Raw genomic sequence first — 288,358 nt, 5'->3', positions numbered from 1 at the left:
AAAGGATCACTTTTTCGAAACTCCGTAATTGTTTCGCGCTCCAATTCATATACCTGAAATTTGGCTCAAAGCCTAAAACTTTCCTCAATAACGGTGCAAAAGTGTGGGCCCTGCTACATCACCCACGGTCTTGACGACGCTACAAAAGCAGGATGTCGATATATACGAGAAAAATGTCAGAGCTCAAAAGTTCAAGCTACGTGTAAAGTGGGTTAATGAAGTCACATTGACACCAAATTTTACCACATTTCTACCCATGCCGCCGGTCGCAATCGTCGCGAAATGGTCTCAGGGTGTGGCATAAAGGGCATCAATGTAACCACCGCTTTCATTGGAACGTTGATTCCCACGCATTTCGCCGTCAAAGACGACAATTTTCAGTACGATGTGCAATAGGAGGAGGTTTTTGACACTCTTTGATGCTTCCCTCCGTGACACTTCAGCCCTTTTCTAAAGACATCGTGGGCTAACAGTCGCACTGAATGTGATCGCACAGCTTGGAGTGCAGTGCGATTGCAACGTTTGCTCTGGTCTACAGGGTGGAACCGCGGGGAACCTTCGAAACCAATAAATGTGGGCGGGTGCAACCGAAGTTATTGCCGAACAGCAAGGGCTTTAGAAGGATCCTTTGCCGCTTTATTCACACATGTGCCCATGTCGCACCCCTCCGTGACAGGGCTACAAGAGGGTTTGGAACAGGAGCAATGAAAAAGTATAGGAATCCTTTGCTGTTTAGAATCTCGTTCAAATTTCGTAGAATGGTTTTGAACGGTCTCTAATTCCAACCTGTCAACGAGAGCAGCGATTGTGGTCGCACTGCATTCCAAAGGGTTGAGCTCACATTCAACGAGATTGCTAGCCCACGATGTCCTTAGAGTAGGGTTGAACCGTCAGGGAGATGTCAGTAGCACCAGTGTGAAGATTCCCGTTGCACGTCGTATTGTAAACTATCGTTTCCAAGACGCGAAATGTGTGGGAATCAACGTCTCAAGGAGAGGAATGATTTCATCGACGATCTTCACGCCGCCTCCTGAGGACTTTTCGTGTCGATTGTGAACGGAGGTATGTCTGAAATGTTTTTCTCTGCTACCAATAAGAAACCTGCGTGATTACAACTATGGGTACCGCAGAGCTGTCAAAACAATGGGACTGTGATGACCTTTGCATCGTGTGACACGACCACAGGAGCGTTGGGGAGGATTGTGGAAAAATCGGGTACCAATGTGATATCGTTAACCTACTTTACACGTTACATGAACTTTGTCTTATTTTCGTGTGATTCTTTTTTCACTGTTTCAAGCGTCATCGGGTCCGAGGGTGCTTTGATACGAGTTTCAAAGTTATGTGTCGCAATGAAAGACAGTTAAGAAGTTCGAAAAAGTGATTCTTCAATTCTGTTGCGCAGTGCAGAACACGTATCTCTCCTCGGTAGGGTATTTCGTGTACATCTATTGACCTCTGTTTAACTGCTGCACTCTATGTCCACTTGGATCTGCTTACTTGGTCTCTCCCTAAAATTTTTACGCGCCACGCTTCTCTCCATTACCAGATTAACTATTCGTTGATGTCTCGCAATGGGTCCTATCAACCTGTCCTTCCTTTGGTCTAGTTGTAAGATATCAGTTCTTGGCAGTGCCCTTTCTGTGGCTACTGTCTTTGCCAGTGGGCGGGCGAGGGGATCATCTGACTAGTTTCATGCGGCCGCTACTGCGACTTCCTCTCCTGTCTACACCCAACGTGTTTAGTTGCCTATTTTAACCCTCTGCAGCTCCCTTTAGTACCCTAGAAGTAATTCCCTGACCTCTTCACACACCTCGTATCATATTGTATCTCCTTCTTGTCAGAGTATTCCACACGTTCCTTGTTTCGTCGATTCTGCGGAGAACCTCCTCATTCCTTATCTTGCCCTCGCTCGAGAAATAGCTCTTACTGCCAGGTACAGCTTGTACAAAGAAGAATACTCAGATGCTGTAACACTGGAATATTACAAGAAGAATTTCTTGTTAAAGTTTAATTTACACAGAAAGAAGGTTAAGAAAGAGACATGTCATATTTGTTTCACATTTGAGATTCTGATAAAAAACTGTGACGATTTATAGGTAGATAAGATCAACAAAAACACTCATTGTAATATAGCGGAGGCTGCTCAGGATCTGAAATCTCCGCATATTTTCAGAGAAAAGATGAGAATGTAGAAGTTCTTTCTTTTGAGCTTGAAGAAACATGGGCTCTTCCAAGAATTCCTAAGAACGTTGTGTTTTACAAGCTCTATTTCTGGCTATATAACTTAGGTATTCATAATACTCTGATTAGAAGGTAAGGTAAAATGTGGAGCACAGGAAGTAGCATCCTGTTTATTAAAACTTTTAATGGAACAGATATCGACAGCTAAACAAGTAATTTTGTAGTCTGATTCATGTGCTGACACAATAGAAACGTTAAGATGGTTCTAATACTAAAATCAGTGTTAAATCAGAATCCTGCATTGCAGGAAATAAGGCAGAGGTCTTTTATGCCTGCACATAGTTCCCTTCCTTTTGATTTCGGAGACATAGAACGCGCTGTCAAACTGCAGGAGAGACTTTATACGCCAGACGATTACATGAATGTCATGTAAATGCGTCTTCTTATAGTTCATTGAATGAAAACTGTAGATTTCAAGAGTACGTCAAATATAGAAAATAAGAGAGTAAATTGCAAAACCAACTTCAACAACAAGAAAATTCACTGGTAGAAGGTGAGAGAAATATAACTGTTTAAAGAGAAACCCTTTCAATACATTGTTAAAAACTAAATTAAAGGTGAACCGTCTGTAGATGACATTAGGAAGAAATCAACTGGTCGACCCCTTCAAACGCGGGACAAAATTAATTTTCATACCCTTTTAACACCTCTGTGTCCAACTGGAAGCCAATTTCCGAAGCTAAGCTTAAAGACATTCCATCCCTATTGGACCTCATTCCAGATCATGCACAAGATTTTTACTGCAAACTCTTTAGCCATCCTGATTTCGAGGATGATATTCATGCCTTTGACTGCCCGGAACGTGATTTTTATCGTTGATAGTATAAGATCAGAATAAGAAATTTTTCTTTTTCATTTATGCAAGTCTAAAGTTTCAATTTCTAAAGACTTTGTAAGATGTAAGAGCTTTTATTATAATTTTATTATTGAGCTATTTATAACATCTTAAGAAGTAGCTTGATTTTGATTAAATTAAATGTCTGCTATAGTTTCGTAATGTTGTATTAGGTATAAAGATTGATGAATTCAAAGAAGGTGTTTAAATGTTTAGAATCAATCTTAGTACCTGTGTTCATAGGTTAGTAAAACACATTTACATCTACAAACTCATTAAAATATGTTACTTATTGCCATAACGTTTTGTTTCTAGAAATTCTTTTTAATTTTTCTTAAAGTTATGATTACTTAAATAAATAGGCAAATAAAATGAATAATAATGCTCGTTTCCACTTGTATCAGACAAATATAATTAAATAGAGCTTGAACTAATAAAATCAGTCATAATTTTTTAAATAAATGACGGTGCATTCTTCTCTAATTCTTGTATCACTTGATTAGGAGACATGTTTTCGCTTGGAGTCAGATAATGCAAAATACAGAAATGAAAATCGTACATAAAAGCCTCATATGACCAAGCGCCATACCTATATAAACTCAGAGTTTCACTGCATTTTATATGATTGTAAGACATGAGCGTGTAAATGCATTTCAGTTTCATTATTTTACTGCTTAAAAAACTAGATCTGGTGTAGATGCTGAATTTATGTTAACACTTTAGCGCTTTCTTTAGTATCTTGAAATCAAGTTTTGGCACTTGATCAGCTGATGCATAACACCGTTCAAGTTAGGAGTTGATGGAAATTACCAACTAAAAATTGTTTCTGTTAATCGATATGTCGAAGAGAGCTTACAATAGATGGAAGTAGGAGGATGTAGATGAAGCTATACTGAAACATCAGAATGATGAAATTGGATATAATGAAGCATGTAGAAGATATAATATACCAAAAAGTTCACTGCGTCGTCATTCGAGGGGTTTAAATAAAACATCAAAAGTTGGAAGACCTAATAATATGACAGCGGAGATGGAAGATGAATCAACACAGCATATAGAGTCCATTTTCTTCGGAGCAACTATTACTGAACTACGGAAACTTCCTGCGAACTTACTGAGAAATATCATCTACTGCATCGCTTCCATAACGAAAAAAATATAGCAGGCAAAATATCTTATTACGGGTTTATGACAGATCTTGCCATTTCGTCATTGAAAGTTCCCGAAGAAATGTCGATGCTTTAATAAAAAGCGTGTTAATGAGTTTTTTGATAAATATGAGGAAATACTAGATGAACATAAGTTGACTGCTGACTAAATATATAACAACGACATGTATATGTGTAATGAAGTGGTAGGCGAATACCTACCTCCGACGTTAATATACAAGCGCAGCAGAATGAGTGGTGTCTTAGAAACGGGAGCTCCACCAAATACAGCATTTGGATGCTCGGCAAATGTGTTGATTGCATTAGAACTGTTTGTTTGGTGGTTCGAACATTTTATAAAATGTACAAAAAAAGAAAATAGGGACCAGAAACAAATAGCTTTTTCCAGTTGGATACAGCAAACATTGTTGTTGTTGTTGTCTTCAGTCCTGAGACTGGTATGATGCAGCTCTCCATGCTACTCTATCCTGTGCAAGCTTCTTAATCTCCCAGTACCTACTGCAACCTACATCCTTCTGAATCTGCTTAGTGTATTCATCTCTTGGTCTCCCTCTACGATTTTTACCCTCCACGCTGCCCTGAAATGCTAAATTTGTGATCCCTTGATGCCTCAAAACATGTCCTACCAACCGATCCCTTCTTCTAGTCAAGTTGTGCCACAAACTTCTTTTCTCCCCAATCCTATTCAATACCTCCTCATTAGTTACGTGATCTACCCACCTTATCTTCAGCATTCTTCTGTAGCACCACATTTCGAAAGCTTCTATTCTCTTCTTGTCAACTAGTTATCGTCCATGTTTCACTTCCATACATGGCTACACTCCATACAAATACTTTCAGAAACGACTTCCTGACACTTAAATCTATACTCGAAATTAACAAATTTCTCTTCTTCAGAAACGATTTCCTTGCCATTGCCAGTCTACATTTTATATCCTATCTACTTCGACCATCATCAGTTATTTTACTCCCCAAATAGCAAAACTCCTTTTCTACTTTAAGTGTCTCATTTCCTAATCTAATTCCCTCAGCATCACCCGACTTAATTCGACTACATTCCATTATCCTTGTTTTGCTTTTGTTGATGTTCATCTTATATCCTCTTTGCAAGACTCTGTCCATTCCGTTCAACTGCTCTTCCAAGTCCTTTGCTGTCTCTGACAGAATTACAATGTCATCGGCGAACCTCAAAGTTTTTATTTCTTCTCCATGAATTTTAATACCTACTCCAAATTTTTCTTTTGTTTCCTTTACTGCTTACTCAATATACAGATTGAATAACATCGGGGAGAGACTACAACCCTGTCTCACTCCTTTCCCAGCCACTGCTTCCCTTTCATGCCCCTCGACTCTTATAACTGCCACCTGGTTTCTGTACAAATTGTAAATAGCCTTTCGCTCCCTGTATTTTACCCCTGCCACCTTCAGAATTTGAAAGAGAGTATTCCAGTTAACATTGTCAAAAGCTTTCTCTAAGTCTACAAATGCTAGAAAGGTTGGTTTGCCTTTCCTTAATCTTTCTTCTAAGATAAGTCGTAAGGTTAGTATTGCCTCACGTGTTCCAACATTTCTGCGGAATCCAAACTGATCTTCCCCGAGGTCGGCTTCTACCAGTTATTCCATTCGTCTGTAAAGAATTCGCGTTAGTATTTTGCAGCTGTGACTTATTTAACTGATAGTTCGGTAATTTTCACATCTGTCAACACCTGCTTTCTTTGGGATTGGAATTATTATATTCTTCTTGAAGTCTGAGGGTATTTCGCCTGTCTCATACATCTTGCTCACCAGATGGTAGAGTTTTGTCAGGACTGGCTCTCCCAAGGCCGTCAGTAGTTCCAGTGGAATGTTGTCTACTCCCGGGGCCTTGTTTCGGCTCAGGTCTTTCAGTGTCAAACTCTTCACGCAGTATCGTATCTCCCATTTCATCTTCATCTACATCCTCTTCCATTTCCAGAATATTGTCCTCAAGTACATCGCCCTTGTATAGACCCTCTATATACTCCTTCCACCTTTTTGCTTTCCCTTCTTTGCTTAGAACTGGGTTTCTATCTGAGCTCTTGATATTCATACAAGTGGCTCTCTTTTCTCCAAAGGTCTCTTTAATTATCCTGTAGGCAATATCTATCTTACCCCTAGTGAGATAAGCCTCTACATCCTTACATTTGTCCTCTAGCCATTCCTGCTTAGCCATTTTGCACTTCCTGTCGATCTCATTTTTGAGACGTTTGTATTCCCTTTTGCCTGCTTCCTTTACTGCGTTTTTATATTTTCTCCTTTCATCAATTAAATTCAATATTTCTTCTGTTACCCAAGGATTTCTATTAGCCCTCGTCTTTTTACCTACTTGATCCTCTGCTGCCTTCACTACTTCATCCCTCAGAGCTATCCATTCTTCTTCTACTGTATTTCTTTCCCCCATTCCTGTCAATTGTTCCTTTATGCTCTCCCTGAAACTCTCTACAACCTCTGGTTCTTTCAGTTTATCCAGGTCCCATCTACTTAAATTCCCACGTTTTTGCAAGTTCTTCAGTTTCAATCTGCAGTTCATAACGAATAGATTGTGGTCAGAGTCCACATCTGCCCCTGGAAATGTCCTACAATTTAAAACCTGGTTCCTAAATCTCTGTCTTACCATTATATAATCTATCTGATACCTTTTAGTATCTCCAGGATTCTTCCAGGTATACAACCTTCTTTTATGATTCTTGAACCAAGTGTTAGCTATGATTAAGTCATGCTCTGTGCAAAATTCTACAAGGCGGCTTCCTCTTTCATTTCTTCCCCCCAATCCATATTCACCTACTATGTTTCCTTCTCTCCCTTTTCCTACCGACGAATTCCAGTCACCCATGACTATTAAATTTTCGTCTCCCTTCACTACCTGAATAATTTCTTTTATCTCGTCATACATTTCATCTATTTCTTCATCATCTGCAGAGCTAGTTGGCATATAAACTTGTACTACTGTAGTAGGCATGGGCTTTGTGTCTATCTTGGCCACGATAATGCGTTCACTATGCTGTTTGTAGTAGCTAACCCGCACTCCTATTTTTTTATTCATTATTAAACCTACTCCTGCATTACCCCTATTTGATTTTATATTTATAACCCTGTATTCACCTGACCAAAAGTCTTGTTCCTCCTGCCACCGAACTTCACTAATTCCCACTATATCTAACTTCAACCTATCGATTTCCCTTTTTAAATTTTCTAACCTACCTGCCCGATTAAGGGATCTGACATTCCACGCTCCGATCCGTAGAACGCTAGTTTTCTTTCTCCTGATACCGACGTCCTCTTGAGTAGTCCCCGCCCGGAGGTCCGAATGGGGGACTATTTTACCTCCGGAATATTTTACCCAAGAGGACGCCATCATCATTTAATCATACAGTAAAGCTGCATGTCCTCGGGAAAAATTACGGCTGTAGTTTCCCCTTGCTTTCAGCCGTTCGCAGTACCAGCACAGCAAGGCCGTTTTGGTTAATGTTACAAGGCCAGATCAGTCAATCATCCAGACTGTTGCCCCTGCAACTACTGAAAAGACTGCTGCCCCTCTGCAGGAACCACATGTTTGTCTGGCCTCTCAACAGATACCCCTCCGTTGTGGTTGCACCTACGGTACGGCCATCTGTATTGCTGGGGCACGCAAGCCTCCCCACCAACGGCAAGGTCCATGGTTCATGGAGGGGACAGCAAACATAATAAAAAATTTAGAGGCAGTTCAGCTGGCGCGTGGTTATGGTATAATCATACTATCAGTTCCTTCCCATAGGTCTCAAAGTCTACAGTGATTGGGGAGATCGTTCTTTAAAATACTGCAAAACAGCTACAGTGGAGTGACATCTCCGTGGCTACCTTCACATCTTGCCAGTGTCATGAAACAAGCTAACATTACAAAACTCCGGGGTAATGCATATACCAGATCACGTTGTGTAAACATAGCACTAAACGTTTTTAAAGGAAAAGGCTTGTGGCCAGACGACGGAAATAACAAAGAAAAGGACTTTGTAGCTACTACTGTACATATTATTGATCGCCAGAACAAGAATCGGCTGATGGAACGAAAACCTGGACGGCCGCCAATGTTGCAAAACCAGTCAGTGATTAGTCTAGACCTTCTACAATTTCTCAAGAATATGGGCCAGAAAAAAATACTGCTACAGTTACCGAAATGAACAGTCAACAAATAAAATCTTGCTTGAACACTTTATCTACCATCCTGTGGATAACAACAGTTATCAAGAAAAATACGAAACGACCTAAACCAACAGTGGAATTAACATCAAGTTCCTACAGAAAAGAAATAAAAGCCAAGGAAAGGCAAAAAGAAACCCTGTGAAAAAATCTAAAAAATGTGACAGATAAATGAAAACTTGAACAAGAATAGAAAAAAGAACATAGTGAATTGTTCGTGTCAACTGTGTAAGGAACAACCAGAAGAAAACATGATTCAGCTCATTAAATGTTAAAGTTGGGGTTCATGACCTATGCGCTGGCGTGGAAAGTTAAATTGAGGAATATTTTTGTGGTACCTGTGTTCAAACCAACAAGTCTTCGATAAGGCAATTTAAGCAATTCAATTCCTTAAGAATTTATATTTTCTTTCCTATGTGTAATTCCATTACGTGTAAGTAATGCTTGTTACATTATGCTATGGATTTATTATGTCGTCACTAACTTCTTATCCAAAGTGCGATTTAGGCTATAGGGGGTACGGATTAGGAAATAAGGCGCCTTAATCGTACGGAACGTACAGATTTGAAAAAAGGTCGAAATCTCATTTTGATTGTTTTTGTGTAGAGGCTGACTGATAGTTTAAAGAAAAGGGGAGAAAAGCTGCAAGCCCGTCTTGCACTCTTTTCCATCCGAGCACTTAGTGCTTTGTCTTCCGTTCTTATTATTCCTTGCTGATTCTTATGCATATGGCATATTAACTATGTTTTCCTATATCTTATAACTGTTCTCCTGAAAACTTCGAGAATCTTCCACCACTTTACTTTCTAGAAAGCTTTTTTATGTCGACAAATCATATGAAGATGTCTTGATTTTCTTAAGTGTTCGTCCCTTTATCAAGCGCAACGTCAGAATGGCCCCTCTGATGCTCTTTCTCTCTAAAGGCAAGCAGACATTCTGATGTATATTATACTTATCACCAACTTTGTGACCAGTTAATCTGCTTCTACAGTATCTTTACCCAATCCTCCGTAATGGTTTGTGTTGACCTAGAAGACTGAATGAAGGACGATTTACTTTTCCAGGATGTCAGGTATTTCCTAGCACCTAATGGGTCAATAAATGTTTGAAACAGTTACCTGAACAGTTGCATGCATTACTCTATGTGGCAACACTTTCCAAGGATTGACAACGTGTAAAGTTTCTCAGCCCCCTCTGCCACCACACCTTAGGAGACCCTATATCTACATCTACATACATACTCCGCAATCCACCATACGGTGCGTGGCGGAGTGTACCTCGTACCACAACTAGCTTCTTCTCTCCCTGTTCCACTCCCAGACAGAACGAGGGAAAAATGACTGCCTATATGCCTCTGTACCAGCCCTAATCTCTCTATCTTATCTTTGTGATCTTTCCGCGAAATACAAGTTGGTGGCAGTAAAATTGTACTGCAGTCAGCCTCAAATGCTGGTTCTCTAAATTTCCTCAGTAGCGATTCACGAAAAGAAAGCCTCCTTTGCTCCAGAGATTCCCACCCGAGTTCCTGAAGCATTTCAGTAACACTCGCGTGATGATCAAACCTACCAGTAACAAATCTAGCAGCCCGCCTCTGAATACCTTCTATGTCCTCCCTCAATCCGACCTGATAGGGATCCCAAACGCTCGAGCAGTACTCAAGAATAGGTCGTATTAGTGTTTTATAAGCGGTCTCATTTACAGATGTATCACATCTTCACAAAATTCTACCAAAGAACCGAAGCGACTATCCGCCTTCCCCACAACTGCCATTACATGGTTGTCCCACTTCATATTTCTCTGCAATGTTACGCCCAAATATTTAATCGACGTGACTGTGTCAAGCGCTACACTACTAATGGAGTATTCAAACATTACAGGATTCTTTTTCCTATTCATCTGCATTAATTTACATTTATCTCTGGTTAGAGTTAGCTGCCATTCTTTACACCAATCACAAATCCTGTCCAAGTCATCTTGTATCCTCCTACAGTCACTCGACGACACCTTCCCGTACACCACAGCATCATCAGCAAACAGCCGCACATTGCTATCCACCGTATCCAAAAGATCATTTATTCCCTTCCCTGCATCTTTTCCTCTATGTGAACCGCCTAGCTAAGCAACAGTTATTACATCTTGCCCCTATTTCTGTGCACTTCGCATCTCATTTGCAGCCACTCAACAGTCACATTGCATTACAAAAAAATGAAGCATCCAGAAGATACATCTCAATGTAACTTCGTACGCATGCACCATCGGTAGAAATGTAAATAGCTAGCGAATACGGCTGTGCTTCGCAATTGATAAATATGTATGGGAATTGGATATACGTCCTGATGTCCTCCTTCCTCCTCTCCGAGTCCGTGTTCTCTTTCCCCCTGTCTGTCCATCCCCTCTTCCACACTCACTCTGTAGCGGAGCCTTGTTTATGGAAACCTTAGCTGGGTGTTGTCATCGCTTAAAATGAGTGGGAAAATCGTTGGCATCATTAGTATACGGGATATGTAAGAGACCCCTCAAGTTGCTGTGTTTATCAGGGTAGTGGTCTCAGTGACAGTATTTTGCACAGTTTTAATTTGCGAACGTTTCGGTTAATTCAGATGCCATAGTAGAATACTAGTCATACGCCAATAAGCCAAAAAAACTAATTTCCTATTTTCTGATACAACCATTGCGAGGAAAGAAGGACATTATTTGAATATGTATACAGAAGAAGAAAATGCTTGAGAGAAACATTAACGGTTTAAATGCCCTGGTATCATAGTTAAAACTGATTGTGAAAAAAATTGCGAAACCAAATATTTTCACAGATCTGCATTTCGTTTCTCGCAGTCGACATTAACAGAAAACCTAAAAACTGTTGTTTGAAAAAATAAATAGCATATACCGGTACGATTTTTTGTTAGAGAATGGTGCAAAAATTTGAAGTAAATTATTCAAGCACTTTTCAAGATTATTGCTTGTTTATCCAAATGTTTATTAGAATATCGTGTAAAAGTATGAAGTAAATCGGTCAAAAACTTAACAAGCTCTGTGCTACGTTTAGACTTCACATATTACGAGCAGTATACCATGTGGTTATAATTAAATTTCCCTGTTTAACACGTTATAATACGGAAACTACAATGGAGAGCCAAAGAAACTGGTACACCTGCCTAATATCGTGTAGGACCCCGCGAGCACGCTGAAGTGCTGCAACACGACTTGGCATAGACTCGACTAATGTCTAAAGCAGTGTTCACAAATCCTAAAGAGAACGAGGGGGTGAAGATCGCTTCGAATTGCATGTTGCAAGGCATCTCAGATATGCGCAGTATTGTTCATTGTGGGGAGATTGGTGGGCAGCGGAAATGTCTAAACTCAGAAGCGTGTTCCAGGAGCCACTCTGTAGCAATTCTAGACGTGTGGGGTGTCGCATTGTCCTGCTGGTATTGTCCGTCAGAATGCGCAATGGACACGAATGGATGCAGATGATCAGACAGGGTGCTTTCGTACCTGTCACCTGTCAGAGTCGTATCTAGGCGTATCAGGTGTCCCGTGTAACTCCAACTGCACGCGCCGCACACCATTACAGAACCTCGACCAGCTTGAACAGTACCCTGCTGACATGCAGATTCCATGAATTCATGAGGTTGTCTCCATACCAGTACACGTCCACCCGTTCGATACAATTTGAAACGACACTCGCCCGACCAGGCAACATGCTTCCTGTCATAATCAGTCCAATGTCGGTGTCGACGGGCCCAGATGAGGCGTAAAGTTTTGTGACGTGCAGTCATCAAGGGTACTCGAGTGGGCCTTAGGCTCCGAAAGCCCATATCGATGATGTTCCGTTGAATGGCTCACACGCTGACACTTGTTGATAGCCCAGCATTGAAGTCTGCAGCAGTTTGCAGAGGGGTTGGACTTCTGCCGCGTTGAACGATTCTCTTCAGGCGTCGTCGGTTCCATTCTTCGAACAGTCTCCTGCTGACATGCAGGGTTCATGGATTCATGTGGTCGGCCGCAGCGATGTCTGAGATTTGATGTTTTACCGGATTCCTGATTTTGACGATACACTCATGAAATTGTCGTCTCTAAAATCATCACTACCTCAGAGATACTATGTCCCATCGCTAGTGCGCCAACAATAACACCACGTTCAAACCCACTTAAATCTTGATAACCTGCTATTGTACCAGCAGTAACCGATCTATCAACTGCACCAGACACTTATTGTCTTACATAGGCGTTGCCGAGCATTTCACACTGTTGAAATTCACAAAATTGTGACGTAAAATGTACACAAACATCAATTTTATGATTTTTAAGTGAACGACTAAGTCGATGGCATTAAGAGGCCGTGAGTATATTTCAGAACCGCACGCGACACGCATTCGCTGTGACTTAGGTCGCTTTCGTAGCCCAGTTTCAGGCTGTTTTATGGTTTGCCGGCCGTTGTGGCCGAGCGGTTCTAGTCGCTACAGTCTGGAACCGCGCGACCGCTACGGTCGCAGGTTCGAATCCTGCCTCGGGCATGGATATGTGTGATGTCCTTAGGTTAGTTAGGCTATGTTCTATGGGACTGATGACCTCAGAAGTTAAGTCCCATAGTGCTCAGAGCCATTTGAACCACTTTTTTGAACTGATACCAGCATCGTTGCACAGCTGACGCAGCACGTCCTACTCGTGTGGTAATTCTCCGAAAGGCCACAATTTGACCTCTTTCAGTCGTCTGTAGAAAGCACAATTGCTTCTCTGTGGCATGGTTCCCTGCCTGCTTCACACGTCTGCACCAACTTAGCCTTCTGGCTGTGAGCATTCCCTATTAAAGGATAGACACAGATGCCGCTCTGTTAGCTGTGCCACTGCACTATCTGTTGGCGGACATCTTTGAAACCATTATGCGCACAGCCTCGGATCAAAAGAGACATCGTGTCTCCATGTGTACATTTCTATTTTTTCTGTAAGTGTAGTTTGAAAGATATAACGTCATAAACATTGAGATGTATGAAAAAATTAACGTTTTCTAAAAACCTCCCTCCTCCTCTGGTGTCCCCCTTTCTCTTCACCCCCAGCCTGCTACCGCACCTTTACCGTTGTGTCCCGCCGTCTCTCCATCTACACACCCTCCACCTCCTTTCCCAATGCAACTTGCAACACCTACCCCTCTCGAGCTTCGCCCTGATGTCTACCCCTCATACCAACTCTAACCCCACCTTCCTCCTGCCTCCTCCTCAGTGCTCCCTCTCCTCCCCCTCCTTTCCCCTGAGCGGCTTTCCCCTCCTACACCCCCTCTCCCTCCCATGCTCCCCTTCAGTGTCTTTGCACTCCCTCCCACCCTGCCCATCACCAGCTTCCTGGTGCGCCTCCTGCCCCTGTTTTTCCTCTTCCTCCTACCCGCCCCCCCCCCTCTTGCCGCCCACCAAATCGTCATCCTCTCTTTTTCACTCCTCTGCAGCCTCCAGTCCCTTGGCAGGTCCCTACCAGCGGTTTTTTATTCTTCATGAGTTCTCCCTAGTTTATAGTTTTTTTTTCGTGTCTTGCTCTGTGTGATTTTTTCCTGTGGCCGACTTTTAAATTGTGTTTGCCTCCAGTGGTTTTTAAGTGCACTTTGATTTGCCAGCTGTGTTCTTTTAACTTTTTGACCGTCCCCCAGTGCATGTCCCGATCTTAGTCTATATTTTAACTCCCATCATCTCCATTTACCGTATTTTTTATGTCCCCTTTTATGTAATCACCCTTTTGTATTTTTGTAAAGCCAATTGCCTGAAGAGTGGTGGACTGTGCAACTGCCAGCCCATATGGGGCAGGGGAATGAAATTACAATAAAGAAAAAAAAAATATGTGCCGGACTGAGTCTCGAACTCGAGACCTTTGCCTTTCGCAGGTGAGTGCTCCACCATCTGAGCTACCCAAGTACGACTCACGCCCCCTCCTCACAGCTGTACTTCTGCCAGTACCTCGTCTCCTACCTTCCAAATTTTACAGAAGCTCTCCTGCGAACCTTGCACAACTAGCGGAAACATGGCTTAGCCACAGCCTGGGGGATGTTTCCAGAATGAGATTTTCACTCTGCAGCGGAGTGTGCGCTGATATGAAACTTCCTGGCAGATTAAAACTGTGTGTCGGACCGAGACTCGAACTCGGGACCTTTGCCTTTCGCAGGCAAATTTGGAACGTAGGAGACGAGGTACTGGCAGAAGTAAAGCTGTGAGGAGGGGGCGTGAGTGGTGCTTGGGTAGCTCAGAGCATAGTGAAAATCCCATTAAAAAAAATTAAATATAATTTCACACCTTTTCTAAACTTTTTCTCGCTTACATGATTAGCCTAAAACAATTAGCACATTAACTCATTTGTAAAGTAATCAGAAGTTTGATGCTATTTTTTTACGTAAGATTCCGATTCTTTAAAGAATCAGGAGTTAACATGTAGCGTTATAATGCTTGATCATGAAACATGTTCAGTAATTCTACAACAGACTGACATCAGTGATACAGGTCTATTATTTAGAGAAATGAAACTATCGTGTGGCATTATTGGCCAAGAGCCATGTTTGGAGTTGTTCCGTCGTCTGATGCTAGTATTTCTATTTGATGGCATTTCGGCGACTGCGCATCGATGAAGATGAGAAGAAACGATCATGACAACACAAGCACCCAGCGCCCGAGCGAAGAAAGTCGAACCAGGGTTCCCGCATTTGCTTGAAGAGCCTGCTTGATAATGGGAATGACCTGCGCTTGTTGCAATAGCTAGGTGTTTTTCGTTATAGCAGCAACCTAAGAAAAACTACTGCAAAAAAGGGGAGCAGGTTTTTCCACATAATCAGTGTAGAATGTCACATATTTCTCATCTGATGCGATTTAATTTCCGCAATTTATCGACTTTAGTTAACTTTCTGTTGCATGATCCAATATTTGACATTTTGACGTATGTGGAATGTTTAAAAGGAGGCAATGTATTACACAGTGAAACAATTCAGTATGTCGGCCCTCTCTCTGTCATCTTACGTTTGGATGTCAGTATGATTGCTGAGCAGTTGTGTAGAAGTTTTCGATCTGATTAGTATCTTTGCGTAAGATCGAAACTTCTTCCGATCTCTAGACAGATCAGAAGGTAAAATTTTGCTTTCGAATTCATTTAAAGCTTGCATTTCTCTCGTTACACTAATGCTGACTTAGTCCAGCTATTTTTTGCAACAGGGGCTTCGACTTGCTTCCAATATTTCTGATGAAGCATTCTTACCTTCGTAGCAAATGCCTAGTACGACTATTGAACCACTGCTCTCAACATTTCTCGGCACATACTGGTCTAAATAGTGTTGTACAATGCCTTTCTATTTTATCATCTTCGTTCCCGGCTTCTCAGATAAAGTTGGTTCCAGAGAATTGTGGGAAATGAGGACGTAATACGCTGTTATTGGTGAGATGTTTCCTTTTGGGAATGTTATGAAAACCATCATTTTCACAGCACGTCAAGTAGAGTAAATTTGGACTACAGAAGTTGGTTGATTCGGGGGAGGGCAGCGAGGTTCAAATGGCTCTGAACACTATGGGACTTAACATCTGAGGTCATCAGATGTGGTGGTCGTGCGGTTCCATACTAAAGCTCCTAGAACCGCTCGGCCACACCGGCCGGCAAAAGAGTGACGTCATCGGTCCCATCGGATTAGGGAAGGATGGGGAAGGAATTCGGCCATGCCCTTTCGAAAGAAGCATCCTGGCATTTGTCAGAAGCGATTTAAGGAAAGCACCGAAAACCTAAATCAGGATGGTCGGACGCGGGTTTGAACTATCGTCATCCCGAATGCGAGTCCACTGTGCCACCCACTGCGCCAACTCGATTGGTGTTGACTATAATTTACATTGTCGCCAACGATCATCTGTAGAATAACAGCACTATACTAAACATATTCAGCACACTAATCTACTACTACCAGATGAACCACAAGATACACCGAGAAGAAAAAATATCGCCACAGGAACCCTATTTTTTTGAGAACTACAAAACAATATCTTTATTTTCTGAATTCAGTTACGCTGGACGAGTCCTCACCGATAAACTAATGGATCCATGTCGGTCTGAATTACATGCAGGAATGTCTTACGCACCATACGACATGTTTTAGTTAGTAGGTAGTCACATTGTGTGACGCCCTGAGCCACTCAAACATTTACTCTGAATTCAGCTTGTTGGGTGACAAGAACTTAACGAGTACATTGATCGCAGTTTTAGTAGGACAGCTTCAACTGAGACTGATTCTCCAGATTTATATGTACCTCCGCAGTCACTTTCGTACCAGTATTCTTAATAGAGGCAACACTTCTCTCCCGACGTTGAGTTTCCTTTCCACTATTGTCTTCAGCTGACAAACGCTGTATGCAGAATGCTATAGTATCACTAGGGCTGCAAAAATCAGTGGAAGCTTTGCGTCTTGTCACGATCGAACCAACAAACAGGTACATACACTTTGTCCTATTTGGAAGATTCTGTTTTTCAACAATAGGTTAATTAACGCAACGTCAGAATGATCACAGACGTTCATGCAGCTCTGAGCATTTCTGAAAATTTTATACTATAAGAATAAAAACAAAGACGTCAATATGCTTTAGATAAGGTCGAACATGAAGTGCTTGTACGTGAGAGTTTATCTTGTTTTGTTCAGTCGCAGCATTTTACTGATTCTATGGCGAATCTACTATTATGTGGCTCTATCTTGTTCTAGGTGATTGCTCTCTAGTCCACCAATGGACTACACGAACATGGATGTACTAAGTTGCCGTCATCAACGTAGCTCAAGTGCAACAAAATAGGAGCCTTACCTTAAATCCCCCGATAATCTATATATTGACAGAAAATAAGTCCTTTGTAATGTCAGGGTAGAGAGAAATCGAGATTATCGCCATCGCTAAAAATTACAACTTCCACGGAACGTGTAACTGTTCCAAAAAGAGATGTAAATGTTCTCCTGTAAAATGAAACGCTGAACATCAATAAAGTCAAACAAACAATCGCAAGTCAGAGAAATTGTGCAAATCACACGACATTCACGAGATCGTGCTGAAAGGTAATGCCTCCGAATGTTTTTTGTGAAAACTGTAAAGGCTGTTCAAATAAAACAAACGTTATTAACATTCTACGTCATTATAATTAATTTATTTCTAAACATAATCCGGTTTGAAGCGTCATGTCAGTGACTGCGCGGCCCCTCCCGCCGGAGGTTCGAGTCCTCCCTCGGGCATGGTTGTGTGTGTTGTTCTTAGCATAAGTTAATTTAAGTTGGTTTAAGTAGTGTGTAAGTCTAGGGACCGATGACCTAAGCAGTTTGGTCCCTTAGAAATTCACACACACTTGAACATTTCTCTAAACATAATCACTCTGGCGACGATCACAATTCTTCCAACGGGAGACGAATTTGTTGATTTTGTCACCGTGGAATGCTTGGCTTTGTTGACGGAGTCACTACCTCACCTCTGCTTGCACCGCTTCACAACTATCAAAGTGAAGTCGTCAAAGTTGTTCTTGAAGTTTTGGAAACGGATGAGAATGGAATGGGGCCAAGTCTGGACTGCACAGAGGATGTTCAACTCTGGATTTCTGCCAGAGAAAGGTAGTAGGATAGGAACAGGACGCCGATGATATCGCAAAGTGTGTCGTGAGGTGGTCCGTGGGGACCAATGGATCAGTGCACAGAGCACCTTGGAGGTTAAGATTCTGGTCAGTTGATTGTCGGTGTCAGCCCAGAAGGCTATGGCTTGGACCAAACCTCTGGTGAAGAGGCATATGTCCCCAGGGGAGGAAACATAGCGCTCCCAGCATTCCTTTTCACTGTGCTTCATAAGGTAACGACCCTTAGCACGGAGACGTTTAAAAGCGAGAAGGTTGGGCTGTGAAGAGTGTAGCTTAAATAGCTGCAGCGCCCATTGGCGGGCCTGGATAGTGACGGCGACATACTTGGTCCACCACGGTAATGGTCGACGACGAGGGGGACCTATGGATAGGGGGACAGCAGTTCCAGCAGCATGGTGAATAGTGGCAGAGACGCCTTATACGACTGCATTAATGGAATTCGAGAGGTAAGTGTCAAAGTGTGCAGTAGATGCATATAAAGGCTAATTGGTCCCGCAAAATGTCCAAAGTGCCTGTCTGTCCGTCTGGTGGCAGCAGGGGAACGATAGAATCACCAAAGTTGTCACTGTCACAAAGGCCATCATAGGATGGGAAGCCACGAGGGCAGGGGAGGAGATCATGAGATCATAGCAGAGAAGGTGCCATGAGCAGCACTGAAGTGTAGGGGAAACATTTTTGAGGAGACACAAATCGAGGTCCATGGTAAGTTGGTCAACTAGGAGACCCCTACCCATTGAAATGACACCCCGCACAGTGGGTGATGGACATTGAAGCCTCAGGGAGGAGAAACAGGTGCGGGAGTAGCTGGATTAATGTAGACAGTTCAGTGTAAGGAAGTGGCCTGCGTGGAGGGAGGTACACATTGCAAATGGTGATTGCCAGATTCGTTTGCACTTTAACCACTATTGCTTCCAAGTTGGTACGTAGGGGGATCCAGTCACTACTGACATTGGAGCGAACCAAAGTGCAAAGCCAACCAGATACTATCCCAGGGCTGCCGCAGTTCTGACTGAACACCCGATCAGTCTCATTGGATTAGGGAAGGATGGGGAAGGAAGTCGGCTGTGCCCTGCCAAAGGAACCATCCTGTCATTTGCCTGAAGCGATTTAGGGAAATCATGGAAATACCTAAAACAGGATGGTTGGACACAGGATTGAACCGTCATCCTCCCGAATGCGACTGGAGAGTGATCATCACAGAAATGCATTTCTTGAAGAACGAGACAGAATGCAGAATAGGAGAAAACAAGACGTTGCATTTCCGGTAGGTGACGATAGTATCCATTGCAACTCCACTGGATGATAATATGGTGACCTACAAGTGCGATATAAAGAAGCCGAGAGGAGATTATGTAACTCAGTCAGTAGTCGTCACCAACAAGTTGCAGATGGCACCTCTGGGGCTGCCTTGTCTTAGGGATTTATGTTGCTTATTCTCCTTCAAAGGGGGACGAAAGCAGGGTACAGAAGGAGTACAGGCGTCTGAAAGATCTGGAACCGAAAGAGACCAGACGATCTTGGGGCGCACAGACAGTGAGTCTCATGGCTGAGTCATGGTAGGAGTCTTCCAGCCTGAGAGACGCCGTGGAGAGGTGTCTCAGGAGGCAGAAGGGATGTTGAGGGGGAGTGGCTCCTGGGCAGGAGGTCTATGGAACTGCATGGGAGGGGGAGGGGGGAGGAGGATGGGGCTGGGATAAGGAAGAGGTAGGAGGAGGAAATGAATAACAGAGACAAAATTTGAAGATAGTGACACTGGATAGAGTCTCTCATACTTTTGGCGAGCCTCAGTTTAGGACAGGAGATCTAGGGACTACTATTCTTCGATCTTCTTTTCTCTTGTAAGCTGGGCAATCTGGCGAGCGAGAGGAGTGGCGGTCATCACAATTGACACACACAGGTGGCGGAACACAGGGGCTTCCCTCATGGAGTGGATGTCCACAGTCTCCAGACAGAGGGTCCGCCGTGCAATGGGAAGAGATGCCCAAACCACAAGCACCGAAAGCACTGCACGCCTTCACAGCACATCTGTAGCACATAACCTTGACCTTCTCTGGGAAGGTACCTCCCTCAAAAGCCAGAATGAAAGCGCCAGTATCGGTGCAATTGTCTTTGCGACCCTTCTGCACACATTGAACAAAAAGAACACCATGTCATTCCAGATTAGCCTGGAGTTCCTCATCAGTTTGCAGGATGAAGTCCCTATGAAAAATTACTCCCTGGACCATATTCAGAGATTGGTTGGTTCAAATGGCTCTGAGCACTATGGGACTCAACTGCTGAGGTCATTAGTCCCCTAAAACTTAGAACTAGTTAAACCTAACTAACCTAAGGACATCACAAACATACATGCCCGAGGCAGGATTCTAACCTGCGACCGTAGCGGTCTTGCGGTTCCAGACTGCAGCGCCTTTAACCGCACGGCCACTTCGGCCGGCTCAGAGATTGGTGAGGAGTAATAGACACTGGGACATTGCCAAGATGATCACAGGTATGAAGAGATGTGGTTTGGGCGGCAGAAGAAGCTTTGATCAACAGGGAGCCCAACTGCATCTTACTTCACCAAACTTCTCAGTATTTTCCACGAAAAACAATGGCTTTCTGGCGGTGGAGTGCCCTCATCCATCCTAGTACAGACGAGGTAACAGGGAAAGAGTTCCATCCCTAGATGTCGAGCCTGGCCCTCCTCCCATGGTGTAGCCAGGGAAGGGAAGGTTGCCAGATCATACGCAGAAGCATTCAGTAATCCTTCACCTTTCGAAGAGATGGACATTTGACAATGACCAGATTTTTGCAGCTTCATACTCTTCATGCACCAAGCATCTGCCCTTTTACCACCCACAGCTAGAGGTGTCTGGCAAGGCAGCCATTTCTGGGAGTTCAGATGCTCCAAGAAGATAAGCATCCACTCCTAGGCATACATGGGGAGGGAACATGTAACAGTAGTGTGATCCCTGTGTTGTCAGGGGGCTCAGACATATGGGTACATAACAGTCCCACAACATGGACTGGCTACACGTGCTGGTGATCTAACATGGTCGAAGGGGGCTACAGCAAAGAAAGGAGAGGAGAAGGAAAGGGGCAGAGGAATCCACACCGTAGATGCTATGGACGGAGTTCGTCTCCAAATGGCTCACACTAAAAACAGGAAATATTGAAGTACAAATCAAACCTAAAGTGCGGACCCAAACGGCAAAAAGGATGGAAGAACAGGCAAAAGAAAACAAAATTGCAACCAATACAGGAAACCAGGTGGATAGCCAGGTCGACATAAATCAGAAAACCGAGATTGGGGAAGGGGGGGGCAAAAGGGAAGGGGCGAGGATAGGGAGGGAGGGCAGGGTAAAGGAAATGCAGCCAAGGAAGGAAGAATTGGCTGCAATAGCTTGGGACCCCGTGTGTGCTATGCACAGACTCAGGAAAGAACCGTGAGGGGGCTTAGTTAGGCGTGAAGCCCATTTATACTACTCTGTAACATCTTGCATAAAATCTGATGGGATGAGTGGGCCAGCTGGGGTGGCCGAGCGGTTCTAGGCGCTACAGTCTGGAACCGCGCCAGCGCTACGGTCAAAGGTTCGAATCATGCCTCGGGCATGGATGTGTGTGATGTCCTTAGGTTAGTTAGGTTTAAGTAGTTCTAAGTTCTAAGGGACTGTGATGACCTCAGAAGTTAAGTCCCATAGTGCTCAGAGCCATTTGAAACATTTTTTTGATGAGTGGTAAGAGAATTGGGAAAATGTGCTATATATATTGCCATCGATGTCCCAATGCTTGGGATTCCAGATATGCTTCTTCAGGAAGTGTGTAAGTAACATACTACTTGCATCGGCAGATTTAAGTTCTCTTTAATGTGGAATCTAGTGACATTATCAGCGATACAGTAAGATTTCCCGATTCACAACCGTTAAGGAAGCATTATATAGGGGATATCACAGTCGAAATGCACATGAAGCAGCGAAAATTTGAATACAAGGCTGAAGACATTCTTTGTGAGATAAAAGGTTTTACTGAGAACTCATTATCTTTCTGGGAAACAGAGAAATAAATATAAGGTCTTGAGCATATTTAGACGTCTTTTACAACTAGGAGGTATTCTGTATTCATGTATTGTGAAATTGGAAACACTATATAGCAGGAAAATCTAGCGAAAATACCACATTTCAAATGTCATTACATTTATGAATAATGTAAAATGGTTTCTCTTATTAAAGAAGACGATGACCATGGTTTATAGACACAGTTATCCTAGAATAGAGAGCTGTAATCACAATATGTATATCATTTATGAACATTACATATAGGTTTTGGTACTGTGGTGGGAATTTTATTGTATTGGTCGTAATTCTAGGACATATGGATATTTTGTGGGACTTATTTTCATGAAGAATGTCTATTTTGTGTATTTTATAGGTGTATGTCTAATTTGAATCTTTATAATAATTGTGAGTTGTACATAACCAACTTTGTAAACTTAGGTTTTTAGTAATTCCATTTCTTTTGTTTGTTGCTTTACATGTAATGGTTACATAAGCATATCCCATGATCATGCAAGTAATGAATGAGAAGTGACCAAAGTACTTCCTGGCAACAACAAGATTAGCACTGGGGTGGATAATTCAAAAGAGGCCAACATTTCATCAGTCAACAGCATTTTCATGAACCTTCTCTAAATGCTTGTATTTTTATTAAATTTTCGTATTATTTGTATTGATTTTTAATTTAGTCAGTTTTAGATCTAGTATTTTTGTATTTGCAGTGCTAAAGACATTATCTGTAACGACAACCAAGTGTTCAGGTAGGACAGTTAGGTTCCCTAGAATCTTTCTTGGTTGAGTTAGGGAAATGTACAGTATTAATCACACATTTTTTCAAGTAATTTGATTCAGTCTCCGTGTTCTTTTATCGTGTTATGTGAAGTTCCGAGCAGAGGATTTCCTTTGCTCTGAAAGCTGAATTACTATAAATACTGATAAAGAATTTTAAGAAAAATTTGCTATTGTTTTATGGGGAAGGTATGTAAGAATACCACACACTTGGTGACTTCGAATGTCACGTCCCATTGTCATTAATGTACAAACAATTAAAATTCTTATAAGTAAATTCTATAAATGCATTAGGGGGCTTATTTGGAGCAAGGAGGTGCCACAGAAATCCAAGGGAATTATATACCGAACCTACTTTGTCCCCATATTGGCATACGGAAGTGAGACATGGGTAATGCACAAAAGCGACAAAAGTAGAATACAGGCTAGTGAAATGAAGTTCCAGAGGAGCAGGTTGAGTGTAAAAAGACGAGACAGATTGAGAAATGCGTATGTGAGGGAAAGACTAAAGGAGGAACCAGTACAGGACAGGATAGAAAAATCAAGACTGCAGTGGTATGGACACATGAAGAGAATGGATGAGGGAAGAATTCCAAAGAGGATGTTTGATCTGCAACAGGAGGGGAAGAGGCCCAGAGGAAGACCAAGAGATAGATGGGTGAAGGGAGTGAAGGAATGTGTGACGAGAAGAGGAGAGAACTGGACGAAGGTGGAAGAGGGGGAATGGTGGAAAGACAGAACACGATGGAGAGGCTTGTGTTCCCGACAGACGCAGCCAGTGGCTGGAAACTGTCCAAGATGATGATGATGATAAGTAAATTAAGAATTAAATTCGCCATTGGACTCAGTGCCCACTTATTTGCAGGTGTGATTATAAGAGTACCATAAAGGGAAACAATTGTTCGCTTCTGTCATGGTCATGTCTGTGGCGCTTGTTTCATTGCTTTGTTGGTATCAAATTCTGTAGGCGTTCATGTGACTACAGCATAAAACACAATTGGACACAATCGGCGTGAGCTAAGCCTCAGCAGTGACAGTGTATGGGTCAGAAGACAGTTGTCAAGGGATCGATGACATACGATGTGAGACTGTGCACAAAAATATTGATAAAAGTAACATTTGCGTTGCAATGCTGACAGCGCAAGATTGACGCTCGTATTGCAAATAAAATAGTGGAAAATGTTTTGTTTGACAAAATGTCAAACATGTTTAATTTGTATTGTGAAATTGGTACTAGTTTCGTATACATTTGTTGATTCTAACATAGAAAGCGAAGACAGTTATTTAAAACTCAGAGCGAATGACTCTTTCTTTCATTTAAACACTTTCCATAAATCACCAACAAGAATGAGCTGATAACCATATTGCAGGTAAAGCAGAGCACATTATGACACTGGCTGAATATAAAAACTATAAAATTCAGATCTCAAGAACAAATATTGGCTGCCTCAAGAACAAATATTGGCTGCTGCACACTGTTTCACTAATATTTCCTCTTAAGCTCAGATTAAATAGTACAAAAATGGAACTATTGTTCACATAAACGGTATAATTTCAATTAACACACTCACACACATTAATAGTGCAGTTGTATTATAGTTTGCCTGGCAATGAGGTCAACACTGGAGTATTGATTTCGAGGTAGCGATGGACACATTTGCATACTCACAGCGCATAAAAGATGGTACCGATATGCAGAACTTTGCAGGCCACACCATTCATATGCACTCGTGAAATATGAAAAAATAAGAAACTGTAGCGCTCTGGATGTAGGTTACAGTATCGTGCCCTGAGGACACTTACCTGGGAGGTGTTTCAGTTTAGTGAACAATTTTAGAATTACTTGAAGCAATGTGCTCTAGGGATAGCCATAAGCAGTCTCCACCATTTTCTACTTCGTTTGTTGTTGTGAGACGTAAGGTGTTTTGTGCTGCGTTTGTAAAGATTTTTATTTCTACATATTTAAGATATGTGTAATATATTAAAACTACTTGAAAGACATTGTTAATTCTACAGTAACAGAATTTAGTGGTGAATAAAATTCTATGCATTTTTAAAAAGTAGTTACATAACATTTGGACACTTAGGCAATACTTCATCAGTCATGCGCCATTTTGTACCTTTAACAGGAAGAAAGCCTTTTACCATGGAATATTTGTTATTTGCAAATGAACTGAGCTTCTCTGATGTCTTAATAATTTTATGTTTCTTGAAAACGGAAATCTTTCGAATAGTTTCTATGTCAAAACGCAATCAACTTGTAACTGTTTTTTAATAATATAAAAAATTGTGTTGCATCACCCCAGTTCCCAGAACTCCTAAAGATAGACGTTAACTGTGAATATTTTGTCACAGACACAGTCCCTTTGACTGCTCAGAGATGTCACTAAATCTGCCCAAAGATGGAAACAGCCATGCACGAGCAACGCCTATTACACGGAGGAGTCCGACAGCCGAACAGTTCCAGTTATTCCACAAGGAAGGAAGTACATGGCTCGTGTTGTCTGTAGTTCAACTATGCCTAAATGGTCAATACCGCGGTTCGATGGCGTCCGCACTGTTATTCTGTATCAGGAAGGGCTCTCAACAAGGGAAGTGTCCAGGCGTCTCGGAGTGAACCAAAGGGATGTTGTTCGGACATGGAGGGGATACAGAGAGACAGGAACTGTCCATGACATGGCTCACTCAGGCCGCCTAAGGGTTACTACTGAAAGCGGATGACCGCTACCTACGGATTATGGCACGGAGGAACCCACACAGCAACGCCACCATGTTGAATAATGCCTTTCGGGCAGCCACAGGACGTCGTGTTACGACTCAAACTGTGCGCAATAGGCTGCAGGATGCGCGTCTTCACTAACGACGTCCATGGCAAAGTCCATCTTTGCAACCATGACACCAAGCAGCGCGGTACAGATGGGCCCAAGAACGTGCCAAATGGACCGCTCAGGATTGCCATCACGTTCTCTTCACCGATGAGTGTCGCATATGCCTTCATCGAGAGAATCGTTGGAGACGTGTTTGAAGGCAACCTGGTCAGGCTGAACGCCTTAGACACACTTTCCAGCGAGTGCAACAAGGTGGAGGTTCCCTGCTGTTTTGGGTTGGCATTATGTGGGGCCGACATATGCCGCTGGTGGTCATGGAAGCCGCCGTAATGGCTGTACGATACGTGAATGCCACCCTCCGACCAATAGTGCGGCCATATCAGTAGCATATTGGCGAGGCATTCGTCTTCATGGACGACAATTCGGCCCCCACCGTGCACGTATTGTGAATGACTTCCTTCAGGATAACGACATCGCTCGACTAGAGTGACCAGCAAGTTGACATGAACTCTATCGAACATGCCTGGGATAGGCCGAAAAGGGCTGTTTATGGACGACCTGGCCCACCAACCACTCTGAGGGATCTACGCCGAATCACCGTTGAGTGCCTTTATGAACTTGTGGATAGTATGCCACGACGAATACAAGTATGCTTCAATGAAAGAGGACGTGCTACCGGGTATTAGAGGTACCGGTGTGTACAGCATTCTGGACCACCGAGTCTGAAGGTTTCGCTGTATGGTGGTAGAGCATGCAATGTGTGGTTTTCATGAGCAATAAATAGGGCGGAAATGATGTTTATGTTGATCTCTATTCCAATTTTCTGTACAGTTTCCGGAACTCTCTGAACTTTTTTCATGTGCGTAGTCCTACTTAATTTTATTTAACTCACTGATAGTTGGCATGTAATAGAATAAGAATGTAACGGATAGATTATTAAATGCAGGTTTGACAAGATTTTCTCGATTGCAACTCTTTTTAATTTATGTACAATATTTGTTCCTTGGTGCATGACGATGTTGGATAAACTAAAAAAATGCTTTTCATTTAAAATGGGAATAAGAAAATACACTGAACTTCCGTTATATTAGATTAGCTCCAGTTTTCATTCCATAGACCGGAAAATGAGATGATTCTCGTTGATGTGGAACATGTCACAAAGTATAACATAAAGAACATAGTACATTTGAATATAATACTCCTGAACATTTGCCAAGAGATTGTCGAGATATGTGAATAAGTTACAGTAAACTGGAACTGCTAATATTTTTCAGTAAAATTATGCACTTTTAATAAATTTATGACACACAGAATACCTAATCTTAGCTGTTGCTACCAAGTGTTGTCGAAACTGAACAGTTATTTTTACTTAAATTCGTCTAACAGTCCCAGTTCAGATATTCATCTATAGAGTAAAAAAAAAAAAAAAAAAAAAAAAAACTTTCAAATTCTAAACTGTGCTTTATCTGAAACCAAGTTTTTAATGACTGCTGGTAGTTTATTGAAAATGTGTGTCCCTGAATGTTGGATCCCGTTTTGGACCAGGTTGAGTCCTACATCTGACATAATTCGCATTACAAATACAGACTTCCTTACGCGCTTCAGTAATTCTGTGTCATGGCGTTCCCAACTGAATTTATTCTCGTGTTGTACTCCAAAAAATTTAACACTGTCAGCCTCTTCTATCTGCATGTCTTCATATGTTATACACCAAGTGGAAGGAAATCTCTTACAGGTTCTGAACTGCATTGGTGGGCCTTTTAATAGTTACAGGGCTGGCTAGAGGCAAAAATCAAAGTATTCCCGTATAGAACATACTCGCTTCATCACGTACGTCTGCACCTTTCACAAAGTGCAAGAAGTTGTTGACAAACAATAGAAGTGCTTACCAGCGGAAAGATTAGATAAGACTGTAACACTTGCCTGCCGCAAATTTGAAACTTATCACCATGACCTTGCGTTGCTTCTAGGGAAAGGCCAGATTGTGGCTAAGAACGCTGGACTGACAGTCGCAGTGTTCCATCTCGAAAGGCTAAAATCGAATACAGACAATTTTAAAATACGCAGATTTGTGTATTTCACCATTCATGAAGGGGATTTACCTGTAAAACTCTGCGTTTGTACACAATTAACATATTGAGGTTAACGTATTTGTAGACTACAGAAGTACAGGTAATATTTGTCTAAAAGATATACATTTGATTGAAACAATATATGTTAACACATGCATTCCCTATAGAGTCAGCTTTACAAAGTATGAATAGCTTTGTGTCATGCGGTATTCTCTTATTTGCTACCGAAGCACAAACTTGGATTTTTTTTAAGTAGTTGAATCACAGCGGAATGGAAGAGTTCGTGGCAAAGATCACGATACTATGGTCAGTGTAGCTATTGGTGCGTGACTACTGCACCAGAATGGTGTAGGGAGGCCACGTTTACCATTGTCAAACATGCACACCTTTCCATCCTGCTGCGTTTTTCTTTATCGAACCTAGCTTTGGTACACTCGTAAGCAAGGAAAGTTTTTTATGAGAAAATTCTGCATTATCTTGTTGAAATCAGTTATAAAAGACAAAATCAAATCATCATGTGTTTTCATTTTTGTCCAGGACAAAGGACCAAAAAGAAGTAAAGATTATTTGCTTAACGAGATCAAGAAAGATTTACTTATTTAAACAACATGCTACAAACTTCATTAGCTCCTTTCTTTGTTCCTCTTCATGATAAAAAATAACTCAGACTATTTTGGTCCTTAAGTTGTTGATATAAAAGCGCTTGGTCCATAGTTGACGTAAATAGATATAATGCATCGGAAATTTCGGTAGTGGAAGATGTTGCATGAAGTCAAACGAGAGACAGTGTTATCACATTCTTAGCACAATTCAGTTACGTACTATATATTCTCACAAAACTTGTTTGCTCTGCTTTTGTGAACTTGTCACTTCTGTCGCACACAACGACAATGAAAGGTCTCTGCAGCGTGCGCTGGAGGCATAATATTGGGTTCGACCAAACCACCTAACGTAGCAATTAACTCAAATAACGGCAAAACTCATGTTTCACATGTATGTTCAGAGCGATGGAGCGCTGATGGCTTTTTCTTCTCGTCTGGCTAAGCATCTGAATACTTGATGTCATGGACACGGTAATGTGGAGCACAAGTCTTTCTTTCATTTTCTTTTCACTTCTGGAGAAAAATCTCATACTCTTTTCTGGTAAGCCAAAAAGTTTTATCGTGTAGCTTCATAATTTCAGTATTAAAGCTTATTTTGCGCAATACTGTTGCAGTTTTGTTACTACCAGCTTGAGAACGAAGTAGGCCGCTGAGTTTGCTACCTGCAAGGCAAGTCGAGGTAGTCAGACAATCGGGAGAGATGCATCGGTGTTATTTGGGGGAGACGGGCCGCTAGTTTTAATGTGGGATAGAGTGAGCAGTATTAAATTTAGCTACAAGGCACGTGGAATAATACCACTGAAGATGGGCGTAGTCCCAAATTAGGCTTATTTGCACAGATAGGACAGTGCCAACAAACGGCAGCTTCTCACACAAACGCCAACTAACGGCTTCAGAGCTCACCAAAATATAGTATCAAGTCAAATTCCTTCATGGACAGAACTTTGGACACCTCAACCACTAAACTTAAGACTGACAAGATTATCACCTCAAAACTGACTACTCCTAAGCCAAAAAATACTAAACTTACGAGAGAAATAGCACCCATTTCTTCTATTTATAAAACCATGAATTGGAAGAGGAAAGGAGCAACTGTATCCAAAGGGCTAAACTCTGCTGAAGATACTGAAACTGTAAAGAAAAAGAGGGATAAGAACAGAAAGGAAACAAAAGAAAGCCACAAAAAATCACTAAAGTGACATACTAGTAAAGAGACAAAAAGGCTGCAGAATAAAAAAAATACTGCAAAACTTCAGATGCAGACATTATAGAAGAATATGAAAATAACTCTGCTGAACTGGATGAAGATGAATGCGTAGGGCGTGGTGAAGTGTATTAAGAAACTAATAAAAATGCCAATTTTGTTTTGACTGTATTTTCTGTTCAAGATGGTCACATGATCGTCATTCAACATTTGGTAACAAGTGTAATATCTATGGTGAGTGAACGACAGGCAAATGGCTGAACAAAACAAAGGATTCATTACAAAAACGAATGCTCAGTCAAGATTTACAAGAAACTAATGAGATATTTAATAACATAGTTCTGTATTCATTGCAACATATTCCAAGTAAAATATGTAATACTACTCTTTTCTTCGTATAGAGTTATTTTTATATGGACCATGTCTCCCAGTAGAATGGTCGACCTCACCCATACTCAGTTATGGGTAAGATGGACTACATATTTATATTTTCATTTTATGACATCTTTTGTGTTTTAAAAGTGTCACTGTCTCAATAATGTACTGTACGTAAGTTCATATGACGCTCTATACAAACATGCTGCCATAAGTCAGAAAAAAAAGAAAAAGTGGTCCAACTCTCCCGGGCTCGCCCCGATTAAAATTTTTCCTAGTGTATCTACGTGCTGTCACAGTGGGCTTGTACGTATGAGTTTTGCACAAGAATGACTTGTCTTTGTAAGTTTATGAGGTCGTTCTGCTGGTCGGTGTGTAACATTTCTCTGTCGGTAGGCTGAAGTTAAAGTAAAGAGAAAAACCGATCAGCTATACACGTGGCATAGTGGAAAAAAGCGAATATTTGTTGTGTTAAGGAATGTTTGTAAAATGAATAATTAGAGTATTAGATTCTTTAATGAGCGTATTTGTATATTCCGTTGACAGCAGGAAACGTCGAGCAAATAGCTGGTGAACTTGAAGACTGTGGAGATATGTAGTGTCACACTGCAGAACCTCCCCGCTAAGGGGGTAACTGGAAAACGTCAGTAGAGGGATAACAGATGTGGCAAAAAATTTGGTTACAGGAATGGAGTACAGGTGAGTGTAGAAAACTATTGACATGGTGGACTGAGGAAGGTCCACTGCCATTGGTGGTTAGAGGTAGATGCAACCAGTGTTAAAAGAACAGCTGGTGACTAACAGGCAAAGGTATCAGAGATAACAATGGTTGTGGTAGTCGTAAAATACCCAAAAGTCATAAAAGTACTTGAAACGGACAATGCTGGAGGATAAATGGAATGATGATCAGTGACATTCAGTCATGTGTAAAGCAAATGCCTGACTTCGTTTATCTACCTAAGGAGCTGCTTATAAAACGTAAGAGTTATTCCCGGCCAATATCAGAATTGGACTCACATCACATAGGACAACCATATGACACTGAATGTATACAAAACTAAGAGCGCAGATATTATAGCAATACATAAATTATCCTCGATATATTTGTATGCAGACTCCCACGAAGTTGTGTGAAAGTATAAATCATATAATAATTCTACACCGATAATAATGTGTTGATTCTGTAATAAATGTGAATTTTCGTTTCATTCTGTGTATGAAATACTTTGTCTTTAGTATCAAAGGATATACACTCCTGGAAATTGAAATAAGAACACCGTGAATTCATTGTCCCAGGAAGGGGAAACTTTATTGACACATTCCTGGGGTCAGATACATCACATGATCACACTGACAGAACCACAGGCACATAGACACAGGCAACAGAGCATGCACAATGTCGGCACTAGTACAGTGTATATCCACCTTTCGCAGCAATGCAGGCTGCTATTCTCCCATGGAGACGATCGTAGAGATGCTGGATGTAGTCCTGTGGAACGGCTTGCCATGCCATTTCCACCTGGCGCCTCAGTTGGACCAGCGTTCGTGCTGGACGTGCAGACCGCGTGAGACGATGCTTCATCCAGTCCCAAACATGCTCAATGGGGGACAGATCCGGAGATCTTGCTGGCCAGGGTAGTTGACTTACACCTTCTAGAGCACGTTGGGTGGCACGGGATACATGCGGACGTGCATTGTCCTGTTGGAACAGCAAGTTCCCTTGCCGGTCTAGGAATGGTAGAACGATGGGTTCGATGACGGTTTGGATGTACCGTGCACTATTCAGTGTCCCCTCGACGATCACCAGTGGTGTACGGCCAGTGTAGGAGATCGCTCCCCACACCATGATGCCGGGTGTTGGCCCTGTGTGCCTCGGTCGTATGCAGTCCTGACTGTGGCGCTCACCTGCACGGCGCCAAACACGCATTCGACCATCATTGGCACCAAGGCAGAAGCGACTCTCATCGCTGAAGACGACACGTCTCCATTCGTCCCTCCATTCACGCCTGTCGCGACACCACTGGAGGCGGGCTGCACGATGTTGGGGCGTGAGCGGAAGACGGCCTAACGGTGTGCGGGACTGTAGCCCAGCTTCATGGAGACGGTTGCGAATGGTCCTCGCCGATACCCCAGGAGCAACAGTGTCCCTAATTTGCTGGGAAGTGGCGGTGCGGTCCCCTACGGCACTGCGTAGGATCCTACGGTCTTGGCGTGCATCCGTGCGTCGCTGCGGTCCGGTCCCAGGTCGACGGGCACGTGCACCTTCCGCCGACCACTGGCGACAACATCGATGTACTGTGGAGACCTCACGCCCCACGTGTTGAGCAATTCGGCGGTACGTCCACCCGGCCTCCCGCATGCCCACTATACGCCCTCGCTCAAAGTCCGTCAACTGCACATACGGTTCACGTCCACGCTGTCGCGGCATGCTACCAGTGTTAAAGACTGCGATGGAGCTCCGTATGCCACGGCAAACTGGCTGACACTGACGGCGGCGGTGCACAAATGCTGCGCAGCTAGCGCCATTCGACGGCCAACACCGCGGTTCCTGGTGTGTCCGCTGTGCCGTGCGTGTGATCATTGCTTGTACAGCCCTCTCGCAGTGTCCGGAGCAAGTATGGTGGGTCTGACACACCGGTGTCAATGTGTTCTTTTTTCCATTTCCAGGAGTGTATTTTGGGCCACAGACCTCACAAGAGAGAAAAAATTTCTGGAACGACGAAAATCTAGGTAATCTTTTATTAAAAAACAAGCGAAAAAGCTTTCATTAATTATTCTTGCCATGTTTAGGCGATACACATGTTGTGTATCGTCTGGCAGTTGTAACGTAAGCATTGATATTTCTGTGTACCGTAATTTTGACTTAAAAAGGTCCTGTTATAATTGTGTATGTGGAATTAATTCAAAATATTAGACTTGTTTGTTTCTCACATTAATAACCATAACTTTCTACGAATTTTTGAATTTTTTCAGGTGCCGTAAAGAGAGGATTGGTGACGATTTGTTCTAGGGTATAACGACAGAATACATTACGTTTCTTCATTATTTATACTGTATCACTAAGCAGAACCTCCCTGAATTTAATTTGACGGTCACTTCTTTTAGTTTCTTGCGTATGGTTGTCACGTAAGAATCGTGTTTGTTGATCGATCAATTGCATTCGAACAATGACGCCGTCAGACGGTCCATTGGTCTGACATATTATGCCTCAACAAAATCAATAGGCTGCAACCTGAAATATTACGTGAATGCGTCTTTGAACAGCAATCATGCAATCCATTTATATATGATTTTGTATCACGTTTGCCGTCTTTGGACGTTTCTCTCGTTCGTCACGGTGTTGCATTATAATCAATGCTTTAATAATCATATTTTGTTCTTGCCGTGACTTACTGCTTAACTTTTCATTTAAAATATCTGAGTGTTTTTACTGTAGTAAATTCAATAGGAAAGCGCTTCAGTAGTCATATGTTTATCGGATTCCAGATATAGTGAGATGATCGTATAAATACTGGAAGTTCTAAAATCGTAGGCGGTTTCTGAATAAACTCTATGATATAGCCAAAACATCTCGAAACAATGCCTTAGCTTCGTAGAGGTGTCTAGAAATATCACACATCACCTTGTGGCAATCGAGAAAATACAACTGTGTTTCGCACTTTATTGGAGCAGGAACTCTAATATGAGGTATAATGAAGAGTATCTTATGACACGAAATTTTCCGTTATACAATAGTTAATTGTGGGCTCCCAAACGCCCGGAGTTTTTCGGATGTGTCCTCTTCTCGGGCCTTGAAGTCTGCATTCGGAAAGAATTTTAAAATCTATTAAAATTTCCGTAGTTTTGATTCGCCTTAGTTCAAGGATAAATTATGCGACAAATTTTCGGCGGAGCGTCCGCGTCGACAAAACTGAGGGCTATTCAGAAAGTAGGGAACGTTTCCATCTGACGCCGTTAGGCGCGCGCCGATCGCGTATATTTTGGTATGGGCGTACTTGGCAGCTCAATCGACATCCATCCGTGACAGCGTGAACGTCTCTGCGCGTCTGGTTTTTTCGATATCCGAATTTGAAACTGTAAGTAGACTGTTTAGGTTTTTTTATTAGTAACGTCACCTCTGTATGAAAATCACTGGCTGTGCTGTGTGCAGTCTGTGGCTGCTTTGCATTGTTGTAATACTCGCAATTGTAGTGTTAGGCAGCTGGCTCTGAACAGCCCGTAGCGTTGCGCAGTTGGAGGTGAGCCGCCAGCAGTGGTGGATGTGGGGAGAGAGATGGCGGAGTCTTGTAATTTGTTATGAACTGCTATATATATTATGACTATCAAGGTAAATACATTGTTTGTTCTCTATTAATATCTTTCATTTGCTAACTATCCCTATCAGTAGTTAGTGCCTTCCATAGTTTGAATCTTTTATTTAGCTGGCAGTAGTGGCCCCTAGCTGTATTGCAGTAGTGGGAGTAACCAAGATTTTTGTGAGGTAAGTGATATGTGAAAAGTACAGGTTAATGTTAGTCAGGGCCATTCTCTTGTAGAGATTATTGAAAGTCAGATTGCGTTGCGCTAAAAAACATTGTGCGTCAGTTTAAGGACAGTCGTGTAAAATTGTTCAAAAGGGGACGTTTCATATGTCGACCCTGCCAGGATACCTCACTGGAATCTTCTGATTTTTTTTTCTTGTAGTTTGTGTAATTAGTGTAGTTTTTGTTTATTGCCAGCGCGTAATTATAGAGAGAATTTCCATTGTAGTTTTAGTTTTTCATTGTTGTACAGTAAAACAGGTGTGGCACGCATGTAGATTTGCACCAAGTATTTCGCAGCTGCAATTAACTAGATATTATTTTCAGTGCTATGTTAATGTGTTCCCCTATTTTTGCTCTTCAAATTGTGTTTTTCTGTGTTGTCGTGTGAATTACTGTGACAATAATGGCGTGTGAAAAACGTAATACTAGGCTCCAAAGTAAACTGAGAAATGACAGTGAAAACGAAAGCAGTGTGTTAGCGCCACCGAGTAATGAATTAACTGATGTTCAAAGTAGTAATTTGGTAACTGTGCATAGGGAAATGGAGCGGGTGGCAAACAATGGCGTAGGCAGTGAAACAATTAGTGAGCAGGGAAGCATTATCGATCGATCGGTCGGCAATAGCTCGGCTCAGGAATCCGAAATGACACGACACGATCTCGCAAATACTGTAGATTCAGGTTTTGGATCCTCACCGTTTTCTCAAATAAGTCAAGACACATTTTCCGCTTGTCAAAATGTGAATGTTGCCGGTGCAAATTCACTGCCGAAAAGCACTGAGGAACGTGTTTCAGACACCAGTGCATTGTTATTACAATTAATGCAACAAATGGGACAAAAGCTTGAAAAGTTAGACACAATGGAACAACACCAGAGACAAACACAGCAACAGTTAGACACAGTGGAACAAAATCTCAAAAAGTTAGACACAATGGAACAAAATCAGAGACAACACAGCAACAGTTAGACACAATGGAACAAAATCAGAGACAAACACAGCAAAAGCTTCAAAAGTTAGACTCATTGGAACAAACTCTTGAACAAACACGTGAAGATTTAACTACTGAGTTACATAACATTGAATCGAAATGTCAAAAAGTCTGTAATGACGTAAAAACACAAATTTGTGAGCATTTTCAACCTATTTTTTCGCGGCATGAAAATGCATTACAGAATCACGAAGCAGCCATAAAAGAACTGCAAACCATTGTTCATGAAAATCATGAGACCTTGTCGGCTAAAATTGACTCAGTTGCATCTACCGATTCGGTTACGCAACTTGCAAAAACTCAGGAAAACTTAAAGGACACAGTAGATACTCTGAAACTTGGTTCAGAAAAACACACTGAGGAAATGTGTTCACTATCAGAGAAAGTAGCCGAACTTTCGGATCAGTTCACTAACTTATCTACGAAGGTAGATGATAATCTGAATGACACTAAACCGGTAGTCTTTAATGACACAGAAGAGAGCGAACAAATTAGGAAACTGAAACAAAATCTGAATCAAATTAATACGCAACACCAAAGAGAAATCCGCGAAGTACAAGATCAGCTGACACAGGTAATACAAGAATTACGTATTTCAGAGGACACTCGCGCCCCAATACGGGAAGAGGGACATAGAAATAGGGAACAACCACAAAATAATAACACAGGACATTTCGGAAATTATGAAAGAAATTGGCAAGGTGCACCGAATTTTGAGATGGAACCGCCGACACGACGTAACAATGACCGACATGCGACTCGCCGACACGATGATTTTGACTATAAGCTGTTCATTACTACACGTAAATTCAAAACGTTTAAGAATTCTGGCAGCGACATTCATCCACAAGCGTGGCTCCATCAATTCTCTCATTGTTTTCCTCCCAACTGGTCATTAGAGCACAGGTTAGAATTTATGTGTGGCTACTTAGAGAATGAACCAGCTGTAAGAATGTGATCGGTCATTCACGATTGTCACAGTGAAGGAGATTTTTATCATGCCTTCCTCACAGCATATTGGTCTCAAGCTACACAAGACCGAGTAAAACATAGCATCATGATGATGAAACACTTTGAACAATCTGAATTTTCCAGTCTTGTCAAATATTTTGAAGACATGTTGCATAAGAATCAATATCTTTCAAACCCATACAGCCCTTCAGAACTCATCCGCATTTGCTTAATGAAATTGCCTGAACATTTAAGAAATATTATTTTAGCAGGACGTTGCAAAGACGACATTGAAGCTTTTCAGGGACTCCTACAAGAATTAGAAATTGACACAGACAGTCGCCGGATGCGAAAACAGGAATACAACAATTACAGGTCACATCCGTCGCAATTCCGTGATGAAAGAAATAATAACTGGACACGACAAGGCTATTCTTACAACGTAAATCGTGACCAAAACAGACACCACCCATATGACAACCACTGGCAGAGTAATAACAGTTACAGAGAAAGCTCGCATTTCCATAGTAATGAATTACCTTAGAAACAGACAATATGGGTACCAAAACAATTATTATCAAGGGAGACAGAATAACTTCAGGCGCAACGGTCCACCGCGCAGTTACGATTCCAGGAGGAATTCTCCACCACATGACAGACGATATGATCGTAACGACAGACCTGAATTGCATCAGAACTGGCGGGATTTAAACAGGGCAGGGCCCTCTCGTCACGGTGAATTTGTAGAAGTTAGGTCTCCAAATCCCAATAACGACGCGCGCCAACAAAGAGAAAGACAATGACTCGCACAGCAGGCAGCCGCGTGCGCCCGCTGGCTCCGAGAAAAATAACATACGCGCTAACCTTGAGAAAAACTCCAGTATTCTTTACCGACGTATACTGCATGATAATTGCGTTAAAGCTGAAACTCTGAGTACTTTGAAGAGTAAAAGATTGTACCACATTTCAAATGTAAAACCGTTTATTGAAAGATAATCTGCTTTTTAACTTAGTCTTTGCTATAAAACTTTTCACTTTACATTACTAGTATGCTTGTCACACTGAGAAACTGTTAACATGCAACAATGTTTGAAGTTAAATATCCAGTCAAGAACCAAGAGAACTTACTGAAACAGAAATTACGAATGCATTGTTATAGTGAACAGACGTCACAGTGCTATTGTGTGTGTACATTCTTGCTTGTTAGTTGCACGATTACGTAACGACTATAAGGCTTACATACTTAGAACATATACTGCTAATGAGATTTTAATGCAACATTTTGGTTTACTTGAAAATACATTCTAGATTTTAAGTACTTTCTGTGAGATACCAGACGACACAGTGGTTAGTTTATGTGACAACTACACGGTTTTATCACGACGCTACTAATGAGTGACAATTTACAATGTTGCTTTTGCGGTGTATCTGTTTTATATCTGCACAGTTTTTCTGCATTATTCTGGAAAGTAAAACATGTTTCAGTAGCAACTTTTGTGGTATAGCAACATTGAGACAGCCTTTTTCGTGGCACAACAATACGTTACAGTACAGTACTTTCTTCATCACAACAATAAGCGTAATAACTAAGATATCTATACGCAAAGTATTTCACTTTTGTTTATCATGAGGTAAGTACATTGACTTCTGCAGAACTTAGCTTTCGGAGGACGATAACTACGAGACTTTCACAGTGGTTATCTTACAACATGACGCACAGTTTAGCGCTACAGTACACGTATTTGAGAGATTAATTTCGCACTTAAAACATTTATTTTTTTAAAGATATTTGAAGTACAATGATACAAGGGTTTTCCGTGATATATTTCATTCCATTGCTGTAATCTGTAACACCTGAGGGTATAATTACATTAATCCTCAGGGGGGTACACGCCTACTTTGTGTACCATGTGTTTGGCAAGCACAAGGAGCCCTAGCTAATATGGTATTTGCTTATACAACTTTACACATCGGTACCATATTTCTCTAACACAGAATTACACAGCTATCTGATTATTTAACAAAGAAACAAACATTTTTTTACTACATTAGTGACAGATGTTTACGAAATTACACAGTTGAATAACTTCACACTTATGAAATTGCATTTTGTCAGTACGTTGTGAACTGTTCATATTTTTTCGGAGCCATTGTGGTACTATGAGAGCTTTGAATGATGTATTTGGTAAGGAAGCATGATTTTAAAGTACGTTTGAGGTTGATGACACTATTGAAATGAGCAGAGAATATTTTTTTAGGATTTGAAATTATTGCAGAAAGCTACGACGATTTTGAGATTTGACTGAGGTGTTATGATATTTTTACAACGACGATGTGTATTATGCTGCTGAGGTATGTTTATGGTCAAGAAGCTGATGCTACATGAGTTATTTGAGTATGCTACTCTGTTATGATGAAATATTGAAAAAGTGTCGACGAATAAGGTAAGGAATAATGAGTAGTGTTTAGGCACTCTGATTTGTGGAAAAGGTTGTTGGAAACCAAGATCGTACTTTAAGAGTTATGAAATGTATGTAAATGCGTGCGTGTATTACAATGCCGACAAAAAATTTTTTTGGACACTGTTATATTCATAAGATGTTGTTTCTACACATTTGTAACCAAATTCTCGACCTCTGCAATTTTTTATGTGGGACTGCCACTGTAGCGGAAACTGCTGTCGTAAATATTTCCGTACGAAAGTTAAGTGACCACCTGCACGTAATGCGTCGCGGGCACCCAGGTGTGCCAGCCGCCTGGAGAAAAAGCCATTAGGTGGAGAAAAAAAAAGAGGCCATTAACCTCGCTTCTGATATTTCTTTGTAGAGAGCATCGCAAAAACGACACGGTCGAACTTGAAAACATATGATTACACTGTGGAGCTCTTAATTTATGATATTCACAGAAATGCCTAATGAAATGACGAGAAATATTTTTACATCTGCACACCTGATTATGACAAGCGTCTTTCTACGAGAGTTGAGAGATTTTCTGTACTACCTTATGAAATGCCATATGGCTAGTGAATGACGTTTCACGCCTTGCTTTGCTCATTTCGTTTAATATCTAGTTTCTAGCTGCACTGCAGCATTGGTTAAAATAAAATTTTATAGATGTACTAATACAAATATTTTCTGTCTACAGATCGAGTAAATAATAATTTTTTTCAAAAAATGAGGGAGCACAAAAAGACATTTACCTTCACAGGAACTGTATACATAATTTTCTTTTCAACTACTTGGTAATTTTTTTGGTAGAGTAAGTGATCGTGATGCATCACTCTAGTGTTAAGATGTGACATAGGTATTAGACATGGCCATTTTTAGTGTAATATTTTTTTCTGCTTGAGGTCTAGGTTTAAATTTTATTTGCTGCTGCTGTTTGCCAGGAATAGTGCTACTGAATTTTAATTTGTGTTACTCTTCTAAGCCAGTTTTACTACTGATTTATTTTTCTTGTTTGCTGCTCATTGCCTTATATTAGTTGTAATTTATGCTGCTTGCTTCGCCATTTGTATTTTTGATCATTACTGTTTGTGTTAATTGTTTTGTGCTGCTGCATTGCCTCGTCCCTTAGTTTAGCATCTGAGCTCAGTAGATTTAAGTTAGCTCAAGAGGGGTAGACTATATAAGAACCTAACTATGGAGAATAGGGAAAGAATGCATTGAAAGTTATATGAAAACGATTTGGGCCAAAATGAGTATTGTACAATGAGCCATAATTATTTTGAAAGAAATATGGTTAGAATACAGAAAAGAGGTATTGATAAGACTTTTTGGGTATAATGATGAATGACGGGAGATCTCCGAGAAGTAAAGAAAGTTTTGTTTGCAAAATACTGCAGTAAAAGAAACTCTGTCCTTTCCATTGTGTTATCCCCCTATGCGTTTGTGCACCCTTGTGTATTTGTTTTCTTCCTGTCTCTGTGTACTGTTTCATAGAACTTTTTTCTCTTCTAATACTCAGCTACATGAACTATGATGAGGAATACTGTTCTCCTCAAATATAATTTGCATTGATAATATGTTATTTACTTTGTAAAGATGCTTAGACATTATTTATTCCGTTTTGTTTTAATGCTCATGTGTGAAGTCGATGTTTCAATAATTATTCTGATCTTTTATGTATGTACTTATGTCAAAATTCCTATAACATTGATGTATATCAAAATATCCACGGGTGTACTGCCGGTCTTCAGTGTCCAACGGGCACAATATTTCGGCGATCATACATGTCGCCATCATCAGGTGAACTGACGGACTGAGCTCCTGTGAACGTGCCGGCACGGAGATCCGTACACTATGGCTGCTCAGGTGGAACTGGGTTCGGTCGCGGCGGCGGCGGATTTAAATACCCTCCGCCCGCGGCGCGCTCACTCCGCCGTCCGCGCCCCGCGCCACGGTCGCGCGGTGGAACAGATTGCGACGGCGTCTGAGATGACGTCGGTGTGATGGCTCCGTCCGCCGTGGTCGTCACAACTATACATTTGCTCGATTTACTCTTGATTAACCCAATCGCTGGTTCCCAAGCCTTGCTAAGATTATAGCCACAGTCACGATTTATGAGGTCGTCATTGGTGCGAATTTCGATGGCCTCTCTAACAACGCTGTCCCAGTATCTCGACGTCTGTACCAGAATCCTCGTGCGTTCATACTCCATAGCGTGATTTTCCGACAAACAATGTTCAGCGACCGCCGACTTGCTCGGATACATCAGTCGAGTGTGCCTCTGGTGTTCACGGCATCGATCCTCGACGGTACGCATCGTCTGACCAATATACGACTTGCCACATTGACACGGAATCTGGTACACGCCGGCCTTCCTCAAACCGAGGTCATCTTTGGCGCTCCCCACCAGTGCACGAGTTTTATTCGGAGGACAAAACACCGTTCCGACCCGGTGTTTCTTCAAAATGCGGGCGATCTTTCCCGAGAGTGCGCCTGTATATGGGATAAACGCAGTGCCTACCTCCTCCCTCGTGATTTCATCCATATCCACAGGTTGTGCTGTAGTGGTTGGGCGGAGAGCACGTTGAATCTGCCACTCTGAGTACCCATTTTTTCGAAATACAGTTCTCAGATGTTCCAATTGCCGGCACGTTCACAGGAGCTCAGTCCGTCAGTTCACCTGATGATGGCGACATGTATGATCGCCGAAATATTGTGCCCGTTGGACACTGTAGACCGGCAGTACACCCGTGGATATTTTGATTATCAAATACGCCCGGAGAAACTCAAGAATCACATTGATGTATATGTTTATTTCTATTCTGTTGTAAAGCCTGTACTACAAATGTTCTCTGTATTGTTATGTTCTTGAATGATGTATTTTGTACCTTGTTATTGTATTCTTATGTTATAAAATTGTAATTGACAGCAGTTCATCAAATTAAGTAACTTGTAAGTTCCATTTCACTGCACACGTTTCTGTTGGTCATACTATATGGACAATATGTGAGAAGTAGGGACTGTTAGTGTTTGCACGTGTGTTAATAATTCAGCAAGGGACTGGATAACAGCATTGCTGGTTCTAAGGACAATTCCAAAAAACTTCGTGAGTGGACAAATGGTGGTTTATGGACTTGCTATATTCTCCGCAAGACTCTTCGATGGTGATTGTGCAACTGCACAGTCGCAACAGATGGCTGCTGGCCGTCTCTACATGGACTACAGTGGGTCTGCATCTTTGATGACCCACCAATACCATTATTTCTACAAGGACTGCAGTGGGTCTGCACCTCTGGTGGCCCACCAATACCACTACCATACTCTCTACCAGGACTACAATGGGTCTACTCTGTGATGACCTACCTAACAATACTCTTCAAAACTTCGACTGACTCTGCGGTGGGTTTACTCTGTTGTGGTCCATTACCTGTCAGCATGTCAAGAGTCAGCACTGTCTTTCCGTTGGAAGGACAACACTACTTCTTCAAGACTGCATGGAAATCCACTTCTTCCGTGTGCAACTTCTTTTACTGCTCAGACTTTGAGAAAAACACTGATATTTTACTGTGATGAACGATTAGGACTATCTTTATGGACTGTGAGAAAATTTTAGCTTTTGACCAACATTGTATCAATAAGTGTGTGCATTTCATTTCTTTGTTATTGTAATTATGAAAAATTTTTTCAAATCTGTATTGGCCACTGCCCAAACCAATTTGTAAAATTTTTTGTGGGGAGCATGGGGGCTATGTAAGTAGACTGTTTAGGTTTTTTTATTAATAACGCCACCTCTGTATGAAAATCACTGGCTGTGCTGTGTGCAGTCTGTGGCTGCTTTGCATTGTTGTAATACTCGCCATTGTAGTGTTAGGCAGCTGGCTCTGAACAGCGCGTAGCGTTGCGCAGTTGGAGGTGAGCCGCCAGCAGTGGTGGATGTGGGGAGAGAGATGGCGGAGTCTTGTAATTTGTTATGAACTGCTATATATATTATGACTATCAAGGTAAATACATTGTTTGTTCTCTATTAATATCTTTCATTTGCTAACTATCCCTATCAGTAGTTAGTGCCTTCCATAGTTTGAATCTTTTATTTAGCTGGCAGTAGTGGCCCCTAGCTGTATTGCAGTAGTGGGAGTAACCAAGATTTTTGTGAGGTAAGTGATATGTGAAAAGTACAGGTTAATGTTAGTCAGGGCCATTCTCTTGTAGAGATTATTGAAAGTCAGATTGCGTTGCGCTAAAAAACATTGTGCGTCAGTTTAAGGACAGTCGTGTAAAATTGTTCAAAAGGGGACGTTTCAAAACGTGCGCTGCAATCGAAAATCCCGCCAGTTGAGAGATGCAGTCTGTGACGTGGTTTTTGTTGGTAAAAAACCTAAAACCTATAGAAATTTATCGTGAACTGTACGAAGTTACGGAAGCAACGTAATGAATGAATGTTCCGCCCGGAAATGGCGCATTAGGTTAAAAATGGCCGAACCAACGTTCATGATGAAGAGAAGAGTGGACGCCCGAACACTGTGACTGAGGATCTTGTCGCTAAAGTTAATGAAACGATTCGTGAAAATCATCGCTTCACAAGCTTTCGCTTTCTTTTCCACTAGTTTCACGGACTTCGTTGTTTGAAACTGTGACTCAAAAGCTAGGCTACAACAAATTTTGTGCACGATGGATCCCCAAAATTCTTACAGAGCACCATAAAGAACAGCAAATGGGGACATTTCTGGAGGCTTACCACAAACATGGTGATTCATTGCTGGATAGAATCGTAACGGGTGACGAGCCTTGTGTGAAACACGTCAATTGCGAGACAAAATTACAGTCCATGGAGTGGGGGCGTACAGCGTCCCCCCCAAAACCAAGAAAATGTTTGTAAACCTTGTCAGCAAGGAAGTTGATGACGACAGTGTTTTGGGATAGGCAAGATGTGGTGCTTATTGATTTTCTCGAACGTGGAGCAGCCATAAATTCTGCCCAGTACTGTCAAACATTGCACAACCAAAGAACAGTTCAAAACAAATGCCAATGAAAGCTGACGTCCAAAATTTTGTTTTTGCACGACAACGTCCGATCTCACACGGCAAACCACACTGAAGAACTCTTTGATTCATTCAAATAGGAAATTTTCCCTCATCCGCTCTACAGCCCCGATCTTGCACCAAAAGCGACTTCCACTTACTTCCACTTGTTTCCCAAGATGAAGAACTGGCTTGCAAACGCAGCGCTTTGATGACGACGTGGAAATCCAGTCGGGTGTGACTCACTGGCTGAAGTATCAGGCGGCAGAATTTTACGACAAAGTTCTTTCAAAGCTTGCCCACCGTTACGATAAGTGCCTCAATGTGTTTGATGGAAAAGTAGTATGTCAGTCGCTCTTTCAGATGTATGTAATAAAATGTATTTCTTATACTTATTTTTTTTTTAAATGCCAAAACTTTCCCCACTTTCTGAATCGCCCTCTTAAGAAGCTATTGTTAAAACTTGCACGCAACGTTATTGACTCTGCGTGCATTGTTATGATTGTTAAGTGTTGGGAAACTTCGTGGTGTAGCCAGTTGGGCATAAATTCCTTTTTGTCTTTTACATGAGGCAGTACATCATGGGCTGCTGCTATTCCGGTTTTGGTGCGTATATTGGTATGGCGCCCTGAGTCGCTCCTTTAGGGTTGAAGGAATCAAAAATTTTTGCAGTTCTCATGAAATATAACAGATTCAGCAGGTGTCCTATGAATAAATGGATATGACTCAAGATATTAATAAAGTACTAATTATTATTAAAAATGCATAACACATACAACACACCATGCATAGTTTTAGACAGAATTTGACCTATGCTATGGGGTTCAAAACTGGTACTTAGAAGAGAGTGGTAATATGTCCTCGAGATAACAACATGGCTTGTACTGTCCAAGAATTAAAGTGTCATTGGGTTTCAATGGGATCTACGAGCTGCATATTGATGCTTGCAGTTACTCCTGTAATTACGAAGTTTTAGCTGTTGTTGCCAAGTAGTCTGAGTTATACAAGTACATAGGTGGCGACCATCTTATTATATGAATGTATGGTATCTGTTCTTTCAGACATGTCCGAAAGAACAGACACCACGCCTTCATGCAACTGATTCGCCTCGATGGGCAATGAATCCACCACATTCAGTCTGCAATGCACAATTAGTCTAAACACGGTTTAATATCTCCCGTGCTTCAATTGCGTAATGCGCTGGGCAAGCGTCATATTGAAAACACATATGTTGTCGAACGTCCAGGGCAACACCCTGTAGTATTACCGGAAGTTCCTGTGCCAAAAACGTTCGATTCAACGTGACGTACATAAATTGCGGGTAATGAGGTTGTTTTCCGTGGCGCCACACCATACGTTAACGGACCAAGGACACTGATGTTCAACTTGCCGTAATCAGTGGTGATCGTCTACACTCCAGTAGTGGCTGTTAATGCTACCATGGTTTGTGAACGTAGACTCATCGGAAAATAGTGCCTCAGCAAAGAAGGTAAGGTCGTTTGCGTTTGTTGACTTGCCCATTCACAAAACATTACCCGGTTATGGAAATCGGCGCCATGAAGTTCTTAATGCAGTGACACGTAGTATGGATGATAATTAGGACGATGCAGTATTGTGACAATACTATCTACGGACACAACCGAAATCACGATGTAACTGCCGGTTGTGTACCTGTGGGTTGTGGTGCACTGCCGCTAGTACACCTGTTTCATCAGTTTCTTCTGTAATACGTTTGCATCGTTTCTTTTTTCCGATCTGCACGCTGCCATCGGACATGAAAGCGTTCACAACCTTGTAAAAGAACAAACGAGAGCTAGTATTCCCAGGAAAACGCTCGGCATACAAGGTAACAGCAGCCTCAACATTTCTCCTACATTCTCCGTAAATAAGGTTCATTTAATTATTTTCTTCTGTGGTTGCAACATTCATCGTTCACTTCCACGTTTGTTCCCTTAGTGACAGGTAGAACTCGAGACCTTTGCCTATCGCGGGCAAGTGCCCTACCAACTGAGCTACCCAAGCACGACTCACGCCCCGTCCTCACAGCTTTACTTCTACCAGTACCTCGCCTCCTACCTTCCAAACTTTACAGAAGCTCTCCTGCGAACCTTGCAGAACTAGCACTCCTGAAAGAAAGGATATTGCGGAGACATGGCTTAGCCACAGCCTGGGGGATGTTTCCAGAATGAGATTTTCACTTTGCAGCGGAGTGTGCGCTGATATGAAACTTCCTGGCAGATCAAAACTGTCTGCCGGACCGAGACTCTAACTCGGGACCTTTGCCTTTCGCGGGCAAGTGCTCTACCAACTGAGCTAGCCAAGCACGACTCACGCCCCGTCCTCACAGCTTTACTTCTACCAGTACCTCGCCTCGCCTAGGCAAAGGTCCCGAGTTCGAGTCTCGGTCCGGCACACAGTTTTGATCTGCGAGGAAGTTTCATATCAGCGCACACTCCGCTGCAGAGTGAAAATCTCATTCTGGAAACATCCCCCAGGCTGTGGCGAAGCCATGTCTCCGCAATATCCTTTCTTTCAGGTGTGCTAGTTCTGTAGTGCTAGTTCTGCAAGGTTCGCAGGAGAGCTTCTGTAAAGTTTGGAAGGTAGGAGGCGAGGTACTGGTAGAAGTAAAGCTGTGAGGACGGGGCGTGAGTCGTGCTTGGGTAGCTCAGTTGGTAGGGCACTTGCCCGCGATAGGCAAAGGTCTGGAGTTCGAGTCTCGGTCCGGCACACAGTTTTGGTCTGCCAGGAAGTTTCATCTTGTATACATTCATTTACAGGTGCCGGCGCCTGTAACTTTGACGCTGTGTAGCGTCGTTGGATGATGTTTCCGCACATGGGTTCCCATTCAAAATATTATGTATTCACTCCCCTCTCCACCCCCTTGAAGTCTGTACTGAGAATTTCACAACACCCTGTATAGTATCAATATTTATTATTTCCTTGCATTTGAGTATGATTCTCAGTCAGAACCTGATGAAAGCTACATCTTGTTTCGCTGTCTCAAACTTGACTCATGATCGAACTGTGGTGCGCATGGGTCACCCCTTCGTGAACCAGCCTCTTCTCTTGTGAACACTAAAGACACTTGCCTTTATAAACGGAGTGCTAATTTTCTTAAGAGTATAGGGAAAAGTCTTTGGTTTCAGTGGTATCAATATTCTGATTTGTCTAACTTACTGTCATAGTATTTGCTAAACATTTATTCTGTAAAAAAAAATGACATTTTCAAAACTCAATTCTGTAAATACGCTTCTGTGTATTTTCTCTGTACAATTATGTACACTACATTCATAAATATGTTTTAGGTGAATAAGTTGAGTTTTAACTCTGGAAGTCAAATGAAAAGAAAATGTGGAGCAGGGCATTTGTTCAGAGCACTATTTATCGGAGAAGCACCACTTCGTCATATAAGAAACGGACACACCATCATTTCCTACCACAGCATGAATGAGAGCCCGGTTACTGGGCAGTGGAAGACCTGGGTAACTACCGTAGTGTTCTTCAGGGACTTTCGAGCAGATACTTTTTTGCGCTTTATTTAACACAGCAGTAAAAAGAATCGCTCGACAGGTTTGCAAATATACAGGGTGGCCCAGTTTGAAGTAACTCGCTTCCCCTTTGAATGTGAATGCAATATCTCGACATCTGAAATAGAGTAAACAGCTGCAACAATGGAAGTTAGACGTTTGTCTTTGCAGACTGCAAAATGAGTTTCCCGATACAAGAAAGAAATAAAAATTGTGAAAGCATTTGTGAAAACAGGTTGGCTAAAGGAAATTCGCGAAATTTTCGCCGCCGAGTATCCGAATCGAGGACTACCAGCAAAGAGAGTAATACACAGTCTGTATAAACACTGACGCACCGACGGATCTATGCAAAACGTAAAACGACAAATAATTCCTTCACCAGAAGTTATTGCAGACGTTAGCTGAAGAAATATTCAGAGCCCAAAGAAGTCTATACGTAAATTGGCCCAACAGGCACGTGTAAGTACGAGGAATTGCCAGTGGATATTGAAAAGTCAATCTGAAACCATATCGAGTGACGGTTGTTCAACAAATACGAGAGTATGATAGAAACGTTTAGATAACGGCTCATGACTTTTGAAAGACATCACCGATGGTTTGTTAGACCCTTTCCATTACATCATGAGTGGATGAGTGGTGAAGCATGGTTTCATCTTCTCGGCCATCTGAATTCAGAGAACACAAGGTACTGGGTAGCGGAGGACCCTAACATCACTTCATATGAAAAAATCGGCGTTTGCTTCTGTTTAACAGGAACACGCATCGTTGGACTGGTGTTTCTTTGACCCTTCCCTCGAAACTGTTTCATACACGCAAATTTTTGATAGATTTTGTGCTCAGCTCACTGAATATTGAAAGACATTACTGCCCATTCCAGCAAGATGTCGGGCAATATGCCACACGTCTAAGGTACCCTGCAACTGGTCCATGGTGTCTTCACTGAGGAACGAATTGTCGGCAAACACTTACGGCCACCACGTTCGCCGGATCTAAAAGCATGTGATTTTTTTCCTTTAGGGACACTTGATGAAGAGCAAGGTCTATGAAACAAATCCACACACAATACAGGAACTCAAAGACAACGTCAGCCGTGAAGCTGTCGCCATCGATATCTGAATTTCACGCCGAGTTTATCTGAATATGCTAAGACGTGCACAGCCGTATTCTGATGTTACAGGGGGTCACCTTCAACATCTTCTATAAGTTTATTGTTCATTGTAAGTAAATGGTAAGTCCATTTCAGCTCTTCGTTTTTGTAATTTCGCTGCATTTCATTTATACTTAAAAGGACTACTTTTATCTGCGCTTCGCTCTATTTGACAGCTGTAAACGACATTATTTTTGATATAGAAATTGTTTGATTCGAAATAAATTATTCAGTTGTCAAAAGAGGAAAACAGGATATTCTTTTGGATGAACGGATCAAATGCTGTTACTAGATTCAAAATAGTCGACTTGCTTTTTGTGCTATGTGGTGACAGGTAGCAATTCACAAACAAGAGGCAAATACCGCTTTTTAGAAGAAGCTGTTTTCGGAATAGAGTTCGTCTGTTACGTTACGATAGTAGCGCAAGTATTAGAACAACGTGGGACTGTAAACATGGTTATTATTATTTACACAGGGCGCAGCCAACTGCAGGTGGTGGCTCACGTCGGTACAAATGATTTGTGTCTCTTTGGATCAGAAGAGATTTTCTCTGGTTTCGAGCGGCTAAGCTAACAGAAGTGGTAAAGGCTGCCAGTCTTGCTTGCAAGATGAAAGCAGAACTGACCATTTGCAGCATAGTCGACAGGACCGATTGCGGAGGTCTGGTACAGAGCCGAGTGGAGGGTCTGAATCAAAGGCTCAGACGGTTCACCGACCGTGTAGGCTGCAGATTCATCGACTTGCGCCACAGGGTGGTTGGGTTTCGGGTTCCGCTGAATAGGCCAGGTTTCCACGATACGCAGGAGGCGGCTACACGGGTAGCAGGGGCTGTGTGGCGTGGACTGGGCAGTTTTTTAGGTTAGAGGGTCTCAGGAAAACACAAGAAGGGCTTCAGACACAAAGGGTGCAGGCTGGACACAGGAGGAACGTAGATACAGGAACCATTGGTATAACAGTTATAAATTGTCGTAGCTGTGTTGGGAAAGTACCAGAGCTCCAAGCGCTAATAGAAAGCACTGACGCTCAAATCGTTATAGGCACTGAAATCTGGCTAAAGCCGGGGATAAGCTCAGCCGAAATTTTTGCGAAGAACCTAACGGTGTTCCGAAAGGATAGGCTAAACACGGTTGGCGGAGGCGTGTTTGTTGCTGTCAGAAGTAGTTTAACTTGTCGCGAAATTGAAGTAGATGCTTCCTGTGAGAGTATGGGCAGAGGTCACTGTTGGCAACTGGAATAAAATATTAATTGGATCCTTTTACCTACCTCCCAATTCATATGATACAGTTGCTGAAAGGTTCAAAGAAAACTTGAGTTTGATTTCAAACACGTACCCGAATCATACGATAATAGTTGGTGGTGACTTTAATTTACCCTCGATATGTTGGCGAAAATACATATTTAATTCCGGAGGTACGCATAAAATATCATCCAAAATTGTGCTAAACGCATTCGCTGAAAATTATCTCCAGCAATTAGTTCATGAGCCCACGCGAATAGTAAACGGTTGTGAAAACACACTTGACCTCTTAGCAACAAATAATCCTGAGTTAATAACGAGCATCAAAACCGATTCAGGGATTAGTGAATACAGGGCTGTCGTAGCAAGACTGAATATTGTGTCCCCAAATCCTCGAAAAATAAGCGAAAAATATACCTATTCAAAAAAGCAGATAAAAAATCACTTGACGCCTTCCTGAGAGACAATCTCCACTCATTCCAAATTAATAATATAAGTGTAGTCCAGGTGTGGCTTAAATTCAAAGAAATATATAAGCAGCAATTGAGAGATTGATACCAAATATATTAACAAACGACGGAGTTGGTCCTCCTTGGTACGCAAACCGAATAGAACACTGTTGCAGAAACAATGAAACACACATGCCAAATTTAAACAGACGCAAAATCCCCAAGATAGGCGATCTTTTACAGAAGCTCGAAATTTAGCGCGGACTTCAATGCGAGGTGCTTATAACAGTTTACACAACGAAACTTTGTCTCGAAACCTGTCAGAAAATCCAAAGCGATTCTGGTCGTATGCGAAGTATGTTAGCGGCAAGAAACAATCAATGGCTTCTCTGCGCGATATCAATGGAGATACTATCGAAGACAGTGCTGCCAAAGCACAGCCTTCCGAAATGCCTTCACAAAAGAAGATGAAGTAAATATTCCAGAATTCGAATCGAGAACAGCTGCCAACATGACTAACGTAGAAGTAAATTTCTCGGAGTAGTGAAGCAACTTAAATCATTTAATAAAAGTAAGTCTTCTGGTCCAGACTGTATACCAATTAGGTTCCTTTCGGAGTATGCTGATGCATTGGCTCCATACTTAACAATCATATACAACCGTTACCTCGACGAAAGATCCGTACCCAAAGACTGGAAAGTTGCACAGGTCACAAATATTCAAGAAAGGTAGTAGGAGTAATCCACTAAATTACTAGCCCATATCGTTAACGTCGATATTCAGCAGGATTTTACAACATATATTGTGTTCGAACATAATGAATTACCTCGAAGAAAACGGTCTATTGACACACAGTCAACATGGGTTTAGAAAACATCGTTCCTGTGAAACACAACTAGCTCTTTATTCACATGAAGTGCTGAGTGCTATTGACAAAGGATTTCAGATCGATTCCGTATTTCTGGATTTCCGGGAGGCTTTTGACACTGTACCACACAAGCAGCTCGTAGTGAAATTGCGTGCTTATGGAATATCGTCTCAGTTATGTCACTGGATCTGTGATTTCCTGTTCCGGCCAGAGTGGCCGAGTGGTTCTAGGCGCTACAGTCTGGAACCGCGAGATCGCTACGGTCGCAGGTTCGAATCCTGCCTCGGGCATGGATGTGTGTGACGTCCTTAGTTAGGTTTAAGTAGTTCTAAGTTCTAGGGGACTGATGACCTCAGAAGTTAAGTCCCATAGTGCTCAGAGCCATTTGAACCATTTTGTGATTTCCTGTCAGATAGGTCACACTTCGTTGTAATTGACGGAAAGGCATCGAGTAAAACAGAAGTGATTTCTGGAGTTCCCCAAGGTAGTGTTATAGGCCCTTTGCTGTTCCTTATCTATATAAACGATTTGGGAGACAATTTCAGTAGCCGTCTTCGGTTGTTTGCAGATAACGCTGTCGTTTATCGACTAATAAAGTCATCAGAAGATCAAAACAAACTGCAGAAAATTTAGAAGACATATCGGAATGGTGCGAAAAGTGGCAGTTGACCTTAAATAACGAAAAGTATGAGGTCATCCACGTGAGTGCTAAAAGGAACGCGTTAAACTTCGGTTACACGATGAATCAGTCTGATCTAGAAGCCGTAAAGTCAATTAACTACCTAGGTATTACAATTACGAACAATTTAAATTGGAAGGACCACATAGAAAATGTTCTGGGGAAGGCTAACCAAAGACCGTTTCATTTGCAGGACACTTAGAAAATGTAACAGACCTCTAAGGAGACTGGCTACACTACGCTTGTCCGTACTCTTTTAGAATACTGTTGCGCGGTGTGGGATCCTTACCAGACAGGACTGACTGAGTACATCTACAAAGTTCAAAGAAAGGCAGCACGTTTTGTATTATCGCGAAATGATACAGGATTTGGGATGGACATCATTAAAAGAAAGGTTTTTTTCGTTGCGACGGAATCTTCTTACGAAATTCCAGTCACCAACGTTCTCCTCCGAATGCGAAAATATTTTGTTGACACCGACTTGCATAGGGAGGAACGATCACCACGATAAAATAAGGGAAATCAGAGCTCGTACGGAAAGATATGGGTGTTCATTCTTTCCGCGCGCTATACGGGTTGTTGTTGTCTTCAGTCCGGAGACTGGTTTAATGCAGCTCTCCATGCTACTCTATCCTGTGCAAGCTTCTTCATCTCCCAGTACTTACTGCAACCTACATCTTTCCGAATCTCCTTAGTTTATTCATCTCTTGGTCTCCCTCTACGACTTTTAACCTCCACGCTGCCCTCCAATGCTAAATTTGTGATCCCTTGATGCCTCAAAACATGTCCTTCCAACCGGTCCCTTCTTCTTGTCGCCGGCCGCGGTGGTCTCGCGGTTCTAGGCGCGCAGTCCGAAACCGTGCGACTGCTACGGTCGGATATTCGAATCCTGCCTCGGGCATGGATGTGTGTGATGTCCTTAGGTTAGTTAGGTTTAAGTAGTTCTAAGTTCTAGGGGACTGATAACCACAGCAGTTGAGTCCCATAGTGCTCAGATCCATTTGAACCATTTTTTTCTTCTTGTCAAGTTGTGCCACAAACTCCTCTTCTCCCCAATTCTATTCAATACCTCCTCATTAGTTATGTGATCTACCCATATGATCTTCAGCATTCTTCTGTAGCACCACATTTCGAAAGCTTCTATTCTCTTCCTCTCCAAACTATTTATCGTCCATGTTTCAATTCCATACATGGCTACACTCGATAAAAATACTTTCAGAAACGACTTCCTGACACTTAAATCTATACTCGATGTTAACAAATTTCTCTTCTTCAGAAACGCTTCCCTTGCCATTGCCAGTCTACATTTTATATCCTCTCTACTTCGACCATCATCAGTTATTTTGCTCCCCAAATAGCAAAACTCCTTTACTACTTTAAGTGTCTCATTTCCTAATCTAATTCCCTCAGCATCACCCGACTTAATTCGACTACATTCCATTATCCTTGTTTTGCTTATGTTGATGTTCATCTTATATCCTCTTTGCAAGACTCTGTCCATTCCGTTCAACTGCTCTTCCAAGTCCTTTGCCGTCTCTGACAGAATTACTATGTCATCGGCGAACCTCAACGTTTTTATTTCTTCTCCATGGACTTTAATATCTACTCCAAATTTTTCTTTTGTTTCCTTTACTGCTTGCTCAATATACAGATTGAATAACATCGGGGTCAGGTTACAACCCTGTCTCACTCCCTTCCCAACCGCTGCTTCCCTTTCATGCCCCTCGACTCTTATAACTACCATCTGGTTTCTGTACAAATTGTAAATAGCCTATCGCTCCCTGTATTTTACCCCTGCCACCTTTAGAATTTGAAAGAGAGTATTCCAGTCAATATTGTCAAAAGCTTTCTCTAAGTCTACAAATGCTAGAAATGTAGGTTTGCCTTTCCTTAATCTAATTTCTAAGATAAGTCGTAGGGTCAGTATTGCCTCACGTGTTCCAACATTTCTGCGGAATCCAAACTGATCTTCGCCGAGGTCGGCTTCTACCAGTTATTCCATTCGTCTGTAAAGAATTCGCGTTAGCATTTTGCAGCTGTGACTTATTAAACTGATAGTTCGGTAATTTTCACATCTGTCAACACCTGCTTTCTTTGGGATTGGAATTATTATATTCTTCTTGAAGTCTGAGGGTATTTCGCCTGTCTCATACATCTTGCTCACCAGATGGTAGAGTTTTGTCAGGACTGGCTCTCCCAAGGCCGTCAGTAGTTCCAATGGAATGTTGTCTACTCCCGGGGCCTTGTTTCGACTCAGGTCTTTCAGTGTCAAACTCTTCACGCAGTATCGTATCTCCCATTTCATCTTCATCTACATCCTCTTCCATTTCCAGAATATTGTCCTCAAGTACATCACCCTTGTATAGACCCTCTATATACTCCTTCCACCTTTTTGCTTTCCCTTCTTTGCTTAGAACTGGGTTTCCATCTGAGCTCTTGATATTCATACAAGTGGCTCTCTTTTCTCCAAAGGTCTCTTTAATTTTCCTGTAGGCAATATCTATCTTACCCCTAGTGAGATAAGCATGTACATCTTTACATTTGTCCTCTAGCCATCCCTGCTTAGCCATTTTGCACTTCCTGTCGATCTCATTTTTGAGACGTTTGTATTCCATTTTGCCTGCTTCATTTACTGCGTTTTTATATTTTCTCCTGTCATCAATAAAATTCAATGTTTCTTCTGTTACCCAAGGATTTCTATTAGCCCTCGTCTTTTTACCTACTTGATCCTCTGATGCCTTCACTACTTCATCCCTCAGAGCTACCCATTCTTCTTCTACTGTATTTCTTTCCCCCATTCCTGTCAATCGTTCCCTTATGCTCTCCCTGAAACTTTGCACAACCTCTGGTTTAGTCAGTTTATCCAGGTCCGATCTCCTTAAATTCCCAACTTTTTGTAGTTACCTCAGTTTTAATCTAAAGTTCATAACGAATAGATTGTGGTCAGAGTCCACATCTGCCCCTGGAAATGTCTTACAATTTAAAACCTGGTTCCTAAATCTCTGTCTTACCATTATATAATCTATCTGATACCTTCTAGCATCTCCAGGATTCTTCCATGTATACAACCTTCTATTATTATTCTTGAACCAAGTGTTAGCTATGATTAAGTTATGCTCTGTGGAAAATTCTACCAGACGGCTTCTTCTTTCATTTCCCTCCCCAAATCCATATTCACCCACTATGTTTCCTTCTCTCCCTTTTTGCTACTCTCGAATTCCAGTCACCCATGACTATTAAATTTTCGTCTCCCTTCACTACCTGAATAATTTCTTTTATCTCACGGGATAAAAGTAATTTTGCTGAACAGAGAAAGCCGGCCAGTGTGGCAGAGCGGTTCTAGGCGCATCAGAGTGGAACCGCGCGACCAATACGGTCGCAGGTTCGAATCCTGCCTCGGGAAGGATATTCTCTATACGAGAATAATAGAGAATTGTGAAGGTGGTTTCTATGAACCCTTTGCCACGCACTTAAATGTGATTTGCAGAGTATTCATGTAGATGTAGATGTAGATGTACACGTTTATTCGTTAGCCTAAAGGCGTTGCAATAGACGTGAATTGTTCGAACAAAACATTCTCGTCCTTGTACACAGTTTTGTGTCTAACAACTGTATTTCGGTCTAATGCACAATGACATATTTAACGTTGAAATACTCAGAAGCAGGAAGTGTAAAGAGCGTGAGAGCGATATTAACAACACAGTTTCTTAGCAGATGATTCAAGAGCAATGAGGAAGACGCACTAAAAATGGAAACGCACTAAAAATACGTTATGGTGATTATACGTCCTCTCTGCATAGAATTAGAAAATAATGATGAGGCTCGGTGGATTCGTACTTTGCCAGTAGCACGTTGAAACAAGTAACTTATATTCCAATGTCACTGAACATGCGCGTCATGAGAAACTAGGACCTTGTTTTTAAGTTGGCGCTTGTAGCGAAGAGGCTTCGATAACGCTGATATAGGATTACGTGCGTTTTCCGACATAATTTATCGATTGTCATCTGCTGCCGCATCAGGTGAATTTCACTGACACCAATTAAAGAGATATCATGTAAAATGAAATTAATTTCTTTTGAAACTGAAGTTTTTCACTATGATACAATACACTCTCATTTTCAACAGTGTCTGCTATTAGTTGTCGTCCTCAGTACTTAGTAAGGATTTCTTCTAGCGTTAACATCTTGCATCGCATCAGAGAGAATTAATTCAGAATTGCATAATCACAATCATTACTAAATCCACTAATTAATAATACTGCAATTTACCTTCTTTCTAGTATGGGAAACGCGATTTATATTCGCTGCAATTTATCTTCTTTCTTGTACAGGAAATGTGATTCATATTCGTTTCCTGTAACTAAGCCTACCAATATATTCAGTTCATACGTTTTTCGTTGCATCTTTATCAAGGGCGGAATAACTTCCTTGCAGTGCACAACTGTTTTTAAACGGTTATACTTCCTCAAAAAACTGGACAGTATGTATCACGTGTTCTACAGAAACTTAAATTTAGTGAATGTTGCTCTCAGCTCAGTATGGTTCAAAAAATGGTTCAAATGGCTCTGAGCACTATGGGACTCAACATCTTAGGTCATAAGTCCCCTAGAACTTAGAACTACTTAAACCTAACTAACCTAAGGACATCACACACACCCATGCCCGAGGCAGGATTCGAACCTGCGACCGTAGCAGTCCCGCGGTTCCGGACTGCAGCGCCAGAACCGCTAGACCACCGCGGCTGGCCCTCAGTATGGTCATCAACTGTGCTTACAATGCAGTTGCGCACCCTTTTCTCGCCTTTTCTCTGTTCAGCTAAATCACTTTTCTGTACTGCTAAAACAAGGGCCTACCAAGAAAGAATATGCGCACAGTTCCTTAATCATGGTGCAAAGCGACGTCACCTCATACCTTGCTGCTACAGCTACATCTATACCCTGCAAGCCACTTTACAGCTTATGGCGGGGAGTACCACTACATTTTCCACCCTTCACGGATGGTGCTTGGGAAGAAAGACTGTCGGTGACCCCCCCGTATGAGATTTATAGTTGTGGCCATTTCGCGAAAACAGCGTTACGGCCAAACAATCACATGGCGGAATACATCGCTCTTCTCTGGATCTTCCGTATAGCTTCTGTCAATACGCCTGTTAAGGGCCCCATAGTGATATGAACTACACAAGAACAGGGCGAACAAGCGCCTTGTGAGCCACTTCTTTCGTGGCTGAATAACATTTCCTTAAGACTGTTCCAGTGAGTTTCAGTGCAACACTTGTCTTTCAAAAAATGGCTCTGAGCACTATGCGATTTAACATCTGAGGTCATCAGTCCCCTAGAACTTAAAACTACTTAAACCTAACTAACCTAAGGACATCACACACATCCATGCCCAAGGCAGGATTCGAACCAGCGACTTTAGCAGTCGCGCGGTTCCGGACCGAAGTGCCTAGAACAGCTCGGCCACCGCGGCCGGCACACTTGTCTTTCCTTCGATTTGTTTTATGTGGTGATCCCACTTTAGGTCGCTCCAGTGATTCCAATATTTCCAGTCATTTTTCGCCAGTAATCTAACCAATTAATAGCAAATATCTTCGTTTATTTTTGCGCATATGTGTGTACATTCAGGATCAACTGCCGGTCTGTGCAACCATCATCGATCGAACTGTATCGTCTACGAATCCACTAGATCGTCCACATATATTGTAAACAATAATGCCCCTACCACACTTCCTTGGGGTATTCGTCAAATTACCTTACATATCACATTTTTTTCCTTTAAGAACAGTGCGTTATGTCTGCTAGAAAGTCCAGAATGCAATTAAATCTCCGGTCCTACAGTTCTGTAAGCACAAATTTTGCTTACTGTACAACAAAGTAACGAATGCCTTCCGGAAAACACAGCATCAGTCCGCGTGCCGTCTATGACGCTCCTGACCTCAAACACTGCGTCCGCGACGTCGTAAATTGCGCTGCCACGAATTATAACGCAAATCAGAGATTATAATCAATTTTAAACGTATCTTGTTATAAATATGTGTTTTTACATTACTGAACTTTTAATGAAGTGTTAAGTAAGGTAAAACGCTGTAAATAGTACGTGTTTTCTAGTGCCTAAATTCATAATTTTAGGTTTAATTTTACGAACGAAATTTTTACGAAAAGAGTAACATAAATTTCTATTCCATTTCTGTTGCGTCGTCTGGAGAGTTTGGACCCAGGTTACAGTTGCTACCTCACGACAGAACCACAAGCTAAAGACTTTACTGCCAGAAGCAGCCATGAATGAGAGACGTCAGCGAAGACACAACCTCAAGATATTCAAACGCCGTCACCACTGCAGGAGTACTTACGTTAGGGTGCAGTGCTCCAGTGTACCAAGATTTATAGTTAAACAAGCCTTTCCCTATGGCTGGCTTTGTCCATGTATTTGTTCTACGAATTTACTGAACACATCTCACCCTTCCACTCTCTGTGTCCACCTCTCCCTCCCACATTCTGCCCAGCTCGTCCTTCCACTTCTATCTGCCTAGCTCATCCTCGCCATTCTTTCTGGTTCGTCGTCTCCTCCTCCCTTTCTCCCTGTCCATTTCCCCACCCCCTGTCTCTGACCATATCTTCCTTCCCCCTGCCTCTGAGCATATCCTGCTCCCCATCTTTTTTTTCAGTCTTTGCCTCTTCCCCTTCCTTTTCGACCTGCCCTCTACCCCTCTGTGCACCTTCCACCTGCCTCATGCATCTTCTCCTCCTCCCCTTCCTCTGTCCATGTCCTTCTCTCCCTTGCAGTGTCCATACCCCCCTCTATCCATCTCAACCTGTCTCCAGCCACACTCATTGGCATACATAGCCCTTGCAGTTCAGTTCATTAAACCAGTCCCATACGACTCCTACAACACACCTGTCATGCAGCACTGGCTACAAGTCAGGGGCTTAAAAATCGTCCATTTACTCCTGATGCACAGGCCGCCGCGCAAATCAAGTTGATAAAGCAGGCTGATATTATTCTAACACAACATGCCTTTTATGTAGGCCAGCCAACATGTTGAGACCCAGACAACTGTCTCTTTTCTGTAAATGTAGGCTGGTCTGTAAGGCTGGTTGCTTTGGCAGGCTAATACTGTCCCAACAAAACATGCCTGTTGTGCAGGGCAGCCTATACGCCATTGGATGAAAAAACAGGTTTTGCCTGTATCTCCACTGCTATTTGAAGTAGGAGATTATACACAATACAGTGCTATAGTTGCCTGTCAGATGTACCATGATATGTAACTGTCGTTCAGTACTGTTCCAGTTATCCTTGAGCTCTATGCCAGTAATAAATATATATTGTCATTCAAGTGGACAGGAACTGCATTGAAGTTAAGTAATAGCTATTAAAGTGTTTCACTGAAGCTAACTAATATTTTATTTCTGATGCAGAATCGACTTGGGCTCCTGTTGAAGTAACTCTAGGCTTGCTGTGATGCACAACTATTACAACTACTGTTTTCCTTCCATTGTATCTAAGGTTATTGCTTTATAAAATCGATTAGCTATGTGTGATAATTATGGATGATGCTGCAGGTTAGTTAAATGGGGAGTGTTTTGCAAAAGTTGTAGGTTATGGTTTTACTGGTAGGATTGGAGTGGGAAAGAGAATGGAGTGGTCAATGAGGTTCTACTGAGGAATTGTTGATTATACCAGATAGACTGGGAAATAAAGGAACAGGAGGCTCTTCAGCCATAGTTATAAAGTGCGAATTATGATGTGACACTTGAAGTGAAAAAACGGTAAGGGGTATTAGGAGAAAAGTGGTATGCAAAGGGCAGACAGTGCAAAATATTGTTAGTAAATTCCAAATTCAACTAAGCAATATATTTCGCTTGCTGACAGATTTAGAGAAGTGGACGCCTGATACAGATGTAAAGGCATGTATGGTGCAGTCTAACATTTTTAGGAAACTCACTGGTAATTCCAAGAACAGGAAAAGAAGAATGAGATTTTCACTCTGCAGTGGAGTGTGCGCTGATTGAAACTGGGAGCGAGACTCGCACTCGGGACCTTTGCCTAAGTTTGAAAGGTAGGAGACGAGATACAGGCAGAAGTAAAGCTGTGAGGACGGGTCGTGTGTCGTGCATGGGTAGCTCAGACGGCAGACCACTTGCCCGCGAAAGGCAAAGGTCCCGAGTTCGAGTGTCGGTCCGGCACACAGTTTTAATCTGCCAGTAAGTTCCAGGAAAATAAGAGTTCTCCTACTAGGTATTAGTCATTGGACATGTGTAGGCCAGCAGATTCACGAAAAAATAGATGCAGAGTACAAGGTCACTAGGTTCACGAAACTGAGTGCTTGTTGTAGCTATGTAACAGAAAACTTAGGAAACAAGTGTAAGAATTTCAACAAAGAATATCGTGTATTGGTAACTGGAGGAGCTACAAGTAGCCTGCCTACAAATGAAAAATACGGTTTTAAGCGGCAGCTCTGAATACACAAAAGAGGTCTTTGTGCAAGTTCTGTGGCGTCATGGTCAGCCCTTGGTTAACTCTGCTCTAAAGCAAGTAAGCATGGAGCTGAGAGGGACTCAGTAGTGGCCTGGGCTGAGACCTCTTGTGGTGTGTGGTGGAGCAGGATAGTAGGTGCGTTCGCTAATGATATATCATAAAGGGAACAAGAATTTGCTCATTGAATATTACAACAGTAGAGTCTCTTCTGTGTCAGTGTACAGGCTGGCAGCAGTGCTGCATCAGAGCCTTGAAGTTGCTGATGCTGTCTTAGTGAACTCTGGCGGACGTCGCCGTCAGAGCGTATCTCACGTTCCGGTGGCAGGCCTCAGGGGCAAACAGCATAGTCGATCCGGCAGGCGAAGCTGACCAAGACGAAAACTGCGAATTGGCAGATCATTCTCGCTCAACGTCAATGGGATTGTGCTTGGGTAACCTCTCAGCTGCTCTGCATGTGGAGAAGATGGTCCACAGCATAGCCCTTCCACCAAAGGATATTGATGGCTGCCTTCATGCTGCAATTGGGGCAGCAGCGGCAGTCATCATCCGTCCTAAATATTGCAGCAGGTGTACAGTCTGTCAAGCACCTTCAGTTCAGATCAGTGAGCCGTAGGTAGATGTCTTCAACTCTTCTCATCAGTGGTTGAGAGGTCGGCAGCACAAAGTGTAAGAATATGGTAAATCAGTGAAGCAGAAGCCTCAGAGGTGGTGTCATCTTAGCAAACAGTAGAAGCACGTCACAGGCTCGGCCTCGTAGCTGACGTACTGTAACATAAAAATTGAACACAAAGGCTTGCAAGACTGAGTATTTATTACTGCTGGTATGAGGCACTGACGATAGGTCGGGCCAGGGATGAACAAATGTGAGTAGTAATCAAAAGGTGTTACTGTGTAAGTTTGCAGAAATCGATATTTTTGTTTATAAAAACATACACAAACAGAATAGATTTTTAAATAAAAAAACAAAGCCACCTTGGTGCATGGATTTTACTCCATTCATTATTTTTGCATTGAACTTAGCGAAATTTTAAGTTTTTTAATCAAAGAAACACAAGCACCTAGGTGCACCCAAGAAGAAAATGAGATAAACAGTGCTAATCAATTAAATCAAAAATTGGACATTGTGAAATTCATTATCAATATTTTTAGGCCTCGTCTGCCAACAATTACCAGTCTGAGGCTTGAGGCCTGAAAAATAATAAGATTCTTTTAATCTTTATATAAATATGAGTAATGCGTGGGACGAATTTAAATTTGACATTTTTATTGAGAGAAATAACAAACCAAGAGAGAAGCAGGTTGAATGTATTAGTTGTAGAGAATATTTTAAACCATCCTTAAGTATAGATCATCTGGGAAGTAATGAACACAGAGTATTCATCTATCAAAGAGTTTATGCAGAGGAAAAATACAAAGGGAGATTTGATAGTTATGGGGAAAGTGACATAGAAATATGGGAAGAAGTGGAAAACTCAGATTGCCTTCTCTTCTGACCATAAAGGAATAGCGAATTATAATTTACCGATAAATAATTTACCAAAAATATCAAAATGGTATATTAAAGCTTATAGATCAGTTTCAAAAGTTTCTCACTCAATAATCAAAGAACCTAAATTAGAAAACATTAAAAGAAATAGAAAACTATTCAGACCACATAAGATAGTGTCTATATGGTAATGTAAGTATCTGATTTTCCAGAACATATCTTTCATTATAATGAGGACCCAATGCTTCCCTGTTTACCTCAACTGTATAATTCCATATGTGAACTTCATATTAAATTCATAGTTCTGTAATGTTCTCTATTGTTAAACAAACAAGCTCTATAATCATCAAGGTTTATTCGTTTTTTAACAACACATTTTTTAACTCCTTTAGATCTTTTCTCTTCCTTGTCACCAACTTTATAGCCATACATTTATGCTCTTACACCACAGAGCTCTTCCATTATTTTTCCATAACATCCATGTTCCATTCTATCTTAAACTTCCTTGCTTACTTGTGGAATATCGAAAATATTATCTGTTGGGTAATCACTCATATTAAAATAATAAATTTCATGTCTCCATAGAAATCTTTGGTTTGTATATTATATATATGACTGTCCATATCTTGATAACACAACTCAATATTTTCTCCATATTTCAGTTTCATTATTCCATAGTGAAAATCATACATCACTTCTTTTGATAAATCAGGTACACTCATACCAATGTAGATAGGTCTGTGAAATGTGTATTTTGTCTTGTTCACATGGATGGCAACTAGATTTTCATTAAATACAGTTCTCCTTTTAATGTTTGGTTTTCCTACCAGTTTATCACACTTTTTTCCACTGACACTAATTTTATATCCAATCTGTTTCTTATATTTTCCTTTCTCTTGCAAAACACGGAATTATTCATCAATTTGACAAAATCTTTTTCAAAATCAGTCTTCAATTTCGTCCTCATTGCTACATAAGTCTATATACTTTTTCAACCATATTGCTTAAATTGTAAAACTATATGTTTTTTAGTTAGCTTTATTCCAAGAGATGAATACTGTTTTAGATTTTTATAGTGGACTATATAATTATATTTGTGATTCAAAGAGGTCATTAACTTACTTTCCTTTGTTCCAGGTACAATTCTATTTTTGGGGGAAAAGGTAAATCTTTATATAAATCATGTAGTTCTTTTGGTTACCTTAAATTAACTTCAAAAATGTAACCAATTTGCGAAGTGTCAGAATTTTTGCTTATTTTGTGGTTCATCCCATTCAGATCCCCCAAACGGTAAATATCGACTCATAGCATAGCTGAATAGACTGTTTGTGTCTAAATATACTAGATAATTTGACATATTTTTATCATCAAAGTCTTTCATATATTTATTACTTGCCTTGATATGTCTTTTACAATAATGTGATATTCCTCATCATATTCCTTTTTCAGCTATAAGAGTCATATTGTAATCATGTAATAATTCTAGTAGTTGTTTTGTTATTTTGAACATTGCATCCTGTGAAATACGTAGATGGGTCTAAACCATAAGCTTCTATACAAGTTTTTATAAAATTTTCAAAGATGTCAGCCAATTATGGCACACCAATTTTAAGATACAGATCATGATATTCACCAAGATCTTTTTTCTTAAATTTTTTGCAAACTATTTTTGCATGTTTATAATCTTCATCTGCTGTTTCACAACACTCAGTTTACTGTTAAATTCTTCTTTTGCTGGTAACTGTGCCTTTTGAAATTTCTTCCAAGAATCTATGTAATCATATAGATAAACACATTTTCTGATCATTGGATTGAATAAATCCTGGGAAAAACTTTCTAATGTTTTTCATTTCATCTCTCTTCAAATCTGATGAAAGTTTGCCAAATGAATAAGTCATAAACCTAAATGTGTCAATAAATCTCATCCTCAGATTTTCTATTTTGTTACCAAAACTGATATATTTTTCTTCAGTATTTGGTATTAAGTCTAGTTCTTCTTTATCATAATCAAGTTCTCTCACAAATAAATGAGAATATATATGATAAATTATGTGAATAAATAGGTGCAGAACTGGGACAGTGTAGTTTAAATTACAATTATTACGTTGTGGACTGATATACTTTTTTTATTGTTTCTTGTATAATAACATCTACACAAAATGCAAACTTTAGATCTTGCTTGCCTTGAGTCTTCTTTGGGTGCTAATGGTTCCATAACTTCAATTTTAGAATAAATTCTCCAATTTTGTCAGCTTCTTAATTTATACATTCAGTTAAGTTCTTATGGCAATTTGGTCCATGATAAACATCTTGATCTTTATAATGTCCATTAATATACTTGATATTTCTATGCATACGAGTTTTTCTGGATCTGGCTGACAATTATCCATCTTAAATAAGAAACTCTCCAAATCGGCATAAATAACAAAGGACAATTTTGTGTAAATCAGAAAGTTTGAAAATTTACATATGATTCTTTTTTTGGTAATTCTTCTTTTAATGGTTTGTTAACTAAACAATTTGATATGTGGTTATCTAACATTTCCTTGCTACTGAAATGTAGTAGACACATCCTTCAAATAAATTTTGATTCTATATCTATTGTAGGGAAAGATAAGACATTTAAGATTGACTGCTAATGTAGATGAGTTTCATTTGTACAGGTGTATAACAAATTAGTATGTTGAATTATAATCCTAGGAGTAAACAAAGATGTTGGTAACCATGATCCTGATTTTATAAAGGGCCTTAATATTTATGTATCAGAAACTTTTACTTCTTGGTTTACTAAAGAACATGGTGCTACCATACTGGAAGCTGAACCATAGCTTTAGATGTATGGTGTGTCTGACTCTGTGGAAAATTGTTCAAGTGTATGAAATGCCAACAAACGGTATTTCCAATGTGCTCCTTTCTTTCCTGTGTGATGTAAATTATTGGAAAACTTACAGTTGTTCAACAGTGTTCAGCAGTTTATGTACTTGGGGTCGAAGAATAAACAAAAGTTGAATAGCCCGTGATTAGATGTTCCACACAATCAAAAGAGAAACTTACATAAAGTTTGTTCTACCTGCCTATAGTTTCAATTAATTACCTGTAAATTATGTCAAAACTGACAGACTTCAACAAAAACTACATAACTGTCATACAGAAGTGTGTGGAAACATATTTTTCTCAATCCAGGACACTGTTGTCCACAGTTTCACCAAATTAGACATAGCCAAATTAGGACTAGTTCCTACAAATAATTTTATTCCACAAATCTTACAATAAATAATAAATGCATTACACAGACACAACCCATTTCTTATTAAAGATCTTTAAGTGCAATTAATGTGTTATTCATGTGCAAAAGAAACCAGGAAGTAGCAGAGAATGAAGTCAAAAAACGAAAACTGGAGTATAACGTAAAAAACTGTGATAGTGGAAGAATGTAAACTACAACTGCAAAATGAAGAAGCCATTGCAGAGTTGAAAGCAAGTCCTACATATTACTTTAACCATAGCATTTAGAAAAATCTGAAGACTATTGGGGAATACAAAATATCAGCATTCACTGCAAATGCCAACAGAAAGTGGCCATGCATTGCAGGATTCTCAGAAATTAATTGATCCAAAGAAGTCTACTACATTAGAGGATATAAGAAAATTCGGTTTATAAACTTTCATTCTCTTTTTGATCTGCTTAAAAAGGACATTTAAATTACATCTAAGTGTGGAGGACTGGAAATTGTGCATGTAGCAACAGAAAAGCCATTTGCAGAGTTTAATACCAATACAGTAACTATTTTTAATGAGCATCCATTTGCTAACTATTATTAAGTTAAAGTCCTATACAGAAAAGTGCTCAAGAATGTGGAGGAGATGAATCTGTAACATACATCCAAGATGATGTGGAATGTATTAACAAAAGTGTAATGCCAGGAATAAAACAAAAACTTAGAATCCATGAATTATTTCAGCTAGAAGAATTGCCAGAAGCAATGGAATTAATTGTTAAATCCATCAAACAAATAGTTTATATGAAAAAAATTAGATATGTATTAGAAATCAGAACATACCTTCTATGCTTTTGTCAAATTATAGGCTGGGGAAAGAATAAGATGATTCAGATGAACATTCAAATTGTAAGTTAAAAAGTAAGCTGGGTGTTATTAAAACTACAGTGAACCAAAATGAGGAAATAATTGTTCTCTGTATCTAAATGTATTTGAAAACTTCAGTAAAGATTTGTTACAATATTTGTTTTCGTTTTTGCTACCCTACCAAAATTCCTATGTGAGATCAATTTTTGTGTTGTGTGTCTTGAATGTTGATATTGCAAAATAGCTGTAAGTTGGTAGTTGAATGACCTTTAAATGTAGTTGAAACTAGGTACTCAAAAGCACAAACATGCCCAATTTCATACATAAATGAAGTAATCCATATTTCTGCTCTGTGTGTGCGTGTGTATGTGTTTAGAACGAATATTTATACTTTTCCTGAACGTGGTGCAAACATTTAAGCATACAGTGCATGGGTGTCAGCTACTGTGGTCGATCTCACCTGCTGAGGATGTCAGCTACTGAGGGTTCAACAGCTGGTGGTGTTAGCTGCAGGGAGATAATTTTTTGATACTAAGTGAAACACTGCATTATAACTGTGTACTTTTGAACACGCCATAAAATTTTTAAAAAATACGTGTGCGTCTAGGGGTGGCAAATATCTTTACCAGTTTACATGAATTTGTATTTTTATACGTATTTTATTACTGTATTGTGATTGGCTGGAGAGGGGGGCGGGGCGCAAGGGCAGAATGGGGCATATTTTCTTTCTTTAATTTTCATAGTAGCACAAATGGACTAGTGCCACCATCTTAGATTTTGATTGGTTGTTCCATTTTTTTTATTATGCTGTGATTGGCTGGGGAGGGGGGGGGAAGGGGGGATGGGATGGGAGAGGGAGGGAAGGGGGAAATGGGATGGAGATTGATGACCTCACAGCTAAGGTGGTGTGTCTCGTGATGTTATCATTAAGTGGTCAGCGACCTGAGTCACATGATGGAACCAAAGTTGATCAGAATCTAGGTCAACATCATTGCTGTAGGTCACAAAGGTAAACAAAGCAATCTAGATATTTGGTAGCCACAAGACCACCGTGGCATATTACAGCTCATTCAATGGATATTGAAAATGTATGGTGCAGGTCCTCTGTTTACATTCAACACAGTCCTCAAAAGAGGTGAATTTGCGGATTTCAGTAATCAGCATGTGTGGACTGAAGTAAATCTTCATCTTGAGAAAGAGAGCGTCAGCGCTGTATTCAATTAATGTATCAGCATGCGGTCTTTTTAAAAGAAACGTAAACATTCGACATTGTTGCTGTTATATCTTAATTGCCTGCACGTACGTTGGACCCATACCATAAGGATATGTGAGAATTGTGTAGTATGTGTATTTGTAGAGTGTAGATTTAAACAATGCCGAGTCCTAGTTGGAAATTCAACAATATAAAACAAAGGATAGATTGCTACTCAACGTAAAAGTTACGTGTTGAGCTGCAGTCAGGTACAACGAAAAGACTGTTACTCACTGAGCTTTTGGTCAAACCTTTCTTCAGAATGGAAATACACACATTCACACAAGCAAAGACACCCAACACACATATGACTTATCTTCCGCCACTCAAGAAAGAACTGTGCTCAGTTGCTAGCTTGTGTGAATGTGTGTTTCCGGTCAGAAGAAGGTTTTGGCCAAAAGATCAATGTCTAACAGTCTTTTCGTTGTACCTACAGTCTTATGTTTGTGTTGTATGATGACGATGACGATAATGATGAAGATGAGAGAATGGAGTGGACAAAATCTAGTGCCAGCAGATATCGTATTCTCGTGAACGTCATGAATGGGGCAACCAATCTTCACGTTACCATCCAATGTACAGATAACCAACGTGTTACATGTCCTCACTTTATGACACACTTTGGATAGGTAATAAGAACATTATGCAGTGTTTTTGAGAGATAATTCCCTCGTAAATGCAGATATTATTTAAAAATTTTTGTACCAGCCTCCGTATCTACGTAAAAATAGTTTTTGTAAATGCTCATTTCATCTTACGTATATATTATATGTATCTTGCAATATGACATGCCCTCACAATAAGGATTCCAAATACAAACAATAAAAAATCTGATAGAACACAACTTAATAAAAGAAATGAATACCATATGAGTAATGAAATGTAAACAGTCATAGCTACAAATGTTTCAATCCGTACTCCCTGCGAAATGTTTCCTCATGGACGTTGCTTCGTAAGAACAAACCGACAACGTTGTGGTGCTTCCTTTGCCTCTCCCTTGCAGAAGCGCCCTGATGGAACCGTTATCGATATTTGTCAATAGCGGCGCCAGGTTTGACAAGGTGGAACTCCAAATAATCATTTTAGAACTGTAGTTTTAATGACATGTTGCATCCCATAAGGTGATATGATCATAGCAGTTTTTGTAGAATATCGCGATAGTTCTGTGGACCATGCTTAACTAAAGATTTCTTACAGACACTTCTATGGCGATCGTACGAATATTCCTTCATCTATTTTTGCTTCATTGATCCTTGGAAACTTTTATTTCATATATATGAATTCAGGTGAAGGTTTGTTTATTGCTTTCGCGAAGTTTTTGACAAAACCCAGTGTGATGTGTAGCGATGGTAGGATAAGCATTTGAGATAAAATTTCCTGGAATTCATGAGCGAGCGCCACTCCTTTATACTGAAATTGGGGCGAAGAGTCATCACGGGGAAATCGGTATCATTACAAAAATCGTTTTCCTTCTTGCAGAAATATTAAGAAGGAAACGGTGCATCACTCACAATAAACAATCACATCCGCATTGACAACAAGAACCTTCCTTTTACTAAGAAAATAAAGGGCTAGGCCTGTCGGTTCGACAAATTTAAATCACCGTGGCCTCGAACCGTAGAGTTGACATGCACATCCCGTTTGTTTTGTTCTGCGTTTTCTTTGAGGCATTTGACATTACTCATTTTCACGTTCCCAGGAGGAACAGGTATCGGATATTCATCACTCCTCAAAACAAGGGGCATCAAAGGGATGAAATTCTTTTAACCAGCCTGCCAGCAGTGCATGACGACGAATATAATGTTGGTTTCCCAATTCTCGTCCTGAACGCTACGCTTATACTCGAAATAAAGTTCGTAGCACTTATTTCCAACAAGATTATGTTTCAGATTGGCTGTTTGAGATTTAACTCTCTAGATACAAAAAAATCTTGTTCTACTTACTAAGCATTTCTTCTTCAGAGAAAACGTAAAACACAAAGCACAAACCTCTAGGAAAGACAGCCACTTTCAGCAACTGTCCGAACTCTAAATGTTGAGATGCAAGTGTCAACAAACAAAAAATGCAGTTGTGTGTTCAAGCATGACTCATTGACCGTACTGCCATACAACCTTCATTTTCTGGAGATAAATTTCCAAACTGAAGGTCATGTGTGGTAGTTCCTTATACCTACTTCCATTATTTATCAACAATAAAATCTGCAAGATATTTAAGTTACGTCACAAAATAATATGCAGTGCTTCCACCGATTTCGATAGGTAGAAGGTAGTATGCCATTAGAAATACTTAGCCCGATAACTAAAAGAAGTATTTAATTTTCAAACTCAGCATCCGCGACTTGTCAAACAACACCGCTCACAATCTCTGTAACGTAAATATTGTTAGTCAGTAGCTATTGTCAGCAACGTATTGCATGGTTGCTGGAGGATATACCATGCCAGCGAAGACAACAGATGTGGTTCTTGCATGATTCTGCACCAACACGTTTTCACAGCGATGTGCGTGAACAATAGTTGCAGACGTTTCAGGTCCATGGGAATGATCATAAACGGCCCATACCTTCATGCCTGCTCCACTACGATGTGAATGTCCTATACTTTGGTTCAGCGGACACTCGTAGGAGTTGATGCACGTCATTCTTGTCAGCGACGCGCAGACATGACAGTTGAAAACACATTTGTTGATCTACCTCATTGAAGCTTGGCTGATCACTGATGCCAAAGTGTAGGTGACACCTGCTCGGAAGCTTTCGTAATTGACTCTTGATCGTAGCCTCTTACCCTCTTTATTCGGACTCCAGACTGCAGTATTAAGCAGTGCGTGAGACCCACTGCGTGTGAAAGGTACTGTATGCTAACTACAGCTGGACTTTGTCATTTGAATTTACAGACTGGTAATTTTTGCTACACACATGACGTTCTTACTTACGTGGTTTCCTATAATTTTCCTCTACTGTCTTTGTATTCATTGTGTGCTGGAATCCAACGATCGCAGTGATTGTAATTTAAATGGGAGTTTTTGGTCAAAATGGCGGTTTTCTTGTTGCTGCTAAACTCAATACGGACAATTTATTTCAGTTGCGAAACCTCGCCTGAGCTGACTGTTGTCGCGATCTATTTCGTAAATTTCTGGAACTAGAGATATTTCTCCTCAGGGTTAAGTGCTTAATTAAACGTTACGCGACGGACTTAATTGAAAGTTATGCAACGGACTGATTAACGCTATAAATGAATTTTGGGCCTGAGCGCTGTTTCCTGAGTGGGGGTATTCACGTATTTTGATTCTAAGCCACTGATTGAGATAGGAGTTACAGTCTATGAAATAAAAAACGTGACTTACGTAAATACAAAATTAATTATAAAGTTTCACGTGCAAAGGTAAAAGAAAAAAAAAATCCCATGAAAATATCTGGTACCTGATAGAGGACATTAATTGCAATGAAATTTAGCAGACAACGGTTGGCAAAGTCAGCAGATAGGGAACTCGAATTTTGGTAACATCAGCTCCCAAGCATAATTGGTTTAATGAAATATAGCCATAACTCATCAATAGTGACTGTACGTCTTTCAGTGAGAATAATGAAGTTACACATGCCATTATACTTGTCCTCCCTATCCTGAAAAGCAAAGTTGGAAAGTAAAAATGAATTTATAACACCAATCCGCATTAAAACGCTGATGCTGCAAGAGATTCTCACTATACTCGTTGATAATGTGAGAGATAACTATTGATGGCGCAGTTGGTCTAGCATTTACTGGGGTCGTAGGAGAAGAAAGGATGGAAACGAGGCATTGAATTACAGTTGCATTAACACATCGCACATTTATTAATATTATCACAATTTTTACAAATTTATAACTTTTGCCTTACACAACAAATTCGAATAAATTTACACACAGTTTAAACAACTAACAGATTAATAACGCTGAACAATGGTAATTATTCAATATAGGAAGCCAGAAGTAAACAAACTTTCAAAATTGCTCAAATAACTAAACGTGCAGTACTTACGTCAACCTTCGAGTTCCTTTATATGGAAAATAGAATAAAATGTCCATAGCGCACGTGAAACAAGCTAGTGTTAGAAACAAGCACTACAAAGTTTCACCGACATATGCGCCCTGCAAAATCTTGTTATGAATTAGGAAAGAAGCAAGCATATACTGTAAACATGTTAATGAAATATCTATAAATGCCAGGAAAGTACCTCTGTCTTAAAGAGTGTACACGAAAACGTTGAATCTCGACAGCTCACGTAGCACATGATATAGACATATATCAAAAAAGTTTTACATAACTTCGGTTTCGAGAGTTCCGGAACCTGTACTGAAAATTGGAATAGAGATCGACATAAATATCTTTTCCGCCCTTTTTACTGGTCATGGAAACCACACATTGCACGTTGTACCAGCGTACAGCGAGACCTTCAGAGGTGGTAGTCCAGATTGCTATATACACCGGTAACTCTAATACCCAGAAGCACGCCCTCTTTCATTGATGCATGCCTATATTCGTCGTGGCATAATATCCACAAATTCATCAAGGCACTGTTGGTCCGGATTGTCCCACTCCTCCACGGCGATTCTGCGTAAATCCCTCAGAGTTGTTGGTGGGTCATGTCGTCCATAAACAGTCCTTTTCAATCTATCGCAGGCATGTTCGATAGCGTTCATGTCTGAACAACATGCTGGCCACTCTAGTCGAGCGATGTCGTTATCCTGAAGGAAGTCATTCACAAGATGTGCACGATAGGGGCGTCCATGAAGACGAATGCCTCGCAGATATGCTGCCGATATGGTTTCACTATAGGTCGGAGGATGGCATTCACGTATCATACAGCCATTACGGCGCCTTTCATTACCACCAGCGGTGTACGTCGGCTCTACATAATGCCACCCCAAAACATCAGGGAATCTCTATCTTGCTGCACTCGCTGGACAGTGTGCCTAAGGCGTTCAGCCTGACCTGGTTGCCTCCAAACACGTCTCCGACGATTGTCTGGTTGAAAGCATATGCAAGAGAACGTGCTGCCAATCCTGAGCGGTCCATTCGGCATGTTGTTGGGCCCATCTGCACCGCGCTGCATGGAGTCGTCTTTGCAAAGATGGACCTACCATGGACGTCGGGAGTGAAGTTGTGCATCATGGGCACAATTTGTGTCGTAACACGACGTCCAGTGGCTGCACGAAATGCATTATTCAACATGGTGGCGTTGCTGTCAGGGTTCCTCCGAGCCATAATCTGTAGGTAGCGGTCATCCACTGCAGTAGTACCCCTTGGTCGGCCTGAGCGAGGCATGTCATCGACAGTTCCTGTCTCTCTGCACCTCCTCCATGTCCGAACAACTTCGATTTGGTTCACTCTGAGACGCCTGGACACTTCCCTTGTTGAGAGCCATTCCTGGCACAAAAAAAAAAAAAAAAAAGTTGAAATGGCTCTGAGCACTATGTGACTCAACTTCTGAGGTCATCAGTCCCCTAGAACTTAGAACTACTTAAACCTAACTAACCTAAGGACATCACACACATCCATGCCCGAGGCAGGATTCGAACCTGTGAGCGTAGAGGTCGTGCGCTTCCTGGCACAATGCGGGCGCGATCAAAACCGCCTATTGACCGTCTAGGCATGGTTGAATTACAGACAACACGAGCCGTGTACCTCCTTCCTGGTGGAATGACTGGAACTGATCAGCTGTCAGACCCCTCCGTCTAATAGGCGCTTCTCATGCATGGTTGTTTCCATCTGTGGGCGGGTTTAGTGACATCTCTGAACAGTCAAAAATGGTTCAAATGGCTCTGAGCACTATGGGACTCAACTTCTGAGGTCATTAGTCCCCTAGAACTTAGAACTACTTAAACCTAACTAACCTAAGGACATCACACACATCCATACCCGAGGCAGGATTCGAACCTGCGACCGTAGCGGTCTCGCGGCTCCAGACTGCAGCGACTAGAACCGCATGGCCACTTCGGCCGGCTCTGGACAGTCAAAGGGATTGTATCTGTGATAAAATATCCACAGTCAACGTCTATCTTCATATGATGCAAAACCTTTTTTGATGTGTGTAGTGTACAGTTTTGGTACATCGGATCATAATGACCCAATGGACAAAATTATAGGAGGATGCGTTAAGGAAATATTATTACATGAAATTTAATATGATTTAATTCTTGTTTGACGCAAGTAAAGCATTATTATGTAATGTAATATTGGTACTAATTATAATTCAAGCAAAGAAACGTAGATAATTCTCTGTTAAACTTCGTAAAAATATAAGTAAATATCATTGTATTATTTTCTTTATTGTATGGTTCAAAATATAACAAAAATATTGGATAAATTTATTTTCAACAAAGAATATCAAAATATAAATAAATCACAACATATCCTGGTTGTAAATTATTGATAAAAATGCAAAAATGTAACAATGCACAAGCCTCTTTTCAGCACAAAACATTGAACAAAATACAAGGAAGTGATAATGAATAGGTTAGTTTTGAACACCGAACACTATTCAGAATACAAACTGTGCGTATGTGTGTGTCTGTGTGTGTGTGTGTGTGTGTGTGTGTGTGTGTGTGTGAGAGAGAGAGAGAGAGAGAGAGAGAGAGGTGCGTGTGTGTTTATGTGTGTGCGTGCATGCGTGCGTTTTTGCCTGGGAGTTTCTTTATTCCTTTTCACCCTGATAGAAAATTTCTTAAAACGTTGTCTGATATTTACCAATTACCATACATTATTACGTGTAGAATCAGGTAAAAATACTGAAAAAAATCGCATAGTGATAGTTTATTCAAGAAGTCACCAGCATTATCGTGCCACTCAAAATTCAAACATGTATAAAACGCAAGTAGCATTTCATGAAAGTGTCTAGACACCTTACACACCTTAAGTGAAAGATTCTCAATCTAAAATGATGCAGGAATTTCCTTAAACTAATTAAATGTAGTAAAACAGAATGAATTTATCTCGGTAACGCATGGCTTTGTCTTGTCGTTGAAGTTTTAAATGATCTGTTGCACTCTGGTGGTCACAGCATGAAATAAAACAGCTGCCAAACGGAAGGTGGGAGCTCGCACCATCGCTGCAGTCTGGAGTGACGCAGAAACCCGATGTAGCTGAAACACGAAAAATTTATAATCGAACCCGCACGATTGTGCGGGACAGAGTGGAAAGGGTTATACGTCTAGCGCATAACGTGTTTGTTCAGTGCAAATCGTTCATCGAAATACAGGTAAATAATAGGGGACATGGTAGCTTTGGACACAGAACACTACACTGAGAACACATTACTTTTTACGTCTTGTGCAGTAACATGCATCATGACTTTTACAAATATATTTCCCAGAATCTGAACACACAATAGCAATGTCGTTGTCACAACTAAGGACAAAATTTACATCTGGCGCAGTTGTAAGTTTGCTTGGAGCTGTTACAGCTTGGTGTAGATCCTGATATAGGCAGATCCAGTATTTATGTCTTTCTCGCATTTGCAACGGATATTGAATTTCGTGGGAACCGTTTCCTCCTGGCTTCAATGTACGAAGTAATAAGAAGTCTTCCTAATATGTCGAAGATATTGTTCTTTTGTGAAGAAAATTCCTTTTCCACTCTGGATTGATTTCTTTTTACGGTACAAAAGCATTGTAGGCAACAGTGTCAAGCATGTTGTAAAATACAATTACAGGCCAATGATTGGTTTTCCTCTTGCACTTGTATGTGGCAATAAGTTGTTGCAGTCTGGTATTGTAGCCTAATATCATTTTTGGCATGTTATTTCCTTTGTTATTTCATTATTATTTCGCATTGTGATCGTCAGCACGACGTTCTTATTTTTGTTTACATTGTAGGAATCCACCATAGTATCTTCTGGGTAACAGGATTCTGAACTGTAGCCGTCTCCGCATGATGACTTAGGCGTCATTCTGTCATCTTAGCTCATATGTCAGGTCCATGACAACAAGCAAACTATCGTTTTTCTCACGTGCTACGGCAGGTGGTTTTGTTATGTAGTTTATGTTTTCAGAGCATACGAATTAGTATTGTTGTACAGTGTCCGTATCTTTATTCCATACGTGGCGGGTTTTCTTGGAATACATAGTTTGAATGGAGAGTGACCTCTCATTAACAATAACATTTGCTCCAGCGTTCTACAATTTTACAAGTACTTTCACCCGCTGTTCGCGTAAGGCAGTCTTTTCAGTAGATTTGTTAAATTTTATAAGTGTTTTGCCAATGAAACGCAGTCTTTGGTTTTTCGTTCCCACAACATTTTCTATGTGATCTTTCCAATTTCAGTCTTACGTAATTGTAACTCCTAGGTATTTAGTTGAATTTACAGTCTTTATATTTGACTGATTTATCGTGTAACCGAAGCTTAACGGATTCCTTTTAGCACTCATAGAAATTACTTCACACTTTTCATTATTTAGTATCAATTCTCAAGTTTCGCACCATTCAGGTATCTCTTCTAGTTCGTTTTGTGGTAGTGGTAGGTTCCTATGGGACACCAAACTGCTGAGGTCATCGATACCTAGGCTTACACACTTCTTAATCTAACTTAAACTAACTTACGCTAAGGACAACACACACATCCATGCTCGTGGGAGGACTCGAATCTCCGACGGGGGTAGCCGCACGAACCGAGGCAAGGCGCCTAAGACCGCGCGGTTACCTAGCGCGGTAAATCGTTTTGCAATTTGTTTCTATCTTCTGATGAGTTTAGTAAACGATAGCGTCATCAACAAACAGCTCAAATTGACTCCTAAGCAGATTTGATATCATTTACACTGCACGTAGCATATCTGGTTGGACCACATGTTCATTTCATTTTGTTTCCACTTGATGCCCAATCATAGCGTTTTTGTCTTTCGACTGAACTATTTCTACAGTTTGCAAATTGTCACTACTAACCTCATTCATTTCATTTTGTTTCCACTGGATGCCCAATCATAGTGTTTTTGTCTTTCGACTGAATTATTTCTACAGTTTGCAAATTGTCACTACTAACCTCATTGTATGAAGCACAGTCTTCTGCTTCTAATGTATGATGAATGCTTTCTTCACTAGTATGGTTTTCTTCTTGAATAATGACCCCTTTATCAAATGCATTGTCTATTTCTTCTATCAGTTAGGAGATATTTTCCCATGATAACATCACTGTTTACTGGAAGAGCTGAAAGTATAACCTCTTCCTTCAACAGTCAGTTGGACGTAATTAGCTTCTTACTTTCCAACGTTTTCATATCCAACAACATAGTGTCTATTGTTGCAAAAGCAAGTAGTGACCTCCATTATTGTGTGCTCTTGTATGCACATGGATCTGGATACAGTGGAAAATGAAACTCCACGAAAGAGGTATACAAATAAATACTAAAAGCAATTGGGTCATTATGATTCAGTGTAACAGTTTCAACTCTAACAAACACAAATAATGTCTTTTCAGCAATCCAGGGTTTCATTGTATGTAGTTATGAATAGAATAAAATACATAAAATTACAAGCACCAGACATTATGTTGAAATTAGTAATGAAAAAAAAAATTATTGCCAGGTCATATGACAGAAGGATAACAGGAGATTTACCTCCTAAATGACAAAACCTGGTCTACAGCAAGTTAATACGCCGTCGTCTTGCGCTGCACCCTAACTAATTCAATGTGCAAAGTGACTTTGTCCCTCTCTATTGTTCGATAATCGCGGAAGGAAGTGAACACGCCGTTCAAAGCTTGTCATCTGTTTGAAGGCAGCTGCATTCGTTAAGTTCAAGTGTGGTGCCCACAAACACTCGGAACGCATTAACGCTGGGACTCACACATTGTTCTCGTACTGCCGCATTCCGAGGTCTGCGTGACACTTACTGCCTTGACCTTCTCATGGTTTCTTTCGAACAGGTGATGTGGAAGTCAGATTAGTTCCTTAAAACGAAATCACTGCCAATTTATTTTAGCATATTTGTCAAAGAAGTGACATGGTGAATTATTTGCACTACGAATTTCGCAGCATCTTCCCTGTACATCAGTATTCCATAGTCTTCCTGACAGCGCTATTACTGAACATCTACACCTACATAAATACTCTGTAGCTGAAACATACGTGGTTGGCAGAATGTTCATCGAACCACCTTGAGCGTGTTTCTCTACCATTCCGTTCTTGAATGTCATACTCGCCCGTGTAGCGGCGCGTATTACCGCGCGAGCATGTATGAGAGGGGGGGGGGGGGGGATACCGGCCCCAGATCGTAACCATCCAGATAGTTAAGGACTAGGTGTGCCGGCCAGCCTGGATGCGCATTTTATGCGGTTTCCCACATTCCACTAGGTGAATACCGGTCTTCTTCCCACGTTCCGCCTTAGGTACAAGATTTGCAAACATTTCGAACACTTTCTCACACATGCACACAGAATTTATTCTACACACAGGCGGACTGGGTACACTGTTTCTGTCCTGGGAGGTGAATAGGAGGCTGATTACTTTAGCTGTTTGCTCTCCTTCAGCACTTACTCAGCATCAGCATCGAAAAGCTCGCGATTAAAACAAACACTTAAATAGGAGATGCACGCATCTCCGGCCGCTAGCTAGATGTCGCCCCCTATTGATCTGATTGTGGTCCATTCCTCGCCCTTCGTTCCGTTAGCTTTTTACTTATCTTTCGTTCCTTACCGAAAATGAGAGGGCGGTTCCTTGTAGAAATCTGTTCTCTTGAGAACACATTGTGGAGTGTGCGAGAATTATCGCAAAGTCACCTTAAAGATGCTGACAAGAGTAATATATAAAAGAATGGAAAACAGAGCAGGAAGTATCAGTTTGGCTGTAGAAAAGATAAAGGCACAAGAGAGGCAATTCTGATATTGCAGTTGATAATGGAAACAAGACTGAAGAAATGGAAGCAAGACTAAAGAAAAATCAAGACACCTTCACAGAATTTGTCGACCTGGAAAAAGCGTTGGACAATGTAAAACGGCGCAAAATGTACAAGAACCAAGAGTGATTAATAAGAGTGGGAGACGAAGAGCGAGGTTTCCGAATTAAAGGTGTAAGACAAGGATGCTTTCACCCCTACTGTTCATTTTATACATCGATGGAGCAATAACGGAAATAAAATAAAGGTTCAAGACTGGAATTAAAATTCAAAGTGAACGGATACCAATGACACGATTCACCGATGACATTGCTATCTTGAGTGAAAGTGAAGAAGAATTACGGGCTCTGGTGAAGGGAATGAACAGTCCAATGAGTAAAAAATATGGACTGAGAGTAAATCGAAGAAAGACGAAAGGCATGAAAAGTCGCAGAAGTGAGAACAGTGTGAAACTAAACATCGGGACTGGTGATCACGGAGTAGATGAAGTTAAGGAATTCTGCTACCTAGGCAGCAAAATAACCCATGACAGATGAACCAAGTAGGACATCACAGCAGAATAGCACTGGCAACAGGGCATACCTAGCCAAGAGAAGTCAACTAATTTCAAACATAGGCCGTCAGTCTCAGGAAGAAATTTCTGATAATGCACATTTGGAGCACAACGTTGCATGGTAGTGAAACAGTGACTGTGGGAAATCGGAAAAGAAGAGACTCGAAGCATTGGAGATGCGGTGCTACAGAAGAATGTTGAAAATTAGGTGGACTGATAAGGAATGAGGTGGTCCATAGGAGAATCGGTGAACAAAGGAATGTGTGGAAAACGCTGACAGATAGAAGGGACAAGATGGTAAGGCATCAGTTAAGACATAAGGGAATAACTTCCATGGTATTAGAGGAAGATAGAGATAGGAATATATCCAGGTGTTACTCTAAAACGAAGAGGTTGACACAGAAGAGGAATTCGTGGTGCGTCCCACCAAACCAGTGAGAAGAAAAATATGTTTATTAAAAAATTAAATCTTTGTGAAACAAATGATGAGAAATATTTATGTAATTCTTTTTTTACCCTTCTTGCGAGCTTTACGTAATTAAGTTGATGGGTTTGCGGCCCACAGTAGTAACAAGTCAATACATTGGTGACTTAAATCTTTCGTGCGAGCTCTGATTAAGGATGGTGGGTATCACTGGAAGAACTGGTTTTCTGGTAAATCGGTATTTCTTGTCTTCAGTTTAATTCGAGGGTTTAACACCGCTGAAAATAAACTGAAATAACCGGTTTTATATTGCTATTATTTCCAACTTCGTATGAGGTCTGAAAAATTCTGATGAACGTGAAGCAGTAGGGAGATCTCGATCGATAGGGCGTTGAGACTGTGGCAGAAACTGGTCTCACTGTCTCTAGCAAAGATGGCGCACTTGAAGGAAACAGGCGCGGTGAGAGGGTGAACGAAAAGTCACAAGTTGATGATATCCCATCACTTTCAGATGGTGTCCATTTTTCACCCTGAAGAAACCACAAAATTAAAATATCGATTATTATCCCAAGTTTATAGCCTGTCAGTAGAATTATAGGTGTAGAAATCAAATTTACATTCTCTTCCAAGGAACACTGTCGATCAAAATTTTTGGTAACATTCTTCGTGAATAGAAATCTTGTAAGCCATTATCAGTGAAAAAGAGTTTGGATCGCAATGGTTATTTTATTTAAAATAACCGGTTTCGGCCTAGTCTGAGGCCATCTTCAGACAAGCACCATCAGCTGAAGTTGACCATGTCTAGAACAGTCAGTAGACCTCAGACGCTGAAAACGCTGACGTCTACTTAATGTTCTGTACTCTACGGTATTCCTTTCTCCTGTTCTTGTCAATCGTTCCCTAACGCTTCCTCTGAAACTCCCTACAGCCTCTGGTTCTATCAGTTTATCCAGGTCCCATCTCCTTAAATTCCTAACTTTTTGTAGTTTCTTCAGTCCTAATCTACAGTTCATAGCCAATAACTTGTGGTCAGAGTCCATATCTGCCCTTGGAAATGTCCTACAGTTAAAAACTTGGTTCCTAAATCTCTGTCTTACCATTACATAATCTATTTGAAATCTTCTCATGTCTCCAGGCCTCTTCCACGTATACAATGTTCTTTCATGATTCTTAAACCAAGTGTTAACTGTGATTAAGTTACGCTCTGTGCAAAATTCTACCAGGTGGATTCCTTTTTTATTCTTTATACCCAGCCCTTATTCACCTACTACTTTTCCTACTCTTCCGTTCCTATTACAGAAATCCAGTCCCCCACGACTATTAAATTTTCGTCTCCCTTAACTATCTGAGCAATTTCTTCTATCGCATCATACATTTCTTCAATCTATTCATCATCTGCGGCGCTAGCTGGCATATAAACTTGTACTACTGTGGTAGGCGTGGGCTTCATGTCTATCTTGGCTACAATAATGTGCTCACTATGCTGTTCATAGTAGCTTACCCGCGCTCCTATTTTTTTTTTATTCATTATTAAACCTACTCCTGCATTACCCCTATTTGATTTTGTATTTATATCCCTATATTCACCTGACCAGAAGTCTTGTTCCTCCTGCCACCGAACGTCACCAATTCCGACTATATCTAACGTTAACTTATCCACTGCCCTTTAAAAATTTTCTAACCTACCTGTCCGATATGACATTCCACGCTCCGATCCATAGAACTCCAGTTTTCTTTCTCTTGATAACGACGGCCTTCAGAGTAGTCCCCGACCAGACATCGGAATTGGGACAATTTTACCTACGGAGTATTTTGCCCAAGAGGACGCCATCATCATTTAATCGTACAGTAAAGCCGTATGCTCTCGGGAAAATTGCGGCTGTAGTTTCCCCTTGCTTTCAGCCGTTCGCAGTACCAGCACAGCAATGCTGCTTTGGTTGATGTTGAAAGGCCAGATCAGTCAAACATCCAGACTGTTACCCCTGTAACTACTGAAATGGCTGCTGCCCCTCTTCAGGAACCACATGTTGTTTGGCCTTTCAACAGTTACCTCTCCATTGTGGTTGCAGCTATGGTACGGCCATCTGTATCGTTGAGACACACAAACCTCACCGCCAACGGCAAGGTCCATGATTTATCATTTCAATTTTTGAATTTCACGTACTTAATATTCAGTCAAAAACTTTCACGTTCATTGCAGACTTCTTTACTAAACCATAGAACAGTTAAAAGTCTAAGGGTTCGACTTATTTATATTAATACCATAATTAGTCGCTGTTGGCCACCGCACGTTGTGGATCAAGCTGTAAATTCACTCGTTTCGCTGCATTCGTTATCATCGTTGCCACACTCTATACTTCAGACTCGTATGTTCTGACGAGTAGACTAGGTATCTACAAAAGTTATGATATTTCCGAAACTTCCAGTTTGTTTGAAAATGGAAATTTACAATATGTTTATCAGCAGTCATGACTTGTGAGTAAGAGACATACATTTTACCGCAAAAACCATCCAAGAATAGAGGATGGCTTAGCGATATATGAAGAGCTGTATTGGGGGAATTACTACGAGGAAACGAAAACGTTCGATCAGGCAACATGGCAGAGCGGAATTCGTAATTACGACTGTAATGAAAACCAAATGAAGAACGGCGTGATGTTTGGCCAAAAGGATGATGATCGACGATAAAATAAGTTGTCTACTAGATTTCAAGAAAAAGGAAAAGACGGAGTCGGTGACGTAATGGAAAGTTGGCTGCTTCAAATGGCTCTGAGCACCATGGGACTTAAAAGCTGAGGTCATCAGTCCCCTAGAACTTAGTACTAGTTAAACCTAACTAACGTAAGGACATCACACACATCCATGCCCGAGGCAGGATTCGAACCTGCGACCGTAGCGGTGGCGCGGTTCCAGACTGAAGCGCCTAGAAACGCTCGGCCACACCGGCCGGCATGGAAAGTTGGTAGAACTAAATGTTCACATGTGTCTGAATTCCTAAGGGACCAAACTGCTGAGGTCATCGGTCCCTAGACTTACGCACTACTTAAACTACACTCCTGGCCATTAAAACTGCTACACCAAGAAGAAATGCAGATGATAAACGGGTATTCATTTGACAAATATATTATACTAGAATTGACATGTGATTACATTTTCACGCAATTTGGGCGCATAGATCCTGAGAAATCAGTATCCAGAACAACCACGTCTGGCCGTAACAACGGCCTTGGTACGCGTGGGCATTGAGTCAAACAGAGCTTGGGTGGCGTGTACAGGTACAGCTGCCCATGCAGCTTCTACACGATACCACAGTTCATCAAGAGTAGTGACTGCCGTATTGTGACGAGCCAGTTGCTCAGCCACCATTGCCCAGACGTTTTCCATTGGTGAGAGATCTGGAGAATGTGCTGGCCAGGGCAGCAGTCGAACATTTTCTGTATCCAGAAAGGTCCGTACAGGACCTGCAACATGCGGTCCTGCATTATCCTGCTGAAATGTAGTGTTTCGCAGGGATCGAATGAAGGGTAGAACCACGAGTCGTAACACATATGAAATGTAACATCCACTGTTCAAAGTGCCGTCAATGCGAACAAGAGGTGACCGAGACGTGTAACCAATGCCACCCCATACCATCACGCCGGGTGATACGCCAGTATGGCGATGACGAATACACAAGTCCAATGTGCGTTCACCGCGATGTCACCAAACAAGGATGCGACCATAATGATGTAAACAGAACCTGGATTCATCTGGAAAAATGACGTTTTGCCATTCGTGCAGCCAGGTTCGTCGTTGAGTACACCATCGCAGGCGTTCCTGTCTGTGATGCAGCGTCAAGGGTAACCGCAGCCATGGTCTCCGAGCTGATAGTCCGTGCTGCTGCAAACGTCGTCGAACTGTTCGTGCAGATGGTTGTTGTCTTGCAAGCGTCCCCAACTGCTGAATCAGGGATCGAGACGTGGCTGCACAATCCGTTATTGCCATGCGGATAAGATGCCTGTCATCTCGACTGCTAGTGATACGAGGCCGTTGGGAGCCAGCACGGTGTTCCATATTACCCTCCTGAGCCCACCGATTCCATACTCTGCTAACAGTTATTGGATGTCGACCAACGCGAGCAGCAATGTCGCGATACGATAAACCGCAACCGCGATAGGCTACAATCCGACTTTTATCAAAGTGGGAAACGTGATAGTACGCATTTCTCCTCCTTACACGAGGCATCACAACAACGTTTCACCAGGCACCGCTATTCAACTGCTGTTTGTGTATGAGAAATCGGTTGGAAACTTTCCTCATGTCAGCACGCTGTAGGTGTCGCCACCGGCGCCAAGCTTGTGTGAATGCTCTGAAAAGCTAATAATTTGCATATCGCAGCAACTGTTTCCTGTCGGTTACATTTTGCGTCTGTAGCATGTCATCTTCGTGGTGTAGCAATTTTAATGGCCAGTAGTGTAAATGTGAGTAGTTTTCTGCATAGTGAACTTGGAGCTCACATTGTTGAAGACCACATAACGATTCAGACAGCAAACAAGCTCGTCAGAGTCGTAGCTTCTCTGCTGTCCACCAAAATTATTCATTAAGTGATAATATAAATTTCCATTCTCGGATAGCTGGGACTTTGTACAGTAAGCGAAGAAAAAGTTAATGGGATACGTTGAATAGTCATGACGAATGTGAATGAATCAAATTTGTGTTCTTTTTCAAGTTGTCTTCAAATATATAAGTAATCCACTAACTTTTAGCCGCACGACCCATGAAACACCTTTCCAGTTTCCAACATATACAAAAAATTATAATTTGTTCTTACGAAGAAATTAATTTTCAACTCCTCCACAAAATACCGTAATTGCCAATGTAGAGCAACTATTTATGACATAGTCTTCAATAAACATTTATTGACGTTATAAGCTACGTGTATTAAAACGAAAGCGCTTATTTGACAAATTTGGACTCCAAGCCAATTCCATTAGCATGAAGATACAAATTAAGACAAAAGTCTTGTGGCGACGTAAATAGTTGACAAGTAGCCTAAATGAAAATGTGTAATAACTTTGTGTCTCCGTGACAGACGAGTTAACAACATCTTCGCTTGACTGTTCTAATTTTTGTAAGCTCCCTCTGTTCCCGCACGAGAGAATTTTGTCCCTTGTTTTTCGCTGTTCATTAAAGTAATAAAGTTATAACACTTACGATGTCGGTATTCAATTGAGGATTATAGTTTTCAGGGACCGTATGTGGTCGCTATTCTGAATGAGGATGGCCTTGGATACGTTTCAGATTGTGACCAGATATTCAACAGCGCAACCCGACCTCAAAGATGTCACGCATTCTTCCCATAATAGACTTATGTAAAAAGAGAACAATACAACTTCAGTAGTTACGTAAGTAACGAATATCTTAACATAACATACAATTGGTAATGTGGCTTATACATGCATTGTGTCGGAAATTGCACAGGTAGCGAGTACCACTGGCAATTTCCATGACGCTTCAGGAGGAAAATGACAAACAATTAAAAGCAAAAGCCACACCGGCGGCTGTCGGGTTCTGTCTTACGCTGAACTACCGTGGCCTTCACAGTCGCAGGGAAGTTATAGCTAGCCAGGTAAGTGTTATCACAGAAGACTACTTGCATGTGGCAGGTGACTGTAATTAAAGTGCAGCTATTGCGGTTAAACTTGGAAGATATTCTAATGTGCCATTACGGAACCTATTTACGCTGAAAAAAAATTAGTCTCAATTTCGGCAACCAGGTGCAAATCTGGCGCTGTCTATGCAAGGAAGACGTATAGAAATGTGGTGTATCTAAAGGATTAAGAACGGGACGTGGACAGAAAAGTCGGCCGGAGTGGCCCAGCGGTTCTAGGCGCTTCAGACCGCTACGGTCGCAGGTTCGAATCCTGCCTCGGGCATGGATGTGTGTGATGTACTTAGGTTAGAGGTTTAAGTAGTCTGTTCTACGGGACTGATGACCTCAAATGTTAAGTCCCGTAGTGCTCAGAGCCTTTTGACCCATTGGACAGAAAACGTCAAACAAGTGAAAGGCGTAATTTTGATATTATTAACCGTCGTTTATACAATTTGTTCAGTATAAGCACTGGAGACGTCGACGAGATGCTGTACAGCGCCAGTTTTACACCTGGTGGCCAAAATTGGACTAATTTTTTATCCGCAATAAATCGGTTCCGTGTTAACGCAGTTGAATATCTACCAAGTTTCGCAGCCATGCGATAATTACACTTCACACTCTGTGAGTAGCTGCACTTTAATTATAACCACTTGGTATATACTGGGGAACTGTGTTCTGTCAGACAGGTTTAATTTGGCAGGGAGTTCAAAACACCGCACTTTTCGCCATTGAGGGAAAGATTATTCTTACAAAAATGCGTAGTGGTTTTCATCATTACTTTCTTGACTCTTCAACAAAGCTTTATTGTTAGACAATCAGCGATGTGATTGTAACATCACAGTTTAGCGTGAATTGAAATGTGTACAGTTTTAATTGTTTTATACACAGTGAGACTGGAGCTCACTTTGGGGGACTGTTTAGCTCACAGACAGTCGAAGGGAAAAGACTGGTAGTTAGAGCACAATATTACTTCCGTATGAAGAACGTCGGACAGAGCAGCAGTCCTGTTTGTATTTATTAGGACACAGAAATTGGGCGTTGCCTCTTGAAGGTATCTTTCGAGCTTTGATTTGCACAAATTTACGGGAAGTGTGACGATCCAAGAGTCAGGATATTTATAACGCCGCATATGTTTTTCTCTCAGCTCTCTTGTTCATTGCAATGACGTAATTAAGGGCACCATGTAATACGAAAACATTCATCATGTGAAAGTCAGCAATTTAATTTCTCAAATGACATTCTTAGACCCATTGATTAAGGCAATCATGAAGATGCAATATCTCTTGACTTCCGAAAAGCATTTGACTCTTTACCTTGTTAAAGGAAGTGGTTGCACGTCAGTGCCCGGCGAGGAACTATCTGAGAGTTGTCTTTGGTCAGTGCCACAGCCCATAGGAGGGTGGTGGGCCTCGGCAATCCAGTGTGGCTCTGGACTTGCTGGAGCCTCAGTGCTCTCGATGGGTCAAGCTGGACTTAGGCTCGTTCCCAGAGTACTGCATACGCCTGTAATCTGTTGTCGAGATGGTGTGAAGGCCGAAGATCCGACAGTAGCACAAAGGACAGTCCGAAATGCCCTCCACTGCCAAACTTGCATTCACGATAGTTGGCGGCAGTTTGTAGACACCTGTTAAAGTCACCATAGCATCCCGCAACTTAATAGGTTTTCCTTGATGAAAATGGAATGGCCCCACTCTGAGAACGAGCTTGTGGAGTGTGGAGGTTTTATGGCAGACTATGATGTGATCTGCCCTTACACTGCTGACCAAATGTGCTCTCCTTTTCTGAGCCTGTCAGCGCCCTCGGCTCCTCTACTGTTTAACTACAGGGTTTCAGAACATTCCTTTATGCTAAGTTTGCATCCTGAAACGCGTTCTTGCGACATCTCTAGGTAAAGTTACTACATTTATCCTCATTACAGTAGAGTGTTCTGCTCCCGCATAGTCTGATGAAATGAGTTCCCAGATTGTTTGCACTTGAGGCCACTTCAGGCATTTGGTTACGACACCGCTACGTAGCCGGAAGACGCGCCCCACTCGACACCTCAGTCGGTTTCTAACATAATTTTATTCCTGCAGTTACTTGCTATTAGGCCGGCCGCGGTGGCCGAGCTGTTCTAGGTGCTTCAGTCCGGAACTGCGCGACTGCCACGGTCGCAGGTTCGAATCCTGCCTAGGGCATGAATGTGTGTGATGTCCTTAGGTTAGTTAGGTTTAAGTAGTTCTAGGTTCTAGGGGACTGATGACCTCAGATGTTAAGTCCCATAGTGCTGAGAGCCATTTGAACCATTTGAACTTCCTATTCCACACTGCAAAAGTGCAAAGTGTCTAGAACCAGTTTAAAACGAATAATCAGGGCATGTGCTACATTCCCTACGCATCGCACCTGTAGCGACAGCAATGTATGTTGTAGAGTCGCACCGAGGCATTTAGCACCTATTCGTCCTGAACTCCTTACACGAATGGAATAGGATGAATCTGCAGTTCTGGTATAACTGGAAACGGTTACAAAAGTTGGTGCAGATTACCACTTCACGTTTAATGTGAGCATACATTCATGTTACAGGGCACTTGCCTCCCGATAATGCGCCGACGTAGCTACAAAATCGGTGGTCTATAACGTACCTGCCTCTGTGAATTTCTTACCCACGAATTTCAGTTTACAACAGTGGTATCTACTTTCCTACAGCGAAATGTTCCGTAATAAAGGCACAAAAAATGAAGTTAATGACAGCTTCATGTCTGGTTACATTACATTTTAATCTGTATAAGCTGAGGTAAGTTAGATGACAAACTGACGGATACCGATGCTGGTTCAAATGGTTCAAAGGGCTCTAAGCACTGTGAGACTTAGCATCTGAGGTCATCAGTCCCCTAGACTTAGAACTACTTAAACCTAACTAAGGACATCACACACATCCATGCCCGAGGCAGGATTCGAACCTGCGACTGTAGCTGCTGGAAGAAATTTGGGATGTAAATAATGTAAATAGTGAGTCTGCGATTCCACCGAATGTTCTCGTTCCACTGTAAAAGCTACGCTCTATGATTACAACTCATGAATATTCTACATTTGTCGCAGCAGTGGACCTAGCAGTGCCTAGGCACATTCATTTTACTCTCTTTTGTAGTATATTATTAAAGAGATGACAGTGTATTGTGTAATTGTGTACAACGTAAACGTATTATCGCAGGTGAGGAACACAGACCTTTTAATTATGTTTCCAGAGTGTGTGTGTTCTATTATAACGGTGCTCCTTTCAGAAAGTCATAGTTTGACAAATCTTTTAGAGAGCCTCTGGAGTTTCTCTCTGGAGTTTTTCTCTGGAGTTTTCTGCCCAGTATTAGATCCCTAACAGATAAGATTGATGGACGACACCGAAAAAGTTCTTCTAAGGGTAGGTCGTTTCGTATTATCGCGAAATAATGGCGAGAGTATCAGGGAAATGATACGCTTGTTGGATTGTCAATTAGTGAAACAGACATTTTTCATTCCGGTGTGACCGTTTCACGAAATGTCAATCACAAAATTTTTCCTCCGAATGCGGAAGTACTTAGTTGGGGCAGGGCGGGATTAGCCGAGCGGTCTTAGACGCTGCAGTCATGGACTGTGCGGCTGGTCCCGGCGGAGGTTCGAGTCCTCCCTCGGGCATGGCTGTGTGTGTTTGTCCTTAGGATAATTTAGGTTAAGTAGTGTGTAAGCTTAGGGACTGATGACCTTAGCAGTTAAATCCCATAAGATTTCACACACGTTTTTGAACTTAGTTGGGTCCACACACAGAGGGAAAAATGACCATCGTAACAGAATAAGAGAACTCAGGCGTCGCAAGTGAGCTGTTTTTTCTACCAAGTGAGAGTGAAACAGTTGAAAAAAAGTCTGGAAGTGGTTCAGTGAATCATCTCCCAAACACTTGACTGTGAATCGCAGAGTAGTCATGTAGGCCGGCCGAAGTGGCCGTGCGGTTAAAGGCGCTGCAGTCTGGAACCGCAAGACCGCTACGGTCGCAGGTTCGAATCCTGCCTCGGGCATGGATGTTTGTGATGTCCTTAGGTTAGTTAGGTTTAACTAGTTCTAAGTTCTAGGGGACTAATGACCTCAGCAGTTGAGTCCCATAGTGCTCAGAGCCATTTGAACCATTTTTTAGTAGTCATGTAGCAGTACATGTCGGTGTCAGATATGGACTGTGGGAAAACTGTATGAGACATGTTGGAAGCATTTGGATTACAGCAGTATGTCGAAGCTGATGTGCATATCGATGGGTAGGAATAAAGGTTGGTAGAATTATTAGAAATGTGGCACCAACTCAGTTAGAGAACCAATGGAGTGCTAATTGCCATGGTAGAACCATATCGGGTTCACCAAACGTCATTTTGGAAAACCACTGGGTAACCTTAAATAGAATGGCCAGATAATGAATTGCACCTCGTTGTTCCCGAAAACAAGTCCTGTTTATGAAGCGCAACGCTAAAACAGGTGCTCGATGTAGTAGACACGTAGGACGTCTGAGAAAAAGTCTCAGATAAAAGAGACTGGTTTAGAGCATCGATTCTGGGGTGTAGTGCTCGTTATCATAACACTGCAGCCAGTACATGAGAATCAAAAACTAACTGATGCTGGTAGAAACTGGAGAGATAAAGGATGGTAATGGTGTAATAATTCGCGAGGGAGACGAGCTCTGTAACACATCGATAACTTGCTATGTGAGGTGGTAATAAAGCAGTCTCGGTACGTATGTGGAGACTCGTAATTGTTAGAAATGTGCGAGGCATTTCCTATGAATGGTGAATGTGAAAAAGAATGTGCTACTTTTTTGCTGAGAAATACGGATTGAGAAGTGGACAATAGTGTGTTTATGTTTTGTCATAAGCAAAACTTTCTTGAATTGTTGTTGTTGTCTTCAGTCCTGAGACTGGTTTGATGCAGCTCTCCATGCTACTCTATCCTGTGCAAGCTTCTTCATCTCCCAGTACCTACTGCATCCTACATCCTTCTGAATCTGTTTAGTGTTTTCATCTCTTGGTCTCCCTCTACGATTTTTACCCTCCACGCTTCCCTCCATTACTAAATTGGTGATCCCTTGATGCCTCAGAACATGTCCTACCAGCCGATCCCTTCTTCTAGTCAAGTAGTGCCACAAACTTCTCTTCTCCCCAATTCTATTCAATACCTCCTCATTAGTTATATGATCTACCCATCTAATCTTCAGCATTCTTCTGTAGCACTACATTTCGAAAGCTTCTATTCTCTTCTTTTCCAAACTAGTTATCGTCCATGTTTCACTTCCATACATGGCTACGCTCCATACAAATACTTTCAGAAACGACTTCCTGACACTTAAATCTATACTCGATGTTGACAAATTTCTCTTCTTCAGAAACGCTTCCCTTGCCATTGCCAGTCTACATTTTATATCCTCTCTACTTCGACCATCATCAGTTATTTTGCTCCGCAAATAGCAAAACTCCTTTACTATTTTAAGTGTTCCATTTTCTAATCTAATTCCCTCAGCATCACCCGACTGAATTCGACTACATTCCATTATCCTTGTTTTGCTTTTGTTGATGTTCATCTTATATCCTCCTTTCAAGACACTATCCATTCCGTTCAACTGCTCTTCCAAGTCCTTTGCCGTCTCTGACAGAATTACAATGTCATCGGCGAACCTCAAAGTTTTTATTTCTTCTCCATGGATTTTAATACCTATTCCGAATTTTTCTTTTGTTTCCTTCACTGCTTGCTCAATATACAGATTGAATAACATCGGGGAGAGGCTACAACCCTGTCTCACTCCCTTCTCAACCACTGCTTCCCTTTCATGCCCCTCTACTCTTATAACTGCCATCTGGTTTCTGTACAAATTGTAAATAGCCTTTCGCTCCCTGTATTTTACCCCTGCCACCTTCAGAATTTGAAAGAGAGTATTCCAGGCAACATTGTCAAAAGCTTTCTCTTAGTCTACAAATGCTAGAAACGCAGGTTTGCCTTTCCTTAATCTAGCTTCTAAGATAAGTCATAGGGTCAGTATTGCCTCACGTGTTCCAACATTCCTACGAAATCCAAACTGATCTTCCCCGAGGTCGGCTTCTATCAGTTTTTCCATTCGTCTGTAAAGAAATTGCGTTAGTATTTTGCACCCGTGACTTATTAAACTGATAGTTCGGTAATTTTCATATATGTCATCCCCTGCTTTCTTTGGGATTGGAATTATTATATTCTTCTTGAAGTCTGAGGGTATTTCGCCTGTCTCATATATCTTTCTCACCAGATGGTAGAGTTTCGTCAGGACTGGCTCTCCCAAGGCCATCAGTAGTTCTAATGGAATGTTGTCTACTCCCGGTGCCTTGTTTCTACTCACGTCTTTCAGTGCTCTGTCAAACTCTTCACGCAGTATCGGATCTCCCATTTCATCTTCATCTACATCCTCTTCCATTTCCATAATATTGTCCTCAAGTACGTCGCCCTTGTATAGACCCTCTATATACTCCTTCCACCTTTCTGCTTTCCCTTCTTTGCTTAGAACTGGGTTTCCATCTGAGCTCTTGATATTTATACAAGTGGTTCTCTTTTCTGCAAAGGTCTCTTTAATTTTCCTGTAGGCAGTATCTATCTTACCCCTAGTGAGATAAGGCTCTACATTTTTACATTTGTCCTCTAGCCATTTTGCACTTACTGTCGATCTCATTTTTGAGACGTTTGTACTCCTCTTTGCCTGCTTCATTTACTGCATTTTTATATTTTCTCCACTCATAAATTAAATTCAATATTTCTTCTGTTACCCAGGGATTTCTACTAGCCCTCGACTTTTTACCTACTTGATCCTCTGCTGCCTTCACTACTTCATCTCTCAAAGCTACCCATTCTTCTTCTACTGTATTTCTTTCCCCCATTCCTGTCAATTGTTCCCTTATGCTCTCTCTGAAACTCTGTACAAACTCTAGTTTAGTCAGTTTATCCAGGTCCCATCTCCTTAAATTCCCTCCCGTTTGCAGTTTCTTCAGTTTTAATCTACATTTCATAACCAATAGATTGTGGTCAGAGTCCACATCTGCCCCTGGAAATGTCTTACAATTTAAAACCTGGTTCCTAAATCTCTGTCTTACCATTATATAATCTATCTGAAACCTGTCAGTATCTCCAGGCATCTTCCATGTATACAACCTTCTTTTATGATTCTTGAACCTAATGTTAGCTATGATTAAATTGTTCTCTGTGCAAAATTCTACTAGGCGGCTTCCTCTTTCATTTCTTAGCCCCAATCCATATTCACCTAATACGTTTCCTTCTCTCCCTTTTCCTACTACCGAATTCCAGTAATCCATGACCATTAAAGCCGGCCGTGGTGGCCGTGCGGTTCTGGCGCTGCAGTCCGGAACCGCGGGGCTGCTACGGTCGCAGGTTCGAATCCTGCCTCGGGCATGGGTGTGTGTGATGTCCTTAGGTTAGTTAGGTTTAAGTAGTTCTAAGTTCTAGGGGACTTATGACCTAAGATGTTGAGTCCCATAGTGCTCAGAGCCATTTTTTTTACCATTAAATTTTTGTCTCCCTTCACTATCTGAATAATTTCTTTTATTTCATCATATATTTCTTCAATTTCTTCGTCATCTGCAGAGCTAGTTGGCATATGAACTTGTACTACTGTAGTAGGCGTGGGCTTCATGTCTATCTTGGCCACAATAAGGCGTTCACTATACTGTTTGTAGTAGTTTACCCTCCCTCCTATTTTTTATTCATTATTAAACCGACTCCTGCATTACCCCTATTTTATTTTGTATTTATAACCCTGTATTCGCCTGACCAAAAGTCTTGTTCCTCCTGCCACCGAACTTCACTAATTCCCACTATATTTAACCTTAACCTATCCATTTCCCTTTTTAAATTTTCTAACCTACCTGCTCGATTGAGGGATCTGACATTCCACGCTCCGATCCGTAGAACGCCAGTTTTAATTTCTCCTGATAACGACGTCCTCCTGAGTAGTCCCCGCCCGGAGATCCGAATGGGGGACTATTTTACCTCCGGAATATGTTATCCAAGAGGACGCCATCATCATTTAACCATACAGTAAAGCTGCATGCCCTCGTGAAAATTATTGTGTGAAATCTTATGAACAGACCTGGAGAGCAAAGAAAACTGGACTGTTTTCGGCGATGCACGTCATTTATCTGGCAAACTGTGACATCTAGTTGGTAAAACAAATACTTTTATAAAAGATTCGAAACATTTATTAGAAATTATACGCACACTGAGGATATCTGCAGGTGACATTCTTGTTAGCTTCGATGAGACATCGTTATTTACTAACGTCCCAGTACTGGATACAATGGGGATCATAAGAGACAATGTTGCTCCAGATGTTTGTAACTTAATTGAACTATGTCTTCGTTCGAGCTATTTTAAATACAAATGGTGAATTCTATGAACAGGCTGACGGCCTTGCTATGGGTTCACCCATTTCTCCAATTGCAGCTGACGTTTTTATGGAACATTTTGAGCAACACGCATTAAGTGGTGCTCCTTTGAAGCCTTCTTGCTAGCTCCGCTACGTGGACGATACATTTGTTATATGGCCACACGGCGAAGAAGAACTTCATGCGTTCCACAATTTCTTAAATGGAATTCACCCCAAAATAAAATTCACCTTGGAGGTTGAGAGTGAGGTCGGTCTCCTGTTCCTAGATGTGCTGGTACACAGAAGATCTGATAACACTCTAGGTCACAGAGTGTACAGAAAGCCGACCAACACAAACAGGTATTTAGATGCCACTTCGCACCACCACCCAGCCCAGAAGCAAGCAGTACTCAACACTCTGTCTTCACGTGCCTTCCGTATCAGCGATGACGACAACTTAGAATCGGAGTTGAATTTTTTAAAGAGGACAGTGAAAGCAAATGGGTATGATAGTTATTCAATCGACAGGGCTTTTAGGCGGAATATTTATACCGCTAATAAAAATGACGAGGAACCGCCTTCTCACTCCGTCAGGTTACCGTTCGTTTCTGGGGTCACTGACCGCTTAAGCAGAATTTTAAAGAAAAATGGTATTCAGACATCTTTCTTTAGTCAAAACAAAATAAAAGACTTTTTCCGACGGAAAACGGATGCACCTGATTACTTACACAATGCAGACGTCTATCAGGTGTCATGTGGCTGCGGCAAAGTGTATATAGGCGAAACGGGAAGAACTGTTAAAGAATGCATTAAGGAACACGAACGGCACATGCGGCTAAATCAAAGTGCAAAGTCGGCAGCAGCGGAACATCACGAGAACTGTGACTCTGACATCGATGTTAATAACGCACGTGTACTGGCTAAAGGAACAAACATGTATAGAAGAAAGGTCCGAGAAGCGGTTGAAATTTCTAAGAATTCATCTAATTTCAATAGAGAGGACGGCTATAGGCTTCCGGCATCGTGGCTCCGCGCCATCAAAGAAGTAAATACGCGGCCGCGGTGTAAACCACATAAACACTTCGCAAGCCTCCGTGTGGTTCAACGTAAAATGAGTACGTTTCACAGCAATAAGAATTTTAAGACCTAAAGAGGACAGCTAACTCTGTCGAAACCGGTTGTCTTCAATAAAGAAATATTTTATATGCTCTAGGCTGTTGAATGATTTTTAGTATGTGTATTAGGTGGTCTGAAGGTGTCTCGAAAAGCGAAAGCTGACTCACAGTGAACAATGTAACAAATATTATTGTGACTCAATCCTAGGCTTACTGCGTATTCCACTTTTTAGCACGTCTACGTTCCTCCCAGTAGCGTCGGGACATTGTATAAATGTCGATCATGAATACGTCACCAGCCTGCAAAAACGAAATGATCGTGTGGCTACGTTGGCTGGGAAGTTCGACCGCCGAGTGCTAGTCTTATTTCAGTCGACAACAGGACAACACAACGCCGAGTCCACGAGCGGAGAAAATTTCCAAACTAACCGGGAATCGAACCCTGGCCAGTTGCATGGTAGGCAAGCATGTTAACTCTCAGCTAAGCAGGCGGACACCTGCAATCCAATAAGGCATCGCGTCCTTCAGAAAGAACGGGAGCTGTTACAAATTTCGTAGCATACAAGATGTAGCTTGACGACAAATTAACGACACTCGTCCCACACTCAAAAAGTTATTCGCCATGGTATATTAGTGCAAGACTAGTTTTCGTCCTTCACAAGAGCTCTCCTCACTGAGACAAATACCACTGGACGAATCCTATAGTTTACAATGGAGGCTCCACTGAAGTGCGAATCAGTGGAGCTATTGCGCCTCTGTGGATATTGCCATTCGCTGATGATGTTTGGTTTGTGGGGCGCTCAACTGCGCGGTTATCAGCGCCCGCACTGATTCCCAACCTTCGCTCAGTCCAATCTCCCCAATTGCATGAATGATGATGAAATATTGAGGACAACACAAACACCCAGTCATCTCGAGGCAGGTGAAAATCCATGATCCCGCCGGGAATCGAACCCGGGACCCCGTGCTCGGGAAGCGAGAACACGACCGCGTATTGCCATTCGAGTGGCAATAGCTGAACTTCGATATTTCCACTCAAGTGGTAATAGTGCCACACTGTTGTTTCCACTCAGCGGAAACAAAGCTGTATTGCTATTTCCACTCGATTGTTACTAACACTACATCTATATTTCTACTCAGTTGCACTTTCTGGGTGAAGAAAAGTCAACATTTTTCCTCCGGACTTCTGCGTTATGATTCTGCTTGCTTCGCTTGGCTAAGGTAGTGGTTTGTGTTCAGCTGTTTCTTTTCTTTGTTTTGATTTTGATTATTATGCTTTGCTTGACGGTACTCCCATTCATACAGCATTTAGAGTTTTTCAGCTTACTGTTGTAGGTAAACCCATAAAATCTTCATCTAGCTCTCTGCGCTGGAAACCGGTGCAGACGAATCTGACGAAAACCTCCTTTCCGTTTCCTGAAGTTGTACGTTCAACTCTAACTCTGATTTGCGTGATGAAGCATTAATTTAAAAAAAAGAACTTTTCATCTTTTGTAGTTGAGTATTAAGTATGTGGAAACTGATGATCGTCTAGCGTATTGAAAAATTATTTTGAAGTATAAGCACGGTATAAGATCTCGACCGAGTGGCAAAAGCTTAAGAAGCATTCTTATGGACCCCATTGTGAAAGATGGATTGTGATTGCATACGACCAAGACATACACACATCAAAAAAAGTCTGCATCACATCGGTACCGAGAGTTCCAGAACCTGTACAGAAAATTGGAATAATCAACATAAACATCATTTCCGCCCTTTTTATAGCTCGTGAAAACCACTCATTGCATGTTGTACCACCATACAGAGGTGGTGGCCCAGGCTACCGTATACACCAGTGCCTCTAATGCCCAGTGGCACGACTTCTTGCTTTGATGCATTCTTTGTGGCACACTATCCACAAGTTCATCAAGGCACTGTTGGTCGAGATTGTCCCACTCATCAAAGGCGATTCGGCGTAGATCCTCAGTGGTTGGTGGGTCATGTTGTCCATAAATAGCCCTTTTTAATCTAACGCAGGCATGTTCGATAGGGTTCATGTCTGGAGAACATGCTGGCGACTCTAGTCGAGCGATGTCGTTATCCTGGAGGAAGTCATTCACAAGCAGCTCACGATGGGGGAGCGAATTGTCATCCATGAAGACGAATGTCTCGCCAATATGCTGCCGACATGATTGCACTATCGGTCGGAGGATGGTATTCACGAATCGTACAGCCGTTACGGCGCCTTCCATGACCAACAGCGGCGTACGTCGGCCCCACGTAATGCCACCCTAAAACAGCTGGCAACCTCCACCCTGCTGCACTCGCTGGACAGTGTGTTTAAGGCGTTCAGCCTAACCGGGTTGCCTCCAAACACGTCTACGACGATTGTCTGGTTGAAGGCGTATGCGACACTCACCGGCGAAGAGAACGTGATGCCAATCCTGAGCGGTCCATTCGGAATGTTGTTCGGCAACACAGTTTGAGTTGTAACAGGACGTCCTGTGGCTGCATGAAAAGCATTATTCAACATGGTAGCGTTGCTATCAGAGTTCCTCCGAGCTATAATCCTTAGGTAGCGGTCATCCACTGCAGTAGTAAACCTTGGGCGGCCTGAGTGAGGCATGCCATCGACAGTTCCTGTCTCTCTGTATCTCGTCCATGTCCGAACAACATCGCTTTGGTTCACTCCAAGACGCCTGGACACTTCCCTTATTGTGAGCTCTTCCTGGCACAAAGTAACAATGCGGACGCGATCGAACCGTGGTACTGGCGGTCTAGGCATGGTTGAACTACAGACAACACGAGCCGTGTTCCTCCTTCCTGGTGAAATTACTGGAAATGATCGGCTATCGAACCCCCTCCGTCTAATGGGCGCTGCTCATGCATGGTTGTTTATACCTTCGGGCGGGTTTAGTGAGATCTCTGAACAGTCAAATTGACTGTGTCTCTGATACAATATCGACAGTCGGTCTTCATGGGTCCTGGGAACCGGGGTGATGGAAAAGTTTTTTTGATGTGTGCAGATAAGCTCTTGAGTACAAAATCGTGTTCTAAGCATAATCATGAAATTTCTAGTATTCTGCTTAAGCTTTATCCTGTGCATAGAAATTAACAGAAGAAGCAGTCGAATTTGTGAACTGCGCGGCTGAACGGCAAGCTAATCGGAAACTTGGCACCAGTCATGTCAGGGCAGTATTTTTGCTGAGTGACTTCACACGATATTGCCAATTTCCTTCCTAAATAACGGGTAGTGTGTCCATTAAGCGATGTAGAGCAAGTTTTTGATTTTTTGGATTTCATTAAGAATCACGACCGTGATATGTGCATAACAGTTGTCTGTGATTTTGCAACAGGTTTCATTGAAATAATTTTCTGTAAAACGGGTAAAATGCGCTAGCAGTACTGTCGTTAGTCCGAACTTGTGGGTGTAAACGGAACGTATAGACTGAGTGATTGCAATTAGGTGCTGAACGTGTTTGCTATGCTTGTAGCATTTTCTCTCTTGAGTACATAAGCCAACGAAAATGTTGAACTGTGTTTCGTAAGATCAAGTTGAACAGAGAAAACCTTGTTTCCAACACTGTTGTTGGACAGGGATTTTGAGTCGATCCAGTCCACTAACGATATTTTTTAAGTGGGAACATATTGCCGTGTGAAGTGCACGTAGAGTGTGAGACGTGGGACTTTAGTTACCGCTGGTTGCACAGTAAACACATACACTTTATTTAAGGAAATAATTTTTTAAACCCAATCATTTAAAAAAAATGACTGCAACACAAGCTACACTGACGGCTGAAGGCCTTGTTAAGAGAGAATTGAAAATTATTTTTCGGCTGAAGGCCACAAGCAATACTACAGAACAAGTAATGGCTGAAAGCCTGAATCACAAATGAGGAAGACAATTACACGTCAAAAATATCAAAATAATTTTTTAAACAATCTTTATATAAAAATTGACTGTAACGCAAGCTACACTGCCAATTGAAGACCATATTAAGAAGAATTCAAATTATTTGTTGGCTGAAAGCCACAAGAAATAGGAATAATTTAAACAAAATACTATTTTTAAACAATTGACATAATCAGACCAAATAAAAAAAAGGAGTGATCCACAGTCAGTTCTCCAAGGATCGATCTGAGAAAAGTTCCTACAGCTGCGTAAGCGGTGAGATAGACAGCCAAGAGTTATGCTCACTAAAGAGGATGTTAACTCAAACGAGGGACAGCTTGAACGCCGACCAGCACACTCGCAAAATCCACCTGAGATGCGATAGCCAATACCACGATAGAATAAAATTTAACATCGACAAATGATAAGCATTTATTACACAAGTTGGCTGCACCAAATCCTAGTATGCAGATAGGATTAAGACCAAACTCCTCTTTCACAATCTGACTAGATGTACACGGAACCGCAAAAGACAGTTCCACAAACAAGTCAAACAGTTCTAAAACAGTCATTATACAGCAACTAGACGAATTGTGAGTAGACATGAATGCTAAGAACACAGAGACGGTGGAAAGACCAGATACACGTCGTCTACTGAGACGACCGACCGAACGACCAACCGTCGGTTGTTGAAAGAACTGTTTTGAAACTGGGTCGTTCGAAATCAAAAGGACTGTCTATGTCACGTAGCTTCGTAAATGCAGATTACTGTAAAAAAAATTTTTTTGACTGTTAAAATTGGTTCACCCTTTCATATATTTAGAAGAACTATTACACACCTTACGGTATGGAAACTGGAGGTGGTCTTCAGGCTGGAAATAAAGTTTTGATAGTCGTCAGTATCTCTCAGAACTCTGATGCTGCACACAGGGGCATTGCGTGTACGATCAGAAGACCCTTCGTAAAATTGCCCTTTAAATTACGAACGACTGTTTTTGTTTAAATGCGATGGCTACTGACACTGTCGTAAGGAAGCGTTAGATCAGCGGGTAGGGCGTTGTACGCCTTGTCCCCGGAACTCACTTATAACAGCTTCTGTCTGCACCTTGTTGCCCGTATGACACAGGTAACCTTGAAAGTGAACATTCTTCTCGTGCTGAATGAAATATTTTACTCAGTATTACTGTTCGAGTGATCAAGGGCAGATTTGCAGATGCAGGGTGGCCTCTGTTTGGTCCTAAATAATGGGTGCTATTACGTTTCAAGACGTTTTTTAGCAATTTTTCGGTCAAATGATTAATCCTCGGTCCAATATAGGGTAGCATCCACCCCATCATCCTCAGAACCAACCGACATGCTGACTAAAAATGCCCTGTATCTGCTCAAGAGTGTTGACGTGTTCAGACCTAACACAGGGCGGGGCAAATAAAAGCGACTCGGAGAACAGGGTTCCACGGTACACAAAAACATAGCAGGTGAAGGGAAATGCAACACTAGCCTGAGTATAGCAGATGTCGAAAGTGACCACCATTCATCTCTTAGCACTTTTGGGCCGTGGCCAGCAAGCTGCAGAAGGCGGATCGAAGCTAGATTGTTGCAGTTGATGGAGTCCCATCCGAAATATTCTGTGGCAGTCCTTGAAGACTATGAGGATGGCTGCGATACACAGACTTGAGGGCTCCCCATACAGGTGATCAGGGTGGCCAGCTAGGGCCGCGATCAGACTGACCTCTGCTAACATCTCTGTCAGACGTGAATACTGTGCAAATGTGCTGCAAGACTGGCTGTAAGGGCAGTTGATCCCTATTGTTGGAACTACTGTAGGTGTTTTCCTTTTCCGTTAGTGCTACCACAAATAGTTTCAAAATGTTGGCAATGTGACAAACCGGAGTCAGCGTCTGATGAAAGAAAATGGGACCAATATCGCGGCGTGGATACACTGCACACCAAACCCCAACATTCTAACTACGCAATGGTGTCTCGTGGAAATTATGCGGGTTCTGCGCTGCCAAGAAAGATCCTGTGCTTCTGTGAGCTGGCATAACCAGTCAGGTGAAATCAGCCTTCATCAGACATAAACACTAGATCCATGTCCAAGTAATTCATTGTTATCTCAGTGAATAGCCATTCATAAAACTGGAGGCGCTGAGGAGCACCTGCTGCTTTCAGTGCATGAGCAACAGACATTCAGTAGGGACGCATTTGCAGGTCCAGGTGGAGTATTCGTTCGCACGATCGACGTGATAAGCTGATCCCTTGCGACAGACGTCGGACTGATTTGATAGGACTATGAAGCATTCTCTGGTGAACTGCAGCCACATTTTCTGGTGTGCGGGCACATTTCGGAATGTTTTTTTGACTAGATTAGATTAGATTAATACTAGTTCCATGGATCATGAATACGATATTTCGTAATGATGTGGAACGAGTCGAATTTTCCAATACATGACATAATTAGGTTAATTTAACAACATACTTAAGTTAATATAACAACTTTATTTTATTGTGTTTTTTGTTTTTCTTTATTTATTTTTATTTTTTTTATTTTTTTAAATATTTTCTTGTTTTTTTTCTTAATTTATATCTAAAAATTCCTCTATGGAGTAGAAGGAGTTGTCATTCAGAAATTCTTTTAATTTCTTCTTAAATACTTGTTGGTTATCTGTCAGACTTTTGATACTATTTGGTAAGTGACCAAAGACTTTAGTGCCAGTATAATTCACCCCTTTCTGTGCCAAAGTTAGATTTAATCTTGAATAGTGAAGATCATCCTTTCTCCTAGTATTGTAGTTATGCACACTGCTATTACTTTTGAATTGGGTTTGGTTGTTAATAACAAATTTCATAAGAGAGTATATATACTGAGAAGCTACTGTGAATATCCCTAGATCCTTAAATAAATGTCTGCAGGATGATCTTGGGTGGACTCCAGCTATTACTCTGATTACACGCTTTTGTGCAATAAATACTTTATTCCTCAGTGATGAATTACCCCAAAATATGATGCCATATGAAAGCAATGAGTGAAAATAGGCGTAGTAAGCTAATTTACTAAGATGTTTATCACCAAAATTTGCAATGACCCTTATTGCATAAGTAGCTGAACTCAAACGTTTCAGCAGATCATCAATGTGTTTCTTCCAATTTAATCTCTCATCAATGGACACACCTAAAAATTTGCAATATTCTACCTTAGCTATATGCTTCTGATTAAGGTCAACACAGATCCTGTGACACCATTTTCGAACTTTGCGCTGCATGGAACTCTTTGCTGGGACTTTGACACCATTAAACGTCAGAGCAAACAACTGGCCACACGGTTACTACGAATTTTTTGTTACTTAATTTTCCACAACGAATACCTGCTGCTCCACTGAGTACCCTCGGCCCCTTTGCACTGCTTCACTCACACTGACACAGCCCGCACTATGGCATGAACCGTTGTGTGATGGTCACGTGGTGCGCTGGTCACTGGCTGTGATTATGTGTGTACATTCACCTCAAATCGTATCCACTCGCCTGGGCCACTTTTATTTACCTCACCCTGTGTGTGCACGTGTATGGTAATACAGATAAAAGTGCATGCATAAGATAAGAGAGGCCAAATCGAAAATCATCATCAAAAGATGACAAAGTGAACTTTTTGAACAAAAGTAAACTTTCTTCCGATCTTCTTCGTTCATATAGCCTAGTATAAATAGCGCTATTTTAGCGTTACTCGACGTATCTATATCGTTTTTGTTGCAAGAACTCTGAAATTGTCCACACGCGTTTGACGAAAGGATGTGGGAAAGGAGGCAACGCCGAAACGTCCTATTAGGCGTTTGTATGCGTGAGCTAGTACGTTTCTGCATGTTACACTTATTTTTAAGTATTTGATCTTCGGCTCCGGTTGCTTCTTTCTGTACGTGGTTAAATATGCGCCAGTCTGTGATACGTGTGCACGACCACATGTGCTTACCGCTGAATGAGTGGCGTCTTACCATCATTCTCTTTGGAATAGCGGAGCCCAGGACAATTTTGGTGGAACATTTTGAACTTCCGGCGCTTCATCAGTTTCGTATATTTTTGGTGCCATCGGCCTCTCTGTAGTCCCCAGATCGTGCTAGTGATCACATACTGCTTTTTCATTATGCAAGGTGGCAGTATATCCATAATCGTGTTTGAGGAATGCCTGAGCCACATCCTACTGTGGTTCCGTGACCAGCAGTGCGTCCTATTTCTGTATATTATTTCCAGCATGCGTATCAATCGCAAATAATGAGGTCAGAAGACATCTATTGAATATCACTAGACTCTTGCAGTACAGTAAATCTCTTGCCAGAGATAAGCATCAGCAGACGAAGGAATCCGTAAGTTCATGATCAGTATAAGGAAACAGACTGTATAATATTTTAAATGCCTTGCCATACGGGACCTGATCGATAAATGTCGGAAAAACTGTCTAAATTTGTACCGTTGCCATCTATAGGCTTTCTGTTAAAACGGACTTCGAGAAACAAAGCAAAAATCACATTTTCATAATATTTATAATTATCGTTTCTTTCAACGACTTGTTTTCAAAAAACATCATATCATATCGCATTCCAGCAAGAACAGTGACACAGTTTAAAAATGCAATATTTGAGAAAAATAGACTTAAGGAATTGAATAAAACTTCGAGATTTAAATACTGTAAACGTCCTATAAATTTCAAGCAAGTAATTTTGCTGCTAAATTCCATTACAGTCTATATTCCATTATAGTCAATATATCTAGTTCAATGTGAAGTGTTCTTAGGTAATTATTAATTCCTTGAGTTGTTTAACTTCTCTTCATTTTCTAAAATGTTTTTTTGTTGCGGCCACTCATGTGATACTTTTATCACTTTTCCACCCCATATACACTACTGGCCATTAAAATTGCCGCAGCACGATGATGACGTGCTACAGACGCGAAATTTAACCGACAGGAAGAAAATGCTGTGATATGCAAATGATTAGCTTTTCAGAGCATTCACACAAGGTTGGCGCCGGTGGCGACACCTACAACGTGCGGACATGAGAAAAGTATCCCACCGATTTCTCGTACACAAACAGCAGTTGACCGTCGTTGCCTGGTGAAACGTTGTTGTGATGCCTCGTGTAAGGAGGGGAAATGCGTACCATCACGTTTCCGACTTTGATAAAGGTCGGATTGTAGCCTATCGCGATTGCGATTTATCGTATCGCGACATTGCTGCTCGCGTTGGTCGAGATCCAATGACTGTTAGCAGAATATGGAATCGGTGGGTTCAGGAGGGTAATACGGAACTCCGTGCTGGCTCCCAACGGCCTCGTATCACTATCAGTCGAGATGACAGCCATCTTATCCGCATGGCTGTAACGGATCGTGCAGCCACGGTCCCTGAGTCAACAGATGGGGACGTTTGCAAGAAAACAACCATCTGCACGAATAGTTCGACGACGTTTGCAGCAGCATTGACTATCAGCTCGGAGACCACGGCTGCAGTTACCCTTGACGCTGCATCACAGACAGGAGCGCCTGCGATGGAGTACTTAACGCCTAACCTGGGTGCACGAATGATGAATCCAGGTCCTGTACGGGCCTTTCTGGATACAGAAAATGTTCGACATTCTCCAGATCTCTCACCAATTGAAAACGTCTGGTCAATGGTGGCCGAGCAACTGGCTCGTCACAATAAGCCAGTCACTACTCTTGGTGAACTGTGGTATCGTGTTGAAACTGTACACGCCATCCAAGCTCTGTTTGACTCAATGGCCAGGCGTATCAAGACCGTTATTACGGCCAGCGGTGGTTGTTCTGGGAACTGATTTCTCAGGATCTATATATATATAATACGATATTCGAGCTTCCATCACTTAAAATTAACACTTAAGTTGAAATTTCAGTAGCTAAATACAAAACTAGGCATTATAATTAATTGAAATTAATACAATTTACAATTTAACAAGGGACAACAATTAGGTACAATTTAAGGAACACAATTTACGAAAACATACTGTAGAATCGTAAATGGGCTTATATAATGTAGGAATACTTTTCACCGAGAAAGAAATTTCCATTTTTTTAGCGTATGTTCCTTCAGATATATATTGTAAGACACATACACTGTATTGACACAGACATAATCAACTATATTAAGAATTACATTCACCTTACCCTATGCATAAAAAGTTTCACAACTCAGTACATATCGCTCTTTTTGAATGGCCCATCCACACCTGACAGTAGCAACGCTGAAACAACACTTTTCTCGACGTGGCGAATCATGAAGTAGCCTACAACAAAACTGACACATCTTTCCTGAAGTGAACAAATCGCGAGATTTGCAGTTTTTCGTGCAGGTTGGGGCACTTCACAAGTATTCTCAAGTACAGAAACTGAGAATTGCCGGTTTTTTACTTGTGTCACTTTTCTTGCCTGTTTGCGATATGTAGCCTATATAATATCAAGTGTTTTGGAATATACAAAATAGTGCAGTTTATCCATGTTTATTTAATTTACTTCAGGTTTGTTAAATTTAATGAAAGCACCTTCGTGGCCGAGGACGCGCACAGAGCTGAAATATTCCTGTGATGCTATTTCTATTAGAGTGTCAAATCCGCTGTCCTATTGCACAGCCTCAGGGGAAACGATATGCAGAAATGTGTTTTGCAATTCAAGGAATCTTTTGACTCAGTTGATCCTACTCTGAAACATACCACTTCCAGCTCAACATATTTGATATGCACACAAAATTTCAGTATCTACTCCGTGTTGTCTCAGACATTCCCTATGCATAACATTCGTCAGAGTGCAGATATAGACATCATATTAAAAAAAAATAATCTGTTATGTAATTTGTGATGATTAAAACAATACGTTAACTAAGCGGCCTACTGGTGATATTTATTTATTGCTTTACATCATCCAAGCTGTTTAGAGTCTTCAGAACCTGTCTTACATCGGCCGAAGATAGAGATGAAAAACTGTTACTTAACATTGTATACCAAGGAACACAGTTTCATTGCATAATTGTGACACAGTTATGTCTACATCTCAGATATTATTATGAGGAAAATTTTGTTTACCAACACAAATAAATATATTGAATAATAATAATAATAATATTAATAATAGCAGACTTTAAGAATAAGAATTATATTAATTATTTTAGCACTTTTGAAACCTTGTTTAACAGCATCAGAAACTGGAGATGTTATTGACAAAGAATATAAATGAACTGATAGTGATAGCAATAAATAAGTGTGAAGAGCGGATTGTTCCAAAATGACTCTGAAGAGAAGGGTGTGGGATGGGACGTACTTGGCAGGGGTATCGGTGGAGGGTGAATGGAGTGAGCTGTAAACAAGTATGTTAATGAGATACTTACATTGTGATAGAAGGTGAATAATGACACATGGGTTGGAGTTGCAAAGGAATGAAATTTCTTGGAGATTTCGAGGTGAATCGTTCCAAAGTCGGGTTGGAAATGATTTTGAGGTGAAGGCTGTATTACGTAATGGTCCAGAGACGCTGTAATCCTATTCATTGGATTGTCAGAGTTGAAGACAAATAAGAGAAGAGACCAGTGATTGAGCGGACGGCAGAGAAAACAGTTTGCGAGTAGTTATTGTAATTATTCTATTTTAGTTTTTAGATTTTATACAACACAATCACAAGAGCTTTTGGCAGTACCGTTACAGAGTTCTTGCAGCCAAGAATAATCTGCAGACTGTCAATAGAAAGAGAAGATAATAAATCGATGTAACATCTATAAATTGTGCTAAGTAACTATTTACTTAATTACAGTTAAGTGTAAAAATATACCTTAAGGAATACGTTTCAAGCAATTTCTATTGCGTTGTCAACAGTACTAAAAGTAACAGCAGGTAGAGGTCAAGGGGTATTTGACGGAGTAGAGTCTTCTCTATGCCTAGTCACACATGTCTATATTCGTGAAGGGAATATCTACTTTGGCTGACTTTATTGTTCTGTGATAAGGTTTTAAGCAAGTTTTAAGAACTATGAAAATTTGAAAACAATTTTAAATTTGAGCATTTGTGAAAAGCAGGCGGAGAAATAGTGGGATGACAGGAGTCTTCCGTAGGCTCATGATTGTGCAGATATATTAAACAAGGAAATTATTGGATGAGAATAATAAGTAAGTGTAATAAAGCAATCTAGAAAAATAGTAAAAATAATTATTTTTTGTCATGTTTGCAAGCAGAAATGAACGCGAGGTATGTTTGACTTAATACACAATAATATGGATCATAACATCCTACTGCTTATATCATTCATCATTTACAGTGAGCCAGTTGCAACACGTTCAGTTCTTGAGGCAGAATTATGGATTTGGAAATAAAGTGATATCTAAAGTGTTATACTAAGGTTATCCGTACTGTGGCAGGAATGAAGTATAATTAAAAATCGTTAATATGCTTTACTACAGAAGAATAGCGTCAAAAAGAAAACCTACAAAGTTTCAAAACTCAGCTTTAAGTGGTGATCGTAGCAATACACCACAAGTCACTACGTATCATTCCCATAACGATCGTGAGGCCAAGATCAGATTAATTACAGCAAAGAAGCATTTAACAATTGATTCTTCTGTCGCTCCATAGGCCGTGGTGAATGTAAAGGGAAGAAGCCCTAATAACTGTTACAATGGGAAGTAGACTTAGGCACTTCAGTGGTTTTCAGAGTATGAATGTAGATGTAAATCACATGGGTAACAGTTTAAAAGCCATACTAAGAAATCTATTAGACAATCGCGACTATTATCAAGCATATTAAACAAATAATTTGGGAAAAATGTGGGGGTATATTTGTGAACTGTGCGTAGCGATATCCGGCCGCCTTCGTAGCCTATGGCTGACCATTACACCCATTACACATCTGTTTAAGAATTCTCTGTGAGCAAGGAGCCACAGACATTATCAGACGAAGACAAAACTAGTCAGTTTAGCTACCAACAGCTTTATATATTCAAATGCAAACTTCTTTTGAACTTGCTAGTTTAAGAGAAACAATTCATCCCTTACGGTGTATTACCTCTGTTATGTATGAAAATATAGTCAGTTGAGATATTTTCATGAAAACTATGATTCCAATGTATATATTTTATTAAAAAGTTACTAGAAGTATTTCTTGCAGAGAGGTCAGCAAAATTCTGGCTCGCAGAGAGAATAATGTACTTTTTTCCTGCTATCATAACAACCACATTGTGTACCCTACAGTGGAAGTTAGTGTGAATCACTTTCTGCCCTTAACCATTTCTTGGTTTATTAATGAAAAATCCGCTGTAGTTGCCGTTGAGAACTTTACTGAATCCGCTACCGGTTTCGTCGTCTATTGTGGATAATTTTCAAATGGTTCTGATAAATGTCATATGTATGAAAGACATATTAACATTGTACATAACGGAAGTCGATAAAGAAGGTATGTGTATAACGGAAGTACAGGTTTAGCATATAACTCACAGTATGGTGTGGAGAATCAACGTGCAAATGATAAAAGTGCAAGTCAGGTTGATTTAAAATACTACGTATCCAATGATATGGTGAGAAACAATCGCGTGTCACGGCTATATAAAGTGTATAAGTTATTACATTAAAAGTATTGTTTGGATTTACGAAGATATATGTCCTGATATTTGTAAATTTCAAATTGTCTGTTTTACAAATAAGAAGCTAAAACAGATTTTTAGATTTAATGAAAGTGACAAATAGCTACATTTGACTGGACATCGAAGTGTAGAATTACGTCCTCTAGCGTGGAAAAGTTGAACCACAAGTAAGTACAGAAGTCGTTAGCGTAGCTTGGACGCTACATGAACTCGTTACGAAACATATTTGCAAATGTCTAGTTACATCTACTAATTTTCTGAGTCACTTTAAAGGAAATCATCAACAACGAGATGTGAGATGTCCAAAATACTGATGCCATTAAGTATATGTTGCCCATTTACTGTCTTTCCTTGGAAATTTTTGAGATAGGTGTACATTTCTAATTCTTCATATATATCGTTCTTCTTCTATGAAGGATTATGAGATTGTTTCCGATATTGTGCACCGTGTGACCCTCCCTTGTCATGTGAGCTGCGTTGGATTAATTTCCAACCTTTTTTTCCCTTTTGAATTCTGCATATTCCTCGCATCGCATTTTAAAATTCCTTCTCATTTCTCCAATGTCATAGCCTGAACTGTAAAATATTTCGCTATAATTCTTGCGTTATGTTAATGCCGTGTAATGAAATATGTAAGAGTGAACTCTTTTAAGGGTTTATTAAATCTAAGAAGTTACATTCACTATTTTATATGCAACACATGCAATTTGAAATTTACAAATACGTCAAGGCACAAATCTTCTTGAACCCAAAGAATACTTCGAGTGTAATGATTTATACAGTCTTTGTAATCTTGACACGTGCGTGTTTCTCACGTTATCACTGGACACATAACTTTTTAAATAAACCTCACTAGTATTTTTATCATTGCAATGTTGCTTCGGTACAGCTTAATCTAACTTATGTCCTGTACCAGTACTTTTAGGCCAAACGTTAATAAAACCGACAAACTCCAAGGACGGGTTCCTGACTGGAAAAAAGCTCCCATCAAAATGTGTCCAGAAACATTTCCACGGTAGATGGTGCTGACGAATGAAAATTCCCCTGACCAAGTGCCGTATGTTCCTTTTATGCTGCAGGCTATGTGATTAATGGAGCGTATTATAAGCAGCGTAATGGTCCGGTATTCATGTCGAGAACAAGCCGAGATGGTGTGTGTGTACGGCCAAGCAAATGGAAAGGGTCGAGGGGCAGTACGGCTATACCAAAACAAGTGCCCTCACAGACACCAAGCATATCACATAACGTTTCAAGCCCATTTTGGGTATTTGTGTGATTATGGGTCCTATCAGACAGACGAACGTACAGGGAGGAGGCAAACTGTGCATTCAGCAGGTTTGGAGGACCGGTTTCTGCAGGATACTTAGATGAACTTTAGTACAAGCTCCAAACGAGGAGCCCGCCAACATGGCCTATGCCAAAGTACCGTTATGTGTGTCCAGCATGACAACAGCTACGACCCCTATCACTTGCAACGAGTGCAAGGATTATCAGCAGAGGATATTCCTCTATGGGAACGATTTTGTCAATGGTTTTTACACCATACCATTGCAATTATGAGATTTCTGCCATCAGCTCTCTTTATTGACGAAGCAATCTTTACCAGAACTGGCATCATCAGTCTGCATAATTGTCATCTGCAGGATACAATCCTCGGAGAATGATTGAAGCATCTCATCAGCATCGGTTCAGTACAATTGTGTGGACAAGCATTCTTGATGATCACGTACTTGAACTGGTTATTGTCCTACAACGCCTCGATAGAGGAACGTCCCTGAACTTCCTGCGGACTATTCTGGCTGAGTAGCTTGAGAATGTGTCTTTGGCAATGTGACGGGTTATGTGGTTTCTGAATGACAGATCGCCACCACTATTCCGCATTAGAATTCTCTGACATCTCAACAACATATTCCCCGGACGTTACATAGGGCCGGCCGCAGTGACCGAACGGTTCTAAGCGCTTCAGTCCGGATCCGCGCTGCTGCTACGGTCGTAGGTTCGAATCCTGCCACGGGCATGGATGTGTGTGATGTCCTTAGGTTAGTTGCCTTTAAATAGTTCTAAGCCTAGGGGACTTATGTTAAGTCCCATAATGCTTCGAGCCATTTGAACCATTTTTGAACGTTGGATAGTCCGTTGAGGCCCTGTGGCATGGCCTGTTAGATCACCAGACTTAAGCCCCTGATTTTTTACCCACGCGGCAGGTGAAAATCGTTGTGTATGCTGAACCAGTTTCTGATGTGCAGATCGTTCAACAGCTTATTCACAACGCCTGTGGCGCTATTTGGAGAGAGGTCGGAACAGGCGAAAGACTGCGGAAATCCATGTTGTGACGTGCAAACGCACGCAATGCGTCCATTGGAGGCCACTTCGAACCACTGTTGTGACGTGGATGCGATGCAGCTCCTTACTGTGTTCTGCAAAGATTTGTTGTTGTCACACGTACACTGTCCATTTCCAGAAGCATGTTTATAGGACCTTTTTTCCTCCGTTTCCAGTCAGGAATCCGTCCCTGCAGTTTATCGGCTTTATTAATGTTCAGCCCATATTTCTGTCATATCTACAGCAGTAGTCAAAATCACTCGAAACGGATAAATACAAAGGCAAAAACCAGTAGTTGGCTCAAGAAAGTTCTTAACAGTAATTTCTGAATTAAGGAAATCACAGTACAGCACATAACTACACTACTGTCCGTTAAATTGCTACACCACGAAGATGACGTGCTACAGATGTGAAATTTAACCGACAGGAAGAAGATGCTGTGATATGCAAATGATTAGCTTTTCAGAGCATTCACACAAGGTTGGCGCTGGTGGCGACACATACAACGTTGTGACATGAGGAAAGTTTCCAACAGCAGTTGACCTGCGTTGCCTGGTGAAAAGTTGTTGTGATGCGTCGTGTAAGGAGGAGAAATGCCGTACCATCACGTTTCCGACTTCGATAAAGGTTGGATTGTAGCCTGTCGCGATTGCGGTTTCTCGTACCGCGACATTGCTGTTCGCTTTGGTCGAGATCCAATGACTGTTAGCAGAATATGGAATCGGTGGGTTCAGGAGGGTAATACGGAACGCCGTGCTGGATTCCAACAGCCTCGTACCACTATCAGTCGAGATGACAGGCATCTTATCCGCATGACTGTAACGGATCGTGCAGCCACGTCTCGGTCCCTGAGTCAACAGATGGGGACGTTTGCAATAAAACAACTATCTGCACGAACAGTTCGACGACATTTGCAGCAGCATGGACTATCAGCTCGGAGACCATGGCTGCGGGTACCCTTGACGCTGCATCACAGACAGGAGCGCCTGAGATGGTGTACTCAGCGACGAACCTGGGTGCACGAATGGCAAAACGTCATTTTTTCGGATGAATCCAGGTTTTGTTTACAGCATCATGGTGATCGCATCCGTGTTTGGCGACATCGCGGTGAACGCACATTAGAAGCGTGTATTCGTCATCGCCATACTGGCGTATCACGTGGCGTGATGGTATGGGGTGCCATTGGTTACACGCCTCGGTCACCTCTTGTTCGCATTGACGGCACTTTGAACAGTGGACGTTACATTTAAGATGTGTTACGACCCGTAGCTCTACCCTTCATTCGATCCCTGCGAAACCCTACATTTCAGCCGGATAATGCACGACCGCATGTTGCAGGTCCTGTACGAGCCATTCTGGATACAGAAAATGTTCGACTGCTGCCCCGGCCAGCACATTCTCCAGATCTCTCACCAATTGAAAACGTCTGGTCAATGGTGGCCGAGCAACTGGCTCGTCACAATACGCCAGTCACTACTCTTGATGAACTGTGGTATCGTGTTCAAGCTGCATGGGCAGCTGTACCTGTACACACCATCCAAACTCTGTTTGACTCAATGCCCAGGCGTATCAAGGTCGTTATTACGGCCAGAGGTGGTTGTTCTGGGTACTGATTTCTCAGGATCTATGCACCCAAATTGCGTGAAAATGTAATCACATGTCAGTTCCAGTATAATATATTTGTCCAATGAATACCCGTTTATCATCTGCATTTCTTCTTGGTGTAGCAATTTTAATGGCCAGTAGTGGTTTTGCCAGGTACAGAGCAGTGCAGAGCCAGAATGCCGTGCTGTGAAATCCACCCCCGCGTAATGACGCCAGAGGAGGAGGCGAGGGAGCTGGAGGAGTTCCCTGTGGACTGGCTGCCGCCAGGGGAACCGCAGCGGTGGAGTGAGGTGGCTGACTTCTACGACGGCGCCTCCGTCCTCCTCACAGGCGCCACCGGATTCATTGGCACCCTCATACTCGAGAAGCTGCTGCGCTCCTGCCCCGGCGTCTCCACGGTCTACGTGCTCATCAGGGACAAGAAGGGCGTGCCGCTGCGGGAGCGACTACGTTCTCATCTGGAGAAACTGGTAAACCTATGAGAGATACTGGACCAGAAACTGCTCGTGTCAACACTCACAATAACAGAATAATTTGGCACTCGACAGTATCCAAATACAATGCAACTCGTGCATGTGTTTACAATCACTAGTGATGTACATAATTAGTCAAAACTAAGCCTTGAAAATGGATACATTTGTAACCACACAGTGATGGGACAGTACGTCCGGTGACGTTATTGAGTCGTCAAGAGGCAGGACTGACAACCCTGACGCATGGGTGGTTTGGTGGGAGATGGCCTGCTCTGTGCCCAAAGACCTTAATTTTTATCATTAACAATGAAGCTTTTGTTGTTCCACATTACACTCTGTCTTAATTCACGGCAGTGAGCAGTGGCAGCGACCACCAGGGCTAATGACTGTGCCACCACGCCATCTCGGACATTGCAGCAGTGCAGACAGGTACTCAATATCCAGAGACGCCATGGCACATTGCCGGCAGATCAGTCAGCACTGTCTGTCCTGTCTCTGGTGTTAGCAGTGCAGGGCAGTGGATTACTTAATTCTTGTCCTCGACATCATAGTCTGCACCCGGGTAAGCACCAACTGGCCTTGTACACAGTGTGCGATATGCGACTGGGTCACACTGTGGACCATGACAGTTGTAATCCACACAGTATTATGGTAAATCTACAGGGAAAGAAAATCGATTGGTGGCTGTGGCACACCTCTACACAGTGACAATCCGTGACTGGCCCACCAGCTACGAAGGCCTGATGGTGAATGTCGCCCACAGTGTCCACCAGTCTTGACTCGAACAGCAGCACTGCGGCTTGCAGTGTGGAAATCCTCCTAGCAGGACTGGCTGTTCCATCAGAATTCAAAGACACTCTCCACGAACAGAGGGTAGAATAACACAGGTCGTGCCCGAGATTGTTTGGTTGCAAACTGAGATGAAGTAGAGCAACCCACTGGATACATATACAGGACCACTCCCACGTGCATTGCCACTGCAAGCGTGATGTTGACTTCACTTGGCCTGCTTTTCTTCACTGGAAGGTTTTATGGCCAGTTCACCTGTGGCTGCAAGATGTTTGAACATTGCCTTTCAGCAGCTGTATTATGCAGTGTCAGTACTCTGAATAATCGTTGTTATGCCTGACTTATGGCTTACTTCTTCATTCTGCTGTACTAGCGATTTGGATACTCAGCTTTTATGGTATGTAGCAGTTACCATCGTCTTGTAGCCACATTACCTTATAAAAGCAGTAGTGCTTCCCCATTGGCATTCCATCTGACAGTTGCATATAGACTTGGTTTACTCATCTCTTTGTTAGCAATGGAAGACTTCTTAAATTCTACTCCATTTCCAAGATTATTATTTTGTGGCGCGTTATTCTCTCCTTCTTTAACAAATCTGTCTTGGATCAGACTCGATGCTTTGCTAGAACAGTCTTAACAAATATTAAAAGCAAAGTTTACATTGTTCAGTTCAGTTATCTTTCTTTGCTCTAGCTCAGTCCGTGTCCAGAGTTCTCCTTCTTAATCTGTTCTTGACAACCTCACTCCTCAGAGTTTAACTCACTAAACATCTTATCTTACTATTATTTTCGTTTTCTAAGTCATTACTTATCCACTAGTGTAACCTCTCCCCATAATATAGCCGACACATATTCAAGTTTACTGTCTCGTTTCCTCCTCACATAATAAGTAACATATTACTCTTATGCTCCAATAATTATTCCTTATTCATTATTAGTAGTCCAGCTAACAGGTATCAGCTGATATGGTGAACCTCTGTGACACACAGGTTTTCCTCCAATGAAGATGGAGATTACACAAATCTCTATTAGAACCACTATAGTTCTGGAAATTGTGACACTTATAGTCACGATGTCATGAAGCTGTCTATTATTGTCGTACATGCTTGAGTCTCTGCTCTGCTGACATTTGACCCTCCTGTGATGTTGGTAATTCATCTAATGAACGAACTTTGGGTTCAATGTATCATTTAGGAAGGCTAAATTCTGAGCTGACATTACATTCAGCGGCTTCTCTGGTCAATACAAAATTGACTGTGCCAAATTAATAATAGATGTACCGGTGACTGTAGTCAGAAGACAATATTTCATGACCACTATGACACAGGTCATAGCAATATTTTAGTACCCTGCTGTTCAGCAATTCCATCCTAGGCATGCCCTTGGGATTCCCCTGTTCGTTGCAGTTTATGATTTTTGGGGAAACTGAATAGATCTAACACATGCTCACTCTCTGGAAATAAGGTTGTGGCGACGGTACTTCCCTTTTACACTTTACTTCGCTTACCTTGTCTTCAGTCTGAACAACTCCAGTTGCACAGATCATAACACTTTCTCTCTGACACTACCACAATTCCTCAGTGCATACGATTATCCTGCCATGAAGAGGTGTATGACAACAACTGAACAATACTGGTGATACACCACCTGGAAGAAAGGTATTTGTGTCCTCCCCCTTTTTAAAAAAGTGCAGTAATACGGTTATTCACATACTGAAAACAACTAACATTACTCCGGCCTCCCAACCCATAAAATTATCGAAAAAATACCCCAATTATTTCTCTGAATCAATCTTCTGACTGGTTTGATGCTGCCCGCCACGAATTCCTCTCCTGTGCCAATCCCTTCATCTCGCATCTCGGGTCAGCACTTGCAATCTACGCCTTCAGTTACACAAAAAAAAAAAAAAAAAAAAAAAAAAAACGAAAATAGATTAGCATGCTACTTGATGAAGTTGTGTAAGTGCGTAAGGTAATTTGTGTGACCTCTCTTGCTTTTTCTGCTTTTCCAATTTATTATCCTCGACTGATGACGATATAGGCAATTGCGGCGAAGTAGGTACAGGTCATTCAAATAGCTTTATTCGTCCCATAGGAACCACAGAAGTTTTTATCCGTAATTGCAGCTTAACGTAGACAGATGGTGTCATTTCTGTGATCTGATGTGGTCCTTGGTATCAGGTCAATAATTTTCTAATCCTCACATGTGTAGGGATTAGTTACCAAAACACACTGACCTGCTTGATACTGTGGCGGCCAACCCACACATTGTCCTGGGGTCGTTTTAACGTTCGGGGGCTTTTATATTCGTTCTTGTCACTCTCTGTCAAACATCACGTAACGTTTATGAAAATTGCTTCACTGAAAGCTTGCTTCGTCGATCCACAGGCTTCTCTCATGAATGGGAGCAGGCATTTTTCTGCCATACACCACCTTATATGGTAAGAAACCAGTCCCACTTGAATTTTAGAGCTTTACAGAGACATGACAACTAGAAGATAGACATCCCATTCGTCATGATTGGTTCTCACAAAAGGACTCAGCATCCTTGAAATCAAGCGATCCATGCACTCTGTTCTTCCATTAGACTGAGGGTCGCAGGGACTAGTTTGAAGCTTGTGAATGTGCAACTATCTGCAAAGCTGCTTCATTCTGTGAAAATGAAAACTATAGTCAATATGTAACGCTTACCTGTGGGTGTACAATTAAATGGGCCCAGAATATCTATCTTCGGCATTGCAAGTGGTTTCGACGCTTCAGGTAATTCCTGACATATTGTTCCATGTACTGTTCTCTTATCCTCCACCAAAAGTTTCCAACCACGTGCCAGTCAGTTCTTTCCCACCTACAGCGACCCACTAAGACACTGTCATACACTTGTTTCACCCCTCCCGCCGGAGGTTCGAGTCCTCCCTCGGGCATGGGTGTGTAGGTGTGTGTTGTTCTAAGCATAAGTTAGTTTAAGTAGTGTGTCAGCCTAGGGACCGATGACCTCAGCAGTTCGATCCATTAGGAATTCACACACATTTTAACATTTTGAGCACTTGCTTCAGCACTTCATCCCTCTAAGTTACACACACTTCATGCATGGTCTGCCTTTCATCATTCTGTACAAGTCCTCTCGTCTCATAAACTGCATCTGTGACCTAAATTGTCGACTGTCACTGTTAGGTGCCGAAACCTTTTGCCACGTGGCATTGTTCCCGTCCAACATTTGCAAAGCGTCAACCTTTCTATTTAAACTATTTGTGTTCTTATGCTTTTTTCCAGATTTATGTATCAGCTCATAATAAAAATCAAAAAGGCTTCAAAACACACCATGTCAACCTACTCAGTGGTTCCTTTAGTCCCTGTAACCACTTCAGTACTGTGGTCCGATACAATATTAAACTTTTCACCAAACAAGTAACAACATAAGCATGTCACACCGTAAATGACAGCCAACATGTCTTTCCCTGTCGTAGAATAGCTCTTTTCTGATCTATTCAGTTATCTTGGTGTGTTCCTTACTATACAAATCTTCACAAAGAAAACATCCAACCTCTAGATTACTTACAACGCGCAATAAAATAAATTCCCTAGTAAATTCTGGAAATAACAATATTGGAGTCGCTGTTAATCCTGGTTTTAAATTCTGAAATGCAGTTTCACAGTCAGTTTGTCACTGAAATGTCACTCCTTTTTTCAGCAGCCTCTTCAATAGTCCAGGAATTTCAGCAAGCCCTCTCACAAATTTCTTACAACAGCTACAGAGTCCAAGAAACGTCTGAAGCTGTTTTGTCGTCTGTTGTGGCACACTATCGTGGATTGTATAGCTCGAATGTGGATCTGTTTTGACACCCTCCTGCTGACCTAAGCAGTCCACTTGCGTTGCTGCTAAGTCACATTTATCGATAGCATTAATCATAGTATGTATAATCTCTTGAAAACTTCCTCCAGTTTCTACACATGCTCTCCCTCCATCTAGTAACCTCTGGAAGGTAGCCATCGCTTTCTTAAGACCAAATGGCATTCGAAAGTATTAATAATGGCCCTAGGGTACTGTAAAAGCGATCTTTGGATGGTCCTTCTGAACCACTCCCAGCTGATGATAGCCACTTCTTAGATCCATCATCGAGAAATAGTTACACTAACCCAAATTTCCTAGAGTCCCCGTTATATTTGGTATTGTATGTGCATCTGTAATAGACTTTGCATTCAGGTAGTGGTAATCACAACAAAACCCATATTTCCTCGTGCCATCTCATGACTTTTTGCGACAGTATCACGCTTACACCCCATGGCATGGACCGTCACAATGATACTATCAGCCAACTGCTGGTCAATAAACTTTCCCATTAATGGTGGCAAATGCCTAAGAATTCTGTAGGGGTTTTCTGTACACTGGGGCGTTACTATCTTTTGGTATTTCTTCCTTACTAAATAGATCTGCAAATCTTAACAACAATGCTCCCATAGCGGGCATATTTTCTCACTAAATGTTTCAATTTCTTGTGCAGTGCATATCGGCAGACAACTTGATCATGCCTGGGTCATCTTCCGACCTTTTGAGATCATCCTCACCCGTGATATACAAATTGGCAATCACTAACCCCTTTGGCAGGCTCTCCTCATCCGTGCCTATATTATATATACTCCTGGGAACCATGTTAGCCTCATCTACTTGATTCATGGATACTACATTCCTATGTGCACAGTAATGTGATGAATTCATCATTGCACTCTAGGGGCTCAACAATACGCAACATTTCACTCAGGTGAACAGATATTTAGTTTATGTATATGCAGTTTATTCGGTATCACCTTCATCACTGGTTAAACCTGCAGCAATGTGACACTAGCTATGCTCATTCACAGCTAAAACAAGGTTTCTCTGAGTTCGATAGTGTAGTGCAAATGGTCAATTTTTGCATGATGTTTATTTATAAATTCAAGTCCCAGGATCACACAGTATCTGTCACTGACAACTGACAACTTCTCCACAGACCTGAAAATTCTTCGCTCCAGTACTGAAATTGAGCGCTGTGGATTCCTTATGATGGCACATTATTCTGACCCACTTCATCATGCGGTCCTCAGCCTCCTCCTAGCTAGATGGTCCAAATTAGCTACCGATGCATGAGCCACCGTATCTGCAAAAAAACTATGGTTCATTCCATTAAATATGCTGACCAGGCAACAGTCCGTCACTGCAGTGGCTTTTGCAGTATTCTGTTTTACTTGGAACGTCATCCAGAGGTTGAGGAATTCCCGTTCGCATCTAACGAACGGTTGATCTAACCTTATCCGTTCTGATTATTACTGGCACACTCAAGCGCCTAGTGGCCCGCTACTGCACATCAGCAACACTGGACTCGCTGCACAGCTTCTTCATGTGGAATGAGCGTCCAGATTTTCAACTGCGACGAAAGAAATATCCAACCTATCCCATCCTCCGTGTCACAGTATCTATTTCCTCAAGTAGTGTAACTATCTTAATAACAGAACGTTGGTATTCGACATAACCACTAGCAATTTTTTTCCAGACACATCCAACGCCCTGTTTTCAGCTGCTTGCAAAAAGGTTTAACTCACCTCCACATTCTGCATTAATTCATAAGTATTTTATCCTAAAATGCCTCCATTGATTCGTTACGTGTCTGTGACAGTCTCGTAAGCTGGTCCTTGAAATACCTTTCTCTTTTTTTTTCGATACTGTAAATTCCCTTCTCAAACTGTTCAAACGTCTGTGTTTTCCCGAGTCCTTCATGACACAAGGCTCATGAGTTGGCATCGCCAACCAAACGTAGCCTGCCCATAACTAAACAAGTTTTATCCAACCAATTCCCTTCTTGTGCGGCAGCCTTTAAATCACTAACGGAATCAACTGAAGCATTGGGTACGGGATATAGAGCTTTAGGCTCTACTGGCTCAACTTGCCTATGCAAATCTGCGGTTGACTGTTTGCCCACTTGCTGTCTAGTGCGTCGTTATCCAGTGCGTCGTTACATTTCTGCTACTCAGTCAGTTGCTTCCCCAGTGCTTTCAGTCGCTTTCTGTGCAGTCACTGCTCGTGTTTCTGGTATTTCTGTAACCTCCAACCAAAGACACAATAGCAAAATTACACGACAATACATACAATTCTGGTGCGAAATACATTACTCCTTGCTCCAAATGACAGCTCAACGAGATTCAAAACACTGCTGTGCCTCATGGCCACACAATAGCTGACACTGAACGTAAACATGGCAACTCTTGTCCAGTCCAATCACAATACAGGCAACCTACCGAACACAATTGAACCTCTCTACAATTACCAAGAAACTGAGAGAAACTATGAGCTCCTATGGCTTAACAAACCAAACTTTCAATTTCATGTGACAGTCACAACGCTTTCACCATGGCCGTAAACAAACGAAAAACAGGCCTCAATAAAAATGAAAGAGACACTCACGACATCGTACTGCAGCTGTTACTGGAGCCATAGGTTGTTGGACAACTGATGTCAGATTCAATGATCCCAGACAGCAGCATGTCTGACGCCAGATGCAGGCACTGCTGATGCCAGATGTAGCCATCTGGTGACTGGATGATACGATAGGTTGAAACACCCCCTTAGAAAAATTATAAATTACTGTGCTGGTAAACTCCTACGTTGTTTGATACAGAGACAGCTGAGTAAAACTGAACGTACTCAGACATTTCTCTCTTTACTTATTCTGATCGTCAATAAACTGACATACAATATTTTTAGTGCAACGTAATCTGACTTTCAATAATCCTTGTAAAAGAATGGTGCTGGCTAACAACAACCTATACCTTTCATGAATCACTCACCTCACAAAAATCTTCGTTACTCGAACTACTGCAATACAGCGAGCGCCAATACTGCCAGCTAAATAAATGATTCTAACTACGGAGGGCACTAACTACATAGTTAGCAAATGAAAAGTCATCATATATATATATATATATATATATATATATATATGATGACTTTTCACTGCCAGCTAAATAAATGATTCTAACTACAGAGGGCACTAACTACATAGTTAGCAAATGAAAAGTCATTATATATATATATATATATATATATATATATATATATATATAGTGCTAATGAAACTTCATTAACAAATAAGCGTTTACTGTTCCAAAATACACTGTGTCTTCACTCATAGCAGCCAGAAGTGGTGTGGACAACAGGGAGTTATCCTCGTCAGAACGAGACGACAGTCATGCGAGCCACACCATCTTGCCAACTGCAGCAGTGGAGGTGCACACTCAGTGCGAAGCACCATAAGCACATTGGCCACAACTCAGCCTGTATTGCTAGCGCTATGCCTGATATTATCAGTGGAGAGCAGTGGGTTACCAGCGCAGTATCATTCACTTTGTAGACTGCATCCTAGCTAGCACCCACTGGCCGTAAGTGGAGTGCGCGATGGAGTGGTTCACACTATGGCCCCCAACAGCATCGGAGTATGGCTACAACAATGGAATGCAGGTGGTGGCAGAAGAACACCTCATTATGATGATTATTGCTGACTTCTCCCGTATCCAGTAGTTATGCACCCAGAGTGTGAATGTCATCCACAGCATCCCATAGGCTGTGACTACATCACTGTGAATTTCCGTCTGCAAGAACTCGCTGTTCCATTCACGTACAGGGAGGTCATAATCCCAGACTTGTCGGCTGTGAACTGAATACAAGTAAATCGAGACAATGGACAAGTGTAATATTTGTACAGGAACTGTCTCACATGTATTACTATTGTGAGACGACTGTGACCTCACTTTGTCTGCTTCTCTTGGCTGGTAAGCTTTCTGGTCCCTCCAGTTTGTTTTGATAGTTGCGATCAATAGAACATATAGGTCTGAAGAATGGTACAATTCTTGCCATAGATGGTAATGTGTTTGCTCCTGTCTTTGCATGAACAACTTAGATGCTTGAATGTGGCCCCTGTTTTCATAAAACCATATGAGCTATAAATACAACACAAACTCTTAGCAGTCGCCTGGTACTGTTGCACAGCAGAATAGTAAGTAACTACAGAAATAAAATTTCTTTGGAACTAACTGGGATGATGCCAAGTAGAGCACGTCCATTGAGTACGCAATGATGGTGTAACCTATGTCAACAGAAGAACTGAAATACATACAGGTCGTGAGTTCATTGCATCAGAGTGTGCAACAGAGGCCGTCATGAACATCTGACACAGCAGATAGATGACAGTGCTTGACGGACTCAGTGCTGTAATGGGGCTATGTGTGATAGCCTCACCTAGGAATAACACAAGAACGCCTTTTGGACTGCAAATTTCGTATAAAGGAACGCTCTGAAGCCCAAACATTAAACATTAGGTTAGTCAAGAGCGTTGGTAGGATCAGAAAATGGGAGCACATTCTGTCGCGTTACTGGCTGCTCTAAAAACCTCGCGCTCTTTCCACTCACTCTAGCCACTCCATCGGAATCAATGATACCGATGGAAGGACAGCTCTACCTTTTGGAGGATGATCTGTTGAGTACAACGAAGTGACACCAACTGCCACCAGCGTGGGGTTAACTGCTACAAGCCCGCAACTGCTGCATTCCTGCCAGTCACGCCTACGACTACCCGAAGCTTAGGGCCAGGCCGGTCTTCGATGAATGAAGAACCGATCTGTCCATCTGTGAACTGTTCGACCTTGGAGCGGGGTGTATGTGCCTCCACTCCTGTAGAGTACACGTATTGCCCTACCAGCTACATGCTCAGACCGCCTCTTGAGCTGCTCCTTGTGTCACAGTTGGAAACAGCAATAGGGACACGCATACATCTGGGGCCGAGCCGGAGCACAGCTTCACTCAGTGAGAACACTGTGACTGTCTACAGCCGTGCTGGGCTGCAGCGACTCGCCAACCACACTATCCTCCTGTGATAGGGTCGTAGCGCTAACCTAATAAAATGCAAGAATCCTGCACCAGCACATTCCTTGCCAGGCGCTGACGTGCTACTCTATGTCTCTGTGCAATGCAGGCTCGGCGACGCCACCATCAGACAGCACTTTGAGGCAGACAGAGTGATTGTAAGACTCTCGGAAGTAAATGAATGTTAACTCAATGACGTCTCATTAGCTCCCAGCGCTCCACAGGACTCCACCACCACATCTCGAGTTTCCTGCACTCATGTAGCAGGCGGCATCTGACAATAAGCTGTGATTTCTGATGTTCTACGAATTGGGCGCTAGGAGTGCTGACGGCTGTCGCTGTCAAGGAGCCACGCCAGCACGTCAGGAGCCATCAACATGTGTCATTACGCAGCACGATGACTAACCAATCTTTGTTCTTCTTTCGAGTAACCCATTTGGATTGTACGATGAATCAGCTTTGGCTACTTTTCATTGTATTACATTTCCGTAGTTTCCAAATTTCCTTCATCCTTTTAGAGAGTTTTTCTCTTTCTTCTTGAGTTCGTTTTCGCCTAGTTGTTTTCTTTCTCTCCTAAAATTCTGCCTTTTGAACTGCCTTTCTGAAATGTGTTCTGTTTTCTATTGTGTCTATTGTAATTCCAGCGTTTTCCATATCTTTTTCAGTCTCTGTGAGCCACGCGGGCTTGGATTTGTAGCCATTGAGTAATGTGAATATCCACGTGGTTATTCTGTTGTTATCCATTCTGAATATATGTCCAAAAAACTGTAGTCTTCTCTTCTCCATTACACCAGTTAGTTTTTCAGTTTTCAAATATAGCTCTCTGTTTGCTCTTAACCTGTATTCAGCATTATCGTTTCTTATAGCTCCCAGTATTTTCCGTAAAATTTTTGTTTCGACCTTCTCTGGTTTCTCAAGATCTCCATATCTTGTTAGTTTAAGTGTTTCTGCTGCATACAGAGCTTCAGGTCTGGCCACTGGTTGGTAGTGTCTTAATTTCGTGTTCCAGGACAAGGATTTTTTGTTATAAACGTTTTTGGTAAAATGAAACGCTCTTTCCATTTTGTGCACTTTAGTTTCTATAGCTGTCTTTTCTTTTGCATTGTATGTAATCCACTCTCCTAGGTATTTAAAGGAATCTGTTTTATGTATTGTATTGTTGTCAACTTCAATATTTTGAGGAGCATCACAAATGTTTGTCATGGACTTTGTTTTTTCAAAGGTTGTTTGTAGTCCTACTTTGGCTGCTTGTGTTTGCAGTTCTCTTATTTGTTCTTGGGCATTATCTAGCGAATCTGTAATCGATGCCATGTCATCTGCGAAGGCTAAACAGTCGACAGTGATCTTGTTTGGACTTCTTCCTAGTTGAATCCCTTTAGTATTGATGGCCTTCCTCCATTCTCGAACTTTCTCTAACACAAAATTGAAATGCAGAGGTGACAAACAATCTCCCTGTCGAACATCTGACTTTATTTCAAACTATTTTGAGAGCTCTCCCCTAAATTTTACTTTAGATTTTATATTTGTCAAAGTTGTTTTAATTATTTCAGTTGTTTTAGTATCGAGTCCAAATTCTTTTAAGATATCAAGCAGTGTATTTCTGTCAATTGAATCATAGGCTTCTTTAAAATCCACGACAGTAATTACATATTTCAAGTTCCTGATTTTCCTCATTTCTAATATGTTCTTCAAGTTTAATATTTGTTCTGCACATGACCTTCCCTTCCTAAATTCAGCCTGATACTCTCCTAGCTGTTTGTCAAGTATTTCTTCTGCTCTTTTTCAAAGCGCCTAAGACAAGATCTTATTGGTAACTGGTAAGAGGGAGATTCCACTATAATTGCTAGGGTCTGTTTTCTTCTTTTTGATGTAGTGGATGTGTTAGTGCAGATGTCCATTCTGGTGGTAAGCTGTGTATTGTCCAGATTTCTTTGAGTATTTCTGATAGACATTGTATCATATTGTCACAAAAGTACTTCCATAGATCAGTATCTATATTATGCTCTCCAGGTGATTTATTATATTTAAGGTATTTTACGATTCCTTTTGTTTCTTCTGTGGTTGGCGGCTTTGAGTCCCGTGGTGTTCGGTTTACAATATCGAAATTAGATTTTTCTTTCTGTGGATCACAGTTATGTAGTTCTTCGTAGTATTCAGGAAGCATTCCACGGTTCCCTATGCTATTGTATGCAGTTTTCTGCGTTTTTGGGTCCGTGAAAAATAGGCTAGGTGGAGTGTATTTCTTTAAGTTAATTTTGAAAGTTCTGTAAAATTCCCTAGCATTGTTCTGTTTGAAGTTGGAGTCTATTGATGCTAGTTGGTGTTTCATGTATTGTACTTTGATCTTTTTAAGGCCATTTGATGCTTGCTTTCGTGTTTTTTTAAGGAAGTTTCTATTTTTATCATTTATATTTGCATTCCATATGTTCCAAGCTCGTAGTGTTGTTAGGATTGGTTCGTCACGGTCATCATTCCACCAGGTATGTTTCCATTTTTTGGCATGGAGAATGGTTTCTTCTGCTGTCTGCACTATGTGTTTTTGAATTTGTTCCCATGTTTTAGGTGTTCTCTTTTCCAAAAGTGTCCTGAAATTATTTTCCTAAGTTAATTTTTGAGTGTCAAACTTTTAGGTTGATATTGCCTCTTTCATTTATATTTTGGCCATAATTTTGAATTTAACGATAGTTTCTTTATTGGCTTGTTTTCTTTCCTCTTTTATTTTGGGGCCACGTTGGGTCAGAAGGACCTGCATAGTAATTTCAAAGTGACATTTTTGAGGCCACAAGAACCTGTGGACATATTGAACTTCTGGGGTAACTGCAGAGAAGAGTACTTACAGCCGGCTAGGTGCCAATATTATAGTTTTCAGGGTCGAATTACCGTCTACTAAACAGTGCCAGTAAGGTGTAAAATTTATAGAAGATTTGGCCACAAACCACGGCAGTGTAGTGAGTCCCACTGGTCCATGATACGTAGAAAAGATTAATATAGTTTTACTTTCTTATGGATATTGCGTCGATATACTAGTTTTCCAGTTGTTCCGGATTATAATTTAAAATGGAGGTTACACAACGGCCAGGAACGCTTGCAGCAACTGTAAGTAAAGCCGTTGAAGTTTTGAGAAGTCAGGTAGCCATGTTGCTTCAGAATAAAATACAACGAAGTCACGCTAAGGAATGGATGCATAGGGAACTGGAAATATTATGTGTCACAACTGGCAACTGCCAAGACCATAGTAATTGTACCTGTCCCATCCACTGATCTGATGGCAGATAGTTTCATCTGTTGACATTCGAGGATGTATCAGCCTCTCTGGATAATGTGAGGAAAGCAGCTCGCTTAGGGACTTTGTTCGATGCTAAGTTACGGGTATCAGGTGATGCTAAAACGTTTGTGACTTAGTAAAAAGCACACATGTGATCAGCTGGCCGAAGGGCTTACCCAACCCTGTCGTAACCTAGCAGTGCCATATTTTTCAGGGAGAAGCTCTTGAGATTAACATAAAAGAACAATTAGTAGAGCTATTCTACAGAAATCGTAAGGGGAACTCGCAGACTTACGAACTGACGCACAGTGCAGAGGCGGATTCTCTTGCAGGAAGAAGAGAGAGGGGCCTTACGCGTATTTTTGAGGGGTATTTCAGCAGGTATGTCACAAGAGGTGAGGACGGAAAATCGTAGTAATTGGTCCTAAGCTACTAGAATTGCTACAGAGCTGGGGGAGAGAGATATTGCGACTCCGAAACGGAATAACCGTGGTGTCTTCTCCTTTGACTTCAAATGCTACATATGTGGACGAGAGGGTCATGTGAAGAAGCAATGTCACCAGCCACAGTGCTTTGAATGTTGTGAGTTTGGACATTAGGCGCGTGACTGCAAAATTACAAAGCAGGAGAAGCGTTTTTTAGACAGACAAACATTTAAGGTAGTTACTGATCGTGCTTCATTTAGGTGTTTATTGGGACTGAAAGATCCTTGCAGTAGAATAACATAGTGTGCAATGAAGCTAAGCGAGATTAATTATGAAGTGAAGCATAAAGCACGGAAGACAAACACTAACATTGGTGCACTAAGCTGGAGGTTTTGGAATTCTGCAGGCACTAGGCAAAAGGCATAGCAGATGACGTAGACTGACAGGGTTTTAGGTTGCAAACCCAGTTCATGACACAAAATGGCTTGCTGTGCAGAAGTACAAAGTGTGTGGTGTGCACGTGGTTGTTCCTGTATTGTTCAGGAATGAAATACTGCAACAAGCATTTGATCACCTGTTGACGGGTCATAGGGGACATAGAACGACAGTCTGGTATATAGCCGAAATATTTTTGTGAAGGACCAGGAAGCAAAATGTTGATATGTGAGAGACTGGGTCCCATGTGCGCAAAGAGCCGTTATTAGTCACTGGTGTATACAGATACAAAGATTTCGAGAAGCGACAAAACCTTTTGACGTTATTAGTTTGGTTATTCTTGTACCATTTAATAGAATAGAAGCTGAATAAAGTATATTCTGACAATAATAGATCACTTTTCCCGGTCTATAACAATGATAGTGATTCCAGAACAGGGTGTAAGCACAGTCACAAACGAGATGGTTAATAATTGGATATTAACATTTGGCGTTTCCTATGTAGAAATAGAGTTTCAAGTACAAATTTTATGTCAGATCTGTTGAAGTAGTTGTGCCGCGTGCTTCATACCTGAAAACTTCGCATAAGTATTTTCCATTCTTGTACTGAAAGGGTTCATTGCACAATTTCGAAAGTTTTAGGTCATTGTATGATTGTCAGCATGATAACTGGGACACGTAAATTCATTAAGTCGTTCAGCATATAATTCTACAGTAAGGTCTTTTACCATAAAAGGTGGTATAAGATAGATACCATCTCCTTTCCATGTTTTGAAAACTAAATTAGGTGCTAATGAGTCAGTAGAAATGTTCAAGAAATGATTAAGAGAAGTTTGGTTGAAGATCAAACAAGCGAACACAAAGTCACTCGAACATCAGGAGAAGTTGGGCTATGTGTGGAGAAAATGTTTGCTATATTGTGTGGGTCAGTGGGTTTTCGTAACAAACCTGTACACATCAAACTGCAGAACAAAAAAGCTTGTAACTAATTATCAGGGTCCATAGTATGTGGCAGAGATGATTTCAGCGATAAAAGTGAAGGTTCAGCTTCCAATTAAGACATCGATTTCCATAATAACAAGCCAAACCACACCCTTCAGTTGAGCGACAGACGCTTTGCCACGAATTCCAGCGTCACAGACCGCCATGAGACGAAGAGAGACGGATTGGAGAACTCTCAGAAATAAATGACTGTTAATTGAATGCTGTCTCACTTCCGCCCCATCGTTCCACAGGACTCCACCATCAAATCCGCACTATGTCCTACAGTCATGAAGGAGGCTGCATAGACTACAGTTCTTTTACTTCTGTGAGTTCAAAATTTGAGCACTCAGTCAATCCTTCACTGAATTACTAACTCTTCTGTTTCACACAAAGCTCCCGTTTGTGTGTCCAGAATTTTTGAAGCATATATACCTTTTATAAATCTAGAGAAATGTATTGGTGGCAATCCTTCAATTCGCTTAGTTCTAGAGTCCCTTTTCCTGTATCGTTGTTTTTTCCTAGCCTATGATGTTGACTAACCTAGTTTTCTTTAATCTCTCCTCACTCGTGAAGATAGCCAACTGCACTGACACGCCACTTCCAGGTCTTGGTGAGGCGAGCCTGACCTGGTCCGGTTAACGAGCAGTATTGGTGAGCTGGCCAGCGTGGATGAGGTTTCTTAGGTGGTCTCTCAATCCCACTAGGTAAATACTGGGCTGGCACCCACATCCCACATCAGGTGCAAACCACTGAAATCTTTAGAAAACGTTATCACACCTACACATAGGTTTAACTCTAGACACAGAAAGAAGAGGTATAGAGATTCTGTCCTGTGGCAGAATGGTAACCTTAGATGTTTAGTCGTTTCAAATCCTTAATCATCAGCAGCAGCAGGCTTTGTCCTCCTGTAACGAAGTTACTGTCACAACATACTACGAAATTGTTTTCGTCCTTAGGATATTTGGTCAGTATCGCTTTATAAATACTACCTGAACAAAAATGTCAAGCACGCAGTAGACATGGTCAGATGGGAATGTAAATTTTACATATACACACTATTGACAGATATGTAAATGATTAGATTTGCCCTTTGACAAATAGAATGGCCACCAGAGTATTTTTGCTTTGGTCATGTTTAGTGTTGTCAAAGGTACTTGCTGAGTTTATAATGGGAGTGAACAGTGTCAGATGTTAGGTGACCACTGGGAAGAATGTGGAGATGCTTATTATAAGTTTCCATTTGGCGAGCTGGTTGGATCGTGCAATATCCAGATTTGTGGGAATTCATATGTGACAGTGGTCCAACGTTGAGTGCATGGGTACATAAGACCACAAATGTTCATCATTTAGGTTATGGTCAACCACATCTGACCACCACAAGGAAGGAATCGTAACCCTATTATATATAATTGCTTCCGTTTTCCTCAATTGCTAACTTCAATTATGTTTCACCATAAAGATAAGAAAACTTCCATCGTTTGCAACTGAAGTATATATATATATATATATATATATATATATATATATATATATATATATATATATATATATATATATATGTGTGTGTGTGTGTGTGTGTGTGTGTGTGTGTGTGTGTCATTTCTTTATTATTTAATTCTAGTTACTTTTCTTATGGAATTCTGTGAATTAATTTGGATATTGATATCCACTGTTGCTCTTTTTGTCATTGAGAATATTTTCATTTTTGTTTATGGCCTTTTGTATGAAATATTCGTCCTGTATATGGTGAGCAATCCCTTCTTTTGTTATTATGGCATAATAATATTTTTGTAACCAGTGTGATATTCATTTTCTGTTATTAAATGTTCTGCATATATATAGTTACATTAACACTTAATTGCTTTTACATGTTCTTAGGACCTGATGTTAAAAATTATTCAGTCATCCAAACGTATTTAGAGCTCCAGATATTACATGTTAATTCATATATTCCTTAACTGTTTTATGTATCTTTCTTTCCTGTCACAGTTTTTATTTTCCTTTGTATTGTGCTGTTTATCTTTTATATAAATTTTTATGCTTTTTGAAGACGGTACTAATCTTGGGTGTCAGTCGGTTGTGCTGCCATTTTTCGTTGTATTATGTCGTTTCTGGCATGAGTGTGTATTCCTTGTTGTTATTTGTTGATTTATTTGGATTGTTTTTTATATTGCTGTCTTGTGTCTGTATTTTCTTACTCTTGCATCAAGCAGTTGGTGTGTTATGTTGCTGCTTTATCCATTGCTTTGTGCTTTCTTAATTATCATGTGCCATTCTTCTTGATAGTTATTTTTTTTTTTTTGCTTAGAGGTATTTTGCACAGACTGTATACCATATGGCACATTGACACATTGCTGCTATTTTATGAGAATGTGGGTGGTAAGATTCCTGCTTAATTACCGTTATCGTAGCTGCATCCTTTCTGAAAATGTCTGCCGGATCATTTGATAGATTTTACGATTTTATATTGAGATAGTGTATTGCTTCACCTGTTTCTGTTTCCATGGCGAACTGAATGTTGTGGTGTATGTTATTTATCTGTGTGTGTAAACTGTTTATATGTTCTTGTTTTTCATCTATGAGATGTATAATATCTATATATATGTGCCCTTGTATTATGTGTAAATATATTTGTCCGTATTATTTCTGTAAAAATTCATTTGGATATTTGCGTTTATGTATGAGACTGGGCTTTCCATTGGCAGGCCTTCCTTATGCAAGCTAAATGAATTGTTAAATTATTCAAAGGTCATTATTCAAACTAAGCAAATAAAGTAAATAAAAGAATTTAAAAGTTCACCCACACAGTGCCCCACCACCACAGACCCACAATTAATCTCTATCATGATACCTGAATCAGTCATGTGACTATGCAGTGTAAGCATGTGCAGTGTGCTACAGTATAGGTTATGTGGAAAGAAATATTTACCAGAAGAAACCTGTAATGTGTGCATTTCGCACAAACAAGACAACAAATGGTTGCATGAATATGACAGCAAATGAACGAAAATAACAAAACACAACCATACAATTATAAATAGAAATAACTAGACTCAAAAAATCTGCCAAAGAATACCTGCAAATCCCTTATCAATATATACAGGGTGAGTCACCTAACGTTACCGCTGGATATATTTCGTAAACCACATCAAATACTGACGAACCGATTCCACAGACCGAACGTGAGGAGAGGGGCTAGTGTAATTGTTTAATACAAACCATACAAAAATGCACGGAAGTATGTTTTTTAACACAAACCTACGTTTTTTTTTAAAAATGGAACCACGTTAGTTTTGTTAGCACATCTGAACATATAAAGAAATACGTAATCAGTGCCGTTTGTTGAATTGTAAAATGTTAATTACATCCGGAGGTATTGTAACCTAAATTTGACGCTTGAAACCTCCGACGTTCAGTTGCGTGTTGTGACAAACACGGGCCACGGTCGGCGAGCAGCATCTGCGGGGACATGTTTACGATGACGACCGTGTTTACGAGTGTGGCTCTAGTGCACTGTTGTGGTTTGGTCTAGCTGTCGCAGTGTCCGCATGTAGCGCTTGCTTCTATTGTTATTCTGCATTCGTCTCCGCACGCAGACCAACTGTAGTACACCGTGTTACCAGACGTCTGTGATAGTGTAGTGTTTTAGGAACTGTGACCATGGTGTATTCGAACTCTGAAAAGGCGGAGATGATACTCATCTATGGCGAGTGTCGACGAAATGCAGCTGAAGCCTACAGGGTATATGTAAAACGGTACCCGGACAGAGAGCATCCAACGTGCCGCACATTGCAGAACATCTACCGCCAAGTGTATGCAACAGGTATGGTCGTAGCACGCAAACGGGTCCGTAATAGGCCCGTCACAGGAGAAGCGGGTGCAGTTGGTGTGTTAGCTGCTGTTGCCATGAACCCATAGATGAGTACACGGGACATTGCGAGAGCCGGTGGACTGAGTCATAGTAGTGTCATGCGTATACTGCATCATCACCGCTTTCACCCGTTTCATGTGTCGCTACATCAGCAATTACATGGTGATGACTTTAATCATCGAATGAAATGCTGTCAATGGGCATTAACAGAGAATGCGTTACAGTTCTACCTGTTTACCGATGAAGCGGGTTTCACAAACCACGGGGCAGTGAATCTACGGAACATGCATTACTGGTCCGTGGACAATCCTCGCTGGCTCAGACAGGTAGAGCGACAGCGACCGTGGACTGTAAATGTACGGTGCGGAATCATTGGCGACCACCTCATTGGTCCTCACTTCATTGCAGGGGCCCAAACAGCTGCAACATACATCGCGTTTCTACAGAATGATCTGCCAACGTTGCTCGAAAATGTCCCACTGGAAACGCGTCGACGTACGTGGTATCAGCATGATGGTGCACCTGCACATTCCGCAATTAACACTAGGCTGACCCTTGGCAGGATGTTCGACGGGGGTTTCATAGGACGTGGAGGACGCATAAACTGGCCAGCACGTTCTCCTGATCTTACATCTCTGGACTTCTTTCTGTGGGGTACGTTAAAGTAGAATGTGTACCGTGATGTGCCTACAACCCGAGAGGATATGAAACAACGTATTGTGGCAGCCTGCGGAGACATTACACCAGATGTACTGCGGCGTGTACGACATTCATTACGCCAGAGATTGCAATTGTGTGCAGCAAATGATGGCCACCACATTGAACATCTATTGGCCTGACATGTCGGGACACACTCTATTCCACTCCGTAATTGAAAACGGAAACCACGTGTGTACGTGTACCTCACCCCTCATGGTAATGTACATGTGCGTCAGTGAAAAAGACCAATAAAAAGGTGTTACCATGTGGACGTAATGTGCTGTTCCAGTCTCTTCTGTACCTAAGGTCCATCACCGCTCCCTTTGGATCCCTACGTAATCCGGTGCTCTCCGATACCCACGATCGAACAGCGGAGGAGTGGTACTCAAGCGTCAACTTTAGGTTACAATATCTCCGGATGTAGTTAACATTTTACAATGCAACAAACGGCACTGATTACGTATTTGTTTATATGTTCAGATGTGCTAACAAAACTAATGGGGTTCTATTTAAAAAACCGTAGGTTTGTGTTAAAAAACATACTTCCGTGCATTTTTGTATGGTTTGTATTAACCAATTACACTAGCCCCTCTCCTCACGTTCGGTCTGTGGAATCGATTCGTCAGTATTTGATGTGGTTTACGAAATATATCCAGCGGTAATGTTATGTGACTCACCCTGTATATGTAATTAAATAATTTTATATCTATTACAGATCTCTGAAGACGCAAAATATGAATCACCAAAATATGTGTGGTATACAAGAAAAAAATTCAGTTGCAGAAGACTTAAGGTTTATTTTATTTATAATAAAACATAATTTCATAATCCCCTTTATATCTACACTCCTGGAAATGGAAAAAAGAACACATTGACACCGGTGTGTCAGACCCACCATACTTGCTCCGGACACTGCGAGAGGGCTGTACAAGCAATGATCACACGCACGGCACAGTGGACACACCAGGAACCGCGGTGTTGGCCGTCGAATGGCGCTAGTTGCACAGCATTTGTGCACCGCCGCCGTCAGTGTCAGCCAGTTTGCCGTGGCATACGGAGCTCCATCGCAGTCTTTAACACTGGTAGCATGCCGCGACAGCGTTGACGTGAACCGTATGTGCAGTTGACGGACTTTGAGCGAGGGCGTATAGTGGGCATGCGGGAGGCCGTGTGGACGTACCGCCGAATTGCTCAACACGGGGGGCGTGAGGTCTCCACAGTACATCGATGTTGTCGCCAGTGGTCGGTGGAAGGTGCACGTGCCCGTCGACCTGGGACCGGACCGCAGCGACGCACGGATGCACGCCAAGACCGTAGGATCCTACGCAGTGCCGTAGGGGACCGCACCGCCACTTCCCAGCAAATTAGGGACACTGTTGCTCCTGGGGTATCGGCGAGGACCATTCGCAACCGTCTCCATGAAGCTGGGCTACGGTCCCGCACACCGTTAGGCCGTCTTCCGCTCACGCCCCAACATCGTGCAGCCCGCCTCCAGTGGTCTCGCGACAGGCGTGAATGGAGGGACGAATGGAGACGTGTCGTCTTCAGCGATGAGAGTCGCTTCTGCCTTGGTGCCAATGATGGTCGTATGCGTGTTTGGCGCCGTGCAGGTGAGCGCCACAATCAGGACTGCATACGACCGAGGCACACAGGGCCAACACCCGGCATCATGGTGTGGGGAGCGATCTCCTACACTGGCCGTACACCACTGGTGATCGTCGAGGGGACACTGAATAGTGCACGGTACATCCAAACCGTCATCGAACCCATCGTTCTACCATTCCTAGACCGGCAAGGGAACTTGCTGTTCCAACAGGACAATGCACGTCCGCATGTATCCCGTGCCACCCAACGTGCTCTAGAAGGTGTAAGTCAACTACCCTGGCCAGCAAGATCTCCGGATCTGTCCCCCATTGAGCATGTTTGGGACTGGATGAAGCGTCGTCTCACGCGGTCTGCACGTCCAGCACGAACGCTGGTCCAACTGAGGCGCCAGGTGGAAATGGCATGGCAAGCCGTTCCACAGGACTACATCCAGCATCTCTACGATCGTCTCCATGGGAGAACAGCAGCCTGCATTGCTGCGAAAGGTGGATATACACTGTACTAGTACCGACATTGTGCATGCTCTGTTGCCTGTGTCTATGTGCCTGTGGTTCTGTCAGTGTGATCATGTGATGTATCTGACCCCAGGAATGTGTCAATAAAGTTTCCCCTTCCTGGGACAATGAATTCACGGTGTTCTTATTTCAATTTCCAGGAGTGTATATCTGCCATCCAAAGAGCAGGTAATGGAATACCTGCAACACTCTTTATCATTCTGCTTCATTCGTCAGATAGCCGGTGGAATAGAGAGCTGCTACCTGTGCACAACATTACAGCACTTGGCGTCACGTAGCAATTACAGAAAACACGTGGTGGCATTACAGTACACAAGTACAGTTGCGAAAAGTCATCATCCTTTGAATGATTTCAAGACAACTGTGCGTTTCTTTTGAAGTTTTTCAGCGTGTCATAGAGAAATCTAGTGATAAAAATTCACAATAAACTGATCGAAGCGCCCTCACTGCCAGGTGAAATAATAATTTGGTCGACTAACACTGTCACAGGCGTCTGCTGCCGTAAACACCAAAACGTAAACGACTGCGTTTTCAATTATGTATGCTGATCATTCGGTGATGAATCGAGGTTCTTCACTGCTCCAGATGATCATCGTCGGCGTGCATGGCGACAACATGAAGATAAGTCTCTTTCTTTCAAAAGTCATTGTGTGTGGATAAATCAAGTATTACTCTTCAGGTCACACATGATTGAGGGAAATCTGATTGCACAACGGTATTTCACAGTCATCTTGTGTTCTCTTCTGTTACCTCTCATGCGACAGTATCTTGGTGTCACTTTCCAACAGAACAATACTCTTCCACACATTGTACATGCCTCTATGAACAGTCTGAGCGGTTTCGAGGTACTCCTATGGCTAGCAAGATCTAAAGATCTGTTCCCAGTACAACAAGTGTGAAACCAGTTCAAATCTCAACTCTGTCCCTGCTTCAGTAATCAGGATATCAGGAACAAATTCCAATAGTTACGGACAAGCTTGCGCCAGGAGAGGCTGGGACTTTGTTATACCTTTCCCAACCAAAACAGTACATACATCCAGGACAAAGAGTGTGCGACGTCATACTCTTAACCTGTGATGTTTCATTTCGTTTCCTCTTGTACTTCGTGATGCTTTACTTTTTTATCAGTCAGTGCATTCGCTGCATTTCCTCTTCCTAAGCTTGTCATCTGAGCATGTAAACCAGGGTATTGCAAGCTGCCGTTCACCCATAACAGTTCTTAGAATTATAATTAAATCACTCTGTTTTAATAGCAACCCACACAAATTATCAGCTTCTTATTCCTTACAAACTCAACATTTGTTACACCATTCACTGAAACTAATGTTACTATAACGTTAAAAATCTGAACAGTTTCGCTGTACTCCAAATAAGATATGTGGCTGACTTATTTACCCATCACCTGAAAAGAAATTCGAGGAATGGCACTCTTACATCATCCAGTAGTTAATCTGCTCAAAGGAAGATTTAGAGACCCACTAATAATTCTTTTGCCACACACATTACACAGTGAATAATAAAGCCCCAAAGTAAGGTGTTTTACTTGCGCTGTTCTTAGGTCTTCAGCAGTGCTCGCCAGGCATGCCCCGACTACCTACGTAAGGTGGTACCCATAGCGGGAGACTGCACTCAGCCGGGTCTGGGGATCAGCCCTGCAGATGCTACTATGCTCACCAGCAAGGTGTCTGTCGTCTTCCACGTGGCTGCCACTGTGCGGTTCGATGCGGACCTCCGGACCGCCACCCTCACTAACGTGGCATCCACCTGCGAGGTCATCGCACTTGTCAAGCGCATGACCAACCTCAAGGTGAATGCTGGCTCAGATTAACCACGTATTGTTGTCCTAGAAGCAATTACCTTGTTTCTAAAGTGTAGTACGCAAAACCTTCTTATGGGTAAAGGATATTTAGCCTGCTGCTGAGGAGGAATCGAATGGTGAACCTTATAACTATTAAGCTTTATTTAGAACAGTAGATAACTTGGTAGGTTTTAGAATTGATAGTTATACTGTTCGAGTATGTCTCTCCATTTTGGCTTTGACACACATTACTCGTAGGCTAAATTGCGAAAAAAGTCCTGGTTGATAAACTGCGATGGAGGCACCAGACATAATTACATTAATTAGCACTCTGGAATGGTGTATCAAAGTCAAAATAACTATGGTGTCTTGAAATAATAAATAAACTGATAAACTGATATCCAAAGTTAAGCTAGTTGTGGTGCTTGATAAATGGTGTCAAAAGTGAACAAATTCAGGATACGGGTCTAGATAAAAAGCCAATAGAAGTATTGTATGGCAGCAGACAAAAAGATCTGAAATACATTCAAGTTATCGTGAAGTTGACATGGGAAACGCTTGTAGTTGGTCAGCCACACAGTTCATTCGCAGCTGGAGACCATCGTAACATTCCATCAGCAGCACAGTTTGGAGGGGCAATATCCTACTGCTGAACTGCTGCCAACATTTGCAGCTGTTGACAAGCAGGAGGCAAATCATTCATCATGATTTTACAACGGTGACAATCACTGGTCATATCAACATTTGGCTCTTGCTTTTCCAAAGACAACTGACAAGTGCAGCCCAAGACTAGTCAGTGTTTGCACAAAAACCAAATCAGGATCGATGCACAAACTTTCAGCTATGGATGCCACAATTGTCACTGTGCTTAGGGTTGAAATCATCTCCTATAATGATGATGTAGATGTGATAGCAGTTATAACATTAGAAGAATGGAGGAGATGTCTACTTCTTACAAGGAAACCTCCCCATCGCACCCCCCTCAGATTTAGTTATAAGTTGGCGCAGTGGATAGGCCTTGAAACACTGAACACAGATCAATCGAGAAAACAGGAAGAAGTTGTGTGGAACTATGAAAAACATAAGCAAAATATACAAACTGTGTAATCCATGCGCAAGATATGCAACATCAAGGATAATGCGAGCTCAGGAGCACCGTGGTCCCGTGGTTAGCGTGAGCAGCTGCGGAATGAGAGGTCCTTGGTTCAAGTCCTTCCTCGAGACAAAAGTTTAATGTTTTATTTTCGCAAAGTTATAATCTGTCCGTTCGTTCATTGCGACCGCACCGCAAAACCGTGCGATTAGTTGACGAAAGGACGTGCCTCTCCAAAGGGAACCGAAAACATTTGATCGCAAGGTCATACGTCAACCGATTCCTCCACAGGAAAACACGTCTGATATATTCTATACGACAATGGTGACGGCATGTGCATCACATGACAGGAATATGTTGTCGACCCACCTAACTTGTACACTTGGCGAATGGGTAAAAAGATTCTTCTACCTTGGCCGATTTAGGTTTTCTTGTGGATGTGATAATCACTCCCAAAAAAGTGATGAAAACATAAGAGTTTGTCACATAAACTGCAACAAATGAATGCAACAGTTTCACAGTCACACAGTTTTCCCTGTGCTCTGTCAAAACATGTTTTTAACGTTTTCAAATTTTTCCGTGTGTAGACCGTCAAATACTGCATATCTCCAAGCAAATCTAAACATGTCCTGGAATTTTTGAGAGCGAAGTTGATTATGTGTGAGTGCCTGAACTTTCATAATTGTCTGAAAATAAAAAATTAAACTTTTCACTCCAGGGAAGACTTGAACCAAGGACTTCTTGTTCCGCAGCTGCTCACGCTAACCACGGGACCACGGCGCTTCTGGCCTCGCATTCTCCTTGTTGCATATGCTGCGCATGGATTACTCAGTTTGTATATTTTGCTTATTTTCTTCATAGCTCCACACAACTTCTTCCTGTTTTCTCGATTGATCTGTGTTGAGTGTTTCAAGGCCTATCCACTGTGCCAACTCATAACTAAATCTGAGAGAGGTGCGATGGTGAGGTTCCCTTGTTAGTCTACACATTTCCAGGAACTTCTCCTATAACATTCTCAAAGGCGTGCGAGATATTTACCATAATTTCTTGGTTGCAGGCTTTTGTCTACATGTCAACGGCATATTCGAATGCCCCAAGGGATGAAATTGATGAGGTGTTCTATCCCCCAGCACTGAATGCTGAAGAGCTACTGAAGCTGCTCAACATCATGGGCGACGAGCAACTGGCGCAGTTACTGCCTCTGTGAGTGATTAACTTCCGAAAATTTCTGCTCTAGTAAGGGTTGTCAGAAGTGTTTACTAGCCCATAGTCAGTCCTAAACTACACAACTGTACTCATAGAGAAAAGAGCCTTTAAGGAACTTTTTTTCTTTTACATTTGCTGTACGCACCATGCTGCCAGTTTTTATTACAGCGGTAGCGAAAATAATAATATTCTTTCACATGGGAAGGTAGCACTGCGTGATCCTCAATTTGATGTTAAATTTAGCTTTAATCTCATTTCTGTTGCATCTCATTATTTTTGTCTGTCTTCATTTTACTCTAAGTCTATATTTTGTACTGCTCAACAAGTCCGGTAATTCTTCCGCGCTTTCACAGCAGTTAATCTTTCTGAATATGCACTTTAGCAACCTACATTCTGGCACAGTTTCCTCTCCTAGATGCATGTAGATGGAGAAGTGGTCACTGAAGTGCATATTATCGACCACTTGCCCGCTAAGCAGTATCAGCGAGGACATCACTTCGTGGATCTATGGCAGATAATGCTCATGAAATGAGATTCTCAACAGTCCCATAGTACATTACGCGTATGAAAGTCTCCACAAAGGATGAATGGATGGGGTAACTGCATAAGAAGATCACCGAAAGCTAAGGTACTGTGTAGTCATTTGTGGGGGGGGGGGGGGGGGAATGTAATGAGCCTCTTGTCATCCTATAAGACACAGGGACTATTGCATCCACTGCATGCGTGTTGAGGAAGAGCAGCAACGAGTTGGATTCGTCGTTGACAACTAGGTTCACACAACCTTTTGCCCACTCCTGATTGAGGTCGTCATTTATTGGCAGCTGAAAACCCAGGAGTATAAGTCTCTTTGAAATAGGTCTGTTGAAGACAAAGGCACAGGGTTTCTGACTTGTGTAAGGAGTCTTACTTCATCCACAGGAACTCGAGAGTCATTCAGATTTCCACTGCTGGACGGTAGGATGTCTGACACGATATTAGGAGGTATCTCATGACTTTCGCCATCTCAGTCTACACTGCAACAAAAAAATGTCTCTGAGCACTATGGGACTCAACTGCTGTGGTCATAAGTCCCCTAGAACTTAGAACTACTTAAACCTAACTAACCTAAGGACATCACACACATCCATGCCCGAGGCAGGATTCGAACCTGCGACCGTAGCGGTCGTGCGGCTCCAGACTATAGCGCCTTTAACCGCTCGGCCACTCCGGCCGGCCTACACTGCAACAGTGTGTTCTAAATTTTATAGAGGTATGTTAGTGGGCATCATGTGAAAGCTAATTTCGTCCTTAAGTTTTGAACACGTGTAGCACAGTGACAACACGGTCCACATGTGTACAGGACTAATTACATGTTCTAAATACTGTCTGTTCAGATTTATTCCAGGAGTGAGGTATATTGCTACTTATACACATCAAAAAAACTTCTGCATCACCTCGGTTCTGAGAGTTCCGGAACCTATACAGAAAACGTGAATACTGATCAACATAACCATCATTTCCGCCCCTTTTATTGCTCATGAAAACAACACATTGCATGTTGTTCCACCATACAGCGACACCTTCAGAGGCGGTGGTCCAGACTGATGGACATACCGGTACCTCTATTACCTCTTTCACTGATGTATGCCTGTATTCGTCGTGGCATACTATCCGCAAGTTCAGCAAGGCACTGTTGGTCCAGACTGTCCCACTCCTCAACGGCGATTCGGCGTAGATCCGTCAGAATGGTTAGTGGGTCACGACGTCGATAAACAACCCTTTTCAACCTATCCCAGGCATGTTAGATAGGGTTCATGTCTGGATAACATGCTGGCCACACTATTCGAGCGATGTCGTTATCCTGAAGGAAGTCACACACAAGATTTCACGATGGGGGCACGAATTGTCGTCCATGAAGACGAATGCCTCGCCAATATCCTGCCGATATGGTTGCACTATCGGTCGGAGGATGGCATTCACGTATCGTACAGCCGTTACGGCGCCTTCCATGACCACCAACGGCATACGTCGGCCACAAATAATGCCACCCCAAAACAGCATCGAACCTTGCTGCACTCGCTGGACAGTGTGTCTAAGGCGTTCAACCTGACCGCGTTACCTCTAAACACGTCTCCGACGATTGTCTGGTTGAAGGCATATGCGACACTCAGAGGTGAGAGAACGTGATGCCAATCCTGACAGGTCCATTCGGCATGATGTTGGGCCCATCTGTACCGCACTGCATGGTGTCGTGCCTGCAAAGATGGACCTCGCCACGGACGTCGGGAGTGGAGCATCATGCAGCCTATGAAGCACAGTTTGAGTAGCAACACGACGTCCTGTGGCTGCATGAAAAGCATTATTTAATATGATGGAGCCACCATAATCCGTAGATAGTGGTCATCCACGGCAGTAGTAGCCCTTGGGTGGCCTGAGCAAGGCTTGTCATCGACGGTTCCTGTCTCTCTGTATTTGTTCCATGTCAGAACAACATCGCTTTGGTTCATTCCGAGATGCCTGAACACTTCACTTGTTGAGAGCCGCCCCTGGCACAAAGTAACAATGCGGACGTGATCGAACCGCGGTATTGACCGTCAAGGCATGGTTGAACTACATAGAACACGAAGCATGTACTTCCTTCCTGGGGGAATGACTGGAACTGATCGGCTGTCTGACCCCTCCGTGCAATAGGCGCTGCTCATGCATGGTTGTTTACGTTATTGGGCGTGTTTACTGACATCTCTGAACAGTCAAATGGACTGTGTCTGTGATACAGTATCCACAGTCAATGTCTGTCTTCATCAGTTCTGGGAACTGGGGTGATGCAAAACTTTTTTAATATTTGTATTTAGTATGTACTACTTATCCAGCGTCATTACTTGTGATGGAGTCCTGCTAAAATATCTCATTCGGAAGATTTGTCTAAATTCAGGGGCAGAATTAGCAGCATATTTATGAATGCATCTGTTTTTCAGGATATTGGGTGACTGGCCCAACACTTATACCTTCACAAAAGCAGTCGCCGAGGATGTAATATGCACTCACGCTGCTGGACTACCCGCCTCAGTTATCAGGCCTTCCATTGGTAAGTTCAGAATTTTTATAAACATTTTGTTCTCGGAACGTGAGATTACCTCAGTCGCTAAGCAAAGAAATTTCGTAGCTATAGCCACGGTTCAACAGTATCCCTCAGCATACGTGTACGGCAATCAGATTCCTTCTAATGCAGCAGAAGCAACAAATGTTGATGTGATGTACTGGTTATCAAATACCTGCAAAGAGCTCATTACCATGGACAAATATTTCCATTTCTTCTAATGCGTTTAGGGTGTAGCTTTTGGGTGCCTTGTGTAAAATTTCTAAATTATTTCATGTTTACCGGTGTTGAGATGACTACCGAGAGCACTGTTGCTCTGATCACATGGGTGCTCTCTACATCGAACTACAAGGTTCCTGCCCGTTTGGCCAACACCAAATCTGTTAGTCTCGGCAGTTTATTTTATAAGCACTCGAATTAGAGGAAAATATAAACTTTATTCACTGCAACATAGGCTTCTTAATGAACAAAATTATTTCAGACTTAGTTGGTTACTTTGATATTGTCCAAGACTCGCTAGTGGGGCTGGCTGACCCCAGGATGTCGCTCGTCTGCCGTCCACCGACTGCGCTGCCCACTGGCCGTGGCAGGCGTGGCCACAACTAAACGCGACAGCCGAAAGACGGCGACGAGTCCGAAGCCGACAGCTCTTTCTATGTTAACGAGTTAATACCCTTGCTAAGTATTTTAATGGCAATGTCATTATTACCATAATCAACTCACGAAAACAAGAAGAAGTTGCAATATAGCTATATTAACACCTAGAATATTAAAGTGGGGTGAAATATTACGTTGCTACTAAAACATAGTACGTACAGTTTACTACTCTACATTTCATTCAGAGGAAGTCATAATTTATAGGTTGTGCAATAGTTAATTACAATTATTCGATCTTCAATGATGTTGAAAAAGTACACTTAAGGGAAAAAAGTCGCAAGATACCTCCTAATATCGTGTTGAACCTCCTTTTGCCCGCGAAGTGCAGCACATGGACGTCTCATGGACCCAACAACCCGTTGGAAGTTCCCTGTAGAAATATTGAGCTAAGCTGCTTATATAGCGAAAGTGCTGCCGCTGCAGGATTTTGTGTACGAACTGATGTCTCGACTGTGCGGTAGAGTTCTCGCTTCCCACGCCCGGGTTCCAGGGTTCGATTCCCGGCGGGGTCAGGGATTTTCCCTGCCTCGTGATGACTGGGTGTTGTGTGATGTCCTTAGGTTAGTTAGGTTTAAGTAGTTCTAAGTTCTAGGGGACTTCTGACCATAGATGTTAAGTCCCATAGTGCTCAGAGCCATTTGAACCATTTGATCTCTTGACTACATCCCATAACAATTAGATGGGGCTGACATCGGGCGATGTGGGTGGCCAAATAATTCGCTCGAACTGTTCAGAATGTTCTTCAAACCAGTTGCAACTAATTGTTGCCCGGTGATATGGTGCATCATTGCTTGGGAAGATGAAGTCGTTGACTGGCGCAAATGGTGTCCGAGTAGCCACATATAACCATTTTCAATCACTGATCGGCTCAGTTCGATCAAACGACCCAGTCTATTGCATGTAAACACAGCCCATATCATTATGAAGCGACCACCAGCATGCATAGAGCATTGTAGATAACCTGGGTTCATGACTTCGAGGAGTGTGCGCCACATTGGAACCCTCCCATCAGCTCTTTGTAACTCAAATCGGGACTCACTTCAGCAAGTCGCGGTTTTTCAGTCGTCTGGAGTGTAAACGATATGGTCACGAGCCCAGGAGAGCCGTTGCAGGTGATGTCGTTCTGTTATACCTCTGTTATACTGCAGTAGGACATACGGTGGAGTACATACGGTGGAGGACATACGGTGCCATATGTAATTTTACTTATGTTCGAAACAGGCTTATGTCTGTTGAAGTTATTTTATTGGTTTTGACGCAGCCGCTGGGCTAAGACGTTTTCCATTTATTAGTGTGTATGACTTCTGTATTATTATATCTGAAACCATGGTCAAGGATTAAAATAGACACAATTTAGTGCAACTGTGGGCTGTTTCTCCGTTAGCACTGACAACTCTAGACCAACGCCACCGCCTTCGGTCGATAAGTGAAAGCGTTAGCTACTGGGTTTTCCGTGGTGAGAGGTAACGCCATTTTTGGCACACTATTGACATTGTGGTTCTCGGAATATTGAGTTCCCTAATGATTTCCGAAATGGAATGTCCCATAGCTCCAAGCACCATTCCGCGTGCACTGTTTGTTAATCCGCATCGTTCGTTCATAATCACGTGGCAAACCTTTTCACATGAATCGCTTGAGTAGAAATGACAGCTCAGCCAGTCCAGTGCTCTTTTGTGCCTCGTGTACCGATGGAAATGAAATGAGCGTTTGGCGTTATTGGCCTTGAGGCCCCTTGCGTGGCAGGACTTATTACATTCGAAACGACATTGGGCGACCTGCGCACCGGATGGGGATGAAATGATGATGGAGACAGCACAACACCCAGTCCCTGAGCGGAGAAAATTCACGACTCAGCGGGAATCGAATCCGGGCCCGTAGGACTGCAATCTGTCCTTAGCTATCGGGGCGGATATATATATCGCTGTGTTAGGACTTCTGTCACCTCAGTGTATATGTTTGTATTTACAATGGCAGTTTATTTATTTTGTCCTTGACACACCAACTGGGGAAGCAAGCGTGATGACCATGAGCTAGTGGATGGCCTGAGAATGCTACTGCTTATCGAAACCGGTAGCCAGAAGACAAAATAAATGAACATAAACGTACCCCTCTTTCAGTACTTTGCTGTTTTACCGACAATATGTCTGATATATCCAATAGCATATTACATAAAATATTAAGTACAAAATGTCCTGTTTTACACCCTACTTGAATTGTACGTACGAGGGTTTCGTCATCTAGGCTTAAGCTCTGCCTTCTATAATTTTAAAGGCATAGCTTGAGAAAGAAAACTGGCGTTCTCAGGATCGGAGCGTGGAATGTCAGATCCCTTAATCGGGCAGGTAGGTTAGAAAATTTAAAAAGGGAAATGGATGGGTTACAGCTAGATATAATGGGAATAAGTGAAGTTCGGTGGCAGGAGGAACGAGACTTCTGGTCAGGTGAATACAGTGGTATAAATACAAAATCAAACAGGGATAATGCAGGAGTAGGTTTAATAATGAATAAAAAATGGGAGTGTGGATAAGCTACTACAAACAGCGTAGTGAACGCATTATTGTAGCGGACACGAAGCCCACGCTCACCACAGTAGTACAAGTTTATATGCCAACTAGCTCCGTAGATGACGAAGAGATTGATGAAATGTACGGTGAGATAATAATGAGATAGTGAAGGGAGACGAAAATTTAATAGTCGTGGGTCGCTAGAATTCGATAGTAGGAAAAGGAAGAGAAGGAAAAGTAGTAGGTGAATATGGAATTGGGGTAAGGAATGAAAGAGGAAGCCGCCTGGTAGAATTTTGCACAGAGCATAACTTAATCATAGCTAACACTTGGTTCAAGAATCATGAAAGAAGGTTGTGTACATGAGAGAGGCCTGGAGACACTGGAAGGTTTCAGATAGGTTATATAATGGTATGACGGAGATTTACGAACCAGGTTTTAAATTGTAAGACATTTCCAGGGGCGGATGTGGCCTCTGACCACACTCTATTGGTTATGAACTGTAGACAAAAACTGAAGAAACTGCAAAAAGGTGGGAATTTAAGAAGATGAATTACTTTTGAATGCATTATGGGAACAGCAGTGATCAATGTCTTATAAATAATTACTACTAAAAACAGTCTTGATCACGATTTATTTAACGGTTTCGACCACTACTGTGGTCATCTTCAGACCATTGAGTAGGAACCTCTTTCTGTTGGAGAATCACTACAACAGAAAGAGGTTCCTACTCAATGGTCTGAAGATGACCACAGTAGTGGTCGAAACCGGTCACCTTGTTAAATAAATCGTGATCAAGACTGTTTTTAGTAGTAATTATTTAAGAAGATGAAACGGATAAACTGAAAGAACCAGAGGTTGTAAATAGTTTCAGAGCAAGCAGTAGGGAACGAATGACAAAAACGGGGGAAAGAAATACAGTAGAAGAAGAATGGGTAGCTTTGAGAGATGAAATAGTGAGGACAGCAGAGGATCAAGTAGGTAAAAAGATGAGGGCTAGTAGAAACCCTTGGGTAACAGAAGAAATATTGAATTTAATTGATGAAAGGAGAAAATGTAAAAGTGCAGTAAATGAAGGAGGCAAAAAGGAACGCAAAAGTCTCAAAAATGAGATCGATATGACGTGCAAAATGGCTGAGCAGGGACGGATAGAGGACAAATGTAAGGATGAAGAGGAATATATCACCAGGGGTAAGATAGATGCCGCCTACAGGAAAATTAAAGAGATCTTCGGCGAAAACAGAACCATTTGCATGAATATCAAGAGTTCACATGGAACCCCAGTTCTAAGCAAAGAAGCGAAAGCAGAAAGGTGGAAGGAGTATATAGAGGGTCTATACAAGGGCGATGTACTTGAGGACAATATTATGGAAATGGGAAGAGGACGTAGATGAAGATGGAATGGGAGATATGATACTGCGTGAATAGTTTGACAGAGCACTGAAAGACCTAAGTCGAAACAAGACCTCGGGAGTAGACAACATTCCATTAGAACTACTGATAGCCTTGGAAGAACCAGCCCTAACAAACCTCTACCATCTGGTGAGCAGGAAGTATGAGACAGGCGAAATACCCTCAGTCTTCAAGAACAATATAATAATTCCAATCCCAAAGAAAGCAGGTATTGACATATGTGGAAATTACCGAACTATTAGTTTAATAAGTCACGGCTGCAAAATACTAACACGAATTCTTTACAGACGACTGGAAAAACTGGTAGAAGCCGACCTCGGGGGAGAGTAGTTTCGATTCCGTAGAAATGTTGGAACACGTGAGGCAATACTGACCCTACGACTTATCTTAGAAGATAGATTAAGGAAAAGTAAACCTACGTTTCTAGCATTTGTAGACTTAGCGAAAGCTTTTGACAATGTTGACTGGAATACTCTCTTTCAAATTCTGAAGGTGGAAGGGATCAAATACAGGAAGCGAAAGGCTATTTGCCATTAGCACAGAAACCAGATGGCGGTTATAAAAGTCGAGGGGCATGAAAGGGAAGCAGTGGTTGGGAAGGGAGTGAGACACGGTTGTAACCTATCCCCGATGTTATTCAATCTGTATAATGAGCTAGCAGTAAAGGAAACAAAAGAAAATTAAAATCCATGGAGAAGAAATAAAAACTTTGAGGTTTGCCATTGACATTGTAATTCTGGCAGAGACGGCAAAGGACTTGGAGGAGCAGCTGAACGCAATGGACAGTGTCTTGAAAGGAGGGTGTAAGATGAACATTAACAAAAGCAAAACGAGGATAATGGAATGTAGTCGAATGAAATCGGGTGATGCTGAGGGAATTAGATTTGGAAATGAGACTCTTAAAGTAGTAAACGTGTTTTGCTATTTGGGGAGCAAAATAACTTACGATGGTCGAAGTAGATAGGACATAAAATGTAAACTGGCATTGGCAAGGAAATCGTTTCTAAATAAGAGAAATTTGTTAACATAGAGTATAGATTTAAGTGTCAGGAAGTCGTTTCTGAAAGTATTTGTATGGAGTGTAGCCATGTATCGAAGTGAAACAAGGACGATAAATAGTTTGGACAAGAAGAGAATAGAAGCCTTTGAAATGTGGTGCTACAGAAGAATGCTGAAGATTAGATGGGTAGATCACGTAACTAATGAGGAGATACTGAACAGAACTGAGGAGAAGAGAAATTTGTGGCACAACCTGACTAGAAGAAGGGATCGGTTGGTAGAACATGTTCTGAGGCATCAAGGAATCACCAATTTAGTATTGGAGGGCAGCGTGGAGAATAAAAATCGTGGAGGGAGACCACGAGACGAATGCACTAAGCAGATTCAGAAGGATGTAGGTTGCAGTAGGTACTGGGAAGCTTGCATAGGATAGAGTAGCATGGAGAGGTGCATCAAACCAGTCTCTGGAATGAATACAACAACAACAATAACAATAACAACAACACCTTGAATTGTTTTTAAGAACGCAATTGTCCATTTGGTTTGTACAGAATACTTTTTACGAAATGATAGTTCGTAGTTTTTCGTGACATGACTGTAGGTTCAATCTGTAGATGGTGACAGGTGCAGTTCATTACGTTTATGCATAACTTTCTTGAAATGACTGTATGCATAATTTGTAGACGTACTTGAAACCATCTAACGACCGCAGATTGTTATTTCTGGTAGGCTGCCACACTATACAGCACTATTTTATGGTACAAACACACGTATGAATTTACGAGATACTGTGTATCGAGTTTTAAATGTGGTATGCCTACATTTCGTTTTATACAATGTTGTGTTTCTCGTGAAAACGTTACTTCTCATTTGTTCTGTTTATCTGACAAATTCTTTTGATGGCTGTATCCGAAACGCGTTGAGGCGTATATTTTGAAAAAAGATATGAAGTATTAATAGCGATTAAGATCTTCAATTATACTGACACTTATTTTTCGCCACAAGCCGTGTCAGTGACTGTCCGCCACGATCGCTCAACACACACTTTAGTCCCAGTTGTGGCTTTTCGAATGATATTTTTTTCCCATTTCCCTTTGCACGATATACATCTTCGATACGGCTCCTCTTCAAACACCAGACACTTTGGCTATCTTGGTTACGGAAGCACCCATAATAGGAGCACCAACGATTTGCCCAGTTTCGAATTAACTTAGCTCTGACAAAACCGGGGTTGGGGATTTTCTCTGCCCGGGGGCTGGGTGTTTGTGTTGTCTACATCTACATGGATACTCTGCAAATCGCATTTAAGTGCCTGAAAGCTTCACAATTCTCTATTATTCCAATGTCATATAGCTCGCGGAAAGAACGAACACCTGTATCTTTCTGTACGAGCTCTGATTTCTCTTATTTTATCGTGGTGATCGTTCTCCCTATGTAGGTCGGTGTCAACAAAATATTTTCGCGTTCGGAGGAGAAAGTTGGTGATTGGAAATTCGTGAGAAGATTCTGTCGCAAAGAAAAACGCCTACGTTTTAATGATGTCCAGCCCAAATCCTGTATCATATCTGTGACACTCTCTCCTATATTTAGCTATAATACAAAACGTGCTGCGCTTCTTTCAACTTTTTCGATGTACTCCGTCAGTCCTATCTGGTAAGGATCCCACACCGCGCAGCAGTATTCTAAAAGAGGACGGACAAGCGCAGTGTAGGCAGTCTCCTTAGTAGGTCTGTTACATTTTCTAAGTGTCCTGCCAATAAAACGCAGTCTTTGGTTAGCCTTCCCCACTATATTTTCTATGTGTTCCTACCAATTTAAGTTGCTTAGTGTGTGGGGCGCTCAACTGCCCGGGTATTTAGTTGAATTTGCGGCTTTTAGATTAGACTGATTTATCGTGTAACCGAAGTTTAACGAGTTCCTTTTAGCACTCATGTGGATGAACTCACACTTTTCGTTATTTAACTGCCATTTTTCACACCATTCAGATATATTTTCTAAATCGTTTTGCTGTTTGTTTTGATCTTCTGATGACTTTATTAGTCGACAAACGACAGCGTCATCTGCAAACAACCGAAGACGGCTGCTCAGATTGTCTCCCAAATCGTTTATATAGATAAGGAACAGCAAAGGGCCTACAACACTACCTTGGAGAACGCCAGAAATCACTTTTGTTTTACTCGATGACTTTCCGTCAGTTACTGCGAACTGTGACCTCTCTGACAGGAAATCACAGATCCAGTCACATAACTGAGACGATATTCTATAAGCATGCAATTTCACTACAAGCCGCTTGTGTGGTACAGTGTCAAAAGCCTTCCGGAAATCCAGAAATACGGAATCGATCTGAAATCCCTTGGCAACAGTACTTTGCGACCTCATGATTTCATGTTCGTGACAGTGGTTACATTGAGTTCGGCAAAAAAGGTGGACTGTGATGACAGCACAGTTGAGCACCCCACACACCAAGCATCATGATGATGATGATCATCATCATCATCAACTTAGGTAATGTACTCACAACTACGCGCACCATACTTCTGAGAACTACTGACACTTGTCTGGCGGTACAGTATGTTCAAGCGTCTGTTTCTCGCATTGTTTCCACATTTTAGTCCAACCCATCTACATGTGGAGAGATAAACTTCCGTCGCAGAAGAAATATTCTGGGGTGATAAGTCATGGGACAGCGATATGCCCATATGCAAATGGTAGTAATATCGCGTCCACAAGGTATGAAAGGCAGTGCATTAGCGGAGCTGTAATTTGCACTCAAGTGATTCATGTAAAAAGGTTTCCGACATGATTATGGCAGCACGACAGGACTTAACTTACTTTGAACGCTGCTTGAGGTACGCGCATGGAACATTCCATTTCGATAATCATTACGGAGTTCAGTATCCTGTGACCCATAGCGCCAAGAGTGTGCAGAGAATTCCACATTTCAGGCTTTACGTCTCACCACGGACAACGCAGTGGCCGACGGCCTCCACTTGACGACCGAGAGCGGCGGTGTTTGCGTAGAGTTGTCAGTTCTCACAGACAAGCAACATTGCGTGAAATGTTCGCGGAAATCAATGTGCCATGTACGACAAACATACCCGCTAAGAACGTGCGGTGAAATATGGCGTTAATGGACTATGACAACACACGACCCACGCGAGTGCTATTGTTAACAACACGACATCACCTGCAGAGCCTCTCCTGGGCTCGTGACCGCATCGGTTCGACCCTAGATGACTGGAAAACTGTGTTCTGGTTAGAAGAGTTCCGATTTCAGTTGGCAAGAGCTGATGGTAAGGTTCGAGTGTGGCGCTGAGCCGGCGAAGCCATGGACCCAAGTTGTTAACCTAGTGGTAGCTCCATAATGACGTGGGCTGTGTCAACATGGAGTGGATTAAGTCCGGTGGTACCATTGAATTGTTCATTGACTGGAAATGGTTGTGTTCGACTACTTAGACACCATTTGCAACCAAACGACGATGACATTTTTATGGATGTCAGTGGGCCATGTCCCCAGGCCGCAACTGGTTTGAAGAAAGTTCTGCACAGTTCGAGTGAATGGTCTGCCCACGCAGATCGCCCGACATGAATCCCATTGAACATTTATGGGACATAATTGAGAGATGAGTTCGTGCACAAAATGCTGCACTGGCAATACTTTTGCAATTATGGACGGCTACAGAGGCAGGAGACTTCCAACGCTTAGTCCACAGCTCGTAGTCTAGTGGCTAGCGTTGTTGCTTGTGGATCACGACGTCTCGGGTTCGATTCCCGGCTGGGTTAGGGATTTTCTCTGCCTGGGGACTGGGTGTTTGTGTTGTCCTCATCATTATCATTCGTGACAGTGGCTAGATGTGTAAAATTTGGGATTCTGTATGGGCGCTCATGACCGCGCAGTTGAGAACCCCACAAACCAAACATCATCATTATCATCATCATCCTACGCCGACACGATCTCTAATTTTTTATCACCAGATTGCATAACCACAATTAAACCAAATGTATAGTGCCTTTCACCAAAAGTCAGAAACATCAAAAAGAAGAATTTCGAATTTCTATACAGAAAATCAACGATTAGTTGGAGTAGTTGCATATGTGCTGTGCTCAGCACAACTTCATTCGGGGATCACTGGAATCGAATAGATACATGATGATAAGTGACAGACAATAGCAAACTATCGTAGACCAGTAAGAGAAAAGGAATAACGGCTATATGTACAAAGAAGAGAGCTGATGAAACCTTCTCTGGCTCCCACTCGGGTTGCTGCTGTCAAATTCCTCGACGTTTCGATGAGAGTCGTTCTAATCACCATCTGGCAAAAAAGACTGACTTCGCCAGACGATGATAAGAATGACATCAGAACGTCGCGGATTTTTAACGCAACAACCCAGATGTAAGCCCGAGCATATATCATTAGCAATGCACAGCGGGAAGTCCTACATTCACGTGTAAGAATTAGGTTATGTTACAGACCCCTCAGATTAAGTACTGTGTTTAACGGTTTTTCCAGTCTGTTGACTGACCGAGACCGCCGACAGTTGAAGAGGGTCGTAATGTGTAATAGGCAGACATCTATCCATATCATCACAGAGGAATTACAAACTGCATCAGGATCCACTGCAAGTACTGTGACAGTTACGAGGGAGTTGAGAAAACTTGGATTTCATGGTCGATCGGCTGCTCATAAGCCACAGATCACGCCAGTAAATGCCAGTCGGCGCCTCTCTTGGTGTAAGGACCGTAAACATTGGACGTTTGAACAGTGGAAAAACGTTGTGAGGCGTAACGAATGACAGTACACAATATGGCCATCCGATGGCAAGATGTGGGTATGGTGAATGCCCAGTAAACGTCATCTGCCAGCGAGTGAAGTGCTAACAGTAAAACTCGGAGGCGGTGGTGTTATGGTATGGTAGTGTTTTTCATGGAGGAGGCTTGAACTCCTTGTTGTTTTGCGTGGCACTATCACAGCGCAGGCCCACATTGATGTTTTAAGCACCTTCTTGCTTGAAGAGCAATTCGGGATGGTGATTGCATCTTTCAACACGATCGAGCACCTGTTCATAATGCACGGCCTGTGGCGGAGTGGTTACGCGACAATAACATCACTCTAAGGGATTGGGCTGCACGGAGTTCTGGCCTGAATCCTATAAAACTTCTTCGGGATGTTTTGGAACGCCGACTTCATGCCAGGCCTCACCGACCAACATCGATACCTCTCCTCAGTGCAGCACTCCGTGAAGAACGGGCTGTCTTTCCCCAAAAACCCTTCCAGCTCCTGATTGAACGTATGCCTGCGAGAGTGGAAGCTGTCATCAAGACTGAGGGTGGGCCAACACCATGCTGAATTCCAGCATTACCGATGGAGGGCGCCACGAACTTGTAAGTCATTTTCTAGCCAGGTGTCCGGATACTTTTGATCACATATTGTGCATACAGTATGTGGAAGTGTGTCTGGGGATGTGTGGGTTGTGCGTTTGTGCGTGTGAGGATGTGTGTGTGCGTGCGTGTGTGTGTGTGTGTGTGTGTGTGTGTGTGTGTGTGCGTGTGTGTGTGTGTGTGTGTGTGTGTGAGGGTCTATGTATCTTTGAATGTGACAGAGTAGTGTCACCTTAACGTGTCAGTGCAATTATGGGAAGAAGCAGACCCATTTCAAAGCTAAAACGAAATGGATGCAAGGAAAATACGAAAGATCGAAAAAAAAAATGATCTCCGGATCTCTGGAAGGTCTGATTCAGATATAGACTAGTCAAAACAACTTTCGAGGAAACTAAATGCAAAATCTTGAACATTAATAGCGCAAGAGGAATTCCAGCGTTAACGGCAATGGAGAGAGAGTATAGATGGGAGGATTACGAGCGCGGGATTAGCCGGGCGGTCTGAGTGCGCTGCAGTCATGGACTGTGCCGCTGGTCCCGGCGGAGGTTCGAGTTCACCCTCGGGCATGGTCGTGTATCTTAGGATAATTTAGGTTAACTAGTGTGTAAGCTTAGGGACTGATGACCTCAGCAGTTAAGTCCCATAAGATTTTACACACATTTGAACATTTGAGGATAACGCTGGATGCCTCTACAAAGGTAAAGAAACTGTCCGCTGACATGATAAAAGTAGAACTTTGACTCGATGTGGAATATATATGGGTTCCATTTTCGAGGGAGAGTTTAATCGAACTCTGGAAGACTTGCGATCAAATAAGGCTGTGAGATTGGAATATACACTCCTGGAAATTGAAATAAGAACACCGTGAATTCATTGTCCCAGGAAGGGGAAACTTTATTGACACATTCCTGGGGTCAGATACATCACATGATCACACTGACAGAACCACAGGCACATAGACACAGGCAACAGAGCATGCACAATGTCGGCACTAGTACAGTGCATATCCACCTTTCGCAGCAATGCAGGCTGCTATTCTCCCATGGAGACGATCGTAGAGATGCTGGATGTAGTCCTGTGGAACGGCTTGCCATGCCATTTCCACCTGGCGCCTCAGTTGGACCAGCGTTCGTGCTGGACGTGCAGCCCGCGTGAGACGACGCTTCATCCAGTCCCAAACATGCTCAAAGGGGGACAGATCTGGAGATCTTGCTGGCCAGGGTAGTTGACTTACACCTTCTAGAGCACGTTGGGTGGCACGGGATACATGCGGACGTGCATTGTCCTGTTGGAACAGCAAGTTCCCTTGCCGGTCTAGGAATGGTAGAACGATGGGTTCGATGACGGTTTGGATGTACCGTGCACTATTCAGTGTCCCCTCGACGATCACCAGTGGTGTACAGCCAGTGTAGGAGATCGCTCCCCACACCATGATGCCGGGTGTTGGCCCTGTGTGCCTCGGTCGTATGCAGTCCTGATTGTGGCGCTCACCTGCACGGCGCCAAACACGCATACGACCATCATTGGCACCAAGGCAGAAGCGACTCTCATCGCTGAAGACGACACGTCTCCATTCGTCCCTCCATTCACGCCTGTCGCGACACCACTGGAGGCGGGCTGCACGATGTTGGGGCGTGAGCGGAAGACGGCCTAACGGTGTGCGGGACCGTAGCCCAGCTTCATGGAGACGGTTGCGAATGGTCCTCGCCGATACCCCAGGAGCAACAGTGTCCCTAATTTGCTGGGAAGTGGCGGTGCGGTCCCCTACGGCACTGCGTAGGATCCTACGGTCTTGGCGTGCATCCGTGCGTCGCTGCGGTCCGGTCCCAGGTCGACGGGCACGTGCACCTTCCGCCGACCACTGGCGACAACATCGATGTACTGTGGAGACCTCACGCCCCACGTGTTGAGCAATTCGGCGGTACGTCCACCCGGCCTCCCGCATGTCCACTATACGACCTCGCTCAAAGTCCGTCAACTGCACATACGGTTCACGTCCACGCTGTCGCGGCATGCTACCAGTGTTAAAGACTGCGATGGAGCTCCGTATGCCACGGCAAACTGGCTGACACTGACGGCGGCGGTGCACAAATGCTGCGCAGCTAGCGCCATTCGACGGCCAACACCGCGGTTCCTGGTGTGTCCGCTGTGCCGTGCGTGTGATCATTGCTTGTACAGCCCTCTCGCAGTGTCCGGAGCAAGTATGGTGGGTCTGACACACCGGTGTCAATGTGTTCTTTTTTCCATTTCCAGGAGTGTACATTAGATATAACTGAGGGCGTTCTATGTAGTTGCTATATAAGGTGATCAGGTAAGCGTAGGAGAGGAATTCGTGGTGTGCATCATCAAACGAACCAGGAGACGGTTGACCTCCCCCCCCCCCCCCCCCAACCAAAAAAGGTAGGATCGTGAAATGAAGCGTCATTGTCACAGGAGTAGAAAGTGGACTGGGCAAATAACTGTCACTATTAATCGTATTTCTAACGATCAAACATATGGAACTCTCTCTACATCCAGTATTTACCGGATGACTCACCTACAATATGCACTGCATATGTTGTGGAAATGGGAACAGCTATAAATGTGCGGTTTTCACAGAATGAACTGATAGTCAGGGGCTCGTATCGTTAGCCAATGAACAAATTTTAATAATACTTAGAAAGTTTAATTTTTCTACAAACAGACACTTTATTTAAATGGAACAGTGCCTGTTGACATTAACAAATTAAAAGTAGGATGAATTAGAATGTCAGGCCGGCCGCGGTGGCTGTGCGGTTCTAGGCGCTCCAGTACGGAGCCGCGCTGCTGCTACGGTCGCAGGTTCGAGTCCTGCTTCGGGCATGGGTGTGTGTGATGTCCTTAGGTTAGTTAGGTTTCAGTAGTTCTAAGTTCTAGGGGACTGATGACCACAGCAGTTGAGTCCCATAGTGCTGAGAGCCATTTGAACCATTTTTTGAATTAGAATGTCAGTGATGTTTGTTGCATGATTCTGCTGCGAGTCGTTTACGAGACATGATATTTTGGTAAGTTCCCACACCGACGCTTGTACAATACCTGTGATGATGTAGTCCGCCCCGATAGCTCATTGGTCAGCGTGACGAATTGCCGTCCTACGGGCTCGGGTTCGATTGTCGGCTGGGTCGGAGATTTTCTCCGCTCAGGGACTGGGTGTTGAGTTGTCTTCCTCATCATTTCATCCCCACTCGGCGCGCAGGTCGCCAAATCTGGAGTCGAATGTAATAAGACCTGCAGCAAGGCGGCCGTACCTGCCCCACAAGGGGCCTCCCGGCCAATGACGCCAAACGCTCATTTGTGGTGGCGTACAGTAAAAAACAATCAAGTGCATACACTGGTTAGTGGAATCTGACTAGTAACGAGACAATGGACCATCGCATGGTGTGTTCAAAATGACCACCCGCAAAGTCTTCCAGACTGGTACGGAAGGGCTGCTGCAATGTGCTAGGATTTCAGCGGAGATGTCCGAGCAAGCTGCAGGAATACGTCGTTGCATATGATCGGGTGTAGTTGGTATGTCCTTGCAGACAGCATCTTTCAGATTTTCCCACAGAAAAAAGTCTATAGGCATCAAACCCGGGAAACGGGCCGGCCAAGGTACAGGACCCCTGCGTCCAATCCAACAATCTGGAAATAATTCGTGAAGGTATGCTGTAGTACTTCACGCACTACGTGCTGGACAGTCGTCAAGTTGGTACCACTGGTTCCTCCCAGTCTGCAGAGGAACGTCTTTTGGAATCCATGGAAGATGGTCTGTTAGTGGGCTGCGATATTAGTGCGTGTTCAGTGTTCCTACTGTGAATCATGGGCCTATGAGCTGATGGTTCACTGTCCCACAACACACGTTTACGCTCCATGGACGCCGACGTTCCACCTGACGAAACCAAGGGGGATTGTCAACAGAGCAATAGTGAATGTTTCGGTGGTTTACCTGGCAATGAGTGATAAATGTGGCTTCATCGGCAAACAAGACATAACACATCTGGAATATCTTGTCCTAGTGCCCATTTACAGAAGTTAACACGATTCCCACAATCATTTCTTTACAGCTGTTGATGGAGCAAAATGTAATACGGATGGAACTTGTGTCGGTAGAGAATGCATAGGACACTTCCTCGTGCGACTACGCGGGGGAGTACGTGCGGATCACCTGCAACAGCAGCGAGAACATTAATTTCCCCCGGTTCTGTCGTCGCTTGTTTCATTCTGTTACCTCGTCTAGTTGTTATACTACCACTTTCAAGTAACTGGGTGAAGAGGTTGATAAATAATTGCCGAGATCCAGAATGAGATTTTCACTCTGCAGTGGAGTGTGCACTGATATGGAACTTCCTGGCAGATTAAAACCGTGTGTCGGACCGAGACCCGAACTCACGACCTTTGCCTTTCGCGGGCAAGTGCTCTACCAACTGAACTACCCAAGCACGACTGACGCCACGTCCTCACAACTTTACTTCTGCCAGTATTGCCGAGATGGTTGACGTAGATTGGGATACCTGGTCGCATACACTGTTCAAGAATAAACTGCATTCTTCCTACATTCTCCATACGTCATGAACACATCGACTTTTTCTGCATTGTAAGACTGTACAATTTGTACAGAAACCAGATGGCAGTTATAAGAGTCGAAGGACATGAAAGGGAAGCAGTGGTTTTGAAGGGAGGGAGATGTTATTCAATCTGTATATTGAGCAGGCAGTGAAGGAAACAAAAGAAAAATTCGGAGGAGGTAATAAAATCCATGGAGAAGAAATAAAAACTTTCAGGTTCACCGATGACATTTTAATTCTGTCAGAGACGGCAAAGGACCTGGAAAAGCAGTTTAACGGACAGTGTCTTGCAAGGAAGATATAAGATGAACATCAACAAAAGCAAAACGAGGATAATGGAATGTAGTCGAATTAAGTCGGGTGATGCTGAGGGAATTAGATTACGAAATGAGACACTTAAAGTAGTAAAGCAGTTTTGCTATTTGGGGAGCAAAATACCTGATGGTGGTCGAAATAGAGAGGACATAAAATGTAGACTGGCAATGGCAAGGAAAGCGTTTCCGAATAAGAGAAATTTGTTAACACAGAGTATAGATTTAAGTGTCAGGAAGTCGTTTCTGAAAGTATTTGTATAGAGTGTAGCCATGTATGGAAGTGAAACGTGGACGATAAATAGTTTAGACAAGAAGAGAATAGAAGCTTTCGAAATGTGGTGTTACAGAAGAATGCTGAAGATTAGATGGGTAGATCACGTAACTAATGAGGAGGTATTGAATAGGATTGGGGAGAAGAGGAGTTTGTGGCACAACTTGAACAGAAGAAGGGATCGGTTGGTAGGAGATGTTGTGAGGCATCAAGGGATCACCAATTTAGTATTGGAGGGCAGCGTGGAGGGTAGAAATTGGAGAGGAAGACCAAGAGATGAATACACCAAGCAGATTCAGAAGGATGTAGGTTGCAGTAGGTACTGGGAGATGAAGAAGCTTGCACAGGATAGAGTAGCATGGAGAGCTGCATCAAACCAGTCTCATGACTGAAGACCACAACAACAACAACAAAGACTAGACAATCGGAATGCACTCAACGAACACACAAGTACACTGTGGGGACTTGTAAAACTCCCCTTGGGAGGTCAGGGGTGCCTGTACAAAGGTAGCAGAGTACTTATGGAGTGCACTTGAGAGTTTTTTAGGCTAGGCCATAGTCTGAGGTGCTCTGATGAGCACTCGCCGGTCGATAAACAAGAAAGAGAGTCAGTGATAATATTGGTAATCGAACCTAAATAACGAAAAGTGTTAGGTCATCCATATGAGTGCAAAAAGGAATCCGTGAAACTTCGGTTACACGATAAATCAGTCAAATATAAAGACCGTAAATTCAACTAAATACCTTGGAACTGCAATTACGAACAACTTATATTGGTAGGAACATATAGAAAATGTTGTGGGGAAGGCTAACCATAGGCAGGGTTTTATTGGCCGGACACTTAGAAAATGTAATAGATCTACTAAAGAGATTGCCTACTGTAAGCTTGTCCGTCCTCTTTTGGAATACTGCTGCTCGGTGTGGGATTCTTCCCAGACAGGACTGACTGAGTACATCGAAAAATTTCACAGAAGTGCAGCACGTTTTGTAGTATCGAGAAATAGGGGAGAGAGTATCACTGAAATGATATAGGATTTGAGATGGACATCATCAAAACAAAGGCGTTTTTCGTTGTGGAGGCATCCTCTCACGACGTTCCGATCACCAACTTTCTCCAAATGCGAAAATATTTTGTTGACGCCGAGCTACATAGGGAGAAACGATCGCCATGATAAAATGAGGAAAAATCAGAGCCCGAAGGGAAAGATATGGATGTTCTTACTTACGAGATTGGAAAAACAGAGAATTGTGCAGGTGGTTCGGTGAATTCTCTGCCAGGCACTTAAATGTGATTAGCAGAGTATCCATGTAGATGTAGACCGTGTTCAGAGTAAAGTCACTTTGACTGTCAAAATTTTATCAATAACTGTCGAAAGTTTCGTAATAAAGTACCGAATTTACTGCCCTCCGGAAAGTTCTCGTGCTCAGATTGTTCTTGGGACCGAGCTGAAACACAGAATAGAAAGCTCTGAGATATTTAGCGAGCCGAGGAACGTATGTCAGAAACACAGGTTAGAGACCACATGAGGGGGAGCGTTCATTGCAGTTGACAAAAATATTGCCTACACTGAGGTCGAAGTCCAGTGTGACAGTGAAGTTATCTGGTCTCGTATAACTGGTATAGGTGAAACCAAGTTAATTGATGGACGTTTGTATCGGCTGCCCAACTCTTCTGTGACAATTCTAGAGTCATTCAAAGAAAGTCTGCGGTCAGTATCGCTGAAATACACAGATCAACCGAGTAGAGACTGGTATTTCTATGCATTCATTTCGAAATACTTTTGAACACTTTTCCTGAAAACTTTCTTGAGTAGCTAGCTCGGCAGCCAGCAGTGTCAGTACACGAACGAGTCTTAGCGATCATCATGTCACTATAGCAATTATGGTAACTAAAGTTAATAAATCAGTCAAGAAGGCTACGAGAGTGTTTCTGCTAGATAGAGCAGATAAGGAGTTGTTAGCATCTCACTTAGACAGTGAATTTACATCACTTAGTTTCACTAATATGGACGCAGAGGAATTATGGGAAAAGTTTAAGCAGATTTTAAATCGTGGTCCAGAGAGTTATATACCTAGTAAGTGGATGAAAGAAGGAAAAGATCGTCCATGGTTTCATAACCAAATCTGGAAGATGCTGAGGAAGCAGAGGCTGTTGCACTCTCGGTTCAAAAGAGAACGCACAAATGACATTTGAAGGTTAGTAGTTATTCATGCGTCTGTGAAAAGGTCTATGCGTGAAGCATACAACAACTATCACGTCACATCTTGGCAAAATATCTGCCAGAGAACCCAACAAAATTCTGGTCCTATGTAAAGCCGCTAAGAGAGTCTAATGGACTCATATTCGGTAGGACGACGGTTCAAACCCACGTTCGGCCATCCTGGTTTGAGTTTTCCAGGATTTCCCTAAATCGCTTCAGGCAAATGCCGGGATGGTTCCTTTCAAATGGCCGAATTCCTTCCCCATCCTTTCCTAATCCGATAGGACCGATGACCTCGCTGTTTGGTTCCCACCCCCAAATCAACGAACCAACCTAAAACTCTCTACGGCTTCCATTCAGTCCCTTGTTGACGAGTCTACTGTAGCAGTTGAATCGTTCACATAGGAGATTCGTACAGGCAGACTGTCATTTGACCATCGGACAGACTCCCGTATGAAAGACATTGTCACTGGCCCCTTACCGAGCTTGCATTTATCATGAATCTCTCGCCCAGCATAAAGACCCAACAGACTGGAAAAAGGCGCAGGTGACTCCAATATATAAGAAGAATAAGAGACTGGACCAGCAAAATTACAGACCAATATAACTAATTTCAGTTTGCTCCAGAATCCTTGAACATATTCTCATTTCGAATATAATAAATTTTTGTCAGACTGAGAAGCTTGTGTTCACGAATTAGCATTGTTTTACGAAGTATCGCTCGTGTGAAACTCAGCTTACCCTTTTTTCGCATGATACACTGGGTGAAGTACAATAGAGTTTTCATATTTCAAGATCCCTGGAAAGCAGTTAACATAAGAGGCACGGGAATCGTCAGAAGTGCACCAAGGAAGTGTGGTAGGCCCGCTGTTGTCTTCTGTATACATTAATGATTGGGTGACCAGTGTGGGCAGGAATCTGCAGTTGTTTGCTGATGATTTTGTGGTGTACCGTAAGGTGTCGAGCTGAGCAGAGGCTGTTCCTCTAGTTGAGGCGGCTGCACAAAATCTTCTCGAACTCAAAAATCGAGTCGTATACCTGTGGTCTCAACAGAGATCACCACAAAAACTAAAATTCAACTTGAACGCATGATGGAAAAGACGACCACAGAGTCACTACCCCAGGCACCAGTCGATAGACTGGATTCACCTGATCATCGGATTCTGGGGGATCAGGGACACCATGCGGAGAAGAATCGGGGCTTCTCAAAAACTCGTCACACTCTCAAAACGAAACGTAAAATTTTTATTGGTACAATTAATGTGAACACCCTCACTAAAACAGGCAAATTAAAGCAACTCACCAACTGCTCGAGTGTTTAGGATCCGTACCAGGTCGGGTTGAAAGAGGATATCGAAGCAGTTCAGAGGCGGGCTGCTAGATTTGTTACCTATAGGTTCGAACAACGAGTAAGTGTTACGGAGGTGCTACGGGAACTCAGATGGGAATCCCTGGAGGGAAGTAACGTTATTTTTCGAGAAACACTATAGGGAAAATTTAGAGAACTGCCATTTCTAGATGACAGCCGAACGATTCTCCTGCCGGCAACATACACTGCCCGTAAGGACCTCGAAGATAAGATTCGAGAAATAAAGGCTCATAAGGAGGCATATAGACAGTGCTTCCCTCGCTCTATTTTCGAGTGTAACAGGAAAGGAACAGACTAGTGGTACAAGGAGTACTTCGCCATGCACTGTGCGGTGGCTTGCGGAGTATCTACGACTATTTATGTGTAGATGCAAACTGCAAGTAAACATAAAAACATCGTACGTAGCAACTACACAGGTTGGATGGCACAAACAAGTGTCGGTGTGGATACTTTTCGAAATACCATACATCGTGAACTACTCACACAAGAATCATGCAACAAACACAAACTGACCTTATAATTTACCCTAACTTAGGTTTTTTTAATGTCAATAGCCACTGCTCCATTCAAAAAGTTGTAAGTAGGCTGTTTAGGTTTTTATGTTGGTAACGCCATGTAGCGCTCTATATGAAAATCACTGTGCTGAATGCAGTCTGTGGCTGCTTTGCATTGTTGGAATTTTCTATTGTAGTGTTGGGCAGTTGGCTTTTAACAGCGCGTAGCATTGCGCAGTTGGAGGTGAGCCGCCAGCAGTGGTGGATGTGGGGAGTGAGATGCCAGAGTTTTGAGAACGGATGATCTGGATGTGCGTCCATCAGACAGAGTAAATTTGTAAGACTGGATGTCATGAACTGATATATACAGGGTGTTACAAAAAGGTACGGCCAAACTTTCAGGAAACATTCCTCACACACAAATAAAGAAAAGAAGTTATGTGGACATATGTCCGGAAACGCTTAATTTCCATGTTAGAGCTCATTTTAGTTTCGTCACTATGTACTGTACTTCCTCGATTCACCGCCAGTTGGCCCAATTGAAGGAAGGTAATGTTGACTTCGGTGCTTGTGTTGACATGCGACTCATTGCTCTACAGTACTAGCATCAAGCACATCAGTACGTAGCATCAATAGGTTAGTGTTCATCACGAACGTGGTTTTGCAGTCAGTGCAATGTTTACAAATGCGGAGTTGGCAGATGCCCATTTGATGTATGGATTAGCACGGGGCAATAGCCGTGGCGCGGTACGTTTGTATCGAGACGGATTTCCAGAACGAAGGTGTCCCGACAAGAAGACGTTCGAAGCAATTGATCGGCGTCTTAGGGAGCACGGAACATTCCAGCCTATGACTCGCGACTGGGGAAGACCTAGAACGACGAGGACACCTGCAATGGACGAGGCAATTCTTCGTGCAGTTGACGATAACCCTAATGTCAGCGTCAGAGAAGTTGCTGCTGTACAAGGTAACGTTGACCACGTCACTGTATGGAGAGTGCTACGGGAGAACCAGTTGTTTCCGTACCATGTACAGCGTGTGCAGGCACCATCAGCAACTGATTGGCCTCCACGGGTACACTTCTGCGAATGGTTCATCCAACAATGTGTCAATCCTCATTTCAGTGCAAATGTTCTCTTTACGGATGAGGCTTCACTCCAACGTGATCAAATTGTAAATTTTCACAATCAACATGTATGGGCTGACGAGAATCCGCACGTAATTGTGCAATCACGCCATCAACACAGATTTTCTGTGACCGTTTGGGCAGGCATTGTTGTGATGTCTTGATTGGGCCCCATGTTCTTCCACCTACGCTCAATGGAGCACGTTATCATGATTTCATACGGGATACTCTACCTGTGCTGCTAGAACATGTGCCTTTACAAGTCCGACACAACATGTGGTTCATGCACGATGGAGCCCCTGCACATTTCAGTCGAAGTGTTCGTACGCTTCTCAACAACAGATTTGGTAATCGATGGATTGGTAGAGGCGGACCAATGCCATGGCCTGCACGCTCTCCTGACCTCAACCCTCTTGACTTTCATTTATGGGAGTATTTGAAAGCTCTTGTCTACGCAACCCCGGTACCAAATGTAGAGACTCTTCGTGCTCGTATTGTGGACGGCTGTGATACAATACGCCATTCTCCAGGGCTGCATCAGCGCATCAGGGATTCCATGCGACGGAGGGTGGATGCAGGTATCCTCGCTAACGGAGGACATTTGAACATTTCCTGTAACAAAGTGTTTGAAGTTTTTCTTCTTTGCTTCCCAAAACCTCCTCATCCTCTCAGAATGCTCCTTCTTCCGTTCCTCTGTCCATTTTTTACCAGGCTGACGCGATGTTCTTTCCCCAAACTTCACACTTGTGATTTTATGCCCGCACTCGGTGCGATCTTCGAGATTTTTTATGTTGATCTGCTGTAGATCCCTCTGGACTTCTTTCAGCCATTCCGTGCCACATTTACTCCTTGTTATAATATTGAATAATTTCTTTGCTGTTCTGGAGTCTTCCATCCTGTAGATGTGTGTATAAAATTTGGCTCGGCGTTTTCTGATTTCATCTGTAACTATGCTGATCTTTCTATAGAGCTCGTTTTGTGGTCTCTTCATCCAAATGCCATTTTTGTTGATTGGACCGTAAATCTTCCTGAGAATTTTTCTTTCCTGCTTTTCTATTTCCTTAATTTTAGAATGACCATCAATCACCATTGTTTCAGCTGCATAGATTGCTTCTGGAAGAATCACTGTTGTATAGTGCCTTAATTTTGCGTCTGTCGAAATGCACTTCTTGTTGTAATGCGTCCATGTTAGCTTGTAGGCTTTCTGGAGCTTGGTCATTCTTTGTTCATTGGCAATTCGGTTTAATCCTGAGGTATTTAAAATGGCAGACTTGTGCAATTTTACCATATTTTGTTATTAAAGGGGATTTATTTTCTGGCTGCCTTTCCATATATTGGGTTTTTTCATAAGATATCTGTAGTCCGGTTTTTTGTGAAACTTCACGGATGTTATCGCTTCTGTTCTGTTATTGGTGATAATTGCAATATCGTCAGCGAAAGCAAGGCACTTGACTTTAATTCGGTTCTCTTTCTTGATATCAATTTGGATACCCTTTACGTGAGGTTCCCATTCCCTGATTATATTTTCTAGAACAATATTGAAAAGGATTGGGGATAGTCCGTCCCCATGTCGGACTCCAGATTTGATTTCGAAGGGTTCTGATACTTCGCCCATGAATTTCACTTTGGCCGTTGTTCCTGTAAGTGTCTGTTCTGTGATTTTTCGTGTATTTCGGTCGATCCCAAATCCTTCCATGATTTTAAACAGGGTTCCACGCTCCACTGAATCATATGCTTTCCTGAAGTCGATGAATGTAAATACTGTGTTTCTGCATTTCCTCATTTGTAATATTGTCTTTAAGCACCAGATCTGTTCCGCACATGACCGTCCTTTTCTGAATCCGGCCTGGTATTCACCAATTAGTGTATCTGCTTGGGATTCTATCCTGTTTAAAAGCGCTTTGGAAAGGATTTTGTAAGCGACTGGGAGCAGGGAAATTCCTCTGTAATTGTTCATGTCTGTCTTGTCGCCCTTTTTGTGTAGCGGGTGAATTAGAGCGCATTTCCAGTCCTCTGGTATCTGCTCCGTTATCCATATGTCTGATATTATACGGTGTAATTTCTGCATAAGTATAGGATCGTTTAGTTTCCAGAACTCAGCAATGATCCCATCTTCTCCTGGTGCTTTGTTATTTTTCAACTGCTTGACTATCTCCATAATTTCTTCAAGATCCGGGGCATGTGAGTCTGGGTGTGTGAATACTGGAGAAGAGAAGAGAAGTTTTTCTTGGGGTGGTTCGCAGTTGAGGAGGGAACTGAAATATTGGGCTAAGATTTTGCAGTTATTTTTCGTGTTGGTTTCCAAAGAGTCATCGGGTTTCTTGAAGCACAAGCTAGGCGCTTGGTATCCCTGTAAGTTTTCTCTGAAAGTCTTATAAAAATTTCTTGTATTATTTTTGATGAAATCCTGCTGGATTTCAGAGAGTCTGTTGTTGTCATATCCCCGTTTTTCTTTTCTAATTATTTTTGAGGTCTGTTTTTGGGTTTTAAGAAAGTTCTCCCAGTTTTCTTCAGTTTTGTGACTGCTAAATTTTTTCCATGCAGTTATTCGGTTGTCAACTGCCTCATCACAGGTTGCATTCCACCAGCGATGTTTCCTGTTGCGAGGGGGTTGTCCTAATTTGAGGGCTTCCTGAATTTTCTCTGTTAGTTTCTTCCAATCTGTTGATTTTTCCTGATTAATTTGCATGATGATTTTTTCTTTGTTCAGTTGCAGATATTCCGGATCTGGTTTGGTACTTTTGGGTGGCCTTTTTAGCATTCTGTTGGGTTGGAATTTTGTTTTTATTTGGAGAAGATGATGATCTGATTCAAAGACACCTTTGCGGGTTCTGATGTTTTGAATTTCTTTTATGTTTTCTTTGGAAATTGCGACATGGTCTATTTGGTATTCACCCTGTCTAAGACTGGGTGATCTCCATGTGGTTAATTTATGTGCAGGTTTTTGAAACTGGGTACTCATTATTTTAAGTCCAAAGTTTCTGCAGAAGTCGATTAGTCTTTCACCATTCTTGTTGGTACGTTTGTGTTTGGTGTGGGGTCCAGTGGTATCTCTGAATTTTTTTTCCTTCCCTAATTGTGCATTAAAATCGCCTACTAAGATTTTCACATGGTGCTTAGGTACTTTATTTGTTGTTTCTTCTAGTGTTTCCCAGAAATTGTCCACTGTTTCAGGGTAGATTTTATTGTGGTCATTTGTGGGGGCGTGCACATTGATCAGAGTGTATGCTTTATTAGCTGATTTTACTGATAACAGGGAGACTCTTTCATTGGGAGACGTGAAGTCAATAACTGAGTCGAGTACGGAAGTGTGTACGGCGAATCCTGTTCCGAAAAGTGGTAGTTTGTCTCTTACTTTTATGGCAGGTTTGCCCTTGTAGATCCTGTAATTCTTTGTGTTAAAGTGTCCTTCATCTGTGAATCTTGTCTCTTGCAGTGCAGTGATTTTCAGGTTAAATTTTCCCATTGCGTTGGTGAGTTGCTTTAATTTGCCTGTTTTAGTGAGGGTGTTCACATTAATTGTACCAATAAAATTTTTACGTTTCGTTTTGAGAGTGTGACGAGTTTTTGAGAAGCCTCGATTCTTCTCCGCATGGTGTCCCTGATCCCCCAGAATCCGATGATCAGGTGAATCCAGTCTATCGACTGGTGCCTGGGGTAGTGACTCTGTGGTCGTCTTTTCCATCATGCGTTCAAGTTGAATTTTAGTTTTTGTGGTGATCTCTGTTGAGACCACAGGTATACGACTCGATTTTTGAGTTCGAGAAGATTTTGTGCAGCCGCCTCAACTAGAGGAACAGACGCTGACCACTGGCCGCCAGTTGCTGAACAGACACCACTGGGTTTATTGGTTTTTGGTCCGCCCTGGGTATTTCATTTCCCCAGTACCACCTATATCTAGGAAGCTTTCCCCTATCCGCCACCCGGGGAGGCGCCCGATGGGGGTACCAACAACCCCACACGGGATATATATATATATATATATATATATATATATATATATATATAATGACTTTTGAACACTATTAAGGTAAATATAGTGTTTGTTCTTTACCAAAACCTTTCATTTGCTAACTATGCCTGTCAGTAGTTAGTTAGTTAGTCCCTTCAGTAGTTAGAATCTTTTATTTAGCTGGCAGTAGTGGCGCTCGCTGTATTGCAGTAGTTCGAGTAACGAAGATTTTTGTGAGGTAAGTGATTCATGAAAGGTATAGGATATTGTTAGTCAGGGCCATTCTTTTGTAGGGATTATTGAAAGTTAGATTGCGTTGCGCTAAAAATATTGTGTGTCAGTTTAGTGTTGATCAGAATAGGTGAAGAGCGAAATGGCTGAGTACGTTCAGTTCTGCTCAGCTGTTTGAAAATCAAATAATGTAAGAGGTTTATCAGCACAGTAACTCATAAATTTTTCCAAGGGGACGTTTCAAAGTGTATGTTTACACAAAAATACACTTTGTAAGTATTATTACAATCTGTATACTGGGTAACAATACGAGCCCCTGACTGCCAATTCATTCTGTGAAAACTGCACATCAAAAGCATTTTCCATTTCCGCGATATGTCTGCCTCTGTATATAGTTGATATCAGGCAGTAGCCGTTCATCTTGAAGACCAAGTACATGTATAACCAAAAGCAAAAGAGACAGCGAAGAGCATAGAAAGAGAAAAAGATATAGACAGTTCAGCATCTTATGCTAATAGTGATGCTGTTAACGCTGCTTATTTTGGCTATTTACATTCATTGTTATCTTATGGCTTAATATTCTGGCGTAACCAACCAATGGCAAATAAAGTATTTTTAACTCATAAAAGAGCAATTCGAATTATAAGTGGAGCTAACAGGAATCATTCATGCAGAAATCTTTTTAAAACACACAAAATATTAACAATGACCTCACAATATATCTTATCCCCTATGTGCTTTTCAGCTAAGAACCTACACATGCAAAAAACCAATACTTCTTATCATGACTATGACACAAGGACAAAACATGACTTTCATGTTGACAGAAAAAGCTGATACAAAAGGTGAGTATACTACTCAAGCATAAAGGTGTTTAATGCACTCCCGTATGACATAAAAAATCTTACCAGTGAAATGCCAAAATTTAAAAGTAAATTGAAGGAATATCTTCCCGGATAAAGCGTTTTACTCTCTTAATCAATTCTTTAATGTTACATTGCAACTTAGATGTAATACTTTACTTGTAATATTTGCTATTGCCACTTTGTAACTTAATACATCTTACACCAGTATGGGAATTCGTGTTCAGGCAAATGACACTATCAAATTCCTGCTAATGTATAGTTTGTAATATGGAAAATTGTAAATTATTATTTTATCGTTTTATACCTCTGTTTTACCACAGAAAATGCTTAAGACTGTAACTATTAATATACTTTGTTTCTTATACACCAATTGCAATTTATATTTGTTAGCAGAGACAAGTAGGCTACTGTGTTAATTTATATTGTGACTCGTTCCATATCCATGCAATTCTTTTGTATACCGGGTCTACAGAACACGAATAAATAAAAATAAAGAAAATATTGCAGTAGACGCTGAAGGCAAATGACTGATGGATATGTCATGCAAATGACACCCCGAAATTATATACAATACAATCCCACAGAATTTAAAGAAGTGAATAATGGAGTTGAATTAGAAATATTATAGGCAGGCAATACATTTGTGCTCCTAGCAAAAGAATCCTGGTAACCTGAAAATCAGTGTGAGTAATGAATCCGAGTTACATTCCATCCCCCCCCCCCCCCAAACCATCCTCATTCAACCCGTCATTCGGCGACCACACTACTTCAAGCAGCGATAGAGCTCTCCCCACTTGGTGGTACACATTTGCGAGGCTGGCTAAAACTGGTGTGTCCCTACAGTGATGGCTACGAACAAGGAGCCAGTGGCATTCTGGTTGGGGAACATGTATGGACCCAGCGCGATTGTGGTCGGGGGTGCACTGGGAATTCTGCACACCATGCAATCGGACGAAGACGCAATGCCGGATTGTGTGCCAGCTGATATGGTCGCCAACGCAACCATCGCCTGCGCCTGGGACACCTGGTGAGTTCTTCATATGTTGAAGCCGTGATCGCCATGAATTGCTGAAGAGAATCGATTGCCTTAAATTGCGTTGCACTGCTACTGACTTGAGTGCAAGGTTGCAAGTTCAGTTCGTAGTAAGGCTCATTTGAAAGTGCTATTTTAACAGTTACGACAGAAAAAATGTTAGCTGCTAATGACTCATCGTGTACATCAGGAGGAAGACAGAAAATTAGTGTCCGGGAGGTGCAGACATCAACCTTCTGTGGGAGGTATGTATTACACTTCACAAAATGGACATCGTCGATATTCAAGAAATGTTCAAAACAAACTATTAACTTGCACTATGAAAGCCTAATGAAAAAGGGCGCACTAAGGTGATCACAAAGGTTTGCACCATCACGATCGAAGGCGACCTCCTTGGTAGTTAGAAACCATGCAGGACGTTCAGCTAGGTATTCTTTCTTAAAGAATGCATATAGAATCGTATTGGTGTAACAGGGTGATGAGAACTGATGGAATGCGATGACACGCAACTGAATGTTAAACAATCTGTCGTGGAGCTTATCCTTAAATTGGCTATACTTTAATGTGTAGCTGCAGACCGTGCGATAATATGTTTTACAGGCACGGAAAAAGCAAACATGCAAAGGCTGAATTTGACCAGTAGTTCCAGGTGGTATGAACTGCAATATCACGCACTGTTCAGGAGGGATAACTTGCTCTATAGGTGTATGACTTTTACACGCAGACCAGGAATCAAGCAAAAGCATATTATTTTGACCAGCTATTGACCAAACGCAGTGCTCATACCATAGTTGTAGTTGTCTTACTCCCATTTTATCACTCCTGCTTGCTGTGACTTAAATATTCACTTCTGCCCTTGCAAGATCACGCACACGACGAGCAATCGTAGGGGGCAGAGCAACTCCACCATCTCGCAACACAATAACAAGCTTTCCTGCCAGTTTGCATCCGGATTAACAGTCGTCATAATTGTATACGGATGCGTTAAGCATTGATGTTGGTTGATGTTGATACAACTCTCTTGGTACCTCTGATTTACAGGGTACCTCTCATATGCATTTCCTCTTCAAATCCCGATTGATCGGATTTGAAAACAAATTCCTTACTGGACGATGGGATGAATTTCTAGGCCGATTCCGCAGTATTGTGTGCATCGTCAAGTTGGCGCTTTATTTGAAATTTCACCATATTACGTCTCTCAATTCCACAGCACTGTTTGAAGTTGTGCAACCACCTACTGCTTCCCTATAAATCACTGTGATCTAAGTCGCACGCAGTTTGATGAGCATAACGTAGTATGTCACTATTATGAACATCACGTAAATAGTATCGAGCATTCTTGAAACGTGCAAACACCATTTTTTGTAACAAGTGATTCTAGTCCTTTCCTTGTATAACAGTTATTTTTCCTATGCATTGCACGGTCATATTGCTTCACACATACTCATAATTGTTTTCTTTTTACTACGCTCCTAGTGATGCACATAATTATTCTTAGTACCCGTTCCTTGGACAATGATTGTCATTTACTATATTTCTCTGGAGATGGGATTTGCGGCTCCCTGTACGAGAACGATGATGAACTACATGTTTCGACACCTGTTTCAATACCACTTTCACTTGTTAAGCACATATCGTCATCATTGTACTCATGTACATTGTCCGCACAGTCGAGCGTATACATCACACATTCCTCTTACTTATTTTGCAGAGACGCCAATATTTCATCTGCTACTGCCCTCTCTCTCTCTCTCTCTCTCTCACTACGATATTCCTGGGTTCTTTCCTGATGAAATATCAACTGTTGCTGTCGATATATGCTGTTTTTGCTTTGTTTATGGCTGCCATTCCTCTGCTTTGTATAACAACCGCTAGCACTGTAGCACTGTTGTAGGTACTCGTCGACTAAGCAGTTCAACTACGCTCGGTGATCTGATGCTATGCTCACCCGCCCCCTGTTGCCATTAGCAGTTAATATGTGGTTGCATGGTAGACAATATGTGGGGTGTCGGAAGCAGTAAACATCATTCGCCTTTTGTGAACTAACACTCAAGGCGTTACTTGTGAAACATGTTTCTGTGATACGAAGAGATTATTGTGTTATGTAATTTATATGGAAGTACGACCACAATAGATAACTTCATGTGGACATCTTTAACATAGAGCAGAGCAAGCCAGTAACCACATGTTAGTTCAACCACAATAGGTAAAAAATATGCGCATCCGTCTAAAATGGTGTCCAGTAACCTTTGATGTATAAAAATGCTTTAAACTAACTTTTTCTGATGGTCATTGGCAAAAAATACCTGGATTTGTATTACCTACATGTTTTTCACTCATTGCTATTGTTAGCATTTTGACTTTCATTCAGTAGATACGCCAAAAATTAAAACTCTGTGCTAATTATTTCTTTCTTGGTGATGCGTAATCGACACTGAAAATGTAGTAAAATGACAAACACGGGTAGTTCATTAAGCGCAGTAACAGCACAAAGGATATCTTTTGGATATTGTTGTCCTTCCGGTTTTCTGTTTTACTATCTGATGGACGAGTAACCCTAACTCGATAAAATCTACAAGTAACTCAATAATAACCTATCAGGTAGGTATAAAAAATTTAATGAGATAAAGGTAAATATGTAGATAGTAAAAGCGGTATGGAGATGAGGATGAAGTTTGTTTCTTACAACTTCACTGAGTGAGGTGAAAGGCAACTATAAATTTGCACAGTACATGCAAAGTGTGACATAAAATAGTGAAACTGTCGTGTCTGAAGTTCGAAATATTGGTTAAGGTATAAAATAAAATAATGACCTACTGATGATGTCACACATGCCCTGAAACGTGGTACGCAAGAATTGAATATGCATTTTTGTAGAAACAGGTGGAATTCGCTTTTACTATGTTATTGTATCAGTTCGCTGTCGTAATCTTCAAGGGGTTTGAGCGGACGATTTGGATGGGATTTGGTTAATGAAAAGGGGACACATAATTCAAGGTTTATTTTCCCAAAACAATTAATTAATTGTAATAAATTACACTGTGGCTTACAAATTACAGTGGCACAAACAAATCAAGCTGCTTACAATATGAGGTAATAAAAATGTTATATGCCACAGGTGAACAGAGAAACTTATTTGTGTCGTTTGAATCACTGCCACAAACAAAACTGTTGACAATTTGATACATTAACAAAATAATCATTGTGCATTAAACTACATACATTCACCTAATACAGTTAAATTTTATAATGTGAAGCACAAATATATAATTTACAATTACATTTTCAGTCGAACTTACTCCTTCCTATACCTTCTTTAAAAGAGTGATAAAATTTCCAAAAGGTATCTCAATTAAAAATGTCCTAAAACCCTTAACACAACAACACGTACATGACTAGCTCAAATAATAAATATATGTACGGCAAAGCCCCACATTTGCTTCCTTACAGAAAGTTTGCTGCTTTCAACAGCGCCGACCACATTCAAACTCTAGCCAACATGGGCCGCTTGCCAGTCAAAATATGTTACGACTGCGGCAACAGGTAAACTTACATAGGTAATAAAAGAACGCAGGCCACCTAGCAATCTTATCAAAATCAGTTTACACGAAGGAGGTAGAGGGGGGGGGGAAGAACATAATAAATACCATACGCAAGTGCACTTGCCAAACCTACTACTAAAAATACAGTTTAAAAGGATCTCAATTAATGACAAAATCAGGGATAGGCCCGGCAATATTGCACCTGAGCGCTAGTAGCCAAAATAAGGTTGACAGATACCAAGGTCTGACATCATCTTAGGGCTAACTGGCACAACAAATAAATAAGAATAAAAGAACAAGCAAACGGCAATGCCCAAGAATTTAAATAGGATTAAGTACACACGAGGCTAAAATCAATTGCTAGCACCTTGGACATCGACTTAGGCTTAACTGGCACTACAAATAAATAAAGGTAAAAGAACAGGCAAATGACAATGCCCTGAAATTTAAATAAAAATAAATAAGCACAAGGCTGAAAGCAATTACTAGCAACTTAACAAGCACACATAAAAATATCAGACTGCTGCCATATCACAAAACGGAACAAGCGCGCGCAGTCCCCAGCAAGCCAGAAAACCAATAACACACACTCCAGCAACCGAGCCAGCCTGACCACAGTAATTTCAACTCAGAATCAGGGCGCGTGAGCACACCGGGTCCACGCAAAACACACACTGCCAAATAATTCCCACCAACAGATACGGCTGCCCCCCAGGCGGGAAAACGGGGGCGACGACCGGGTACACACCAGCAGAAAACTCGACACCTAGACTCCGGCCAAAACGGAGTCACGCAGAAAGTATCAACAACAGCTGAAGTAAGGTGAAACGAACCCCGCCACCCAGACCGGACAGAGCAAACACACAGAAAGCCTGCCCTGCAGTCCTTACAACTCCTGGGTGCGGAAACCCAAGCGATATCGTGGCACCCTTTTCAGAGGCGGAGAACCTCGAGCGATGGCGTGCGGGGATCCATCAGTTGTCCACTACAGCACATCACCAACACGCCACACCGCCCAACGGCCAAATCAACGAGGCCCGCCAACAACGAGACCACACCTCCGTGCCGGGGCGGAAGGCAAATACCACCAGCTCGGTGAGAATCCAACTGTCGCGCGCGGCCCCCCGCGAAAAACGCTCCAGAGGGCAGCAGCCGCCTCAGCGCCTGCGCAGGCCGAACCAGACGGAAACAGAAATACAAGTCGCTATCGACAGTGCTGGATACACAACGCGCCAGAGAAATGACACAGGGTTCCTAACCCTGACCAGACCGGAGCTGCAATCCTGGAGAGGAGTGATTATCGCCACAGGCTGATGTTATTTCTAGCAGCTGTCTTGAACTGTACAGACTGTACGGTTGCCTCACGTCATTCTGCGTTGCACCTGCAGAGGTACATTAATAAGACCACCCCTTAGATGTGATGATTATGTAGTATAGTTCTTGATGTCAGTCACGTGTTGTGCACATTTAAAAAAAGTGTAGTAGGGGATTCAGCGCTCACTTTCTGTCATGTGCCTAAGAAGCCATTTGTAGCACGAGTAGCGCTCCCTGCCCTCTACGCCTCTCCCAACTGTGCCCAAACGCCCGACGGCAGGTCGTAAATAATTCGCCCTAGAATTTTCAGGCCGCAGCAACTGCCTCTCCCTATTGGAGACGATATTTGCATGCTGCAAAGAAGTGAATTTGTACGCTATATAATGAAGAATATCTAGATATGCCTACGTAACGTGGAACTGACTAAGACATGTTAAGAGAGACAGACCCACAAGTGTAAGAGGAGGCTGACATGATGTCAATGGTGACGCAGTAACAGTAGAATGGGTCACTCAGGAGCGCTAAGTAACTTAGAATGTCGGCTTCACATTGGAGATGCAAGTACTTCAGGAACCCATCTAAAGCTACCCATGTCGATTGTTGCTGGTGTGACTGCAAACTGAAAAGATGATGGAACAACCGCAGATAAAGCAAGACGAGGTAGATCTCCTGTAGAGACGGGGTGGACTATCAAGCAGTGTGGATGGAGGGTATAAAAAAATCGTATCAAATGAGAATGAGTTCCAAAGTGCTGCCAGCAGTCCAGCTAACTCAGTGCCTGTGTGTAGGTAGTTAAAAACAGTAGGATACAATGGCTGAGCAGCTCCCCATGAGCCACACAGTTTTATGCAATACTGGAAATCAGTATAAAGGCATGGATATTTCTAGGAAAATTACCATTGCCAGTTGGAATAATAGTGCACAGTGTATATACAACAGTATGGGATACAGTAGATGGACATATGCAGTGAAATTGTATCGCATTTGATGTCAGTAGTGCCGGCCGGAGTGTCCGAGCGTTCTAGGCGCTACAGTCTGGAACCGCGCGACCGTTACGGTCGCAGGTTCGAATCCTGCCTCGGGCATGGATGTGTGTGATGTCCTTAGGTTATTTAGGCTTAAGTAGTTCTAAGTTCTATCGGACTGATGACCTCAAAAGTCGAGTCCCATAGTGCTCAGAGCCATTTGAACCATTTTTGATGTCAGTAGTCCAGCAAATAACAAGACATCAACGATACACGTGGTAGAGGTTGTAAGTATAAATGTAGTCGGATCTATACGGTGTTAGTGTGTGAATACGTGACAGCACTAGAGACAGAACGTGTTGTGGAACTAAACCACTATTGTGACAGCACTACGTGTAAAACTGTTATTATATGACGAAAAAGCAAAAATTATTGCGTACAAGGAAATGGGACACTCTAATCATCAAATCGGAAAGAAGCAGAAATTTTCAAGTACAGTGACTGATAATTTCATTAGACTGGTAGCACCATATGGACAGAACGGAAAAAAATCGGCAAAGTAGAAAATTATCTGAGGCATCGAAACGATTACGTTTGGTAAAGCAAGAGTACCATTAAATTATTCTACTCAAGTTGTTGCTGATTTACACTTGCCAGTAACGGCCACTCTTTATGGCAAATTTTGCCACATGAAAAACGCCTCGCATTCGAGAGAGACAGCAGAAACCTGCTCTAACACCCAAACAGAAACAGGATAGATAGCAGTTAGCAGAAAATCGTATGTCGTGGACTTTAGAATGTTGTAAAGTGATTTTCAGTCATGAGAATAAGTTTAATGTAGATAGGTAAGATGTATTTCAATATTATTGTCATGAACTGAGAATAGAGCAGCAGGTAAGAATGATCAGAAATTACTTAGAGAAGTGAGGATGGTTGACTGGGAATTCAACACTTATAAAACGGGTTAATGATTAACAGTGAGATGTATTTCATCGGATTTCATATAGAGCCGGGAGCAGTGCCCACTTTGAGTACAACTTACAAACATGGCAGCCACGAAAGGTATATCAACCAATGAATACAAGGACCAACAAACAAAATTAGAAAATGCTTGAAACGTCATCTGCACAACTTGTCGTGTCCTAACACGGGATAGAGGGAAGACAGGTCCAAAAATGGTCCAAATGGCTCTGAGCACTATGGGACTTAACATCTGTGGTCATCAGTCCCCTAGAACTTAGAACTACTTAAACCTAACTAACCTAAGGACATCACACACATCCATGCCCCAGGCAGGATTCGAACCTGCAACCGTAGCAGTCGCGCGGTTCCGGACTGCGCGCCTAGAACCGCTAGACCACCGCGGCCAGCGGAAGACAGGTGTCGTAATTTTTAGAGGGCCCACAGAACCGACACGCAAGATGGATTGCCGACCCTCTTTCAGGAGCGCAGAGAGAAACATCGCCAGCGGGCAGAAGCAATAACAAATTTTCCAAGTAAACATGGGACTACTTAGCCAAACAACAAGTGACAATGTTTCACCAATCGAAACTCATATGACTCATGTAGCACTCCGCCGACCTGGCTTTATGTGCACGCCTGGACTGTCAGACCGGCAGTGTTTACCAACCGCTAGGGACAGCTCCGGCCAGTACTTACGCCGGCCCTAGCATTGTATTGATTCGCTGTAGCATTGTAGTAGTACTTTGTATTTTGTAGAGTAGATTTTGGTCAGTATTTTCTTCCATTGTCGTGTTTCCTTATCTGATTTGCCACCACAACAGTAGCAGGGTTTTTGTTGTTTCTCTTGCGTTCAAAACGCAGTGTATGCCAAGTAGGGTTTAATTATAATAAAGTGTGTTCAAATTAACTGTTAGTTCTTTCCTGCCGGCCGCTGGATACTACAACAGGGATTTGAAGCCAGTCTGCAGTTTCCGAGCGCGCCGGCCGAAGTGGCCGTGCGGTTAAAGGCGCTGCAGTCTGGAACCGCAAGACCGCTACGGTCGCAGGTTCGAATCCTGCCTCGGGCATGGATGTTTGTGATGTCCTTAGGTTAGTTAGGTTTAACTAGTTCTAAGTTTTAGGGGACTAATGACCTCAGCAGTTGAGTCCCATAGTGCTCAGAGCCATTTGAACCATTTTTGAGTTTCCGAGCGGTGAGGAGGAAATGCAGAAAGACAAATTTCCAGTGAAGGCAGGTTGACGACTTAGATCAGTACCAAAGGTTCTCACAGGGCAGCTACGAGAGACACGGATTTTGGGACTCGACAGGATGCTTGCAGCACGAGACTCACGGAATTCAGGTGTCTGATTGACACTACTTACTAGCAATGGGACTAATTACTACATTAAAGGCTAATTCTAAAGATTAGAAAAAGCAAAGGAGGCAATTGGTTGGGCAACAGAAGTCAGTGGCTGAATCCACGGGGGGGGGGGGGGGGGGGGGGGGCACTAACAGAAGTAGCGAGCTCTCTCAGCATGTTAAGTACAAACTTGAGAGCAAGCACTCCAAGTGAGAAAAACGGACATCAGAGCTGGCCAAGGCTGGCACGAGCGACACAGAGTCGGCGTCCTAAATATCAGACTGAGAACTCATCTGATTACAAAAACATGGGTTTTTAAAGAATCGTTGTCCCTCACTATCTCTCCCTCCCTATAGTCGACCCACCAATCCACTGGCACTTAACCAAGCTTCAGCCTATCTGATTGGCTCTGCACCTCATGAGCGCCTCTCGCCAACCACATTTAGATACCTCCCCCTTTTCCTACTTGGTAGGTAGGGGATGCTTCTGGACATTAACAAACTTCGAGTTTGGCAGCAACAGCGTTAAGATGAAAGCTAAACTTCTATTATGGCCAGCAACAACAGTGTTTTACGTCACTTGGCCCCGCCTCAGTCCTTATGTGAGTGGGAACTGGCGTAGCAGCACTGTAACCTGTATCAAGCTTGCTCCCTCTGCTAAGACGTGCGCTTTCGTGGCCATCTTCCACTGAGACGCCATACAACAGCGTCTAGACAATAGATGGAGTTAGCGGTTAATTTTCTGAAGAGAAACACCCCCCTACTACTGCTGCCCAGTGCACCTGCAATTTGCAGGGCTCTAGTATTACTACTTAGTTCAGGTAACCAAACGCTACTACTTTTGCCCGCTCTCTGTACTGTATCACTGATCTATTTTGGAGTGTTCTTGATGGCTCCCAACAGCCTTAAGCATAACAGTGTACAAGTCATTACGTATTCAATATATGATGAACTGACTTACAGGAAAGAGTTGAGTGCGTCTGGGAATCCTGACAACTGAAAAAGACGGCTGATTCCATAGGATAACGATCGACGCGACAAAGGTTCAGTGGTCGTGGATACCCCACAAGAGTGAAGATCCAGTTTGACATGGACAGGGCGATGTAGCCGCGCACGCCAAGTGAAATCAGTGACGCTTACGTGTGAGCAACACTATTATCTTCGGCTAAAGGTAATGAACACCCCAACTGTGATCTGACTCACAGAGGCAAACGTCGGGAGCAGAGCATGTTCACATCGGAGTCTCTGGCTGCTACAACTGGTCCGAAGAGAAGCCAGCAGAATGGGAAATGAGTGGTTGTGTTTCAGGGTTTTATGACACCAGTGTCCATTCTCCAGTCAGCTTCTGACGTCAAAACGTACAACCAGTACCAACTGCTGAAAGGAGCTGCGGTCGGGGACTGCATGCCGGGACTAACAGCTAGTCCGTCCACAAAGTTTCAGGTACTGCCTTGGTTCGAACTTTCGAAAAAAGAGAGCATCCGTACGAATTATCAGATTAGGGAACCTCGAAATAAAATAGACAACCCGACGGTACACTGTGGTGACAAGTCATGGGATACCTCCTAACACCACGTCGGAACTCCTTTTGGCTGACTTGGTGCAGCAACTCGACGTGGCGGGAACTTTACAAGTCGCTGGATGTCCCCTGCAGAAATATTGAGCCATGCTGCCTCTATACGCTTACTGCGAAAGTGTTGTTGGTACAGGATTTTGTACACGAACTGATCTCACGATTGTGTACCATAAATGCTCGCTGCGATTCACGTCGGACGATCAGGGTGGCCCTTTGCTCGAACTGTCCATAATTTTCATCAACCAATCGTGATAAACTACGCTCCAGTGACGTGGTGTCATCCATAAGAATTCCATCGTTCTTTGCTAACATGAAGTCCATGGACGGCTGCAGATGGCCTCTAGGTAGCCGAACATAACCATTTTCAGTCAACGACCGGTACAATTGGATCACAGGATCTAGTCTATTCAATGTAAACGCAGCCCACACCGTTATGAAGGTACCAGCAGCTTGTACAGTGGCTTCTGGACAACCTTGGGTTGGTAGGGTGTACGCCAAACTCCAACCATACCATCAGATCGTGCTAACTGAAATCGGGACTCATCTCACCAGGCCACGGTTTTCCAGTCCCCTAGGGTCCAACCGATATGGCCACGAGCCCAGGAGAGCCACTGCAGGCGATGTCGTGCTGTTAGCAAAGGCACTCGCATCATCGTCCATCGGGTGCCATAGCTCAGTAATGCCAAACTAGGTCGCCATATCATAACGGATACGTTCGTCGTACGTCCCACATTCATTTCTGCCGTTATTTTACACAGAGTTGCTTACCTGTTAACGTGAAGAAATCTGCGCAACGCCGCTGCTCTTGGCCGTTAAGTGAAGGTTGTCTGTGGTGAGAGGCAATGCCTGATATGTGGTATTTTTGGCACGCTGTTGACGCTGAGAGCCTCGAAATATTGAATTCCCTAACGAGTTGGAACAGCCCATGCGCATAGCTCCAGCTAACATTGCGCGTCCAAAGTCTGTTGATCACCGTCGTGCGGACATAATCCCGTCGGAAACCTTTTTACGTGAATAACCTAAGTGGCAGCTCCGCCAATGCATTGCCCTTCTGTACCTTGTGTATGCAACGCTAAGGCTATCTGTATTTGTGCATCCCGCTATCTCATGTATGTTCACCAGCGAGTTGGTCATTGTACTGGATACGTTGTCTACAATGATACTTCTGGAATATTAGTTATTCTGAGTGTTTTTCTGTTAGCGTGAACCATTCCTAGGTATCTGCCTAAAAACCATATCAATAGTTTAACCATATACCTCCATGTGCTATTCACGAGTCGAATGCAATTCTTTTTTTATTATCCATCAACATACTACAGAGGAACAGCTCACTACCTTAGGTAACTTGTGCCTCACAGCAGTTCGGCAAGACCCACCTTACAATTGGTCAAGAAAAGGCGCACACAGTTCTAGTTGTAGAGAAATGAAGGATAAAAGACACTCAGTTAACATTGCTGGAGTAGTATGGTACCACGGGAGCAGCTTAGGGGTCAGTAGAACGTTCCTGGAATATTTTCTTGGATTGTGTGTAATGTGCTCTGTACGAACTTGGATACGAAAACTGCCGGCCGGGGTGGCCAAGCAGTTCTAGGCGCTACAGTCTGGAACCGCGCGACCGCTACGGTCGCAGGTTCGAATCCTGCCTCGGGCATGGATGTGTGTGATGTCCTTAGGTTAGTTCTAGGGCACTGATGACCTCTGGAGTTAAGTCCCATAGTGCTCAGAGCCATTTGAACCATTTTTGATACGAAAACTGGTACAGAGATCACATTCAACTGAGGTCACGATTGAAACTTCCTGGCAGATTAAAACCATGTGCCGGACTGAGACTCGAACTCCGGACCTTTGCCTCTCGCGGGCAAGTGCTCTACCATCTGAGCTACCCAAGCACGACTCACGCCCCGTCCTCACAGCTTTACTTCTGCCAGTACCTCGTCTCCTACCTTCCAAACTTGCCCGCGAAAGGCAAAGGTCCCGAGTTCGAGTCTCGGTCCGGCACATGGTTTTAATCTGCCAGGAAGTTTAATGTCAGCGCACACTCCGCTGCAGAGTGAAAATCTCTTTCTGGGGGTCACGATTGTTTAACGTAGACGTTTTGTGTTTTCCCAGCTCTATAAAACGCCATACCACACAGCCAGCAGTATCCGCAATGACCAGAGGAGCACAATGACGGCGCTATCGGACTTCCCGGTCCCTGGATATCTGATATTAGATAAATATTGTGGGATTGTCTATCATCCATCATTCAAACTTCTATGAATCTCAATAGAATTTTATTTTTCATTGGTGTTACTGATACACAGTTAATGATTACCTGTTCTCGTTTTACTACAAAACAATCTTGAGATGTCCACTACAACCGTTATATGTTCGAAAACTATGCTTAATATAGGAGATGGTCAGTCTAATTACTGTCATGAAAATGTGGACCATTACGTTTTAGCTTACTGATTTGAAGTGATAGTATTGTGATACTGAAAGTGGCCATCATCAAACGTAAAACAGTATTGCAGGTAGCAATAAGTCAGGGTTTAAACCTGCACTATCGCTGTGTTCTGCAAAAAAGGGCCGTGAAATAATGCAAACAAACTGATTTCAGATCTTCTTAGGCGCTACCAGTTTGACAGCACTTACAGCTGTATCTCTAAGTGCAAATCTGTATATAAGTGGAAAAACAATCGCGTAGAAAAATAAATAATCCTAAACCTAAAATGAAACCGTGATACGCATTGCACTTACTGAGGTCAAACCATGATACACGTAACATATTATGTGAAAACATAGCGTTCATAGTCAGTCATATGCAATAGACTATCACAAAAAAGGCGTATGTCCTAAAAGTAATAAGATATTATGAATAACGCTCCCGTAAAAACAACGGGGGAGCGTAAAAACAAGGAACAGGAATTTTACGTAACGTCACAATGGATAAAAAGGAGATTAGGAGGTACGCACCGAACGTCAGCATGTAGAGGTGAACACCCACTGTCGTGTGGAACCTAGGTGACAGTCCATCGTCAAAAAACTTTTCCTGCCTTAACAGAAATATGCCCAGGAAAATGGACTGCATTGTAAGGATGCCCATTAAAACCTAAAATAAAAATGATACTATAACTAGCGAGCGTAACCCATGGCCTGAAGTTTTAACTAGTAAACTACACATGGCGTGAAAATTAGACAGACTGAAAGAGGAGTACTAACGTGTAGTGTAGGAAAGACAATAAGTAAACTAAATCGTACCCAGAAACAGGATGATATGCTGCAAATATGGAAAGGGTGATAATGTTCAGTTACAGAGTACGACACTTACCGAAAACAGACGTAGGCGCCGATGTGGGAAGTGTCTGTACGCACATTGCGTTTCACATGCCGGCGCTGCTTGCTGCCCAGTTACTCGTATTTCTCAACAGTGCTTGGGCATTCTGATGTGCCCTACCCAAGTCGGTGCCTACCTCTGTTTTCGGTAAGCTTCTTCCTTTTACGGAGCGTTTCCGACCATATTATTACTTTTAGGACGTACGCCGTTTTGGGGATAATCTTTTGCATGGGGCTGACTGTGATCCCTGGGTTTTCCCGTAGTATATTATACATATCATGACCCGACTCCAGTAAGTAGAATCTGCATTACGGTTTCATCTAAGGTTTCGGGTTATTTATTTTTCTAAGTGATTGTTTTTCCACTTATACACAGTGTTTCACCTGAAGCTGCAAAAAATGGGACTTAACATCTGAGGTCATCAGTCCCCTAGAACATAGAACTACTTAAACCTAACTAAGGACATCACACACATCCATTTCGAACCTGCGCCCGTAGCAGTCGCGCGGTTCCAGACTGAAGCGCCTAGAACCGCTCGGCCCCACTGGCCAGCTGAAGCTGCAGTTGTAGGTACAGTGAAACCGGTAGTGCCTACGAACAAGAGGATTTTACAGCTGAAACGGTTTTATTTATTAACATGATTTATCGGACTGTGATTGCCCAGATTATAAAGTACACTTGTAGACATATCACCTCCTGATTGAGTCAGTTTCAGCTCATGCGGCAGCCGTTGGCACGGAACTGTTGGTGGTAATAACATGATGCTGCATCCGACTAGTGACAACGGCAGTAAAACCGTGCTTCTTTAAAGACTCGAACTCGCATGTACAGTCGTGGACAAAACGAGCGAGACACCTCGCCTTTTCGTTATGCTGATCCGCACAACTTTAAAGTCTGCTACACAGCATAACAGGCAAGGCGACGAAGTGCTACCAACATACTATGCAAGTTCGCTTAGCTGATGTGCTGAGATACACTCCTGGAAATTGAAATAAGAACACCGTGAATTCATTGTCCCAGGAAGGGGAAACTTTATTGACACATTCGTGGGGTCAGATACATCACATGATCACACTGACAGAACCACAGGCACATAGACACAGGCAACAGAGCATGCACAATGTCGGCACTAGTACAGTGTATATCCACCTTTCGCAGCAATGCAGGCTGCTATTCTCCCATGGAGACGATCGTAGAGATGCTGGATGTAGTCCTGTGGAACGGCTTGCCATGCCATTTCCACCTGGCGCCTCAGTTGGACCAGCGTTCGTGCCGGACGTGCAGACCGCGTGAGACGACGCTTCATCCAGTCCCAAACATGCTCAATGGGGGACAGATCCGGAGATCTTGCTGGCCCGGGCAGTTGACTTACACCTTCTAGAGCACGTTGGGTGGCACGGGATACATGCGGACGTGCATTGTCCTGTTGGAACAGCAAGTTCCCTTGCCGGTCTAGGAATGGTAGAACGATGGGTTCGATGACGGTTTGGATGTACCGTGCACTATTCAGTGTCCCCTCGACGATCACCAGTGGTGTACGGCCAGTGTAGGAGATCGCTCCCCACACCATGATGCCGGGTGTTGGCCCTGTGTGCCTCGGTCGTATGCAGTCCTGATTGTGGCGCTCACCTGCACGGCGCCAAACACGCATACGACCATCATTGGCACCAAGGCAGAAGCGACTCTCATCGCTGAAGACGACACGTCTCCATTCGTCCCTCCATTCACGCCTGTCGCGACACCACTGGAGGCGGGCTGCACGATGTTGGGACGTGAGCGGAAGACGGCCTAACGGTGTGCGGGACCGTAGCCCAGCTTCATGGAGACGGTTGCGAATGGTCCTCGCCGATACCCCAGGAGCAACAGTGTCCCTAATTTGCTGGGAAGTGGCGGTGCGGTCCCCTACGGCACTGCGTAGGATCCTACGGTCTTGGCGTGCATCCGTGCGTCGCTGCGGTCCGGTCCCAGGTCGACGGGCACGTGCACCTTCCGCCGACCACTGGCGACAACATCGATGTACTGTGGAGACCTCACGCCCCACGTGTTGAGCAATTCGGCGGTACGTCCACCCGGCCTCCCGCATGCCCACTATACGCCCTCGCTCAAAGTCCGTCAACTGCACATACGGTTCACGTCCACGCTGTCGCGGCATGCTACCAGTGTTAAAGACTGCGATGGAGCTCCGTATGCCACGGCAAACTGGCTGACACTGACGGCGTCGGTGCACAAATGCTGCGCAGCTAGCGCCATTCGACGGCCAACACCGCGGTTCCTGGTGTGTCCGCTGTGCCGTGCGTGTGATCATTGCTTGTACAGCCCTCTCGCAGTGTCCGAAGCAAGTATGGTGGGTCTGACACACCGGTGTCAATGTGTTCTTTTTTCCATTTCCAGGAGTGTAGTTAGCACTGGAGAAACTCGCACTTCGAAGACGCCACAGCATCGTCTGCCACCACATCGTGGGAACCGAAATACCTCGAGTATAAGCCAATTTGTTGTATTCACAAATCTGTGATTATAACTTGGATCTAAAGTGTGGTTATGGATAGTACATACGCTCAGATTCCGATTCTAAAATCATGAATAAAGACAAGGGGAAATGAATTAGGCGTCCTTCCACATCTGTAACATCAAATATGAACTGCGCAGAAAATCATTCACCAGAAGTGAATAACTGTTAAGCAACACCAGATGATATTAACAGCTTGCCGGCGCGGGTTAGCCGTGCGCTCAACGGCGTCATATCGCGGGCCGTGCGGCTCCTTGCACCGTCAGTTCGAATCCTTCCCCGAGCATGGATGTGTGTTAGATTAGGTAGGTTGAACTAGTTCTAGATCTAGGGGACTGATGACCTAAGCAGTTTGAAGGCATAGTTCTTAGAGCCATTTTTTGACCTTTCGCGTAAATTTTCTTTACATAAACGGCCGTATGTTTAGATTGCGTTGACATAGCTCACTTTTTTACACCACCAAGAGACCGTATACCGCAGGAAGTGCAATACATTTCCGCTTATTATGTCCACCCGTACTCGAGGTAAACGGGTTTTAAGGGTTGGGTAGACAGATAGACGGTCAAGAAAGTGAGACTAGTAGGGTTACATTTTTACCGATTTACGTGACGAAATCGTAACAACGAAAATAGCTACCACAGTTACTGAAGATGAGGGCCGCATAATAATTTCCCCTACTCTTTATTCGAAATGTTCCAGTTGCAGTCGATACAGCAGCATATTAATCGTACCTACGCTTTCGATCCAAATCACGTTTACAAGAATGCAAATAAAATCCATTTGCCTATACACGTGGTAATTCAGATCCCACTATTAATGCCACCGCGTTTTAGATGTGCGAGCATTACCATTGCTAGCTACCTTAAGGAACACTTTGGCTAATGAACGTTTTCCGGCTGTGGCACGTCTAATGGAGAATTCGAAACAATGTCAGTTTTAGCCCTGACGACGACCATGGAGGTAGTGGTCGAAAGCTTGGAGTTTTATCCTGATTTGACGCGGCACGTACACCGAGAGATTTTTACTCAAGAAATACGTCGCGAAAGACTTCGTAGCCACATTAGATTCCTCTACGGGGAGGACATAGCGCGCAGCGTTCGTCACCTGGAGAAGCTGCGCCTGAAACAGTCTCAGTTGCTGAGCAATCTGGCTTTTTTACAACGCTGTCGTGATAAGGAGGTAGTACCGAAGTTTGCAGTCGTCGAACACCACATCAGAAGCGCTGCAGTAAACAGAATTTTACGAAAGACCAGCCATGCTATTGTGAAAGAGAGGATACGTCATACCAGGTATGAACTAGACATGAACGCTCGCCTGTTATTTAGTTGCCATTTATTTCTGGCCGGAGTCCTCTCACCATTGGACTGGGAATGGGTGGATATGACTTTGGCGGCACACCAACGAGCCAATTTAAGCAGGACTACGGCGAAACAGGCCGATAAATTTGAGCGGCTTAACCGTGATCAAGGAACTTCTGGGTCGAACGGCATTCACCGCACTGTTACCAACTTCTCTGACAAGGAACTTGATGAAGCTACGATCTCGGCTCTCAGTAAAGGATTGAACTTTGCCCCAGCTCCACGTAAGTTACCGGTGGTTGAGATCATTAGTGGAGTGGAACAAGCAGTTCGTCATCTTCCTCAAGAAGCAGCGGATGACGTAAGGCTTGCTACTAGCCGGATTTTAGCGACGTCCAAGCCGCCTAAGTCAAACATCAGCAGAGAGGAGAGACAAGGACTGAAATTGTTGCAGAAGGATGAAGATCTAGTTGTTTTACCTGCTGACAAGGGGAACGCCACGGTAATCCTCAATGCTACCCTTTACCATAAGAAAGTTGGATTATTACTGGAGGACAGCACATACCGGATTCTCAGACGGGATCCCACATCGGCGCTCAGCAGGAAGATAAGGGAGCTACTAAAAAACTCTGGCCTCTCCGACGAATTGGTGAAGAATTTACGGCCGAGAGCACCTAGGCCACCAAGACTGTACGGTTTGCCAAAGGTTCATAAGGAGAACGTCCCGTTGAGACCGATTGTTAGCGCTATTGGCTCTCCTACGTACAAGCTTGCAAAGCACTTAACTAAATTGTTGGCACCTATAGTTGGTCACTGCCCACATCATATTAAAAATTCAAAAATGTTTGTTGATATCATAAAACAGATGAAGATAGGCCCAAGTGATATCATGGTCAGCCTCGACGTGGTTTCTCTGTTCACCAAAGTACCTGTGGATGACACATTACAACTGTTGGCTGCTCATTTCTCCTCAGAAATTTTGAAGTTGTTCCGGCATACCTTGACGACCACTTATTTTTTATACAGTGGAAATCATTATGAAATGACGGATGGAACAGCCATGGGTTCGCCACTGTCACCAGCAATAGCGAATTTTTTCATGGAGGACTTCGAAGAACGAGCCCTGAGCAGTGCTCACCTCTGCCCATCATGCTTCTACAGATACGTCGACGATACTTTTTTAATCTGGCCACACGGCAGCGACACGCTGCAGCAGTTCGTCGAACATCTGAATGGTGTACATCCAAACATAAAATTTGCATTGGAGGTAGAGAAGGAAGGGAAGTTACCTTTTTTTGATGTGTTGGTAGAGCGAAAGCCGGATGGACGACTGGGCCATTCTGTGTACAGGAAGCCAACCCATACAGACTTATATCTGCATAGCCATAGCTTCCATCATCCGTCTCAGAAGAGAGCTATGCTGAATACTTTAGTACACAGAGCCAGGACTATTTCCGACAAGGACCACCTCGGTCCCGAGATTAACCATTTGACGACTGTTTTCAAGATGAATGGTTATTCTGCCGGTGAAATTAAATCAGTATTGTCCAAGAAAGTAAGACACGATGCCGGCCACATACAAGAAGAGGACCAACACATAGCGCGGCTTCCTTTTTGCGGTGCTACAACGAGCAAGATAGCCAGAGTCCTGAAGAGGCAAGGAATAAAACCAGTTTTCCGACCACCTAGGAAAATTAAGGAAATGTTGAGACCAGTCAAAGATAGTCTCGGCTTAAGAGTGCCGGGAATTTATACTATTCCTTGCGAATGCGGCAAGAATTACGTGGGCCAGTCTGTAAGAACCGTTGCCGACCGCTGCATCGAGCACCAACGCCACCTGAAATACAGGTATTTGGAAAAATCAGCGGTGGCTGAACATAGCCTGCTTAACAAGCATAAGATTTTATTTGAAGAAACCAGAGTAATAGTCCACACATCGAATTACTGGGACTCTGTGATCCGGGAAGCAGTCGAAATTAGCCTTAGCGATAATAACTTTAATAGAGACAACGGTTATGCACTTAGCAACACTTGGAAGAGTGCACTGGATAAAGAAAAATCGCAGAGAAAAACTTCTCGCACTTTACCTCCTGATTCAAGGGATGGCGCTGCAAGCAACGCGGGATAGCAACTACATCTATGGAAGTAGAGGGCACCACTTCACTACGCGCCATATCGCTGACGTATTCCAGCCAATCAGAAGCCGTCCTTTGCATATAAAAGTGGGAACCTCGCTAGTTCACGACTTCCTCAGTCCCCCCCTCCCCTGAGACCCTGCACCCCATACTTGCCTCTCTCCTTCCCACATCCCTCCCTCCCTGGCCCTCCTCCACGCGCCCCCCGGTCACCTCCCCCATCTCTTCCCCTCCCTCCCTTCTTCAGGTCTCCCTCATCTCCTAGCGCCTGGCAGATCCTCTGTGTTGCTCTTCATCAGTGTGCCACATCAGTGTTGTTTAGTGCTGTTTCTCGTGTGCGTCAAGAGGTGTGATTTTAATTGTGTCCTGCCTTGAGGTTCGCCGTCAGTGTTACATTATGTGCTATGCCATACGTCGCTACCTTTATGCTCCAGTCATACTGTGCCTCGTGTTCTTTTAACCGTCGCAGTGTGTGGCTTTTTGTGTGTGCTACTTTTAAACAGTTTTTTATCTCCATTTTACAGTCACCCCGTTTTTTGTCTATTGCCTTCCATGATGTTCCCCTTTTTTATATCTATGTTCACCTTATTCTCTCCTTTGCTGTTTTTAAATGTCTTCTATTGTTTTGTTCTATGTCTTTCGGCTGAAGAGCAGCGCCTATGCTGCTGCCAGCCCGCCCCGATGGGGAATTGAAATACAATAAAGGAAAAAAAAATAGTTCACGACACATCGAGTTCGCGATGCCGACGAGCGAGGACGATGCGCGCGCGGTCGGGGCAGCCGCCTCGGACGCGCCGGAGTCGGCCGCTGGTCGGTCGGTTGGGCCTGGCCCGCCGGCCGCTCAAGCGGCCGCTCCACACAGGACGGATCCCAGGTTGACGACCCAGGCTACGGCACCGGTTCATGACAGGATAGAACGACGATCGACAGGCGCTATTCGACCGCAGAAAACTACACACCACACGACGCAACCGTATTCGGATGTCGGCCATACATCACATCACGACGGACGCAGCAATGAAGACGACCGCCAGGACTACGCCAGAAGACTCGATATATGTCGGGAGAAGGACAAAGAAACGCTGAAGGACATACAACGCCTTATCCGCTATTCACGGGAAACGCAAGAGCAGGATAACGGCACCTTTACAAATCTTTAACATTAATGTTTAATTGTTTAATTATAACGGCACCTGTCTGGCATCTCCATCTGTGGACTCAGATGTCGAAACACAGCACTCCCACCAAACGGTCGACGACGCGGAGATGGCAGCGGCCTTTTCAGCAGACAACGAAAACGACTCCCTACACGCAGAGGGGGACTTTACGCTCGTACACAACAAACGGCGCAGAAGCAACGCATTAGCCAAGGACTTAGCCAACCCGGCTAAGAGACGAACGGAGACCGTCCCCACAACGAACCGATTCGCCCCACTGACACCTCAAGCTGCGCCTCCATCAACCACCAACAAGCCGCAGGCACAAACTTCTAATGCCGCAGAAGCCGTGGACAGAGACAAGAATGTGCTTCGCAAAGTGCCCCCAGTCACAATTTATTACACAAAGGATTACGTTCACCTCAATGAAACGCTCAACGGACTTCTAGAGGGCAACCTTAAAGCTATATACCAAAAGGACCGCATCAAATACCACTTTGAGTCCTTCGAAGACCAAAGGCGTGCAATAAAATTCTTCACGAACCACAACTTCTCCTATTTTACACATCAAGCACCAGACGACAGGGAACTGAAAGTAGTTGTCAAACGCCTTCCGGCGGAAGTTACCGAAGAACAACTTTACTATGCCCTCAAGGAAAAAGGCTTCAAAGTGCTACAAGTCTACCAATTTAAGGAACGCGACGAGAAGACGAAACAATTGATACCGCAACCTGTGTACCGAGTCACCCTCCCATCCGGAAAAGACAGTGACAAGATATATGATGTCAAATACCTGCTCTACACACGAGTGATAATCGAAACCTATAATAGTAAAGAAGGACCAGTCCAGTGCCGACATTGCCAACGTTTCGAGCATACAGCGAACTACTGCAGCATGCCAGCACGCTGCGTCCGCTGCGGTGGATCCCATAAATCATCGAATTGTACCCATCCTAGGACGGCGCCCCCAAAGTGCGCGAATTGTGAACAAGAACATCCAGCGACCTTCCGTGGCTGCCCCAAATTTCAAGAACTCCTACGGAAATATACTAGAAGGACACCAAAGAAGTCGACCCCACAACGGCCTATAATTTTTAAGAACTCGGCCATGGCAGCGATTCCGGCCACCCAACAACAAGCGGCACCTCTCCCTGTGGAAACAATCGCCTCTCGACCACAACCGGCACCCCCACTCTACGACAGACAAGACAACAGCGCTCGTACTCCGAAGCAATACGTACCCATCCGCCGACTCCAACACCAGCGGAGACGTCATCTGCCTGGTCGACCACCTTTCCACCAGCGTTAACAGATATTCTTCAACTACTCACCGCCCTCCAGCAGAAGCTGACCTCTATCCTCTCGCTTGTAGAAAGCGTACTGACAGCTTTTCAAACACCCTAAATGGATAGACGGCATCACGCGAGAAATCTTAACTTCTGCATTTGGAATGCCAACGGCCTGAAACTGAAGAAAATAGAATTCTCGGACTTCTTACATCGCCACAGGATAGACGTAGCATTTGTCTCCGAAACACATCTCCGCGAGTCAACCGACCTCCGCTTGAGGAACATGCACATCTACCGGACGGACAGACGGGACCAGCGGGGTGGAGGGACCGCAGTTCTGATCAAAAAATGTATTCGTCACCACCAAGAACGTTTACCCCAACTCCAGACTTTAGAGGCCACGGCAGCAACAATCCACACGACGCTCGGAAACATTACCTGTATTGCGGCTTACCTTAGCCCAAAGAAGCCTCTCCACCCAGAAGATCTTTACTCCGTTACAGAGGGTTAGGACAAGATCCTCCTTGGAGGGGATCTTAATAGTAAACATGTTGCTTGGAATTCCCGTAAGACTAACCCAAAAGGACATACGTTGTTTGCACTGGCTGAGAATTTACATGTTTCCGTCCATGGACCACAGGAACCGACGAGGATACCTTACGTCCAGACACAAGACGCTGATGTTCTAGACATCGCCATAATCAAGAACATCAACCCGAATCTCCATCTGCGGACGCTGGATGATCTTTCGTCGGACCACAAACCGGTGTTAGGACTCATAGAGAGGGCTACTTTGCAACTCCCACTGCCGACGACAAGAACTTACGACTGGCAGCAGTTCCAAGCGTACCTCAACAATGTGCGACCAACCCAGGTTGTTCCTACCAGAGAAGCGATTGATGTGGCAGTCGCAGTACTCACGAAGAAGATTACCAGTGCGAAACAACGAGCACCCACGGAGCACCTGCAACCAGACGTCAATTATGACGAGTTTCCACCACCACTGCAGGAGCTTAAGACAAGGCGCAATCGCTGTCGGAAACGATGGGTCCGTTACCGCCATCCGGACGATAGGCGGGAAACTCACAGACTAACCCGAGAACTCCGGCGGAAGGTTCAGGACTGGAAGCAACACACGTGGGAACTCAAAATGGACAACTTTCTATTACGCACCAAAGATGAATGGCGAATAGTTAAAAGTCTCAGACAGCAACAGCCCCCCAAAAGGGCAATTCGTGGACCCCATGGCCTCTTGTACGACTCACTGGCGCAGGCGGAGCTGTATGCGGATACATACCAACAACAGATGACTACGCCCCCCACGGAGGATGGAGATGATGCACTCCACCGTGCAGAGGAGGACACAGCGGCGGAATGGGAAGCTATTCGGGACGCCCCGACTAACACTATGCTCCGGCTGACAACGCCGGAGGAAATTCGGAGGATCATCAAGTATAGCAAACACACCTCACCTGGAGCAGATAGAATCAGCAATACGGAATTGAAACACCTCCCGAGAAAGCCTGTTGTGCTTCTCACCCGGATAGTGAACAGCTGCCTCAGGACTGGATACTTCCCAGAGGCATGGAAGATTGCCAGAATAGTGCCAATACCAAAACCGGGCAAGGATCTCTCACACCCTGACAGCTACAGACCCATAAGTTTACTGCCGACGCTGGGAAAGGTACTGGAACGTGTCCTACTGAAACGCATGCTGGACATCCTTGTGGCACACAACATCATCCGACCGGAGCAGTTTGGCTTCCAGGCGAAGCTATCGGCTGAGTTACAACTACTGCGCATCACGGAATCTATCCAAGACGATTTCAACAAGAAACGACATACTATTGGAGTCTTTCTCGATATAGAGAAGGCTTACGATAAAGTATGGCGACGCAACTTGATCGTCAAGCTCCGACGTACCACTCCCCTACCAGACTGCTATTTAAAACTTCTTGACAATTTTCTTCAGGATCGCAGATTATATGTTCGCATTGATGACAAGAATTCAACAACACGGCCTGTCCTTGAAGGACTTCCACAAGGATCGGTCATCTCTCCACTGGTGTTTAATTTATATATTAACGACCTCCCGACGGTGCCACATGTTACTGCCAGTTCCTATGCCGACGACACAGTGCTCCTGACTGCAGGCACCAGAATGGACCACCTCGTCACACGGATGCAGCGCCAACTAGATTTAGTGGACCACTGGACCCACATGAACAAAATAACGGTCAATGCAGAAAAAACCAAAGTTGTTGTCTTCACACGTCGGAGACCCATTGTCAATGACCGCCTGCGGATATCAGACCAGCCACTCCCCTGGGCAACAACTGTAAAATACCTGGGAGTGCATCTAGACGCCAAACTGTTGTATAGTCATCACATTATGGAGAAGAAGACGTCTGGCCTCAAAATGCTGGGAGCTCTCCTCCCCTTTCTGAAGAGCTCATACCTCAGCCAACGCACGAAACTCCAGTTGTACCATGCCACAGTCGAACCATCTATTTTGTATGGATCGACCTCTTGGGGTACTACGTGTGCCACTAACTACAAGAAGTTACAGGTTGTACAAAGCAGATGCCTACGATGGATCACAGGAGCCCAATGGTGGATCCGAAATCATGACATTCATCGAGCCTTAAGCGAATCTTACCTCTCAGACAAGGTCAAGGAGAAGGCACGAACCTTATTTTGGAAGTTGGACATGATACGTGACAGTACACCACAACTCACCACAGTAGGTGCAGTAGAACCCTTACGCAACCACAAATATAAAGTACCGAAGGCGATAGTATTTGAGCCTCCGTAAATGATATCCCTACGGAATTCTCCATAATTTAAGGACATATCGTCCTTTAGCACTTCTACACACATGTTTTCAAACACACACCAAAAGCAGCGAGTTAAAGGACCCTTCTGTGTGCCCAAACTAAAGCTGAAAGAAGAATAAATAAATAAAGAGAAAATTTTTACCCCTTCCATTCCCTACAGAAGTAAAAATCAACGAAGTTGATCAGACTTCAGCACCACCACACACTAAAAAAACAAAAAAAAAACAAAAAAAAAAGTTCACGACAGTCAGTTTTAGCCCTGACGACGACCATGGAGGTAGTGGTCGAAAGCTTGGAGTTTTATCCTGATTTGACGCAGCATGTACACCGAGAGATTTTTACTCAAGAAATACGTCGCGAAAGACTTCGTAGCCACAATGTAGAATACGTTTGGCAGCTACGTCACACTTTATTTCCTGGGGTGGTGCAGCATTATCCTACTAAATTTACTCGCTAATAACAGTATTTTGTTATTTCGATAAACATCCCGAATGATTGTCACATAAGCGGTGACATAAAGGTAGACAATTCATGTTTTTGAGCCCAGAAAGCTCTTATCAACAGAAAATGCAGATTAGTTTGCCATTTTATTGTGAAATTGCCGGCTTATTCATTTCTGGGGTAATAATAGAGGGCTTTTTGCCTGGGTTGTCTGCTAGCGTAGTCAAAGGTGTTTGCTACTGCAAGGGAGGTCTGGTTTGTTTTTGGTTCTAATCTCGATGGAGGCAGATAGACTATCAGTAAAGGAATTTTAAGAAATTCTCGCGCCCCCAATACGTTTTATTGCTACCTTTATCCTGTACAGGCGCCCTGTGGATGTCGATGTGAAACTCTTATAGAATTTCATACTTGTTACTGCCTACTTTTTCCGCTTCTGTCAATAACTGAATTGACTTAAGTGTGGCACTGAATGATTTTTAACTGGATTTCGTTATGAATCTCCACGCATTGATTAATTTGCACACTTTCATGGTAGGTCAGCAACGGTAATCCAGTATGACTGGTCTGAACGTTGACACAGACAATTTCGCGGCCGAATGCGCGTAATATTTTGCTAATTCGTAACGATCTGGGGTACTTTGTCTTACTAAAACAGTTACGTTATCTCGATAAGCTGAAATTTATTTTTCTTAGTAAAGTTCATACTAATTAGCGTTTCTTCTTTCATTTATATCTTATATTTATGTATTGTGTTTAACACACTAATCAGCATTAATATAGTCTTACACATGATTGAAAACAGTCTGACAAATTTCTGATAGTTTTTCAATTTCTCGCCTGTACATAGTATGTTGGTAGCACTTCGTCGCCTTGCCTGTTATGCTGTGTAGTAGACTTTAAAGCTGTGCGGGTCAGCATAACGAAAAGGCGAGGGGTCTCTCTCGTTTTGTCCACGACTGTACAAAGGGCGTTAAAAAAGTTTTGAACAGTCTTCTCAAATTTTTTTATTTTTTGCAGGAGGAGAATGACATTTTTTGTAACCACCCTTGGAACATTTAGTTATACATTGAGCCTACTCAATGTAGCCTCCATCAGCTGTGACGCATCTGGGTTTCGGTTGGGTTGTTTTGGGGAAGAAGACGAGACAGCGAGGTCATCGGTCTCATCGGATTAGGGAAGGACGGGGAAGGAAGTCGGCCGTGCCCTTTGAAAGGAACCATCCCGGCATTTGCCTGCAGCGATTTAGGGAAATCACGGTAAACCTAACTCAGGATGGCCGGACGCGGGATTGAACCGTCGTCCTCCCGAATGCGAGTCGTGACGCATCTGGTCGAACGTTCTTTCCATGATGTAAAAGTACTTTGGAAAAATTCTGAGGATTGAATTTTACACCATCGCTTGACACCGGAAATAAGGTCTTCCTCACTCTCAAATGTTTTACCGCGCCTTCAGATCACCAAAGAGGTAAAAATCAGAGGGAGCCAAGTACGCGCTGTAGGGAGGATGAGGAACAATTTTCCAATCCATTTTCCTGATTTTCTCCTGCGTCATAAGGGCTGTATGGGGTTTGGCATTGTCATGGTGTAGTCTGATAAGCTGACCCCTGAAGCTGTAGTCTTTGGGTCTTGATGGCACGTCGCAGCTTGTCCAGTGACAAACAGTAACGGTCCCAGTTAATTGTGGAACCAGGTTCCAAAGTAAATGAAAATGACACCACAGTGATCCCAGAAGAAGGAGGCCATCACCTTTCGGCCTGCTGTTCGTGAAAGTCTTGGTTTCTTCTTCCGAGGGGAACCCAGGTGACGCCACTCCATGGATTGGGTTTTGCTCTCAGGTTTTGACAAAAACAACCATGTTTCATCCTGGATAATGACGCCGTCAAAATACTGTTTCCACTCTTCAGTAAAGGTCTTCATGAGACCCTCGCACACATTCTTCCTCATCGTTTTCATTTCTATTGTCAATAATCTACACAACCAACGTACACAGATTTTTCTGTATCTTAGTGACTGTACCACTGATATCACACTACCCAATGACAAACGAGTCAGTCCGGAACCGCGCGACTGCTACGGTCGCAGGTTCGAATCCTGCCTCGGGCATGGATGTGTGTGATGTCCTTAGGTTAGTTAGGTTTAAGTAGTTGTAAGTTCTAAGGGACTGATGACCACGGATGTTAAGTCCCATAGTGCTCAGAGCCATTTGAACAAACGAGTCATTTCAGCAGGCTGTCGTGTCGTCACACATCTGTCATTGCGGATGATTTGATCAATGGTCTCCTTATTCACATCACTCACTGCCGTCGATGGTCTACCGTATCGTGGATTGTCCAGTAGAGAGAGATCACTTTCTTTAAACCTCTGCAACCACCGATGGATACTGCTGCGATCCACTGATCCACTGTGTCCTGCCCATTAACAGCGAGCAACTTCCTGTGAATCGATGTGGCCGAGTCATCGCCGGTCTTGAAGAGAAACTCCATCACCGACCGTTCTAGCAACCTAATATCTACTTCACGATCCATTATGGCTCACCTCTAACTAAAAGAAAATACTTTTTTTTACCAACTTATAGCCAAATGTTCCAAGTATGTTCACAAAAAATTTCATTGTCCTCCTGCAAAAAAAAAAAAAAAAAAAAAATTAGATACGACTGTGCAAAACTTTTTGAACGCCCTTTGTATAAAACATCCTTAAACCTCTAGTTACTTTACAAACGAATTTATATTAAATATTTGGAGTTAAGCGTTGAAATGAGGAAAATTTGAAAGAAAAACATTTGAAATTTTGCTTAAACTTTGTTGGAAGTCGATAAGGGCTCTCAGTATAGAACACTGGATAAATATTTCTCGCATATCAATGTATGTGACGTCATATTTCCTGAACTGTGTTTGGAGCAATGTTATAACTTCTCATGTGTATTCAGTGACATCTGTAGATACTTCTGCAAAGTGTGTTGTGAACAGAGTCAGTGGTGAAGAAGATACATATTAAAACGTCTCTTGAGCAGATTACAAAAGCATTTTACAATTTTAAATTCGGCCAGTAATTACGTGAAAATCAAATTCTTGTTACCACTGGAAACCGTTAAATAGGCGACCTGCATATAGTACCACACTCTGGACATTCGCTTAGTAATATGGTTCAAATGGCTCTGAGCACTATGGGACTTAACATCGATGGTCATCAGTCCCCTAGAACTTAGAACTACTTAAACCTAACTAACCTAAGGACATCACACACATCCATGCCCGAGGCAGGATTCGAACCTGCGACCGTAGCAGTAGCGCGGTTCCGGACTGAGCGCCTTAACCGCGAGACCACCGCTGCCGGCGCTTAGTAATACATATGGATAATTGACCTTCGAAGTTTTGGATCAATCACTGATCTTTTTGGGGAACAGTTTAGTTGCACATACTATAATTTCAGGTGTGACGATTCGTCGTCCGAACGTTAAAACTTTGTTGTAATGTAGTTTATGACCATCTTACTGGGCTCTGACCCTCTTACTGGGCTCCCTTATTGAATATTGACGTACCTGTCAGAAGCGAGAAGAAAAAGTCCACCGAGCGAGGTAGTGCAGTGGTTAGCACACAGGACGATGGTTCAAGCCTGTGTCTGGCCATCTTGATTTAGGTTTTCCATGATTCCCCTAAATCGCTTCAGGTAAATACGGGGATGGTTCTTTTGAAAAGGCACAGCTGGTTTCCTTCTCCACCCTTTTCTACTCCGATGGGAGCAATGACCTCGCTGTTTGGTTCCCTCCCCCAAATCAACCAACCAAACACAGTCCAAAGTCTACTCCTAAGGCAAAGTCCACAAAGAAGGTGAGCTATTTGTGACTTTTGGTGCCCAACAAAATTTGATGAGAGCACCACCGACATTGTGGTGATGGTGGTCAGGTACCAGAAGCAGCTGGCTTTTCTATGATCCAGTGATCGGCAACAGTAGGGGCACGGTCGTGGAGGTGTGGTAGTAGGTTACTGTTGTCAACTTGCTGTTTTGAATGGATTATCAATACTGTACTTTATGCAGGGCTACCCCTGCACACTTCAACCACCACACTTGTTTGTTAAAAGGCCAGGTATGGCCCCTGCCTCATCTACGAAGTTGTTACTAAATAGACGAGGCGAGGCACTGTATGCAATCGAGCCTCCAGCAGCTGCCACAGCGTGTAGGGGCGACAGATTCGCCACTATATCGCGTGCGATTTGCAGCGTGCAGTGCTGCCATCAGTGGGCACCATTTTCGTTGGTGCTGTCACTTGTTCACATGGTACCACGCCGTATCCTTCTGCAGGCACCTACATAGGTCCACGCTCCATCCATAGGAGGTATGTAGCCTTATTCTTTATCATTCGGTCGCTCTGTCAATGGTTCGATACGTGAGCACTCCGAGCAGTAGAGTTACTGCAACCGAGCCTCTGTACATTTTCGTAAGACGTTCGGTAGCGAGTCGGTATGCTACCCGAGGAACTGAGGTGGGCCCGTGCCCTGTTGCCATCTTTCCCTGCGCCAGCGAATCAAAGACAAGTGACCACAGCCGCTGGCATGCTCTCTTGACGACTGCGCATCTCGCACAGTGCAGCGCAGTGTCCACAGTGTACAGGGTTCGACACCCGACGCGGCCAGCTGACACAACTACCAGACATGCTAATCCCATTGTTGTTTTCGGAAAGTATATTTACAGTGAGTAGTGTTGGTCATTTAAGTTTCCAGTGGAAATGGCGGAAGTAGACGAGAAGGTTACTATATTCACATCCCAGAGACAATAGCTTTGTGGCATTGCCATTGTGTGTGGTATATGTGAAATAAAACCTGCTACCAGGATGCTGTAAGACTTTATTATTGACTGGTTTCGAGCAGTATGTCTACCCTTCCTCGGAATAACTATCTTTGTTAAACATTTGATGACTGATAAGGCTTTTTCCAACTGATTTACTCATTTCATGACTTGCTAAACAAAGATACCTTCACATACAAAAGATGGCTGTACACCTTTGATGGGTTCTCATGTAAGGCCGCAGTTCCTAAACCAAAGTATGGGCGTCCTTCATGCTCAATCAGTACCTTGCGACAATGTTGCTGTCAGGCTTTTCAAAGGGTACGTCTCGTCCCACAGATTATATTGCCAATGTGCACGGTGCCACATTTCCTCGAGCTGCCTTGCTCGTGTTCGTTGCTCTTGCCTTCTCCTTAACAGCGCCAGTTGCACCATGTCCACCTCCATGATTCTTGGCTGAAATGCATGAGTAGTAACGTATATGAACTCCACATCCAAAACTGAAAATCACACAATATTTCTAAAAAAAAAAAAATAATTGAGCAGTCAAACCGCACTGGACCAAACAAACAGCCTTACCAACACGTCACCACCTCTCAGCATAGCAGGTGGGCCGATCGTTAACAGGCCTCAGTAGTGTACGGAATAGCAACCTTGGCTGACGAATGGAAAATGAGGTCGCTACCGAGGCTAACGCACGGAACCGAACGGTATGGACTACACAGAATAAGGCTACAGCGGAGGCCACCCGACAGAATGTCAGCTTCTGTGCCCGGCTGAAGAGGCCTTCGAAGCAATATCTCACTGTGAGTACTTCGGTGCAGTCTTCCTGGGTGTCTGACGAGCATTTGACAGCGTCAGGCACCCCGGCCTCATGTTCAAAATACTAGTACAATGGGTACTGACGTCCCACGTTCGCCTCATAAACTCATACCTAGACGGCAGGAAGCCCAAGTTAGTCCGCGTCCAGGCAGCTCACTACGCTGACGATACGGCGCTGTACAGCAGAAGCACGAACGCCGCCGCCCTCCGCCGCCAACTGCAGATCGCCAGTGACACACTAGACGAGTGAGCTTTTTTTTCTTTCTTTTTTTTTTTTGCATGTTGTGTGCAAAGAGTGATCGCCTTTGGCGATTTTTTCTTCTGGAGTGGCAAGGTGTGAGAAATGGTTTTACTTTATTGTGTAATCGCTTGCAAAGGGCCTTGGGCTCTCTGTGGGTCCTTGAGGGTGTTGGTTATGCAGTCGTATGAGTGATGGACAGTAACTACACCAAATAACTGAACATTACATCATCTTTGATGCTCCTGTGGGGGTGCAATAATGGCTCTAGGCGCCTTGTATTTGTGCCAACGTTGTGGTAGGGCTTGGCCTACATTCGCAAGTTCTCGGTCATGTTCGCGATACTTGTATAATTTCTTAAAAAGACGAGTTGACTGGTCTTTTATCTTTTCAACGACGTATTTTTCTCGTCAGTTCTTGTTATTTCCGCCGAGCTGGCTGTCAAGTTCCGCCTTAACTGATCGATGACGCAATTCCTGGTGGTCACTCGTCGTGCCATTCCGGACGATGTGACGCCTGACGTCGGCAGCAGCCCTGTCCCATGGCGGCGTGACTCTGGATCGTCCACTTACCAGGTGTTAGCACATCTACATCCGTATGATTACTCTGCAGTTCACAATTAAATGCCTGATAGAGGGTTCGTCGTACCACCTTCAAGCTATTTCTCCACAGTTATGCTCTCAAATAGAGCCCGAGAAAACGAATACTTAAATTTTTCTGTACGAGCTCTACCTCCTCTTATTTTATTAAGATGGTCATTCTTCCCTATGTAGATTGGGGGCCACTGTAAAAAAAAATTAATGATTGATATTTCAAGACTAGATCCTGCCCCAACGAAAAAACGCCTTTATTTTAATGACTGCTGCCCCAATTCAGGTACCATACCAGTGCTGGTCTCTCCCCTATTACGCGGTAGTACAAAACGAGCTGCCCTTCTTTGAACTTTTTCGACGTCCTCCGTCCTCATTCGATGCGAATCCCACACCGCACAGCAGTACTCTAGAAGAAGACGTGCAAGCACAGTGTACGCAATCTCTTTTGTAGGCCTTTTCTAAGTGTTCGGCCAATAAATCGCAGTCTTTGGTTTCCTTTATCCACAACATTATCTATGTGATCATTGCAACTCAAGTTATTCGTAATTGTAATCCCTAAGATTTTAATTGAGTCTGCAGCCTTTAGGTTTGTGCGATTTGTCGTGTAACCGAAATTTAGCATATTACTTTTGTATTCATGTGGATGACTTCACACTTTTCATTATTTCGAGTCCATTGCCATTTTCGCATCATACAGATATCTTGTCTGATTCATTTTTCAATTTGATTTGATCATTTGATGACTTTATAATACTGTAAATGACAGCATAATCGATAAAAATCAAAGAGTGCTACTCTGATTGTCTCCTAAGTTGTTTATGTAGATGAGGAACAACTGAGGGCCTACAACACTTCCTCTACTTGATGACTTTCCATCGGTTACTACAAACTGTGACCTTTTTGGCAGGATATCACGAATCCAGTAGCACAACTGAGGCGATATTCCATAGACGCTTAATTTGATTAGAAGTCGCTTGTGAATTACGGTGTCAAAAGTCTTCTTGAAATCCAGAAATATCGAATCAATTTGACATCCTCCGTCAACAACTGAAATTCAAGCGCACATATCGTTTACGCAAGCTCTATCCTCTGCTGAACCCGACTCCCACACTTCCCCCACGTCTCGATGTCACGAGACGCTGCTCCGCCCTGTGGCTGAGTATGCTGCAGTCGTCTGGGGAGAAGGCAGCCGAAGAACACATGAAGAAGCTCCAACGCCTGCAAAATTGCGCTCTCCACCTGGCTACGCACCTACCAAGAGACTTTCCATCTGTGTCGCCCACGACATCGCAGAAGTCCCACACCTGCAAGACAGTTTCCGATCGACTACCCATACCTTTTATTCTAAGACACGACAGTTAAGGAACATGAAGATAAGGACACTGGACCGAAAGATCCATCGCAGCGTCACAAAAAGATGGCCTCATCTCCTCATTGCGTAGGAAGCCTCTATAGACAAAACCAAAGAGTTCGAAAAATCAATGAACCATATTATCGCTTGCGTGGGAGGCAAAACACTTCGTCTTGCGAACTCCGCCACCTTCAGAGGACCAAGACAGCCCTTGGAGTTCCAGCAGCAGCTGTAGAGAAGGTCAGCCACGTCCCGGACTCCGGCGATCTAGAACCGCGGACCACGCCTGACGAGACCGCTGCCGTTCCTGCCAGCCGCCGAGTTCTACCGTTTTCGCCGTGAGCCACATCCGCCGCTGCGCTGCCAACAGCGGCTCACGAGGCACCACTTCGCTGTGGCTACTGTTGGCTGCATACGAACTGCTCCTCGAGATATTGTCCAGGATAGACGGTTGTCAGTTACCAAGGGATGGAGATACTTACTAGGATCCCCTTGAGTAGGAGGTCGCAAAAGGCCAATGATGTTTATGGTATTCGACGCCCCGACCACGCAAACACAATATTGGCTGCTAATGGCAACAAGGGGTGGGACTGGAGGTCTCCAACGGTGAGCATAACACGAGGCTACCGAGGGTAGTTGAACTGCTTAGTCGACGAGTAACTCACAACGGTGCTAGTGGTGTTGATACAAGGCAGAGCAATGGCAATAAAGTAAACACTGCATTATATGTACAACGACGATTCATGAAGCTGACATTTTGTTACAAAAGAAACCAAGAAATTTCGCAGAGTGAGAAAAAGTGACAGATTAAGTACGAGGTGCATTCAAGTTCTAAGGCCTCCGATTTTTTTTCTCCGGACTGGAAAGAGATAGAAACATGCGCATTGTTTTAAAATGAGGCCGCGTTCATTGTCAATACGTCCCAGAGAAGGCAGCACCGTACGGCAGATGGAATTTTACCGCCAGCGGCGAGAATGAGAACTGTTTTAAATACAATGGCGACGTTTTCCTTACTTGAACAGTGTGCAATCATTCGTTTTCTGAATTTGCGTGGTGTGAAACCAATTGAAATTCATCGACAGTTGAAGGAGACATGTGAGTTATGGATGTGTCGAAAGTGCGTTCGTGGGTGCGACAGTTTAATGAAGGCAGAACATCGTGTGACGACAAACCGAAACAACCTCGAGCTCGCACAAGCCGGTCTGATGACATGATCGAGAAAGTGGAGAGAATTGTTTTGGGGGATCGTTGAATGACTCTTGAACAGATCACCTCCAGAGTTGGAATTTCTGTAGGTTCTGTGCACACAATCCTGCATGACGACCTGAAAATGCGAAAAGTGTCATCCAGGTGGGTGCCACGAATGCTGACGGACGACCACATGGCTGCCCGTGTGGCATGTTGCCAAGCAGTGTTGACGTGCAATGACAGCATGAATGGGACTTTCTTTTTGTCGGTTGTGACAATGGATGAGACGTGGATGCCATTTTTCAATCCAGAAATAAAGCGCCAGTCAGCTCAATGGAAGCACACAGATTCACCGCCACCAAAAAAATATCGGGTAACCGGCAGTGCTGAAAAAAATGATGGTGTCCATGTTCTGGGACAGCGAGGGCGTAATCCTTACCCATTGCGTTCCAAAGGGTACTACGGTAACAGGTGCATCCTACGAAAATGGTTTGAAGAACAAATACCTTCCTGCACTGCAACAAAAACGTCCGGGAAGGGCTGCGCGTGTGCTGTTTCACCAAGACAACGCACACGCACACCGAGCTAACGTTACGCAACAGTTTCTTCGTGATAACAACTTTGAAGTGATTCCTCATGCTCCCTACTCACCTGACCTGGCTCCTAGTGACTTTTGGCTTTTTCCAACAATGAAAGACACTCTCCGTGGCCGCACATTCACCAGCCGTGCTGCTGTTGCCTCAGCGATTTTCCAGTGGTCAAAACAGACTCCTAAAGAAGCCTTCGCCGCTGCCATGGAATTATGGCGTCAGCGTTGTGAAAAATGTGTACGTCTGCAGGGCGATTACGTCGAGAAGTAACGCCAGTTTCATCGATTTCGGGTGAGTAGTTAATTAGAAAAAAAATCGGAGGCCTTAGAACTTGAATGCACCTCGTATTAGCTTTTATGGAAGATGAGTCAGTGGAATGTGTGGTGTCGACCGTACGGACAATGTGCATGAGAAGTACAATGACAAGAGGTGCTTAACAAGTGAAGGTGATACTGAAATAGGTGTAGTAAAGGGCAGCGGATACTAAACATAATTACATACATAGAGGATCATCCGCAGCGCCACACACACAAATAAAATAAAATAAAATAAAGTCATGATCAGATTCCGAATAAGTCCGCAGCAATATGAACGTGCAGAACGTAAGAAAAATTATATATATATAGATATTCAAGGGAAGAGGACAAGATCCACGTGTTATAAAAACTGTGTTGATGCCTTTCAAGGACTTTCGATACAATTTACAGGATGTGCATGATGTGAGCCAATACGATACGCACATCATATATTAAAGTGATTTCTAGGGGAGCAGTGGGTGATTACGTAACTTCAAAGAGTGCTACGGAACGGGAAGACGTAAGATAACGGCGTTTCAAACAAAGCATCAACTTGGCGATGCACTGAAACCTGCAGAATCGGCCCAAAAATCTGTTGATGAGCTAAACAAACTTATCCCATCGCTCTGTAAGGAATTTGTTCTCATCTCCGACGAGTCGAGATTTGAAGATGGAATGCATATGAAAGCAACCCTGGAAGTCAGATGCACCAAGAGTGCTGTAGCAAGATAAACTATCAATGCCTTAACTCATTCGTATACAATGACGCCGACTGTTAATCAGGATGGTAAATTGGCTGTAAAATTATTTAGTGTGCTGCAAAAAGTTGGAGACGGTCTTCCCCTACAAACGTTTCTAAATGGTTCAAATGGCTCTATGGGACTTAACATCTGAGGTCATCAGTCCCCGAGAACTTAGAACTACTTAAACCTAACTAACCTAAGGAAATTACACACATCTTTGCCCGAGGCAGGATTCGAACCTGCGATCGTAGCAGCAGCGCGGTTCCGGACTGAAGCGCCTAGAACGGCTCGGCCGCGACGGCCGGCTACGATCGTGTTTATGATCTTTCATCGGCGGTGGGGAATATTTAAATCACAGCAAGAAAGAGTGGGAAAATGAGCGTAAGAGAACTACAACTATGGTACGAGCACTGCTTTTGGCCAATAGCTGGTCAAAATAAATTGCTTTTGCTTCATTCCTGGTCTGCGCATAAAAATCATACTTCCTTAGAGCAAATTATCCCTCCTGAACAGTGTATGACATTTCAGTTCATACCACATGGAACCACCGAACAAATACAGCCTTTCGACGTTTGTTTTTCCGTGTTATAAAACATTTTGTTGCACTATCAGCAGCTACGCCTTAAAGAATAGCCACTTTCACGATAAGCTCCACTACACAATGTTTTGCATACGGTTGCATGCCATCACATTCCGTCAGTTCCTATCACCCCGTTTCACCAATATACTTCGTTCCTTAAGAGCGAATATCCAGCTGAACATCCTGTACGCTTTGTAGCTCCCAAGGAGTTCGCCATCGATCATGATGATGCGAACCTTTGTAATTACCGTAGCACCATTTCTCATTAGGTCTTCATGGTGCAAGTAATGGCTTGTTTTGAACATTTCTTGAATATTGATGATATTCATTTTGTGAAACGTTATACATACATGCCATTGAAGGTTGATGTCTACACGTGAGCCTAACTACAGACTGAACTTGCGACTTTGCACTCAAGGGGTTCCTTGTTAGAAGTGTACTTTGTTTTGTTACTGTAATAGTTGTGTTGTAAAAGTGTGTTTTGTCATGACTTAACAGAGGATTCAGCAAAAACCTCTGCCATTCCAAGTTATCTGGACCCACTGGATACAGCTTACATCATTAAGAATGAGACGTGACTGCTATTCCACCGTGCTTAATTTTATATCTCATGAATCTTTGTTACACATGGTGAGTCTGTGACTTGCTGCCTATGTCACGATGACCTTTGAGCCCCCAACCAGGCGGGTGACAGTTCTGTTTTGGTGGGGTAGAGCATCTTTGCAATCCCCTCAGCCGCATGGTTCTTCCCGAATAAGCGGCTTGGTGCGCAGGAAGACACTCGTTACGAGAGTTATGGTGAAGTAGTTCGCGGGGTTTGGTGAGAACTCTCCACGATCGTATCCTATCAATGCGTTCTTAAATAGCCCTTTCCAAATAGGTGTGAAGCAATAAGAATCTTAGTAAGCCATATTTTTCAGGACGCAATCTACACTCATGCTCATAACTTAAGGATAATTGCAGAATGTGGCAACACACAACGTGGCACCACACAAAACTGGCGCTAATGGCATAGGCACATAGGGAACACACACGACACAGATCTGTAAGACCACGGTACTGGTGATAAGTTGAGAAAACCGTCCCAAAACACATATGCTACGAAACGCCACTGTTTCCTACGCATGTACCCCGACAACAATATGGGATATGATCACCACGCACACCTACGCAGGCCGCACAACGGGTTGGCATACTCTGGATCAGGTGGCCGAGCAGCTGCTGGGGTACAGCCTCCCATTCTTGCACCAGTGCCTGTCGGAGCTCCTGAAGTGTCCTAGGGGTTTGAAGACGTGAAGCGATCCGTCGACCGAGAGCATCCCAGACCTCGATAGGGTTTAGGTCTGGACAACAGGCAGGCCACACCATTCGCCTGATATCTTCTGTTTCAAGGTATACGATGGCAGCTCTGTGGGGCCGTGTGTTATCATCCATCAGGAGGAAGGTGGAACCCACTACACCCCTCAAAAGGCGACATACTGGTGCAAAATGACGTCCCGATACACCTGACCTGTTACAGTTCCTCTGTCAAAGACATGCAGGGGTGTACGTGCCCCAATCAAATCCTAACCCACACCATCAAACCATGGCCTCCGCACAGGTCCCTTTCAAGGACATTAAGGGGTTGGTATCTGGTTCCCGGTTCACGCCAGATGAAACACCGGCGAGGATCACTGTCCAGACTGTATATGGACTCGTCCATGAACAAACCTGGGACCCCTGTTCCAATGACCATGTACTGTGTTCTTGACACCAGGCTTTATGGGCTCTCCTGTGACCAGGGGTCAATAGAATGCACCTTGCAGGTATCCGGGCGAATAAATCATGTCTGTTCAGTTGTCTGTAGACTGTGTCTGGAGACCACGGTTCCAGTGGCTGCGGTAAGGTCCCGAGCAAAGCTACCTGCGTCTGCGGGCACTGATGGTGAGATATCTGTTTTCTTGTGGTGGTGTACACTGTGGACGTCCCGTACTGTAGCGTCTGGACACGTTTCCTATCTGCTGGAATCGTTACCATAATCTTGAGATCACACTTTGTGGCACAGGGAGGACCCGTGCTACGACCTGCTGTGTTTGACCAGCCTCCAGTCGCCCTAGTATTCTACCCCTCATAACATCATCAATATGTGTTCTTTGAGCCATTTTTAAAACACAGTCACCATTAGCACGTCTGAAAACGTCTGCACGCTTCCTCGCTGTACCGTACTCTGACGTGTGCCAACACCCCTCTGCGTATGTGGACTGCTGCCAGCGCCACCGTGTGACGACCGCAGGTCAAATTCACGGCATGGTCATACGCCAAGGTGATTTAAACCCGCAAACCGCCAACCAGTGCGTTGTTTCACCATGTATAAGCATTATCCTCAATTTATCAGCATGAGTGTATATTCTCATCCAATCATGTTTGCCGATTTTCAATTCCATTACTTATCCATTCAATAATTTCATCGTTTAACACGATGGTGATTTGGTTCCTGAATATTACAACTTGTTTTTGTATAATTCTTCTAATAGTGGAATTTTATTGTAATTTTCCTTTAGTGTGCCCACGTGCTTAGGTTGTTATAGTGATTGAGTTCATAATCGTGTGCCTCACTAATGCCACATCCGTTACAAATGTGAAGGGAAGAAATGTGGCGGATCTATGTTAAATTGTACCCACACATTACTAGTAATCACATATAACGAACGGCCCACTTACTCCTTTTGTTTGTGTTGTGTTATCTATTGCAGGTACAGACACACCAGGCAACATCTGACACAACTGCCAGCACCTCGGCCGCTCGTCTACAACTGTGTATCGACTGCTCGCCATCCAAAGACCTTTGGTACCATATTAAAAGATGGACGTTATGCCTCAAATTTTCCCAGCATCAAAAGTATCTCTCCCTCCTACGGCTTCATGTTCAAACAGAAGTCGGCATATGTCGTCGTAGCCGTCCTCTTGCACCTAATTCCAGCCATGATTGTAGACACTTTTCTGTGTCTCAAGGGGAGGGAACCAATGTAAGTACCCCAGTCCTTTATGTACTGGCACTTCCAATGCCGCGTTCCACAAGCCTACAGTGCTGAATTTACTCTTTAAATAGCTGAGAGCGAATATGACTAATAAAGGTACTCACTCAATATGATAAACAATTCTGAGAAAACAGTAATGTAAATGACTCGTCTTAGAACGTGGTAAATTTTCTAATCTTAATTATATGTGCTTAACAACAACGATGCAGTAAAACTAATCCGAACACTATTGATAACTTATTGATTGGCGACTACATGCTGTGTTTTGTGCACCACGACCAAATAGCGGATAGAACTGGAAGGAAAATCAGCATTGGCCGTATTTTGTTGTTTTATTGCTAGCAAAATCGATTTTCGGTCACTGAGGAAATTTGGAAAATAAGTGAAATGCAACGTGATTGAAAAATAAGGGGTACCTTACACATACGCCTTAGTAATTTCTTTTCGAAATTGTAAGCAAAATCCCAGTTTTGAAAAGACTAGGATTGCCGTCTTACACTTCTTAGTTTATGTGATCGCTCTAAGCTTGTGGTTATAGCTTGATACCAGTGCCTACCAATTTTAATTGTATATTACAGCACTGAGGATGGTCACTAAGTGACCGAAAATCGACTTTGCTGACAATAAAACAACAAAATACGACTGTTGATAACTTTACGGTACTTGGACTCTCAAAGAAATGTTGTAATTTATTTTGCTTCATTTTTAGTTTGAATTCACTGAGAACTTTGGGAAAACCATTATTAGCCCAGCAGTCGCACAATAAATATTAAATATTATGCTTCTCTGCACTGCAGAAGACTTCAGAACAAATCAAATCTAGTCGGCAAATGGTGTATAATTTCAAAGGGAGGACCTATCGAAAACTATAAACTATGTATCGTTAAACATTATTTGCAAAATTTAGCATGGATTGGTGCAATGAAGACTTTTGATGGATTGATAATAAATTTCGTTTCAAATATATTCTATCATTATTCGTATTCTAGCTTGCTTCCAGCTTCCGTCACTTTATTAAATCTCCAGAAGTGCCTCAGTCTAGCTATAGGGTCCTTTTGCCGTGACCATCTCGTAATTGATGTCTCTCGCAGAAGATGCAACACCACCATCGAATTCTCTGGAAAGTGCAGTTCTATACCCTGTAGTTCTAAGTGTCGATGCTGATATCTATATTACTTGAAATACGTATGTAGATGGCATTATGATACGTTTATTATGTTTACTTGCGAAACCAACGTAAACTGACGATAATGAAACAATATATCACATAATAACTCAAAATTAGCCCTTTTAGAAACACGGTCTTGTACGACAGAACTTTCTCAGAAGGCATACTATTGGCGACTAGTGAGTGTGGCGCATAGTCGACATCGTGTATCTACAATTCGTACAACTTCGTTAGCTTAAACATTATTCATTTTTTTTAAGAGAAATGTGGTAATATTGGTGTAAGAAAGTTCTTATGGACGGTAAGGCTTCTCCTAATACCTGTAGTAAAATATTAGTAAATATTTATTAAACAACATCACTTGTTTAGCGCCATAATGGCTGTCGTTTCCCTACACAGGGTGTGCTCATACAGCTGACTACTTACGGTTAACCACCGCGCCTCACCCAACAGCATATTGGACAGCGTCAGACGGTCCAGGATTTACTACAGCTAGCGTGAGAACTGAATTCTTACGCCCTGAATATCTGCCGACACGACATGAAACGTTAATTTGAAAAATAAGTGAAATGCAACGTGGATGGAAAATAAGGGGTACCTTATTTTCCCCTCATCGGTCCAGGTCCTCCCCCGCCCCCCATCTGCAACCGTGTAACCTGTATAGTGCTGTTTTAAGTGAGTGTTAGTGTTGTGCACCCCCTGTCAGTGTTGCGAACAACCACCATACTGTCGCTACTTGTGTTTTTTATCTCATGTGAACAGAAACCAGACTGCCGCCTTGTTTTTTTAATTGTGCTTGTCTACTTATTGTGTTTATCTACATCGTCATCACAGTGGTTTTATATTTTAAATTCAACAACTTTCCACCATTTTACAGTTTTTTATAATGTCACTGTTTTACCGCCTTTTTTCTTGATTGTTTCTATTCCCCTTATGTTTTTTAACTTTTCTGTAGGCTGTAGAGCAGCATATTACGTTACAACCAGCCACTCCCCCCCCCCCCCTCACTCGGATGGAGGGGGGGTGGGGAGGGTTGTGGAATCGAAATGCAATAAAGGGAAAAAAAATCGGCTTAGCATTTTCGTGAAACAACAATGTTTCTCAAGCATGTTTATGAAGTAAGCTCACAGACACAAATTCAAAGAATTATAATTCATGCTTAAATTGCTATCTGCAGTTTTGCAAAAATAATTTCATACAGCCTATATCAAATTAGGTGGAATCACCAACTTAGATATGACTGATATATTTTCTCTTTTACTGTAAAGTGGAAATGATAGACAGTAAACGTAAAAGTGTGCTATTAAATGGTACAAATGTCTCTGAGCACTATGCGACTTAACTTCTGAGGTCATCAGTCGCCTAGAACTTAGAACTAAGTAAACCTAACTAACCTAAGGACATCACACACATCCATGCCCGAGGCAAGATTCGAACCTGAGACCGTAGCGGTCTCTCGGCTACAGACTGTAGCGCCTAGAACCGCACGGCCACTCCGGCTGGCAAAGTGTGCTATCAGTGGAAGGAAATACACTCCTGGAAATGGAAAAAAGAACACATTGACACCGGTGTGTCAGACCCACCATACTTGCTGCGGACACTGCGAGAGGGCTGTACAGGCAATGATCACACGCACGGCACAGCGGACACACCAGGGACCGCGGTGTTGGCCGTCGAATGGCGCTAGCTGCGCAGCATTTGTGCACCGCCGCCGTCAGTGTCAGCCAGTTTGCCGTGGCATACGGAGCTCCATCGCAGTCTTTAACACTGGTAGCATGCCGCGACAGCGTGGACGTGAACCGTATGTGCAGTTGACGGACTTTGAGCGAGGGCGTATAGTGGGCATGCGGGAGGCCGGGTGGACGTACCGCCGAATTGCTCAACACGTGGGGCGTGAGGTCTCCACAGTACATCGATGTTGTCGCCAGTGGTCGGCGGAAGGTGCACGTGCCCGTCGACCTGGGACCGGACCGCAGCGACGCACGGATGCACGCCAAGACCGTAGGATCCTACGCAGTGCCGTAGGGGACCGCACCGCCACTTGCCAGCAAATTAGGGACACTGTTGCTCCTGGGGTATCGGCGAGGACCATTCGCAACCGTCTCCATGAAGCTGGGCTACGGTCCCGCACACCGTTAGGCCGTCTTCCGCTCACGCCCCAACATCGTGCAGCCCGCCTCCAGTGGTGTCGCGACAGGCGTGAATGGAGGGACGAATGGAGACGTGTCGTCTTCAGCGATGAGAGTCGCTTCTGCCTTGGTGCCAATGATGGTCGTATGCGTGTTTGGCGCCGTGCAGGTGAGCGCCACAATCAGGACTGCATACGACCGAGGCACACAGGGCCAACACCCGGCATCATGGTGTGGGGAGCGATCTCCTACACTGGCCGTACACCACTGGTGATCGTCGAGGGGACATTGAATAGTGCACGGTACATCCAAACCGTCATCGAACCCATCGTTCTACCATTCCTAGACCGGCAAGGGAACTTGCTGTTCCAACAGGACAATGCACGTCCGCATGTATCCCGTGCCACCCAACGTGCTCTAGAAGGTGTAAGTCAACTACCCTGGCCAGCAAGATCTCCGGATCTGTCCCCCATTGAGCATGTTTGGGACTGGATGAAGCGTCGTCTCACGCGGTCTGCACGTCCAGCACGAACGCTGGTCCAACTGAGGCGCCAGGTGGAAATGGCATGGCAAGCCGTTCCACAGGACTACATCCAGCATCTCTACGATCGTCTCCATGGGAGAATAGCAGCCTGCATTGCTGCGAAAGGTGGATATACACTGTACTAGTGCCGACATTGTGCATGCTCTGTTGCCTGTGTCTATGTGCCTGTGGTTCTGTCAGTGTGATCATGTGATGTATCTGACCCCAGGAATGTGTCAATAAAGTTTCCCCTTCCTGGGACAATGAATTCACGGTGTTCTTATTTCAATTTCCAGGAGTGTAGAATCTATCGTATCTACATCTCTAGTGCAATGTTAGGGGAGGTAAGAGGTAAGAATAGTTTAGCAAAATTGTAGTAGCTTTCAGGAAGTTGCAAAAGAAAATGAGATGCCTTGGAGCTCCTTGAAAATGTTCCTGAAAGAAAATCAAGATGCTGGCAGGGCTGTCGGTTTGAAGAAATTAGGTCACCCAGTGACTTCAGTGTAATAATTAGAACAGAAATTATTGAAGTGCACAATTACAATGCAAGAGATGGAATTTAGACTTACTGCCAAACAAGTGAAGGTGGTTGCGTATGAACTGAAGGCGCATATTATCGTGAGAAATTTTTTAATACTTCAAAGAAAACTGCAAGGAAGAAACGGTGGTTCGGTTATAAACGTCGATATGGACTGAATTTGAATATTTATCGCCCGCATCTCGTGGTCGTGCGGTAGCGTTCTCGCTTCCCACGCCCGGGTTCCCGGGTTCGATTCCCGGCGGGGTCAGGGATTTTCTCTGCCTCGTGATGGCTGGGTGTTGTGTGCTGTCCTTAGGTTAGTTAGGTTTAAGTAGTTCTAAGTTCTAGGGGACTGATGACCACAGCAGTTGAGTCCCATAGTGCTCAGAGCCATTTGAACCATTTTTTTGAATATTTATCTGCACACCAGTAATCCAAAACTAATCCTGTTATGATCGACGATTACATTGCCATAAAGAAACTGGGCTTGTCTACGATGTCTACGAAATCGGCTTGATGTTTGTGATCAAGCCCAAGAAGGTTGTAATTGAGATTAAAAAGAAGTTCGTATACATAGACACATACTTAGAAAGGGGAGAAATTATGACTTTGGTATGCTGTGTTTGTGCTAATGGCAGTAGGATGCATACATTTATTACTTTCTCGATGGAAAGTGATTACAAGAGGGAGTGTCTACATTCAGCTTTGTCTGTCTGAAAAGGGGTGGACTACTAAAGTGCTGTTTTCAGAATGGTTTCAATTTTGCTTGAATGTAGCAGTTCAGCACCTGTGCTGTTGCCGATAGATTGGCGTGGAACACATATTTCCCCACAACTGCTTGAGCTCGCTAGTCAAAATGGTATCCGTTTACTTAAAATCCCTTCTCACACCACGTATGTGCTCCAGCCTCTGGAATTTGGCATTTACAAGGAAATCGAGAGTGCTTGGAGAGCTGAACTGCGCGATTACATGGCAAAAAAACCCAGTAGAGGAAACAAATAAAAGAAACTTCTTTATCATCTTCAATATGCCTTTGGTAAAATCTTTCTCAGAGAAAAATATAAAAAAATGCCTTATAGTCTTGTGGAAAAATGGCTCCATCCGTGCTCATTGCGTGCCCTGGTCCGCAGGTAGGCCTAGCAGTTCCTGATGCAAGCAGGTCATAAAGTGGGAGTTCGAAGGCACGTGCTATTGAAATGCCACAGACTCCAACAACCTCAATAATCTCATTATATCCAGTCAATAGTATCCTATGAACACCAGCAGGAAATGTGCGAAGGAAGATCACGAGAGAAAGCACTCTTGACCCAAAGGCTAGGCTCATTTGTGGATACGAACCAAGAGTAGTCCACGAACTAACAAAGGAAAAGGAAGCACTGTTTTGGATTCACCTTCTAGAACGAGCAAAATAAAAGGCAGAAATGTTTAAAAAAAATACCATTTCCAATGATGACTACTGGACTTATGGCAATATTCAAGGGACGAAAGAAAAAAAAATTGAAAGAAATGGGCGCAACGCTCATTATGCCACACTCCCTACTATGAACTCTGCCAAAGCGAATTTCAGTGGAACCTAATTTACATGTATGATATCTGCAGTTTAAGTGATGTTTACAATTATACAGTTTGGATAGGAATAAGTAGTCTCTTAATATGAGCTGATCAGTTAACGTTATTCAGCCCCTTTTCTTTAATTAATGTTAAATTTGGACCTGAGCAATATACTCGGTATTTGAGCTCATCTTTGTAAATGTTATTTTTGTTATAAATATGTAATTTTTGCTAACTATCTTGCTTCACTATGCTCCTTTTCATTGTGTAGAAAAAAGTTCAGAGATATATAAACGCCGCGCGGGATTAGCGAGCGGTCTAGGGCGCTGCAGTCGAGAACTGTGCGGCTGATCCCGGCGGAGGTTCGAGTCCTCCCTCGGGCATGGGTGTGTGTTTGTCCTTAGGATAATTTAGGTTAAGTAGTGTGTAAGCTTAGGGACTGATGACCTTAGTAGTTAAGTCCCATAAGATTCCACACACATTTGAAAAATTTGAGATATATAAATAATTTCATAGTATTTAAAAATTACGTTAATGTATCACCATATTTAGAATCCTAATCACCAAATTAGCTATCCTTATCACCAAGTTAGTTACCATTGTGGCATTTTAATTTAAATATCGCCAGCTCCATTAAAATGAATCCTAATACTGATATTAATATATCGTATACATATAAACGTAAGTCACATAAGCATTTTCTGTCCGGGATGTATGACTCTTCAGCTAATTATTTATACAATTACTGACTTTTTCCCAAAATGGAACCACCACGACACTAATCTCCAGCACTACTCCTTGTACTCTTACTTCCAATAATAGGTAATTGATTCTGTATCATTTTACTCTTGCCAACTACCTCATCGGCAACTTTAACTCCGTACAGCGGTAGTATTGGTACCTCTTTTTTGATCATAAAGTCGCTCGGCTACGGAACACAATTCACTGTCTGTGTCAGTACCCACAACTATTCTTACCACATTAATTCCCACATGTATTGGAATTCTTCGTCTTCCTTAAGGACAACTTCTTAATAACACCAGAACCTCATTTTATCAACCACGTCATTGTCACTGGTCCGTCCGTCACTTGAGTTCGTGTTCATACCACAAAGAAACCGCTTTCTATTTTTCCATTCCGTTGTCATCTCTTTCATGACGTCTCTCTAACCTGTCATCACTGTTCCTCTCATTAGGTTCCCTATATCGTCTGTTACTTCACTTGTTCGTATCTTCTCGGTTCCACCCTCCTCTCCCATGCCTATTAAAACCATTATTGTGCCTCTCGTTCTCTCTTGTCTCACTATGATCTCCACTGTGAGCCTGCCAGTTTCCACTTTCAAAAATGGTTCAAATGGCTCTGAGCACTATGGGACTTAATATCTGTGGTCATCAGTCCCCTAGAACTTAGAACTACTTAAACCTAACTAACCTAAGGGCATCACACACATCCATGCCCGAGGCAGGATTCGAACCTGCGACCGTAGCAGTCGCGCGGTTCCGGACTGAGCGCCTAGAACCGCTAGACCACCGCGGCCGGCTTTTCCACTTTCTTTTGACCGCCAGTTCATACCTCCGAAACATTATTGGCTGTCTCTTCTCCTGATGAAGCATCTAACTAGACTAACGCTTGTAAAATATCTTCACTTTTCATAAATTTCTCTTGATTTTTCCTGTACACTCACTGGTAGAATGACGAATACTACCGCAATGTGTTATATAGACATAAATTCTTTTCACAGAAACTTCAGAAGTAATTTTTATAACTGTGATACCTACTGCACAAGAAATTTTTCCCATCAAAAATACTGTTTCTTACACTGCATTATGTACTGTTAGACCAATATTTGCTAAGAACTTCTCACTAAACCCTTTGTATGACTGACACGATTCCCCTTATCTCGTTCCCCATGACAAAGCATGCACTTCCAGTCTACTGGTGACCATCCAGTCTTCCTCGCGTCGTCCCATTTCTCTGGTAACACCCTCGGAAACTCTTTTACAAATGCTTTGGGATGTAATATTCCTTTTGCCCAAAATTATGGAATGTACAAACCTTTGACTATTGTTCCCCATTTTTAATGTTTCCACTATTATTATTGCCAGCAAAAAGTTTTCTTAATTTTGAATCTAACTATTTCTCTACCCTATTAGCAAAGACATCAGCGTCTCTCTCAGGATAATCACTTACCTCCTGCTGAATACCAGCAACACTACCAAATATCTCTTTAGTATTAGATTTTACAAAATTCTAAACTGAATCTATTCTGTTTGATAGTGTTGATGCACTTCCATCGATATTGTTGTTTAAACTGGACACTGACACGTCACGTTCCTCAGTCTTATTCTTGAAATTTTCATCTGAAGTTTTAATATTCTGCTGGAATTCATTAATACATGTACTACGATTTACTACCGTGGTTATCCCAGAAGTTATTCTTTATGACAAATGCTTATCAACTGTCCTCTGTTCCAGTATTAGATTCCCTAGTGTCTCATCTGCTTCTTTAAATCTTTTGTCAGGCTCCCTGATATATTCCTCTAATTTACCAGTGTTTTTTTTTTTTAGTTTTCTGAATGACTTTTATTAGCTTATTAGCTGTTAGTTAGAAGTCCTAGCAGTTTCTTCTTTTATTGTTAGCCACATTTAGTTTATTCAACAGGGATGGAAACATTTCCTGCATATTCAAATCTATGTTTTTCTTCTTGTTAGTTTCATCTCCTGTGATAATACCCTCACTAACAACTGCCAGAGTGTTTGAGTCATTCATGGTTACTGTTGATTCTAAAGCTGCTAACGGCATTTCCACGGTTCCCACTATATCACTCATTCCAACTGGAGATCCTTCCTCAGATTTGACAAGAGCAAGCGTATCCCCACTCTCTGACGAAAGTACGTTTTCTACAGGCATGTTTTGTTCTACACTTTCACTTTCTTACTCTGCCACTTCTGAACAACATTACGCTATCATTAATAAACTTCTACACATTCGACATGAACTTTAACTTAGTACTCTATAGACGACGCAGGCGTCGAAAAAAACAAACCGCTCTGGTGTCTCGTCCGTGTGTCGAACTCCGGACCTCGGCGCATGGGCCCCCACCTCACGCCTTCTCTGCCGCTGCGATGCTTCCTCTGCTTACGTCGCTATACTAGCCTCGTTTGATATCGTTATCTTCCTTCTTCTCCACACCCGCCAGTCAATACACAGCATGTCAGACCGTGGTCTGACATTACAACTGTCAAAATTTTATCAGCAAATGTTGAAGCATTCGTAATAAAGTTCCCGAATTTACTGTCCTCCAGAAAAGTTATCGCGAGAGAGCTGGTTGAAGCCCGAAGTGGAAAGCACTGAGACATTTAGCGAGTCATGGGACGTATATCGGAAATACATATTAGAGGCCATAAGACGGGGAGTGGTCTTTGCAAGTGACGAAAATATTGTCTCTATTGAGGTCGAGTTTGGGTCTGACAGTGAAGTTACCTGGTCGCGTAAAGCAAGTCTAGGTGAAACCAAGATAACTGTTGGATGTTTTTACCGTCCACCCGTTTCTGCTGTGACAGATCTAGAACCATTCAAAGAATATCTATGGCCAGTTGCGCGTAAATATCCAGGTCATGCATTACTAGTCGGAGGGACTTTAACCTACCGAACATAGACTGAGGTGTCTATGGATTCATTGTAGGGGTATACACAGACAGTCATGCAAAGTACTTCTGAACTCGTTTTCTGAAAACTGTCTTGAGCAGCTTGTTCGGCAGCGCACACGCAATAGAAATATCTTAGACCTTGTAGCTACAAATAGGTCGGAGATTAACAGTCGTATCATCATTGTAGTAACTGTGTTTACGAAAGCTAATAAATTAGTTAGTTAGTAGGAGAGCTTTCTGCTACAAAGAGCAGATAAGGAGTTGTTAGCATCTCACTTACACAGTGAACTGACCACTTAGTTCCAGTAACGTAGAATGAGAGGAATTATGTGTAAATATTAAGCAGATTGTAAATAGTTGTCAGGCTCTTTATGTGCCTAGTAAGTGGATTAAGTACGGAAAAGACCCACAGTGGTTTAATAACGAGATTCAGAAAATGCTGAGAAACCACAAGCTGTTACACTCTCAGTTCAAAAGAGAACACGGAAATGAGGACAGGCGAAGATTAGTAGAGATTCGTGCGCGTGTGAAAAGATCTAGGCGCGAAGCATACACCTGTACTACCATTATCATACCATACCAGACGATCTGGCAGAGGACCTGAGGAAATTCTGGTCCTATGTAAAATCGTTAAGTGGGTCTAAGACTTCCATTCGGTCACTTATTGACCAGTCTGGCGTGGCAGTTGAAGATAGCAGAATGAAAGTCGAAATTTTAAATCCCACGTTCAAGAAGTCGTTCACGCAGGAGAATCGTGCAAACATACCGTCGTTTGATCATCGAACAGATACCTGTATGGACGACATAGTAACGAGCATCCCTGTCATAGAGAGACAGCTGAAAGAGTTGAAAGCAAAGGTATACGTTACCACGTCTGGATGGAATCCCAGTTCGGTTTTTCAAACAATACTCTACGGTATTGGACCCTCACTTAGCTTGCATTTATCGCGAATCTCTCGCTCAGCCCAAAGTCCCAAGCGACTGGAAAAAAAGTGCAGATTACTTCTGTGTATCACAATGGCAAAACAACGGACCAGAAAAATTGCAGACAGTGAAGTTACCTGGTCGCGCAAAGCAAGTCTAGATGAAACTAAGATCGGTCTGCTGCAGAATCCTTGAACACATTCTCAGCACGAGTGTAATAAATTTTCTTGAGAACGAGGAGCTTATGTCCACGAATCAGCATGGTTTTAGAAAGCTCACTCGTGTGAAACAGCTTGCTCTTTTCTCATTTAATATTCTGCGAACTATGGGTGAAGGGTAACAGCCAGATTCCATATTTCTAGATATCCGGAAAGCGTTAGACACGGTGCCCCATTGCAGGATGTTGAATAAGGTACGAGCATATGGAATAGATTCACAGATACGTGAGAGGCTCGAAGACTTCTTAATTCATACAACCCAGTATGTTGTTCCCGACGACAAGTTTTCATCACAGACGAGTGTATCGTCAGGAACGCCCCAGGGAATTGTGATAGGACCGCTATTATTCCCTATATGTAAATGATGTGACGAAAAGAGTGGGCAGTAATCAGCAGCCGTTTGCTGGTGACGCTGTGGTGTACGCTGTGATGCCGAAGTTAAGTCACTCTAGGACAGGGCTTCACAACATACGTGCTCGCGGAGCAAGCTGTGAGCAGCAAGGCGTGAGCACGGAGCAGCGCGAGCACGCAACCCCCACTACCGGACCAGAGCGGAGTGTGGGGAGAGTCACGTGGGGCACACAACAGCTGCCGCCAGTCAATGTAAATCCGCGGCCACCTGCAGGGATATCACTCACGAACTATTACTGCGACAAATGAAACAAATAAAGGAGAATGTACACGTGCCACATAATTTTATTAGCTTAGTGTATGCCTCTACTTTCGCATTAATTTGTGAACTGTTACACAATAAAAGGTGTCACTGAAGTGTGGGATTCTCGGTTATCTTGTACTTTTTGCCCTTTACAATTGCGTCTATGTTCGGAGTAATTGTTCTTGTGCATTTTAGGCGCAGCGTGCAGTTTAAATTTCGATCAGACAATGCGTTTCTCAGGCGCGTCTTGTTACATTTCATTGCAGAGAACAGTTGTTCACAGACATACGTGGAACCGAACATTGATATTATTGTAGCCGCCAGTTTGTGCAAACGAGGAAATGTATCCTGAGGGAAGTGTCTGTAGACTTCCAAAATGTATTTCTTGTTCTGAAATTTGTCTCTGTATTCTCTGTCACACTGCAGGTCAATAATTTCTTGCTGCAGCTCAGGACGAATCTCTTAAATATTCGCTGAATATGGAGAGAACAGATCAAAATCACTGTCTAGTGCTGTCAGATCTTGAAAGCGCTGATTAACTAAACTATGTGAATAACGTTCACAATCTTTGTGAACATCTTGCATGGATGATAATTTAGGAAAATGAGCTAGATTTCCTGTTTCCAGCTGACTCACCCAAAGTGTCAATTTCATTTTAAAAGCTCGTATTCGATCTATGAAATGAGTAATTAGCAGATCTTTACCTTTTAGTAAAATGTTCAAAGCTTTCAGATGGCTAGTTAAATCTGCTACGAACGTGAGATCACATTCAAACGTGCGCGCGCATTTCCCCTCCCTCCCCCCCACCCTACTCCGCGACCTTGCACCTGCTCGCGAGCACGTGCCTGAGCAGACGCGAGTACTCGCGCTCAAAACCGGCCAGTTGTTAAGCCCTGCTCTAGGAGGACACAGACAAAATTTGTAGTTGGTGTGATGAATGACAGCTGGCTCTAACTGTAGAAAAATGTGAGTTAATGCGGATGAGTAGGAAAAACAAACCCGTGATTTTCGGATACAGCACTAGTAATGTGGTGCTTGAGACATTCAAGTCGTTTAAATATCTGGACGTTGCAAAGCGATATGAAATGGAACGAGCACGTGAACACTGTGGTAAGAAAGGCGAACGATCGACTTCGGTTTACTGGAAGAATTCAAGGGAAGTCTGGTTCATGTGTAAGGGAGGCTGCATATAGGACGATAGTGCAACGTATTCTTGAGGCTGCTCAGGTTGGACTGAAGGAAGACAGCGAAGAAATTCAGAGTCCGGTAGCTAGGTTCGAACAGCGCGCAAGGGGTATCGACACACTTCGAGACCTCAGGGAAGGCCGCGTTCTTTTCGAGGAACGTTGTTAAGAAAATTTAGAGTATCGGCATTTGAAGTATACTGCAGAACGATTATGTTGCCTCCAAAAATAGTGCATGTAGGAACCACGAAGATAACATATGAGAAATAAGGGCTCATACGGAGCGTATAGCCAGTCGTTTCTCCGTCGCTCTATCTGCTAGTGGGTTAGGAAAGCAAACGGATAGTAGTGCTATCCGTCACACACCGTATGGTGGCTTGCGGAATATCTATGTATACGTAGATGCAGACTGTAAGTAAACATTACAACATCGTGCCTTGCACTAGAATCATGGAACAAACATAACTGACGTTCTAATTTACCCTATTTTTAGCTTTTTTTATTTCAACAGCCATTGTTCCATTTTAAAGGTGCCGTGACGGGCACAGTTTTCATGTTGCTACCTACAAATCATAAATTTCAGTCACTTCGTAAATTTATTGGTCGCTTTCTGCTTCCCTTTCCGCCGCACTTTCTGTCGAACTGCATTTCGAATTTTTAGCACAGATGTACAACAAATAATTCATTTTTGCCGGAAGTTACCAAATGGAATCGGATTTTCCCTCGCAAGAGATACCAAATGCAAGATCCCACTACTTTACTAAATCTCCTGAAGCGTCTCATTCTAGCTTCCTAGCCCGTAAGCGTTGGTATAAGAGATGTACAGTATGACTGGCCCACTTTTCCATCCGAGATTTGCAGGTATTAAGAAAGTTCCTCCTTGAATTACGAGGGCTGTGCAGAAAGTAAGTTCCGACTGATCGCGAAATGGAAACCACAGTGAAAATTAGAAAGGTTTTATTTGTTACAGTTAGCTATACCTTCCAGCTACTTCTCCACGTAGTCGCCGTTCTGAATTAGACGCCTGTCGTAGCGTTGTACCAACTTTCGAATACCCTCATCATAGAAGGCAGCCGCCAGTGCTTTCCGCCAATTCTCTACGCTGGCCTGCAGCTCGTTGTCTGTGGCAAAATGTTGTCTTCATAGCAGGCGGCTCATGTGAGCAGAGATGAAACTCAGAGAGACAATTACGGTCTGTACTGTGGGTAAACATTTCCAATTGAAAACGATGCAGGAGCATCTTCATTGCCCCTGCAGAATGTGGCTGAGAATTGTCTTGTTTTGCATGATGATCTCATTGTTGATGTCACTAGTGGAAGTCGTAGCAGCGCCATCGAAATCTCTGGAAAGTGCAGTTCTACACCTTGTATTTCTAAGTGAAGATTGGCGTAATTACATTACTTGAAATCCGCCTGTGGATGCCACTATGATGTGTTTATTGGCGAAAACACCGTAAAGTGATGATGATGAAACAATAAATCACTTATTATCTCAAAACTAGCACTTGTCGGGAGCAAGGTCTTACATATACATCTACATGTCTGCTCTGCAAATCATACTTAAGTGCTTGGCAGAGGGTTCGTGGAACAACCTTCACAACAATTCTCAATTATTCCGCTCTCCCAAAGCGTGTGGAGAAAATGAACACCTATATCTTTCAGTATGACCTCTGATTTCCCTAATTTTATTGTGATGATCGTTTCTCCCTATGTAGGTCGGCGTCAACAAAATATTTTTGCATTCGGTGGATAATGATGGTGATTGAAATTTCATGAGAAGATCCTGCCGCAACGAAAAACGCCTTTGTTTCAATTATTACACCCAAATCGCGTGGCATATCCGTGACATTCTCTCCTCTATTACTGCTGTTCTTTGAACTTTTTCAATGTACTCCATTAATTCTAGCCGGTATCGATGCTACACCGCGCAGCAGTACTCTAAAAGAGGACGGACAGGCGTAGTGTATGCAGTCTCTTTAGTAGATCTGGTACACTTTCTAAGTGTTCTGTCAATAAAACGCAGTCTTTGGTTTGTGTCCGTCACAACTTTTTTAAGTGTTCTTTCCAATTTAAGTTGTTCGTAATTGTAATTCCTAGGTATTTAGTTGAATTTACGGGCTTTAGATCTGAATGACTTATCGTGTACCCGATCTTTAATGGATACCTTTTAGCACTCTCGTTGAAGGTCTCATACTTCTCATTATTTAGGGTCAACTGCCAATTTCCGCACCATATCTTATCTAAATGGTTTTGCAATTGGTTTTGATCTTCTGTCGACTTTACTAGATGGTAAACGACAGTATCATCAACAGTCAACCTAAGACGGCTGCTCAGATTTCTCCTAAATCGTTTATAAAGGTAGGGAACAGCAGAGGGCCTGTGACACTACCCTGGGGAACGCCATATCACTTCTGTTTTACTCCACAACATTCCGTCTGTTACTACGAACTATGACTTCCCTGACAAAAAATTACGAAGGACCGCACAACTGTGACAGAACTGGCTCGGGAGGCACCCTATCGGCGACTAGCGAGTATGGCAAGCAATCGAGATTTCGTATTTACATTCATGAAACATCGTATCTGTTCGTACAACTCCGTTAGCTTGAATATTATTCATTTCTTTAATGAAGAGACTAATGTCTTGCGTGGTAATGTTGGTGTAAGTAACTACTTATGACCTGTAGGCTTCTCCTAATACCTGTAGTGGGAAAAGTGACTTTTATTAGTATATATTTACTAAACAAAATCATTTGTTTTTCGCCGTAATGATTGTGGTTTCACTACACACAGGAGGCTGATGTATCTGACTGTCTTACAGTTAGCCGCTGCGCCTCCCCCAGTTGCATACTGGCAGCGCCAGATGGTCTAAGGGTTACTCCAGCTAGCGTGAGAACTGAAATCTTATGTCCTGGTAATGCTTTCTGCTGTACTGCGTCAGGTCACTGCATACTAGTGATATACGCAGACGTGACATGAAGTGAAAATTCGAAAATAAACATCAAGGTTTCGGCACATACAACAATGGCTGTAAAGTTGGTCTATTGAAAAGCATGATAGTGACTCAGACTCGATAAATTTGTATTATTGCTGAGATGGTAATCTGCTGTGTGATTTTCAGAATTTGGATATTTCATCTGCAAGTGATACTTAGGGGAAAAGCAGTACATATGGTTTAACTAAGAGGACTTGAATGTTATTCTCACAGTGAAACATCATCAAAATAGGAGGGATAATGTTTTGGCTTTTTCCATTTGCTTGTCGTGGCTGTCGCCAGTGACATTAACAGCAATTCGAAACTGCTGATAACTTGTATTATGCCTAAAGATACCGCACGTCAACACATTTTGTCCTTTGGCACCATGCTTAAAGCACTCTTGAAGTAGGTTTTAACTGCCTTCTCTCCTCGCATTGAATCAGTCGTAAATGTAGTCGGATTTGAAGTTAAACTTATCTCTCTCTCTCACACATATGCCACAGGATAAGCATTAGATCCTGAAAAGTCTTCTGCTGAACAGCTTGATATGAGTCATATTTTCCCCCATTGTCGCTTGTACAACAGCATAAATAAATGTATTCACATAATGAAATAAATGTGTCTGTCTTAGATCAAGTCGTGCCATCTACAGTTCCAGTCCAATTTATTATGAGTTATCTTAACAGTAGTGCCGGCTTTCCTTCCATATCTTCCTCACTAACTATCCTAGTCTTTTCCAGAACTTTTTTTTGTGAAGCCAAATAAAACTGAGTTATTGAGTTTAATTGCACACGTAGGGTACTTGTGTACAGGAAGTTTCATCAGTTTTGCTTATTAACTGATCTGCATGAAAAGATTTAAAACTTTTAATGCTTAGAAAAAGTATTTTATTAGAATTGGGAATACAACACTACTCATGTTACCAAAATTACAATTGTAACTACAATTTGTATGATGGCCGGAGCACCTGTAGTGGTTTTAAATGACGTACAGAGCTGATAAATACTTGCATTTGTAATGCTATTGATGTCTGAGTTAACACATGTTACGACAAATGTTCATTCCAGGTGGTATTATAGCCAAGTGAGTACGAATGCAGGGGCAATGTGGATAGCTAACCTGCACCGTGAGCTAAGGGACAAATGTACCGTTGGGACAAACTTATAGTCTTCAATATGTCACAGTTTTAATGGCCGACATCTTCCACAGCTTCAGCCATCACAGCAGACCTATGACCAATTCTCCTAAGTACCGAATGTTTGGAAATCCGAACAGTATTAACGGCTGTTTGCATTGCAGGACAGTCTGCATTGTTGCCACACTTCCCTCCGCCCTTCTGGTATAATCGGTGACGTCTTGCATTGATGCCAGATTTCCCCCACTTCTCTGATAAATTTCAACTGCCTTTGGTATAAATTGGAGTAAATTCGCAAAATTTGTGGGAAGTTCAAAATAGGTAGGTTTTTCCTCCACTCCTGTGATTTCACTATGGAAGCAGGGCAATTGTCTTGAGAGTTTGCCCGCGAAAGGCAAAGGTCCCGAGTTCGAGTCTCGGTCTGGCACACAGTTTTAATCTGCCAGGAAGTTTCATAATCGAACGTGATTTCGTAAACATTTCATGTTATACACTGCGAGAAACCTATATGGGGTTTGTGTCACACAGAACCGATGTTGTATAGGGTATAAAAGATTCCAACCACAACTCTCCTTGGAAACTGTGCTGGCGTGAGCTGTCGCAAGCATACCGGTTGGCAAAGATGTAGCGCGAAGACCGACAGTAGCCACTGGATCAAGCGCGCCTATCAGGGGAGAGGCCAAAGCACCCTCGCAATCAACACACCTCCAACGCCTTCTCTACCGCAAGTATTTAGGCCTCCATCGCTGACTGGAGGGCATCAGTCACTCAGACACCAGCTCTCTGAATCGACTCACTGCTCCAGGTTGGCGTCTGTCGTTAATTTGAGAGGCGGCATAGTTCAGCACAGGCTATGCCAGTGCATAGCAACCATAATTGTGACTATTACCAATATTGTCTGCAAGAGGACTATTTCTGAATAGCTTGTACCACAACGCATGGACTATATTAAAGTTAAATATCCAGGTCATGTAAATAAAGAACCGAATTAATCACATGTGAATTTGTGTTGTAGAAATAGTGTACTGGTACCCACAACAAAATCCTCTCCCTTGAGTCCTACGGTACAAAACACTACAGAAATGGCCCAGGTTAAAATTCCATTCGCACCAAACCCTGTACACAGAAAGAAATCGATGTTACTTAAAGGATATATGTTGACTATGCTACAAATATAGCACCATTCTTATCCATCATCTATCAGAGATCATTGGAACAGCGGAAAGTTCCACTGGACTGGAACAACGTCCAGGTCATAGCGATCTGTAAAAAGGGGAGAAAATTGGATGCACATAATTACCGGACAGTTTCACCGACATCGTTTTGTTGTAGAATCAGGGAATATATTTTGTGTTCAGGCTTGATGACCCTTCTAGACTCTAAGAAGTTCATCTGCAGAAACTAGCACGGTTCAAGGAAACAGCGGTCATGCGAGACACAGCTGGCTCTCTTTGCGCATGATATACAACAGACTCTAGATACCGGCTCCCAGGTTGATGCCATCTTTCTAGACTTTCGAAAGGCGTTCGACTCAGTTACGCACTGTCGCTTGCTCCAAAAAGCGCGCGCTTATGGTCTGTCCGGTGACATATGCGATTGGATATTAAGTTTTATGACAGAGAGCAGTATGTTGTCCTGAATGGGGTGACTTCAACCGAAACAAGCGTAACTTCAGGTGTGCCCCAGGGCAGCGCAATAGGTCCGCTGCTTTTTAAGATTTACATATACGATCTGGTTGATGGTATGGACAGTGGCATTAGACTGTTTACCGATGATGCTGTAGTCTACAGGAAAGTAGTATCACACGAAAGTTGTGAACAAATCAATGAGGATTTGCAGAAAATAAATGGGTGGTATAATGACTGGCAGTTATCTCTCAATATTAACAAGTGTAACCTACTGCCTATAACAAGGCGAAAATTCCCCTTAATGTACGACTCCAAAATAAATGCCCAGTCTTTGGAAGCGGTAGCATCCGTCAAGTATTTGGGCGTGACTATTCGAAATGATCTCAAATGGAATGGATTACACATTTAACGGGCAAGGCGAACTCTAGATTGCGGTTTATTAGTAGAATCCTGAAGCGATGCAGTTCTTCAACAAAGGAAATTGCTTACAATACGTTAGTTCGTCCAGTCTTAGAGCGTAGTGTTCGTCTGTATGGACCCTTAGCAGTTGGTTGCGATCCTAGACACTGAGAACGTCTAAAGAAGAGCGGCAGGATTCGTGACTGGTACATTTAGCCATCGCGAGAGCGTTACAAACCTCATAGAAAGTTTGAAGTGGGACACACAGAATGACGACGCCCTAAACGGAAGGGGCTGCTCACTAAATTCCGAAATCCGATCTTTGCCGAGGATGTAGAATGGTTCAAATGGCTTTGAGCACTATGGGACTTAACATCTGTGGTCATCAGTCCCCTAGAACTTAGAACTACTTAAAACTAACTAACCTAAGGACATCACACACATCCATGCCCGAGGCAGGATTCGAACCTGCGACCGTAGCAGGACTGAGAGCGTAGAACCGCTAGACCACCGCGGCCGGCGAGGATGTAGAGCATATGTTATTACCACCAACTTTCAAACCCCGCAATGATCACCATTCAAAGATAAGGGAAATTAGAGCTCGTACTGAGGCGTTCAGGCAGTCGTTTTACCCTCGCGCGATCCGCGTGTGGAACAGAGGAGGGGGAAATATGACTTTGGCGCGAAATGTGCCCTCCGCCACACACCGCTTGGTGGCTAGCGGAATATATATGTAGATGTAGATATGTAGCTGTAGAAGAATAGTACTGTTATGTGACAGAAAGTATGTGATTGTTGCAGCTTCTATGCACTTACTGTACAGGAGTTTCCTCATCTTTGTGACCATGGCATGTGGATCTCTATACAAGAGAACCTTGCTAGGTGAATGTGTTTCAGGCCAAGTAAATAGATACTGTATTCACATGTTAACAGGGTTACATTCCACATGCCTTAGAGGACAGAAACCGTCCAGTTCCAAAATTAGAACATGTTCAAGTGCAAAATCATGTGGCCTTAAGAATGAAATTTAAAACTGCGTTGCCTTATAGGGCGTACCAGTTGCGGGCGTCACCCAGCCCATATCAGACAAAAAGCGGACATGTCCTGCATTCAGACTACATGACATGACACAAGCTGTTCCAGACACGCCTAACACAGAAGAAAGCGTCTGCCAACTGCCAGAGATGGGAACACACTTCGTGCCAGGAGCCTGGGAGGCAGCTGGCCGCCAGTTGGCCTAGGGAGTCATCCCAGCATTTACGCAACACGGCACAATACAACGCAAGGACGTCTTTTACATATCTTTTTTATCTTAAGAGTTTGGTTTTTGCAGTAATCTACTTGCGACTCTGAATGGCGATCTTGAAAAGTAGTAGAAATAGGATAGTTGGAGCAGTCTGGCGCCAGTTTTTGACATTGAGTAAATTTCTAATGTTTCACTGTATTCGCTGATGTCATTTGAGTGTATCCCAGTCACGAATCCGTAGGAAGGAGAGCGACATGAGTGATGGGATTCAAGGAGGAGAAGTGCAGCTTATAGTGGGAGAGTGCGGCGATGAGGATATATAACTTTTGTATGGCTCTGGACAGAGGCAGCATCTGACAAGACCTGCTGCACGAAGGCTGCAGCATAAAGGTAAGCATTCCAGTTGGCACAGGAAGAGCTGTCGACAATTTTTGGACTGAAATTGGGATGGAGTGAGTTAGGTGTTGGATATTGATAATAGTGGATCCAGCATGTGGCACATTAGGGAATACTGTTCAGGCTGGATCTAGAATTTGGTACATCTGGGGCTACTGTTCGAGATCTTTGCACCTCTGCACAGTCTGATGAGTGCTAGGAGTTGATCTGTAAGTGCAATAATTGCTGAATATGGATCCAGCCACATATGATCCAGGATAGTATCTGAAAGGCGAATAATCCTACGTTAAGGTCAGTGTAGCTGCCACCATTCTGGTATTAAGGGAAGAAGTGGGGGCCCCTGCTGGAAGCCAATATGTGAAGTTGTGTAACTGTTATATGTGCGTGTACAGCAAAATAACGTCAACACACTGTCTACAACAGCAATCAATATGTGTGTGTGTGTGTTGATTTTGGCATTTAGTGTAGTCATTTGATGAGGTATCAATGTAAGCATTGCATGTACTCCAATTTTAAATGCTGATGTCATAGATCTGTACCACTAAACCTAAATGGGCCACATGGGGAATCCATTTTGAATTATGATATCATCGAGACTATGCTAGTATGTCTACATCTACATCTACGTCTACATGATTACTCTGCAATTCACATTTAAGTGCTTGGCAGAGGGTTCATCGAACCACAATCATACTATCTCTCTACCATTCCACTCCCGAACAGCGCGCGGGAAAAACGAACACCTAAACCTTTCTGTTCGAGCTCTGATTTCTCTTATTTTATTTTGATGATCATTCCTACCTATGTAGGCTGGGCTCAACAAAATATTTTCGCATTCGGAAGAGAAAGTTGGTGACTGAAATTTCGTAAATAGATCTCGCCGCGACGAAAAACGTATTTGCTTTAATGACTTCCATCCAACTCGCGTATAATATCTGCCACACTCTCTCCCCTATTACGTGATAATACAGAACGAGCTGCCTTTTTTTGCACCCTTTCGATGTCCTCCGTCAATCCCACCTGGTAAGGATACTACATCGCGCAGCAATATTATAACAGAGGACGAACGAGTGTAGTATAAGCTGTCTCTTTAGTGGACTTGTTGCATCTTCTAAGTGTCTTGCCAATGAAACGCAACCTTTGGCTCGCCTTCCCCACAATATTATCTATGTGGTCTTTCAAACTGAAGTTGTTCGTAATTTTAACACCCAGGTACTTAGTTGAATTGACAACCTTGAGAATTGTACTATTTATCGAGTAATCGAATTCCAACGGATTTCTTTTGGAACTCATGTGGATCACCTCACACTTTTCGTTATTTAGCGTCAACTGCCACCTGCCACACCACACAGCAATCTTTTCTAAATCGCTTTGCAACTGGTACTGGTCTTCGGATGACCTTACTAGACGGTAAATTACAGCATCATCTGCGAACAACCTAAGAGAACTGCTCAGATTGTCACAGAGATCATTTATATAGATCAGGAACAGCAGAGGTCCCAGGACGCTTCCCTGGGGAACACCTGATATCACTTCAGTTTTACTCGATGATTTGCCGTCTATTACTACGAACTGCGACCTTGCTGACAGGAAATCACGAATCCAGTTGCACAACTGAGACGATACCCCATAGGCCCGCAGCTTGAATAGAAGTCGCTTGTGAGGAACGGTGTCAAAAGCTTTCCGGAAATCTAGAAATACGGAATCAACTTGAGATCGCCTGTCGATAGAGGCCATTACTTCGTGCGAATAAAGAGCTAGCTGCGTTGCACAAGAACGGTGTTTTCTGAAACCATGCTGATTACGTATCAATAGATCGCTCCCTTCGAGGTGATTCATAATGTTTGAATACAGTATATGCTCCAAAACCCGACTGCAAACCGACGTCAATGATATAGGTCTGTAGTTCGATGGATTACTCCTACTACCCTTCTTAAACAGTGGTGCGACCTGCGCAATTTTCCAATCTGTAGGTACAGATCTATCGGTGAGCGAGCGGTTGTATATGATTGCTAAGTAGGGAGCTATTGTATCAGCGTAATCTGAAAGGAACCTAATCGGTATACAATCTGGACCTGAAGACTTGCCCGTGTCAAGCGATTTGAGTTGCTTCGCAACCCCTAAGGAATCTATTTCTAAGAAACTCATGCTAGCAGCTGTTCGTGTTTCAAATTCTGGAATATTCCATTCGTCTTCTCTGGTGAAGGAATTTCGGAAAACTGCGTTCAATAACTCCGCTTTAGCGGCACAGTCGTCGGTAACAGTACCATCGGCACTGCGCAGCGAAGGTATTGACTGCGTCTTGCCGTTTGTGTACTTTTCATACGACCAGAATTTCTTCGGATTTTCTACCAAATTTCGAGACAATGTTTCGTTGTGGAACCTATTAAAGGCATCTCGCATTAAAGTCCGTGCCAAATTTCGCGCGTCTATAACTTTTAGCCAATCTTCGGGATTTCGCGTTCTTCTGAACTTCGCATGCTTTTTCCGTTGCCTCTGCAACAGAGTTCGGACTTGTTTTATGTACCATGGGGGATCAGTTCCATCTCTTACCAATTTATGAGGTATGAATCTCTCAGTTGCTGTTGCTACTATATCTTTGAATTTGAGCCACATCTCGTCTACATTTGCATAGTCAGTTCGGAAGGGATGGAGATTGTCTCTTAGGAAGGTTTCTAGTGACACTTTATCCGCTTTTTTAAATAAAATTATTTTTCGTTTGTTTCTGGTGGATTTGGAAGAAACGTTACTGAGCCTAGCTACAACGACCTTGTGATCACTAATCCCTGTATCAGTCATGGTGCTCTCTATTAGCTCTGGATTGTTTGTGGCTAGGAGATCAAGTGTGTTTTCGCAACCATTTACAATTCGCGTGGGTTCGTGGACTAACTGCTCGAAATAATTTTCGGAGAAAGCATTTAGGACAATCACGGAAGATGTTTTCTGCCTACCACCGGTTTTGAACAAGTATTTTTGCCAACACATCGAGGGAAGGTTGAAGTCTCCACCAACTATAATCGTATGAATGGGGTATTTATTTGTTACGAGACTCAAATTTTCTCTGAACTGTTCAGCAACTATATCATCGGAGTCTGGGGGCCGGTAGAAGGAGCCAATTATTAACTTAGTTCGGCTGTTAAGTATAACCTCCACCCATACCAGTTCGCGCGGAGTATCTACTTCGACTTCACTACAAGATAAATCACTACTGACAGACACAATCACTCCACCACCAATTCTGCCTAATCTGTCTCTCCTGAACACCGTCTGAGACTTCGTAAAAATTTCTGCAGAACTTATTTCAGGCTTTAGCCAGCTTTCTGTACCTATAACGATTTCTGCTTCTGTGCTTTCTATTAGCGCTTGAAGCTCAGGGACTTTCCCAGCACAACTACAAAAATTTACAATTACAATTCCGACTGTTCCTTGATCCAAGCACGTCCTGTATTTGCCATGCACCCTTTGAGATTGTAGCCCACCCCGTACTTTCCCGAGGCCTTCTAACCTAAAAAAACCGCCCAGTCCACGCCACACGGCCCCCGATACCCGTGTAGCCGCCAGCTGAGTGTAGTGAACTCCTGACGTATTCAGCGGAACCCGAAACCCCACCACCCTATGGCGCAAGTCAAGGAATCTACAGCCAACACGGTCGCAAAACCGTCTGAGCCTCTAATTCAGACCCTCCACCCGGCTCTGCACCAAAGGTCCGCAGTCGGTTCTGTCAACGATGCTGCAGATGGTGAGCTCTGCTTTCATCTCGTAAGCAAGACCGGCAGCCTTCACCAAATCAGACAGCCGCTGGAATCCAGAGAGAATTTCCTCAGATCCAAAGCGACACACGTCATTAGTGCCGACATGAGCCACCACCTGCAGCTGGCTGCACCCTGTGCTCTTCATGGCATCCGGAAGGACCCTTTCCACATCAGGAATGACTCCACCCGGAATGCACACGGAGTGCACACTGGATTTCTTCCCCTCCTTAGCCGCTATATCCCTAAGGGGCCCCATTACGCGCCTAATATTGGAGCTCCCAACTACCAATAAGCCCACCCTCTGCGATTGCCCGGACCTTGAAGGCTGAGAAACATCCTCTGAAACAGGGCAGGCAGCTGCATCTGGCTCAGCCAGAGACAGCACCTGAAACCTGTTTGTCAGACGCATCGGCGAGGCTTTCTGATCAGCCTCCGGGTACGTCTTTCGCTGCCTGCCACGCCTTGGAACGACCTCCCAATCAATCACAGGCGAGGGCTCAGCCCCACTGCGGGCAGCAACCGGGGCAACCACAGCGGCAGACCGATCTGGGGACAGACGGGACGAGGTTGACATCCCTGTGATACCCAAGTCCGGCTTCCCACAGTGGCGCCCATTGGCAACAGCCTCAAGCTGCGCGACCGAAGTCGGCGCCACCTGCAGCTGTGACCGAAGGGATGCCAACTCAGCCCTCATCCGAACACAGCAATCACAGTACCTGTCCATTCTAATCGATGTTGAACAACAGTTACTGAAACACGAGTCCGTGCCTAGATAACGCAAGGGAAACACGCAAAGAATGTATGAACTAACCTGTACAAATGCCTAACGGCTGCGCTACAATCTGCCTGAATTTACGATTACAGTAACTAAAACTCGAAATTACACCTCCTATACGAAACTCACACGCAATTTAAGTAAGAATCTACGAAGTAAACACAGGTCACTATGGTGGATTACCACCTTGGATTTATGAATTTCACACCAACAGAATAATGATTATTGTGGACTTTTGACTCATCTGTCATCTTACACTCAGGACAACTGCCCAGCTTCTTCAGTGACATTGTACACATGGGGGGAACCTCTTCTTATTTTGAACATCTTGCCAGTTTGTCAATTTCCCGCCATTTTATACACAAGGCAATAGACCTATATCATAGGAGCATTCGGAATACGGAATCAGTGCATGAAATCTTGGATGATGTCACAAGGGGAGGAATCCAAAACCCCTATACCTATACTATTGTTCGAATTTCCTGCCATGTTATACTTAGGAGACTTGGTCTAGGTGATGTGTCAAGGTGTGGATAGTGTTGATAATTAATATTGCAGCATCTTGAAGGCTGCATGCTTCCCCTAGGTAGGGTTGCTCCTTAGTCTATGGCGCATGTAGCCTATCTACATTGCCCCCTACCTACTTAGCTATACCACTCTTAAAGTCACTGAAAGTGTTCTAAACGAGATACTCTTATTGAGGAGCGATAAAGTTCTCCATTTCGTTTTTTTAGCAACTTAGCAACGATAAATATTTCAGTACTAAATGGTATAATGTACGTAGTTATTGAAGTTGATTATAAATAGTTTGCTTTTTGTATGTGTAATGCAAGAGACTGAGCGAGATGTTACATCGAATATATTTTCGACAGGTATATTAATAAAATCGTCATCTGGGCATCTTCATTGAGATTTTCCACAGTTTCTCTACATTTATTGAGGTGAATGCGAGCAATATAGCGATAACTTCACACTACAAGCGACATTAAAACTGTAAATTTCTGTCTTTTAGTGACAGAGACTGCTATTTTCCCAGCGTGTCCAATTAGTTCAACTTCATGGTAATATTTACTCAACCTATAGTTCTCTTAAAATCTAACACAGTAATCAATTCTGTAACCTCACTTCTATTATGGTAGAAGAAAGCACAAGGTTGAGACTGATAGAAGTATCTTAGAAGTGGACTGTTACAGCATATTAAAACAGCCATGTGGCAAGCTGCCATTTTCACTACCAGTTACAGAAAAATTCTTATTTGATTTAGATCTGATGTTTCCTAAGCGCAGCAATACTTCATGTAACCCTGATCATTGCATCTTCGATTACTTTATGTGGATCTTGTTCGAGTCCAGCAAAAGCGTGTGTGGAAGAAATACAGAAGAAATGTAATCGTAAAAATAATTACTCACTTTAATGGATTACAATCCTTTGTAACGCACAGGTAGTTTCACAACTGTCACAAAATAATGAGAAGCACAAGCATCACTTGGAGTAGAAATTGCATTCAGAGAAATTGCTCAGTGACTGACAAAGAGCGCTGCAGTGGCCATCTCTCTAGCAGGCCAATTTAATTTTCACTGTCGAGAATATGTAGTAGGACTTAACAGTGTTTTCCTGTCATAGAGACTATAATATGACTTGTTGATTTATTTACAACAATGACAAGTGGAGTATGACAGTAACACTAATGTTTCTTTCATGAAGAAGTTGAAATAGATTACTAGACGTAGTCGCCATGGAAAGGTGAGCGGAACAGCCCAGTGTAGCCAAAAAAGTGAAGTGGAGACCGAATTTACAAAGGCAATACAGATGTTCAGTGCATTGGACATGCAGTACTACTGATGAAGAAACTGTACTGATTTACCTATGTTTTTCTAATGCCACCTGATTGAGCTCTCAGTAATAGATACTAAAATCTGCAGGGATACAGTGCTATAGGACAGTAGTAGGATAGTGGGGTTACGGGTGCAATTTAGATATCAAATTGATATGCAAATTAATTAAATTTATCAAATAATCACCCCCTGCCCCCCCCCCCCCCCCAGCCACTCCTGCAGATGACCATGCCCATCCCCACCCCCAGGTGACATCACGTATTTTTCGCAGCCTGCACGTGTCCTCCAGCCCCCTCCCCCCTCTCCACCCTCCCCCTCCCCCAACCTACCCTACTGGTGGAAATTTCGAATTTTTGCGGCAATTCCGAATTTTCGCTGTACAAATCAACTGTCAGTTCAGAGAACATAATATTAACGGAAATTGTTTATAAAACGGGAATAGGCAGTAGAGATAAGAAAAAAAGAAAAAATAATTCAGAGGACGGGAAATCGGAGAATTGTGGTCTGAGAAGGACATAATTTGCATTTAATAGGACAGGGATACTCTTGTTTAACTTCCGATCACCTCATCGATTTGTATATTGCTATCGCAAAGTCACTAAGGCGCGCCGCGGTGCTCTGCAGGGCTTGGGTGCAATACTGGCGTGGCTGGCTCCATGCTGCCACCACTCCCTGCATCAGGTAGCAGTCGCTTGCCAGCCCGGCTGCATTCACCATGACCGCCTCGCGACGTGGGACACTGCGGGCCATGCCTACACCGCCCCTGGCCAGCTGTGGGCCTTTTGACATGAAAGGTGCCGTGCCACGCTAGCTGTTAACTCTCAGGTGGCCTAATGACACATCTGCGACGCATGTGCCACTAGTCCTCGTGTCCGGCGGTCTACCGATAACCACATGTCTGCCTCCATCAGGGGGGCAGCACATAGAAGCTGGAAATCGATCTTCAATGATGCTCTCAAGGCACGCTTTGTTTGTTATTACCACCAACAAAAGAGTTGTTTTCAAAGGTTAGTGTCTTCTCCCACAGTTCTGTCCCAAGAAAAACAGCAACATTTATTTCTATGGATGCAGCTGGCATTGGGTGTGTCAGACTATCTGTCTCTGACTGAACAAAGAGTGTTTTTATATAGCTAGCAGCTGCATCGTTTTCTGTCCACTTGCCGGCAAACACAGGATGTTTTTGGAAAGGGGTCTCTACTTGTTTTACAGAATTTTTTTGTCTCGCACAGCAACTGCCTGCACCATGAAGAAAAAGAACGCGAAGCTAGTGTCCACACACCACAGCTATACCCTGACTAACAACAACATATATTTCGAAGGGTGCAGCTGACATAAGAAACATCAAGCTATGTGTTTCCTTCAGAATGAACAAAGATTGTTTTTCTATAGCTAGCAGCTACATCCAATATTCTAGCCACTTGCCAGCAAACAAAGGATGTTTGTCTCAGATCTTTCTTTCCTCCCCCAACAGATGTGATATTTTCCTCAAACAGCTACACCAAGCTGCTTGAAGAAAAAATAAGGCAAGTTATAACTTGATGGTATGGCACTCTGAGTTCCTATTGGTCCTCTACAAAATAGAGGTTGGAGTCTGAAGCTATATAATGCCAAACTTCCACCACAATCATCACCAGTCTTTGACAGCGCATAGTCGTGGCAATGTGATTCCTGCATCATGAAACGCTTAGCCAGCAGTGATGCTAGTGGCAGTGGTGGTGGGAAATGGCCAAACTTGGGTCAACAGACATGTAAATGTTTATAAAAAAATTAAGAGTTAAAATTGCGACGGTTATAAAATTTCGTAGGAAAGTATTTAAAATTTTTCGAGATTGTGATACATTTTCGTAACAAGTGGCTATAAAAGTTCTTTTTATCACAGCATTAATGCCCGAAATGTTGATGGAACTAGAATGCCAGCTGGAAGCTGAAAGTCTCCAGCAAGCAGAAGATGTTGTGTTACAATAATGTAAGTACACCTCCTCTAGTACCTCACGCAACGGAAGTCGAACACGCGCCAGAACAAATGGACGTGGTCAGCCTATTGAGGGCTCCGCGTCCGCGGCGGCTATTCCGCGCAGCGGCTTTCGCGCAGCGAGGGCGCCACCGCTACACCACGTGCAGACAGCAGCCAATAGCCGCTCTGCCCTAGTCCAGCCACCCACACCGTCCCACTCTCCCTCCGCGGGCTGTCCTCCTCCTCCGTGAATCCCGCAGCCTCTATCGCTCCTTCCTGCGCACTCGTGACAGGGATACACTCCAACGCCACCGGCAAATACAGCGACACGTACGGAACCTTATTACAGCAACGAAACGCCGAGACTGGCGCCAGACCTGCACACGACTCAACGCCACCCTCCCTATCAACTCCTCCAAGTACTGGTCCGCCTTCCATCGCCTTACTAGTTCCCTTTCCACTTCCCACCACCCCCTTCTCCATAACGATCGCCCCCTTGCTGACAACCTCAGTAAGGCCAACCACTTCGCTTCCCACCTTTCCGAGGTCTTCTCCATCCCCGATGATCCCCACTTTGATTACTCTCTTTTCCCCACCATCATGGAACATGCCGATACCTCGGTCGCTCCACTTGCTCCTAGTCTCGAGTACTTGGGTCAGTTGCCCCCCTCCAACATAAACACTCCCATCACAGCACAAGAGATTAAACTTATCCTCCAGTCCAAACGCAACACGGCCTCTGGTCACGACTGTGTCACCTACCGTCACACTTCGAGAAAGCCCCTATTCCTTCCTGACTCTCCTCGCCCATCTCTATAATGTCATCCTCTCTACTGGCTTCTACCCTGACCTGTGGAAGACCTCCCGCGTCCTCTTATTCCTCAAACCCAACAAACCCCCTTCTGCCACCCTATCGTCCCATCTGCCTCACCTCCATCATCAGTAAGGTCCTTGAATCCATCCTCTCCCACCGTATCCATCAGCACCTTGCTCAACACCACCTCCTCCCCCTTACCCAGTGTGGCTTCCGACCCTCCTTCTCTGCTGAAGACCAACTCCTCAACCTTGTTCACCTTCTGTCCCTCCAGCTCAACTCCCATCGCTCCGCCATTTTTGGACCTCCAAAATGCCTTTGACTGTGTATGGCATCCCAGTCTCCTCTTTAAACTCCAAACCTACGCCCTGCCTATCAATTTTGTCCGTCTGGTCGCTTCCTTCCTCTCGCACCGTCCTTCCTATGTCACCCTCCACAACACCAACTCCCGTATCTTTTATCCCACAGCTGGTGCCCCCCAGGGTTCTGTCCCCTCTCCTTTATCTCTTGTATACAGGTGATATGCCCAAGCCACCCCCACCAGTCCACCTTCTCCAGTATGCTGATGACACCGCCTTCCTGGCTCTCTATCCCACCCTTCAACGGTCTCAACATACCCTCCAAACCCACCTTAACCAGTTCACCACTTCGTGTAACCAGTGGTTCCTCCGTCTCAACCCCTCCAAAACCCAGGCAATCATCATAGGCCACACCACTCGCTCCTTTTGCCTCCATGATTTCTACCTCACCCTTTATGCTTGTCCCATCCAGCTCACCCCCACCCTGAAATACCTTGGCCTCACCCTTGACCGACACCTCACCTGGACCCCTCATCTCCAGACCGTCCAGCAGAAAGCCCATTCCCGCCTCCGCCTTCTGAAACTCCTGTCTGGCCGGACGTGGGGATTGCATCCTTCTACCATCCTCCACACCTACAAATCCCTCATCCGTCCTATCCTCTGTTATGCCAGCATTGCCTGGATCTCCACCCCCACCCGCTTTTACAAGGCCCTCCAAATCCTTGAATGCCATGCACTCCGCCTTGCCTTCCGTATTCGCCTTCCTTCCCCCACACGGCTCCTGTATGAACTGATCCACTTCCCCCACCTCCTCCTGTTCCTCCAACATCTCCACATCCTTTATATTGTCTGCAGGCTTGATCCCCCCCACCCTCTGGTTTCCTCCTTCCTCTCCAACCCCTGCCCATTGCCGCACCTCTATCGCTGTATCCCTCCCTCTCTCCACCTCCACACCCTCCATCTCCTTCGTCAGGGCAATTTCCAACGCCTCCCCCTCCCGTATGACGAACTTCGCCGTGACATCTACCCTTCCTTCCAACTATAACCTGGCCTTGTTCCCCCCCCCCGCCCCCACTCCCCAGGGCCCCTTTCCCTCTTTCCTCCTTCTCCCAGAGCGGATTTTCCTCAGTCCCCCCCTCCCCTGAGACCCTGCACCCCATACTTGCCTCTCTCCTTCCCACTTCCCTCCCTCCCTGGCCCTCCTCCACGCGCCCCCCCGGTCACCTCCTCCATCTGTTTTGATCGTCGTCAGTGTGCCACATCAGTGTTGTGTTTAGTGCTGTTTCTCCTGTTCGTCAAGAGGTGAGATTTTAATTGTGTACTGCCTTGAGGTCCGCCGTCAGTGTTTGTTATGTGCTACGCCATCCGTCGATACATTTGATGCTCTAGTCATACGGTGCCTTGTGTTCTTTTAATTGTCACAGTGTGTGGCCTTTTGTGTGTGCTACTTTTAAACAGTTTTCACAGTTTTTATCTCCATTTTACGGTCTCCCCGTTTTGTTTTTTTTGTCTATTGCCTTCCCTGATGTTCACCCTTTTTTATATCTATGTTCACCGTATTCTCTCCTTTGTTCTTTTTAAATGTCTTCTATTGTTTGTTCTATGTCTTTCGGCTGAAGAGCAGCGCATATGCTGCTGCCAGCCTGCCTCGATGGGGAATTGAAATACAATAAAGGAAAAAAAAACCTAGTCCAGTAAGTCTGGTACTCGCTCTGGATTGAGTTTCTATCTCGGCGGCACTGCGTTCTTGTCGTTGCTCGTTGTTGACTTTTGCCTGGCTCTGGTTCCGAGTGGATTTACTGTTGGTGTTTGGTGTTGTGGTTTCTACAAACTTCCGTTGTTTATCTCTTCCTTGTTGTGTCGGTCATAGTCGGTCGTGGTCGGTTGTTGTCGGTTGTCGTTGGTCTGTAGTCCGACTCGTCCTGTGTTTACCCGGTGGTGCGTGCTCCACCGCCGGCGGCTTCCCCGCCTGGCGGCTCCGATCCGCAGCCCAAGGCGTTCCCACAGTTGATTGTGGTCACTACACCTCCAAATTCTGTGTGGTAGTTAACATGTTCAGAAAACAACTCTTGTATTCAGATCATAACAAGTTTATAAAACTTTTGATCTCACTGTACCAGCATTAGAGCAGGAGCTGATGGACATTGAGCTGCTGCTGCTGCTGTAGTCTGAAATGCAGCAAGAAAGTAAGTACAGTTGTAATATATCGCCATTTGACATTTTTTACATCATATACAATTGTGTGGGGTATATATTATTCACTGTTGTAGATGTTGCTACTGCTCAAGAGGAAAATGAGATTCTGGTAGGGGTACGGTTCGAGAATGATGACCAGGAGTCATCACTTCCATCTGGTATGAACCTTTTACTTATTTAGTTAAATTTTTCGTAGTTATGTATAATCAATATCTCACTCTAGTCAAATTCGGCCCACATTTTTTATAGTTGTTTCTGATAATCAATAGGCGACTTCCATGACGTGGATCGATGACTCCACAATAACAACAATTCCGGCGAGGGTGAGATGCTTCAGAGGGAACGTGAGATGGTGGCTGCTGAAAGGCTGTGCCATTTCTCCCTTCTGGAACAGGAGATGGAGATATTTGACTGAGTGGAAGAACTACCAGAAGGATCGACTGAACAGCTCAATCCTGGAACCCAGAAAATAATAGGTGATTATAATGTGACTGTCATTATTATAATTATTATTCAAGAATGGTAATTTACTAAATTTTTGTTGCTTGTTTACAGCATATATTTTTTTTTAATTTTGAGCATTGTGCTTAATTTTTTTCCCATTATTTGTTTGTTACAGCTTGCTGTGGCACGTGCATCCAGAGTGGTGGTTGTGGGGACAGGTGTCAGACACACACCCGAGCAGCGTGCACGGCCGTGCAAAGCGCCACCCATTGCCGCGCGAGAGGCAGCTGCTGTAGATCCTGTCCCCAAACCAACGCATACCATCTGGCGTCCATGGGTGGTTTAGTCAGAGCAACGATCTCCCACCCCAAAAACTGGCGATGGTGAAGGCTCAAAGATGCAGGAGCATTATGGAGCACCCTCGATGCAGCCTGAATGCTCCTACAGGAGGCCACCGCAGCCGCCTCTTATTACTCACAGTCAGCTAAGGGTCAGCTAAAGCATTCAGCCAAATACCACACCACGAAATCCATATTAATGTCTATGATCCGTTAAAAGGGGGATCCAGTTATATCAAACTCTCTGAGGATATTAAGAAGAAGCAGGCTTGCAGTAACGTTCAAAATTAAAAGGTATCACTTGTTTTGCTTGGTCTATCCTGGCTTGTGAAAGAAAAATTAAACAAAATCTAGAAGGCACATCTCGATACGGTATAGGTCAACATTCGTGAATGATATAACTTCGAACATATCGAGTTATCCGTAAAGATTCAGGATATAACAAAATTTGAGGCACAAAAATCCCAGAATTTCGGTTCACTTTTATGGCCTGAAGAAGAAGCAGAAAAGCAAGCCAGATGAGCAGGACAAGCATGCTATATTCGGACCACTCCATTTTTCGAAATATGCAGGTGAGCATCATCTTCATGTAAATATGCTACTCTTCTCTGAAGGTGATAATCAGCATTACATATGGATCAAATATATGTTCCGCCTCCTTTGTAGCGAACTGTCGAAACATAAAGATAAGAAACACATTTGCTTCAGGTGTCTAAATAACTTTTCAGAAGAAAGGCATTTAAAAAGACATGTGACGGACTGCGAATCCAAGGAACCGGCACGTGTTGTTATGCCTACAGAAGAAAACAACTTCATTAAATTCAAGAATTCTCACCACCAGAAACGATGTCCATTTGTTGTATACACAGACTTCGAGTGTCTCCTTGGCTCCTATTACCCGCTGTGAAGGGAACCCGTTAGCCTCACACACCACCTTCACACAAAAACAAGTACCACATGCGGCAGTGTACCAAATTGCCTGTTCATATGATTCAACTCTTAACCGCTATGAATCTTGTGCTGGAGATAATCCTGCGGTTTTGTTGCTCACTGAGCTTGAAAAATTATCATGGGATGTTGATAGGCTTTACAGCACCAACATGGCCGAAACGGAGGAGGATAAAAAATTTATACAATGACGCAATTAACTATCATATTTGTGGGCTGCCATAGATAGAAAAGCTGAAACTCCGCGTGGAGATCATCGTCATATTACGGGTAAGTTCTGCGGTGCAGCTGACAATGTATGGAATTTAAAGTATCTATTACCACGACACATACCCGTTTTTTTCCCATAATTTAAGTGGATATGGCTCACTTTCTAGTTGAGCAATTGGTTGGTTTTGGTTAGGAGAAAAATCAGGTCAGTGTCCAGCCTGAGAGTGTTGAGAAATATATTTCATTCTCGAAACGAATGACGCCAAAAATTACGCTCTGCTGCCTTGACACACTACGTTCGCTGCAGGCGCCACTCCAGAAACTCTATCTCAGAAGGATATGCATATCATCCGTTCTCCTTACCTTGAAGAGGAGATGTTTCAGCTTGTGTCTAGGAAAGAAGTTTCCCTGATGAATATATGGATAGTAAGGTGAAACTCGATGAAACCAGGCTACCCGACATATCTGCATTTAACAGTACTCTCACAGGCGATGAAATAACTAGTGCAGATTACGATCATGCTGCGAATGACTGGAGGGAATTCAACATTCCAAATTTTGGTGAATACGGAAGACTATACATGGACACCGATGTGCGGTTGCTTGCAGATGTTTTTAAAAAGTTCCATAGTGTGTGCATGGGCACATATTCTCTGGACCCTGCCTTTTATTACACGGCACCTGGGTTGTCCTGGGACGCAATTCTCAAGAAAACGAGGTGCAGTATTGAAATTTTGACTGATGCCGATACGTTTCTTTTCTTTGAGCGTGAGATCTGGGGAGGACTTTGCCAGTGCATTCATAGACACGCCAAGGAAAATAATCCACATATGGGTGAGGGGCTTAATGCATTCCTCGATTCAAGTTATATTCTATATCTGAATGTGAATAGCTTATAAGGGCATGCCACGATGCAGCCACTGCTGGTTGGTGGAGTTCAATGGGTGCCAAATAACGAATTAGAGGGATTAGGTGGAAAAATATTGGGTCTGGCGACTGATTCTGATGTAGGGTATGTGGTGGAGGCACACCTTATAGACCCTGTTAGTTTGCATGTAATGTCAAGCGACTTGCCGTTATGTCCAGAGAAACAAGTTCCGCGAGGAAGCACTACCCCAAACTGATGACCACTGTTAGACACAAGCAGAGGTATGTAATTCACTATCGTAACCTCCATCAGTGTCCTAGCTTTGGGATGAAGACAGGTAGAATTAATGAGGCTATTTCTTTCAATCAGTCCCGCTGGTTCAACGAGTATATTGATTTAAATACCGAAAAGAGGACGATTGAGACTAGTGATTTCGAAAAAGACTTTTACAAATTGATGAATAATTCCATTTTCGGTAAAACCGTGCTGAATGTAAGAAATGAACCTGATATTTTGATTAGAACTAAATGGGATGGGCGCTCGTGCGTAAGAACCTGCATCGCCAGACCAAATTTTAAGGGGGCACTATTTTCAATGAAAAATTCGTTGCTGTGCAGATGTCGAAGGTTTCAGTAGAGTTTACGAAAGAAATCTATTTGGGTATGTGGATACTGGACATCTCCTAACTCCACATGTACCGCTTCCACTATGAGTTTGCTAAAACTCATTTCATGGAGCCAAGGTTACTTTATACGGATACAGATAGCTTCATCTAGTGGGTGAAGAACTGCGAACCATATGAAGTAATTAGGTGGCGTGCTAATGAATTTGACACACCGAGTCACGCAGCCGATAATATTTACGGTATTGTTGCTCAGGACAAGGAGGTTATCGGCTTACTGAAAGATGAGGCGGATGGATTGCCGAATGTGGAGTTTGTGGGTCTAAGATCCAAAATAATGCATATCGTACAGTAGACAGAGCCACCCAGAGGCGGTCTAAGGACGTGCAATGTGCGGCATCACGTCTCCTCACGGTCGAAGACTACTTGCAGTGCCTGTACGATGGCGTCTGATACGCCCTGCCGCAACTTCCGCATTTGGTACAGCAAACTAGTATTCTATCGCGAGACCATGAGTGTACACTGTGCTGCAATCTAAAGTCAGATTGTCACCTCATGACTGTAAAAGAGCCATTTGTGATGACGTGATCGAAACCATCCCGTAGTCACACTAATTACTTGAAGTGCGAGAGAGGGTGGGAGACTCCGACGGTGTGAATGAGAGAGAGAATGGCTGAGAGAGAGCTTGTGCCGAATGGTAAGGCTCTTTTATCATAGTTTAAATATTGTATTTTGATGTGTGGTGTGCCTGCATGTGTGAGTGCTTATGTGTGTCCGTGTGTATGCTTGTGAGTCGGTTTTAATGTGGATGTCTGTGTAAATATGTATGCCTGTGTGTAAATATATTGTTTTTTTTTTCTAAATAAGCTAGACACGACTATATAAGCAGTATGTCCTGGGAAAAATTATAAAAATTAGTAAAAAAATTAAAAATGTGCAATGTATTAATGAAAAAGATTTAAAAAATTGAACCAAAATCATCAAAATAGTTGAAAAATTGTAAATGAAGGAAAAAACTAGTTTACCGTATTTATCGTTTTTTCACTTCATATGCGTGTGCGACTGTATGAGTGCATGTGTAAATAGATTAGTTTTTAAGTTTCACCTACCGACAGCTATCCAAGTTATTCTAGTTTTAAGTGTGAGTTCCACCCATTTCATTTTAGTGCAGCTGTCTGGGATAAACATTTTAGGGCCATCCGCTTCATTATATTATTAAGTTATTTCAGCTGCTTGAGGTGGAAAATGTTTAGAGTCATCCAGTTCAAAGTATAAATTAAGTCTTCCATTTGGATCGAACTTCGCTAGTAATACTTACAGTATTAGAGTAAGAGAAACTATACCTCTACAATGTAAAGTACAAAAAAATTTTTCAATCAGTACTATTATCTTTAAAACTATGAACTGTAAACAACAAATATTCAAACACTAACAAGAACTGTGCATTTAAAAGCAGTATTACTTCGTGTATTGTAGAAACAAGTTTTGTGGATGTAAAGCAGTATTGTTGCTGTGAGTTTTTATGTCAGAATAAAAAAATTATTATTAGTTACCATACGTTTTTGTTATTATTTCCCAAACCCCGACGCTTATAAATGTACGTAAAGCCAGTGCAAGATGCACAAGATATTAGTTTAAAGCATGAAAGAGGTGACGTTTAAGATGAATGAAAACAAAATATATGTAACGATTGCATGGGATTTCGCCTGTCGTGCTGCACATATAGGTTTATGGGAACAGGCGCCTCGTGATGGTGTCCGCTTCAAAAGACACATAGCAAACATGGCTGAAATTATATCCCCTGTGGTTGAACAAAGCCACAAACAAAGGATCTGGGCAAGGCTACATACTACCTAAGTAGGAGCTATTTTCACACATCTTCTTTTTGAGTTTATGGATAGCAGAGCACCGGTAGAATTCCAGATCTTGAATAGGTGCAAACTTGAAGATTCGCTGCACCCACGTGATCTCCTCCTCGCATTTGACGTAAATCATGGTCTCAGGATGATCGTATATTCGAAGTGACGTCATCATTTCTTTATAAGTTATACCAGGATCGTCCCAGTGAAGTCCATGAGAAAAACGTGTTAGCCACTTTGCATTCCTCCGTGTTTTAGCACAGTTGTCATCCTTGAAAGGTCTCTGATGCAATTCTTGCTGAAAATGTGTCTATTATACCAGCATCTTCCGTGTATGCAACATCTTTAAATGTGGATTGTCTACACTCATCATCATAGAAACCTTGAATGTCGGCAACGATGTTCACACAGCAAGTTGTCATTGTGAAATGCTCTGGGCGTGCCACAGCACGCTGCACAACACCAGTAAGTGAGCAATAGTTAATTACACGATCATGTAAAACTAGAGCATACGCTGCAGTGTGTTCTGGGAAATTTGATGAAGATTCAAATTCGATTCGTACATCTACTGGTTCTGATTTAGCTATCTCATTCTGCTTAAAACAGTCTATTACGATGACTGGTGCCAGCTCCTTGAATTTCCGTGGACTGAGTAGGCATCCTTTCTCTTCAACACGTTCATAGTAAGAAGCACGGAACCTTGCAAACATGCCAAATGCTAGACTGTATGCATTCTGATCCCACTATATCATGATCCCACTGTATCAGTAAACTGTCAAACGGATAGAATTCGGAATTCAAATAGACTCTGGCATTAGTTTAATTACAGTTGTCAAATACGGCGGAATCATTTGCTAAATTCCCCCTCCTTTTGTCTGGAATGCAAGTATGATGAATCTTGGTAGCTGCACTAAGGTTTTAATAGCCCATGTTTGTCTCCTCCCTGTCGGTAGCACCGGGTACTCAAAAACCTCCCACGAGCGGAAAGTTAATGACAGATTTGTACCGGTATTCAGAACTTTTAAAAGCTTTAAACGCCCCTCGTCTGCCACAGTGATGTGCGACATTTTCCATATAATTTTACTGATGATGATCTCATTCACCTCTTGAGCTGCTATCCATTGCGCTCCGTACCAGAATAAGCTCCTGTTTAGTATTCATAATAATTCGCTGCATGTCCTCAAAGTACGCCATAACCATTTTTAGAGGTACGCATGTAGTAAATGTACTCTTCTACTGCTCTGCCCACAGTCTCGTCTATGAACCATCTGCATTTTCTAAGCCATTCAAATCCGAGGGTGATGATGAGAGAGTAGTTTTAAGGGGTGATACTATGCCAGCATTACGTGTACTATCAACCTCTACCCCATTAAGTTCGTAACTTATTTCCTGGAACAGGTATGCCAAAGCATTACGTGTAAGCTTTGATCCCGCTGTATGACTACCATCCTTTTTCTTAGAGGTTCCATGAAAATATATGAAACTCCTGCATGAAAAACGTCTTGGAGCTCGATGACAATCCTAATTTCATTGTTCTTGTTAAATGTCGTTGAAGCGTAAGACTTATGCGAGAAGTATTCTTGGCTTATGATTCGCTCTTCATATTCCACTGGGTGAGATATATCGAGCGACGACGTCATTGCGAGGTTTCAAGCCTACTGATTTTAGATACTTGTTGTTCGAGAGTGTTATCATCTTGCGGTTCTGCTACGATGTGCTATGCTGTGGGCTGTGTGCACTGGTTTTATACCTTACGCACATCTTGTCGCAGTTGTAGTCGCAGAATGATTTCCTCACCACGAAAGTCAACAAGTTGGTTATTCTTATCCACAGTACGCAGATCCATATAATCCAATGTCTGAACTGTCACTGGAAGGTATATAGCGGTGGTAGAAGTCTCAACGATCTTATACCCTGTTCCAACTCATGGAAAGGATCCGTAAATTGAATGAACCACTCTATCGTTGAGATATGAGTTCGTTGCAATGTTACACTCAACAATAGGGGGAATATCCATTGTCTGATCAGATTTGTAAAATTTATTGGGATCCGTCTTCAAAACCTGTCCGTCTGTGAAACCCAGTAGTGGGCCTATTGAACATTTCTGCTTAGTCAATCGATGCATTCGCCGTCCTTATTTCAGATTTAAGTGTACTTATGTTTGCACGGAGCTCAATCCCTTTCCAGTCTGTTTTAAATCGTCAATATCGTATGCACCAGGTTCAATTTCTAGATGCAGTTTATTGTTAGCCTCTGTGATATTTCGGGCTGTGTCTCCAGTCAGGTTTGAGGCCATCTTCTCTCTCGCATTGCCTCAATAGCATTGACACCACACTACATAGCACATCTACTCATAACAGTTACTTACATGTAGCAGATATACACAACTCTCACATCTCATGGAAGAAAAACTCCATTACAAGCAAAACGAGTAGATAATAGCACAGTGGTTAGCATACTGGACTCGCATTCGGGAGGGCGATAGTTCAAACCTGTGTCTAGCCGTCCTGATTTAGGTTTCCCGTTCTCCTAAATTGTTAAAGACACATTCCCGTATGGTACCTTCGAAAGGGCACGGCCACTTTCCTTCTCCATCCTTCCCTAATCGGAGCCTGTGCTCCGTCTCTATTGACCTTGCTGTCGACAGGACGATAAATCTCCTCCTCCTCCTCCTCCTCCTCCTCCACTATAAACAAAGGAAGAAAACAATCCCGCTCATGGAATTGAAACTACCCTTAGAGATCCTCGAGAGAACAATGTCATTCTACTGTATCACGAGCAATAATGTGCTTTCAGAAATCATCATCAGAACTTTCATAAAGTCGTTACACAGTTCCACTGAAACTTCACACAACTGCAAATTAGTTGGAAACTGAACTGCTAGCTGGTACATTTCAGTTTTGTTGCACGTCTTAAGCAATATGATGCTAACTTTCAAGGGCTCGTTGTGATATTTATAAGTCAGTTACGGTTTCTTGAATGCCCTAAATCTAACAACAGTAAAAGTAATTCAGACACCAGTCTCACAGACCAGCACTACGGCAACCGTACACTGAGCCATCCTTTTCCCAGGTGGACTCGCATTCTGGACAACGGCGCTCCAAACCCGCGTCCGGCCATCCTGATTTAGATTTTCTATCATTTCCCTAAATCGCTCCAGGAAAATACCGGGATGATTCCTTTGGAAGGGCACGGCCGACTTCCTTCTTCATCCATCCCTAATCCGATGGTACTGATTACCTCGTTGTTTGGTCTGCTTCATCCAAATCAACGAATTTTTTCAAATGACTTCATTTAGATACGGTACGAGTTCAGCAGCCTGCTCTTCCATCCGTTGTCGGCTCACCAAACCTTGAAGTCGTTACGCCTGACTGAAATAACAAATCAGTTGTCTCACAAGCCGTAGAGCACCCTATTAAGCTCGTCTCGCCGAGGATAAATGTCTTGTAGCAACGAGGACTAAACCCAGATCCTCCAATGTGGCGTCAGACGCAATGACCACTCAGTGTCGCAGGTGGACGTTAATCAAAGCTAATACAAATCTATGGAAATTAATATACAGAGGAATGTTAATAAAACTGACAAACTGCAGGGACGGGTTTCTGATTGGAAATGGAAGAAATAAGGTCCTGTGAAGATGTGTTTGAAAATGGGCTGTAAATGTGCAACGACAAGAAATCGTCCCAGAACACAGTAGAGAGCTGCATCGCATCCACTTCACAACTGATGTTCAAAGTGGCCCCCATGGGATGAAATGCACGCTTTCAGCACGTGGTATCACGGACTGCCGCACTCTTTCGCCCGTTCCGGCTTCTCTCTGAATAGCCTCACAGGTTTCGTGAACACGCTGTTAAGGGCTCTGCACATCAGGAACTGGTTCAGCCTACACAACGCTTTTCAGATGCCCACAGAGGTAATTCAGTGGATTTAAGCCCGGTAATCTAGCAGGGCATGATACAGGGCCTTCGCACCCTATCTGAGGAAGATGTTGTTGAGGCGTCAGCGAAGCGTTATGCGGAAGTGGTGTAGTGCTCCGTTATGCAGAAATCTTGTAACTTGTTGTATTACCGATGGCACATTCTGAAGCATCCCAGGCAGGAAGTCGAGGTACATCCGTCCATGGAGGCACTGCGGAATGGTAATCGATCCAAGTATGTAGACGCCCAGAAACCCCACCCACACATTGGTGTTGAAATGATACTGCTGAGTCGCCTCAACCACGCCCCGAGGATTTTCTGTAGCCCACAGATGACAATAATGCAGACTGACGATGCCAGTTCTAGTGAATGTTTCTTCATCCTTAAAGAGGACTGATGACAGAAATCCCATAATTGATCTGGTGCAAAAACCATCGACAAAATCCTTCCTGTAGAGGGGAATCCACTGCTGATGTTCCTTGTGCTCGCTGCAGGTGATAGGGATAGTAGCGGTTGTCATGCAGGATACACATAACGGTACATGGCTTACACCATGTTGCCTCGACCTTGTACTAGAGTTCGTCTCAATATCCTGTAGAACCTGGTACTACAAATCTGGTGTTCGCACAGTCCTTCCTGCACGGTCGTCAATCTGAAAGGACCATTGATCACATAAACGGCCAAGAAAGGCATGAAATGTTGTGTGATGTGGTTGGTCCCAGTGAGGGTACTTGTTTTGATATAGCTGTCCGGTGTGCGTGTGTGTTGTGTATTAAACTGGGGACCCAGAAACGACGGAGAGGCTTCGTCCCGCCGTAGCCCAGTGGTTCACAACTCCACAACAGGCCACAGCAGTCCACCCACCTCACGGCCGCCACACACCGAACCCAGGGTTATTGTGCAGTTCGCTCCCCAGTGGACCTTCCCTCTTCCCCGACCCGGAGAACGTCTCATACCAGACGAGTGTAGCCCAAACGTTTGCGTGGTATATTAGGGTGTGCGAGTACGTGGAGACAGCAATCGCCGACATAGTGTAACTGAGGCGGAATAAGGGGAACCAGCCCGCATTCGCCGAGGTAGATGGAAAACCGCCTAAAAACCATCCATAGGCTGACCGCCACACAGGTCCTCCACACTACTCCGCTGGGCGGATTCGTGCCAGGGACCGGCACGCCTTCCCGCTCGGGTAGCAGCGTGTTAGATGGCGCGGCTAGCCGGGCGGGCATATAGCTGTCCTGCCTCTCGACTTTTTCCATCTGCTTGGCCGTACACAGATACTATCTCAGCTTGTTCCCCATATGAATAGTGGCCATTCCGATGCTTCCAGTATGCTGTGTCAATCACACAGGCTCCAACACACAAAGACAGCATGTGGTCAAAGGAACTTTCTTTCATCAGTGCCATCTACTGTGGCAACGATGCATGTTGGACACATGTTCGTAGGACCTTTTTTCCTCCATTTATAGTCAGGAATCCGTCCCTCCAGTTTGTTGGTTTTATTAATGTTCGCCCTGTATTTATGGAGTACAAGAGCCATTGCCATATTTAGGATTTTCCAAAAAAAAATGATGTGAACCCTAATTTCATTTTTATTTTTAACTGTAAGCTTCACTGTTCAAGTTAATCGTGACAAAGAGGTTCTGTTTCAGACACCGCGTTTGTGTTGCAGACTATGGAATGTGTACTCGCGTATTCATGGAGTCATGCAAGCTCTGGAGAAATTCACCACTAGAGAGTGGACTTTCAAAGACGACAACATGGTGGCCATGCTGGGCCGTCTGGGAGAAGCCGACCGCAAGCTCTTTCCCTGTGACATAGTAGACGTTGACTTAGAGTGGCATCATAAAAACTGTGTGCGTGGATTGCGCCTTTACATCTTGAATGAGAGCTTCGACAACTTGGAAGCAGCCAAGAAGAAATATTTTTGGTACGTGTACTTCTTTTATCATGATATTCAGTACAACTACTACAGTCGACTCACAAATATCATTGTGTTACCCAACAAATCTCTACCATATTATACTTGCTTTATTGTTTTATATTACTATTATACAGTAATATCGCTCTCTCTTCGAATAAAAACTTTATTCATTAAAATCCTAAAGAAAGGGACTTTACCTAAGGCATTTACGTGACCTGCAAAACTTGCTCCATCTACACATCTATACTGTACACACAATTACTTTTTTGTAGTATTTATATGTGCACTTGATTCACATGCAAAAGTTCAGTAACAGTGATTCCAAACGCAAACTGAAATAACACCTACATATTAATAAATACTAAAATTTCTCATAACTGATACCAACAGATGAAAGAGACTGAAAGATCTCACTGAAATAAATGAGTATTGCCACTGAACACCTAATTGGCACACGCCATTAGTATTTTAGTTGCAATACAGCAGAAGCAGATGTGTGGATGTTGTCCTGTTGGAGAGGAACATCGGTGTCATAAAAATGCTAATTACATGGACTCTGTAACCATTCGTGTTTGCAGATGACTCAGAGGGGATGCCAATTTTTTCGTTATAAAGCTGAAATTTCAGAACTTTATCTCGAAACGATAACGAACCAAGTTACTGAGTTAACCGAAGAGACGACTTCTATACGGGCTCTGGACTGAGTGGATGATGATGATGTACGGTTAGTGGAGCACTCAACTGCGTTCTTATCAGTGACCGCAAGAATTCCCAAACATTGCTCAGTCAAATCTCAACACTTTCATGAATGATGATGAAATGATGAGGTCAACACAAACACCCAGTCATCACGAGGCAGGTGAAAACCTCTGACGCCGCTGGAAATCGAACCCGGGACCCCGGACTCGGGAAGCGATAACGCGGCCGCGAGCACGAGCTACAGACTGGACTGAGTGGAGGTGACATATACATGTTGTTCCAGCGTTGAGGAGAGAAGTGTAACTGTTTCTAGAGTGGGAGAGACTCGGACAGTATAGTGTCAAAAGTGGGAAAAACGAGCGCAATTGGATTAAAACTCACGTAATATGCCTCGAGTGTCGACGTTGAGAAACAAGTCGACGCCCCAGAAGTGCCGTGCCTAGGTTCAGCTGGTGCTGTGAATGATGATCGTATGAACAAATGACAGTGAATTGAAAGCAGAGTCTCTTCAGCAGCAACTGTGTATCCATTCACGTGGCACATCGGGAACTCCTTAATTGTTCACGAATATTTGCAAGTATAGGAAATGTCACGCAAGCACGCACGACGCACACGCACATACACACACACACACACACACACACACACACACACACACACAGAGAGAGAGAGAGAGAGAGATGCTAAGCGTACGGCTCGTCAGTGGTCTTAGGTCTCCATAGAACAATATATCCGCTAGGCCGATCCGAGCGATCTTCACTCGACTGTGGTTTGCGAAAGAGGGAGCGAATGAACTTTGAATAGCCTGGCGAAGTTTCCAAAAATGAGCGATACTGTCTCGCATTATGACGCAGCCATTTGAGCGCCTGGATCTGACTGGCTTGCGCAGAGACCTCGAAGGTGCTGTGTGGGCCGGCTCGGTGTTCCTCCACTACGCTCCGAGCAGCGTTTTGACGTAGCTAACTGCCATGTATCTTTATCCACGTGGAAGGGGCCACACACTTGATAACTGACAATCGGTGAGAGTTCGCAGCGCCAGCGCAGCAAGACCATTTTGGTTGATACTACACGACCATGTCAGTCATACTGTTGCCTGTCAATCAGGCTGTTGCCGCTGCATCTCGTGATAAGACTGTTGCCCCTCACGAGGAACCCCACGTCTGTTTGGCCTTTCAACACATATCCTTCCATTGTGGTTGCACATACAGTATGCCTATCTGTACCGCTGAGGCACGCAGGCCAACTCACCACCGACGGGGTCCATGGTTCGCATTAGTCCTAATCGTCACAAGTAACGCAATAAATCACCTACATTACTTCCAAAGCGCGTTAAATGGAATTTCAAGTAACACGAGATTAGTCTTAAAATGCACTATAAAATCTCAAAACTTCACTTGTATGACCTTAAAAGGATACTAGATATTCACTACGAGAATTATACCTAAAGTACGTGGGAAGTGGTAACTGTGTAATGAAAGGAATTCTGTAGGCTTCCAAACATAAGTTACACCTTTTGGAACTTCAGCCTACAGATAAATCCTTACTGTTCAAATGGTTCAAATGGCTCTGAGCACTATGGGACTCAACTGCTGAGGTCATTATTCCCCTAGAACTTAGAACTAGTTAAACCTAACTAACCTAAGGACATCACAAACATCCATGCCCTAGGCAGGATTCGAACCTGCGACCGTAGCGGTCGTGCGGTTCCACACTGCAGTGCCTTTAACCGCACGGCCACTTCGGCCGGCCAAATACTTACTGTTTTTATTAATAAATAAACTAAAGAAACTTATAACTATGTGAATAAGTAACGAATGAAATGCTGCTAAAAACTTACATTTTAAGAAGCATAGAAATCGTACTAGTCATTCGGTGGCCATCTTTTAAAACACCTGTGAGTAAACACTTACGTTAAATAAGATGGAGGTTAACAAGTTGAAATACGCCATCACGACAATCACGAAGGAGTTAAACGAATAGGTCGTAAATCGGTAAATATGATATGCATGTGCACGCAAACAAATAATTAGAATTTCAGAAAAACTGGATGATTTATTCAGGAGAAAGAGCTTCGCACACCCAGCAAATTAATAACGCATTGGCTGGCCGCTGTGGGCGAGCGGTTCTAGGTGCTTCAGTCCTGAACCGCGCTGCTGCTACGGTCGCAGGTTCGAATCCTGCCTCGGGCATGGATTTCTGTGATGACCTTAGTTAAGTTAGGTTTAAGTCGTTCTAAGTGTAGGGGAATGATGACCTCAGATGTTAAGTTCCGTAGTCCTTAGAGCCATTTGAACCATAATAACGCATTGGTCCATCTGTACCCCTTACACAAGCAATTATGATGATTGGCACTGAATGATAAAGTTGTTGGATACTCTCCAGAGGGCTATCGTGCCAAATTCCTTCCAGTTGGCACGTTAGATATCCAAACTCCAGTACTGGTTGAAGGGCCCTATCCATAACGCCCCAAACTTTCCCAACTAGGGATATATATGGCTACCTTACTGGCCAACGTACGGTTTAGCAAGTAGGAAGATTATCTTGCTGAAATTTAAGCCCAGGATGTCTTGCATGAAGATTTATAAAGTGGTGCGCAGAATATCGTTGACACACCGTTGTGCTGCGAGGGTGCTGCAGATGACAACCGAAGGGGTATTGATATGAAATGAAATGGCTTCCCAGACCATTACTCCTGCTTACCGGGGCGTAAGACGGGCGATAGTCAGGTTGGTATCCCATCGCTGCCTAGAGCGTCTTCGCTCAATCGGAGGCGGAACTCATTACTGGAAACAACTCTACTCGAGCCAATGAAATTCCAAGCCGAAGACGTATCTGGGCACGCCCCAGACAGCAGTGGATTATCGATCTAACTGATGGCAGCATGCAGTCGAAATGCATCGTGCCAGTAAATATTGAAAAATAATCGCAACTCAAGCTGGGAAAGCGTTATTTTACAGATACGATCTGTGTTTCGAAACAAATTTGTTCTCTTTCATGTTTTCACTCTGGTACTCTATCAGTTAATCGCACGTTGGAAGGCAACACCGGCCTTGTAGGCTGTATTGTATGGTTCTATTACATTTAACAACATGTGGTTACATTTAACTGTTTCAGGTTGACAGTTCTGCACCACACAGTAGTTACCATAATGAGTTCGCTGCTGCTACTGATGCTGTGGCGGATTCTCGGTGCTCAGATAGGACTGAGACACCCACACTGATGTACGACTGCACAAACAAACCCTTGAGTTCGTTTAAGCAAGCCATTTCGACAGCCCGTCAATAATCAAGCACAAAATGTGATTCAAGTCCACAGTCTAAATAACTTTAGACGTCAGTTCACATCTGTACTGATCTATTATAGGGTTATTCCTTTATTTATAATATTTTCATAGTCTAAATGTAAATCACCACAACTCTGTTCGTTCTACTATTAACTACGTTGTTTTAATTGTTCTTATCGTTTATTACTTATTGTCTGCGTAGAGTATAATGAGTTTTAGTTATTTGTATCAACCACCAGATTGCCTCTAATGATACTTGTCTTGGTATAACATACTTCTTCCTGTCTCCTTTATTCTGACATGTAATAACAGAATAAATAAAAAGATTTATACATCTCCTTACAGAATGGATTTTTCATTAGAACTTCATTTCCCATTTTTGTTACAGTCTTTTTTGAAGCATACTACCTTCCAGTCCAGAGGTAGTGTATCGAATAAGACAACAGTTTCCTAATTTGTAAACAGATATATGTTGTAACAAATAATGTCTTGTGAAGCTCATGTAGGAAACACAACTGACAACACAGCTCTCAAGTCACCCAAATAACTCAACTGTAGCCCTCTGATGTCGGTTGTAATACACTTTTCAAAACTCCACAGTTCTCAGATCAGGGATACAACACAGGGAACGAAAGGTTTTATAAATACCGGACTGTAACAGAAGAAAGACATAGGATGACAGATGTGAAGCTCATGTAGGAACCTCTGATGTCGGTTGTATTACACTTTTCAAAACTCCACAGTTCTCAGATCAGGGATAAAATACAGGGAACGAAAGGTTTTATAAATACCGGACTGTAACAGAAGAAAGACATAGAATGACAGAAGCAGTGCAGAAGCAAGTGAGAGAGGTTTGCAGGTTCTACCCATACTGTTCAGTTTGTATGTAGGCTACGCAGTAAAGAGAACCAAGGAACAATTTGGGAACTTAATCCAAATTCAGAGAGAAGAAATAGAAATTCAAGACTTGCTTGTGACATTATAATTGTGCTACAGGCCACATAGGACTTGGAAGGTCAATTGGTTGGAATGAACGTTATCTTGAAATGAGATTACAATATGAACGTCAACAAAAGTAAAATAAAGGCAATGGCTGTAGGTGAATTGAATCATTTCTTATTATGTTGTGTCCACACTATGTCACATAGACAATAACAAATATTCATAACGAAATATAAGTGTAGGATGCCATTAAGCACAGTAAAGGTGTAATTAAACGAATTATCTTCTCTGGAAAGGAGATATTTTTCAATACAGAATGTCAGTTTAAGTATCAGGAAGCAGTTTCTGAAAACATTTGTTTGGTTCTGCAGAATTATATAGAAATGAAACACTGGACAATAGAAGCCTTCGAAATATGGTGTTAGGGGAGGATACAGAAAATTAGACAAGTAGGTAGGGAACGTAATTAGGAGTAACTGAATTAGATATCAGAGCAGAGACACTGCTGCAGTGTAGAAGCATCCAAAATACACAAATCATTAATATGTTGCTATCGGTGGAGGTAGTCAAGACATTAAGTGTTGTTTCTTTCAATTCCCTGTATAAATTGGGAGCACCTGTCAAGCCTAGAATCATCCTGGACTTCATCAACAGTTAGAGTAGTGACGCAGAATAATTCGCTATAGCAATGTTGCTTGACTCCTTGTCATGATACAGTAGTGTACCAGATGGTTCACAAGATTTTTAGTGTCTCCTAATCTTCCACAGATAAAATATCTAGAACATAAAAATTTATCACCAAGTGTGGGGGTGCAGGGGCCCCGCTTAATATTTAAAGAAATTTAAATGTAGGCTCCAGCTTAGAACAGCACATCCCCTCCAGCACTTGGTATTTCCCTTAAAACATCTAGCTGTGAACTCCACCCCTACCACTCTCTTCATGCGTGCCCTGACGTCTGCATATCTACCAAGTATGGTATTCTGCACAAATTGTAATTGGATAGCCCAATTTACATGGCATTGCTCATCATTGTAAAACTTTATCTTATAGTTATTCCAAAACAAAAAAATGTAAATATGTTCGTTATGTATTTACTTTTTTCATCCACTGTAGGAAAAAATCACGTTTAGGGGGTCCCAAAAATTAGAAATGTACTTTTGTGTGCCCCAAAGGGAAAAAAAAAGTGGACAGCTAGTGAAACGGAAATGCTGCCGGTTTTGGAACAGCGCAAGTGAAGATATTACACGTTTATTTTGTACTGAGGATGTGTTTTTCATAAGATAATGAGCTTAATTTTCCACAGTTCCTCACTTAATGAACTTAACAAACCACTGATTCAGAATTCTCTCGCAATTGCGTCTGTACATCTTAATGAGATGAGACTGTGTGAACACCGCCGTGTTTTGGCAAAATAAGCAGATATTAACATGGAAACACGAGAAATTTTACTCAAAATTCGCCATTCATGATACTTCTCTGAAAATTACTAATGATTAAAAAGCCAGGCGAAAATACATCGCTGCATTTTTTATGGAAATCTTTTTAGATACTGACCAAAGAGATGGTGACAGATCTTTTAGAATGGTCACCGTGCAAGTGTGGGCGTGCAGGGGCCCCGCTTAATATTTAAAAGAAATTTAAATGTCGGCTCCAGCTTAAAACAGCACTTCCCCTCCCAGCACTTCGCATTTCCCTTTAAACGTGTATCTGCGAACTCCACCATTACCACTTGCCTCGTGCGTGCCCTGACGTCTGCACATCTACTAAGTATGGTATTCTGCACAGACTGTAACACTGCGCTGTGAAAATAATACTTCTGCCTAAGCAATGTATTCTGAACTAAGATTCACTTACACTGAACCTAGTAATAATAATTTTGAAACAAAGCTGAACTGTTAATGATTTTATTGTCTTGACTGTGATGTAAGTCACCATAACAAATTTTCATGGCTTATTTTGTGGCAGCAGAAACTCAAAGTGAGGACCTCCCCCCACGCCCCCCCCCACACAGAAAAAAGAGAAGAAAAGAATGTAGCACAGCAGCAACCCAGCTAAAGGCGAGAAGGCCTTGTATAGGGCAATGTAAGGGTTTACAAAACAATACGGTGAATATTAAAACTCATTCCTTGACAATTGGTTAGAGTAGGTGCCTGTGTGCATTGGTGAAAATGGTTATTTCCTTAACATGAAACATAACAGAAAATACTTTACGAAGTAAGACTGAATAAGCCAAACAAGGCAGAAGAGAATGATTGGAACATGAAAAATAGCATGTATGATAACATATGTATCTAAGCAGACATAACTAACTTTTTCATAAAAGCAAATACAAAAGTTGAACACAGAAATCATCTATAAAGTACTAATGTAGAGCTGCACATGCATGTAGCGTAATTATGATAGTAGAAATGTGTGAACATGGTATTTCTATCACCTGTAGAGGTAAAATGTTTCAAATGTTACAAAACAAGTAACACAGAAAATATACACATCAGTAATTGTCAAGATATTACATGGTAATAATTAGTGGTAAAAAGAGTTAATAGGAAATATTACTATGCATGCATTTAAGATACTTTTTACTATTTTACTCAGTTGTACACAGAACACAAACCATTACTAACTTACTACACACACACACATAAAAAACGGAATAACTACCAAGACATATCAGGACAGGGACCAACCATGTTTGGATATTGGAAAGGGTTACTCAATGCATTCAAAGAACTAGCTGCAAGAAACACCCTGCCAGAAGGTCATTAGTGACCAGAAACTCACAAGAAGAAATCTTGAAATATTGTCCTATAATAACAAAGAAAATATAATAAAGTTGGTACTCCAAAGTGAACATAATTTATTAAATAATGTTATAAATGATCTTTTTTGTTTCCTCACTTTCAGCTTTTTGTCTGGATTAAATCAGAATAAATGATTGAAATATAACTTAGCTAAAACTAGAAGTAAGGAACAGACACAAGTAAAGTAACCAGCATTTCTTTTTTGTGCACTGAATTTATAAAAATCTTTGTTACCTTTTTTACTTTTTATCACTTTTCTCTTCATTGCTCTTATTAGCTTAGCTTCATATGCCTTCAGCTTCATCGGCACTTCACCACTATCAGATAATAACTATACTTTTCTTCAGATAACGTCTTAACTTCGTAGCATATGTCCTCTCTCAATATCCAACAATACCACGTTATTCATTTACCTCTGTACCATTCATTTTGCTTTTTCAAAATGACCAAATTCACAAACAGCTAGACAAGCGACGTATATACCATGTACCTCTACATATTTCCTCTTATCACTTCATAACCATTAACATCACAACACAGGAAGAGACCTAAATAAACACCAACCATCAAATATTAGATTTCTCCAGGACATTGAGCAAAATGAAACTTTTTGCTCCCATCTGATTTTTCTCCAGATTTAGAACTTCATTTTGGCATGTACTACTGTTTACCTAAATCCATTATATTCCTAAATTTTATTTTCATTGAGTATTATCATTTCTAAAGGGATGAAAAGATGGGCTGAAAAGAAGCAAATATCTCTACATAAGGTCATTCTACAACCGTATAAGTGAAACTGCGCAATGGCAAAAAAGTTAAATTTTAAAGGGAAAATTCTAATGTATTGCATATGTTGCAAGAAAAAAGGTAAATAACATCTATACCTTCTTTGTTATTCTTCCCTGATGCACATCTGACATCCGTTTTATTACTTACTTCTATCATGTAAGTGCAATTCCTGCATAGCATTCTTTAAAATACATGTTTAACTTTCTTTGGAGTTGTAAATTCCTTAAATATACAAAAGACATTTTAGTATATAGAAAAGTGTTATCAAAGAAATACCATATATTCTACATTGCAACACAATTCATGTGGTTGAAAATACAATAGTAAAAATGATAGCAATGCCTATTACATAACTAAAAAAAAAGAAAGTAGACAGTCGGATGCAAGAATGTAGCTATGTACACATATACAAAAATCAAAGATGTTAAAATTTATTATTGCTGTGTATCTTTCCTGTGTTTCATTTTGAAAATGTGTTTTCAATTTTTTATAATGCATGCCATTACAGTAATTATAACTTTCCACATTGTTTGCTCATTTCCTGAAACATAATAACACTTTACTTCCACATTTTACTTCACTTAATTCCACCCATTCCTCTTTATTACATAATGACATGGTCACTAAAAACGTTTACGCGTCATATTCTCTACTTTCCCCATCTTACCTTCCTTTTCTCTCTTCCTCTTTTTATCTCACAATTCTTTCATCATCATTTCTCACCTTACCTCATGTATTTCATTGTTAACTATTATTCTCTCCTACTCCTCCTTCATTTCACTAATTACCTAAAACTTTTCCTTAGCATTGCTCATAAAAATCATGACTTTATCCAGTAATCAGTTCTCAGTCTCAAACACACACATCTGCAAATTCTTTCTTTGCTTTAATCATTATTTCTACACAGCAAGAAAATTCTGTTCAAATTTACAACCCTTAACTAATTCAATTAATACATTGACACACTACCATACCAACCTTGGTAAGTTGCAGATTTCCACAAATAATCATCTTATTCTTGGTGATTTCCAAACCAACTTATTTTGATACCATAAGGCAGCAGGCCTATGTCACTTTTTTGTAATATAGTCAGACACGATTATAAGTAGTCCAATTTTTTCTTTGGCTAATTCAATAATTGAAGAGCTATTTTTGACAGATACAGAGTATAGTAAGACAGTAGGAAGCAGTGCAGAAAACTAAAGATAGAAACAGCACTGCAACAGCTTGGGACCCTATGTACACCACTGCATATGTTCACTAAAGAGTAGTAACCTACTGGGTGAAATTTTTTTTGTTTTTTTTTCGTCTTGATTTCATAACATTTTATACTTTCAAACTGTAAGGGAACGTTTGCAACTGGAATTCTCATTCTTTGGTGTACTTTAATGCACTTCATTGTATCGTCTCAACCATACATTAATTTGCTTGTGAGATAAATTTTGTATCTAAGAATGTCAGCCTACACACCATAAGTTTTTGTATTCATTTGCATTTATCAGCTTTTGAGGACCATGTTCATACACAGTTAACCTTCTGTGATCCAACTGTGGCCTGTGATTGTGTTTACCACCATGTTTTGCCTTACAAACTAGAATTCGATAGAATTTTTGGCAAAAGTCTAAAATTAATGAAATCATATCTCAGTAAAAGAAAGCAGGTGGTGAATTCAGGAGGTCTGTTATCAAATACACTTGAAGCTCAACATGGAATGCCACAGGAATCAAAATTAGGACCTGTTCTGTTCCTGGCACAATTAAATGACTTACAGGAAAATTCAAATGTAAAGGCATATATGTATGTGGTGATACTATTTTTTTGTCAGTAAACTATATATTTGAAGACCTTCTCAAAAAATGAACTTTGTGAAAGAAAGTGCAGCATCCTGGTTCAGTGCAAATGGTTTAGTATTGCATATAAATAAGACTTAGAATATGTGGTTCAGTTTATCAAAGACTGCAAAAATAGAAAAATCAAAATGTAGAAAAATTAGGTCTTTCACTTGACAACAAACTAACATGGAGTACCCCTGTAGAACAAGTAACAGCTACGTTATGAGGAGTAATATACTTGCTGATGAGAGTGATGTGATGTGTCACCTTTGAATATGTAAAGAAAGCATATTTTGCCTTTCTGCAGTCTGTTTTAAAATACGAATTAATACTCTGGCTATATAGCAAGAAACTTAATGAAATTCTTGTAATTCAGAAGGAATCAATTAGAGTAATGGCAAGAGCAAATAGTAGAACTCATTGCAAGATCTTTTATCACTATGTATAAGATTTTAACTGTAATTAACTTATATATTCTAGAAAGTGTTAATTATGTACTCACTGAACTACAAATTTTATGTGTAACTGTTAAGTGCAAATCAAATACAATACTATATTACAAGAATGAGTACTACTCTCCTCTTACCACAAAACATGATAGCAAGAAAAAAAGTCATATTTACATGGCAGTCCAAATATATAACAAATTATATAAACATGTCACTCCGACATCAAGCAAATCAGTTCACGTAAAACTGCACAGTGTCTTGCTAGCAAACATATTTTGTTCTTTAGAAGAATTTTTAGAAATGGTAATTACAACAATGTAAATAATGTCAATATGTATTTTGTTATATTAATAAATAAATCATCTGACAAAGTCTATTGCATGTGCAAATGCTGAATGACTAATAAAATATCTGAATCTACATCTGCATGAAAATAACCAAAATCATTATTGTCAGTACCTCTGTCACTTTTTCTTTCTATATCTGTGAGCTGATAGAGTATTCTATTTACTTCCCATTCCTGTTGTTGGTTAGCTTGCTTCTTACCATCTACAAATTGTTTTAAACTCTACTTTTTCATTTTTCTGGAAAATGAACTGGTAAAGTGTCATCTGAATTCCTGTCTGTGCTAGTTGACAAATTTGTGATTTGCGTAGTGAGTTGGTCAGCTTTATGGGAAATAATATCTAAATTATCCTTTTTCTATTTAGAATTGCAATTTCATTGCTTCCACCTGTTCACCTGTTTCGCGAATAGTAACTTAACATTGTGCTGCACATTATTTTCATTGACTGGAGTGAAAACAGCCCTTGACACTTTGTTTTCTTTACAAATTTCTCTTTGTTCTGACATTGATTTGTTTCAACATTCGAAATGCTCTCATTTACCTTTTATCTGTTTCTAAATATGTTTGTTTCTGTTGATGCAGTTCTCTTTCATTATTATAGGGTCTGCACTCGGCACGATTCCTAGTAAGCTTAAAATCGTCATGAACCCCTTTCCTAGTTTTAGCTGGCAAATCCTGTAATTGGTAATCATCTCTCCCTGTGACTGTATCATCCCACCCATATAGTCTTTCTATGACCTGCTATACTCAACTAGTTCAATTTCGAGTATTTTCTTTTATTTTCCTTCTTTATCTTTAGCAACAATACTATGATAATGGTGTAGTCAGATTAAACAGACATGCCGACAGAAGACAACAAAGTTACAGTTTTGGTAGTCATAATGCTGATTGTAACAAGAATGAAATACTACCAAAGAATTTTCGGTCACGAACTGTTCACAACAGAAACTGTCCCAAATAATGAGTAACTAATGAAAATCCTATGTATGTCAAACATAAAATTTGCACTACAATCACCTTAGACTGCACAGTTGCTTTTCACCGAACGAACACGTCATGAAAATACCCCAAAAAATTCTCCAAACTAACAAAAATCATCAGAATACAAGTTATAATACACTAAGAAAAATATAAAAAGCCAGAAAAGCAGCACATGCGCAATTTTTGCACAAAGTGCTTTTCAAGCTTCACTATGAGACACAATCTTCATCTGACTACGACATCACCAAAAATTCGTAAAATCTCGCATCCTAAACAAAGGATTCGCAAAGTGTATCTTTTATGAATAAAAATGTGTATTTGTTGCGATCTAAATATAAACAGGACTTGTTTCCTACCTTTTAACTTCGAGTGTCTGTGTTGTAAAGCTGAACAACGTAAGAGGTTTCACTACATAAAAGCTATCTGATTAAATGAGTCACCAAAACTAAATGAAATTGTATAACTGTGTCACTATGTTGCAACTAGCTCCCGTTAAATTAATTAAGAAACCAAAACCGTTCCACTAAATTAATTTGGAAACCAAAACCGTAACCTAAAGAAACTGTCCTGTGAAATTCTATATTGAGCAGCGGATAGTGCTACAACGCATGTAGTTCCAACACATAAAAATAACAGAATAAAAATGGTACATAAAATTGCAAAACGAATTTTAAAAGAATAAATAACCAAAATGTTTATATGAAAGTGCCCTGTAAATTCATATATTCAAAAGTATGATCATACACACACAATTGTAACACAGAACTATGAGAATAATTCTGCATAAGAAATGTAATCTGAACTGATCTTCACCTACACTGAACTTGATAACGATTTTGAGACATGATGCTGAACTATGGAGATCTTACTGTCTTGGCTGTGATGTAACTGACCGTAACAAACATTCATGGCTTACATGTGGCAGCATAAACTCGAAGTGACAAAAAACTGCATCGCAACAGCAAACAAGCTAAAGGAGAGAAGGCCTTGCGTAGGGCAACGCAAGGACGTGCAACCCTTCTAAGCAGATCATGCTTTAGATTTGGTCATTGTGTTCCGCTCAGTGCAATTCAGTGGACACATAAACAGAAAATAAACTTTCCTGAGGAGGCGGTGGTACAATGTAAACTTGTTAAATGTATAAAAAGAAACTAACTTTTGAAAACAATATGGTGAATACTGAAACTCGTTCTTTGACAACAAAAATGATATTTGCAAAAATTACTATCTATAACAAGTGTGAATCCACTTGACCGAACGTCACCATCAGGTCCGTCACGTATATAACAAATGCTGCAGTTATTGAAATGGTTGTTGCTCAAATACTTTGATATTGTTAATGTGAATGTGTACACTTAATTTTTATAGATAACAATGTGCGACAGCGTCGAACTGCACAGATAGACGAACTCTTGGAATGAAGCGATATCCCACGAATCGAGAGACCTGCGCGTTTGCCCGGCCTAAATCTCATCGAGCACGTATAGGATGTGTTGGGGAGAACTGTCGCTGCACGTCTATATGCAAAGAGGACTATCCATCAGTTGTCAACCGCACTGGTGGATGAATGGAACGCCCAACTGCAAGAATTCGTTATCAACGTTGTGGCCAGTAAGGGAGCACGTTACGATGATCATCCACCCTATTGCGCACCATGTCCCACCTTTTCTGATGTCCAGGGAACCATCATAAATCACAATGACTTCAGTATAATTATTGTCTTTGAAAAAGGCTTCGTTTTTGTTCGTCAGAATGCGTATTTTTTTAGTTACTTTCTGTACCATGCTGCAGAAGTTCCTTTCATTTATGTCTACCTCTCATCATGTTATGTTAGTTGGAAGTGACACATAGTGCGAACGATACTTTCCTCCTTAAGTTTTGCGTTCCAGTGTATTGTGATTTAAGCACATGAACTCATGGATACCTATAATGTATACATTACGAGGAATACTATTATGTTTTATGTTCATGGCGTATGTAATTGTTTAAGAAAAAATTATTGCTATGTGCGCAGATACATCTGAATATTGGTGTCATGGCTCTCCCTCTATTGCTCGAGTAGACATAATGTTTTTTCAGTGGTGTAGGTGCACAGAGGTTGCACTATTGGTGCACAGTGTTCTGTGGACATACTGAATTATTGGAAAATAGACAAAGTCCATCGTCACAAGCAGTTTAGTGTTCACACGTAAGAGTTATATGACTATAGCAAACAAGTATCTGAATCATATTAGTTTGCATGCTATTGCTTCACTGGTTTTAAAGTTTTGATGCCGTCTTTAATCACGTGAGCCTGGAAACTAATTTGGTGGTCAGCCAGAAAGCGAAGGGAAATATACTGACTTTAGTTTCCAGTCTGCACGGCCACATTCCGGTCCAGCCCACTCAAAGAAAAGTGTCTATTTCCCATTTCTTTGCGGGATCAGGACTATGACTTCAGTAATAGTTTAAAGTTCCAATCAAGATTTAATTTAATTAAAGTTTCTCACTAACAACACTTAAAATTGCGTTATGTTCAATTGAAAACAAGTCTTTCTAATTTGACAGCACCTTTAGCAGTTCAGAGGCGACCTCTACGGTAACTTCCTACCAGATTGTTTTTCTCCCTGACTAACATCACTCAATTGAAAGTTCGCAATAAATGTTCAAAAATTAATGCCTGCTATAAAATTGGAAGTAAATTCACCACATGCCACGCGGAATTGAATTTCACACGGACGGCACACTAACAGTTATTTTACCGAATTCTAAACGATCCAGGTCGGTGTACAGTCCTCGCTAGTTCACTATCCGTTTTCACTGCCAAACACGCGCTTGTCACAGCTCGGCTCTGACGTCATCCGAGGCAGAGCGCGACCAGAACTGCCGTGGACCTCACACTGTCTGAGAGTGAAGTGAACCTACTGCTTCAGGGGCTGTATTTATAAGGTGCCGGTGCGGACTGCCGAGAAAACATCTGTTGTCTCTGTCTATTTGCATACGGCGGCAGTCTACAAACGACTGCTATCTCGGGCACATAATCTTTAATTATATAGATACCAATTACTTCAGAAACTTCTTAATTTTTGCTGGTATGCAGATAAGCAGTTTGAAAGCACGTAGAAAGTTTCAGCTCACTGGAATGAAAACCTTGCTTAATAGAATTTATTTAGTGGAACTAACGGTAGATTGTTAACTCTGAACCATATCTTTGCTAAGACTTGTATCAGTTGCTATTTATGTTACAAGTCTTACACTTGGTGTATCTCATTTATTTGATATATTTGATCATCTGGTTTAACCAAAATCCTCTATCATTAAAATTTCAGGTACTTAATCTACAACACTTAGGTACATTTTAGTTACAAAATTAGTTTTTATTTAATTACTCAAAAACTATAAGAGGTAGATTAACGTGGACTCTCTGTTATTATTTTTGGGGTGTACTGAAGCATAAAACAAATTTTCAAGTTTCTAAGTTCATTATTTAACGCCTCTGATTTTCCCGAAAAACGTGGATTCTGGCGTTAATTTTTGTTTTATGGTTTTGGAAAACAGCATCACTATTATTTATAACTTCTAACTGCACCTTCTGACCAAATTCTGGCTTCCTAGCGTCATTATTTAGCGCCTCTGATTTTTCTCTTAAAACGGCACTTTCCCGTAAGCTATTAAGTTTAGAGCATAAAGACTTACAGCTTCACGCTGTAGATTATTCCTTTTTTAGATAACACTACTGCTCCTGTACATATGCTATTTTCAGACGATGCATGGCTCTCAGGACTATAATTTTACATACTGGCAAATGAGCAACTACATATATAATTTTTCATCCCTCCCCTTCGTAGCTATTACAGTATCGCACAGTTTAGTAGATCAAAACATAGGTGTGGTAGATCTACGTACAATGCTATAAATATCTGCACTCATTGGGTTACAAATTTCTGTCGTTCCACTTTGACATAAAAGCATGGTACCTATTACTACTCTTACTACTCCTCCTCTCTACAGCCCTTGAAGGACCTTGGCCTGCATCACAATATCCTGCCATTCTATCCGGTCCATGGCTTTCCGTCTCGATCCTCTGACACCCAGTTTTTTTAATGTCTTCTTCAGTTTCGTCCATCCATCTCTTTCTGGGACGTCCCTTCCGTCGTTTGCCCCAGCCTTGCCATCAAAAATCTTCTTACATGTTCTTTCTTCCTCCATTATGACCATGTGTCCTGACCATCGCAGTCTTCTTATTTTAATAGTAGTGACAATGTCAGGTTCTTCAAAAAGTTGTTATAATTCTGCATTTGTACGGATGCGCCAACCGTCTTGGCCGTATATTTTACCAGAACCTTTCTGTCCCAAATGCTAAGGATCTTCTCCTCATTTGCAGTCATGTCTTGGCACCACACATAACAACTGGTCTTAACAATTGTTTTGTAAATGAGGATTTTAGATTTCCGTGATAGAAGTGAGCTCCTAAGCATAGGTAATGTGCCAAAGTAGCATCTGTTGCCTGCTGCTATTCTAGCTTTCACCTTGCTGCTGATGTCGCTTGTCTCTGTGATAGTCGATCCGAGGTACTTGAAATCTCTCACCCTTTCAAACTCCTTGCCGGCTATCCTAATATTTGGTAGATTTCGCTGGTTTGTCATTGCCATATATTTGGTCTTTTCGACATAGACTACCAGGCCAAATTCCCTTGCACCTCTCTCCAGTTGTTGGTAGGTATCAGCCAGCACAGCAGTGTTTTGTGCGAGTAATGTCACATCGTCTGCGTAGGCCAGGTACTGTAGTGACCGATTAAAAATGGTTCCACCCCTATTTATCACTATCTGACTTATGACTTTTTGTTGGCAGCGGTTGAATAGCAATGAGGAGATATTGTCTCCTTTTCTCAGTCCCTTCTTCCCTTCGACTTCTCTGGAGATTTCACCCAGCATTTTTACTTTATAGTTGGTTTCACTGAAGGTCATTATAGTAAGTTTAAGGAGCTTCTTAGATATTCCTGCCTTTTCCATCACATTCCGTATTGTCACTCTTGAGATGCTATCATAGGCTTGTTTAAAAGCGATGTAAACCTGATGTATGTTTATTTGATGTTCATAACATTTTTCAAGTACACTCATGCTCATAAATTAAGGATAATGCTGATACATGGTGAAACAACGCTCTGGTGGGTGGCTTGCAGGTTAGATCACCTCGGGGTGCGACCATGCGGTGCATTTGAACTGCGGTCGTCGCACGGTGGCGCTGGCAGCAGTCCACATACGATAAGGTGTGTTGGTGCATGTCAGAGTACGGTGCAGCGACCAAGTGTGCAGACGTTTTCAGACGTTCTGTGCTGACTGTGTGTAGAAAATGGCTCAAATAACACATATTGATGAAGTTATGAGGGGTAGAATACTAGGGTGACTGGAGGCAGGTCGTAGTACGGGTCCTCCGGGTGCCACAAAGTATGATCTCACGATTATGGCAACGATTCCAGCAGACAGGAAACGTGTCCAGGCGCTACAGTACGGGACATCCACAGTGTACAACACCATATGAAGACCGATATCTCACCATCGGTGCCCGCAGACGGCCACGGAGTACTGCAGGTAGCCTTGCTCGGGACCTTGCCGCAGCCACTGGAACAGTTGTCTCCAGACACACAGTCTACAGACGACTGAACAAATATGGTTTTCTCGCCCGGTGACCTGCAAGGTGCATTCCACTGACACCTGGTCACAGGAGAGTCCGTAAAGTCAGGTGTTAAGTACATGGTCATTGGGACACTGGTCTCAGGTTATGTTCACGGAAGAGGCCAGGTATAGTTTGAACATTGATACTCGCCGGGTCGTCATCTGGCGTGAACCAGAAACCAGATACCAACCCCTTAATGTCCTTGAAAGGGACCTGTATGGAGGTCGTGGTTTGATGGTGTGGGGTGCGATTATGATTAGTGCACGTACACCCCTGCACGTCTTTGACAGAGGAACTGTAACAGGTCAGACCTTAAGAACGGTAGGGTGTGCTCCTGTCGACATATCGGCGGTAGTCCACGACGTCACCCGGCAGCAAACCCGTAATCTATTTGAACATTCAATTCGCCGGGCAAAGTTCAGGTCTCTCATTGTTTACCTCTACGGGGGGGGGGGGAATGTATTGTTGCTTGCGGAGGTTGGATAAACTTGGCAGCATTAGAGTAAGGTTGGAATGTGCTTTGTCGTTTTTATTGAAGTGTCGAAATCATAGTGTGGTTCTAACGTTTGCTAAGGTTGTGCATCATATTAATTCTCCTGCCACCAAACGCGTCAAGCAAGGTGCTGGTTTAGCTCTTGTTCGTGAAAGGATCCACTACACTCGCCGTCAATTAGATTTTGTTTCTAAGGAATTATTTCAGCTTCGTGGCGTCTAATGTTTCTGAATTTTCTTGGGATTGGGTGGACGGTGCCTCTTGGTCGCAGTCTGACTGAGAATTTCAATATGTAACTGCTCGTCATTCGGCGAAGTTTGAACGTTTCCTTGGCTCAGTGTCTAATTCTAATTTTAATTCTCGACGTTCTGTGATCAATCTCACGCAGAAAATGTTTGACGACGCAGCTTTATCTGTGCTGGGGAAAGGTTTGAATTTCGCACCGACGCCTAAGAGTTCGCCAGTCGTTGATTTTATTAGTTCTATTGAACAGGCTGTTTATTAACTACCTTCCGAGGCTGCGGGAGATGTTAGGAGGCAAGCTTGCCGTATGTTGACTGGGGCCCGTCCACCGAAGTGTAACATTACAGCAGCTGAGGCGGCTGCTTTACGTTCACTCAGAATGGATCCTGATATTGTTATTTTACCTGCGGACAAGGGAAATGCCACGGGTTTGTTGAACAAGCACGATTACATTCAAAAGATGCTGTGTCTACTTTCTTATTCAACGTATCGCAAAATCGGTGCTGACCCTACTAAGAGTGTTGAGAGAAAGTCTAATAACCTCCTGAAGAAAAGTTCTTTGTCGCAGGAGAGTCTTAATTCTTACTGTGCTGTACCAACTAGATTATATGGCCTCCCTAAGGTCCATAAGAGGCTGTCCCGTTGAGGCCTATTGTTTCTAATATCGGTGCTCCGGCATATCGTGTAGCTAAACATCTTTCTAGTTTGTTGAGCCCACTAGTAGGTAGGTGTGAACACCACATTAAGAGCTCTGCAGATTTCTTACGTCGATTGCAGGGACTGCGTTTGAATGACTCTGATATTTTAGTCAGATTTGATGTGGTTTCTCTTTTCACTCGCTTTCATCTCTCTGATTCGTTGCAGCTAACTGAGATTAAGTTTGGTGTGGAGTTAACAAATTTGTTTCGACATGTGCTGACGTCCACTTACTTTTTATTCAATGGTCAGTACTATGAACAGATTGATGGAGTTGCAATGGGAAGCCCGTTGTCTCCTATTGTGGCCAATTTGTTTGTGGAGGACTTTGAGGAGCGTGCATTGGAGTCAGCGACCTTGAAACCTGCGTGTTTTTTCAGATATGTAGACGATACTTTTGTTGTTGGGCCTCATGGTAGTGAGAATTTAAACCGGTTTTTGGAACACCTGAATTCAATTCACCCGAATATTCAGTTCACTATGGAGGTGGAAAAGAATGGATACCTTCCCTTCCTGCCGGCCGAAGTGGCCGTGCGGTTAAAGGCGCTGCAGTCTGGAACCGCAAGACCGCTACGGTCGCAGGTTCGAATCCTGCCTCGGGCATGGATGTTTGTGATGTCCTTAGGTTAGTTAGGTTTAACTAGTTCTAAGTTCTAGGGGACTAATGACCTCAGCAGTTGAGTCCCATAGTGCTCAGAGCCATTTGAACCATTTGAACCTTCCCTTCCTTGATGTGTTGGTCAGAAGGAAGACTGATGGTACGTTGGGACATTCTGTTTATAGGAAGCCTACTCACACTGACTTGTATCTGCGAGCTGATAGTTGTCACCATCCAGCTCAGGAAGGAGTACTTCGTACCTTGGTTCACAGGGCCCACGTTATCTCAGACCCTGAAAGTTTGGCAGCTAAGCTATCACATCCCGAAGTCACCTTTCGTCAGAATGGTTATCGTGAGAGGCAGATCAAACGTTCGTTGCGCTATCAGCCTTCTGTGCAACGAGTGAATGACGATAGCAACGAAGTGGCAACTAAGTCTACGAGCTTTTTGCCTTATGTAGGAAGCATTTCCAACAGGACTGGCCGTATTTTGCGGATATATGATGTGAAATGTGTTTTTCGACTACCGTCTAAAATTAAGGCCCTGTTGGCGTCCGTAAAAGATGATCTTTTTTTGCGTAAGGCTGGTGCCTGTCGTATTCCTTGCAGTTGTGGCATGTCATATATTGGTCAGGCGATCAGGACTGTGGAAGACCGATGTATTGAACAAAAGCGTCACACACGCTTACAACAGCCGAGCAAATCCTTTATTGCAGAACATTGCCTTGACACCGCTCATCCTATGGAATACAACAACACGGAGATTCTGGTTTGCATGTCCAGCTATTGGGATAGTGTTATTGAGGAAGCTGTTGAAATCAAACTATCAAGAACCTTATAAACAGAGATGGTGGATTTTGTTTAAATGCTGCTTGGAATCCGGCTCTGTCTCTCATCTAAAAGCAGAGGGACAGAACTAGTGCTACCTCACCTGTTGATTAATAGTCACTACCTGTATTTCTGATGTTGGTTATCTTTGGTTGTGTGTTGACTTTGCGGTTACTTGTTCTGTGTGTGGTATCTTCCTTGTTTCTCCTCTGTGAACCGAGGTATTAAATTCCCTTGCACATTGGTTCCTCCTTGCAGTTGTGCCTTGAGAATGGCAGGGTGTGCTCCTGTCGAAATATCGGCGGTGGTCGACGTCGTCACCCGGCAGCAAATCCGTAAGCTATTTGAACATGTAGCAGGTCAGTTGTATCGGAATGTCGTTTTCCACTAGTACGTCCGCCTTTTCAGGGTTGCAGTGGGTCCCACCTTCCTCCTGATGGATGATAACCCACGGCCCCACCGAGCTGTCATCGTGGAGGAGTACCTTGAAACAGAAGATATCAGGCGAATGGAGTGACCTGCCTGTTCTCCAGACCTAAACCCCATCGAGCACGTCTGAGATGCACTCGATAGACATATCGCTACACGTCTTCAAAGCCCCAGGACAATTCCGGAGCTCCGACATGCACTGGTGCAAGAATGGGAGGCTATACCCCAGCAGTTGCTCGACCACCTGATCCAATGCCAACCCGTTGTGCGGCCTGTGGGTACTTGTGCATGGTGATCATATCGCATATTGATGTCGGGGTACATGCACAGGAAACAGTGGCGTTTTGTAGCACATGTGTTTCGGGACGGTTTTCTCAAGTTATCACCAATACCGTGGACTTAAGGTCTGTGTCGTGTGTGCTCCCTATGTGCCTGTGCTATTAGCGCCAGTTTTGTGTAGTGCCACGTTGTGTGGCACCACATTCTGCAATTATCCTTAATTTATGAGCATGAGTGTAGTATGCGTAATGTGAATATTTGGTCAGTTGTTGACCTATTTTTCTAAAGCCACTCTGACAGTATCCAATTCTTTCTTCACACAGGGAGTAAGCCACCTAGTTAGGATCTTGGAGAACATTTTATATATAGTATTTAGCAGGGATATTCCTCGGTAATTCTGGCAGTTTTATTTATTTCCTTTTTTATGTAAGTGGCACATAATAGCCGTTTTCCACTCCATTGGAATGCTCACCTCCTGCTAGATGTTCAGTATTACTTTATGTACCGCGTTCCACATTGCTTCCCCACCATATTTGAGAAGTTCTGTCTGGATCTGATTTTCTCCAGGTGCCCTGTTATTTTTTAAGGTCTTAATAGCTTATATCAATTCCTCCAGTGTGGGTTCTGATGTTAAGACTTCTGGCCCATAATAAGTTATTTCCATCAGTTCTTCTTGTTTTAAATCTTCTACTTTTGGATTCAGTCACTCTTGGAAGTATTCTGCCCATCTGTCGAGTATTTTATTACTCTCCATTATCATATCCCCTTCTTTACTTCTACATATGTTTGTTCTGGCTTGAAACACAGCCTTTCCTTCTTTAATCTTTTGGTACATTTCGCGTACCTACTTCTCTTCTCCTAGCTGATCAATTTCTTGCAGTTTTTTCTTTTCTAGTGCTCTTTTCTTGTTTCTGCAAACTTTCTTAGCTACACGGATCTTCTCATCATATTCATTCAGATTTGCTCTAGTTCTTCTCTGAAATAATTCCATTCATGGTATGTTACACTCCTCAATTCTTCTCATACATTCGTCATCAAATCAATCTGCCTTCCTTCGAGTTCCTTTGAGTCCCAGAACCTCCCCAGCTTCCTCGAGGATTGCAGCCTTACATTGTTTCCACATTGTTTCTTTATGTTCATTTGATGTGTCGGTATCGTTCTTAATCCCCTCTTCTATTTTCGTCTGATATGCTCTCCGTATTTCTTCTTGGTTCCTCAATGTCAAAACTCTTCTGTTTGTGGCCTTTTTGTTTACTCAATAGTGAAATCCTTTGCCTGTACTTAATTCTCACTAGATGATGGTCTGAATTGCAGTCAGCTCCACGTTGTCTCCTAACTATCTGATTTCTAGTTTGTCCATCTGGTGACATCCATGCTTCTTTGTGAATCTTTCTGTGTGGAAAACATGGTACCTATATATTCCGAAAACCACCAGGATGACATGTCACTAGCGTAACGCAATGGCACTTTTCTGACTCTTCTAAGTGCACATCCACTTGTGACAGAATGGATTGAATAAATGGCGTGGAATAGCTATACTGTGTGGTATTAATGGTTCCTTGCAATTCTAGCAACTATTAGTCTATGGTTGGCAATCTCACACTTATATGCCTAGGTAATATGAAGTGAAGTCCCCGAAGGTGTTCTCTAAATTTTCGAAAGAAGTGAAGATCAGATGGGGCCAAGTTGGGACTGTATGGAGGATGATCAATGGCAGTGAACCCAAGGCATTGGATTCTGAGTGGTCTGGCATTGTTATACTGAAGGAGAGAGTGTTCCATGTGTGAACGAACACTTTCAGTTCGTGCTTTCAGTTTTCTGAGCTGTTTCTCATGCACTGACATAGTTACACTACACACAACCATGTTATACGCCACAGTTCAGTGGCAGGGGATTGCAAGTTTTGTGAGTGAAATGGGAAAGTCGAGCGAGTAATAAGCAGGAAATGTAATACCTTAACAAATATTGAAAACAGAATGAAAAATTCAGAAGCATCACTTTTCAGCACACCTTTCATACATACATTTATTTTGCATTCATCAGTGTGAAGTATTGGCTGTGTAATTTTTGAATTATTAGACAAAATATCTCATCAAATGGTCATATTTGGATTCCAGGCCTAACATTTGACTAAAGAACAATTACTACACTTTCTGCTCAACTTCTTTACCAAACTCGAATTCCTTGGCCTCTACTCAGTGAAGTTCACATGCAAACCTCAATCCCTATAAAAACCAACCAAAAAGAAACAATACCTCAATTTCAACAGCTGTGATTATTTCCACAAAAATGTTCATTTTCTTTCATCCTAGGCATTTGTGGCAAACGTAACTGTTCCAACACTGAATCCTTAGGCATCTAATTCAACAACCATCTCCCACACTTTCCTGTCCCACAGATCTTACCCACATCATACAAATCTCTCAGGCAGTCTCCTCCTCCCATACACTCACAAATATGGCTCCCACTCATAAGAAATTCAGAAGCACTTCTCTCACCCTGTACTACCCAGGCCTCAAATACCTCAGTACTTTAGTACACTAAGGCTAGGACTTTCCCAACATAAGCCTTGATAGCCTTCCCACACCACCCACCATTGCTTCTATCACCCTCCTAACCTCAATAACAGCTTTGTGTCTCCCAGACCACTATCCCTACTCCTGCAGCTTTTACTGCTGTAAAATTTACCTCGTGCACCAACTGTCCACCACTTACTCCAGCCATACCACAAGTACAGCTTACAACATCAAATCCAGAGCAACACCTGAAAACCCACATACCATTTACCAACCAAAATATTCATTGCACAACTTTTTAGAAAAAAATGACCACCACTAAACTAACCGAGTGCATGAACGCACATAGAAAAACTCTTGCCATGGGGACATCCAATATACCAGGTGGTAAACATTAGGGCCTACTCCAAGAGAGATGAGTGCTTTCCACACCACATTGCTCCATTACATGGGTCATTTGAATCTTCCTGCACAAACTAGATTTCTCTGAATTTTGCAGATAAAAATTGCTCTCCTGCATACTCTCACCCCCCCCCCCCCCCCAACCCTTTGGGATTTGGCCTTCTCTGAGCACTATGAGACTTAACTTCTAAGGTCATCAGTCCCCTAGAACTTAGAACTACTTAAACCTAACTAATCTAAGGTCATCACACACATCCATGCCCGAGGCAGGATCCGAACCTGCGACCGTAGCGGTCGCACGGTTCCAGACTGTAGCGCCTACAACCGCTCGGCCACCCCGGCCGGCCTTTGGGATTTAACTGCAGTTTTTGTTCATTACTGCTCCAATTCATGTTATTCCTTTTTTTATTTTTTATCTTCTTTCTTCCTTCTTTTTGGTTTCTTTTCCAACATCTTTTCAATTTCTATATACATAAAACTTCTCGCTTTCCTTCCTCTTAATCCATCTCTAACTCTCTCACTACTACCATCTCTGAACTGACTCTGGCACAGCACTAATGTTCTATCTTTGCCCTCGTTCGCTGTACTTCATCACTGTCTACTCAGGTCCACCGAAACTACCAATATCAAATGTTGGCTTCGTTCCATAACGTAATGATAATGTGATATGTCATGTAATGTGGGTACAAACAGAAAGTGAACAAAATATTGGCAATTTTTACTTGGTGTCTCTATTAGTTTTTGGAATGTAGGATGTGGTGACAGACTGATCGGTATAGTACTCCAAGGTCTGGGTGAATGTGATATCTACATCTACATCTATATCTTAGCTTTGGTAACGTACTGGTCTGCAGTGTAGCCTGATTTCTACATTATGTTAAGAGAGAAGTTTAGTTGTGAGATGGTGAAGCAGCATTGAACACTTAAGATCATCTGTACTCGTGATGGGTTCCTCTCAGTTCTGGAGACTGAGTGACCTGCTACTCCTCCACAATGTTCCAAAATGTAGCAACCCTCTATCTTCCCTAAGGAAGGAATTAACATTTTCGAAAGCTAAGAACAGCTATCTGCATTTTAAATGTGTATTTTGAGTACTGGAATTTTGCCTGTTGAAGCTGTGTACTGACCAACCAATAACACATGGTAATGACTTGTCATTGTTCATTGTTCAACGCCTTGAACAGTTGCTTGTGCACATTGTATTTTCTTCTATCTGTTTCAATCCTTACAACCAATAAACTATTTCCAGAAATATGGACACTGTACACAGATCAAATGTTTTCAGCTTTCCAGTCAAGCTGAAGATTTCATTTTGGTACATAAAAGATGTGCCCTAACAATGATGTGTGAGGTGATGCCTGCTCATTGCTTGGACTCTAACCAGACTGAGAGGCATTACCAGAGTTATGCCTCTGTTTATAACCAGTTTTAATTTCCAGAACCTGCTGTGCCCCTTGACATCCATTTGTTTTTCTGTGTCCATATTGTTAATCATGCTTTGAGAGCTTGTAATCAACTGACAAACATCATACTAGCCAGTTCATCTTCCAAGGCCTGAAAAGAATGAGGGGATGCACACCCAACTAAATAATGTCACAGCTGCAGAAAAACAAGAGCACATCATATGACACATTGTGAACTAGGAGCAAAACTCAACTGTTACTGGAGTATGTCACTGATGATACTTCAAAGTATGGTTGGGGTCCAAGAAGTGAGCAAACACAATGCGATTTCTAATTGGTCAGTCACTAAAATACTACCTATAAATCATCATCAATTTGACAAGAAAGCATTAGAATACTGCATCAGTCGTCCATGCTGACAAACTGAAATATACCACAGTGCAAACATAGCTCGTTAGTGGAGTATGCATTGTATTTGCTGAATTATAATGTTGTGTCACTGCACGAGTGCCATTTTCAGTTATGAGCAGTGCTTCCTGAGTCGAGAATGCACCCATGTCAATGTTCCCAGAACAAATATACATGCACTAATGAGTCTCAAATTATTGAAGAAATTAATACATCTGGTACAGACGTGTTTTGAGGAAATTTATTGCAGAGTATTGATCAGTACAGGAATGTCCGGGAATTTGAAAGTCAGAAGTGGTTGCAGACAAGAAATATTATCCCAATGCTTTTTAATTAATTTAATTTTTGGAAAGGCAGACAGAACACCAAAAAGTAAACCCAGCTGGAAAAGAACTGACAATGTAATAATAAATCACCTTGTGTATGTGGACAATTTTAAATAAGTGGCAGCAAAGAGCATTTGCAGTTCAAGACAAATTCTTACAGAAATATTACAAGGAAAAGAGATTTTCAAATTAATGAGGATAAAACTGAGTACATGATCCCAAGGCACCCACTGATAGCGCCCTTTTGACAGTTGGTGAAGTAGCTTTTAAAAGAATAGACATATACATATCTGGGGATCATTTTTAGCAAACAGAACAGAATGGAAATGATATTAAGGCAAGGATTGCAGTAGCAAATAGAAGAAAACTTTGGCTCACAGTATGTGCTGTGCAGTAGGACAGTTTTCACAACTTTTAAAATCTGACTAGACCCTATACCAATGTGTAATAATCCCGATAGCGCAATACAGCCCTGAAACACTCACATTAAGGAAAACAAATGAACAAAACCTGCTAATTTTTGAGAGAAATATATTACAGAAAATACTTGGCCCAAAGAGGTCCCCCCGTCATTGGAATGGGAGATATTGAAAAACCAGGAACTGAGAGATCTATACTCACAAAGCTGAATTTGTCAGAAAGATGAAGGAAAGATGACTGATGTGGGCACATCATATGATTAGGACAGAAGATGAAAGGCTACCCACTGTAGCATTCTCAGAATCTGTACAGGGGAGAAGAGGGCAAGGAAGGCCACAGACAAGATGGAAGGATGATTTCAACAGGGATACGGAGGCAATGGGCGTGAGTAAATGAGAATGAATAATGAGAACAAAAGTAACTGATGGAGGAATGTAGAGAATGTATATGGCCTCCCAGACCAAAGTGACAATTATTAAAGTAAAGTAAGTAAAAGACTTAATCTGCTGGCTAGGGTTTCCTATTTATCATTTGTCAGCTTAATTCCATGAGTCTACTGCACCAACTGTTATCTCTTGGATGGTCTTCTATGCAGTTGTTTCGCTTGTGGTCGTCCATAAGACATAGCATACAGCACTTTTGCACTGTCTGTGTTGAAATATTATTAACGATTTCATATCAGAGGTTGAATTTAGTTTGTAGTAATATACTGATCAGTATTTTATCCTGAGCTCAAGGTTAGGTTGGAAGGTGAAAGTTTAGATGAGAAATGGGGAAGCCAACGAATGTGAATATTAAGGGGCTCCGGAACGCCCTATACTTGCAATGTTAAAATAACGCTTATAAATTACATCTTTCCTCACAAAGTATTTGAGGTAGGAAGTTGAACGTTTTACAGATTATTTATTGGAATTTGGGCTACAACTTAACACAGGGATTTTACAAAATTTTAGTTCAGTTATTAAAGATTATTTTTTTTTTCAATTGTAATGAAAATTCACAACATTTTTTTGCAATTTTTTATTTATATATTCAAAAATATACAGTTTTTTTGGAAACAGGCTGTGTTAAATTATGCAGAAGGTACTGTGCAACATTTACTGAAAGTTTGAAACAAATATGTTTGGAAGATCCTTAGAAAACATGTAATTAGTATGAGAAAATAAAAGTTTTGGGAATCGAGCGACAAAGATTGGATTAACTTTTTAGTGCATTCCAGGTCCATAGGATGGATTATCTTCATCCTCTGCAAACTCTTCCTCCAGCTTCCTCTTGTTCCTCCTCCTGTTTACTCTTGCTTGTATTTCTAGACTCTTTACAGCCCTGTCTGCAGCCCGAAGGCGTTCCTTGTCTAAAGCAAGCATCGCTCGTACCATGTTAGAACCTATCTTCATTCCCATATTTCTAAATACCTTGCACCTTACAATGTTGCCATCATTGAAAGTCGCAACAGCATCATACACACCAAAGTGAAGTGTTTCTATTCCAACAAATACAGTCTTGGGGATTCTCGACCATATAACACTATTTACACTTTCATTGGGGTTTTGAGTTTTTCCGTGAATACACTTTTTCAACAGTTCAGGTGCTGCTAAGTCTCTGAAAATAGGTTTTATCACCTCCATTATTGCATGAGGCAGACTATGCTTATGAGTGTACACTTCAGCAGTTAGCAAGTATTTTCTTTCCCACTTTGACTGCTATGGGCAGGTGTACTTGAGAGGTTAGGTTCACTCACTTGGTTATCGTCTTTATTGTTTACAGTAATAACACATACCTTTGGCTTTCCCACATTTCTCCTTTCATAAAAGCCTTCAGAGGATTTCTAATAACTTTACTTTTACTCATTATTATACTTCAACAAAACAGAGACTCAAGAAACAGAATTAATTACGAATATTTTCGAGATAACGACAGAGTAAATAAACATGAAACAATCGGCAATCACACCAGCGATATATATTGAACCATCACAGGTTAGCCACAACACATACTTTATCTCACATCACTAAAATGTACCTGATGAACACGGACGTTAATAATAACACCATTTGACAGCAGTTTAACAGCGCCACAGTGGGTCACGCCCATGTAGAACACATTTCAAAAAAAAATTAAAAATAGTTGTAGTCTTCGGAATTGAATAAATTGTATATCTATTAAAAGGTAATAGTTGGCAGATTCAGAAAACGCAAAAAAGTAAAAATTGAACTTTTCATGATTTTGAGCCTTTCCGGAGCCCCTTAAATCTAGGTTGTGGTGATTATTTATCCATAGTGTAGCCAGAGGTTCATGCTATCTTTAGAGGTGATAATTTAATTTGAACCCTGGTTATTATTAATTATGTGCCTATTTACCCCTGGAACTGAAATGCTTTTTCTCTCTGAACATTCAGATTCATCTCACTCTATCAACAAGTACAATTGTCTTCTGAAACTCAGAGATACTTTCGAATAACTATTTAGAGAACTGTTTTGAACAGTTAACAGGGAAATGATGGCTGTAGTGTTCCATCGATCTGGTACAAATCTGATTTCACAGCCTTCCAGTTAGTGAAAACTGTTAGTGGTAACTTAGTTGGTGTAGGGATGACAACAGTCGCAAATCCACAGGATTATCTATAGCTACTGCCTTTACATATGGCTGCATGCAGAGTTCTGTGGGAAACTTGGTCTTTTAGTTATCAATGGAATAAAACCAGAACTCATGCAGATAGAATGAGGGTAAAGTCCGTTTTACACGAGCGACTCTATGGTCAAAATCAACTATTCAAAGTGCGTGTGCTGTTTGTGCCTGTCGTGTAAATTAGCAACCAACCACGATGCGAGTGTGTGTATGACGTCAGTCATCTATAGATTGTGTCAAGTGTATAGTTGTAAATTTGCAATGCTGCTGCACACTGTGAGTGCGCACACTATAGCCATTACGGCGTAAAGTCAAGCACTGGCACACCAGTCTGGAACGATAGAGCTGAGAGAGCTGGATAGGACGTCAGCCAACTGCAAACTGACCGACCCCCCTCTAGGACGACAACGCAAATACAGAGGCCTCTATGCGAAGAAGACATAACGCCACGGTGGACTGGTTGCAGCCCAGTCGAACAGCAGCCTCAAGGCTAGCGACTAGTATAGAAGCGTCAAAGCCCGTTACTTCGTTTGAACCCTCTATGTATCAGACTTTGGAAATGTTATACCCAGGAACCTTGATTATTTCGTATGTCGCCCTTTGCTTACGAAACGTCGGTTCAACACAAAGTTAAGTATTGTAATAGCTCATTTTATAATAATACTCATTGATAAGATTTGTTTGAATGTTGTATAGCGATCCCACAAAGCAGGTTTCCTAGACACCCCATATTGACGACTAGGCAGGATTTAACATTAGCGGCGTCTGCTAACATAGGAAATAATACTCTGTTCTGGTCGATCTCATTCCTATTACAGAAAATGATTTTGTGCTTTTGTGTCTTCTTAATGTTTATTATGTTGTTAGCTTTATTTACATGGCTCACTGAAAATTTATCCAAGTTCCCAGTATTTTTTTTACTCTGAAAGCAAAATTATTTACGTTTTACAGAGAAAAAAGCCTAGACTATGCACAAAGAAGACGTGTAAATAGATAATTGTGTTTTAATGAAAATTAGTTCAACAGTGAAAAACTCAGAATTATTAGACATGAAAAACAGTTTTCGTTCCTATTTCTACATCTACATCTACATGGATACTCTGCAAATCACATTCAAGTGCCTGGCAGAGGGTTCATCGAACCACCTTCACAATTCTCTATTATTCCAATCTCGTACAGCGCGTAGAAAGAATGAACACCTATATCTTTCTGTACGAGCTCTGATTTCCCTTATTTTATCGTATTGATCGTTCCTCCCTATGTAGGTCGGTGACAATAAAATATTTTCGCATTCGTAGGAGAAGGTTGGTGATTGGAATTTTGTGAGAAGATTCCGTCGCAACGAAAAACGCCTTTTCTTTAATGATTTCCAGCCCAAATTCTGTATCATTTCTGTGACACTCCCATATTTCGCGATAATACAAAACGTGTTGCCTTTCTTTGAACTTTTTCCATGTACTCCGCAGTCCTACCTGGTAAGGATCCCACGCCGCGCGGCAGTATTCTAAAAGAGGACGGACATGCGTAGTGTAGGCAGTCTCCTTAGTAGGTCTGTTACATTTTCTAAGTGTCCTGCCAATAAAACGCAGCCTTTGGTTAGCCTTCCCCACAACATTTTCTATGTGCTCTTTCCTATTTAAGTTGTTTGTAGTTGTAATACCTAGGTATTTACTTGAATTTACGGCTTTTAGATTACACTGATTTATCGTGTAACCGAAGTTTAACGAATTCCTTTTAGCACTCATGTGGATGACCTCACACTTTTCGTTATTTAGGGTCAATTGCCACTTTTCGCACCATTCAGATATCTTTTCTAAATCGTTTTGCAGTTTTTTTGATCTTCTGATGATTTTATTAGTCGATAAACGACAACGTCATCCGCAAACAACCGAAGACGGGTGCGCAGATTGTCTCCAAAATCGTTTATATAGATAAGGAACAGCAAAGGGTCTACAACACTACCTTGGGGAAAGCCAGAAATCACTTCTGTTTTAATCGATGACTTTCCGTCAATTACTACGAAATGTGACCTCTCTGACAGGAAATTTGGCACTTAGCAAGAAAATAAGTTACAAAGGATATAGCAGAAAGAGACGCTATTTACTGCATTATGCAAATTGCCCGACGTGTTTGCAAGTATATATTTTCTCGAGCAAATATATGTATATGTTCTGAAATGTTTGGATGACACAGTTCCTATTCTTCCATTTCTAATGAGTGTGAATAATTTTCCCCATTACCGTTGCCAAAAACTTCCACTTTGAATTCTGCTCTTATCATTAATAAACACTATTGTCATTGCAGGTTCCTAAATTTTATTACTATATTTCTATTTTTCTGTAAAAACGATAGTCCCTAATAACGTCATTTTCACCATCTAGATGCCAAACAGCACTGCAGTCACAACAACGGCAGTTTTGACGCTGACGTGTCAACGAAAATGACCACTCAATGCAGTCACGACTGAGTGCGTGAATAAAACGCCAGAGGTGCTGCAGTAGACATACTTGTCTCGAGTGGTCAGTTGAGACAAGAACGTCAATCATGTAAAAGGGGTTTAATAGGCCGAAGGAGTGAGATCTTTAACAAAAGGTTTAGTGCCGCAGAAGAGATTGCTGAGTTTAATGTGCGTCAATGAACGCAAGGTTGACAGAAGCAGTGCTAGGACACTGCTGAAAAGCATTTAAGGCATATTCCATATAGAGAAAGACAGGTAAAAATATACTGTATTTGTCTAGCATTAGGAGGTAAGCAAATAATTAGGCGCACTATATTCTGCAGTAGAAAGGGTAATATAAATTATTATACTAGTGAATCGATGAAGTGAAATATGTAAGTTATACCTGGCTTATTTAATTACTCTGATAAGTTAATGACAGTATTGTGTTGATCGGACAATGAACTATGACATTTGAAAACTAAGAAAAAATGGTACGCTAAAGTAGTTTCTTGCACAACAACAACCATACACGTGCAATATCCAAGAAATGTATCACGACATACTGATAAGTAAGTAAATAGTAAATGTTTAGGAGCCTTTTACGTTCTCACCCTGATGCTCAAAATTCAAAAAATGGCTCTGAGCACTATGGGACTTAACATCTGAGGTCATCAGTCCCCTAGAACTTAGAACTACTTAAACCTAACTAACCTAAGTACATCACACACATCCATGCCCGAGGCAGGATTCGAACCTGCGACCGTGGCAGTCACGCGGTTCCGGACTGAAGCGCCTAGAACCGATCGGCCCCCGCGACCGCTACCACTGAAGCATGACGTAAGTTTTCCAAACAACAGCAATTTTCAACAGGCGATGAAAAGTTGACTACAAACTGTTTCTAAATCATTATTTGCAGTGATACCTTTCTAAGTCGATCCGTGAAAAAACATCATTCTACCTAAGCAACACACGAAGGCGAAAGCCTTGCAAGTGACCACTTTACGTGTCGGTATTTAATTTATCAAAACAAAATGTCACAGCTTCTCGCATTATAGCAAAGTCTTTCTATGATAATTGTTTTCACTGTCTGCAGCGGGAGATGATTTCAAGGTGATCATGGGTTTATCCCATAAGCAGTATTCGTCATTGATTTTTCTGATCTTAGGAAACTTTGTCAGGACTGACTAAGGTGAGAGCTGACAAGCTGAGTCAGACCCAACACAAAGACTGTGCAGTGACCACTGTCGAAGCAGCCGAGTCATCATTGAATAATCAGGAGTTACTTGCTATCACAATGAGTGATAAACAGCTCTTTTCAACTTCTGGTTCAATGGAATTGACAGTGACAGTACATTACATGTAACTTTCTGCGTCACAATTTCGATGAACGAATTATCAGCCAAACACTTCTTTTGCTAGATCTTTATCTACACCTCTTAAAAATGTACGCAAACATGCAGTCTAATGGGTCGTCTCTTCAGACATTAGATTACCGCGGAACGCCATCTAAAGTGGCTCTTAAACTGCGTAACTATCACCTTAGCTTTACTAAGATACTTCGTAATTAGTAAATTGTGGCTAAAGGTTGAAGAGATGCTCATAAGCAAATCACGTGAACTCACATATCTTGCTTCATACAAAGCATTTTTGCGCAGACAATATGTCCGAAAGAACCGATACCGTCGGTGACCATGCAGCTCGTTAGAATGAAAATACAATGAAATGAACACCCTTAGATGCTTACAGGCGTCGACATACGTCAACGGGGACAGATGAAAATGTGTGCCCCGACCGGGACTCGAACCCGGGATCTTCTGCTTACATGGCAGACGCTCTATCCATTTATTATTATTATTTTTTTTTATTACAGAGAGCACGCAGCCCTCTGACCAAACACGCTGAGCTACCGTGCCGGCTTCCATCTGAGCCACCGAGGGCATAGATGATAGTGCTACTGCAGAGATTTATCTCTGGCACGCCTCCCGCGAAACCCACATTCTCAACTTATTGTCCCGCACTACATTCGTAGTGCCCCCCGCCCATTATACTCGTTACTCGCGGCACGTTGCCGATTCCCGTAAGAGTTCGGGCACTGTTTGTGCATTCGCATAGAAGAAGAAGATGGTCAAGTGCCCGGTGAGCCTTAACTATATATATTCTAAGATGATATCTGTTCTTTCGGACATGTCCGAAAGAACAGATCATCGGTGACCATGCAGCTCGTTAGAATGAAATTACAATGAAATGAACACCCTTAGCTGCTTACAGGCGTTGACATACGTCATACGCATTCCCGTATGTTCCTCTAACTGTAATTCGCTCACACCAGTCAGTCCATCGCTGTATGTCGCTCATACCCATTCACTCCCACTTGCCCATTCTCATTCACTCATGCAGCCCAATCTTACAGCCGCAGTTTCCTTCGTTCTGTCCTACTACTGTCTCCTCTCACTGTCATTGTCTCCCTCTTGCTCTCTCTTAGTGCTATGATCTCATTCAGTCCCCACTACTTCTGTCTGTTCTCATTCTCACCATCTCTCTCATTATCGTTGTCATGCACTCTGCCTCTCATTATGACTGATTCTCATTCACTTTCTCTTTCTCTTTATTCCTCCCTGGCTCCTTTGCTCTTTTACTGGCACTCATCTGTCACTGTGAACTATGTTCCATTGCCACTGTATCCCTCTCTTTCTCTCACTCTGCCATTACCTCCTTCGCTCTTCCTATACAACAACCACTACCTAATTTCTTCCAGTATTTATTATTTTGCTGTTTCTTTCCGACTGCTCTCAGCATAAAAAGCTTGAACTTGTTGGCACCGCAATCTTTGCGAACTTTTTAATAGTGCTGTGGAAGGTAGAATGATGCAGCTGGAATTCACTTTTAAGGCAGAGTCTTTTATACAGGAGCTTATTCACCCTTCTTATACTCCGATTTTCCACTGGTGTACTTCTTTTCCCTGCCACGGCAGGGCGTATAACGCATATCGAAAGAACATCATGGGACAGTAAAATCTGATAGCTTATTTATGTGAAATTGAAACGACATGAAACTAATTTTATACCTCAGACCGGGTTTCATATGCATAACAATTTTTCATATGCTTCAGTACAACAACAAGGGGTCCCATAACAATTCTGATGATAACGGAGACTCTTTACAACATATTCATCAGTGTTATGTCACTTTATAAACTTTTCGCCTCGCACCGGATTTTAAGTGCGAAACTTACGTGAGCAACTAGCGTAGCTCTGAATGTATGTACCTCGACAACGAATAAAGATATTAAAAAAAATTTGCGGTTGTTAAAGGCCGGAATCTTAGGACTGCACAGTAAAAATTACAGCCATTTGCAATTTATAGCCGTCTTGGAATCCGCGGCTCGGGTTTCATACCCAATAAGCACGTCTATGGGGTGTTGCTCGATAACGGATAAAGATATTTGAAAACAGGAAGATGGAACATCTAAATAAATGCCTAGATTATATACCCTTAAAATTTGAGCATTTTTCCGCTGTTATTTATTATTTATATTTCCCCCAGACCGAATTTTAAGTGCATATTTTCGTGTGCAGCTGGGGTAGCTTTGAACAAATCTTTAACATATTGCAGCGTGTCAGCAACTGTGAAATGTACAACAATTAAACAATTTTTTTCAGCCTTCAGTTGCAAATACCTTGCAACTGAAGGCTGAAAAAAATTGTTTAATTGTTGTAGCTTTGAACCTCTATATCTCGAAACGGGATAAAGATATCAAGAAAAGTTTCAAGGTTTTTGGGGCTCGGGATCTTAGAAAAAAAATGGCTCTGAGCACTATGGGACTCAACATCTCAAGTCATCAGTCCCCTAGACTTAGAACTATTTAAACCTAAGGACATGACACACATCCATGCCCGAGGCAGGATTCGAACCTGCGACCGTAGCAGCAGCGAGGTTCCGAACTGGACCGCCTAGAACCGCTCGGCCACCGCGGCCGGCGGGGTCTTAGAAATGTATTGTAAATATTTCTGCCATTTTCTGTTCATAGTCGTCTTGAAATCCGTTGCTCGGATTTGGTACCAAAAAACTGTGTTTTTCGGGTTTTCTCAGGAACCGTCAATGAACTGAATGTTGCTTCCAGATGCCCCTTAAGGAGCGCCTTAGACCACATCTGTCGCAAAAGCACTAAGTGTGTAATACTGAAACTTTGCCCCTGTACTCGTAGTGTAGGGCAGTTAGGGTAAGGCGATCCTTCTTTTGGGTCTACAAATTGTCCTTAACCCAAGGACTATCCAAAACACTTGACCGTACCTCTCTATCACCAGTGAACACCGGAAAACTCTCAGTTTTATTCTCGGTCTTACGGAACAGATTAAGTAGCGCGTGCTGTCACATGCTTACCGATTTAGCCGTCGTTCTTGGAGAAGCGAGACCAATAGTTACTTCCGCACGCATTACGATTCTTCTACTTCTACATACACTACTGGCCATTAAAATTGCTACACCACGAAGATGACGTGCTACAGACGCGAAATTTAACCGACAGGAAGAAGATGCTGTGATATGCAAATGATTAGCTTTTCAGAGCATTCACACAAGGCTGACGCCGGTGGCGACACCTACAACGTGCTGACATAAGGAAAGTTTCCAACCGATTTCTCATACCCAAACAGCAGTTGACCGGCGTTGCCTGGTGAAACGTTGTTGTTATGCCACGTGTAAGGAGGAGAAATGCGTACCATCACGTTTCCGACTTTGATAAAGGTCGGATTGTAGCCCATCGCGATTGCGGTTTATCGTATTGCTGATCGCGTTGGTCGAGATCCAATGACTGTTAGCAGAATATGGAATCGGTGGGTTCAGGAGGGTAATACGGAACGCCGTGCTGGATCCCAACGGCCTCGTATCACTAGCAGTCAAGATGATCCGCATGGCTGTAATGGATCGTGCAGCCACGTCTCGATCCCTAAGTCAACAGATGGGGACGTTTGCAAGACAACAACTGTGGTGTCACCGCTAGACACCACACTTGCTAGGTGGTAGCTTTAAATCGGCCGCGGTCCATTAGTACATGTCGGACCCGCGTGTCGCCACTGTGTGATCGCAGACCGAGCGCCACCACATGGCAGGTCTTGAGAGACGTACGAGCACTCGCCCCAGTTGTACGAGGACGTTGCTAGCGACTACACTGACAAAGCCTTTCTCTCATTTGCCGAGAGACAGTTAGAATAGCCTTCAGCTAAGTTAATGGCTACGACCTAGCAAGGCACCATTTGTAACATTGCATGTATCTCAAGATAGTCTCACTTGTATCATCAAGAATGCTGTATACAAATAAGGATTAAAAGTTAAGTATATTCCATAGCTACGTTCTTTTCTTTATTGCATTCATTACGAATCCTGTTCCAGACTTCGCGCCAGTCGGCGTGTGTGTACGTGTGCTCTTTCGGCTACCCGTCTCTGTGGACTGGCTGCCTTGTCAGTCCACTACAACAACCATCTGCACGAACAGTTCGACGACGTTTGCAGCAGCGTGGACTATCAGCTTGGAGACCATAGCTGCGGTTACCCTTGACTCTGCATCACAGACACGAGCGCCTGCGATGGTGTACTCAACGACGAACCTGGGTGCACGAATGGCAAAACATCATTTTTTCGGATGAATCCAGGTTCTGTTTACAGCATCATGATGGTCGCTTTGGTGACATCGAGATGAACGCACATTGGAAGCGTGTATTCGTCATCGCCATACTGGCGTATCACCCGGCGTGATGGTATGGGGTGCCATTGGTTACACGTCTCGGTCACCTCTTGTTCGCATTGACGATACTTTGAACAGTGGACGTTACATTTCAGATGTGTTTCGACCCGTGGCTCTACCCTTCTTTCGATCCCTGCGAAACGCTACATTTCAGCAGGATAATGCACGACCGCATGTTGCAGGTCCTGTACGGGCCTTTCTGGATACAGAAAGTGTTCTACTGCTGCCCTGGCCAGCACATTCTCCAGATCTCTCACCAATTGAAAACGTCTGGTCAATGGTGGCCGAGCAACTGGCTCATCACAATACGCCAGTCACTACTCTTGGTGAACCGTGGTATCGTGTTGAAGCTGCATGGGCAGCTGTACCTGCACACGCCATCCAAGCTCTGTTTCACTCAATGCCCAGGCGTATGAAGGCCGTTATTACGGCCAGAGGTGGTTGTTCTGGGTACTGATTTCTCAGGATCTATGCATTCAAATTGCGTGAAAATGTAATCACATGTCAGTTCCAGTATAATATATTTGTCCAATGAATACCCGTTTATCATCTGCGTTTCTTCTTGGTGTAGCAATTTTAATGGCCAGTAGTGTATTTACCTTACATCTTCTGAAATGCCCATGTCCAAACAAATGAGATTATAGAGACCATGATAAAAGTATTAAACCGATAAAACAGTAACCATACGATCACATAAAACAATGGATCGAGAAGATGTGCCTAGCAGAGAACCGAATTGCACAGTGCCGGTATCTCGTGTCGAAAGACTCATCGGGCTACCGAATCTAAAGCCGGCAGGTTGATGATCTGCGCTGAAAGCTGCGCATGAGCATCCCAGACCACTGGAAA

At 42.6% G+C, this 288,358-nt stretch overlaps 1 protein-coding gene across 1 annotated transcript; it reads left to right on the top strand.

Annotated features, from left to right (window-relative positions):
- The first annotated feature begins 84,477 nt into the window (after positions 1 to 84,477).
- Positions 84,478 to 253,963, top strand: LOC126203663 (fatty acyl-CoA reductase 1-like). Its single transcript, XM_049938030.1, has 9 exons — positions 84,478 to 84,526; positions 111,604 to 111,932; positions 134,966 to 135,214; positions 137,356 to 137,501; positions 140,459 to 140,568; positions 167,766 to 167,949; positions 206,548 to 206,820; positions 249,635 to 249,892; positions 253,700 to 253,963. The coding sequence occupies exons 2-9, from the start codon at positions 111,639 to 111,641 to the stop codon at positions 253,803 to 253,805; spliced, it is 1,620 nt and encodes a 539-aa protein (XP_049793987.1). The 5' UTR covers positions 84,478 to 84,526; positions 111,604 to 111,638; the 3' UTR covers positions 253,806 to 253,963.
- The last annotated feature ends 34,395 nt before the right edge of the window (positions 253,964 to 288,358 follow it).

Source organism: Schistocerca nitens, chromosome 9 (assembly GCF_023898315.1).
Source record: "Schistocerca nitens isolate TAMUIC-IGC-003100 chromosome 9, iqSchNite1.1, whole genome shotgun sequence".
NCBI classification, from domain to species: domain Eukaryota; kingdom Metazoa; phylum Arthropoda; class Insecta; order Orthoptera; family Acrididae; genus Schistocerca; species Schistocerca nitens.
Note: the sequence above shows the minus strand (reverse complement) of the source record. Positions and strands in the feature narration are given on the sequence as shown.

Coding starts and splice junctions, on each gene's coding strand:
- LOC126203663 (XM_049938030.1), top strand. CDS start 111,639: ATGCCGTGCTGTGAAATCCACCCCCGCGTAATGACGCCAGAGGAGGAG. Junction 135,215..137,355: donor AGCGCATGACCAACCTCAAG/GTGAATGCTGGC, acceptor TCTTGGTTGCAG/GCTTTTGTCTACATGTCAAC. Junction 167,950..206,547: donor GCCTGCGCCTGGGACACCTG/GTGAGTTCTTCA, acceptor TATCTATTGCAG/GTACAGACACACCAGGCAAC.